The sequence below is a fragment of the Chenopodium quinoa genome, unplaced genomic scaffold (genome assembly GCF_001683475.1).
Source record: "Chenopodium quinoa cultivar QQ74 unplaced genomic scaffold, ASM168347v1, whole genome shotgun sequence".
In the NCBI taxonomy this organism is placed as follows: Eukaryota; Viridiplantae; Streptophyta; class Magnoliopsida; order Caryophyllales; family Amaranthaceae; genus Chenopodium; species Chenopodium quinoa.
Genome location: NW_018744066.1, coordinates 888,846 through 1,102,341, shown reverse-complemented (window position 1 = coordinate 1,102,341; position 213,496 = coordinate 888,846). Strand labels below are relative to the sequence as shown.

Here is a 213,496-nt window from a genome sequence, read left to right as displayed (position 1 = left end):
TTTTTGGAATTTTCTATTCCATCCTAGCATGTTGAATTGTTGGAAATCAAGAGTCAAAATATATTTTGGACACAATCTCTTTAATTTGAATGTCACTATTTTTCCCCCTATCTCACTGATCAAAAAAAAAAAAAAAAAAAAAAATTACTTCCTCATCTCCCCATGTGATAGGGTGGGGGACCCCTCGTGTCTTACTAATTAAAAAAAAAAAACCCGAAAAATCAATACCACATTATTGTCACATACACATGCTAGTACGGTAGCTACATCAGTACATCTCGTCCTCAGAATATATATATTACAGTAGTACTTTATTAATTAAACACACAAAATGTATGCAAAAATATAAAATCAATACATAAAATCGAATTCAGATTAGTTTCCCAATTAAACCATGAGAGTAGAAACGTGTATGACTGCTTCTTTGAAGTTTCAATGTTCTGCTGTTTAATTTTGACTACTTATTTTATTAATATTGATTATACACACAACACACGTAAGCCACTTCAACTGATCAAAAAGACAGAATAATTAAAATTGATTTAGTAAAATGATAATTTTGATAATTCAATGAATGCAAATCAATTAAATAATTTTACATATTCCATAAAAAAAACAAATAAAAAAATCAAAGGATAAAGAATTGTCCAAATGGTCAAACTTAGTAACCTATTTAAAATTAAAAAAAAATAATACGTCGTACCTTTAATCATCTACTAAAGCATGGAAAATGTTTTCCTCGAGTTACAACAAAATAAAACTAATTAATCTCAAAGGCAATAATGTATCTCAATCTCAATCTCATCATATTTAAACTCCTCCTATTCACTCTTCTTCTTGTCATCCCAATAATGACAACATCTCAGTCCCTCTCAAATGGTGATGATCTCGAGTCGTCGTCATCGTCACTCTACTGCGAAAGCTGACGGTTTTCCGTAGAGGCAAACAATGCCGGAAATTGGTCGGCTGTACCCAGTGGCGTCACCAGGATTTTCGAAGTGTGGGTTCGAAACTTCCAAAATTTGAAATCATAATTAACAAAGGAATAAAAATACAATAATCAAATATTCAGTACATAAATAAGTTCAAACTATAGATTACAAATAGATTACACATAGAATAAAAAAAAAAAAAAAAAAAAAAAAAAAAAAAAAGACTACAGAAGCATTCTTCGAGTCTTCATACTTTGGAAGCGTTCCAATACATCATCATCACTAACTCTTGAAAATAAATCTCTTTCAAGAAAAGTGACTAAATTATCATTCAATAGTTGATCACCCATACTATTTCGCAACTTATTTTTTACGTATGTCATTGAGGAAAACACTCGTTCCACGCTTGCAGTTGCAACCGGAAGGATCAATGCTAGTCTTATAAGCAAGTAAACTAAGTTGTAAGTAGTATGCTTATTTGTTTCAACAAGCATCATAGAAAGCTCATGAATACCCTTCAAGTCTCCAAACTTTGCATCTTGGCGCACATCATTAATATAAAATTGAAGGTCATGACGAAGTGCAGTCATCGTCATATCATTAGTTGGAAACTCTTTGGGATATAACTCAACAAGTCTCAACAACTTTTGCATATCAAATGCCGCAAATGAATTGATCGGGTTTAAGCATGACACACAAATAAGTAACTCCATATTTTCTTCATCAAATCTACTATTGAGCTCTTGGAGTTGTAAATCAATGACACTTATAAATATTTCTACCCGAAATCGATGAAGATTTGAAACTTTGGCAAAGAAGCGTCTTGACCTTCCACGAGGAACATACATATCATCCATAGTAGGAACTTCTACATCATGTTTAACACAAAAACAAACCACAAGATGTAAAAAGTCTTCCCACCCATGGTCCCTCATTTGTTGTAATCCCTCCTTAGTCAATTTAACATATGTCATGGCATTAACAATATCTTGGTCCCCCTTTTGCAGAGCTTGACACAATTTATCAGTAATCCCAAATATTTCGGACATCAAATGTATCATAAATACAAATTCAAATGATTCAAATGTAGACATGACAGTAATAGCCTTCACGCGATCATCCTTATAAATCTTATGACTTGAGAACTTGAGAAGTAAATTAGATAATTATAACCAAACTTCAGCAATTTACAAAAAATTGGCAATTCGTAATGTACATTAGCTATTTAGCATATGAATTTCAAGTATTCAATGATTTAGCAAAAAAAATCCCCAAATTGAGAAGTAAATTACATTTGTAAAAAAAAAATCCCCAAATTCACTTACCTACATACACCGATACACGGCTGTGAGGCTGTCAGTGCTGTGACGGACGACGGTGGGTCTGCTGGCCTGCTGGGTGAGTGGTTGGTGCGCTGCCGCTGCCACCGTGTTCTGGCGTTCTGCTGACTGCTGCCGTGTTGCGCCGGGAAGAGAAGGAGGAAGAACGGGAAGAGAAGGACTGAAGGAGGAAGAACGGGAAGAGATTAAGAGAAGGAGGAAGAAGTTAGGGTTTTGCAATTTGGGGGAATGAGGAAGAGGAAAGCTGGAAGCAGGAAAAGCTCAGGAAACAAAATTAAAAAAAAGTGTGAGTTATGGGTTTTGAACCCACAAACTCTTGTGTGATGGGAGGTAAAAATAACCACTGGGTTACAACTTTACTTGTTGTCATATAATACACAAATATTCTATTTAAACCTATTTTGATTTTTTTTTTTTAAAAAAAAGTTTTTAATTATTTTCAAAAAATCAGTGGGTTCAATGAACCCACTTGAACCCACCCTAGCTCCGCCACTGGCTGTACCCGACCGTTGTTTAGAATTTGTGAAGGACTACATGACCGGTGATCGTTACAAGTCGGACTTCGGCCTTACTGCGACGAACGCGTTGGAGTTTGCTAGATCAGTAGATATAGCCGGGGATGGGAATGATGCTTGGATCTTTGATGTTGATGAGACCCTTATTTCTCTCTTGCCTTACTATGAATCTCATGGATTTGGGTAATTTATCTATTCCCGGTCTTAATATCATTGCTAATAATTATTTACTCGTTATTAACTTAGGTCTTGTTTGATTCACCTTAATTTTGTTGAACTGAAATTATTTTTACTGAACTGAACTTATTTTTACTAAACTGAACTTAATTTTACTGAACTTAAATTAATTTTAATGAACTGAAATTATTTTTACTGATTTTCTATTATAATTCTTCTTTAAGAAAACTGAATTATACTGAACTGAACTTATTTACTGAACTGAAATTATTTTTACTTAACTGAAATTAATTTTACTGAACCAAACTTATTTTTACTGAACTGAAATTATTTTTACTTAATATTATTTTTTTAAGGTGAATCAAACAGGGTCTTAGTATATGTATCACTTGTATAAAGTGCACGTAAGTTTAATATGGGTTTCTCCAAAAAAAAAAAGTTGTTATAAATGGTTTTTTCTAATAAAATTTCCATTAAAAATTACTTAAATTTATTAGGGCGTGTTTATAGTTATCTGCATCCAAAATACTCGTAAAAAACTTACCTTTTGCTAATTGTTATATACTTTGAAGGAAAACGGACCAAAAAGAGTTTGTAAAATGGGGGTTGCGAAACAAACTACCTGCCTTGCAGGCAAGTTTGAGTCTATACAAGGAAATCCATCAACTCGGGTTCAAAATCTTCCTCTTGACAGGCAGGCCAGAATGGCTTAGAAACTACACCACAACAAATTTAGCCGAGGCCGGATACAGTGATTGGGAAAGATTGATTTTAAGGTATAATCTTAGCATTCTTTCATTTTCTTTTGTGTCAAGTTCAATGCTCTAGTTTTAACTTTCTAATTGTTATTGTTTTGTATTTGATCATGTAATGATGTAGGCAGCCTTCTGATGACAACAAAACAGCAACTGATTACAAAACCGAAAGAAGGAAGCAACTATTAGATGAAGGTTACAGAATCATTGGCAACGTTGGAGATCAATGGAGTGACTTGCTGGGATATCCGATTGCACAACGATCATTTAAATACCCTAATCTAATGTACTATGTTGCATGATTATTACGTTCTTGCACCATTTAAATGTGCTATCACTTACTATATTATAATTACATGTCTTCTATATATTAATTAGACTATCAATAATGTCTTACATTAGCTTGCTTGGTAGGGTTGTCAAATTAAAGTTACTCTGTATTGCATTTTAATTTCATAGTATTTTTCTTCCGGTATGTGGACTTAATACATACTCTGTACTACTTAAATTTTACACAACCTAGCTAACTTTACAATATTTCATATACTCAAAAGGTGCCAGTACATGCAACAAAGTACTCTGTACTAATTCATCATATATATTGATACATTGACCTCATGTCTTATTTTATTTGACAAAGTTTGACTTATTATACGATTTCTTTTGATTAGGGAAGTATAAATCAATATCAATGGGATCGACGGACTCGAGAATAGGACTATCATATCTTAAAAGAATGGAGTGCTGGCTAGCTAATAATGGTTTTACACACGCAACTTCAAGTTAAATTAGTGCATCCAATCATTCAAAGCGCAAATATACCCACGTAGAAAAATCAAAGCATAAAAGATCAATCAAATTGGTCAATATTAGCAACCTATCTAAATTCGAAGGATATAGATATATGACCATCCACTTCCCAAGAGAAAAAAGATCTAACCTTATTATTACAACCTTATTTTTTTTTTTTTTTCTAACAAGTAACAACTATCATACTCTGTATTTGCTTTAGGCAATAATGATGCATCCTCCAACTAACCTCATCATACTTGAACTCCTCCTTTTCACTTATCTCTTTGTCACACCATCACAAACTCTCTCGCAGCCAATTCACGTTCCCCTCCCTACAGCTACAAAGCTCTACAATCACAATCGCAACCACGATCACGAGTCGTCCCTCTTCTGTGAAACTTGGCGATTTTCTGTGGAGACCAACAATGCCGGAAATTGGTCAAGTGTACCCGTCCGTTGTTATAAATATGTGATGGACTACATGACCGGAGATCGCTACGCGTTGGATTTCGGCCTTGCAGCGAAAAATGCATTAGAGTATGCTAGATCAGTGGATATTGCAGGGGATAAGATGGATGCTTGGATTTTTGACGTTGATGAGACCCTTCTCTCCACTTTCCCTTACTATAAACTTCATGGATTTGGGTAAGCTTTCCCTTATCTCTTGTTAGTAACTAATTAGTTATAAATTATAATGATATATTTTTTTTAAACTGATTTAATCATTGCATACAATGTTGGTGATTGTGTCAATTAACCCTTATTTACTGAACTGGGCTGAATTGAACTGATTGGAGCTGAACTGAACTGAACTGAATTAAACTAAATTGAATTGAACCGAATATTTTATGAGTGGAGAAAATTAAGAATTGAACTGAATTGAAAATAAGCTAAAGAGAACAGGTCATAAGTACTACTAAATACTAATACTAACAATTGGGTTCGTTCAACTTTGAAGGAAGAAAAACAGGACAGAGTTCATAAAATGGGGATTAGGGAAAGGGACTAAACTACCTGTCTTAAAGGCAAGTTTGAGGCTATACAAGGAGTTGCGTAAGCTCGGGTTTAAGATCTTCCTCTTGACAGGCAGACCAGAATGGATAAGGAATTCTAGTGTAGCAAATCTAATGGATGTTGGATACAGTGATTGGGAAAGATTGATTTTGAGGTATGTATAATTTTAGTCTTTTAGTTTTTTCTGAGCTCTTACATTTTATGACCAATTGATTAACTTTGTAATTGATGGCTTGTGTTTGATCATGTAATGGTGTAGGCAGCCTTCTGATGAAAACAAAACGGCAATTGATTACAAATCCGAAAACAGAAAGAAACTAGAAGATGAAGGTTATAGAATCCATGGCAATTCTGGAGATCAATGGAGTGATTTGCTTGGATATGCAATTTCACAACGATCATTTAAATACCCTAATCCAATGTACTATGTTGCATGATTATGTAATTATATTCGTGCTCCATTAGTATGTTTTATGTAGCCATGTAGTCGTGTTATGGCACATATACACTAGTTTTACTACCTACCATACATCGTCACCTATATTAATAAATGTTGTCTTACACATTTTTAGTTGTTATGTTATGATCAAACTTATGGTTTATCCAATTTTTTAGTATGATTACTTTTAATAAGTTGAAGAGAACATGCACATAAAGACTCAATTTAATTCTTCTATTCCCTATTTATTTTACCTGATTGGACTTTTTACGGTCTCCAACAAAATTATAAAACTTGATGTTAATAAATTATACACTATGACGTACGAATTTAACAATATCTCACTCTCTATTATCTTTTATAGATTAATGAGGATTTACGGTCAAAGATTATAAAGTTTGACCCAAAGTATGATTTGGAATAGGACAAAAAATAAGGAGAGGAGGAGTAGAAACAAATTATTAACTTTAAGATATACTTCCCCTTAACTTTAAGATTATAAAGTTTGATCTATTACAAAGTATAATTTTTAAGTAAAAAGAGATTGAGTAATGTTGAAACTTGTCAAATTGTTCTCAATCAATATACACATTCAATTAAAATATTGCATTAACTCTTTATACACCAACTTAAAAGATAACTAATGGTTGATAATTTGATATGAAGCATTAACAAACATAATCTATATCTATACTTACTCTATACTTTAGTATTTAAAAACACAAATCACAAATTTTTCATATGACACATGGCATTACAAGTCACTCAATACCCCATATGACACATGTCACCTCTCTTAATATTTATGTTTAAGTCTTTATGCATTCTACAACTTGCAAATTCAAGTAAGAAAATAAAGTGTGTTATTTCCACCATAATAAAATAAAATTCAATTAATTAGTACACATTTCATAAACATATTAGTTATAATAAAAATTGTCTTTTAATCTACTAGAGTTTAAATTCTATTTAAACCAATATATCTTTTTATATCTTACAATCTTCAAGTATATATATCTAAATAAATTCCTTCCTCTTCTTTCATAGTTTTACCCGAGTCTTTTTTTCTCTTAAGTTTTTAGAAATAAAACAATTACTTCATATAAAAGCATACCTACATATGAAAGTAATTAACTCAAATAACCACCCGTGCATTGAACGGACTAAAAGCTAGTTTAATGTTAAAATAATTTAAATATAGCATTGTGTACCACTTGAAAATAAAACATTTTATAAAACCCTGAGAAAATAGGAAACAATACACCATATTATAAGAACAAGTGTCAATAACCTATTGGTCCATATTCTTCCCAATCCCACTTCAAAACCACCTAATCAATCCCCTAATTCATCCTGTCAAACCCAAGTTTGCCGGCAATGTCCTCACCGGGAAACCACCTTTCTCTCTCTCTTCTCCTCATTTTCTCTCTCCTCTCTTTCACATGTCCCCATTCTGTCTCATCGGAAAACCACCTTCTCCTTCCCAGCAACCGGAAATTCGGCCAAGATGACCAACTCTTCTGCGAAAGCTGGCGGTTTTCCGTCGAAACAAACGATGCCGGAATTTGGTACATTATTCCTACTCGCTGTTTTGACTTCGTGAAAAACTATTTTACCGGTGACCGTTACTTTTCGGACTCCGACGTTGTCGCCGGAGCTGAGTTGGAATTCGCGAAGTCTATTAATGTTTCCGGCGATGGAAAGGATGCTTGGGTTTTCGATGTTGATGAAACTCTTCTCTTTAATTTGCCTTATTATGAGCTTCACGGATATGGGTGAGATTTTCTGTCTTTTTGCGATTGATTGAATTTTGGTATGATTTGATTTGATGATGTTTGTTCTGAATTGTCATTACTTTATGAAATTTTTGGGATGATAAAGGCTAATTTACTGATTATCTCTTTATATGAATTCGGTTATAGCTCAATTGAATTTATATTTTGTTGGATTAATGGATTATAGCTCAATGTGAAAAAATGCCACATTTTTTGGGGGAAAATCGCCTTAAATTAGACTAATTTATGTTGGTTTTGGAGATTCAAATGCTGGATTTTTTTACCAGGAATGTAATAATATAAAGTTGAGCAAGAAATATTGTGTTTTGTAGTTGAAGGTTGTGATCAGGTGTTTGAATTGGTGGCAAATTCAGTTTTTGAGGGAGTTCAGGTTTGGAAGTTCATATGATTAATGTTTTTTAATTTTATTTTTTTTTTATTTTTTATTTTTGTTTTTAATATGTTGATGCTTAACTTGGAAGGGAGGTTGAAAATTGATCATGTGCAAGTTCTTAACTTGTTATGTTAATCCTTAATTGGCAAGGATGGTCAAGTATTTTATGTGTTCTCAATTATTGCTGTGGTGATCCTTGCTGCCCCCATTATTTATTTAGGAGGAGTGATTGTATAACGAAATTAAAGGCGGTGTGATGTTTGTGCGAGTTATTCTTATGAGTTGTATTAGCTTTGTGTAATTGTAAATGGTGCCAATTACAAAGAAATAATTTGAGCTTGTCCTGTAACTCGTGTTGATTAATGTGGTAAGCTGGCTAATAGTAGAGATGTGTGTGAGTGTGTCATTTTAGCGAGGGTGATGAAGAATGTGACAATGTGCAATTTGGTTTTTAAAATTTTGTAATAGACCATTATAGCAACTCATTTACTCTTGAGAGCTTGTAATGCTGCCATCAGTTGAACACATTACTCAGTTCTAATTCAGCTCATAGTGTGTCCTATAGCTCTGTGCTAATGGATTCTCAAGTCTCTTAAAGTGCTTAAAAATTATAAATTGAATTGTGCAGTGCTGGCAAGATAAGTGTTCTCTGTGGGATCATCGGACAATGACAGGATATGCGACATGCATATTATGCTTCTCTGTCCATAGGATATAAAGATTAAGTTTCTGTTCCAACAGATTTGTGGAAAGTAGAACTATCAACTCTGGATTCAAATGCAAAACAGGATTCCTTCCTGTTTTTGTCCAGTGATTGATTTCCCAAACGTTTCGAATGTAAAGCAGTATCAAATACTTTTGCTTTCTGGTGTTTATCTCATGTGATTCAACAGTTGTGCATCATTCTTCATCTTCTTCTCTTGCCATTCTTGGTATTCTGAGAAATGCTATAGCTTGCTTGCTCTGTTTCTTTCTGGGAACACATTCCTCTGTAATTCAACAACTTGTGATCTATTATTATTCATGACAGAGCCTACTTGTTTAAATATATGTAGGTTTACAGAAAGCGGAATTATGCCCCTTTCTGCTTCAAACTAGCAATTCTTCTAGTGGTCTTAACTAACTTCATAATTTGTTTCTTGCCTACTCTTCTAAACTAGAAAGATGCTATGAATTAGTCCAGAGATTCCATTCATTGCTTATTTTCTATTACACTGATTCTGATCCTTTTGTTGGAATAGACTTTCATGTGAATCTTACATCTGAAGATCTCCGTGCTAGTATGCTAATGGTTTAAAAGATTGAAACAGCGCTGCTTTCTGTTATCCTTACTCTTTGATAAAAATACATCATTTCTGATTTTCATATCCAAATCTTTTGGCCCTCATTTGTCTGTTGGTGGTGTTGATGGAATATATATTTTCATTTTCAACTGCTCAGAAGACAAGAATTTCTTTTGGATACTTTACTTGATTGATGTGTTTGATCGTGAGTTTATATATCATTCTGAGCATCAATAGTTCCACACATCCACATCATGTCAGCTCTTAGTTAAATAAATTCATTTATTGGCTTTATGTGAATATGCGTAAAATGGAAAAATGAATTGAATGGTCTGTCAAACCCAGTAGTTTGACAGTTAAATTCTTTCTTACTTTGCTTCCTTGGCCTAAAGCTATTTCTTACATTGCTTCCTTGGCCTAAAGCTATGCTTGCGTTTCTTGTGCTTAGATCAGAGATCTTCGATGAAGAGTCTTTTGATGAGTATATGCTGCTTGCTAAGTCACCTGCTTTGTCAGCAAGTTTGAGCCTGTACAAGGAGCTTCAGCGACTTGGGTTCACAATATTTGTCTTGACAGGCAGGAGTGAGCCTTTTAGAAATGCAACTGAGGCTAATCTACGGGATGCAGGTTACAGTAACTGGGAAAGATTGATCTTAAGGTATGTTTAACATTTTAAAGTCAATGCTCCGGGTTATAATTGTCAAATATCACTAATCCGGCTCATTATCATTTCGCTGTTTGGTTGTTGTAATCAAATAACAGGGGACCTTCTGATAAAGCTAAACTGGCTGTTGAGTACAAGTCCGAGAAGAGAAAGGAGTTAGTGGATGAGGGTTATAGGATTCGCGGCAACTCAGGAGATCAATGGAGTGACTTGCTAGGATATGCAATTGCCCAAAGATCGTTTAAACTCCCAAATACAATGTATTATATTGCTTGATTCTGCATCGTTGCATCTTTATAGCTGCATTCGTCATTATATGTAAATTCATGCTTTGTCCATCCGAAACTCAAAACATTTTTCCACTTATCAGTAGCTTAATTTTCTGTAAAATGGATAATTGATTGTACAAGTTTGGAGGAATTCTTTGTTTTGAACATGGATATAAGCCATAAATTAAAATGTTACATACATTGATTGATCGAAGATATCTTTGGAGGCTAGATTGGCTTCCATTTCAACATAAGAGCGTAAGCTCTCACAAGTACAGCTTAGCACTAGCAATAGTATGTACTACTCCAAATTACCGATCATTGAAAGGATTGCCTGGAGTAAATACATAGCTTTATTATATTTACAGCAAGAGAAGATAGATTGGACTTTAGTAAGAATTCTTACTTATTATACTTGGTATGATCATGTACTTGGAGAAGCAAAAGCGAGGAAGTCTGCATCGGATTGCAAGGCGTCCATCTCTTGCTCTTCTAATAACAACCAAGCTTCTATTCCTCCAGAATCAGGAATCTCAATCAAAATGAAGAGATTCCTAAATTCAAGACTCAGCTTACCACCAGTAAAACCGGTCCAAACTGGGATGCCAAATCCGAAGTCTGGTTGTTCATCAAGCTTACTCCAACTAGTGAACATGTATCTAGTTATATTTGTATCTTTGCTAATATCTGCCATCTTCTTCCTGTATAAACGTATGGCTTCAGCCCCTTTCTCACCTTGGAACTTGCTTAAAAATTGGCGTCCTTTGCTTCAGATAATCCTTTTCGAGTTTCAGCAACCAGCCCCTGGAGATTTGCGGTTGGAGATTCAGCTGATTGGACGAATGCAGTTGCATGAATGATCAGATTTCCTATGGATGGTTGGGGTATTGGTGGATTGATACGGGGACGCATGTTCACTGTATGGATCAGCACCGCAGAACCTGTAAGTGATCAGCATTTTCAGTTTTTCATATTCAATTTCTGAAGCAAAATCTTTCAGTCACTGGCGGAGCCAGCGTGGGACAAGGGGGGACAGTTGTCCCCCCACTTCCAAAAAAAAAAATAGTATAAATACAATATTTTGTGCATAATGTAATAGACCAAAGGAGTTAGCGCAATGGTTAAAGTAAGTTGCATGAGTTTGTACTTGTAGTCTTAGGAACTGGGTTCGATTCTTCCTGTGCGCTTTTTCTTTCATTTATTTATTTTTTTTTTGTTTTTGTTTTTTTTTTAAAAAAAATTATTATATATATAAATCTTTATAAGATTTTGAAACCTAAATTTTTATAAGATAGTATTACTTCAATTTAATTCTTAACATTACCCCATTTACTTATTTGAATAATTGTAACTGTAGTTCCCTTTATTTATTTATTTATTTTATTTGTTTTTTAATAAATCTTTATAAGATTTTGAAACCTAAATCTTTATAAGATAATATTACTTCAATGCATTTCTTAACAATTACTCCATATACGTATTTGAATCTTTGTAATTGTAGTTTTGCATGAGCTTTACCCCAAATTACGATTGTTATAGCCTTATAGATAATTATGACAGTACTACATTTAAATAACTATATTATTAATTGTTTGAAATCTTCAAAAATTATGAACCCCTAAACAAATAGTTTATGGAGAAAAGTGGTATACGATGTTGATTTTTTGACTAAGTACTCCGTATTTTATATTTTGAGCTGTAAAACTTTAACTATTCAAGCATATTTTTGCTCCAATATTAAACTAAGTGATGATGTTTATTTGTCCCCCCGGTTTGAAATTCCTGGCTCCGCCACTGCTTTCAGTATGATTATATAAAATTAATGATGTGAGCCAGTAAGTCCAAAAATTTACTCACCAGATACCTCAACCTCCGACTTGGCAGCAGCAGCCGCGGTCATTGCATGCTTCCAAATGAAGCCAGAAAGAGCCTCAATCCGAGTTGGGACAGGAACAAGCTCACTCCTAGCCTTATCCTGCAATTCAGTTATTGCTTCCGGAGTAAAAACAAACGCTTTCGCTGAACAACCTCTGTCATCATCTTCCTCGTGATCACCTCCACTAAGAGGCCGGGCTGTTAAAGGCTTCGAACACCTCGGAGTAGCCCAGCTACAGGGAGGAAACAGAGAGGCTGCAGTAAAAAAAAATCCGGGGTAATTGCCTTCTCATATTGCTCTGCTGTGAGGGCAGCCCAACTAGTGAGGAAATTACCCCAAGAAACTCCATCAAAGATTTTGTGAAGATATTGGCATCCCAAAGCTACTCCTCCGCAGTCAAATGTGCTAATCTGTATTGCTAGTGGGACTAACTCCAAGGCGTTAATCGAGGGTAGGAATTGGGAGACTAAATCGACACGATTTGGGGCTTGAAGGAAGTCCTCCAGTGTGGTGTTGGCTTGAGCTTCGACGAAGATGATCCCACTTGTTGATAAGTATATTAGGTGACTCGTACTTCGTAGCTTTGTCCGCCCGATCGGGCGGACATTGCCCGGTCTGACCGGGCGGAAGAAGAAGAGGTGCCTGGCAAATTCGTTGAAGAAGCTGCTCTCGCGCCCGACCGGGCGAGCCTTCGCCCGACCGGGCGAGCCTTCGCCCGATCGGGCAGACCTTGCCCGGTCTGACCGGGCGGTGGGGGTTGGATACGTTGAAGCATTCGTATGGAGTTTTCTTCTCGCGCCCGATCGGGCAGACCTTGCCCGGTCTGACCGGGCGGAGAAGGAAAAATACGGAACGCGGATTTTGCGGTTTTAGGTTATCTTATTTTATTATCTTTTTGCCCAAGTATCTTTTAATTAGGGATTAATATAAAACCTCCCTAATATCAGTATTAGGGTGAAAAGAGATAGAGTGAAAGCCGTTCTTGAGAAATACAAGAATCATCTTTGTAATCTTTGCAGTTTATAGTGAAATCATTCGATCTCGGTGCCCGTGGACGTAGCTATCACATCGATAGTGAACCACGTAAATTCTTGGTGTTGTTCTTATTGTTTGCATTGAATTTCTTTATTGTTTTCTTGTTTGTTTACGACCTTTGCTTCCGCTGTCGCACAACAATTGGTATCAAGAGCTCAGGTTCAATCCTTGGAGAGTTTCTTGAAGATAACAATGGCAGGAGATTCAACAATAAGAATTGAGAAGTTTACCGAGAAAAATAGTTTCGGGCTATGGCAAATTAAGATGAAGGCTCTGTTAAAACAACAGCAGATATGGCGTCCGTTGGCTCCAAAGAGTACTACTTCGGAGTCAGGAGACGGACCGACTGACTCGCAGTTAGAAGTTATGGAAGAGAAGGCACACTCTACCATATTACTTAGTCTTGATGATCAAATCATCACGGAGGTTGCTGATCAGGAAACGGCGGCTGGATTGTGGCTGAAGCTGGAGTCATTGTATATGACTAAGTCGTTGACCAACAAATTATTACTGAAACAGCGGTTGTTTAGCCTCCGGATGCAGTCAGGTACTTCCTTACGGGAACATCTAGAAAAACTTAACTCTATTTTGCTTGATTTACGTAATTTAGATGTTAAAATTGATGATGAGGATGCTGCGTTGATTTTACTTGTATCTCTACCGTCTAGCTTTGAGAATTTTGTAGAGTCTTTTGTTGTTGGTAAGGATTCTATAACCTTAGAAGAAGTGAAGGCAGCACTTCATACTAGGGAACTCAGAATGAAAGCTACGAGTGATAATGGGGATAATGGTAGTGGGTTATTTGTTAAGTCCGGAAAGTCTAAAAAGAATAAGGGGTTTAACAAGGGGAACAATGCTGGGTCGGGTGCTGGAAACGGCAAGGATGGATCTAGTAAAACTACTACTAAAACATGTTATTACTGTAAAGAACCGGGTCACTTTAGGAATAATTGTCCGGTGAGGAAAAACAAGTCCCAGGCTGCTGTAGTTGAAGAGAAACCGAATGAGAGCTATAATTCAGAGGAAGATTTAGCATTAGTCAGTTCTGCTAGGTCTGATGATTTATCTGATAACTGGGTTCTAGATTCGGGGTGTTCGTTCCATATGTGTCCACGTCGAGATTGGTTTGATACATATGAACCTCGCAATGGGGGTATGGTTATAGTCGGTAACAATGCTCCATGTAAGGTCACAGGTATTGGTTCCATGAGGTTGAGGACTGTTGATGGGCGGAGGTTAACTTTGACTAATGTACGGCATGTTCCTGCTTTAGGAAAGAATCTGATTTCATTGGGTACCCTGGATGAATTGGGGTACAATGGTGTGTTTTCAGATGGGGAGTTGTGTATTTTCAGAGGTTCTGAGTTGGTACTTAAGGGTATCAAAAGGAACACCCTCTATGTTTTTGAGGGTGTTACACTGCCTAGTTCTGCGGTTTGCGCATCTGTATCTCACCAGGAGATGACTAAGATTTGGCACATGAGGCTTGGTCATATGGGGGAGAAGGGGATGCAGCTATTGTCCAAGAGGGGTCTTCTATCCGGGGTCAAGGTTGCCAACCTTGAATTTTGTGAGCATTGTGTGTTTGGTAAGAAACACAGGTCAAAGTTCAGCAAGGGTGCTCACATTACTGATGCAGTGCTCGATTACATCCATTCAGATTGCTGGGGTCCATCTAGAGTTGAAGGTATGGGAGGTTACCACTATTTTGTGTCATTTGTTGATGACAAGTCCCGATACACATGGCTTAGGTTGCTTAAGTCAAAGGATGAGGCCTTCAAAGTTTTCAAGCAATGGAAAGCTTTGGTGGAAAATCGACAAGGAAGGAAGATCAAGAAGCTACGAACGGACAATGGGCTAGAGTTTTGCAAAGACGAGTTTAATCAGTTCTGTGCAGATGAGGGTATAGGTCGGCATCATACTGTCAGGAAGACACCACAGCAGAACGGTGTAGCAGAACGGGTTAATCAGACACTGCTAGAGAGAGTTCGATGCATGCTCTCTAATGCAGGGCTTGGGAGGAGGTACTGGAGTGAAGCTGTGTTAACAGCTTGTTATGTCATTAATAGGGGTCCTCATTCTGGAATTGATTCCAAAATTCCGTTTGAGATCTGGAGTGGTAAGTTGCCTAATTTTTCGAATTTGAAGATTTTTGGTTGTGTTGCTTATTATCATGTTATTGAGGGTAAGCTGGATCCACGAGCCAAGAAGGGGTGTTTTGTTGGGTACGGGGATGGTGTGAAGGGGTTTAGAATTTTTTCACCTTCGGAGGGTCGGGTCATTCTTAGTAGGGATGTTACTTTCGATGAAAACACCATGTATTCAATTAAAAATGCAGAGATTTCAGATTTGAGAAGGGAAGGAGACAATTTATTACAGACAGATGGGGTACTTGAGGTACATCAGTCTACCATTGCTGATTTACCTCGGGTACAATATATTGATGATGATGCTGATGTTCCAGTGCCGGGTACTCCTGAACCTGAGATTACTCCTACTCATTCTAACTCTGGGGATGAGGTGGAGCAATCTAATCAGGGGTCATCTAGTCAACCTGACACCATTCTTGAGATGCCTAAACGAGTTATCAAGAAGCCTGTTAGATTGATTGAAGAGATGGAGGGAAGAAATTGCTGTGTTGATGCGATGACAGGTTATGCATTGAGTGTAGCTGATGATGTAGAGTCATTTGAACCTGCCACATATAAACAAGCAATTAGTTGTAGTGAGTCTGCGCAATGGCTTGCCGCAATGGGTGAAGAGATGCAGTCCCTTTACAAGAACAGAGTGTGGGAACTGGTAAAGGTACCGGAAGGGAGGAAGCTTGTGGGTTGTAAATGGATTTACAAGAAGAAAGAAGGGTTGTCGGAAACTGAGCAAATACGTTTTAAGGCTAGGCTAGTTGCTAAGGGGTTCAGTCAGGTAGAAGGGGTTGACTTTGTTGAGATATTCTCACCTGTGGTTCGACATACTTCTATCCGTGTGTTATTGTCAATTGTAGCACATTTTGATCTTGAGCTGGAGCAGTTGGATGTTAAAACGGCCTTCCTTCATGGCGATTTGGAGGAGGAGATTCTGATGAAGCAGCCCGAAGGATTCGAAGTTCCTGGAAAGGAACACTATGCCTGCAGATTGCTAAAGTCATTGTATGGACTTAAGCAATCCCCCCGACAGTGGTACAAAAGGTTTGATTCTTTTATGGTTTCACAAGGTTTTGACAGGAATTCATATGATTGCTGTGTGTATCATAGTAAGCTGGATAATGGTTCCATGATTTATCTTTTGTTATATGTTGATGACATGTTGGTTGCCACAAAGAATAAATCTGATATTGCTAGATTAAAGGAGATGCTTAACTCGGAGTTTGACATGAAAGACTTGGGTGCAGCTAGGAAGATTTTGGGTATGGAGATCTACAGGGATCGGGCTAGAGGTAAGCTTTTCTTGACTCAGAAAAGCTACATTGAAAAGATTCTGTCTCGTTTTGGGATGGAAAAATCGAAGCCTATAAGTACGCCAACTACTGTTAGTTGTAAGTTGTCTTTGTCTATGTCACCTCAATCAGAGGAGGAGTTGTCTTATATGTCTAGAGTTCCATATGCAAACGCGGTTGGTTGTTTGATGTATGCTATGGTCTGTACTAGGCCGGATATTGCGCATGCTGTTAGTGTTGTAAGCAGGTTTATGGCTCGACCTGGGAGGGAACACTGGCAAGGGGTGAAAAGGATTTTTCGCTACCTGAGAGGGACAACTGATATTGGTCTTGTGTACGGGAATGGTAGGGAATGCTTGGTCACTGGGTACAGTGATTCTGATTATGCAGCTGATGTGGATACCAGGAGGTCTGTGACTGGTTATGTGTTCACTTTGGGTGGTTCTGTGGTTAGTTGGAAGTCTACATTGCAGTCATCAGTTACGTTGTCAACTACTGAAGCTGAGTATATGGCTTTAACTTCTGCAGCTAAGGAGTCTATTTGGCTCAAAGGCCTAGTAGGTGAACTGGGTATTGCACAGGATTTTGCTACAGTGTATTGTGATAGTCTAAGTGCGATTTGCTTAGCTAAAGATCAAGTACACCATGATCGGACGAAGCACATTGATGTCAGGTATCATTTCTTGCGTACTGACAAGAGGATTAAGGTGAAGAAGATTGGGACTGCTGACAACCCGGCTGATTTCTTCACTAAGCCTGTTCCGTTTAGCAAGTTTAAACATTGCTTAGACTTGCTAAATATTGATTACTACGTGATGTAGTAGGCCCTGAGGGGCGAAGTTGGGGAGCTCCTGGTGTAGGTGTGTTGGCCTTAAGGTGGAGCTTGCCCGGGGCTTGTGATGCAGGTGGAGCATTATGAGTTGTTATACTTGGAGACGAGTATGTGATGGGTCTTGGTTGAAGACTTATCGGGATGTATGGCTTATGCATGAGTCCTGCATCGGGTTTGGCTTGAGATGTTTTTTCACTATGTCTTGATGGGGTCGTTTGCTGACTACGAGTTCTCGTCAAGGTGGAGATTGTTGATAAGTATATTAGGTGACTCGTACTTCGTAGCTTTGTCCGCCCGATCGGGCGGACATTGCCCGGTCTGACCGGGCGGAAGAAGAAGAGGTGCCTGGCAAATTCGTTGAAGAAGCTGCTCTCGCGCCCGACCGGGCGAGCCTTCGCCCGACCGGGCGAGCCTTCGCCCGATCGGGCAGACCTTGCCCGGTCTGACCGGGCGGTGGGGGTTGGATACGTTGAAGCATTCGTATGGAGTTTTCTTCTCGCGCCCGATCGGGCAGACCTTGCCCGGTCTGACCGGGCGGAGAAGGAAAAATACGGAACGCGGATTTTGCGGTTTTAGGTTATCTTATTTTATTATCTTTTTGCCCAAGTATCTTTTAATTAGGGATTAATATAAAACCTCCCTAATATCAATATTAGGGTGAAAAGAGATAGAGTGAAAGCCGTTCTTGAGAAATACAAGAATCATCTTTGTAATCTTTGCAGTTTATAGTGAAATCATTCGATCTCGGTGCCCGTGGACGTAGCTATCACATCGATAGTGAACCACGTAAATTCTTGGTGTTGTTCTTATTGTTTGCATTGAATTTCTTTATTGTTTTCTTGTTTGTTTACGACCTTTGCTTCCGCTGTCGCACAACACCACTGTCGTTGCAATCGACCGTGAACTTGTCATTGGCTAGCCTACCGGCAAGAGGGTAATACAAGGAGAGTGTCTTGGAGAGGGACTCTTTGAGACGAGTGGTTATGTTTTTATTATCTTCATTTGAGGAGCTTTTGTAGAGTAGAAAGTGAGGAACATATGACAAATCGAACAATTGGTCAAGAAGACAAAACTTGTAAGATTTTAGATCAAGGGGTGTTGGAGTTGATGGCTTCATCATTTTGGTTGATAGTGTTTGCACTTGTAATGCAAGTGTTTTCTTGCTAATCAATGGAGTTGATTGCATCTTCATATTTTTAACTTGATAAGAGATAGCTACTCTAATCATCACCGTCTGACTTTATAGATTTAGTAAAGTTTTGATAAGGCCGAGTTAATAAGGGTTACTCAAGTTCAATTTATAACTAAAATAAGATAAAGTAATTACTAAGATAAAGTAATTACTTAGATAAATAGAACACATTCGCTGAACTAATTTAAACCACTCATTCAATTAAATTTAACCTCTACACCTTTAGAAACCTAAAATTCAACTAAATTAAAAGTCACAAATAAAATAAAGGTTAAGAGGCACAAATACCTCAGAGCAGGCAACTAGGTAAGTGCTCTACTTTTTTTTGGCAAATATCTGTATAAGACAAGCTAACACTTAGAGTTGCAACGTGAAAGTAAATATTAATTGGAGCACACATTCGCAAATCAATGCTTTATGGTTTAGATTTTTTTTTTTTTTTTTTTTTTTTAAAAAAAAAAAAAAAAAGAGGATATAGTTGTTTATCAATCTTCAATACTATAAGTTAAACACATTTGGAGTTTTGGACTCTATGACTATATATCTACATACATTCATTGAAAAATAAGGTGCATGCCACGTCGCCAAGCCACTAATTGGTTATTTATTTATTTATTAAAAGGAAAAATTGTAAAGAATAATACTCCATCCGTTTTTAAATACTTGCTTCACTTTTCTTTTTCGGCCGTTTTTAAATAATTGCTCAATTTCCTTATTTATAAAGTTTTTACAATATTTAATTAATTTCTCTCACCTAGTGGACCCACCATAAATCATATTCCATTATTTTCATATTTTCTCTCCTCCAATTTTCTCCACTATTTTTACTTTAAATGTACTCTTGAAAATTGTATAAAATTAGGAATTCATGACAAAAACACGCATAAATCAGTGTTATTAGTGTTTATATCTTGATGATTTCTTAACTTTTTACGATTTTCAAGTGTAAATAATACAACCTTTGGATTATACCTAAATATTACAACCTTCAATGGTGTTAATTTTAAACAAGACATAACCGGTTGGTAACCTATTTTTGCAGGTTACCATGACACGTGTAATTGTTTTATTGTTTTCTTCAATTAAATTAATTAATTATATTATTATTATTGCTTTACTAATAATATTATTATTAAAAAAAAAATAAACATCCACCACCGAGCCACCATGCCCACCACTCACACCGCCACAAAGCCACCTAACTCCTCCACCACACGCATCCCTCCTCGGCGACGATAAGGCCGGCACCTAACTCCTTCACAGACCCATCCTCTCTCTCTCTCTCTCTCAAGTCTTATAATTCCAACTCTCTCTCTCTCTCTCTCTCTCTCAAGTCTTATAATTCCAACCTTTATACCACCACCAGTCAGTCAGTCACCACCCTATTCTTCTCTCCTCTCAATGACCACCTCTACCACCCTTAAATACCGCCGCTGCCACCCTTTTCTTCTCAATAACGACCATCCCCACCATCAATCAATGACCACCGAACCCGCAAATCAACATCAATTAGTAATCCTAATTAAATCAACATCAATTGCAAATGAACATCAGCAGCAACAATCACATATTAATATCAACTAGTCAACAACATTTAATTTTATAATTGCACTTACAGGGTAGTGAAGTAGCAGTAAGTCAGTAACTAAGAGTTTTAGCTTATGAATCAAAAACCAAAGTTTATTTAATTTGAAGTATAATATATAAAAAACATGCAAGATAACCGAAATACAGTATAATATAACCGAGAATCATTGGTGCTTGAGCATGAACCATCCAATTGAAAAAATATAAATTCGATTCCATAGAATTTAAAAATTATGAAACAAATAATTTATCGAATAACACGTTCTAATGTCACAATGAAGAATCTTCTAGAATTTAAAATCATTGTTCCCACACTATATATGGAGAGCTTGTAGCAGTGTGTTTAAGCATCCATTCATACAAGTAAAATTCATTGTTTGAATCCATAAAATAACAAAAGTTTGCCTTAAGATTCATATATACAAGTGTAATGGCTTCTTTACAAACCATTACTAGTAAGAATTGTCACATAGTGATAGTGCCATACCCCGGTCGAGGTCACATAAATCCGATGTTCACCCTATGCAACCAACTCATTTCCTCTTCATCGAGTATAAATTTAGATATTTCATTCACCATTGTACTCACTGAGGAGTGGGTTACATTGATCAACCCGAATGACAAGCCGGAAAATGCTTGTTTTGCCACCATTCCAAATGTCCTCCCCTCGGAACACATTCGAGGGGCTGACAATGAAGGCTTCCTCCATGCTGTGTACACCAAGATGGAAGAGCACGTTGAGCGGATTGTTGATGCCCTTGAAGCTCCTCCAAATGTGATCATCGCGGATACTTTTCTTCCGTGGGTGGTTGGTGTTGGGACTAGAAGGAACATTCCAGTTGCTTCATTTTGGCCTTTGTTGGCATGCTTGTTTCCGGCTCTTCACCACTATCATCTTTTTGTGAGCAACAATCATTATCCACTCGACTCCTTGATAGGTAATCTACCTTCTAGTTTCGAAATTATTAGGTGCATATATTAGAGTCAGTTTGGTGTATTTATGTTAATATTGTATTTATATGAGTTTTAGGCAAGTTGGGTTATATTTTGTAATATCAATACGAAAGCTAAGCCGTTTTCTCTACAATATTCTATCGGTGCAATATGATTCAGTTTTGCAAAATGTACATCATGTTAAATTTGTTCATCATATCATCACTTGTTATTGTTTGTTCACAATAATATGTCGTTTTCTAGTCAACAGGCTAAATTTAATTTTGTTAATTATCATGTTATGTTTCCATTAATCTTTGTGGAATACAAGAGCATGATGAAGTTCATTAATTAGCCATGGTTGGATGATTCGACAACTAATTCTAGTGTGTTAATTAAATCAATACATTAATAATTTTCCTAATTAAGGAGGGCTTTCTAATGATTATTTTTCTTACCTTCTAATTTTTTTTAATTTGTGAACAGGGGAAAGAGGAGATGAACGAGTAGACTATATCCCGGGGATTGGATCGACGCGTTTAGCAGATCTTCCTCTAGCTCTTCACTCGTACAAGAAAAGGATGTTAGACCTTATGCTGGATGCCATGTCTTACATGCCTAAAGCACAATTCATCATCTTGAGAACTCTCGATGAGCTCGAAAGGCCAGCAATCGATGCTATGAAAACCATCTTACCCTCTACCTCCATTTACCCTATAGGTCCCGCCATTATTCTCCCAAAACCCGAAAATAACCAAACAAGTGATCATCCTTGCCTCGACGATGAACCTGATTACATAAAATGGCTAAACTCCCAACCTGAAAAGTCAGTATTATATGTTTCATTAGGAAGTCATCTCTCACCTTCTATGGCACAACTGGAAGAACTGGCACTCGGCTTGTGTGAAAGCCGAGTGCCATTTCTATTCGTAGGCCGAGAAGAAACATCATTTTTGAAGGACATATGTGGTGATCATAAAGATGGGCTCATAGTCCCTTGGTGTGATCAAATGAAAGTGTTATATCATAAATCGATAGGAGGTTTTCTTAACCATGCTGGGTTAAATTCTGTTCTAGAGAGTGCTTTCGCCGGGGTTTCAATGCTTACTTTCCCTTTGTCTACTGATCAACCCATGTATAGCAAGTTAGTGGTCGAGGATTGGAAGATTGGGATGAGGTTAAGGGATAAAATTGAAAAGGATGTTCTGATTAAAAGAGAGAAAGTTAAGGAGCTTGTGATCAAGTTTATGGATTTCGAAAGCGAGGAGGTTAAAGAGATGCACAAGAACTCTAAGGAGTTTAAGCAAGTGGTTTGGGCAGCAATTGCTAAAGATAGCACGGCTGAACACTATGTTGGGGAATTTCTATCAGAAATTTCTACTAAAAATGCTACTAATTAAGCACTAACTTTAATTACTTTCTTTGCTTTTAATTGTTTCTATTTTCTGTTGCACCGTCATCAGCTTATATATCTTTATGTAAGCATTATATAGTGGGTTGTGATTCCTTTGGTTTGTATTTTCATGAAGAGTGTGTATCAGTGTGTTACTGCACATTGGAAGAGCTTTGTTTGTTTTTTAAAAATCGTTAATAAAACATTTGAGTTTGAATGAGCACTAGAAATTAACTGAGGGGATTACTATCTCCTTAACATTATTATAATGTTAATAACATTTTTAAGTATTTCCCCCGCTCTTTTATTGTCGCACCATATAGGTTGGGCACAATTTTTTTGGTAGTAGAAAAAAAAAGAGAAAAGAAAGAGAGAAGAAGGGTACAAAATTAACCATGTGATATATATAAACATTAACTAAAGAATCAAGTGTTAAATAAGGTTATATTGAGTATTTGCGATGTGAAAATTGACATTTGGTTGCTTTAAATGGATATGGTGCAATATTTGTGAAACTGTCTTAAAATGCAAGTGGTGTAATATTTAAAAATTCAAATTGAAGAAGTATGATATTATTGCAAACTCCAATTAAGCCATCTTTTGTAATTTATGTTCAAGCTAGGAAAAATATTGTCATGTGGGGTCTTGTTATATTTGCTTCAATCGCGATTATTATTATTATTATTATTATTATTAAAAAAAACCTACAAAGTCAATTAATTTACAAGAAATTGGTGGGGAGCTGAGATACAATCTGAGCCCCTCTAGCTATAGCGAATCTGATCCATACAGTGAGATTTTGTCCAGCATAATTGCGACGGGATCATTACTCATGATGCATGGAAGGTGTCAAGTAGACGAACCTCGATGAGTATGCGACGGAATTGTTCTTTTATATGACTCGATTTCTCATCGTTATTAACACCGTACCGCATCTTTTCTTGTAATGACAAAAACACAAATTTTATATGGTTCAATAATAATGAGTTGGTTACGTCCATGGACAATTGAGAGGAGAGCATTAATTGACCTTGAGCAAGACCCTCGTCCCTTGCAAGACAGTTAGATATTGAATACTATTCAAGGTCCATACTGATGGAATAATATTCAAATCATATTATTCCATCAGTATGGACATAACCAACTCATATTATTCCATCAGTATGGACCTTGAATACTATGCAAGACAGTTAGATATTAGGTTGATTATTAAGGGACAAAAGGGGGTATTGTTAAGCCATGACCAAAAATTTGTCACAATTAACTCAATTTAGGGATTATTTATTATTGGCAACCAAATCAATTAAGGATACTACTTTCTCAATTTTTTCAATTGCATCATTTGTCTTTTGGCCACCTACTACATATTAATTGCACAGTTTTGTTATTTGGTACTCCGTATACTTTATGACTTTTACTTGTGTTCATACACTAAGTCTCCGTTCACTTTACCTTATTTTTGCTGAATTGAAATTATTTTTACTAAAATAAAATTATATTTTCTGAATTAAATTTTTTTTTTACTGAACTTAAATTAATTTTACCGAACTTAAATTATTTTTTGCTGAACTGAATTATTTTTACTGATTTTTTATTATAATTCTTCTTTAAAATAACTGAATTTTACTGAACTGAAATTAATTTTACTGAACTGAACTTATTTTTACTTAATATAATTTTTTTAAGGTGAAGTGAACAAGGCCTAATTACCATATGTACCTTGATGGCCCTATAAATAATTACAACCATTGTTATCCCCTCTCCTTTTCTTTCATTTGCTTATATCATATGGGCAATTTTGACATGCCACCTAATTTAAATAGTACTGTATGATTTTAAAAAAAAAAAAATCCAGAGGATGTATAACAAATAACAACGGAGTACAAAACACATTTATAGAAATATAAAATGCCTTTATAGTCGCCCTCTTTGTTAATTAGGGCAAGATTTGTATTCAAATTGCTAATCCACAGATGATTAAAATTATAACATACCAGTTATACATTTATTAGGGTACATAATTATAGTATTGATACTAGTCAAGTCCGTCCACTTATTAGTGTAACCAATCAATAACTCACTCTTGACCTCATCAGGCATAGAGGTGAGGGTAGAGGAAGAGGAATTCTTGAGCAACCTTATGTATGTTCTTGAGCTCTTCTTGGCCATATTTTACATCCTCTTCTGTAGGCATGACATCTTTCTTGGGATGGAAGTAGCCTATCAACTTAAAATGACTTCCGGTATTCGAAGGTTCGATCTTCACTTCATACTCAATTTGATCCCATTTGTCCCCAAGAATGTCACCTTCAATTGTTGTGTACTTGATGTAGAAGTTATCACTATCGATTTCATCCACTTTGTTCTTCATATAATTGAACGGATGCCCTGCAAATTTAAATTACCATAAAATTTTAGATGTCATTTGTCTTAGATGGTATATAAAGTCATGCAAATGATACTTTTATAGTTTTATATGATTTTAGATCAGGTTTCGTCTGCATCACAACAAAGATAAAACAATACCTTTTGGAAACTTGATGAGCTTGACACTCCCAACCGTAGTAGAGTCGCCAACAAGGTATTGAATGCTATCAAATGACTTAGGGAGGTACTTCGGTAGGAAGTTGAGATCGTCGAGAAAGTGAGCCGCGAACAACCGGTGTCGTTCGGCTGGGCTAGTGTAGTCAGCAATGGTATGAGTGTAATAGAAATTACCCTCATAATTCATATTATTAGTCCCATATTTATGAAGAATAGGACTATAAGTTGGGCCAAGAACAGATAACTCACAATTAGACACCAAAATGCCACTACTATCAGCACATAACCAATCTCCATCCCTAATTAAAGTTCCACCAAAATGGACCGTAACATTCTTCTCACCACCTCCTTTCTTAGACGACCTCACCGGGACACACCCTAAGGCTCGAATCCCGATATCAATCGAATTGATCTCATCAATGTCTCTTATACACCCATTTACAACAATCCCAGCCCACCCCATGTTATGTGCCATTTGGGCTAGAACACTTCCAACCATCGACCGCCTTAGGCTCCCCCCTGCATCGATGACTAGGACATTCGGCTCGTGCAACTTGTTTGCAAATATTGCTTCCACCACCACTGCATTGTCCTCGAATGACTTCACGGTCACCACACGACCACTGAAGGCTCGACGAAGGCCGTATGGTTGGAAGATTTGGTTAAGGACTCGTAGCTCACCCGTGGCTAGTAGAGGGGAGTTTGCATCGCAAACATCAGTGGTTTCGGTTGGACTTTTTGGCCATTCCAAAGCAGTCACACCATTTCCATTCATTAAGTATCCCATTTTTTTCTTTTTCCAAATACACTCAAATTAAACACTCAAATTGAGTTAATAATGAATATTTGGTTATTTTTTTGAAGACAAAGAACAACTCAATTAAATGCTACTTAATTATGAGTTGTGATGCTAATAAAATGGTCGGGGAGCTCTCGTTTATATAGCGTCATTCGCCAAGATATACCAAAGTATATCATACGCATAATTACTTTATCATTTGATCGTTACTCTCCATCACATATCTACATATGCTTTTTCAATATAATGTTTCTTTATTTTTTAATAATATCGTGTGTTAATAAAGCTATGTACAGTTTGAAGAGTTTACACAAGTATATACTCTACAGGAAATTAAACATTAAACAATTCAAATGAGATCACATGTGAAACTTTTTTTATTTTAAAAATGAATTCTCCGGTTTTGTAGATCTAGCTACAATCTAGATTTTCTCTTTTGCTAACGAAAGATAGAGAATTTGTAACTCTAATTGATGTCTGTGCATGAAAATAGATAATGTCATATCTAGTTGTTAAATAATATCGATACAAAAAGTTAAGCTTATTATTATTAAGTTATTTATTTATTTATCTATTACTTGTTAATAAACTATTAACTCCATTAGCTTTGTTTTATATTTTTTGATACTCAAACTATCCACTTACCTCTCATCATATTAAGTCAATCAAATTGTCAAAATTAAGAGTGTATAGGTTTTATTCATAATTTAAACAAAAAATTGGTCTAGTCCAATAAGATCCATTTAAAGGGGTTTTGAACTGGGCTGAAGACCTAAAATCAATATATCTCAATCTAAAGACCAAACCGATTCTCTTGGGTCCTTTTTCTAGTTTGAGGTTAGTTCGATCTATTCCATCTTTACTGTCTAGGTCGATGTTTAAACACCCTATTTAAGGTATTAACATGTTTTTATTTAGTATATGTTTATTTTCTCTAATCTTTTTATGTAATTGCATACCAATGGATTATATGTTAAGTAAATAAAAATGAAGGAAGAATATATATTTCATTTTCTGTACCCAAACTTAATTTAAATTTCATGTTAAGTATTTGACTCTTTCAGTCCTCCTATTTTACTTTGACGAATATAATTTTAGAGTGTTTTTGTTTCATCATATTTTAACTAATTTAATCTCATTTATTAAAATAATTTTAGATAAATTAATGTAATTTCAAATAAAATAAAGTAAAACAAGTATAGACAATATAAATACGAAAAATTCAAATAAAATTAGCTCATACTAAATAATAAAATAAAAGAATTTAAAATTAAATAAATTAATTAATTCAGATTAAATTATATATAAATTTAAATAGATTAAAATAAAATAAAACTATAATATTTTTGGATAAAATAAGATATACCAAATGAGCCTTTTATTCGCTTGTAATCCATAACGCGGTCGACTTGGCATATTTCCTACTAATAAAAACATTTGTGTAGGAGAAATTGAATTTTAATCGGGCTAGGAAGAAAAGTGAATGATTCACAACAATCTACAAGTAAAGTGCACGTGAATATGTGCTCAAGAATCCAATTTAAAATGTTAAATTTAGTCGTCTCCTCACTATTATTTTTCTCTCTATGGTTCGAGAAAAAAAAAATTGTTTTATAGGATTAAAATACCCTTTTTCTTTAGTTTCTTTATGTTTTTGATATTGAATTCAATAAATCTACATTATTTGAAAGTAGTAAGTATCCCTATAGTGATTTGAGTGTAGTAAGTACCCCTATGGTGAGCTTTGTTTTAGTTTTGTTTTTGTATTTTGAGTTTAGTATGGTACAATTTGTTTCATAGATCGATAAAGATTTGCACGGGATCGAGAAATAGGTTAGTCCTTCGAGTACAATCAGATGAATTAGACGAAAATTTTCATTACGACTACAACAGATCGATAGACCAACTCGTTGAAAAAAGTTGTAAATCACAGCAATATGAAATAGGGTAGGAAGAATTTACGATTTACAACAACGATCGTACCTCTATTGAAAGGATGTTTTTATTTGATTCAATTGTCATATATTTATTAAATTTAAATCTCTTTGTAAATGTCGTATAACGTTTTATTTGATTAAAAAAAAATCTTATATCTTTTTCCAGCTTCTTAAGTGCACATGGAAGAACATAATGAGGTTGAATGTGTTTTTTTTAAAGAAACATTAGGATGTCCTCCCCTCTACAATGAGGTTGGATGTATTCGCCAAAAAAACATAAAAAATGAAGTTGGATTTAGTGTTATCTTATAGCCTTCTAGTCTGTGTATTTGCACCTATTATTTATATGTAAATAATTTAGAGTATGATTTTTGTTTTATAATATGTTTATATTAGAAATGAATGTTTTTAAAGGAGTTAAGGAGATGAAAAAGGCATGAATATTGAATATATTTATAGAAAATATTAAGTTGGGGAAAAAATAAAAAACAACAATAATATATAAATTGAATTAAGTTGTTTTTTTATTTAAAAAAAATGTTTGTAAGGGGATTAACAAATATTTTTTTTGATAAATATATATATATATATATATATATATATATATATATATATATATATATATATATATATATATATATATATATATATATATAATGAGATGGCATGAGACATTGTTTTTTTTTTTTTTTGGTTAAACATGAGACATTGTTAAAAAAAAGGGGGGGGGGGGGGGGGGGGGGGGGGAGGTGTTATGTGGTTTACTGGTTTGTGCATTGTGCTTTTATATGATAAAGATCTTAATCCTTTTTGTCATCACCCGCCCTTTAAGTGAAGATGCTTTCATATCTTCAATAAAGTACAATAGCAAATTATTAAAAAAAAAAAAGAATAAAACAACACTAGCATATTTGGACATCTTCTTATGCTCATTTGAGTGGAATTTTTTTTTAATTTAGGTCTAATAGTAGAATATACTACGTTGGACTTAATTTATCAACTAATGTAAAATTATGCACAGATTTTTCAATAACACCAAGTATTAGTGAATAGTGACTAGTGAAGTGGTGAGGCTTGCATTTCCACACTATTTGTAAGACGCGTATTTTTTGGATATTATTTTTTATTCTAACAAATACTTCTTCTGTGTTTAAATACTTGCTCTACTTTTTATTTTCGGTCGTTTTTAAATACTTGTTCCGTTTTTTAATTTGAAAAGCTTTTACAATATTTAATTCATTTATCTCAACTAGTGGACCCAACATATATCATATTTTTTTGATTTCATATTCTCTCTCCCTAATTATCTAAACTACTTTTGCTTTTTACAATTTTAATTCTTCCAACAACTCCACTACCTCCATATTTTATTACTTTCTTCAATTTCTACTAAAACTCCACACAAGGAGAACTAGAGCAAGTAATTAAAAATGGAGGGAGTATTGATAAAAATAAATTAAGTATTATACTCCATGATAGAGCATAAAACATATTCTTGGGCGTCAGCCAAAAGTTTAAAATGATTGTTGAATCCCAAGATCGGTTTATATAATCTATCACACCCCTTTACATGAGAGTCCTTTGACTTGAAATGTGGATGCGACATAAATCTCCTCATACCTAGTTAGCTCATGCCCCCTCTTTTTACAAAAATTGCAAATTTTATCCGACCAACATTTCACGGTCTCATGACCCACTTTCTTGCATTTATCACACACCGGCACCGAACGATCAGTGCTGCCACGCCCCCTCCCTGCACCAGCCCGTACAGCGAAGCCTAGTGCAGGAGCAGGGTCTTCTTTAACGCGAGAGAAGCCTCACACCTTTTCTTCTTGAGAAACTTGCTGATATGCCCTGTTCAAGGTGGGCAGGGGATCTTGAGAGAGTAAGGCAGAGCGTAAAGGGGCATAATAATCGGAGTACAGCCCGAGCAAGAACTATTGAAGACGATCCCCGTCACGTCTATCGGCATGTTGTCTTCCAACATTACACGTACAATTACCACACTTACAAACAATCAAAGGTTCAAGTCTATCAAGTTCATCCCACAAAACTGATAATTTACTGTAATACATTGCGATAGTCATGGTTTTTGGCTGCTCACAGCGATTGATATCAGATTTAATTTGTTGAATTTTAGGGCCATTAGCTAGACCAAAACGCTCATGTAAATCATCCCACAATTTCTTAGCATGATCATAATGAGAAAGCATTGATTTTACCTCTGGTTCGATAGTATTCATTAGCCAAGAAACCAACATACAATGAATTGTAACCCAATCATCCCTCGTACACAGCGGTTCAAAAGAGATGATACTACCATCAAGAAACCCGAATTTCCGGCGAGAACATAGAGCAATTCGTACGGCATGAGACCAATCATGGAAATTGTCTAATTTTAGACGCTGTGAAGTAATGTAATCCCCCGGCCGATCTTGCGGTCCAAGGTAATAAGGTGAGTTAGACTCAATTTTTGTAGGTGGCGGTGGTGGTGGTTCATCACCCCCGGCCATGGTGTATCACGAAAAGAAAAATTTGTGGAGAAAAAAAAAATAACCTTGCTCCGATACCATGTAGAATTATGTAAACTCATAGCTTAACTTTCATTGATTCGGGGCAAAACATATATACAATGCTAATTCCTAAAATTACCTTAATTAGGTTACTAGAAATTAGGAAACAATATAAAAGATAATATGAAATATTCCCCAAAAATATATCCTACCAAAATATATCCTCAATAGAGTGGTTGAGATTTGAATATGTGACCTTTTGTGTCACGTTGACTTTTAATACCATATGGGGAGTCGGCGTGGCGTAAAGTGAAGATTGAAGGAAGTATAGAAAAATTCCCTTTTGGGGTATTCCGAAGGTGTAACCTAGGCAACGAAAAAAGGGCCCACTAGATCGAAAATTAATCAAGTGAAAAAAAATTCTAGACCCTGACAGGGGAGCCGGCGACCGAAGCCCCGGTCATTTAGACACAAGCTTAAGCCATTGGTTAAGACATAGAAATATGTTTTATACTCTATTATTACACCATACAATTTCAATGAGAAAAAGTAAGTGAAATTTAAAAAGAAAAGAAAAAATTCTAAGATAAAAAATCAAACTCTATACCCCGTAACCCAACACTAGAAGAATTGTGCCACTGCCAATGGCGGCCCTGTAGTATTTCTGATGATAGGCAAGGCATTAACTATACTGCTGGTTTGAGTTAGCCCAAACCGAATTAATTAGCGTCAGTTTTTAGAGAGTAGTTGAATGTTTTTTTTTTTTTTTTTAAAATACCATAAGATATGGAGGAGGGTCTTTACCCTATCACAAGAATGGGAGGATGAGGAACCGGAACCCCTACCCCCGGGCCCCTTCCCCATCACTCGGGGGTTGGGGGGGGGGGGGGAAGGAGACAGAAGGACTAACCATCCCTCCATCTCCTAGATCCTCGTTGAATGATAGTGTATGTTAGGATGTAAATAAATCACAATAGATAGAGTTTCTTCTCTAAGGAGATAGACAACTTATTTCATTAACATTGTTTGGAAATGGAAAGCTGGTTCCCCATTCTTTGTTAAAGATGAGAACTACTTCATCATTTTGTTTTCTTTATTATTTGTTTTCTATCCATTGTAGCTATTGATAATGTATATAAATCGATTTTGGGGTTCAACCATTAGTTTAAATTTTTAGTTGAAATGGTCCATTAACATAGAATCAGAGCCATAATGACAAAAAGGTCACAGGTTCATATTTCATCAATCGTGCACTTTCAAGAGGAATATTTCGCGCAGGGTATGTGTAGGATTCATGTTGTATCCACATTTTAAGCTTAAAGGGCTCTTATGTAAGGAGGATTGATAGAGTATAAAACATATTTCTGAGCCTCAACCATCAGCTTAAACTTTTGGTTTAAATAGTCTTCTAACATGGTATTAAGAGTTAGTGTGACACAAAAGGTCACGGGTTCAAATCTCATCCGATCCACCCCCCACTTTCAAGTGAAATATTTATCGTTGGTTGTGAGGATGTCTATGCTGCATCCACATTTTAAACCCAAAGGCTCTCATGTGAGGGGCATGATTGAATATACATACAATCCAATCTTGGGATTCAATCATCAGATTAAACTTTTGGTTGAGATAACCTATTAATAGCTTTTTCATTTGGGCTATACGATCTCTTCTGTAATAGCTTAGTTTATGCTTGAGTTTGTTGGAGCAAGAAAAAGGGCAAAGGGAATGGTGATGGGGATGATGATGGTGGAGAACGATGGAGATGAGGTTACGGCACATCAGTGAGGGTTTTTGGTGGGCCCCATCCATTATTGAAGGGATCAGAGATAGAGAAGGATATATAGAAGGGAAGCTATACAATCGAAGGAGGAGAGAGAAAAGTCGAGAGTTTTCAGAGTGATAAGTTTTATTATCTCTTAATTCTTTATTTATGCTTGTGTCATAGAGCTATTGGCGAGGCAAGCCTCATAAAATAACTTTTCCTTAAATAAAACAGGCTTTTTTTTTTTTTTTTTTTTTTTTTTTTTTTTTTTTTTTTTTTAAATTTATTGTAAATAGGTTAATTTACCCTAAAAGTATTTAAAGTTATCCTTATATAATAAAAGTCATTATTTATTTAGCTTACATCTTACCCTTAAAAACACTCATATACAGGGTCAGCCCTGAGGGTAGGCCCCGAGTGCGGCGGCCTAGGGCCCACGCTAAAAGGGGCCCCACAAATAAAAAAAATTCAGCTTCTATACTGATTGAAATGTGCTTCGTACTTGTTTAAAAAAAAGGCAACTAGTTTTAAAAAGATAAGAAGATAATTATTGCTTTTTTTTTAGCAATTAATATTAAATTAGTATATTAATTAGTTGTCAATTTAGGTGGAGATTACAATGCAACGCTTCACTTCTTCTTCTATCTACCAGTTTCTATGAGAATTATCTCCAGAATTTTAATCTTCCCAAATACACCGTTTCAAATATATTTCATTACCGAAATTCAAGCCTTTTAATTTTGGCTAATTAATATTATGGCAACGGCTAAAATATTATACAAGATAAATATCAGCGAAAATAATTCATCTATCACCAAATATTCAACTCTCATCTTCTTCTTATTATTGGTTGTTTATGATGAATTTCATGGCATCATTGACAAATTGATCCTTTTATTTGGTTACCGATTAGGCAAAGGTATACAATTCTTCCTTTGTTTGTTTTTTACTCCGTATTTATTAAATTTATCATGTTTCAAACTTCTAATTTCTGTTTTGAATTGTAACAGGTTATCAATCAGTTAAATTGAGTATTTTAGAGTTGTGGAAATTTGAGATTGCTGCCAATTACATATATGCTCACTTCGGATTCTACAATTTTACATGATTTTGCATCAAAAAATGCTAGAAGAAATCGGTTGTTTTGATTTTTTAGGAGGGAGAAATTTATAAAAATATTATGCAAAGTCATGATTGTGTATCGAGAATTACTATTTAAATAATATAAGTTATTTTCATTGTGTTTTTATTTAAATCTATTGCGTATAAAAAAAATTGATTACGTAGGGGCCCTCTTCTTACATTATGCCTAGAGCCCATAAATTTTCCGGAACGGGGCTGCTCATATATAACGTATTAGATTAATTGACCATATTAGTTTTTTATGTCATTTATTCATTAGAAAATACACATAAAAATACAATAAAACTTATTACAAAATAAAATTAAAACCTTAAATAGCTTAAAGTTACTATAAAAATAGAAGGAAATACAAGTTATCACATTGATAAATAATACATGTTTATCAAATGAGAATTATGTTAATATTTGACCTTGATATTTGTTCTTATATAATAAAAAAAACTCAATGTAGTATTTCTATACAACTGTCAAAATACTACTCTTCACGACGTTGTTTGATGGAAGTGAAACTCCCAAAACATCCAATTTGAGGAAGAAGGTAAGACCAACTTCACTAGAGATTTTAATGGGAGAAGGAATGCTGCGCTCACAAACAATGTTGTGACTTCTATCATTTTGCAAATGTATAATGTCTACCAATCAATTACAAAAGAGTTAAAGAATAACTTTTTGCTTAATGGTCTTTTTTGTTTGAAAGGAATTCCCCCACCCCCCCCCAAAAAAAAAATATTAAAAAATTAAAAAAAACGCACAAGATAAATAAAATAAACAAAAAGCGAATATTTGGAAGTAATGGAGTTAACATTATTTAAAAAATAATAATAAATAAATAAATAAATAAATTTTTTATAAAAAAAGTAAAGGAGCTAATATTTATAGTTCGAATTAAGTGATTCGATACCTCCATATACTCCCTACATCACTTATTAGTGATTATATATATGTTACTGAACACATGCATATTTAGTATTTACCATTTATAAATGGTGCATCCAATTCTTGCTTGACTAGCTTTATACTTGTGATTATTACCTCAAACTTTAATTTCAGCTTTGTATTGTCTGTATGGTAGAATTTTCCGAACTCATATTAACAAACGAAATTTATTTTTCATAAGGTCATTTTCGTAAATAAATCAACAACTTTTTCATTATTGTGGGCTGAAAAAGTTATTGATTAATTCACCCGGAAATAAAAATTGTCAAAATGTGTACTGTGGTCCATAATACCCTCCGGGAGTCCAATTGGGTGGGTGGAACCAACCAATTTGCCTTTAGACGGCCAATTTACCGGTTTACAACTTGTACCGATTTCATTAACTCAAGTTTACCACGAACATTTATGAAAACATATAATGATCATATATGGATCCAAATGGCATTATATGACCCTGAGATGTATCCCCTAAAATCTCAATGCTTTTCGACACCGGGCCTCGAAACATTCGAAATTTCTCAAAAAGCATGGATATATTAGCCTTCAATTTTGGAATTTTTTGACTTTTTTTTGCCCGGATATAAAAATTGCCAAAATGTTTATCATGGTCCCAAATATCCTGTGGGAGTCCGATTGGGTGGGTAGAACCATCCAATTTGCCTTTAAACGACTAATTTACCGGTTTACAACTTACACCGATTTCATTTATTCAAGCCTACCACGAAGATTTATGACAACAAATAATGATCATATATGGTTCCAAGCGACATTATATGACCCCAAGATATATTCCCTAGAATTTTAAGACTTTTCGACACCGGGACCCGAAGACTCCAAAAATTCTCAAAAAGCGTTGATATAGCCTACAATTTTTTAATTTTGACTTTTTTCGCCCGGAAAAAAAATTGCCGAAATGTTTACCTTGGTCTCTAAAACCCTCCGGGAGTCCAATTGGGTGGGTGGAACCATCCAATTTGCCTTTAAACGACCATTTTACCGGTTACAACTTGCGCCGATTTTCATTAAATCAAGCATACCAAAAACATTGATGGCAATATATAATGATCATATATGGTTCCAAATGGCATTATATGACCTCGAAAAGTATCTCCTAAAATTTAAAGGCTTTTCGACACCAGGCCCCGTAACCTCCAAAAAAATTCTCAAAAATCGTGGATATGAGCCTTCAATTTTGGATTTTTTTTAATTTTCTTTGCCCGGAAATAAAAGTTGCCGAAATGTTTACCATGGTCCCTAATACCCTCCGGGAGTCCAATTGGGTGGGTGGAACCATCCTATTTGCCTTTAAACAGAATTTAATTTACCGATTTACAACTTGCACCGATTAAATTAACTCAAGCCTACTACAGACATTTATGACAACATATAATGATCATATAAGGTTCCAAACGACATTATATGAACCCTAGATGCATCCCCTTAAATCTCAAAGTTATTCGACACTGGGCCTCGAAACATCCCAACACTACAAGGAAAAGTAGTTTGGGCAACGGAAAAACTCGTCGCCCAAAGACCCAAATTCGTCGCCCAAAGCTTTATGCAACGAAGATGAACTCGTCGTGGGATCGTTGCACAAGGGTCGACGCCCTTTCTGTTTTGGGCGACGAATCACGTTTTCGTTGCACATACCAGAGTTTGGGCGTCGATATATTTCGTTGCCCTTAATCCATTTTGAAATTTTTTGACTTTTTTTCCCTCGGAAATAAAAATTTCCGAAATGTTTACCGTGGTCCATAATACCCTCCGAGAGTCCAATTGGGTGGGTGGAACCAACCAATTTGCCTTTAAACAACCAATTTACCGGTTTACAACTTGCACCGATTTCATTAACTCAAGCCTACCACAAATATTTATGACAACATATAATGATCATTTATGATTCCAAACGACATTATATGAACCCGAAATGTATCCCCTAAAATCTAATTTCTTTTCGACACTAGCCCCGAAACCTTAAAGATTTCTCTAAAAGCATGGAAATTAACCTTTAATTTTGGAATTTTTTACTTTTTTTTGCCTGGAAATAAAAATTGCCAAAATGTTTACCATGGTTCTTAATACCCTCTGGGAGACCAATTGGGTGGGTGAAACCATTCTATTTGCCTTAAAACAACCAATTTACCGGTTTACAACTTGCACCAATTTAATTAACTCAAGCCTACTACGAATATTTATGACAACATATAATGATCATATATGGTTCCAAACGGCATTATGTGACCCCGAGATATATACCCTAGAATTTCAAGACTTTTCGACACCAGTCCACGAATCCTCCAAAATTTCTCAAAAGGTGTGGATATTAGCCTTCAATTTTGAAATTTTTTGACTTTATTTTGTCCAGAAATAAAAACTTCCGAAATGTTAACCATGGTCCCTATAACCTCTGGGAGTCCAATTGATTGGGTAGAACCATCTAGTTTGCCTTTAAATGACCAATTTACTGATTTATAACTTGCACCGATTTCATTAATTCAAGCCTACCATGAACATATATGACAAGATATAATGATCATATATGGTTCCAAACGAGATTATATGACTCCGAGATGTATCCCCTAAAATCTCAAGTCTTTTCGACACCGGGCCCTAAAACCTCCATAATTTCTCAAAAAACGTGGATTTTAGCCTTTAATTTTTGGATTTTTTGACTTTTTTTTTGCCGAAAATTTAAATTGCCGAAATGTTTACCATGCTCCCTAATACCCTTTGGTAGTCCAATTGGGTGGGTGGAACCAATCAATTTGCCTTTAAAAGGCGAATAATTACCGATTTACAACTTGCACCGACTTCAATAATTCAAGCCTAACGCGAACATTTATGACAATATATAATGATCATATATGATTCAAAGGGCATTATATGACCCCAAGATGTATTCACAGATATCTTAAGGCTTTTCGACAACAGGCATTGAAACCTCATAAATTTCTAAAAAAGCTTGGAAATTAGCCTTCAATTTGGGAAATTTTTTACTTTTTTGCGCCTGAAAATAAAAATTGACGAAATATTTACCATGGTACCTAATACCCTCTATTTGCCTTTAATCGACAAATTTGCGTACTAATTTACAACTTTCACCGATTTTATTAACTTAACCCTACCACGAACATTTTAGACAACATATAATAATCATACATAGTTCCAGACGACATTATATGACACCAAGATGTATTCCCAGGAATTGCAAGACTTTTCGACATCGATTCCTGAAACCTTCAAAAATTCGCAAAATGCATGGATATTAAGTTTTCAATTTTGGAATTTTTTTCTCCTTTTTTCGCTCGGAAATTAAAATTGCCAAAATGTTTACCATGGTCCCTAATACCCTCCGAGAGTCCAATTGGTTGGGTGGAACTATCCAATTTGCCATTAAACGACCAATTTACCGGTTTACAACTTGCACCGATTTCATTAAATCAAGCCTACAACAAACATTTATGACAACAAATAATGATCATAAATGGTTCTAAACGACATTATATGAACTCGAGATGTATTCCTTAAAATCTCAAGTCTTTTCGACACCGGGTTCCGAAAACTCCAAAATTTCTCAAAATACGTGGATATTAGCCTTCAATTTTGGAATTTTTTGACTTTTTTCGCCCGTTAATAAAAATTGCCGAAATGTTTAACATGATCCCTAATACCCTCCGGGAGTCCAATTGGCTGGGTGGAACCATCCAATTTGCCATTAAACGACCAATTTACCGGTTTACAACTTGCACCGATTTCATTAACTCAAGCCTATCAAGAACTTTTATGACAACATATAATGATCATATATTGTTCCAAACGACATTATATGACCATGAGATGTCCCCTAAAATCTCAAGGAATTTCAATATCGGGCCTAGAAACATCCAAAATTTCTCGAAAAGCGTGAACATAACCTTAAATTTAGTAATTTTTTGACTTTTTTTTGCCTCTAAATAAAATTTACCGAAATGTTTACCATGGTCCCTAATAAAATCCGGGAGTCCAATTAGGTGGGTGGAACTATCCAATTTGCCTTTAACTAGCGAATTTATCGGTTTAAAACTTGCACTGATTTCATTAACTAAAGCCTACCACAAACATGTATGGAAACATATTATGATCATTTATGGTTTAAAACAGTATTATATGAAACTGAGATGTATCCCCTAAAACCTCAAATCTTTTCGACACTAGCCCTGAAACCCAAAATTTATTTCAAAACGCGTGGATATTAGCCTTCAATATTTTTAATTTTTTAACTTTTTTCGCTCGAAAATAAAAATTTTCAAAATGTTTACCATAATCCCTAATACCCTCCGGTAGTCTAATTGGGTGGGTGGAACCACCAATTTGCCTTTAAACGGCCAATTTACCGGTTCACAACTTGCACCGATTTCATTAACTCAAGCTTACCACGTACATTTATGACAAGAAAAAATGATCATAAATGGTTCCAAACAACATTATATGACCCCAAGATATATTCATTAAAATCTCAAGTCTTTTCGACATCGGGTCCTGAAACCTCCAAAATTTCTCAAAATACGTGGATATTAGCCTTTAATTTTGGAATTTTTTTGACTTATTTTTCGCCCGTAAATAAAAATTGCTGAAATATTTACCATTGTCTCTAATACCCTCATGGATTCCAATTGGCTGGGTGGAACTATCCCATTTGCCTTTAAACGACCAATTTACCGGTTTACAACTTGTACCGATTTCATTAACTCAAGCCTATCACGAACTTTTATGACAACATATAATGATCATATATGGTTCCAAACGACATTATATGACCCCGAGATGTCCCCTAAATTTTCAAGAATTTTCGATACCGGGCCTAGAAACCTCCAAAATTTCTCGACAAGCATGAATATAACCTAAACTTTATTTTGGATTTTTTGACTTTTTTTCGCCTGTAAATAAAATTTTCCGAAATATTTACCATGGTTCCTAATACAATCAGAGAGTCCAATTAGATGGATGGAACAATCCAATTTGCCTTTATATGGCAAATTTACCGGTTTACAACTTGCACCGATTTCATTTACTCAAGCCTACCACGAACATGTATGACAACATATAATGATCATTTATTGTTTAAAAAAGTATTATAGGACACTGAGATGTATCCCTTAAATTCTCAAAGCTATTCGACACCAGGATGTGAAACCTAAAAAATTTCTCAAAACGAGTGGATATTAGCCTTTAATTTTTAAATTTTTCAACTTTTTTTGCACGAAAATAAAAATTTCCAAAATGTTTACCATAATCCCTTATACCCTCCGACAGTCCAATTGGGTGGGTGGAACCACCAATTTGCCTCTAAATGACCAATTTACCGGTTTACAAATTGCACCGATTTCATTAACTTAAGCCTACCACGAACATTTATGACAACAGATAGTGGTCATATATGGTTTCAAACGACATTAAATGACCCCGAGATGTATTCCCTAGAATTTCAATATTTTCGAGACCAGGCCCCAAAACCTCCAAAATTTCGCAAAAAACGTGGATATTAGACTTCAATTTTGGGGAATTTTTTACTTTTTTTCGACCGAAATTTAAAATTACCGTAATGTTTACAATGGTCCCTAATACCCTTCGAGAGTAAACCTGTCTAGGTGGATCATCAAATTTGCCTTTAAACAGCTGATTTACCGGTTTACAACTTGCACCGATCAAATTAACTCTAGCCTACTACGAATATTTATGACAACACATAATGATCATATAAGGTTCCAAATGACATTATATGACCTAGAGATGTATCCCCTTAAATCTTAAAATATTTCTACACCGGGCCTCGAAACATCCCAAATTTCTCAAAATGCATAGATTTAAATTTTGAATTTTTTTTTTTACTTTTTTCTGGAAATAAAATTCCCGAAATATTTACCATGGTCCCTAATACTTACTGGGAGTCCAATTGGGTTGGTGGAAAAAACAAATTTACCTTTAAACGACCAATTTACCGGTTTACAACTTGCACTGATTTCATTAACTCAAGCCTACCACGAACATTTATGTCAACATATAATGATCATATATGGTTCCAAACGGCATTATATGACCTCGATATGTATTCCCTAAAATCTCAAGGTTTTTCAACATCGTACCCAACCTCAAAAATTTCTCAAAAAACGTGGATATTTTGACTTTTTTTTCGTCCGAAAATTAAAATAGCCGAAATTTTTACCATGATCCCTAATACCCTCCAGGAGTCCAATTGGGGGGGTGTATCCATCCAATTTTCCTTTAAACAACCAATTTACCGGTTTACAATTTGCACCGATTTTATTAAAACATGCCTGCCACCAATAACATTTATGAGAACATATAATCATAAATGGTTCCAAAAGACATTATATGACCCCGAGATGTATCCCCTAAAATTTCAAGGATTTTCGACACCGGGCATTCAATTTTGGATTTTTTTTGACTTTTTTCTCTCGAAAATAAAAACGGCTGAAATTCTTACCATGGTGCCTAATACCCTCCGGGAGTCCAATTGGGTGGGTGGAACCATCCAATTTGCCTTTAAACGCCCAATTTACCGGTTTACAACTTGCACCAATTTCATGAACTCAAACCTACCACTAACATCTATGACGACATACAATAATCATATATGGTTCCAAACGTTATTATATGACCCCTAGATGTATTACCTAAATACTCAAGACTTTGCGACATCGGTCCCCGAAAACTTCAAAATTTCTCAAAAAGCGTGGACATTAGCCTTTAATTTTGGAAATTTTCGACTTTTTTCGCCAGAAAATAAAAATTACCGAATTGTTTAACATGGTCCTTAATACCCTTCAGGAGTCTAATTGGATGGGTGGAACCATCCAATTTGCCTTTAAACGACCTATTTACCAGTTTATAACTTGCACCGATTTCTTTAACTCAATCCTACCACGAAAATTATGAAAACAAATAATGATTATATATGGTTCCAAACGGAATTAAATGATCCCGAAATGTATCCCCTAGAATTTCAAGAGTTTTCGACACTGGGCCCCGAATCCTTCAAATTTTCTCAAAGAGCGTGGATATTAGCCTTCAATTTTGAAATTTTTTACTTCTTTTTTTTTATTTGCCCAGGAAAAAAAATTTACCGAATTGATTACCATGGTCCCTAATTTAATACCGTCCAGGAGTCCCAATGGGTGGGAGAAACCATCCAATTCGCCTTTAAACGACCAATTTACCGGTTTACAATTTGCACCGATTTCATTAACTCAAGCCTACCACAAACATTTATGACAAAAAATATCGATCATATATGGTTCCAAACAACATTATATGACCCCGAGATGTATCCACTAATATTTCAAGACTTTTCGACACCGGGCCCCGAAACCTCCAAATTTTTTCAAAAAGCGTGGATATTAGCCTTCAATTTTGGAATTTTTTGACTTTTTTTTCCCGGAAATAAAAATTGCCGAAATTTTTACCGTGGTCCCTAGTACCCTCCAGAAGTCCAATTGGGTTGGTGGAATCTTCCAATTTGCCCTTAAACGACCAATTTAATTTCCGGTTTACAACTTGCACGGATTTCATTAATTCAGGCCTATTACGAACGTTTATGACAACATATAATGATCATATATGGTTAATTCCAAACGAAATTATATGACCCCAAGATATATCCCCTAAAATATTAATACTTTTCTACACCAAGACCCGAAAGCTCCAAAATTTCTCAAAAATGCGTGGATATTAGACTTCAATTTTGAAATTTTTTGTTTTTTTTTTTCGCCAGGAAATAAAAATTGCCAAAATGTTTAAAATGGCCCCTAATACCCTTTGGGAGTCCAATTGGGTGGGTGGAACCATCCAATTAACCTTTAAACGATCAATTTACCGGTATACGACTTGCACCGATTTCAATAATTCCAGCCTACCACGAACATTTATGACATCAAATAATGATCGTATATGGTTCCAAACGGCATTATATAACCCAAAATGTATCTTATTGAATTCCAAGATTTTTTGACACCGGGCCCCGAAACCTCTAAAATTTCTCAAAAAGAGTGGATATTAGCCTTCACTTTTTTGAATTATTTCACTTTTTTTTCGTCTGGAATTAAAAATTGCCGAAATATTTACCATGGTCCCTAATACCCTCCGGGAGTCCAATTGGGTGTGTGGAACCATTCAATTTACTTTGAAACGACCAATTTACCGGTTTACAACTTGCACCGATTTATCGGTTTACAACGGTCAATTTAATTAACTTGCACTGAACCCGACTTGAAACGAAATAGACCTAAACCCATTTTAATCCGTTAAAACCTGAATTTAACCCGACTTGTTACTAACTCGACCTGAATTCAACCCAACCCGTTCCTAACATGACCCGAATTTAACCCAACTTGTTACAAAACTAACCCGAAATCAACCCGACTTGTTATTGACCTGACTCAAATTCATCCCGACTTGTTATTAACCCAACTCGAATTTTACCATACTTATTACTTACACAACCAAAAAATTCAACCCGATCTGTTACTAACCCTACTCGAAATTAACACGACTTATTATTAGCCCGACCTAAATTCAACCCAAATTGTTTCTAACCCGATTTCAATTCACCTTAAATGCAATTTAGACCACCTTATTATTATTTATCAAAGCATTTTGTCTTAAGAGACCAAGTCGGTCCAGGGCGGCAAAAGAAATGAGCATCATCCTCAAATTTAAGAGTTAAATATAGTATATATTTGCTGTATGGTCAAAGGAGATAATTATCTTCCTAAATTATAGACTATAGTTCTCTAGTATATTTCCATATATATTATAGTCAAAGGAAATAATTAACTTGATAAAAATGATAATTATCTATTTATAGTTAGTTGAACCCAAATATGACCTGACTTGGAAATGACCCGACCTGATTGTAACCTTCAAATTATTGACTTGAACATAACCCGACTTGAATCCGAGAATGACCCGACTTAGAAATTAAATGACCCAATCAGATTATAACCCCAAATTATTGACTTGAATCGAACCCGACTTGAACCCGAGAATGACCCAACTAGAAAAAGACCCGAACTGATTATAATCCGCAAATTATTGACTTGAACTGAACCCGACTCAATCCCGAGAATGACCCAACCTGATTCTAATCCGAAAATTATTGACTTGAATCGAGAATGACCCGAACCTGACTCGTTCGAACCCGAGAATTACCCTAACCCGTTTTAAATTGTGAAAACCCGAATTAAACCCGATCTATTGTTCACTCGACTTGAATGTAACTCGACTTGTTATTAACCCAACCAAAACCCGATAAGAAGTATGAGCCGACATGACCCAACTCAAGCATGACCCCACCCAAACTCGACCCGCATAGGTTATGGAATTAACCTTAATTGACCCAACCCAAACCCAACCCGCTTACCCGAATTGACAGCTCTTATATATACACAGTGTGTATATATATATGTGTGTGTATTAAGAAAAAATGAGGGAAAGGGTGAATTAAAAGTCACGTGATTGGCACGTGATGTGGTCAACGCCGAAAAATGAAAGTCAACGGTGACTTTTCGACCAATGGTAGTCTCTTACAACATTTACTCTTTAATAAGGTAGTTTCTTACAATATTTTTTTATTAGGTAGTTTCTCGAAAAAAAAAGAGTGTTTTATAAAGTAGATTTTTTTTACAAAATGTCCTTTAAAAAAAAAAAAAAACCTTGTAAGTTGGAAAAAAAAAAAAACTTGGATTTTAATATATAAAGCACATTATTTAACATTAAGTGTATCATGAGCATGGTACACCCTGATGTACTATGTAATTTCCACTAATTCTTGGATCTGCCTTCGCTCGTGTGAGCAAAGTATGGTTAAGACAAAAAAATACATACTAACAAACTAACAACCGTTGTAACAACTAATAAAAGTATTATTACAAACTGTAAGACGAACATACAAGCAAGCACGCACATGTGAGCATGTAAACTCAACCCACACACAAACACTCACACAATCACACAAGAATTTCAAATAGGCAAACATGCAACGTAATATGCAGCCATATTACATTTTGTTACTTGAAGTCAAAAAAATGTTATTAGGCCAAGTGATAAGAACGTAGTTGTTGTATCAAGGAACTCAAGTCAGAGTAAGATGAACCTCCAACATCTATAGCCAACCTTGCCTTTTCTTTTAGCTACTTAGCCTTGCTTCTCATCTCTAAAGCTTCATCACCAACCATTACTCTTGTTATGGCCTCATTAATTTCTTCCGATTTTACATTCGCGTCATCCACGGTCCTGCTCCATTCCTTTGCCCCTACACCAACCCCAATCCTCAAAATCTCTGTTACCAATTTCTCATTGTAAAATTGCTCCGAAAATATAGGCCAAGTGACCATAGGAATCCCACAAGACACGCCTTCTAGAATCGAATTCCACCCACAATGAGTCACGAATCCTCCTATCGACTTGTGATCTAGTATTAACACTTGTGGCGCCCAACCCCTTATAATTAGTCCTTTCTTAGGCAGCCACTCGTCTTCCTTTTCATTATCCTTGCTCCCTTTCACCACCCATATGAATTCCTGCCCCGAGGCCTCTAGTCCCATTGCTATCTCACGAAGCTGAGACGTCGAAAACATGGACAAGGTGCCAAAACACACGTACACAACCGAACTTTCCCTCTTAGAATCAAGCCATCTTAAGCACTCATGTTCATCAATTGATGAACCCTTTCCCCTATAAAATTTAGCTTCATTTTCTTTATTACATAGCGAAACCGGACCTATATGCCATGCCCTTCTACCCATAACCTTCCTATAATGATCAGCATAATCTTGTTCTAGCTCATAAAAGCTATTCACTATAACCCCATAACTTCTTTCCTCTGATTCAACAGCACTTTTAAGAAATTCCACCAACTCATTATTATTATCATTTTCTCGAATATGTTGAGGCAATTTTAATCTTGTCAATTTTATTTCATGTGGAAGGTGCGGGATAACAAACTCTTCCTCATCAAATAAAACCGATTTATGCGGCTCGAATTTCGTTATAGCGTCTAATGCACATAGCAAAAAGAAGCCTGTCCCGTGAAACACTAACCTTGGTATATTAAATTCGGCTGCAACTTCGGTTGCAAATGCGAATAGCTTGTCCGCAATCAAGCAATTAGGTTTGTATTTTTCTAACACTACCCTGAGCGGTTTTTGAAGTAACAAGGTTGCCTTCCACAGTTTCGCCACGAGTTCCGGGGAAGTTGCGTGCTCGAAATTCTCTACTCCCTCAGGAAGGCAAGTAGTCTCCTTGGAGGGAAACGGGATGATCTCTATATCGATTTTCGGGCCGACGTTTCTATAGCTCTCTAGTGGCTTTGTAAAAGTTGGTGCGTTGCTAGGGGTGGTTACTATGGTGGTCTTGACTTGATGGCTGGAAAATAGCTTTGCAATGTCTAACATTGGGATCATATGACCATGGCCAATCATTGGGAAAAAGATTACATGAAGGTTTTGTGGTTCAACACTACTCATTGAAGACATGATGAGTTCTTTTGTTCTGTTGTGAATTTTTGATGTGATTCATAGATTTAATATATAGGGTGATGCTAAAGCAATTTGTAAAACAAAAATTGTGTTATTCATTTCCAATATTTTACTGCTGTGATGGCTTATGGTAAATTTTTTTGCTTCATACGTTTTCAAATGTTTTACTTATGTTATGAATCCTTATATTCATTATTGGCACCTCATTTCCAAAACTAGACTCATAATCCATAACATAAGATTGTGACATTTGGTTTTTGCCATGTTGTGATCTTTATCATTTTGCATAGATATATTGTTTACCAATCACAAAAGAGTAAAAGAATATCTTTTTTTGCTTAAGGGAAACAATTTATAAGGAAAATTGGTGCTTTTTTGTTGGACTTTTTTTCCTAATCAAACGCACAAGTTTTTTATTTTATTTTATTTTTGTAAAAGCGAATATTTGAAAATAATGGAGCTAACAATTTGAAATTATTTTTTGTTTCACACATTTTTTTTATTTTTTTATTTAATTTTGTTTTTGAAAAAGCGAATATTTGGAAATGATGGAGCTAACAATTTGAAATTATTTTTTGTTTCACACATTTTTTTTATTTTTTTATTTAATTTTGTTTTTTAAAAAGCGAATATTTGGAAATAATGGAGCTAACAATTTGAAATTTTTTTTGTTCGAATTAAGTGATTCGATATTCCATATACTAGCTCGCACATCACTGATTAGTGAATACTTGAAATTATATATTGCGAAACACATGCATATTTATCATAAATAAATGCTGTATCCGATTCTTGCTTGACTAGCTTTACACTTTTGATTAGAGCCTCAAACTTTAATTTCAAATGGGGGATAGTTATATAGTATTATATGATAATAGTCTGTGACAAAAAACTTCGATTCTTCCATTAATTATACACTATTCGCCAACTCAATTACTAATGCTCTATTAGCATTTTGAGCTGTTACCATATGTTCAAAAAAAAAAAAATCACTAAATTAGTTCGTTGGAAAGAATACTTACATTGTGTTTGGATAGGAATAGTGAAGGGAAACGAAGGGGAAGGAAAAAGAGGGATAAGAGAAAGGGAGGTGAGAGGAGCTGAGGAGGTCACATTCCATATTCCTTCCAAATTTCTCTAATATATTGGAGAGATTTGCTTTTTTTTTTTTTTTTTTTTTTTTTTTTTTTTTTTTTGACACAACTTCAAGCTTAGCATTTATTAAATCAAACGATCAATGTCATTACAAACCGCCCCATGAATTTCCGGGGGTACTCCTCTAACCAAACACGAAACTCACTAAAAGAATTACTTAAATTAGCTAAGAGATTTGCTTTATTAAAAAGGGAGGGAAATGGATCATTCTTATTCTCTCCCATTCCCTCCTTGTATTAGGTGTCTAAACAAGGGATGATGCTTCCTTTATTTCTTTTCTCTTATCTTCCTTTTCTCCATTTCTCTCTATCCAAATATAGCGTTAGTTTTTAATATATGTGGCGCATGCATAATCTTGGAAGAAGTTAATATCAAGAGTAATTTTGCATTTTCTCAGCTATATCTCCTTTATTTTTCTCTCTATATCTACACCATTAGATCACCATTACCACAGCATGACCATTAACACCATTGTGCGACCACCGCACAACCATTAGCACCACCACACATGAAATAGGTTCTTTTACCAAAACGACTAATTTGACAAAAATATTTATCAAAACGGTTAATTATAATATTTAATTCCCAAATTAGCTAATTTATTAATTTGAAAGGAATTTATCTATTTCTTATTTTTCTTTGAATCGATTTGGTTCACTCTATTGATAATATATTTTTTTGTTTAAATTTTGTTTTTCTAGTTTTATTTTATTTTAATTTTCTTAAAGATTTTTTTAAGTTTGAAAATTTAAGTAATATACAAAATACGGAGTATGTAAACAGTTGCATAAACCTAATTTCGATTAAAAAAAAGCCCTAATTTTTCGTCTAGATCATATCAATCACAAAAAAATAGATTTCAAATAGTATTGTTCTATCAAGACTATCGCAAATTATATGTCCATAAGGGAAATAAAGTATTCTTCATCTTTTTCGGAGCAAATAAAATGATTATGTGGTCAACACTTGTATAACTCTAGTTATTTATAATCAAGACTTGAATGTTCCTACTTGCGTTCTAAATTTTAGGCTTTTTTCTTATTCTAATACACCCTTTCTCCCTGTAAGTGTATTAGAAACTTTGGGCCTTTAGAATTGTTGACCATAGTTTATTTTGTGTAACTTTTTTAAAAATTTAGAATCATTGCAAATATATTATGTTGAATGCTATTGTTCAAATTAGTGGGGCTAGTACTCTCAAATCGGTTTGACAGTTAGGTTTCGGTTTGGTTTGGTTTGAAATCGGGTCGGTTTGAAATTGGATCATTTTGAAATCGGTTCAAGTGTCTTACGGGTCGGTTTCAGTTCGATTTTAAAGAGCATATGATAAAAAGTTATTTTATGGACTTATCGTGGTCATCGTGCTTGTATAGATTATGTTTAAAACTATAACAAAAGATGAGAAAGTATCATTTCCGATATCTTGTTTATTGTACAGTAGTTCCTTTTAAAAAAAAAATTAAAAAAAAATTGAAAAGGCGTAACAATAACGACGATTCTCAAATTAAAGCAAATAGCCAATTATAGGCTTATAAAATAAATTTGACATCATGATGAAATAGGTGAAGCGAATTGAAGAAAGTCAGGGTCAGATTGCAAAACAGAACCTTGTTGCTCATCTAGTATTAGCCATGCTTCAATTCCATGATCTAATGTCTCTATTAAAGGAATGAGATTCTTAAATGAGGAGCTCAGTCTACCTCCGGTAAACCCGACCCAAACCGGCAACCCGAACCCAAAATCTGGTTTCATATCAAGTTTACTCCAACTAGTGAACTTATATGTTGTTATGCTATCATTTTCATCCTTTAATTTCTTCTTGTAATTACCCATAACTTGAGCCCCTCCCTCTCCTTGAAACTTGCTTAGAAACTCCGCGTCCTTGAACGGTGCTAGCCCGTTTCGAATCCGAGCTACCAAGTCTGAGAGCTCTGCTTTTCTTTGGCTAGCTTCATTTTCGCCTTCATAGTGTGCAATAGCATCTATTATCAAATTTCCGAAGCATGCTGATGATAGCCAGGGATTGGTCCGTGGGCGCATGTTTACTGCGTGGCTGATATTTGAGGAACCTGTTTGGAGTATAACAATAACGCAAATCACACTAGTTTAGTGTAAAATTAAGACTAATATTAAGTGTCTTCAAATTTATTAAGGACTCGTAAGAAGAAAAATAAATAAGGATGCGTTCTCTTTACCTTAAAAATACTTTTTAAATAAGTTTAACAAGTTTCAATACCTTTAATTAGTTCTACCTAATCAATTCTAATATGTACACAATATTGAATACTTATTTTTAATAATAATAATAAAAATCCAAATTAAATACTCTACATCATATGTAACAAAGTAACAATCACAGTTAAGGTAAAGAGAACATACCCTAACTTATTAAGGAAGCATGGCTAGTACTTATGAAACAAATATACATACAGATAGATGGAACTGAATTACACAAGCGATCATTAGCGGTAGTAGCCACCGCCGCCATGGCATGCTTCCAAATGAATCCAGACACAACCTCAACGCGGGTAGGATTAGGTACATGTTCACTTATAGCCAGAGCTTGTAAAGCATTAATGGCTTGAGGAGTAAACAAAAATGACCGGACAATGCAGCCACCACGACCCGTCTTAAGGGCGTCATCTGGAGGCTTAAGTGTTCTAGGCTTCAATCCTGAGGGTTGGATCAAGTCACACGGAGGAAAAAGAGAGATGGCGGTAGCAAATTCGGGAGGTGTGACATTCTCTTTTAGCCCTGCCGCAATAGCAGCCCAATTCTTGAGGAAATTTCCCCATGAAACCGCGTCACAGAACTTGTGAAGCCATTGGCTACCAATAGCAAACCCACCACAATTGAAAATATTCACTTGTATTGCTAGTGGCACAAGTTCTGTGACCGTCTTCGTTTCATGGATATTTTTATTTTTGTCAATTAGTTGATCATCATATATAGTTTCAGATAGGAAGCGACCAACCAAATCAACGCGGTTGGAAGCCTCTAGGAAGGTACTGAGGGAGCAATTGAGAACTCGAGTTTCAACAAAGGATATTCCTTTGTCGTTGCAATCGATTGATGATTCGTCCATGGTAAGCCTACCAGCAAGAGGGTAGAATAAAGAGAGAGTTTTAGAGAGTGAATCTTTTAAATATGTTGTCATTTTTTGATCATTTTTTGTACCATTTTCGAGCGGAGGAGATGGGTTATAGAAGAGGACATGAGGTACATAAGTGAATTGGTAGAATTGATCAAGAAGAGAAAGCTTGAATGTTTTGAGATGTGGAGGTGTAGGAGTTGATGGTTCGATGATTTCAGTTGAGATTGTTTCCATTTCTAACTCCATTTCTATCTAATATTGCGATGTCCAATGCTTGCCTCCTGCCCTAACCTTATAAGCTTGAAGAAAATTACTTCCTCCGATATTTATATATGCATCACTTAGGATAGCTAGGAATGCACAGAGTTTTAGGAAAGTAATATATCAATCAATCAATTACATTATGCTAAAGGCGAAACTTAGAAAACACTTGGCAAAATATCATAAAAAGTTTTCTCTCTAAAACCACTTACTAAAAAAAAATTATTTTTATTAAATTATGACTTTTAGTTTGTATAAATAAAATCTAAAATAAATGTTCTTAAATATCAAATTGCCCATTATAACTATTACATGTTTAATTAATTTCTTTCACAATATTTCATACTTTTCATTACTAAGTCTATTTATAATATTTATATCCATTATTTTTGGTAAAATTTATTATCATTAGAATTATTTAACAATCGTGCGTTGCACGGGGTTTAATCTAGTTATTGTAAATGTATGAATAGCTCATTATAGTAAAACTAAAATGGAGACCATGAAAAAAAATATGTGAGAAAGAGTAGATTTATTTACTATTTAAGTAGGGACCATGAGAGAAAAAATGATAAAATAATTTGAGTTGGTTTTAAAGTAAAAGTGTGAAATGATAAAATATGGTACAAAGTTATCAAAAAAAAAAAATGATACATCAAAAAAAAAAATATCAGGGAAATGATGCATCTAAAAAAATAGAGGGAGTATTATTATTGTGCATTGTTGATTCTCATAAAACTTATTAAAATGTTCATAATATATTCCGTTGAGCCCATGAGCAAATCCACATGTAAGAGAAAGTGTTGTCCTACATTAGAATAGTGTAAAAATGTTGAAAAGTGCATCCCACATTGAAAAAAATAAATAAATAAATAAATTGTGTCCACTAATGAGCTACTCCCCTCATTGCCATATGATTTTGAGGTGAAACCTTCTTTGTCATATAAAATGGACACTCGTGATGGATGCGTCACAGACTCGTTAAACATCTTATCAGAGCATAGGTTGGATTGCATTGTGATATGAGCAATATTATGGACTATTCATGACCAAACCTGCATGTGAGTGATAGTATTGTCCACTTAATAAGGCTAATGGGCTACTCTTCTCATTTCCATATATTTTTGAGGTAAAACCTCTTAAATCGTATAAAGTGGACGCTAATGGCGGATGTAGCCCAAACCCGTTTAATACATTCCTACCTTCTTAAATTACATAACCCTTGTTTTGCTTACCTTAATTTATATATTATGCACCGGATCAACTTATTATGCACCTGCACGCTTAGAAGCTAAGTGTATTATTATACCCCAGCCCATGAGTATAATTTTGCGAGATTTTTAAGAAACTCTGCTTATCATACAATATTCATGCTTGTGGTGGTATCAAACCTCATAGCCTTGCTAGAGGCACTTTAGAGTTGGGATTCCTTTACTCTTTCCTCCACTTTTAAAGTACCTAGTATGCTATCTCGGGTTGGGGGACTATTGAGAAATTCCTGCCTGATAGAGCCTTTTATATACCCAAAAAATAATAATAACAATAATTTTTTTAAAAAAATGCTTTATACTTTATACTCTAACCAACAAATAAAGCAATAAAGACACAACGAATCAATCCACAAAAAAGCGTATAACTCTAATCATGCTTTATACTCTAACCCCTAATTGACAATGCTTTGTTTTTTGAGAAATAATATAAAAAGAAGGAAAAATTGAAATTTACTACCACCGAAAGCACCCCGTATCAGATTTACTACCCATTTAAAAAAATATTTTATTTTGCTACCACACAAATCCCTAAAATATATATTTCACTACCAAAGACTAAGACCGTTACTGTTTCCGTTACTTGGGTTTAGCCACCGTTCAACCACCTTGCGGCCACCTCTCCACTTCACTGCTACCCGTCCCCTCAACTGCCACCCCCTCCCCCCTACCGGCGCCGGCGCGACCCCCACCCCCTTCCCCTAGCCGGCGCGACCCCACCCCCTCCCTTCCCCCACCTGCGCAACCAACCCCCTCCCTTTTCCCGTACTTGCTGCCCCGACCCCTCCATTCACACCGTCATCCACAACGCCAAACCACCACAACTCCGATCCCCTGCTCTCTCCAACATCACCAAGCTCAGCCCACACTTCAACCCCCAACGCAACACTACAGCGAGCACCACCGCAAGAAGCTTCGCTCCACTAGCAGCCCCGCACCACCATCAATTGAAGCTGAATACACGTCGCTGCTATTGATACAAGATGAATGCCCCCATTGATGCAAGATCGATAATGCTTGGACTCCATTTCCGTCAACCGTAAACCACCACCACCGCACAAAAATTTCCCCCCTTTTCAAAACCCTGATTGCTTCAATTGTGATTTAATTTCAATCAAAATCTTCTATCAAATCACTTCAAGGCTCTCCGATCCATTTTCGACGCTTCAGTGCTAGGAACCGAGGTCGAAAATGCCGGAATTAATGGAAGTAATTCAATTTGGGGTGGGGGTTGGGCAGCGAGAACGGGGAAAAGGAAAGAGGGGTCCGTTGGCTGCATAGCGGTGGGGGAGAGGGAGGGGAGTGGGTTCGCACCGGCGCCGGCCGAAGCTCTGAGCGCCGGCCGTCGGGCGCCGAGGGGGGGGTAAAAGGGGTGGTTGGGTTAATTTTTTTTTAAATAATTTTTTTTTTAATAAACTTAACGGAATCTTAACGGATTCCGTTAAGTGGTAGTGAAATTTTAATTATGTGATTTTGGGTGGTAGAAATATAAAATATTTTTTTAAATGGGTAGTAAATTGGATACATGGTGCTTTGGCTGGTAGTAAATTTCAATTTTTCCTAAAAGAATTGCTTTAGTTAAGCAACTTCAATTAATCTTAATTAATGCGCTTTAAGTCGTGACAATACAAAGCAAGCAAGATTTAGATGCATAAAGTATAGTCCACAATGAAAAATAATAATGTTTGTAACAGGGTAATTAAGAATTTTATGCCAGAATCTTGTCTAATAGTCAGTAATTTTCAAAAGGCTTTTTTTGTCATAATCTATCTAATAAACCTAAAATTTGTGAGGAACTAGCTAAAAAAATAATGTTGTAAGAAACTATCTAATAAATGATAAAATGTTGTAAAAGACTATCTTGGGCCGGAAATCTACCGTTGACTAATTTTCTGGCGTTGACCAAGCCCAAAACACCCCTCTAAACCAGCCTCTTTGGGGTTAGATGGTGTTGCGGCTGGTGGTAGTTTCAAGGCGGAGGTGTTGGTTTTGGAGATGAAGCGTCGTTTTTAGGGTGTTTTGTTGCGGGTCAATGTCGAAAAATTATGTCAACAATAGTTCTAGCTAACGGTAGTCTTTTACAACATTTTATCTTTTATTAAACAATTTTTTATCCAAAAAAAAAATAGGCAATTTATCATAATTTGAAGGAATATTTCGACAACAACTAAACCACAAAATCACATGATGAAACATTTTTAAGAGAAATATCATGGTTAATTACTCCCTTCGTTTTTTTTATATGCATCACTTTTCTTTTATGGGTGTTTTTTATATGCATCACTTCTATATTTGGTAAAGTTATACTATATTTTATTATTCTCTCTCTTGCTTTAAACCCCACTCAAATTATTTTATCATTTCTCTCTCTTCTATGTCCCCACTTAAATAATAAAATATCTATTCTCTCTCACATACTTTCTCTTTCATGGTCCCCATCATACTTTTATTATAATAATTTATTCACCCAGTCACAATATTATATTTATCTCCTAAAACTATGTGCATTCCCAAGTGACGCATATAAAAAAAACGGAGGGAGTAGAAAAGAAATATATATACACACGTTCGAGTAAAATGTAACAAAAAGAAAGGGAATTATGGTAAGTAATTAATGTAACAAAAAAAAAAGAAGGCATATGGTAAGTAATTAATGTTATAACTGAAAGTTTTATTTTTTATTCAAATTATAAGCACTTAATACACCCAAATACATAAAAGCAAATTCGTTGGGACCCTTAGTTTTGAAACAAGGTCAAGAAGTCCGTTCAAAAAAAAAAAAATAAGGTCAAGAAGTAAGAGAAGCAAATACAAGGAAATCCTCACTAGTTCGTAAGACGGACATCTCTTTCTCGTCTAATATCAACCAAACTTCAATCCCACCAGAAGCCGGAATCTCTATCATGGTAACGAGATTTTTAAACAATGAGCTTAATTTACCACCAGTAAATCCAATCCAAACAGGCATCCCAATGAATCCAAAGTTTGGTAACACATCGAGTTTACTCCAGCTAGTGAACTTGTATGTGTTTATATTTTTATCTTTGCTAATATCTGCTACCTTCTGCTTGTACTGGCGCATGGCTTCGGCCCCGTTCTCGCCTTTAAACTTGCTTAAGAACTCGGCATCCTTTGCTTCTGATAACCCCTTTCGAGTTTCAGCAACCAGATCCTTCAGATCCATATCTGATATAGGCTGATTCTCCTCGAGCTCTTTGTAGGATGCATATGCATGAATTATCAAATTTCCAATTGCCGTTGAGGGTATTGGTGGATTGGTTCGAGGACGTATGTTCACTGAATGAATCAACACCGAAGGACCTGTTTGCAATCAACAAAAAGTACCCTAGTCATAGTAGATTGATTTTTAGAATAAAGTATTTTTGAAATAAAAAAAAAAAAAAAAAATTGATTTACTTTTTACCAGTACCATATTTCTTTATGAGGGTGCCCCACTTTCTCAGAAACAAATTTTATTTATTCAACTGTGGAGCCCACAATAATGAAAAGTTGTTGATTTATTCACGAAAATGCCCCCCATGAGAAATAAATTTCGTTTCTCGCCGTGAGAAATAGGGATTATTCCTTTATGTATGAAGTAAGATATATAAACTCCCAATTTATCTTCAAAATAAACAAAAATCATTTATCTAGTGATATTTTTAGAAGGAATGAATGTAGTTTAATTTGAAAATAAATCAACAAAATATCTTTGTCAACCTGTTATTTATGTAATTTAATCAAGAGTTATGAGACTCATATTTGATACTCCTTATTGACACCTTTTTTGTTTATCACTAAATAAACCTATATAATCTCTATAACTTATAATTAAGACAAAAATGACCCAAAAAAAAAATAAAAAAAATAAATAAATAAAGTTGAATACAGTGTACTTACCGATCACATTAACGTTGGATTTGCAGGAGGAGGCGGCAACGGCAGCAGCAGCAGCCATGGCATGCTTCCAAATAAAGGCCGAAAGCGCTTCGATTCGAGTTGGATTGTTTACAAGCTCACTCTTTGCCATAGCCTGCAACTTAGCAATGGCTTCGGGAATAAACACAAAAGCTTTCACAACACAAGTTTGATCATCCTCATCCTCGTGATTACCTCCATCTAATAATGCTCGAGTCGTTAAGATCTTCGAACTCCTCTTAGAAGCCCAGCTACACGGAGGAAAGAGAGATATGGCGGTAGCAAAATCCGGCTTAACAATCTTTTGATCTACCCCTTGATTAGCAACAGCAGCCCAGGTGTTCAGGAAATTCCCCCAAGAAGCCCCATCAAATATTTTGTGAAGATATTGCGATCCGACGGCCAAACCGCCGCATCCAAAAACAGTTACTTGAATAGCTAGTGGTACTACCTCCAAAGCTGATACAATTCTAGTACTAATCCCGGGGATAAATTGAGGAAGTTCATCAACACGATTAGGAGATTTAAGAAATTCTCCTAGAGTAATGTTGGTTCGAGCTTGAATAAAGGCGATCCCTTCATCACTGCAATCGATGGCGGACTCATCCGCAGTGAGCCTGCCAACAAGAGGATAAAATACAGAGAGTGTCTTGGAGAGGGACTCTTTAAGACGAGTGATAATCATAATGATTTCGTCGTTCTCAACTAATGATTTACCGTTGTTTGTTTGACTTTCATCGTGTTTAGAAGGATTGTTATTTTGGTAGAAGAGAACTTGCGGCACATAGGTTAAACCAAAGAATTGGTCAAGAAGGCAAAGGTGGTAAGGTTTAAGATGTGAGGGTGTAGGAATTGATGGCTTCATCATTTCTACTGATAATGTTTTCACTTGTATATTTAGTGTTTTCTTACCATTTAAGGAAACTGATGGCTTCATCATTTGTTTTCTTCCCTTAATTTTTATACGGTAGGATAACTATTATAATTTTGTGCTTCACTTTGATAGCTTATTCAGTATATATTAGTGAGCTAGGAATAAAAACAATTTTTAATTTAATGCATTATTTAGATTAGCACATTTATTGATGATACACAACTTTGACACTATTAAGTAATATATTTTTTTTAAAAATATATCTAATTAAAAAGTAGACAATGTAACTTGTCCAACATTAGATTACATAATAACATTTATTTATAATAAATTAGTAATATAAATCAATTCTTAGGTTAATATGTGATTAGTTTAAAAATCCAAATTAATACTGCATTTCTTAAAAATATATTCTATAAGATTTAGTGCTTTTCTTAAAAGTATAACAATAACAACAAAACCTAAAGCCCAAAATAATTTGAGTCAACTAACATAAGTTGTAAAAATTTGTGTGAAAAAAAAAACAAAAAAAAAATATCATAGAAACAAAATTGATAGAATAAAAGTTGGAAATAATAAAAAGTGTGTAAAGAAAGAAATAAAATGATCAAGCAAATAAAATTTAACTGAGTTTAAAAAGAAGGATGAAGAGATTAAAAAATAAAAAATAAATAAATAAAGAAGAAGAAGAAAAACATATGACTAAAAATATAAAGGTTTGAGAAAAACTTTGACATAGGAAACACTACCTCCAATTTTTTTTAGTTACAACTTTATGGTATTATTTAACGGATATAAATTTTTTTTAAAAATTACAACTAAAAAAAATCGGAGGTACTAAGTAAAGTTTGCAGAACACAAGGTACGTAGATAATATATAAAAGTAACAATACTATTAAAGCATAAACAGAAAGAATGTGTCTATTTTCTCCTTCCACTGTACTCCGCCTTATCCCCACCATATTTGACTCAATCCCAACTCATGTCAATCTCAGATCAATCACCTTCTTCGAAGTTTACTTAGGTTCTCCCCAAACCCTCGAATGACAACCTTTTCCCTCTCTTCAAGCCTCTTCACAAGACTACGAAGCCTCACTTAGCTTGGTCTACTTTATACATGGCCAAAGCACCTTAAGGAACTCTAGCTCCCTCATCTTGTATTCAGGGGCGGATCTATTTGAAATTAGCCCACTGTCAGTTTTTTAATTATCAAAGAGACCGCCTATTAAAATACAAGATAGGTGGTCTCTTTTTTACTGCTATTGCCACCACGTCATTAGGGACCTGTTCTCTAGATAACAGATCTCTTTTTGTCAACCTAGTATAATTTTTTTGCGCAGCTTTGATTATTTCATTAAAGAGACCTGTTATATTTAATAACCGGTCTCTTAAGTTATCTTACTTTTTAAAAATAATTCTTCTTTTTAAGTAAAAAATCATAAAGTTAGTTTAATGTAATAGTTTTATAGTATGTATTTTTATATCCTATTTTTGGATTGAAATCATTTTGGTGAAATATAATTTTTTTTTTTTTTTTATATATATATAATTTTTGGATTGAAACAAGTGATCAATTATTGATGGTGACTCATAAGTTCGAAAATCCTAGATCCGCCACTGCTTGTATTCGGTGGATGTAATACATACTTTCTTCCTAATTATCTTATTCCTTAACCAATCCTTTCTTAGCGTGTAGGGCCACACATCTATTGTAACATGCATACACATTTTCGCCACATTTATCTTATGCACGTAACAGTGCTTCACAAACTATTATTGTGTACCATATATATATATATATATATATATATATATATATATATATATATATATATATATATATATATAACCATATGGCCAGCCTAATTGTTATTTAGCAGTTTATACCCTTCAATCTCTAAGGCATGCCTAAATCCGACCCAGACATTTTGTTCTACTTCAACCAACCTGCTTTTTTTTTTTTTTTTTTTGTTAAATTGAGCTACACCTCTTTCAGATTAACCATGCATATCACAAGATAACCCATATTTGAGTCGGGGTAACCGAGGCTATAGTTAAACTTAATTTTTTTTTAGTCCTCTTATAATTATTTACACTATTAAAATCTGAACATTTTTTTTTTTTTTTTTTTGAGGAAGCCTTTATAGTTAAACTTAACTTGGTAATTGGTATCTTTTTTTTTCCTACTAAAAATAGTCGAGTTTTATATTATATGGAGAAAAAAAGTTCAGTCATTCACAACAATCTCTGCGAAAAGTGTGTGAATATGTGCTCTAAGCATCAACTCGACTCAATTGGATGTAATTTATGATAATTTTATTCCTTTTTTTTCCACCCTTAATGTGAAGACTGAAGATGCTTTCATGCGTTTGATGAATAGGTTGTCTTCAATAAATACAATAGCTAAAAATTAAAAAAAAAATAACTGCCTTTAAAAACTTAAAATCATGTTTAGACTTTTTTCTTAAATATAAAATATCATTTTATTGAGTGGAGGTTATTTATATGGGTCTTATTGAGATTTAGAATATGCTATATTTGACTTTATTTTATCCATAAAACTTTATTATTGAACTTACCTTTTTTTTTTTTTTTTTTTTTTTTTTTGGTGAAATTGAACTTAACTATTTTAACTTATCATGAATAACTTGTTAGCACTATGTTATTCAAATTAATTATTTCAACTTATCATGCACCATGCACGTAATGCGTATCGAATATTATTATCATGCACTACTTTTTTTAGAAGTTTTGATTTGTGAATATGTGCTCCAACTACTTTACTTCCCATCCTTCAAACTTGGGCATGTGCAAATATTTATTTTTATTTAATTATTTTCTGCGTAAAAGAAGTATGAATGGGCCAATGGGTATAGAACTACGTACGGGAGGTAGTTGCCAATTTTTTCATCTGAAATCACGTGTTTCTTTTAATCTTACAAGCTATAATAAGCACACTATTCTCCTTATCCAGATAAAAGGATTAAACAATACTAAATTTGAGAAGTCACTATAAAATTACTCATTTAGTGTTAATTGGGTTGCTCTGTTAGGGTTATAAGGGGTCACTTAGTTGATAATACAAAAGTTACTTTGTAAGTGTTTGTAGGGGTTACAGGTGTGTTCTATTCACTTAATTTTAACTGATTTGAACTTATCTTATCTGAACTTATTAGACCTTATAAAACTTAAATAAACTTATTTTAGATATAATTTATACTTGGATAACCCTTATCAAAACTTATTAAAACTGAACTGAGCTTATTATACCTGAAATAAGTGAAAATAAGATTAACAAAACGACACGTATGCTGGTATTTAAGAGTTACTCAGTAAGTACAATAAGGGAGGTTCCTCTGTCTTTAATATAGGGGTTACTTTATTTTTTTACAAGCGGCCACACTATGTGCTCAGCCGCAGAATAAACACCGATTAAATTTTAGTAGTTGTAAATTTAAAAATTGTTGATAAAAAAATATTGAAAAAAATTAAAATTAAAATTTTTATCTTAAAAACAAATTGATGATCTAATGCGTTCAAATAAAATAATCTAATGGCTCTCATTACATGCTTCATTAATGACAAAATTGTAAATAATCTAAAAACTCATTTTCCCCAATTACCTTTCTCTTTCCCATGTTCCTCTCCCTCTCTTTTCTCCATATTCATTACTCTTCTCTATTATTTTTTTCTCTCTATTTAAAAGATCCACAACACTCTCTTTTTCTTCGGATCATCTCTTTTCCCCACCTCTCTCTCTCTCTCTCTCTCTCTTTTCCCAAACTTTTTTCTCTTAGATTCCAAAAAAAAAAAAAAAAAAAAAAAAAAAACAAAGACTACAATTTGTGAGTGGTGGACAACAGCAAGAATACAAGAAATTGAAGCAATAGTGAAATCTAATCACACATAAATTTTAATCTCTTTTTTTTTTTTGGAATAAGTAGAACTAGATTAAATAAGCATCAACAGTAGCAAATCGTTTACAGGCATATGCCCTTTTACAACTAACACCACCATCGGCTAAGGTGGGTTCAAAAGTGACTGGTGTCATCACACCCGAAATTACAATTTGATTAGAGCACATAAGAAGTTTGTTGCCAAAATATACAAAGTCAAAATTACATAGTTCATCAGATGAAGTTTGAGAGACAATCAGCACACAAATATTCAAAATAATTTCCAAATTCCAGCCACCCTAGAGGAGGTTGTTAGATGCTGCATAGCTTGCTTAGCCACCACATCTGCTTCCTTGACTTGATCCCTGGGCCCTTTGGATAGCTTTCCCCTTGGAAACTACTTCAGAAGGTCCTTACAAAACATATAATGATTTTCCCATTTCATCATAGTCCTTACCTTGTTGGTTAATTCCCTACACAGCCCTAGCTTTGACAATCAGAAATGATATACACTTCCTGCCATCCTTCTTTGACGGCCCATGTAGCAGCAGCAATGATGGCTATGGTTTTAGCCATAAGGGCAGAATTAGTTACAATATGGAGGGAAATACCCTTGACCCAGTTGTTCTGCTGGTCCTTGCAAATACAGGCAATGCTAGAAGCACATCCCTGTTCTTTAAAGGAAGCATCAACCACTATATGCAAGCCAGACCCCAGACTAATGTGTTGATAAAGGGTTTGGGTTTGAGAGTTTTGAAGGGAGTTGGGGCCAAGAAAAGTCAGTTCAATAGCCAAGGATTTAACAGCATTGATATGAGTAGAGACCGGGGTAGATTTTTTATTGAACACCCATTCATTTCTCCTCAACCACATTCTCCATATTATCATGGTAAAGGTTTAATTCCAGGGAAGGTTGATAAAACTGTTGTTAGAGGACACGTCTAGATTTTGACAGAGCCAAGTAACAGGATAAGCCTGGTGGTCAGGGTTAGGAGGGTTAACAAGGTCCCAAGGCTTCTTGGCTCTATTGCAATCCCTAAAAACATGCATTATGGTCTCAGGGATACCATAAATTTTAATCTGAACATGCTTTATTGTAGTGTCCATCTAAAAGATAATTTGGATTATTATAAATAGTTTGGAGAATTTTTGGAACAAATCTAAAAATAATCAAACTTTTCCTCAACAAACTCTAAGCCTATTAGTGAAGACATAGAGGATTTCTTGAAAGAGATCATTTTGCTAACTTTAGTGACAATGATGTATTGGAACGTTTTTAAAGTATAAAAACTCGAAAAATGCTTTTATAATCCAAAATTTCACGTATTTGCTTTAAATAAGTCCAACTTTGGATTATTATTAAATAATCTCAACTTTGGGGTGTATTCGCTCAAAATAGTGTATATTATTATTATTATTTAACCACGGCCTTACTAGTGTATAAAATAACATGATCTTCATAGCTTGATTTCATCTACAAGAAAATTTGCGTAATACAATCGAGTATTGAACTACATTTATTTGTTCAATTGAAGTTTTGAAGGGTTGTTTCATGCTTAGAAGAAACAATACACCTTAATTAATTAATTTCGACTAGCCAACCATGGATGTCTTCAACCTGACCATTTTGAATCGCGACAAATGTTGTCAACAACTTCTTACTCACTGAATTTGTATCTGTTGTATTGTATTCTACCCTGCAACATTTACACAAAGAATTCATCATACTTTAACAATAGTTTTAATTTCGATCAAGTAAATTAGTGAAACCCTATAATAATCGATCGGAATTAAAAACAATAGAAGAACTCTAAACATGGACACCTTTTGCCTTGGTATGTGATGCTTCCCACGGGCACAACTACAACAGCAGTTCCGGTGCAAAAAACTTCGTCTGCTTCGAGCAATTCCTCCACAGCAATTTGTCGTTCTTCAACCTGAATGCATTGTACTAGTTAAGTATTGCTACAAGTACGCGTAACATAATAGTAACAATTGCACTAATAATCGTACTAGGTATAATATAGAATTTTCAAACATTATGGTATTCATATTTCAATCAATCATTATCGGGTAAAATATAGTATAAGATGACATACCTTAAAACCATGATCACAAGCAATATTAATGATGGTTTTCCTTGTTATTCCAGGGAGAATGGTGCCATTTATAGTTGGGGTCGATATTATTTTATCCTATAATAAGAATGAAAAGTACGAATTTTCAATTGAATTATCTTACTCTTGATTCATTCAAACTCCTGGACAAAAATTCAAGAAATACATTTATGTATATTGTAGTTTTTGAAAACTATCTACTCCAAGATGTATATAAAAGCATTCAATTGACAAAAATGACAAGTATTATATGTAGGAATTAATGAAGGGTACATGTATTAACTGCGTTATTAAGAGATTAACCTTGACAATAAAAATATTGCAGGAAGAAACTTCCTCAATATATTTTCCGCTCACAGAATCAAGATATAGGACATCTGAAAATCCTCTGTCTTTTGCCTTAATCATAGGTTTCAAAACCTGAAAAATTACAAATCAAGAGATTAAGTACACTACCAACAAATAAATTGTTACAATGGTTTACTATTGTTGAACCATATCCTACCAAGTAACACATGTAAGTGTTCCACGTTGATAAAAATTAAAAGAGTCAAACACTTTATAACGCTAATAAGGGGTTAAACATCGTATTACTACAATGATTTTGGGATGAAACCTCCTTTTGACTTGTAAAGTGAACTCTTTCTCTCTTGATTTGCAGGTGCAGTCCAGACCCATATTTAACAACTATATTAAAGTTTTAATTTGATTTTGAATTGCTTACTGGCGCATAGTTGGTAATCGATTTCACACCACCAGAACCACCACGAGATGCACGATCAAATTGGTCCTCGACATACAAGTTCAAAGCCTTGCTTCCTTCCTATTGTAAAAGAATGAACGTGATTTAATTTTTCGTCCTTAATTAACTCCATACCAAAACACATGTATGTAAGGGTCTGTTTTGATTTACTGAACTCAATATTTTATGAGAGAAGAAAATTAGGAATTGAATTGAATTGATTGGAGCTGAACTGAACTAAACTGAAAATAAGTTGAAGAGAACAGGCTCTAAGGGTGTAGAGTTTACCTTAAAATAATCGCGAACAGGAGAAGCATAGATAAGAAATGTGTACTCAGGAGCCGGGGATAGACCGAGGATCGGTCCAGTTCCTAGAAGCAAAGGTCTAATGTAAAGTGAGCCTTTCCCCGGAGGAGGAATCTGTTACATTATACAAAAACGAAAAACTATAAAACAATAATTAAGAATCAGATTCTTAACACATTTTATGTTAATTACTTTCACAAAAAAAGGTAGAATTATAATAATTCTTCACACACCCATCGTTTATTAGCAAGAGCAGTTTGCTTCACTGCATCAACGAATTGATCTACAGAAGGAGAAGGCATGCACATTCTTTCGGCGCCTATTTTCATGCGTAACGCGTTTTTTTCGGGTCTGAATAAGACTAGCTTTCCATCTTCTCTCCTTATTGCTTTCATTCCCTCAAATAGACCCTTCGCAAACACAAAGCTACAACTATTAGCTAGAAAAGGAGATACAGAAATTAGCAAAACAAACTATTGTCCCATTTATTTAATGTGCGTAGCCTATGTTACTCGAACTCATCATTTCACTTCAAGTACCTAGCCATCTTAGACAATTCCATTTTCACAAAATAGTTTTATTCAACACTGTGATACATACTATACATATTATACCCATGTCAGACGACATAAATTAATTAGTACCTGAGTTCGAGGAACATAGATAAGTACCTGTCCATAGTTCAAAACACCAGCAGCAGGGCTCAACTCAATGTTTCCGTATGGAATTAGATTAGCCTCTATAAGTGTAAACTCGTCATCTTTGGAACACTTCATCTTGTACATATAATCTGTGGGCGTTAGGCTGAATCCTATATTGTCCCAGTCGATTTCTGCGTACCCATTCTCACCACTAGTAACATGGTTGTTAATGGCAAAATCAACAAATTAAATAAATACCTAAGTTTTTATACGTACGTAGCTAATACCACACCGTGTGGTCGTAGTTACTTAATAAGAGTAACCCCTATAAGTAACCCTGGCATACTGAGTAACTCCAAACCGACTGAGTAATCCCTGAATAAGTAACTTATGACCGATTTAGTAACCTGGCCAATTGATGAGTATCCCTGAATAAGTAACCCCGGCCACACGTTGTGGCTAGTAGGGGTGTACACCGGTCCAAAACCGGACCGGACCCGGACCGGACCTATTTGGACCGGGGACCTGAATTGGGTAATTATGAGGACCGGGGACCGGACCTGAATTAACAGGTCCGATTCCGGGCCAGACCTGAAAAATCAGGTCCGGTCCGGGTTTGGACCTGAATGCACCTGTTCTGTGTCTTTTTCGTTTTTTTTTTTTTAATACAAAACCTGTTGGACCTGCATATGGACCTGCATATGAACCTGTTTTGTGATTTTTAGACCTGTTGCATAATTTAATAATTACATACAAACCAAAATTATCAATTACAAAACTACATAAAGTCTATAAAGTCTCGATTCTCAAACACCAAAAATACAAATGAGTCCACCGAAAATACAAATAAGTCCACGAAAACTCAGTTTCAATTTTTCAGAGTTTGGTTTTCTTCTTTTTTTTTTTTTTTTTTTTAATTACGATTTTCCCGGGTTTCAGGTCCGGACCTGAAAACCCCGGGTTTGGACCGGGTCTGGACCGGGACCGGGAACCTGGATTTTTAAGAACCGGGACCGGACCTGAATCAACAGGTCCGGGTCAGGTCCGGTCCGATTCAGGTCGGTTCAGGTCCGGTTTCAGGTCCAGGCCAATTTTTGTACACCCCTAGTGGCTAGCACCAAAAGAAATAAAATGTAACCAATTTTGTAGCTTCATTTATTTGAACTTCGTAGCTTCCACGACTATCAACTTAAACCTTCCTCTATTCTAAATTATATTTGTAAGAAGTGTATGTTACAGTTTATTTTCAATCATCTGCTAGTTTAAAATATGATGTTTTAATATTAAGAAAATATTCAATAAAACTAATAGTTTAAGAAGGGTTACATGATAACATTTTTTGTATGCAAGTATTGGTTATGGTTAAGCAGTAAAGTTAGTACTTTCTCTTTTTCATAAATATTGCAGCATTTAAATTTTTATACTATTCACATCAATTCCTTTGCCCTCGTATCTAGTACATTTAGAGCTGTGGCATATGTTATGCACCAAATTAAAATGGATATTTTCCTTTAAATAAGTAAGGGCATGTTCATCGCTAGCATTTGAGTAGCTTTTAGCTAGTTTTTAGTAGTTTAACTTGGTCAAACCATTACTTAACAAAATAATGATAGTGTTTGGCAAAGTAGTTGTTAGGGGTAGCTTTTAGTGGTGAAAGTAGCTTTTATGAAAAGTTAGAAATATTAATTTTTGAAAGTAGAGGTCGTAGCTTTTGAGTTACAGGTTGAAAATTTAATCTATACTTTTAAAAATAAAATATTGATTTTTATATGTTATAGCTAGTCAACCGCTACTTTACCGAATATTCATACTTAAATTATCTATATTCACAGCTAACAGCTTGTTGACAGCAAACAACTACCTTCACAGCTATATTTTGCCGAAAACGCCCTAAAGTAATTTGATCATAAAACAAATTATAAATTCATTGTAGACGTCGTGTTAAAATGACCTTATAATATTTTCCAGTAGTATGAACTTACATTTCTATCAAAGAAGAAACATAAAAAGAAATTTTAACTTAAAATTAAAGAGGTAGGCAAAAACTAAAGATTAAATAAATAATTCACCTGAACTCAGCAGAAATTGAAGATGATATTGTCGCCATGAATGAAACAAAAACTTAAAACTTGATTGTTATAGTAAGAAAGAATGTCAGTGCAGGAGATTTGAAGAAAAGTGTGATATGATAGTAGTTTGGTGCATATGCTCGGTATATATAACTTTTTTTTATATATATAAATAATTAAGTTTATTCTAACACGTCTTCCTTCCAAAAAAAAGAAAAAAAGTTTATTCTAACACGTAATACATGTTAGAGTTTATTATAGATTTATAGATCATGTTTATTTTAGGGTATTTTAAAAATTAAAGTTATGACTATGGAGGAGGAATATATTCCTACAAGGAAATTATTAATTAATATTTGGGGGAATGATGGGAATGTTGGAATTTATTAAAATCCCCTCCAATTTAACAATTTCATTATTAATTTGGAATACGAAAAAAAAATCGATTCGCGCATCAAACAAAAACATTTTTATTGTCAAGAATATTATCGGTTGAGAATATCTTTTGTGAAATTTTTTAATCATATATTAATTGATACTGTATAAAGAACCGTGGCTTGTTGTGATGTTGTCAATGAGGATAATTTTGTGAATTTAACTAACAATATCAGACTACCAAATTAAGCACGAGGGACAAAATATATACAAATAAGAAATAGTTAACAGATTTGCTACTTTAATCTAAAAGAAGAAGTTAAAGTTCAATTGAGTGTTTCTTTAATTAACTAATATTATCAATATACTTTATCACGACCCCGCGCATAAAATTTCATTGGTTTTCAAGCTGTTAGCTTTTAGCATGGTTTCACCATATCCAGCGCTTAATATTATTCAACTTTAAATGGAAGGGTGAATAAGATTCACACCCGTGACTATTATGTCACGTTGGCTCTTGATCTATGTTAAAAAGAATAATTAAACTACTACGGTGTAAAAACTTAGGATGATGGTTGAACTTCAGGATTGATTTATACTCTATCAATGCAACTAAGGTGCTATTCTCGATCTTCACCTTAAAAAAAATTAATTTTATTTAGTAGTTAAGCCATGAATTTGAAGGTCTTGTATTTGTATTCATAGTCATGGGTGATAATAAGTTGGATGAAGAGGCGGTTTGAGTTGGATCGGAGGTAGATATCAATGAATTTGGGACTCGAAGTTAATGTTTTGAAGGATTTGAATCCGCAATTGATACGAAGAAGAGAGACATTTAATTTGTTGGTAAATTTGGGAGTATTGCATCCATTAGAAACTCTTTGGTTAGTGTTGATGTTTTTGAAAACATGCCTTTGCGTTTTCTTGACTTCATGTTGAATTGATTATTATGATTGTACATTGAGTTTAGTTGCTTTACTGGTCTTGGATTGAGCCTAAACAAAAATACTATAGGCTAATTTTATTTTTTAAATGGTACATTTAAAAATCTATTGATTGACAAATACTATCATAAATATAATATATATCTATCAAATAATACACGTTATAGACCATTCCTTCTATTCAAGGCCCTTTAAAGCCATGACTTTAAACTTTTAAATACATTACGGTTTGAATTCCTTACTGTTTCGGAAACATTGGTACGAGAGGAACGAAACCAACAATAAGCACTTTTTTTTTTAATTTACTAAATATAGTCTTCAATGAGTTTCTAGGAAGAAACTTATAAATCCAGTTTGTACCTTTCTCCCAATAGAGTGCAACAGCGATCATCCTGTTAATGAACCATCTCTAGATGCAACACAGGCTCACCCATACCTGGTGCGAATTAATTCCACTTTGAAGGAGGGGCGGATGAGATTCGAACCCATAACCTTTGTGTCACGCTGGCTTCGATACCATGTTAATAGATCATCTCAACCAAAAACTTAAACTTATGGTTGAGGCCCAGGAATATGTTTTATAATCTATCACATACTAGATATTCTTAATTACAATTTCATTACTAGGCAAATATAAGCAATGTGATGCTGAACCTAAGTAAGATATTTTATGCTAAGCAATGCTCACATAAAGCTTACATTGTAACTAAAGTCGTTGTTCTTTTATTATTCCAATTCGTGAATAAGAACAGTAAAAAAATAAAGTAGTATTTGCTAGACCTGTCGAGGGATAAGGCAAAAGTTGGTTTTTTTAATTAATTCTAGTATTTAATTAACGAGAGAATACTATGTTAAAAATTCATTATCTTCATTAATATGATCAACCAACACTAATAAATTATTATTTGATTAATTAAAGTTATTTAAACAAGAAATGAAAAATGATTTAACTAAGTGCTTAGGAAATCAATCATTTTCTTTTTAGCTAAACCTTCGTTTTGCGTGTATTCTATGGACTTCCTCCTTCATCATAGCCTCCAATAACTTTGAAAAAATCAATTATATCAGGGTTAAATGTGTTTGGGAAAAGAGGGGGAAAATAGTATGAGAGTAGTATATGAGAATAATATGATCTGAGGATAGAAGAAATTAGGATTTAAGAACTTCATGGTTAATTATCCGAGTTTTCTTGTCTATTTAGGTCTAACCGTGACCCCTATATATAGGCGTAGGGCTATGAAATTAGGGTTTAATCAACGTCGCGCTAGGGGACGTGCGAAAAAAAAAAGTTGCGCTCAGGTAGTCCACAACTCTATCTAGGAGTCACGCGCAACTATTGTGCATGCCCGATTTGCCATATTAATTTAAAAAATGAGGCAAATAAGATAGCGCTGGAAAGCTATGGAGTCTACTTTCCGAATTAATTGGAGTTAGTTCAAAAGCTTTTGTGAATTTTATGATACAATCGATTTAGTTAAAGGGTGTCGGTTTTGGCCCTATTTAGTATTGTTTTGATCATATCCTTTTCGTTATTAGTTAGAATTGGGCTTGTAATATAGCTGGAAATCTCTTTGAAAGGTTTATCCACTTTTATAGGCCTTGCTTGCACGGATTTTATGATGTTTGGTTAAGTTCTTGGCTCAGTTTTCAACAATGTAAGGTTCATTAGACCTAAACACTGAATTTGACGCATTTAGGTCCGTTTATTATAATCAAGATTAAGTATGTGCGAATATACTTTAGACCTAATCAACGAGAAGATTAAACTCTAAAAGGATTGATTGGTCTCAAAACTTACTTCATATGATATTTCGAAGTCCATCAATACTATAACTTTCATCTAGATTAAAGAACATGTTTCGTACGTATAATCATTGCACTTCATTTCAGGATAGGAATCCAAATGTAGGAGTCCACAAGTACAAAATCAAGTCTAGACAAGACTGGTCTACATTAACTTTTGAGCGAATTTGTAAATTGCCACCCCACTATGCATCCTTAGCAGACTTACATAACCTTAAAAAGTGTTGTAAGCCTTCCTCCCAAAAACTACAAAGGTCACAACACATACCAATATCCAAACCCCGTCTTCCCAAATTACCTTTTATTGCAATTCTGTTTCGTAAGACTTCCCACAACCCACATAAAAAACTTCCACTTCGAGAGAATGTTTCAAGACCATAAGACTTTGTCAATGTGAGTGGACCAATTTGTTTTGACCATAAAATGTTACACCAAATACAAATAGTACATCTCCCAATAACAGACGCATTCCGAATACAAAATAGTGGCAAAGTTTGGCCTGATTCTAGCCACTGAACAATGGTTTTTTTAATAAAATTTGATCCAATTCATAGCCTAAACCATCATCACATGAAATGTGCATTCGTTCTAACACTTTAGTCACCATCCAGTTCTAACGATGGACTTTCCATTTTCCACCTTCTAACCACAACCCATGACAAGCATATTTCCAGCCAGTGCGAGATTGAGAATTCCAAAGAGTAATCTGTGTTCTTCAACGACACGGCAATTCCTCCATGAATAGCAGACTTGAATTTTGTCGCACACATCTTAGAAATCAGAAGTTGTGGATTGTGACTAATCCTCGAAACATGTTTCATTAATAAAGTTGTACTGAAAGAAATCAAGCTATGTTCCCAAACCCTCAAACCCTTTTTCAAGCTATGTTTCCAAACCCTCAAACATGTAAAGAAACCGCCATTAACACATAATTAATCAATATAACACTTCGCGATTGTGACAAGAGAAATACTACATAATTGGACCTGTTTAGACCTATTTAGACCTGTTATGGACCTATTTATGGACCTATTTAGACTTATTAAATAAAAAAAAGTAGCTTTACCGATTTCAGGTCCAGACCTGAAAATTCTGGGTTTTACCCGGACCGGACCTAAAACCCGGAATCCTTGAATTTCAAGGACCGGGACCGGACCTGAATCAACAGGTCTGGATTAGGTCCTATCCCAATAGGTCCGGTTCAGGTCGGTTTTCAGGTCCAGGCCAATTTTTTGTACGACCCTAGCTACACTACTAAATAGGTCTATTATTAATTACAAAGAGACGTGTTCTATTGAACAAGTTTCTTTATCAAAGAGATCTGTGACCTAGAGACCGCCTCTTAGGTGGTCTCTTAGGCGTATTACAACATGTTGCTTCGCCCTTTTGTAGTAGTGATATTGCCGAATCCAATTTTATAAGCACTACTACCCCTCTAATGTTGTAATCCATCGATATAAATCAAATATCAAAGGTATTGTTTTTTGCGTCATAAATTTCTTTCCAGAAAGATCTAAATTACATTTTATTCTATGACTAATTTATTAACCGACAATAATTGGAGTGTTTACTTAGTGAGAGTGGCAACATGAAAACATGAATTTTTGGTGATAAATCAGTTGAAAGTTTGGATTTTGCTTTAATGATTCTAATTAATTGATATCAATCAATGGAGATATTCAATAAATATAATGTATAGAAACTGATATGAAAGCATTTAATAAAATGGTTTATTTTGACTAACAAAATCTGAACTGATCTACCATATAAATGAGTTTTGTGCATATTCGCAACTCTGATCTCTTGAGAACTATATAAATTCCCTCAAATGTACTCTTATTCATTCCAAGATCACTCATTTCTCTCTGATTATTTTGCTGCCTTAATTGTGAGATTGAAGTCAAGATGAATAGAGATCAATTGGGCCAACAACTAGTGGAGAAGAGACAATTTTTTATTAACGAGGTTCAGTTCTTAACTTTTTAATTTTTTCATTTGATTTATGAATTTCTATATTATGATTTTTTGTGTGATTTTGTTTGTGTATGTGCTTGCATAACAAAATTAAGTGGCTCCTTAAGATCTAGAATTGACAATAGCTATGATAAAATTTACTTATACATGCATGGACTATAAGGCCTATAATTAAAGTTTCAATAAGTTGCTTAAATTAATCTTTTGAGATAAATAATACCTATACATACAAAATTGAATTGATTAAAAAATATTAAAGATACTAATTCATTACATTTGAAAAAAAAAAATATGTGGTAGAGCTTGCAACAATTGGTGCATGTATATATAGAAACATACAATTGAAAAACCTTAAAGGCCATTGGAAATTTGAAGTGATTGTCTTAGGTACTCAACTAAAGAGATTTAGGTAATTAGTTAATCCCTTAAGGATAAACTATGATGTTGTCAAAAAAAGAGAAAGAAATAAAAAAATTAAAAAAAAAAAAAAAAGAATAAACTAATTTTTCACTCGTGGGATAAATAATTTTCTTAAGAAAAAATGGAATCTAAAAATCCAACCTTTAGCCGGTCTAACAATAAAAATCCAACTTTTTAGTAATCTAAAAAAATCCAACCTTTACCCCCCACCTTCTCCAACAGGTCCATTACCTGTTGTTGACCGTTTTTTGTAAGTTATGTGTCACGTGTCAGTCGTTAATTGGTCAATTATTTTTTTAATCATTAAAAAACAAAAACAAAAAAAAAACCACCAGCCACCTTCCCTAGCCCCCGCACCACTCCAGCCACCTCCCCCACTCCCCGGCGATCTCCCCCCACCCCTTGCCGCAACCTCCCCAACCACCAAAACCCCCCACGATCTAAACCCTAACCACCACACCAAACACCCTATTCGACCCTCCCAAATCAGCTCGATCCCTCCCCGAACCTCCCCACCGCCCGACCGACCACAAACCGACAACCCCTGACCCGTTTCCACCCCTCCCCACCCTAAACCCGACCCAAATTAGCCTTTTAGCCGAGTTTCGTGGTTGGGGTTTTGGGGTGGTCGGGGTGGTTTAGCCGAGTTTTGTGGTTGGAGAAAGAGGGTTAAGTGGTGGCAGAGGTGGTGGTGGTGTAGAGAGGTGGAGGAGGAGGAAGAGGGTTTGGGTTGGGTGGGGTAAGTGGTGGCAGAAGTGGTGGTGGTGTAGAGAGGAGAGAGAAAGAAGAGGAGTGAGAAGGAAATTAAAAATAAAAAATAAAAAAAAATAAAAAAAATAAAAAAAAAACTTTTTAACCGGTTTAACAAGTTAAAGGTCAAATGGACCTGTTGGAGAAGGTGGGGGGCAAAGGTTGGATTTTTTTGAGATTATTGAAAGGTTAGATTTTTATTGTCAGACCGACCAAAGGTTGGATTTTTAGATTCCATTTTTCCTTTTCTTAATTTGATTGATTTATTTTTAATTTAATTGTTAAGGATAGATGAAAGATAAAAATTTCGATACATTAATATATGATGAGTTTAAAGTTTTGATAAAAAAAAATGTTGAAGTGAAATTGGGAGATAAAGGTCAAAAGATCGGAAATAAAATGTCTAGAATGAAGGAAAAAGAAAAGAAAACGATGAGAAAAGGGAGAGAAAGCATCAACGAACACTGTTTTCTATTATATAATAGGAAAATTTGTAAATTACCACCCAAAAAGGGGTCCTGATATGAAATTACCACCCATTAAAACTTTTATTTTAAATAACCACCCATTAAATTTAAAACAATTTTCATATTTCCACCTTTTTATGTTTTCTGGTGGAATTTGCGATTATGGGCCCCACCTTATTAACTTTCCTTCTTTTTTTTCTTCTTTTCTTCGACCTAACATTCTGATTGTTACATTAAACTCTAAAAACTTCATCTCTCCTCAATTCCTTCACTTAATTCTTCCAAAATCATCAATTTTTTTCCCTCTTTCTTCCTTTAATTCTTTGTCAAATTCTCAACTACCTACTTAGGATTGAATCAAAACCCTAACTCTACTTTTTTATGCAAATTTAATGCTTTGGTTGTACTTACATGTATTGTTGATTGCGCCATCTCGAAGTGTTCAGAAGCGTATAGTTGAAGCTCTTGTCAATTGCTAATGTCAATGGCGACTCCTCCATTTCTGCAAAACATAATCCAAAAACAAAAAAAGAAAAAGAACAAGCTTATAACTTCATGCAACTATGAATCATTCAATTCTTTCAATCACAAAACACAGCACATAAGATACAATTATTCAACATAGTAAACAATCATTCAACAAATTTGGACAACATCAACTCCGATTAGCAGAATTCTAACAAAATCGCACAATTAATTGCAAACAGATAGCCTAATTGCAAAAAAACCCCAATTTAATTGACTCATGAACCCTAATTCCTAAATTTGCGAAAAAAGCCTAAATTATGAAGTAGTGGAATCATACCTTTGATGTAATTGAGTGTACGATCTTTAGTAGATAACTTCTTCTCACAGTAGCAGTTGAAATTTGAGGAATTTTGAATGAAAATTGGGGAAAAATTTGTGACTTGAAGTTGTACAATTTTTAAACAACAGAAATGGGGGAGAGAGAGAGTCAAAATAGTTAAATTAGTCGTTTATAGCCGTTATGTGGGGCTCTCAAACGGAATTTCCACCGGAAATTCAAAAAAAGGTGGTAATCTGAAAATTGTTCAAATTTAATGGGTGGTAATTTAAAATAAATTTTTTAATGGGTGGTAATATCAAAACAGGACCTCTTTTTGGGTGGTAATTTACAAATTTTCCTACATAATAATATAAATTCAAATATGTTGTGATAATGTGCTTTATTTAATCGGGGTTAAGCCTTCCTTAACGGTATCTCAACATTTCCCTATTATTTGTTAGCTAACAATACTGCTTTTATATTTCAACTTATTCATGATCTAACAAATTATATAATGAAAAATGAATTTGAAATGATCGGTATAATTAATGAATTTTAATTTATGGCTTTATAAATAAAAAAAAAATTAAACTCACTTTAATTTAATACAAGTCTGTGTGCTTTACCATAAGATATTGAGAATCAAATTCTAACATGCAGGGGATTGTGGATGAGTTCTTCTTCCAAGTGGAGTCGCTAGAAGATACTCAGCCTAATTTTGTCGAGAATATCATCATTGCATACATTCCTTCATCAGCTGCCTATATGAATGATTTGGAACTACTCTTGTAATTATAAACTTTTTCTTATTTATGCTGCTTTCTTGTCTTTCTTTTATTTTTTTGCAAATTAAATATTGCTTACTCATATTATTTCATATACTCCATCTCTTCATATGTGTTCATTCTTGTATTTTTAATTAGTTCAAATTACACTATATATAAATGATATAATGATAAATACTAAACAAAGGATATATTCAACAAATTTAATGTACAATTATTACCTTTTTTTTTTTTACAGAAACTCCAAACCATTGGATCTTGTAAATGTGGAACGATTGATTCTAAAATTGAAGGGAGGCAGTGCTACGTAAGTGACAACTTAGTAATTATATTTACAAACTTATGGATTTTTATTCCATGCCTTAAACTTTTATTCAACCCATTCCTAAATATTTGGTCCCATGACAATTTAAAATTGTTGAAACCCATTGTAAACCACTTATGAGTGTCCCACATTGAAGAAAGAGGAGAGTTGGTTCCACTTTATAAGGTAGATCCTACTATTGCCAATTGGTTTTAGTATGGAAGCTCCAAAGCCTTGTTTGTGAACCAAAATCTCCTCCTCCTTGTTCGGGTTGCCCAGGCCCATTTCATATTATTTTGAAATTTAACAAAAATGTTATAAATTCACAAATTAATCAGTCATTTTCTAAATCATTTAAAGATAAACTTATTACTCGTATAAATGAAGCCTAATCGAGTTTTAATGTAGTATTTCGAAACTTGAGAATTATGCTTCTACTGTTTGTAATCATTATAAGACAAATTATTTTCTCATATGCAGCATAGGAATGGCGAGGTTTAATGCGATTATTGGAGAGATGTTTGACATTTTCAGGGCAAGAAGATACGATAGGTTATAGTCTATAATTTAATCTTAATTATTTATAAATTTATCAAATCAAAACAATGAAGAATATTATAATTCTTTACCATACATTTTTTTTATCAGGTTATATGCTGCATTTATGAGGATTAAGGAAGGGCATGAGGCTCTAAAGATGCACCTTGAACCGTATGTTGAGGTTATTCTCAATATCCTTCACAAAATTTAACTTATTTGTACTATTATTGATTGACTATGCACATAATTTCTTACCAACTTATCTTTATAATTTATGCATGTGTGCTTAGCTTTTACGTTAGCTGAGAGAATGTCCTTCGAATGAGGCGTCAAACAACATGTAGATGTCGAAAGCGTTGACTGCAACGATGATATACGCGATTGGGGCTCGCATATATGAGAAGCATCTTAACAAAAGAAGTTGTAATTGAAAGAAAGTTTGCATTTGATGTGGTTTTATGGGCATTTTTTTAATTATATATTTTAGAACTATGCAATTTGTAAGTTTAATTTCATTGTTTTTTGTTAAGGGAATTGTTGAATGGTTTTAGATTTATGATACTTATTAGTTATAATGTCATTTGGTCCCATATAAGACAATTATATTTTGTCGTAAATGTCCGTGGTAGTCTTGAGTTCATGAAATCGGTGCAAGTTGTGAACGAGTAAATTGGTCGTTGTAAAGTAAATTGGATGGTTCCACCCACCTAATTGGACTCTCAAAGGGTATTAGGGACCATGGTAAACATCTCGACAATTTTTATTTCCGGGCGAAAAAATGGTCAAAAACTTCTAAAATTGAAGGCTATTATTCACGTTTTTTAGAAAGTTCGGAGGTTACGGGCCCGGTTGCGAAAAGTCTTGAGGCCCTAGGGGATACATATCAAGGTAATATAATGTCGTTTGGAACCATATATGACCATAATATGTTGACAGAAATGTTCGTGGTAGGCTTGAGTTCACGAAATCGGTGCAAGTTGTGAACGAGTAAATTGGCCGTTGTAAAGTAAATTGGCCGTTGTAAAGTAAATTGGATGGTTCCACCCACCTAATTGGACTCTCAGAGGGTATTAGGGACCATAGTAAACATCTCGGCAATTTTTATTTCCGGGCGAAAAAATGGTCAAAAACTTCTAAAATTGAAGGCTATTAGTCACATTTTTTAGGAATTTCGGAGGTTACAGGCCCGGTGGCGAAAAGTCTTGAGGCCCTAGGGGATACATCTCAGGGTAATATAATGCCGTTTGGAACCATATATGATCATAATATGTTGACAGACATGTTCGTGGTAGGCTTGAGTTCACGAAATCGGTGCAAGTTGTGAACAAGTAAATTGGCCGTTGTAAAGTAAATTGGATGGTTCCACCCACCTAATTGGACTCTCAGAGGGTATTAGGGATCATGGTAAACATCTCGACAATTTTTATTTCCGGGCGAAAAAATGGTCAAACACTTCCAAAATTGAAGGCTATTATTCACGTTTTTTAGGAATTTCGGAGGTTACGGGCCCGGTGGCGAAAAGGCTTGAGGCCCTAGGGGATACATCGCAGGGTAATATAATGCTGTTTGGAACCATATATGACCATAATATGTTGACAGAAATGTTCGTGGTAGGCTTGAGTTCACGAAATCGGTGCAAGTTGTGAACGGTTACATTGACTGTTTTAAGGCAAATTAAATGGTACCACCCACCTAATTGTACTCCCGGAGGGTATTAGAGACAATTTTAAACTTCTCGGCAATTTTTATTTTCAGGCGAAAAAAGGTAAAAAAAAAATTCCAAAATTGAAGGCTATAATCCACGCTTTTTGAGGAATTTCGGAGGTTATGGGACCTGGTGGAAAAACGTCTTGAGGCCTTAGGGGATATATATCAGGATCATATAATTCCATTTGGAACCATATTTGACCATTATATTTTGTCAAAAATGTTCGTGGTAGGCTTGAGTTCACAAAATAAGTGCAAGTTGTGAACGGTTAAATTGGCCGTTTTAAAGCAAATTGGATGGTTCCACCCACCTACATGTACTCCCAGAAGGTATTAGGGACCATGGTAAACTTCTCAGAAATTTTTATTTTCGGGCGAAAAGAGGTCAAAAAATTTCATAATTGAAAGCTATTATCCACGCTTTTTGCGGAAGTTCAGAGATAACGGGGCCCAGTGGTGAAAATTCTTGAGGCCCTAGGGGATACATCTTAGGATCATCATAATGCCTTTTGGAACCATATATGATCATTATATGTCGTCATAAATGTCCGTGGTAGGCTTGAGTTCACGAAATCAGTGCAAGTTGTGAACGGGTAAATTGGCTGTTTTAAAGAAAATTGGATGGTTCCACCCACCTAATTGGACTCCCGGAGGTTATTAGGAACCATGGTAAACATCTCGGCAATTTTTATTTTCGGGCGAAAAAAGGTCAAAAAATTCCCAAAATTGAAAGCTATTATTCACGTTTTTTAAGCAATTTCAGAGGTTATGGGGCCAGGTGGAAAAAGGTATTGAGGCTCTAGGGGATACATATCAGGTTCATATAATGTCGTTTGGAACCATATATGACCATTATATGTTGTCCTAAATGTTCGTGGAAGGCTAGCGTTCACGAAATTGGTGCAAGTTGTGAACGGGTATTGACTATTTTAAGGAAAATTAAATGGTACTAGCCACCTAATTGTACTCCTGGATGGTAAAAGGAACCATGGGAAACTTCTCGGCAATTTTTATTTCCGGGTGAAAAGGGTCAAAAAAATTTCCAAAATTGAAAGCTATTATCCACGCTTTTTGAGGAATTTCGGAGGTTACGAGACCCGGTGGCAAAATATTTTGAGGCCTTAGGTAGGGGATACATCTCAGGATCATATAATGTCATTTGGAACCATATATGACCATTATATTTTGTTATAAATGTCCGTGGTAGGCTTGAGTTCACGAAATCGGTGCAAGTTGTGAATGGCGAGTAAATTGGCCGTTTTAAAGAAAATTGGATGGTTCCACCCACCTAATTGGACTCCCGGAGGTTATTAGGGACCATGGTAAAAATATCGACAATTTTTATTTCCAGGCGAAAAATGGTCAAAAAATTCCAAAGTTGAAGGCTATTATTCACTTTTTTTTGGAATTTCGGAGGTTACGGGGCCCGATGGCGAAAAGTCTGGAGGCCCTTGGGGATAAATCTCAGGGTCATATAATTCCATTTGGAACCATATATGACCATTATATGTTGTCATAAATGTTCGTGGTAGGCTTGAGTTCACGAAATCGGTGCAAGTTGTGAACGGTTAAATTGGCTGTTTTAAAGCAAATTGGATGGTTCCACCCACCTACTTGTACTCCCATAAGGTATTAGGGACCATGGTAAACTTCTCAGAAATTTTTATTTTCAGGCGAAAAGAGGTCAAAATTTCATAATTGAAAGCTATTATCCACGCTTTTTGCGGAAGTTCAGAGATAACGAGGCCTAGTGGCGAAAATTCTTGAGGCCCTAGGGGATACATCTTAGGATCATATAATGCCTTTTGGAACCATATATGATCATTATATATCGTCATAAATGTCCGTGGTAGGCTTGAGTTCACGAAATCGTTGCAAGTTTTGAACGGGTAAATTGGTTGTTTTAAAGCAAATTGGATGGTTCCACCCACTTAATTGGACTCCCGGAGGTTATTAGGAACCATGGTAAACATCTCGGTAATTTTTACAATTCACGTTTTTTAAGGAATTTCGGAGGTTACGGGGCCAGGTGGCAAAATGTATTGAGGCTCTAGGGGATACATCTCAGGTTCATAAAATGTCGTTTGGAACCATATATGACCATTATATGTTGTCCTAAATGTTCGTGGAAGGCTAGCGTTCACGAAATTGGTGCAAGTTGTGAACGGGTATTAACTATTTTAAGGAAAATTAAATGGTACTAGCCACCTAATTGTACTCCTGGATGGTATAAGGAACCATGGGAAACTTCTCGGAAATTTTTATTTCCGGGTGAAAAAATGGTCAAAAAAAATTCCAAAATTGAAAGCTATTATCCACGCTTTTTGCAGAATTTCAGAGATTACGGGGCCCAGTGGCGAAAATTCTTGAGGTCCTAGGGGATATATCTTAGGATCATATAATGTCGTTTGGAAGCATATATGATCATTTTATGTCGTCATAAATGTCCATGGTAGGCTTGAGTTCACGAAATCGGTGCAAGTTGTGAACGGGTAAATTGACTGTTTTAAGGCAAATTGGATGGTTTCACCCACTAAATGGAATCTTTGCCCGGAGTGTATCAGGGAAAATGGTATACATCTCGGCAATTTTTATTTTGGGAGCGAAAAAGGTCTAAAAATTTCAATATTGAAGACTATTATCCACGCTTTTGAGAAATTTCGGAGATTCCGGGGCCCAGTGGCGAAAAGTCTTGAGGCCCTAGGGGATACATCTCATTGTCATGAAAAATAGGTTAATCAGATTATGATTCAAGCAATAGTTGATGAATATTTAGTCAAAATCTTAATGTTTTTCAAACGTTTAATTATAAAAGAGATTAATTAGGGCGCCTTGATAATGTGATTGTACCTTGTGCAGGGCCGTAGCAAGGGGAGGGCAGCTGGGGCGGCTGCCCTGGTCCCCTTGTTAAAATGTCCAGCTTTAATACAATACAAGGCCCCAGAAAAATATACTTCCTACTAAATAATACTATGTATATATATTTTTTAAGAAAAAAGAAATAAAAAAAACAAGAAGTGTGTATTGTACAACACTACAATAGTGCCGTAGAATTCCAAAATATCAAATGACATTTTTGGTCAACGTATTTCTTCCCTAATTGTATCCCCGTTTTTGGTAATTTTATTTTTTAAAATGTATCTCATTACAATTTTCAGTTAGTTAAATTCCTTCTCTTTCTCGATTCAATTGAAGATAAAAACTAAAATAAACGGTCTTTTTACTCTTCAATTTTCAACGGGAATTTATCTAATTATATGTAATTCTCTTTGCATACCCTACTTCTTTTTTTTTTTGAATGGTGCATACATGACTTTATTCATCAAGTTCTCTTATTTGTATTAAATTATATTTTTCTTAAACTGTATAACTACTTTCAGTCAAATATTACAAAATTTGGGGAAAAAAAATCTAATTGATTGGTTGGATACTTGGTTTGAATGGTTCGGCTGGTGTAATTATTTCAACGAGAGTTATGGAAATGTAATTTCAATGTTTTATGAAATTTGATGTTTTTAAATTATATATTAATCATAATAAAATATGTATTTTCATTTTGCATACCCAATTTTCTTAAAATTTTATATAGTATTGTCAATTAGGGCCCCAGTTTATGTTTTTGCCCCAGGCCACCGAAATCTCAGGAACGGCCCTGACCTTGTGCGTCTCAACTAATTGGTTACACAAAATATATATAGAAAAAAGACCCTCATTAGGCTACATTTTAGTAGAGGACGACCTCTTTTAAGTTCTAATTCAGTATAAAACCAAGTCTATAAAACACATATCGTGGTTTTACACTTTTACTTGTTTTTCTAATAGCTTTAGACGACCCATCAAAACTCAAGAATACATTAAGAAATTTAGTATATTACAAATATATACTACTGACAATGAAGCATTATATAAAAATCAAACATTAGAATATAACAAAGTATCAAATTCTGATGATTTTGTTTCGAAGGTTACGTTGTAAATACAATTTCTTTGAAAATGTTGCAATAAACAAAGTCACTTATACGAAAGGTTCTAAATCACAAATCTTCCTTATTCTACGTCCCAACTACTACTATAAGTTTTTTGAATAGTACTACTACTATAAGTTAAGAATTCATCCACAAGCACAAAGTTAATGAAAATGACTTTACTACCGCTAATAGAATAATGGATACGTAAATTCTAATCTGTAATTTATGTTGGTTGTAGTGCTTCAAAATAGTGTTAGTCAACGTATTTCCTATTTTTAAGTGTTATGGTTATTGGTCTGACTTAGTCTATTGTTTGTTGAGATAATTTGGTAGGTAGTGCACTAGTGGACTAGTGGGTCATGTGCTACATGCATCATGTCAGTAATGCTTCCATTATTCTAGTTGTTAGTTATTTTTGCTAGTCTATATAAGCCGTGTAATCTTTGGTATTAAGAAAATCAAGTTATTAATCTTTCTCCCTTTATAAATTCAACAATTTATGAATAAAACTTGCAAAACAACACAAAGAATGTTTTTTGATCAAACTACCAATTACATTTCCAATTTCATACAAATGAAACAGTATAAAAGTACACCTTAATTAATTTCAACTATCCAACCCTTCTTGTCTTCAATCTGGCCATTTTGAATGCCAACATATATTGACAACAGTTTCTTAAACGTCGAATCGGTGTCTGATGCCAAGTATTCTACCCTGCAAACAAAAAAAATGCATAAAATGTGTGAAAATTCTACGATGTCATTCTTTATAAATGACACCACAATTTGCTAATGTGGTGAAATCTTATTGGCCTGTAATTAATATTTTTATTTTTATTTTAAATTATTTTTTATATCCATAATGTATTAAAATTTTATTTTTGTATGTATTCCTTTTAATAAATGTTTTTTTTTAAGAAATACATAATTATAAATTATGAAAGTCTATTTTTATAATATTAATTAATTTTGAATTTATAGTTATAATTAAAAATAAAAAATCAAAATTGTTTATAATTAATCATATTGTTCATCATTGTTCATCAATGTCCATCAATCATGTCAAAAATTAGCTCCCCATTTCCACAATCAATATTAGTTGTTGATAAATTTGTAAACCCGAACTAAAATCAGGATAAAAATTCGAAAATAAATTGTGTTTTTGCCTTTTTTTTTTTTTTTTTTTTTTTTTGCAATTTTTGATTATAGGTTTTTGTTCATAAAAAAAAAATATCAACAACAATCTCATTTATAATTATTTGCAAAGGACGAATTCCGCTTTGAATGGTTTGAAAATATGATTTATGTGAACTCAAATTGTGCAATTTTACCAAAAAATAAGGAATATAAAGTGTGTAGAAGATGGAGTGGTCGCATTTTTTTGTTCGCAACCCCTATTTGATCCGGTAATTAAGTTTTCTTGAACTTGTTTGTGAGTTAGGTAATGACCTAAATAAATACAGTCAATCACCTACCTTTAACCACAAACAGATTTAAAAAATCACATATCTCAATTCTGGATCAGACAAGTTTGTGAAAAAAAAAATCGAACTCTAAATTGCATAATACACCCTCGTTATCCATTGATTTTCATAAAAATTGAAAAAATCGTGCTTTAAATTATCGTAATACACGCTTCTAAGGTTATTTTCATCTTCAAAACTATCAAAGAACTTGATTTTTACATAAATCAAAATTATCAATCGAACCGTAAAACGAAATTTGTATATGGATTATGGAAGCAGATTCGAAACCCAATAAATCCGATGTTTGGACAGAATTTTTTGGTCGGAATTTTGGTTTGAGTTGCAAATAGATTATACAAGATTTTGGGGGTGATTAATTTAGATCATGAATAAAGAACAATGATGATTTTTTTATTTTCTAAATTTTAATTATAATTTAATTTTTCAAAAATGATTTTAGAAAGATAAAAATAGATTTTCAAACTTACAATTATTTTATTCTTTCGCGTTATATTTTCATATTTTATCAGTTCATATGCGGAGTAAAAAAAAAATATTAATTTTTTTTAAAAAAAAAAAACTCAAAATTTATATATACCTCTTGCCTTGGTAAGTAATGGTACCCACAGGAACAACCACGACAGCAGTTCCGGTGCAGAAAGCTTCATCTGCTTCAAGCAACTCCTCCACTGCGATCTGTTGCTCCTCAACCTAAACAAGAATCAGTAATGAAAATCTGAGATAGAGTGCTATACAAGTATATTGCTAAATTGTTCAACTTGGCGGGTATATGTTTTTTTAGACTGTAATGAGTCTAATGACTAACCTTAAAACCTTGTTCTCGACCAATTTCGATCATGCTTTTTCTCGTCACTCCTGGGAGAATTGTACGTTTTATTGGTGGAGTTGAGATTATGTTATCCTATAAATATGCATAGTATATGTGTTAGAGGACCAATACATGAGAGATTGTTGGGCTTGAAGTGTGGATACAGCATGGGCCCTCTGCATAACTAGCGTGCATTGAAATATTCCACTTAAAAATAGGAGAGGATATGATTTGAATCTGTTACCTTAGTATCATATTAACTCCGATATCATGTTAGAGGACCAGCTCAAATTAAAACTTAATCTAATGCTTGAAACTCGAGAATATGTTTTATACTCTATCAATATGCATTCTAATGAAGCATCTAAATTAGTCCTAGTGATTTCTATGAGTGGTGCAAAATAATTTTGAAGTACATTTTTTTTCATCTAAGAGATATTACCTTTACCATAAATATATTACAAGCAGAGACTTCCTCTACATATTTCCCGCTTACTGAATCAAGATACAAGACATCCGAATATCCATTGTTTTTCGCTTTTGCCAATGGTTTCATGCCCTGAAAAATTATATGTAGAGCAAGAAATAATTAGTAGGTAAATTAGTATAGATTATTTCAGATCGATTTCATAAGGAAAAATAAACAAAATAAAGCTTACTGGCGCATAGTTGGTAATCGATTTCATACCACCAACACCACCACGAGAAGCACGATCAAATTGATCCTCAACATACAAATTCAAGGTCGCACTCTCTTCCTAATTAAATACGAAGAAAATAAGGTACAATTATTTAGCACACCATCAAATTAATCTTAATTAAATCATATACTCCATCTATATAATTTCTAATTAACCGAAGAGAAAATGTAACAATTAGAATAATTATGAAGAAAAGTTATCTTAGAAATAAACCTTAAAATAGTTGTTACGAACAGGAGAAGCATAGACGAGGAATGTGTACTCCGGAGCTGGAGCAACACTCAGTGTTGCTCCAGTTCCTAGGAGCAAAGGTCTAATGTATAGCGAACCTTTCCCTGGTGGAGGAATCTGTGACATTATATGTAGTATAGTAGGGTTTGTATCAAATAATATATCACTATACAAAGTTCAAAAATTTAATACATATAATTAAATTATGTAAAATTTGTTTCTCACGACATTTTCGTAAATAAACCAATCAACAACTTTATTCAATTGTGAAGCCCACAATAATGAAAAGGCTATTGATTAATTTATTCACAAAAATAGCCTCATCGTAAGAAATAAATTTCGTTTCTCAATATGAGAAACTGAGAATTTCCCTATAATAATTTGACACCATAAAAAGGTTGGAAAATTATGCCACATACCCAACGTTTATTAGCAAGAGCTGTTTGTTTAATTGCATCAATAAATTGATCAACCGAAGGAGAAGGCATACACATTCTTTCGGCGCCTTTTTTCATGCGTAACGCATTTTCATCTGGTCGGAATAAAACAATCTTCCCATCTTCTCTCCTTAGTGCCTTCATTCCTTCAAATATACCCTTTGCAACCCAAAAAAAAAAACAACCTATTGTCAACCTGGTATGATTGTGTAATTTAAATTCAGTTACTAACATGACAACTAAATCTAGACAAGGTATAGTTTTTTTTTTTTTTTTTTTTTTTTTTTTTTTTTTTTTTTACGAGTAGACGAAGGTATAGTAGTTCAATACTTGATAACATGAAAATTATATTAGTAAACATAAGCTTAATTACCTGGCCATAATTCAAGACACAAGCAGCAGGACTCAACTCAATGTTTCCATATGGAATTAATTGACCCTCCGTAAATTCTTCATCTTTGAAACATTTCATCTTGTACATGTAATCTGTGCTTGTTAGCCCAAATCCTAATGTGTCCCAATCAATGTCTGCGTACCCATTTTCATCGCCACTGAGCAAATTAAATTAAATTTCGTTACTTCGTTAGGTCGTACGATGAAGTACGTACAAATAAATCATACTAGTAACGTTTATAGCGTAATAGGAAGAGACAATCCGCATACAAGTTAATTAAGGTAGGTTTATCCACATGTACACAAACCTTAATGTATTTACATGAACAATCAAGTTAGTCTATTTACCTATCTAGAATATAAGTTTATTTAGGAATTGAAATAACTCTACTACGTTCGTTACTGTATTAAAATCTTGTGTAAAGATGTTCATTACTATTTCTTTTAATGTAGGTCAATTGGTTTAAAAGGTAGTTTAATTTCAGTTCATTCATATGATGTTTCAAATTTACTAGAAATTCTTCCTATTGTATGAACTTGGATTTGAATTAAGAAGACAAACATAAAAGAAATTGATTAGTTAAAAACCATTTAGTAACTAAAAGAATAATACAAATATAAATGCACCAAAATATTACGAAGAAGCAAAATAAATATTAATCCATGACTAATTATGTTAAAAAATCACCAACTTAACATAAAATTACCTTAACCCCGAAGAAATCAAAGATGATACCGAGGCCATGGATGAATCTAAAGGTTAAATCAAGCTATATGACCGAAGAAAGACAAAAGGATTATGAAATTTATACTACATGAATGTCCTTTTCGGCGTAGGTGTTGCTAAACATTAGTCGCATTTTTTTAATCATGATTATCTTAATTGTATCTAGATGCATGAATAGAGCAGGTATAAAAGTGGACAACTTATTCAGGCAACCAATATAATAAGCCTTATATATAGATAATCTTACATGTACTTAATCAAATAGATTAATATAAAGTTGAGTCAAAAGAATACAACTTGAAATCAAAGTCCATTGCTTGTGATAAATGTAGTAATTAAGGTCTAGTCTTGATGCATTTGTTTTTAGTTTTGTTTGGAGAAAATAAGGACTGTTTGGAGTAGTTGGTGCATCCGGGTGCATAGTGCTCATGATGGTACATACTTTATTATTTCTCTATTTTTTCTATTTGCATACTTTCATTTCACGTTTTATTATAAAATGATAGTGCTCATGATGGTACATACACTTTATTATTTCTCTTTTTTTTTCCTTTTTTTATTTATTTGCAACACTTTCATTTCACGCTTGTCAAATGCATTAGTATTTATTTCAAGTATTCACTAGAAGGGTAGGTTGTGACTTGTGAAGTAGACATGTGATGGTTGTTGACCGGAAAAGGTTAAAGGATAAAGATGCACTTTCTTAGAAAAACTCAATAACACCCAATGGAGTAAATAGCTGTCTATTAGGGCATGTACCAACTCTTGGGGTTAATCGGTTAAATTTATAAAATCTTCTAGTGCATTATATTGAATGCTTAACTAATGTCTGCAATATTCTTTGGAAACTATGAATTATACTTGCAAAACACAATTAATACTTTGATCAAATAAACTACAAATAACATTTTCAATTTCATATTAATGAAACAAGCAATAATATGAAAATATATATACCCTAGTTAATTAATTTCGACTATCCAACCCTTCTTGTCTTCAATCTGACCATTTTGAATACCAACATATATTGACGAGAGTTTCTTATACATTGAACTGGTGTTTGTTGTTCCGTATTCTACCCTGCATTGTTTCCATGTCAAAAAATTGCATTAGGTACCTTGTTAAATACAAAAAAAAAAAAACTTTCTTTAAATCGTCGTGTTCATACTTATATTATTTTGACCATTAGTATAAGGCCTATAATATTAAAACATTATAGTAGTTATATTTCAAACAATTAATATAAAATTTTCATAAAAAATCGAAGTCGCTGTGTACAAACCTTTTGCCTTGGTATGTTATGCTACCCACGGGTACAACCACAACAGCAGTTCCGGTGCAGAAAGCTTCATCTGCTTCGAGCAATTCATCCACCGCAATCTGCCGCTCCTCAACCTAAACAAGTGGTACTCATTTGAGACAAGTTGCTATATATAGTCGAGTAGCTTAGTCATTCATATCATATTGCTAAATACGTACTCCGGTACTCGTATTGGTTTTTCAACCTGGCGGTGTATAACCTTGATTACATTTTGGAGTGAATTGAATGATTTGACTAACCTTAAAACCTTGTTCTCGAGCAATTTCGATCATGCTTTTTCTAGTCACTCCTGGGAGAATTGTGCCTTTTGTTGGTGGAGTAGAGATTATTTTGTCCTGTAACATGTACATAGTATATGCCTTCAAATTAAATGAACCATGCATCTTAGTCTTAGTGATTTCTATTGACTCATGCAGTCATGCTTAATAAATTGAGAGTACATTTTTTCATTAATATATATACTTCATCTGTCCCTATTTTATTACCCTATTTGAATTTTTATGATTTTCAAGACGCGTCTTAAAACGTATATATATATATTCATTTTCATACATGTAAAAATTATAAAAAATTGATATTAATAAAATATGCAATAAGTCGAATCTACAAGATCACTCATGACTATATTGTCTCTTGTAAATTAACGTTAATTTGTAAAAATTTACAAATTTGTCCCAAAAAATAACAATGGGACAAAAATAAAGGGACGGAGGGAGTAGGATCCAAGAAATATGTATTACCTTAACCATAAATATATTACAAGCAGAGACCTCCTCTATATATTTCCCAGTCGAGGAATCAAGATACAAGACATCCGAATAACCATTGTTTTTCGCTTTTGCCAATGGTTTCATAGCCTAAAATATATAAGAGCAAGTGATCATAAGTTGGTAATAGATGTAGATCGATTTCACAAAATCAATGATACCCGTTGAAATTAAAGAGAGAAAAACATTTGCTTACTGGCGCATAGTTGGTAATTGATTTCACCCCACCAGCACCACCACGAGAAGCACGATCAAACTGATCCTCAACATACAAATTCAATGCAGCACTCTCTTCCTAACACAAGATAAATTCCGATTACAACTTAAAACGCTACTCCATCTCTATTTTAATAAGTGTTATAGTTTGACTTTTTCCACCATTCACATAATGGTTTTGACTTGATTAATTCACTAATATATAAAAAACAAATGATGTATAATATATTGTTGGATTCGTTATAATGTATACTTTTTTAATATTAATTCAATATTAAAATCATATACTCCATCTATTTCTAAATAAGTACTGCATATGTAATATTATATTATAGAACAGAGAGAGTAAACCTTAAAATAGTTACGAACTGGAGAAGCATAGATAAGGAATGTGTACTCGGGAGCCGGAGCCACACCTAGGATTGCCCCAATTCCTAGGAGCAAAGGTCTAATGTATAATGAACCTTTCCCTGGTGGAGGAATCTGTTACAACATATTGTATGAGATCAAAAATTTTATCAAATAATATCACAATAATACAAATTAAAGGGGATGATTAACTTGTAGTTACATTAATAAATCACATACCCAATGTTTATTAGCAAGAGCAGTTTGTTTAACTGCATCAATAAATTGATCAACTGAAGGCGAAGGCATACATATTCTTTCGGCACCTATTCTCATACGTAACGCATTTTCATCAGGTCGGAATAAAACAACCTTCCCATCTTCTCTCCTCATTGCCTTCAATCCTTCAAATAAACCCTTTACAAGCACAAAATTACTATAGTCAGCTTAAGACTAATTGTCGCGTAAATAGTGTAATTTAAATTCAGCCACGTGACAGCTAAATCTAGACCAAGGTAGGACTTGATAGCATACTTTGTCACATTCATGTTGATCTGAGACATAGTCCTTTGTAAAAGTTTCTCATCTTAATAATTATAATTAATGTTACTACATTCGTTAACTTTTAGTTGAACATTGTGTTATTATTTGTGAGATATAAAATATTTCAAAGTTGCCACTAAAAATTAACGGAGGTAGTATTTTTATATACAAAGCAGCTTACAAAATTAATCATTAGTGCCTGCATGAGTTAACGAAATAAAATTAAAGAAATTTACTAAACATAAGCTTAATTAATTACCTGGCCATAATTCAAAACACAAGCAGCAGGACTCAGCTCGATGTTTCCATATGGAATTAGTTTACCTTCCGTAAATTCCTCATCTTTGAAACATTTCATCTTGTACATGTAATCTGTACTTGTTAGCCCAAATCCTAATGTGTCCCAATCAATGTCCGCGTAGCTGTTCTCATCGCTACCAAAAAATAAATTAAATGTCGTCGTTAATCATACGTAGCATTTTTTTTTTTAGAGCCACAAGAACGGATGATGAGAATCGATATCATAATCTCTTGGAACCGGGATGAAAGCTCTAACCATTTAAGTTATCCTTCACTCTCAGCATAGTAATGGTTTAAAAGTTACGATTATTTAAAGGAGGTTATATCCGTCCACACACAAACTGTAACGTGAGCATCATTCTCTAATCGTATTTACGTTATTACATAAGCTATCTAATTAATCTATTGAATAATCTAGAATAAAGTTGATTTAGAAATTGATCTAATCTATACTATATATTAAAAGGCGTTCTTTTATTTTATTCCAAGTGAGACAATTGACTTCAAGATTATCGTTTCAATTCACTGTTGTAGTGGTACAGATTTGGATTAAAGAAGTTAAACATAAAAAAAATGATTAGTTAATCAATAACATATATATATATTAGTGACTAAAAAGTAAGTAAAAGAATAGGAATATGCAAATGCACCATATTAATTACCGCAATGAAGCAAATATAAGTCCATGACTAAAGAGATTTTATGAAGCTTTACAAAAATAAAACATATTTAGGCGAAATTGCGACATTTACCTTAATCCAGAAGAAACTGAAGACGATATTGCCGCCGGCGCCATGGATGAAATGTAAGATTTATACGTGCTATATCAATTTCAGATAGAGATTGAAGAGATGGTGTGAATATAACAAGTTTTGTAGTGGTATTGTGGTGCTAATGTTTGGTATCTCGATCTGTATATATAATTTTGTTACAATGATGTAGGACTATTACAAATTTAATAATAAAGACTTTATTATAGGGTCAATTTTAATGTATAAATCTAAGACTACGAATTATGGAATTATGTAGGCAAATTCCTTATAGATTTCTTTAATTGGGAGAAACTTCTGAGATGGAACCAATATTAATTTTATTTATTTGATGGGAATATAATACAACTTACTATAAGCTAACTTGCATGACTCGTAGAGTCATAGTAAAATATTTATTTGGAATATTTAACGCATGTGGACTAGCTCCAAAGCCACAAATAGTACATATTTTTATTCGTTTTTAAATGTTTCAATTTGACTTTTAAATTAATACTTTATTTGGGAATTATACTTAATACTTGATTAAATTATGTGCATATGGCAATTTATTAGAATTGTTTCAAATACATATTCTAAATATCAACTCTTTAATATTGATGATTAATTGATTATTATAGACATTATCGACTTACATTTCACATTGGCACATTGCATACATGCTCAGTCAAAATGGGCTACGTACGTAAACAGGATCGAAGGAAGTAGACAAGATTTGATTTTAAGTCTTGTATATTAGGCATATGTTGAGTTCATGTGGAGTTTTTTTTTTCAATTGAGAATTTTTCCTGTAATTTAAGTAAAAGTAAGTTAAGCACCAACGAAAAAATTGTTCAAAACACCTTGCTACTTGCAAGGAGATTCGCCTAATTACCAGAGTTGTTGCTAAAAAAAAACTAATCAAATGCAAAGTAACTAATTATTAATTATATATTCTACCTAATTACTCGTTTATACCAAGTAGCACCGACTTTTATTATATTTTTCCTTAAAAATACAAATAAAAAAATAATAATTAACCTTTTAATTCCACTGAGTAACTTAAGTCTCACCGGCCACCGAATTTCCTTGTGAAATTCTCAGCGCACCACAAGTATGCAAGTTTCAATTTATTTAAAATTTAAAAAGAGATCATTCAACTAAATTAAAAAACCATTTGTATTTAAAAAAAAAATTAAAAAAAATAAAAACATTTGTTGATCAAAAAATTTCGGGTCTAGTTTGGAACGGCTCAGGCTGAATTCAGGTCAGGTTAGTAACAAGTCGGGTTAAATTCGGGTTAAAACGGGTTAAGGTCAATTTCGGTTCAAGTCGGGTTCGGTGTAAGTTAATTAAATTGGTCGTTGTACACCGGTAAATCGGTGAAAGTTGTAAACCGGTAAATTGGTCGTTTAACAGCAAATTGGATGGTTCCACACAGTAGGGTATTAAGGACCATGGTAAAAAATTTGGCAATTTTTATTTCCGGACTAAAAAAGTCAAAAATTCTAAAATTGAAGGCTAATATCCATGCTTTTTGAGTAATTTTGTAGGTTTCGAGGCCCGGTGTTGAAAAGTCTTGAAATTCTATGGGATATATCTCGAGGTCATATAATGTCATTTGGAACCATATATGATCATTATTTGTTATCATAAATGTTTGTGGTAGGCCTAAACTAATGAAATCGGTGCAAGTTGTAAACCGATAATTGGTCGTTTAACAGCAAATTGGATGGTTCCACACACCCAATTAGACTCCCAGAATGTATTAGGGAGCATGGTAAACATTTCAACAATTTTTATTTCCGGGTGTAAAAAAAAAGGTCAAAAAAATCCAAAATTGAAGGCTTATATCCACGCTTTTTTTTAAAATTTTGGAGATTTCGGGGGCCAGTGTAGAAAAGTCTTGATATTTTCGGGGATACATCTCGGGGCTATATTTTATTTCGTTTGGAACCATTTATGATCATTATATGTTGTCATAAATGTTCGTATAGTAGTATGCTTGAGTTAATGAAATCCGTGCAAGTTATAAACCGGTAAATTGGCCATTTAAAGGCAAATTGGATGGTTCCACCAACCCAATTGGACTCCCGGAGGGTATTAGGGACCATAGTAAACATTTCGGCAATTTTTATTTTTGGGCAAAAAAAAGTCAAAAATTACAAAATTGAAGGCTAATATCCACGCTTTTTGAGAAATTTTAGAGGATTCGGGACCCGGTGTCGAAAAGTCTTGAAATTCTAAGGGATGAAAATCGGGGTCATATAATGTCGTTTGGAGCCATTTATGATCATTATATGTTGTCATAAATGTTCGTGGTAGGCTTGATTTAATGAAATCGGTGCAAGTTGTAAGCCGGTAAATTGGTCGTTTAAAGGCAAATTAGATAGTTCAACCAACCCAATTGGACTCCCGGAGGATATTAGGGACCATGGTAAAAATTTCGGCAATTTTTATTTTCGGGAGAAAAAAGTCATAAAATTCCAAAATTGAAGGCTTATATCCACGCATTTTGAGAAATTTTGGAGGTTTCGGGCATGGTGTCGAAAAGCCTTGAGATTTTAGGGAATACATCTCGGGGTCATATAATGACGTTTGGAACCATATATGATCATTATATGTTGTCATAAATGTTCGTGGTTGGCTTGAGTTAATGAAATCGGTGCAAGTTGTAAACCGGTAAATTGGTCGTTTAAAGGCAAAGTGGATGGTTCCACCCACCCAATTGGACTCCCGGAGGGTATTAGGGACCATGGTAAAAATTTCGACAATTTATTTCCAGGTGAAAAAAAGTCAAAAAAAATTCAAAATTGAAGACTAATTCCACGCTTTTTGAGATATTTTGGAGGTTTCGGGTAGAGCTATCAATTCAAGTAAACGGGTCGGGTTTTGGTCGATAAGAGTGGGTGGGGTCAACTCAGATTAATTCCATAACCTATGCAGGTCTGGTTTGGGTTGGGTCATGCTTTAGTCGGGTCATACTTCTTATCGGGTTAAGGCCGGGTTAATAACAGGTCGGTTACATTCGGGTTGGGTGAACAATAGGTCGGGTTTAATTCGGATTTTCACAGGTTTAAACTGGTTAGGGTAATTCTCGAGTTCGAGTCGGGTTGGGTTCAAGTCAATAATTTGCGGGTTATAAACAGGTCGGGTCATTCTCGGATTTGAGTCGGGTGTAGTTCAAGTCAATAATTTGCGGGTTATAATCAGGCCGGGTCATTTTCAAGTCGAGTCATTCTCAGGTTCAAGTAGGGTTCGATTCAAGTCAATAATTTGTGGGTTATAATCAGGTTGGGTCATTTTCAAGTCGGGTTATTCTCGGATTCAAGTCGGGTTATGTTCAAGTGAATAATTTGCAGGTTACAATCAGGTCGGGTCATTTCCAAGTCAGGCCATATTCGGGTTCAACTAACTATAAATAGATAATTAGCATATCAAGCTAATTATTTCCTTTGACTATAATATATATGGCAATATACTAGGGAACTATAGTCTATAATTTAGGAAGATAATTATCTCCTTTGACCATACAACAAATATATACTACATTTTACTCTTAAATTTGAGGATGATGCTCCTTTCTTTTGTTGGCCTGGACTGACTTGGTCTCCCTGGACAAAATGCTTTGATCAACAATAATAAAGTGGTCTAAATTGCATTTAAGGTGATTTTAAATCAGGTCAGGAACAATTTCAGTTGAATTTAGGTCGGGTCAATAACAAGTCGTGTTCATTTCGAGTCGGGTTAGTAATAGATCATGTTGAATTTTTTGGTCGAGTTAGTAATAGGTCTAGCAAAAATTGGGTCGGGTCAATAACAAGTCTTGTTGAATTTTGGTCAAGTCAATAACAAGCCGGGTTGATTTCGGGTCGGGTTTGTAACAGGTTGGGTTAAATTCGGGTCGAGTTAGGAATGGATCGGGTTGAATTCAGGTCAGGTTAGTAACAAGTTGGGTTAAATTCGGGTTTTGACGGGTTAAAACGGGTTTAGGTCAATTTCGATTCAAGTCGGGTTCGGTTCAGGTCAATAATTTACGGGTTATATTCGGGTCGGGTCATCTCCAGGTGAGTTCATGTTCGGGTTCGGGTCTCACATACTCGGGTCAACTCGGGTCTAGGGTTGGTTTCAGGTCGGGTTTGGGTCATCATTTTTTCGAGTTCAGATGGGTCGGTTAATAATCGGGTTTGAGTCGGCATTTCAGGTCGGGTCAACTTTTGACAGTTCTAAATACTCGTCCTTATATAGTTTTTTTTCATGTTGTTCAATACGCATCTTAAATCATATTTATCTCCACTTCTATATATCCGTATTATAAAACTTGATAATAATAAAATAAGCAATGAGATGACTTCAACAAGATCTCGCATGATTATATTGTATTATATCTTACACTTAATTGTTTGTCCCATTGCAAGTATTTGGGTCGATGTTTAAAAACTTTGTTCATAAATTCTTGTTAATTGTAATATACTTATCTGGGATCTTGTTGGATTCGTCTCGTTATATATTTTATTAATATCAAAATATTATTATAATAAAAGTACCCTTAAAAATTGACCGTTAGTAAAAAGTTCCCCTTTTACAATTATTGTTATTTTTTGGGTTAGATAAAATGCCTTACTACGTCGAAACCCCTCACAGGGCAACCCAACCTGATTTTGTGCGCTAGACAATTTGGGAGTGTAGGGTGAAGATAAGGAAATCCCGTCATGCAAATTGTCAATAATGGGGATTCTTCTAACCTCATATTCCCTCTGTCCTCGTTTTTTTTGCCCCATTGCAAATAATTGGGTTAAACTTTGAAAAATTTGACTATAAATATTCATTGATGTATAATTTGATAATATAGCCAAATGGGGTCTTGTTGGATACGTCTCATTGTACATTTTATTAATATGAACGTTTTATAATTTTTACACATATAGAAACGAAATTATATACCTTATAAGACGCGTCTTGAAAATGTAAAAAGTCCAATAGGGAAAAACAACATAGGGACAGAGGGAGAAGTTGGAAGGTGTTCTCCTTTCTACTAGATCAAGATTAGCAATCTTGGTATAAAAATACAATTATTCTTACTTAGGGTCTGTTCACATTTAATGAATTGAGCTAAAATTAACTAATTTGAACTAATTAGAGCTGAATTGAACTGAACTGAATTGAATTGAATTGAGCTTAAATGAATATCTTATTATTAAAGAAGACAATTAAGAGCTAAATTGAACTGCAATTAAGCTGAAATGTACAAACCCTTAGTTGCGTTAGTTCACTATTGCCTTATTATCATGTTCATCGTGCGGACCGTACATGGTGGCATCAATGTTATTGGAGTGTAAACCAGACAAATCGACCTGGCCCAATCCAATCAATTTCCATTGTGGGCTTGGCCCACTATTGGCCTATCCTGTTTTCTTAGTGCGCTCGTACCTTTGTAGACCCCAATTACCTTGATATTTTTCGACACTACCTAATTCAACTTTGACTTCAATCTAAATCAACCTCACATAAAATTAATTAAACTAATAAATCTAATTTTAACGATTCACTTAACATTAATTGGCTACTCGTCTATGCCCACCTAGTATAATCTAGAGATGTATTTTAAGTTGGCTACTAGTTCATGCCTGTCTAATATAATCTAGAGATGTAAGATAGTGGACTAGACTAGTTAGTTAGTTCTCCGCCTTCTAAACCTAAGGTCCGGAGTCAAATCACATCATGAGGAATTTTCTTTACATTACGGGCTTTCTTATTTGTATTTGTTATGTTGCTAATGATATTATGGTCAACTTAGTAGTTGAATAGCTAAAAAAAAAAAAAGGTTAAACGTGTCATTTATTCTGAGACAAAGAAAGTATATTATTTTCATATTTTAATTCGCATCCAAATATCTTGTTATATAATGGGAAATTTTTCACACTTAACACAATAAACTCATGTGATGTGTTGATATAGGTCATATCATTGTTACATCACTCTTGCACTCTTTTCTTTTTATTTTATGTCATGTGAGATGTTTCAATAAATCTTTGTTGATCAATTGATTTTTTAAATTCTTAGTGTTTAATACTATACCATTAAAAATCAAACTACTTTATCATCTACCCTTAATATGCATGCTCAATTCTAAGAGTAACATAATTTGAGGAATGAAAGAGTATAATTCAATGCATAAAATGACACAATTCAAACAACACCTATATATTAGCTGTCTTTGTAAAATCACAAATCAATAATGTCTTGTGACTTGAAATAGAATCCCAAATACAAAATAAAGCTTTATTTTCTCAAATCTTAGTTGGATATGATATGATTTATAATTATGGTATAGCATGCATTTGAGTTTCACGTGAAATAGAAGAAATAATAAATAATAAAACCTGAAATATGATTAATATTAAAGAGACAGGTAGGTGAGAAGAAATGTAGTCATAAAGCAAAAACTTGGCATTAGAAATATATACAAATAAAACGAGTAGGAGTAGTCATTCATACAAAGGTAAATTAATGGACCACTGCACTCTCGAGCCCTGTTTTTGTCATTGACTTTTATGTTCTAATAGTGAGCACTAAGCAGTCCATTGAAGCCAACAGCACACTGATAAGAACTAGGATACACTACCAATATTAAAATAAAGTTCATATATCACACATTGTCACGTTCACATCCTCCTTGTTCTGGTTACTACTCGTACTAAATACGGAGTACTTCATTTATAATCCGTATCAATTATTTTTAGTTAACATGTTCTTTTTAACTATTGATGTCAATAATGTACTCGAAATGATTTTAATCTCATTTATATGTACTCCGTAGATATTACTAAGTTACATGCTCATACTCAAAGTGTTTAGTTAAAATGGATTCAATTACAAAAATATCATTATGATTGATGAACCATTGTTGATATAATTATTTCTTTTGCATACATGCTTCATGAATACTTGTCATTTGATTGGCTTAGTAAAAGAACAAAGTTTGATGCTTGGATAACTTTGGCCCTTTCGATATCAACCGAATTTGTTTCATTAGTTCATTGCAATTACTTTATGTTGGTATTAAAATATAATTTTATGACATTGATACTATATGGTAAATCCAGGAATATTAAAATTGATTTTGTATTGATTTACACGATATTGTAAGGTAAACCCAAGAGCAATCAACATAGTGTACCCAAAGAGCAATGCAATGCAAGTCCCTAATTTATTTGTATAAATTCATTTACATTTTCCAACCAAATTTTAGGTACCTATCCTTAAAAACTTCAAATTTGTTGGCTATTACAAAGTGTACACAAAATAGTTCATGTAAGCAAATCATAGTAAATTATAAACAAAGATTGACTTGGACATGGAAGGAAAGGTACTAATAAATGGATTACATACAATATTGAGCATCAAATTAAATAGCATATAGTTACATGTCAGAATCATCAACTATCATCAATACTACTAAATGAGATAGCATACCCTTTCACCAACCTCTTTTACAAACAAAAACTTACACCAACTAACTTTGTTAATAACCCTCCTTATACAATCGTACCAACAAGTGCTTAAATCAGCTAATACAACATTTGTTGGCTCGAATCTGGATTAGTCATCGAACCCTAATTACCAAATGATATTCCCTAAAATACTATTGTACCAACAAGTGATTGGATCAGCTGATACCCCTGAGAATGCAGCAACATTTGTTGGCTCGAATCTGAATTAGTCGGACCCTAATAACCGAGTGGTATATCCTAAAATACTATCATATCAACAAGTGCTTGAATCAGCTGACACTAAAGCCCGGAGAACACAGCAACATTTGTTGGCTCGAATCTGAATTAATCGGACCCTGATTACCGAGTAATAATACCCTAAAAAAATCAAAACTCCCACAGAATTCAAGGAGAAAGTGGAACACTTCCAAGATTTAGAATAAGATCAAGCAAAGACCCACCACAAACAAGAGGCTTAGCAGGAATCCTGAAACAACTATCTGAATCAGTTCCAGGAATTCCATAGCACTCTGGTGGAGGCCTCTGCATCATTTTACCAGGTATACAATTCAATGAAAAATCAAACCCAATACTTCCCATGAACAAACTTGAACATTTTGAGCTATACCCAGAAAAGAAATTATACTCAATGCTCAAATTCAACAAATTTTTTAATGAACATACTAAATCTGGTAACTCCCCAGATAATTTATTATGTGCCAAGTTCAAAACTTGTATATCATCCAGGCAGGACAATGAATCTGGTAAATGACCCATCAAAGAATTAAAGCTCAAATCAAGAACAGTAATATCAGAGAACAACCCCAAATTTTCTGGGATACACCCACTTAATTGGTTGTTTAAAAACAGGATTTCTTTCAATGCAGAGTTGACAAACCCTAAACTTGCAGGAATACCCCCAGAAAAATTATTGTTTGACAAGTTAATGACAGAAGCAGGGGAGTTGCCCAAATTTTGTGGGAGTGTACCATGAAATTGGTTATTGTTTATGAAAATTGCATCAAGTTGTTTTGTGAAAAGATCATCAGGAATTGACCCATAAAAATTGTTGAATCTAAGATCAAGATAGATGAGGTTTGGCATGTAAAGGATGGGATTGGGAAATGTGCCTGAAAATTGGTTGTTACTTAGGTCTAATTCAGTGAGAAATTGAAAATCTTTGAAATTTTGAGGGATTGTACCTGAAAATCTGTTGGAATTAAGGTGAAGGAGAGATAATTCAGTGAGAAGAGTAAGTTCTTTGACAAGAATACCCTTGAGATTTGCATGATTAAGATCTATAGCAGAAACAGAGGAATAAACAGGGGAAATATTATCACCATCATAATTCTCTTGAGAAGATGAGCAAAATACACCTTTGTAATTGCATACATTTGGGCCCACCCAATTGGTTAAAACCCCATTTGGGTCTTCAGTTATTGCAGCTTTCCATGCTTGCAGAGCTGTGTAAGCCTTACTTAGACTAGGACTAGGTGGTGATGGTTGTGGCGGTGGTGATGGTTGTTGTTGTTGTTGTTGTTGTGGGGGTGAATTTGGATTGTTGTCACCACCGCCAATCCAAACCCCACTTCCACCACCACCGCCTCCACCTGCAGTTCCTCCGCCAATGCCGACACCCATGCCGACGCCGATACCGAAGGCGGCTTCGGTAGAGAAGATGAGGAGGAGGGGGAGGGAGATCATGAGAAGAAATGTGGGCATTTTTGAGGAGTTTTTTGTGAGTTGGTTATTAGGTGGTGTTTATGTTCATGATTGTTTGTGTTAATTTGGGTGTGGAAGTGTATGTTTACTGCTATGAGTGAAGGTGGAGACAGCAAATGGTGGGTCTTACTCTACTAATTTGGTGTAAAATAAGTGTATGTATTAAATGGTACTCGTAGATATCTTTGTTGTTTAGCTCAATCTTTGTGTATAATCAATCTTGTAGGTTTTGTCATGACTCATGAGATTACTTAAACAAAGTGTAAAGTGATTCATGAAAATTTGAAAATGACATCAAAAATTTGAAATTATATGCGAAAAATCATCCAATTATGATAATTATTCTAATATTAAAATTATAAAGGGGAAATCATCCAATTATGATAATTATTCTTTATTTAGTAACATTGATATGGAGATTAATTAATTTCACCCTTATTGCTTCATCTCCTTCTTCCTACTTCCTTCCATCATAATCCCTCCATTTAAAATAATTATTCTTTATTTAGTAACATTGATATGGAGATTAATTAATTTCACCCTTATTGCTTCATCTCCTTCTTCCTACTTCCTTCCATCATACTCCCTCCATTTAAAAAAAAATGTTCTCACTAATTGAAATCTTGACAACATTCGTTAGATGAAAAAATCTTATAAATTACTCTTAATATATACACCCTTCGTATTTTATTACTTGTTTTATTTCTACAAACATGGAGTTTTAGGAGGAATAGTAAAAAATATTTTTTTTTAATAACGGAAGTGTTTTTTTTTTTTTTTAGGAAAAGTGTGGTTGGTTAAGAAAATGTAAAAAGGCAAATTAAAAGTGGGTATAAGAGGGAAGAAGAGAGAATAAGAAAAATAAGACAAAAGTTAACGAACACCCTATGGGTTGATTAATATGCTTAATAGTAGAATTATTAACTTGAAATAAACATTAATTACAACGACCGATGTATGATTTTGACATGCATTTTCAAATTAATACAAATTTAGAAAAAATTTAAAGGCTTATCCAACGCCTCGAGGGCATTTGTTAGCCAGATTCAAGTAATCAAGTATCCAACTATCAACTACTATTAAAATTTTCCAAATACGGCGCAAAATGAAAGTGGAATAAGTAAATACGGAGGGAGTAAAATATAACATTTTCATGTACATGCTGGATCTTGTTTGATTAATGTCAATGAATATATTATCGAATTGATTTCAATTATTATATAGAGTATTTTTTACAAATATACAATTTAAAATATTTATGGTCAAAGTAATGCGTTGATAATCGTGTACAGTCAAAGTAAGAAGATCATTTTAAAACGAAAAAAAGTATCATGTGGAGAAACAACCTGTCTTGTGTGTGGCTGGTCACTTATAAAAGAACAAAGTTACTCTTAAATCACTAACCAAGTAACCCTTGTAATATTAACCGAATAACCCATGTAATACTAACCAAGTAACCTATAACACCAACCAAGTAACTCTTGTAATACTAACCGAGTAACCTTTTTAACATTGACCAAGTAGCCCCTATTTAATACTCCTTTTGTTTTTGAATACTTGCTCCACATTTCATTTTCGGCCGTTTTTAAATACTTGCTATATTTCCTTATTTGAAAAACATATACAATATTTAATTTATTTTTCTCACCTAGTGGACCCACCATAAATCACTACTTTCATATTTTATTACTTTCTCCAATTTTTCAACTCCACCCGTAAAAAAATGGAGCAAGTATTTTAAAACGAAAAAGTAACAAAGTAACCCTTATAACAACACATATGAGAATTTGTGATGTTGAAAATGTATCACATTAAAATGAAAATAAAGCAGATGTGTCACGAATGTCATTTAAAGAAGACATAGGGAGAAGTAACAGAAGGCGTAATAGTGTAATACTCCATACTTCTAATCTCTTTTCTTAACAAAACTAGAATCTCTTTCAGTTTTTCTACTCCGTAATAAGCAACACTTTAATTTGGTGGGTAGAGTTCTTTTTTTTTTTTTGAAACATTGGTGGGTAGAGTTCTAATTAACATAACAAAATTAAAGTTTAATTTTAAGAAAAATTTCTTATTATTTGGTATTGCATTTTTAGACGATGACGATCCAACAAGAAGATGATCTTGTTAATGACACAGAAAACTGGAATTTGAAGAAAACCCAGAAGAAAAAAATCATAAAGATTGATGCTAAAAAGGTGTTGATTGGAGCTGGAGCTAGGATCTTCTTCTACCCAACTCTTCTCTACAATGTTCTTCGCTATAAAATTGAATCTGATTTCAGATGGTGGGACCAAGTTGATCAGGTTTTACTTCAATTTTATGCCCCATTTTCATATTCATTTCATTTGATCTTATTATAAGTTTATAGAGATTTGTTGAGTTTTATTGATTGGGTTTTTTCTTGTAAAATTAATGCTTTTAATTTGTCATTACTGGGTGAAACTATTGAATTGCATTTGGTAGTATTGAATATATGAAATGGGGGTTTTCATGGAATAGGAACCTTGAACAAGGATGTCTGATATTATTATTAGCTTGTTATAGGTTTATAGAATTTGTTGAAGGTTTAATTTATTGGGGTTTTCTTGCAATATTATTGTTTTTAATTCTCATGATTGACTGAAACTATTGAATTGCATTTGGTGGTATTAATGAATATATGGGAGTTTGATAATTGAATTAACCCTATTTGATTTCTTTGTCAATATATACATGATGAAATCAAATTGTGGAGATTTCTTGTGATATGGAAAGCAGAAATCTTGAATTTATCAGGAAGTGAAATAAAATTGTGGGGACATTAATAATTTGGAAAGAAATTTGATTTTGATTTTGTTTTGGGAGTAAGTTTTTGTTTTTAGGTGCTGTGCCATTCCCCAAAGATGTTGAACGATTGAAGCAACTTGGTGTTAGTGGGGTGATTACCCTTAATGAACCATTTGAGACTCTGGTTCCTTCGTCAATGTACAAGGTTAGTATATAACTTTAGTCAATTCACAACGCTTCCAGTGTGATTAGTATTCTAGACTATAAACAAAGGAGAATTGTAGCTCTTTGTGAATGTTACATGAGGTAGTTAACTTGTTGTATAGTTTACATCCCAAATTTGTTTTGCCTGATGAGCTGGTTATTAGTTGCAAGACCAAGACTTCTTTCGATCAGTGGTTCTTTTTCATGCTTGCAATGGCTTGTACTTCATAAACAAAGTGTTATTCTTGGAATTCTTATTGTTTAAAATTCTGTTTTGCATTCATGTAGGAAATCTATCTTGTTTACTGTTGCTTCTTTTTCACCAAACTTAGGTTAGGTTGTGGTTTCAATTTCGTAGTTGACAGAAACAAAACATTACCAGATGTTCATAAGTCACAGTGCTAATCATCGAGTCCAGGAGCTATGAAATATCATACACTATTGTTGGAGTCATCAACTTTTTTTCTAATGGCAACTATGTCCTTTCTCTTTTGGACACTTTGGGTGGCTTAAGTGACTTGACTCTGGAAGTTAGGGTTTGTATTGAATGGCATAATTTGAATTTTCTTTTAATTTTAAAAAGTTTTTGTAGAGAATAAATTAAAGTTCCATCCAGTTGCAATCAAGCTGGTGATACCATCAACTCTTAAAATTTCCTTGTGCCCCTGAATTATCTTAAGATTCTTAACTTGAAACCTAGCAGAAAATTGAAAATGTGAAGTTACCCTTGTGTATTTATCAATTATCATGTAAGTCCAGAGTTTACGAGTTGAGAGTTACCTAAATGACCTGAATGGTGTGTTACAATCACGACCTTCCTTTCATGTGCTCCTTTCTTTTGTTGGTCTGTGTTTATGTCCTGTTAACAATTTGTCTCCAAAAGTCGCCAAATACAAGGAATTTTATCATGAAAATCATCTGCTTTAGAACCATTGCTGTATGTTGGATTTTTTTCATTTTGTAGGTTTAACAAATAGTTATGTGGACTGATAAACTATTCAATTGCTGAATTCATGTAAGCAAGATCAATTTGTGTGGTTTATGAAAACTTGTCGTCAGACATTCCCGAAATTTTCTTGCATGATATTTGTTGTGATCAGCCATACTCTTGAGCCTGATGAGTGTCCTAGGCCCTTAGCATTAGGTACTTCTTTATCAAATCTCTATTGCATGCTCTCCCACATAGAGATTGTGAACTACCATCCTAAACACATTGAATTCCTTATATCCTGATTGGTATAAATCACTTCTCCCATAGTTCATGATTATTCTCTACATCTTGCATCAAGTTTTAAGCAAGCTATGGTCAGAAATTAGGTTTTCCTTTCTATACTAACTGCTAAGTATTTATCTGGTGTGTCTTATCAATTTAGCTAGGGTAAATCAAACATTGCTCAGCTGGTAGTAGACAATTGACGTAGTAAAAGCAATATTGTCCAAAAATGGAAGAGTTTTCTGGGTTTAGATCATGAGGCTTCTTCTTGGAGATACTGATAAATATAACCTATGAAGTACCTACATGGCTACATCTTAAGATTTCTTAGTTTTGTAATAATCTTGAACTTAACATTATTACTATTGTGTCCTATGGAAGAAGGATTTGATGACCTTCACATGAACGCACCTGTTCCCGACCGGTAACTTTGCCTCATGATAGCTGTTGATCCTGCTTGGCGGTTCTGACTTCCGCAAAACTGTTTTTTTCTAATTGTTGAATTGATAGAAATACATTGCCTTTCTGATCAAGAGTCAAGCAGAAGCTACTTTTCTGTGGCAGAGTGGCTGTAGGGTTATGGCATTATGCTTATCCTGCATTTAGGTGGGACCCTTGTAAAAAGCATTATGTTATAATTTAGAGCAGCTTGGAGTTCTTTGTTATTATCTGCATCATAGAAGTGATATGATGGTTTGGGAGGGATTGCCTTTCTGTGTATAAATTCTAAAATGGGTTTTAAATTATTCTGGCATTGAGACCTTCCATGAATCATGATGAATATAATTTTCGTCTTACTAATCCAGCACTTGTTCATGTAAAGCATAAACACTGCTGTGAAATTGACCTGTGTCTCTAAAAGGTTGATTCATTGTCTTGCATGGCCTCCTATGTGAGCTCCTGGTGCCTGCTCACTGTGGTGTTTGCATGGCTTCTTATTGCTGCCTTCTTTTCACCTTCAAAACTCTGCTGCCTACCTCAAAGGCCAAACTCACATGTTTTATACAAGTACATTCTCAGAGGGTTCAGCACTCTTCTTGATCTGGTTGTAGCATGTTTTCCTGTAAGGATACATGATTTATGAAAATAAACTGTCTTTTCCCGTGCCTATTCTTCGATATATTGCTCACTCTTCATTTTGTCCATTGCTGATTATAGGTTTACATGCTATGTTAGTGAAAAGTCTCCAGTGTTCTTTGCGTGATCAACAATTTTAGTATGAAATGTTGTGGATGATAATTAGTGATTCCCAGTGCTTTTCTTTAATCAATTTCCGTGAATAATTTTATGTTACATTTTAATTCTCTTGTACCAAGTTTGTCTGTAAATCATTTTCTTTGCCAGTATGTCTTTTTTTTTTTTTTTTTTTTTTTTTTAATGATTTGTCTTGTGCATGCCCTTCAGAGACATTCACCGTCAGTATGGTGAGGTGGATTGCATTCTTTGTTACTTCATATATGATTAAATTAAGATACTATCAAATTGTATACAAGTCTTGTTCAAGCTGTTACCTTTTTCCTCCTGAGGTTTTTTACTCTAGCTCCTAACTCCTTGGTCATCTTAGGCTCATGGAATGGAGCATCTCATCATCCCAACCAGAGACTACCTGTATGCTCCTTCCTTTGATGATATCAATAGAGCAGTAGATTTTATTCATCGTAAGTAAATATTGGCTTGTTTTGGTTTTCTGCTATGTGCTTGATCATTATTGTTTGGGAATTTTGACAATTACCACCTTCTGTTATGTCCATTTTAGCAATTACCACCTTCTATTTTTTTTTTTTTGAAAATTATCACCTTTTACTTTCAAAAACATCAAAAGTTACCACCTTCTTGCCCCCCAACTACCACATAACGTCATTTTGGGCCCATTCTTTCCCTTCCCTCCCTATATCCCTCACATTTCTCATTCCTATTTGGATTCTCATCTCCCCTTTCACTTTTTTCCCCCAAATCACCAATAATTGTTCGTCAATTTTGATTTGGAGGAGTGAATTGAAGTGTTTTTGATTGTTTGGGGGAAAAAAAGTGAAAGGGGGGATGAGAATCGAGTTAGGAATGAGAAATGTGAGGGAAATAGGGAGGAAAGGGAAAGAATGAGCCCAAAATGACGTCATGTGGTAGTTGGGAGGCAAGAAGGTGGTAACTTTTGATGTTTTTGAAAATAGAAGGTGGTAATTTTCAAATAAAAAAATAGAAGATGGTAATTGCTAAAATGGACTAAACAGAAGGTGGTAATTGTCAAAATATCCTGATTGTTTTGCAATAGTTAGCTGACTTCAATTTTATTTTATTTATTTATTTTTATTTTTATTTTGATTGGGTACAGATAATGCATCTTGTGGTAGAGCAACTTATGTACATTGTAAAGCTGGGAGAGGAAGGAGCACAACTGTTGCACTTTGCTACATGGTAGTTATTTTTCACTGACAGGCTGACAGCAATTGTTAGTTGCCAAATTTCTGTAATGTAACTATTCAATCACTGGTTGATGTCTTTGACAGGTCAAGTACAAGCAAATGACACCATCAACCGCCATGGATGTAATACGTGCAAAACGACCTCGAGTGTTATTGACTTCTATGCAGGCCAAGGTATGCTAAAAGAAGCTCACTTTTCATTAATTGCTGATCTTTTATCTCTACGTGAAACTCTTCTAGTACTTCTAGAAGATCATAAAAAGTTTGCTGTTATCTTCTATGTAGTTCGTGGCTTTTGTGTTTATCCAATAGAATGTAGATGCAAGAAATGTTATGCAAGTCCTGTGTAAGTTTTTTAATTTTTTGCATCTTCTCCTGGATCCTCCCACAAACAAAAAGTGAATATTTGCTCCTAAAGTGAACCAATCTTATTAATTTTACCCATTTGGATGATTACACAAATTATATACTTTAGGAAGCTTGAATCTTAGGTGTTATCTTAGCTTTTTGCCTCAAAAATGTGAGTATACCATTTCAATCGCTCTATCTTCTATTCTTCTGCACTCACTAATGAGTAAATATCGATGGCAAATGAATACTAAGTACATAAATGTATGTGATCCATCAGTTCGTTAATAAATTGACCCAACCTGCAGGCTGTTCAACAATATTATAGCACCTGTTTCCCTGATTCTGGACACTCTCCTTCAAGCGATGAAGTCTTGATAACGCAGGCTGATCTTGAGGGATACAAAGAGACTTCTGATGATACTTCCAGAAACAAAGACGTATTCATCCCTAAAGCAGTTACAACAAGCCTTTCTTCCATCCTCTCGTCTTTGACCATTGCTTGTAGTTGTGTGTCAATTCGAACCCAGCAGCCAAAGCGAACTGCGTGCTAGTAGAAAATTAGGAACCAGATACACAAGTGTCCCAATGACATTTCCATCAATCTGCTACTTCTGTTTAGTCCCATCTTAGACTCATTCTCACTTGAGATGAGGAAATTATGCATTAGATTTTGCAATTGGCTCTCATAAGAAGGGATGATATGAGCTGGTGTTCCATGAATCCATGACAGTAGAGAGTAGTGTACAGATGAAGCAAATCACATTCTTTCAATAGATTTAATTGTTGATTGTCACTCATACAATACCTGTATTTTTGCCCTCTATATTGTAATTATTCTGCCTGTATATAACTCATACTGTACACCCGTATTGTTCACCTTTCTGACATTCTTAATATACAATACAACTTTTGCGCTGCCTGACTTTGTTGTTATTTAATACTCGTACCACAAAGGAAGTCACTTCATATCTGATTTTTCCTCTCGTATTATCTATCATTTGTAGTGAAATTTATGCTATAATTATGTGAATGCTCTTTGTCCTAGTGAGCTGCAGAAGTATCAAATATTGTTTGATGTTTAGGGTTGGATGATATTCCCACCCCTATCCCATAAACAGGAGGTTTTCTGTAACATTCAAACTGAAGGGGACTATAGCAGAGCTTCGAGGGAGAACTAGCTAGGGGAGACCCATATGCTCCAGGACGGCAGGATAGAATCCTCGTTTTTTATCCTTCGAGGGAGGGGAAAATAATGGTTGGAAAGTACCCTGAGATGGGTATCCCATGAAATAACCTGTTTTGGGCCAGTCTAAACACCGAAAAAGGCAGGATCAAGCTAGGCCTTGAATTGATCAGCCTTGTGTTGGATTGATCTAGCCATAGCCAATTTAGCAGTCCACTTTATCAGGAATTTTATAGGTAGTCCATGTTTACACTAGTTTCAGGACTAGACTGATAGATAGACCCTCAGGAGTTTTAGATTATTCATTTAGTGAAGGGTGAAACCGACATGCGCATGTTGGCCGCCACCTCTATGACTATTGGTGGTAGACGACTAGACGTCATATGCCGAGAGATTGATTGTCATACAAAAGTCTATTACCAAATTAAAAGACGTGCCTCGGAATATTGAATCATCATTTGCCTCTATTACTGTGTATTTCATGTAGCATAAGAGGGCGTGGAGGTTCGAGTCGAGGAGAAGCGTAAAAAGGGCTCAAATAACTATGATCGACTGATCGAGCTCATTAGCACGAGTACTAAATGTAGTGGCTATACTTAATCCAAGTTTAGCAAAGTTTAATTTGCAGCTACTTGCATCAATGAAGTCTTGCAAATAACTTTTCTCAGAAAATGCTCCTATTTACAAATGAGTTGTTATATACTGTCAAGTTTATTAAGTCTTGTTACAGTGTTCATCTATTTCAGAAATTCTTGGCTCAGCAACTTAGGAAAGTTAATGTTATGACATGAAACTATAACATCTGCTTGTTTTAAAAGTTCAGTTTATGCCTTCTCAAATCCATACAACATCTGAAGCCATGTATACTCCGATACATAACACATTCTGTTTTACCATACTATAACAAGTATTGTATTTCTCTTGTTTCGGAAATTAATGGTCACATACTCCCGTTCTTGGTGTGTAAATATGCATAGCATAATCTATTCCTTAATTTGAAATTATAAATCACCCGATCAACAACTCTATATGTTAAAATTGTTCCGTGATTTTGAATTGTTAGTTCGGAATAATTTGAAATTAGGAATCATCCGATTCAATGACTATAATCGATCGAGATCATAAGAAAAAGTAAAGGAGGAAAGGCACTCTATCCCCCCAGAGATTGGAATGAAAAGAAGGTTAGCCAAGGCCTTAAGAAGTTGCTTTGCTAAAGAATCCAAATAAAAGCCAAAGAAGGCAATGCAACTATCCATGTTGTAATATTCCAACTTGCACTAATATAATTCTTCTTGCAACTGCTTTACCAGACCAATTCTGTTAAAACCCACATTAATTTTTTAATTATACAAAACAATGCAAAACCCCCTTATTTTAACTCTTAATTAATCCCTCTACTTATCATTATTATTGCTTTTTAAAGCACCTTAAATCTTCTTACAAAGTTAAGAAATAAATTGAATATCACCTTTTTAGTTTGAACAAGACATTTCATCCTTTTTACCCTTATAAAACAAACATATAAATTGTATTTCTTCTTTTTAAAAACAAAATTAACTACAACATGTAATTTATTTGTACGTATAATACTGTAATACTTTCTATCTGTACGTACTTCTTCCATGTAGCAATTAAAAATAAACGGATAAAGTATGGTTCGTATTTGCATGTGGAAAGTGACATTAAACTTTGATTTCTAGAGCAAAATTTATCCCCTTCACTAGGTAGCCTAGTCTGCTACCTTTTGAAGCACTGCAGTATGTACTTGCATAAATACACTACCTTTATATATATGCCTATGCGTGTCTACATAATTCCGATGCTAGTTTATGATTCTAATTTGAGTATTTATTTATTGGGAATTGAAGTAATATACATTTCCTTTTCTTTCTTTTTACATATCAATTTTATCCACTAATTTAATTTTTTTATAAACCCTTTTTTGGGTTGGAGAGTATCCTATGAATTTACATGTATAATAACAGGACCACTGTATTATTGCTTTACCTTCAAAGTTTATCAATTGTTAGGCTTTCTCTCGACTTATTATGCCATGCTTAGCTAATTCACCTACTTCCTCTGTTCTTTTTTTTATTGCACCATAAGGGGTTTTACGCTTATCAATGCATTACTTTGGCTATTAATATCTTTAATTATACTTTTGTAAAAATTATAAAAAAATTGATATTTGAAAAGTAGATTTCAAGACGAATTTAACGAGATCTCTACATGACTATATATGTTTTTCCTAATAGATAAATTATAAAAGATGGTCAAACAAAATTAAGTGAATAGTGTAAAAGTCCTAATGGTGCAATAAAAGAAAAACGGAGGAAGTATTATCGTTCACTAGATATTATAGATGCACATCATTCACATCCCCGAAGTAGCTCATCTTGTGGCAAGATGGGATATGCATGAGAACTCGGAATTAATTAGTTTGTATTGGCTCTTGTTCATAGATAATCAAGACTACATACCCGAAAGTGTATTTAAATAAATAAAAAATTAAAAAGTACGGTGCTTAATTAAGAATAACACCTAAATATGTAGTATAAGTCGAGCACTCAATGCCAAGTTTATTACAGTAGTTATTTGGATAATTTTTATTCTAATAAAACGTTTTAACTTTTTATACAATTAACTAATCAAGAAATACAAGATACCAATACATAACCTCGGTAAGAAATCGATCCTTATCGGAATATTACTATATATCAGCATCAACAAAAAGTGGGAGGAATCTTATACTATGGGAGACTCATGGAAAGAATATTTTCGATGCAAATAAATGCTACATTTTAGTAGTGGAAGTTGATGGAATAAAATAAAGACTTAAAGCCTTGCTTTAATTCTAAACTATTCTAAAACAATGTTCAAAATTATCATATACTTAGGGAGGGAAACTTAAATTATTTCCAAATATCTCATTTGAATTTAATTTCCTTCCAAAATAATAAAGTTTTAAATTGTTGTACAATAATATATGTACAATAAAGATACAATTTGTCATAGAGTGCTATATGAAATACATACTTAGCTAATGAAGGTGTGATATCTTATCATCTTTGGTGCAAATTTCATTATCAATTTTATGACCTTATTATAATGTAGATATCTTATTGTTTTTTTTTTTTTAAAGAATTTGTAAAATATAGAAAATTTAAAGACAAAAACACTTCTCACCTTTCCAAAATCAATAAATTTGAGTGATATGATAATATTATAAGTACCTAAATGCGACAAAGACCTCAATTGAATTAAAAAGGAGTAAATGAATGAATTGATTTATTAATTAAATAATGTTATGTTCATAAAAAGATTCGTGAAATTGGCCAACAACTATGGAAATGATTGCATTGTAAGAAGAAATCAGTTGGAAAAAGGGTTAGTTGGTATGACACAAACTAAAATCCAAAGAAACTAAATTAAAATGTGCAGAAGTTGGCAATTTCCCAACACTTGAAAAAAGTTATGCAATATCTACACCTTATATATGCCTTAGTACTTGTTTGTTGTCTTTTTTCGCTTATGAAGCTACGATGAAGTTGCCTCCATCATACTCATTCTTCATGCACGTCCATCCTCGTACAAGCAAGGAAAACACCATGCAACTTCTCTCTCTTGATCTTTCTTGCCCGAAATTCGAAAATATATACCGTTCTATCCATTCAGAAATAATAGTCGTATGCGTATATATATTATTGACACCCATTATACGTCGTATTTTACTTTCTCTATTTCTAAATTAGTTGTTTTGATGACTGATACATTTGTTAATAGTCAAGTTAGTATACATGAATAATCAAAAGTCCATGCAATGCACTATTCTACAAAAGAAATAGTGAGAGTGAGGGATAACTCAAGTAGTTAGAGCTTATCTCTTGATTTCAGCATATTCTGAGATCGATTCTTACCCTTGCCCTTGAGGCTCTCTAAACACCAAAAAAAAAGAAAAAAAAAAGAAGAAGAAGAAGAAGAAGAAGCAAGTAATTAAATAATTTGTTTAATTATAATATATGAATCTAATCAAAAAGCCAATTGGGATAGGAGTACAAGTTGGTGCAATTGGAGAGTGCATTACCTGAAGATGTTCGGAGAAATTTGTCGGTCGTTCGTATTATCTATAGTAATGACGTGATTATTAGTTTGAAGATATCAGATTTAAAAATTTTCTTAATCTTGAATTTATAATGAACATTCTTTGATAAAATAGTATCATTCTCAGCTCTATTAGGACAATTATAAGGGAGTACTTTTTTTTTGCATAGGTACATACAAGGTAAGAACACCATATTTAGAAACCAATAATTAAAGTTTGGAATATGGCATATAATAAAGCAAAGAAATAAAATCTTACTACATGATTTCAAATGTATGTGATTTATGCTTCCATGCATTATGCGCGGCAAGAAGATTCCAATCCATATATTTTCCAAAAATCAAAGTTGAAAAGAAATTTAATCTCTTCTAGCTTTACTTCTAGCTTCCTCTAACTCAAGGTCCAATAATATACACAAAAGTCACCAATCACCATACATTTTTGTGGTAAATGTACCAACAAAAAGAGAGAATATATTCTCGAAATTCCTTTAATTTTTCTAACATGTAATGCACAAAGAAACAAAGTCATTATTCAAAATAATGTTTTGAATATATGAATAAAATTCACTTTATTATTATTGAAATTGAATGAGATATGTCATTACACATGCCCGTAGAGTATGAGTGTTAGTGACATGGCAATATATTGCTTATCACTTAGAAACATAAATTCATCATCATATAGATCTACTTTACATAATCTATCATATATTCTTATGTATGTCATGGGTCGATCTATTATTAAAACTTATATATACGTTGTGTGTGGTCGGGGTACCAACTAATAAGAACAATGTCTTAGGCTAGTTTGGACACTACACGACTGTGAAAAGGCCTCATCATATAAACACGTCCTTTTACAATGTCATGTGAGTTTGAAAGGCAACACATGATAGTAATATGTATTCAACATCACATACAACACACTCAGCTCCCATCCATCTAAATTTTTTTAGATACACTCTCCTGGATACACGTATAATAACTACAAACTCTTTCAAGTGATTTTTATTTCTTGGAGTCAAATTATTATCGAACATAAGCTAAATTAGTTTAGAACAAATTCGTATATCCACACTGTATTTCTTGCATGTATTTTTTTTTCAACAATGATCGATTAGATACTTGTACAACTCCGTGTAAAATTAATTATATATGAATCATATAACATAAATATTTGATTAAAATAAGGTTAAACCAGAATAACTTATAGAGTAAGGAAACTTTACATGCTCATACAATATACTTTAAAATCTACACAGAAGATCAACAACCCACGACTTTAAGAAATCATAATATTCTAAATTTCTAACACCTGATCTGATTCACTAATCATCAGTCCACCACTTATAAGAATTTATACATACTTGTACTTATAAATTTGACTAACATGTATATTATTTAATATATATATGTCATCAAATAATATTTTAGCAGAAAGAGTTGCACTCAATTCGATCACATTCAAATGGAACCTATGCATTCACAAAATAATTTAAAAGATAAAACAAAAAAATTGTAATAAATGTTGTGAACACATTTGTATTTGAAATTTAATTTACATCCTTTTATAAAATTTTAAAATGAGAAAACCTATACATTAGCACAAATAAAAAATACAATTGTTCCTATGACAATTTGCACAATTTCTTAATGGCAAATTTTTCATGTTTTTTTTTCCTTTCAGAAAAAGAGAAAAAAATTCTGTATAAAATAAAATGAAAACTTATACATTATACTCTCCTAGCTAGCTACAACAAACCACAAAATAAAGATGAAAATAAAATAAAAATAAATAAATAAATTATAGTTCTTAGAAAGATGATTTTGTAATCATATTGTTGATGATTTTGATGTGCTTTTTGGTCATCTAAATTGTCAGTAGTCCAGCAGCCTTTCTTTCTTTCTTTTTCTTTGTATGAGAGAAGAAGCCTTTTTTCTTTCTTCTTTTTCTTTCTATACAACATGGGACAGTTGTTAGATCAGTTAGTTCAGTTGTTGTTGATCTATCACAGAATTCCACCAATGAAAAAGAAAGTAAACAAGTATTACCAAGGCCATATGTATACATATACAAGTATATGCTTTGTATATAGATCGATCGAGTAGGTCTTCTGTCAAACCATCTGACCAAATGTTTTTGGCTTCCGTTTAAAAGAAAAATAGACGAAGCCTTTGGATATACTATATGTTGATGATAGAATTGTTTTTTTTTTTTCCCTGTAAAAATAAATTTAAATTGTTTGCCTTTTTTTTTCAATTTTTTTTCGGGTTTTACCCATGATAATGATGAGGATCTGAATGGTCAGGATCATGCCAGAAAGAGGAGTACTTCATCCAATCTGTTTCTGCTGGTGGATTTGTCATGGAAGACTCCTGCCATAAAATTGAGGAGAGAAAATAAAAATAAAAATAAAAATTAGGGTTAGGGTTCTATATGTACAAATTAAATAATTAATGTATGATATGGAAATTAAGAAGAAGCTACCTTTTTTGTCTTCTAATTTAAGTGGAAAAGACAGACATTGACAATTAAATAAAATTCTGATGTTGTTATCTTGGTATTGGAATAATGAAGCCAAAAGTTCTTGGGTCATTGTCTATATTTACTACTACTATATGTTATGCCAATTTTCTTAGCTCAATTTGAAGAAGACATTTTTTGGTTACGTTCATAATTGATTTTTAACCTTATATTTATATTATTATTTTATTGTTACCTTATTCTTTCAAAGAAGTGTACCAAAATTCTCCCTTAAAAATGTGTTTTGCATTATTTGTAGTGTTGTACTTTATTCATATTGAATGCTAGTTTGTACAATGTTTTATTATTTGGCTATTTTCACTATGTACTTTCCTATCATATATATTTTTCAGAAATCATACAATCATAAATAATTTTCAATGAAGGGATTGTTTCTTTTAATTAGAAGCCTAGTAATTTAAGGTTATACTTCGGGTAGTTTAATTTAATAGAATCGTACGTATACCTCTATAGTACGTCCCACACATAAAGCCCTAGAGAAAAAAAAAAATCTCTGTGCATAGTATGAATAATTAAGCCATAAGGGACCTTTAAAAATTAGATAACCAACATGACTTAGTGTTTAATTCTTATATGCATATTTATATATTTATTGAATTATAGGCATCAAGTTAAGGTCTACAATTTCATAGTAATTACTAACCAACTTGTATTATTTTAGCAACAATATAATGAATTTTCATGACTTCACAAATTTATAAAAGAACTGAGAACAACTTACAATAAGAATTTAGTGTTTATGCTTCTTTTTACTTCTATCATCATTTCTAATTCCTCTAATAAAAGTGACTCAAAAAAAAAAAAAGGTGACAAAGTTGTAACATATATAATTGCCCTAAAATTGATGGTAAAAATTAACAAATCAAACACCCCTAATTATTGGCAAAAAAAGTATAGCACTAGTTATATGGTCCTTACATAAAATTGGGGAAACAACAGTAGAAAACAGCTGCATGAAATTACCATAAAAAATGAAAAAGAAATGATGAAAACATTCTTTTGAATATGAATGTACAAACATTAATTGATGACACTCTATTATTCCAAAGTTTTCATTTGCACCGAAAGAGGCAGTAAGAAGAGGACCAAGTCCTTATCATAACCCCTCTCTTTTCTACATGCTAACGTGAATTTACCACCTAGATATATTTATGAAATTTAATTATTTTTTAGAGGAATTTATCTATTTCTAGGCCCCGTCGTTCAAAAAAAAAAACACGTAAAAAATAAATAAATGCGTGATTTTTATGAAAATTCCTACCGTTCTCATTAGCCATTAGTTAAAAACTAATCTTGAAACACAGGAACTAATATCAACATTGTATGTGTGTTACTTGTATATGTTCATTGATAAAGGGGCCTTTTTTTATCTATCATATTGTTACTTTGTTTTAGTAGGTAAATCCATTATTATTTTCATTGTTTATAGATCTTATTAAATTAAATGAGTTTCATTGTGTACATTGTACACAATAATGTACGTAGTAGAGAAGAAAAACAAATCAAAAGAAAAAAGAGATAAAGAGAAAAAGTAAAAAAAAAGGTTTCTAGTTATCTCTTTATTCTTAAACTACTAGTATAGTAAAGACGTATGTAGGGGGGGATTTTTTCATCTTTTCCAACTTTTAATCCTGTTTACTTTTTCTTTTTCTAAATCTATACATATTTGATCCATGTATTATATATACTCTATCCGTCCCTAAATATTGCTCATACTCTAATACTTTTTGTAACTCCATACAATCACCATCAAAACAGTAATAACAGGTAGATGAGATCAGACCAGACTGAATACACATATATAAAATCTCGTGATCACGAAATTATATAAATATAAAAAAGTAGACACACATAGAATTCAGAGTCAAAAAGGTAAGACTTACTTCCTTGATATCACCACCATCAGAAGCAGAAGAAGTGCAGCCCATGATGATTTCTTCTAAACCAGCAGCAGACCTTCCTCCAAGTTTATGATGTTGTTGTTGTTGTGTTGTCTGCTGTTGTTGTTGCTGCTGCTGATGTTGTTGTTGCTGCTGTTGTTGCTACTCAATACATAAAGAAAACATCAAAAGTTATAAAGCATGACATTATTATCAAAAAATATCATTTTGTCCCTACATTATTACCATATCTGAAAAGTTATTATTTAGCTCATATATATAAATTAATTAGCATAGATTGAACTAGCTTTGAACTAACATTAAAGTAATAATATATATATATATATATATATATATATATATATTTTTATATTATATATATATATATATATATATATATATATTTACTACTCTACGTTGGATGATTATGATGTTAGATAAAAAATTAATCCACTTTTATACATATTTTATTCTTAATTAAAGTGTACAATATATATGATTATTATTATTACTACTTAGACTTATTTTTAATATTCTTAGACCCCACATAATCGTTATTTATTGTTTGATAAATTAATGTTCTTCAATTGTTTAATTTTTCCAACATTGTCTATATGGTACACAAACTATGGCTAGAATAAGGACCATTCAATATACATAAATCATTATCAATGTACCACATATATATAAACTAAATGTATGCTATATATTTGGAGTTTTTCCTTTTTCATGTTAAAAGGCTCTTAGAAACATTATGCCAAGAAATAAATGTTGAGTTTATTTTATTATCCACAAAGTAAATTCTATATATCTTATTAGCCCTAAGTGATTACTTGATCCACTACTTCCTTGTGTGATGCAATTATCTCAATTGATCCCTCATCCCCTAATTAACAACTCTCACATAAATTTATTTTAAAAAAAAATTGTGCTCGTATTTAAATTACTTCTATAATACTCCGTATTATCTTTGTGATTTATGTAAAATAATATTTTGAGCATAAATATATTAGAATTTTAAATAGTTTTGAAAGCTATCTAGGTGTGAAGGACTCTATCTTTTCCTCCTCATATAAGTAGCTATGTTGTGCATTGCATAAATAAAAATCTCTAGTAATTTAATTATGAAATTTAGTCAGTAAAGAAATTATAAGAACTTCTTTTTTGACTAATGTACAAAGAAAATCATCTAAAAAGTCTAGGTAGAGGTTGTATGTTTAGAAAAAATTGAACATTTACAATCACATTAAACTCTAAGAAGGCAATTGATACTAAGAATTTAACTATCTACTTAATAAAGCGTCAAATATTTAAGTTGAAATAATAAGGTTGAAGTGTATATAAATTTCTACCTGATGAGTAAGAGCTTAAATTAGGTGTAATTAAAGTGTTTTCACTAAACTTTATTTGTTGAGATGATGTATTTTAAAACTTCTACTTGTTATCTTAATTCAATTTTACCCAATTCAGTACTTCGTACGTACAAGGTACACATTAAAATGATTTATTTTTTTTAGTTTTATTTCTTATAGGAATTTTTTATGGAATTATATACAAGTGTAAAGTAGAGAATTGAAGTGGAAAAAATTTTGTATTAATAATGTATTTGAAACAACATATTTGGGGTGAAAAAAACACTATTCTAAAAGGCAAAAAATTTTAGTGAGGAAGGTCACCTAATTTGTATTTTTCATAATGTAAGAAGAGAACTATTTCTGATCTAAATTGACTTAATAATTTGGACCTAAGTGAGCATGGGACTTTTGGACAACTAACTCGTAATTCATATGAAAGGGAGGGATAGCTAAGTGGTTAGAGCTTCCCTCCTGATTCTAGGAGATCCTGTGATCAATTCTCACCCCACCCTTGTAGCTCTCAAAAAAAAAAAAAAAAAAAAAAAAAAAAAAAAAAAAAAACTCATAATTCATAGACAAATCCATGCATGCCATATAATGTATCTTGTTAATTGTAGTTATTACATGACACATATTAATCCATCATACATGAAATATAGTTAGAATTGATTACCTGATGATGATGAAAATTTTCATTTTGGAGCATGATTCGCGATACATGGTGAAAGGAATCATCATCAAGAATAATGGAAGCATGATGGAGGGGAGGAGGGGAGATGATTTGGGAAATGGGATGTGATGGTCTACTCATGTGAAAGGCGGCCGAGGTTGCTATGGATTGGTGTGTATGATGATGGTGATGATCTTGGGGAGCATTCATAGCATGAGGATGGTGATGAAGCTGATGATGTTGTGGCCTTGGCTCGTGGTCGTCGCATGCCGCCGACATGGCGGCACTTTCCCTTACTGTTGTTGAACCATCTCCCATTCCCGCCTAAGGGACAAAGTAAACAAGGGCATAAATTAAAGCTAGATTAATTAGCTATACTTTAGCTAACAAATATATTTTTACTACAACTTGATTGTGTTTTTAGTACTTTATTTTGCATTTTAAAATTAAATGAAGTTTAATTTACACTTTTACAAGGTTGCCAAAGATTTTGTATCTTTAATTCTTCATCTTACTAAGCTATTCTTAATAAGTTGGTAAACAAATTAAAGTCAAAACTTTGGTGCATGATAGTGATTGTTTGGCAATCAAAATTTAATTAACTTCTTTATTCTTTGCATGCAAAGCCATTAACACAAAAAATATTAAATATAAATTAAAACTAAAAAAAAAAATTTAGAACTTTACTCTTTTACTTTTATTTCTCTCCTTTTTTTTTGGCTATTTTTATCAAGTTTTTTCTTCAACTAGGAATCCATTTTAAGGAACCAAATGCAAATGTTGTGTGACTAGTTTTATCTTTTATGAGTATCATCATATATTAAATTCAAATCTTAATTTGTACATAGTACTTTGTAATATTTAAATTAGTGTGACAAACTCCCTAACTATTAGTACTTTATTAGCAAAAGTGTAAAAAAATAAAATTGTGTGGGTATTATATTTCTAATTCAAATCTCATTTAGTACTTTGCTATATTTAATTAGTGTGACACTCTCTAATTCTAACTCGATTAGTACAATTTTAAATAGATATTTTTAAAAGTTGAAATAAAATGACTTGTAATTTACTTAATTTTGTTTTTTAGGTACACAATTATTATTTTATGAGAAAAAAAATCATAAATTGTGAAATTTCACCCATTTGGTAGGACAAGCAAATGAATAGTTGAAATTCAAACACAATCTACATTGGGAAAGGAGAAGAATGAAAGTATTTTTACCTCATCAAAACCTTTTCTGGTATTATTATTAGCAAATGGATTAAAGCTGAATTGTTCAGCAGCTCTCAAATGCTGCATATCCAACGCAGTAAAACTCGAAAGCGCGGCAGCAGCACCACCAACAACATTAACACCAGCAGAAATAGATATTTGATCATCTCTACTATGATGAGTAATCACTTCTTTAGATGAAGAAGTACTTCCACTACCACTTCCACTCTCTCTTCTTCCACTAGGCTCACTTCCATCTCCGGTTGTCGCGCTACGTTCCATTGTCCAATTACATTGCCTAGGTTGTGTTTGGTAGAATATTTTGGACACTACTAACTCCCCTTCTTTTTCCTCTTCATGTTGTCCTAAGTGATATTGATGCATCACCCAATTTGTTTTCTCGGGTTTTCGATTTTTGCCAAAGTTTGTGTATAGGACTAGAATCTTCTTACACCCCTTTTGCTTCCCATTCACCATTACTGGCCTTGTCTTGCCTGTTTTATGCCACCGGGTTTCGCCCCCTTGGAGGTCGCATTCGGTTTGGATTTTTCTTCGTTTTCGTGTTCCGGTGGTGTAGGCCTTCGACGGCCTATGGAAGAAGTGTCTACTCAATCCATCTCTAGTCACTCCTGTTGAAAAATTAAACAAACATATATAAAATCCAAAGAATGAAATGAGAAACAAGAAATTGAAAATATTGATATTTCAAAGTTAGGTTGACTTAGGTGCAACCAACTATAAGACAAATGTAAATAAAACTACTAATTATGAATATGTGATGTAATGAAAGTCATAACAAACAATGGAGTGGTAGAATATTTTGGGAGGAAAACACTCAAAAATAACTATTTGGGGTGGTGGTGGTGGTTAATTAGTGTTTTTTTAGTTAAGACTTTGTGATTAATTAAAAAAAATTGGTTATAACCTTTTTTTTTTTTTTTTTTTTTTTTGGGTAGACAAGGAAGCAAGGTGTTTTAGATTAATGAAACAATGTTTTTTTTTTCTCTTACAAAAAAGGATTCTTAAATTTTAGTATAATCTTATGATTTTTATTTATTTTTTTTTACAAAATTCGGCGAAAAAAGAAGATGATTAAATAGAATACCTGGGAGTTTTTCAGGATGAGTGTAACAAATACCATCTTCACCTTCAATAGTAGGGATAAACTCATCAATTAAAGGATGAGATTTGGATGATTTTCCTTCCACTTTTGCTTCAAGATGTTCTATCAACTCTTGGTCTGTTGGGTCAAATTTAACACCAGCTGGTAGACCTACCCAATCCTGTCCCCAATAATTTTCAAGAAACTTCATAAACAAATTAGCACCTTCAAAAAAAAAATTACAACCCAAAAATGAATTTATAACATTAAAATCAATTTTCCGAAATCATTATTAGTCTAATTATATCAAATTTGTTAACAACGCTTACTAATAAAAATACGGGGTATTACAATATATTTTAAGTACATACCGGTTTTGATCCTTCGAGTCTATGACCGCAACCAGGGCACTGTTTCGATCCACAAAGCTGATGTTCCTCAAGCTTAGCATCTATGAGATCGCTCGCGCTACTAATGGAGCTTAATTGGGATTTGTTACTACTATTATTATTATTCATAGCTAACTAAAACCTAATTAATTATAAAAACTAATTAAGAATTCTTCCCTAATACTCCCTCAACTTTTTTTTGAATGATATAATTATACTAACTACTATACTACTACTACTAATAATAATAATAATAATACTTTTTTTCCTTTATTATTATAACAATAGTGACCTTTGCTTCTTCTACACTTCAAATAACACTCTTCATCATCAATAACAATTGTTGTTGTTGTTGTACTAACACACCATCAATGATCATTCCTTGAATATCATCCATCAAAACTGCACCAAAAATCGACAAGAACAAAAAGAAGGGTTTATTTAACACGAGAAGAGCACACGATTTTGATTGGAATACAAGAAAATCGAAAGACCCAGATGAAATTAATGACAACCCAGATGATAAAATTGAAAACCCAGTTGGAAAAATGGTTTTTTTCTCCAAGAAAAAAATACGAGATAGAGATGGAGGAGAGAGAAAATGAGGGGATAAGAAGAGAAGAAGAAGAAGAAAGGGAAGAAACTGACAGTCACGGTGGAACTCAGCTAAAAAACACACACTTACTCTAGAGAGAGACACATATACTAACTTTGAATAAAAGGGGAAAAAATATTATTGGATATTTATATAAATTTTGAATATAAAAAGTGGAAAATAAAAAAAAATTAATAAACCCAGAAATTGGTGAAAACTTTAACGGAAGAAGAAGAATTGAAGAAGATGAAAAAGGAAAAGGTGGGTTCAGACAAATAGGTATACAATAACCCACCTTTAAAGGACTTTCCCAAATTAAGTATGGCGGTTCTTATATTTCTTGACTAACTGCTTCCTAAAGCCTTAAGAATTTAAAATAATAAAATATAAAAACTATAAAAAAAAAAAAATAAATAAATAAATAAATAAAGAGGGAAAAAAGGGGTAAAATTTGGAGTTGTTGATTGAATTAAAATTACAACATTTTATGTTATAAACTTATAAACATGATTTTTTTAAAGGGGTATTGGTGAAATTAATGGAATATTTGGTGGGGTGAGGGAAATTTTAGTAAAGTTTAAAAAAAAGATACCCAATTGTCAAGTTAGAAAAAACACAAATTAGAGAAAATTATAGGGGTGAAATTGAATTTTTTTTTTTTTTTTTTTTTGTAAAAAAAAATAAAATTAAAAATGGGGTTTATGGGTCATTAAGATAAGAATTTTGTTTTTCCTAGAATCAAGCTTTTTACAGAGAAAGAAGGAAGAAAAAGGAGGGAAATTAAATTAAAGGAAATAAGAAAATAGAGAGAGAAGAAGGGAGAAATAAAGGAAAAAGATGAACTCACATGGGTTTTGAGCTGGAGTGGTGATCATGATTCTTTTGCCATGAAAATGTTTTGTATTTTTTTTTTTTTTTTTTTTGGCTACTAAATTTTTTAAGAAGAAAGAGAGAGAGAATTGCAGAGAAGATGAAAGAGTTGCTTGATATGCAAGGCAAATGAGCAGTTTATGTACTTGATGGACCACCTACACAAAATCACCCCTTAAATCCCTTAATATATGAAATCCTTTTGGATTTCCTTTTACTCTATTATTTATCATTAACGGCCAGTTTGATAAATGTTATCCCGTAATAAATCGTGGTAATGGTAATGAATTTTTATTAAATTTGATAATGCGTAATACTTTGTATTTCCTTCATTTCAAAATATTGTCTTAATTTTGACAAAAAAGAACAACATTTAGAGGCTGAGGAAGTGTGATTCTATAAGAAAAAGAGTCATGTTAACGTGTCACCAACTCACCACAATACTTGTCTCCTTCCAAATATCTTCATTAATTTTAATTTCATTGAAACTCATTAGCATTTGTAGATGTGGTAATAAATTTTGTATAAAAATACACATGATAATATGATACATAAGATATGAAGTTTAATTAATTACATATCCTGTGCCCTATAAGGACATTGAAGCGAGACTTTTATTTTTCAAAATAACTCCTAATTCCATTACATTTAAACCTTATTCATTATCATGTGCTAAACAGGCAGATAGCGTGTTAACATTTTCAATACCATTTTCTGTCCCCACCCCGCACCTGTTTACTTTTCAAGAATGGACTAAAACTGTTAACAGCTTCAATCCCCCCCCCCCCCACCCCTCACCCATTCACTTTACAAGGTTGTACTAAAACTATTACAAAGTAATTCAAATTAACAAAATATCTTTATGATATAGAGTTATAGAACAATGCTTTTAATTCTTTTTAGTAACAATATTATATATTTTTTAATTATTTTATTAATGATTAGTTATATATGCTATTTAATTTTGTTCTTCATTAAGTTATTGATTTTGGTTAAAAGGCTTTCATTAGCAAATTTGATCTCCCTCTGTCCCTTTATTTTGACTTATTGCTAGCTAATTTTTGGGTCAAACTAACTTTGAAAATTTCGACCATATATTATCGTTAATATATTAGGGTAAAAATAGTCATGTGAGATCTTGTTAAATTCATCTCATTGTATATTTTATTTATATGATCACCTTTTTTTATAATTTTTACATGTATGGAAATTAAGACAGAGGGAGTACTACGTAATAACAAGATATCTTTATAGTGAATCGTTATTGGTGGAGGTGATGGTAGTGGTCAACTAAAATTCTAATTTAAAATCTCCCAAAATTTCAATTTGAAAATTAGAAAAACCATACAAAATACTTCGCATTAGATATACAATATACCATTGAAAAAATAGAAACTAATAATCCCACCTTTGGCTTTGCTGCTCAAAACAATCCCATCTTTTTGAAATGTAGAACAATCCCACCTGTGACCCCCATCTGCTCATAATGAGCCTTTTTACCTAAAACCTGTTTAACAGGAACTATTTTTTTATTTTTTTATTTTTAATTTTTAATTTCTTACTACCACCGTTTCATAAAATCTGCAACAATTGATTGTCAAAAAGGAAACTACACATTATGTGCAACAAACTTTTTCTTTCCTTTTTTGGTAAGGTTTTTCTAAAAGAAATTACTATATGCCCCATATTTAAAAACTATATGCCTTTCTAAATGAAATTACTATATGCCCCATATTTAAAAACTATATGCCCCATATTTAAAAACTAATAGCATTATTTAAGTAACTAATTTAAATTAATTAGATTACTTAACATTAATCATTATAAAACTCCTTCTCTCCCCTGCCTACAACTGCCACCATCACCATCATCATTGACCACCGCCATCATCACCGACCACCATGAGAACCACCATACCAGACCACCAACACCACGAATACCTTCGACACCACACCACTCATACCAAGGCCACCATAAACACTTCCGACATCAGACCATTACACCCACGAACACCATCTTCTTCATCTTCATTTAGGATTCATTTTTTTATCATTGCCGCCGCCACGACCACCACTAGTTGCGTTCTTCTTCGTCTTAATTAAAGATCTCAGATCGAAATGAAAGAGAGAGATAAATGGGTGTGCGATGTTAAGAAAACTACAGAAATCAAATCTCATTCTAGGGTTGGTGTTTTCATGTCGATTTGTTGCGGCCTAGGAGGGTGAATGAGGTTGGTGGGGTTTCGATTTGTTGCGAGGTGGGTGACTGCATGGTGGGGTTTTGGGATTTTTCTGGTGCAGTGGTGGGGTTTCGAGATTTTGTTCATGGTGGGGTTTCATGTGGTGGCGGTGTTAGTGGTGGGGTTTCGGGATTTTGGTGGTGGGGTGGTGGGGTTTCGGGATTTTGTTCATGGTGGGGTTTCATGATAACACGATATTATACATGATTTATATGTGATATTTGGTCATATTTTATTGTGTTTCCTTCATTTTCCTACTCTTTTAGAGCTATTATTCTTCCTATTTCGATATTGCTCTTCTCGGTTTGTTTGTTTTTGTTTTTATAGGAATAGAGATCTATTTGCGTGGAATTCAACTTGGACGCAAGATATTCTTCATATGGAGAGTTTTTAGCATCCACGAAACATCATGGCAGCCTAGTCCGCAGCTTGATTGCGGTTTACTATGACCTACCGCAGCTTACCTGTGGCGCACTTCACAAAGGAGCAAGAATTCAAGTCGGCAGCCTACAGCAATACCGCGGCTCGCGACCTTGTACCGCAGCCCGGTTGCGGCCTCTTCATTACCAACGAAATTAGCCCTATTTTAGGGATTTTAGGAGTCCTAATCCTAAGAAAAGACTACTATTATTTTCCTAACATATAAATAGGTTTTAGATAGTCTTTTATCTATCACTTTTTACATACATTATTTTAGAGCTTTTGGTATTACGTTCTTCATTATTACTTTCAAGATTCAAGTTTTCACATTTAATTCCAATTCCAAGTATTGATTTCTCTTCCTTATTCTCTTTAATTTTTATTGTTATTATGTTTTCTTTAATTAATTGTCTTGTTACTTCTATTATTATGCGTGAGTAGTTTCATAATCTAGGGTTAGGTTGAACCCTAATATGGATTGATGTGTTATTTGATTCCCAATTCCCAATTTAATTAATTCATAATTTCTCTTTGTTAGGGTTGGTTTTATTATCAATGATAAACTAGAAATAGTATTATTGAATGTGATTAGGTTTACAACGAAAGTTGATTCTTAATTGAATTTAGAACCCTAATTAAAAGTAAGAGCTTTTATGCATGAAAATAGTTAATTGTTCTTGCTAGGGCATATAGGATGCCGTTCTCAATGTCTTTAATATGTATGATTCCATGAAAATAGGTATGATTGCATGTTAGGGAAGCTATTAGTTGATCGAAAGAAACTCTTAGTATTGTTTTAGGGAGCATCTGTCTTGTGGAATATTTATTAATTTAATTGAGGGAAAGGGATTGTTATATTTCATTGATTCATATTAGTGGGGATACTTAATCTTAGATGTCTTTAGTTCTTGATTAATTCATTATTATAATTTTCTTTGCTTGATAGTTTGTAATTGTTCTAGAATAGATTTCTCGATATTGATTGGTTACTTGCTTAGTATTGATTTGAGTCTGTTTAATTAGTAGTCCTTAGTCTCTTGGGATTCGACCCCTACTTGCTCAACTACATAGTAGAGTTAGTTCGGTTATTATTTTTGTTAGGTACGCGACACACCTATCATTTCAGGTGGTGGCGGTGTTAGTAGTGGTGCGAGTTAATTGGGTGAGGTTGGTTTTGGGTGGTTATGGAGGGGTTTCAGATCTGGGTTGTGGTGAGAGTGATTAGAGGATGCGGTGTTAGTGGTGGAGTGAGTTGGGTGGGACGGTGGTGCGAGTTGGCTGGTGTGGTGTTGGTGGTGCTGCTGATGGGTGTTGCGAGTTGGCTGGTGCGGTGTTGGTGGTGCTGATGATGGGTGGTGTCAAGGAGAAGATGGCAGTAGGTGGTGGACTAGTGGTGGCCCTTGATTGATTAAGTATCCCCTCTTTCTCTCCCTACCCTCAATCACATACCCTTCACTTTGTTAATCAAGCATTATCAAATTTTGTCTTGGGAAACGTGCAGCCACGTTTGTTGCAGATTTTATGAAACGGAGATAGTATATCTCCTTCTTCCTACCTCTCACCTCCCAACTCCTTCAATGGCATCACCACCACCGCCTTTCCATAACCACCATTACAGCCATCACTTGATGCCCACCTAACCTCCACCACGAACTCCAAACCCAACCCCCTCACACCAGACCACCACCTCTCCATAACCACCACTACAGATTTACAGCCACCACTTGATACCCACCTAACCTCCACCACGAACTCCCAACCCAACCCCCTCCCACCAGACCACTGAAATGGCCACTAATTAAACCCACATACCAAACACTGCCTGACCCACCATTTAACCCGCGAAAAAAATTAAACCACACGACTGCGTTGTCCAACCCCAGCTGGCTTTGCAATCCAACTCCGGTGATCCATATGAGCTCTACCCCTTAACCGGAAACTCATCCCCACCACTAACTTGACACCACATCCAAAAAACCTCTCTCATTTAACAACCACCGACACGAAAACCCACACCACCTCTCAAGTCTTAACTCTATCATCCAACCACTCCACTGATAAACATTAAGCACCTCTCAACTTCACTAATTCACCTTGCTAATCTTCTTCCCTTCTCCAATCCAATTTCTCGCGCAATTGTCATTCGAAACCTCACAAAACTGGAGCAATAGTCGATTGAAGTATGCTTTTATACACTAGGGAATGGGGGCTGCAATTTAGTGGGTGAGGCTCTAGCACCGGCAGGAAGAGGGGAGCTAGTTCAAGTGGGGGATTAGGAGAAGAAGGAAGATGAAAAGGGCTAGAAGTGAAATGAATAATCACGTGCAATGGTGGTTTTAATTTGTAGGTTGTCGTGGCTTTATCAAGGGAAGAGTTAGCTCCGGCAGGGATATGCCGGGTGGGTGAGTCCGGCAAGGGAAGGGATTGGGGAAGTGGGATAGGGTTTTTAATTTATTTTTTTTAATTATCCTTTTTAATAAAATTATGAAACAAAACAAAAACCAATAAGAAAGTGACACGTGTCAAGTCACCTTCTTTAATAGGTTACGAATTTGATAAATCGGTAAAAGGCTCATTTTAAGTAGATATGGGTCAAAGGTGGGATTGTTCTTAGATTTCGAAAAGGTGATATTGTTTTGAGAAGAAAAGTCAAAGGTGGGATTATTAGTTTCCATTTTTCCAATACAATATTACATTAAATTTTGAAGCATTAAATATATAATATATACCATTTTACATTGATATTCAAAGTAAATACGGAATACCATTTTTATACAATTTGTTCTTTTTTAATGGTAAATAAGACCCTGATTAGACCTATTTGCGGGACAAGCACTTGACAGTAGAGGGGATTGTAAGGAATCCTTACCCCTAATTACCCTCTCATTTAATAAGATTTAAATATTACACCTATAGAATCTGAGGTAATGATCTTATATCAAGAGACCAATACTTTCTTGGTAATACTGTATGTTTTATTTTGAATAATTGAGGAGTATGCCAGATTGATAGTGTTTGTTTTCATCCACCAATAACTTTTCACTTTATAACTACATTTATATAAATGTATACTATCAAGAATTCAAAAGTTCAACCTAGCAAACAATTAAAATAGAGTTTCTAGATAATTTTTTCCATAAAATTTTGTAATTTGGTCGACTTATTATCTGACGACAAACAAGCTAACAAATGATAATGTTTGTTAGGTGCTTTTTATGAAACTACCAAAATAAGTGGGTTTCCAACCCCTATTAAATTACTCGAATTGGCAATAAAGTGCGCTATATGCATGCACGTAGGTACGGTACAACCATGATACATTATACTTCCTAAATTAAAATAATCAGAACAATTGTAATATTTTTATGAATATGTGTTTCAAAGAAATATTTGGTTTTACAAATTTAATTATGATTGACACTTATCATTTTGATTTATTGGAGATTTGGAGTTGTCTAATAAGCCTGCATTAATGCTTTGCATTTGATATATGTTTCTATTAAAGTATGTACTCGTAGTTTATACTCCTTGTGTTTTCAAAGTTTGTCTTATTTGAAATCTTGATATATCTTTGGCAAATGAAATCCAAAAATTAATTAGGAAATAAAAATATAAATTTGTGTATTTAAATACTAATACTTCGAATTAAAGATGCCACAAATATGTAATATTGAGCAAGGGGTCGGAGGGAGAGAGTGTGTATGTGTGTAATTTGTTATCAACACTTGGCATATATTGCTAGAATACCAAATGTCCTTGTGTTTACAAAATTCTATACATAGACAAAATCGTATGATAAACACTCCTAATTAGTTGATCCACATGTTGAAAGTGAGTAGAATACTATGGAATAGATAAAATAATTATGGAGTGGTCAATTGGATCCTATAAGATGTATGTAATATAACCGAGATGCATTTTCCTTTTAGGGAGCTCATATCCTAAAATACTTCACAATTAAGTGTACTTGGTTGAGAGTAGTCTTGGGATGGGTGACATCTTGGGAAGTTTTTTCGGGGTGCGCATAAGTGAAAACAAATTGCTTCGGAAAGACTTGTGTTGGTCTATGAGGACAGTTGCTGGCTCTTGATACATATTTCATGACTATAGGCCCTTCCCTAATTTGTTTGGGGTCGGGGTGTTACAAATGGTATCAGAGCAACCCCAACCGCATGATGATCATGGATAATTAATCCTATGTTAGTTGTGCTTAGAACTGTCAAAAGTTAACCCGATCCGAAATACCGACTCATACCCGATTATTAACCGTACCATCTGAACCCGAAAAAATGGTGACCCAAAACCGACCTGACCCGACCTGAAACTAACCATAGACCCAAATTGACCCGAGTATGTGAGACCCGAACCCGAACATGAACTGATCTGGAGATGACCCGACCCGAATGTTTACTATGGTCCCTAATGCTATTTGGGAGTCCAACTGGGTGGGTGGAACCATCCAATTTTCCTTTAAATGGCCAATTAACCGGTTTACAACTTACACCGATTTCATTAACTTAAGCCTACCATGAACATGTATAACAACATATAATGATCATATGTGGTTCTAAATGGCATTATATGACCCCGAGATGTATCACCTAATATCTCAATTCTTTTCGACACCGAGCCCCGAAACATTCAAAATTTCTCAAAAAACGTGAATATTAGCCTTTAATTTTGGAATTTTTTGACTTTTTTTTCGCCCAGATATAAAAATTGCCGAAATGTTTACCATGGTCCCTAATACTCTCCTGGGAGCCAATTGGGTGGGTGGAACCATCCAATTTGCCTTTAAACGACCAATTTACCGATTTACAACTTGCACCGATTTCATTAGTTCAAGCCTACCACGAACATTTATGACAACATATAATAATCATATATGGTTCCAAAAGACATTATATGAACCCGAGATGTATCCCCTAAAATCTCAAGCCTTTATGACACCAGGCCCCGAAACCTCCGAAATTTCCCAAAAAAGCGTTGATAATTAGCCTTTAATTTTAGAATTTTATGATATTTTTCGCCCGGAAATAAAAATTTCCGAATTTTTTACCATGGTCCCTAATATCCTTCGGGAGTCCAATTGGGTGGGTGGAACCATGTAATTTGCCTTTAAACGGCCAATTTACCGGTTTACAACTTGCACCGATTTCATTCACTCAAGCCTACTACGAACCTTTATGACAACAAATACTGATCATATATGGTTCCAAACGGCATTATACGACCATGAGATATATCCCTTATAATGTCAAGACTTTTAGACACCGGGCCCCGAAACCTCCAAAATTTCTCAAAAAGTTTGGATATTAGCCTTCAATTTTGGAATTTTTTGACTTTTTTTCGCACAGAAATAAAAATTGCCGAAATTTTAACCATGGTCCCTAATGCTCTTTGGGATTCCAATTGGGTGGGTGGAAACATCCAATTTTCCTTTAAATGGCCAATTAATCGGTTTACAACTTGCACCGATTTCATTAACTCAAGCCTACCATGAACATGTATAACAAAATATAATGATCATATATGGTTCCAAATGGCATTATATGACCCCGAGATGTATCACATAATATCTCAATTCTTTTCGACATCGGGCCCCGAAACATTCGAAATTTCTCAAAAAACGTGAATATTAGCCTTTAATTTTGGAATTTTTTGACTTTTTTTCGCCCGGATATAAAAATTGCCGAAATGTTTACCATGGTCCCTAATACTCTCCTGGGCTCCAATTGGGTGGGTGGAACCATCCAATTTGCTTTTAAACGGCCAATTTACCGATTTACAACTTGCACCGATTTCATTAGTTCAAGCCTACCACGAACATTTATGACAACATATAATGATCATATATGGTTTCAAAAGACATTATATGAAACCGAGATGTATCCCCTAAAATCTCAAGCCTTTATGACACCGGTCCCTGAAACCTCCAAAATTTCTCAAAAAAGCGTGGATATTAGCCTTCAATTTTGGAATTTTATGATATTTTTCGCCCGGAAATAAAAATTTCCAAAATTTTTACCATGGTCCCTAATATCCTTCGGGAGTCCAATTGGGTGGGTGGAACCATGCAATTTGCCTTTAAACTACCAATTTACCGGTTTACAACTTGCACCGATTTCATTAACTCAAGCCTATCACGAATATTTAATTTATGACAACAAATACTTATAATATATGGTTCCAAACGGCGTTAAATGACCCCGATATGTAACTCCTAATATCTCAATTCTTTTCGACACCGGGCCTTGAAAAATTCGAAATTTCTCTAAAAACGTGAATATTAGCCTTTAATTTTGGAATTTTTTAACTTTTTTTCGCCCGGATATAAAAATTGCCGAAATGTTTACCATGATCTCTAATACTCTCCTGGAGTCCAATTGGGTGGGCTGAACCATCCAATTTTCCGTTAAACGGCCAATTTATCGATTTACAACTTGCACCGATTTCATTATTTCAAGCCTACCACGAACATTTATGTCAACAAATAATGATCATATATGGTTCCAAAAGACATTATATGACCCCGAGATGTATCCCCTAAAATCTCAATCCTTTATGACACCGGGCCCCGAAACCTCCAAAATTTCTCAAAAAAGCGTGGATATTAGCCTTCAATTTTGGAATTTTTTTATTTTTTTCGCCCAGAAATAAAAATTACTGAAATGTTACCATGGATCCTAATACTCTCCGGGAGTCCAATTGGGTAGGTGGAACCATCCAATTTGCCTTTAACCGGCTAATTTACCGATTTTCAACTCTCACCGATTTCATTAATTCAAGCCTACCATGAACATTATGACAACATATAATGATCATAAATGGTTCCAAACGGAATTATATGACCCCGAGATATATCCCCTAAAATCTCAAGAGTTTTCGACATTGGGCTCCGAAACCTCCAAAATTTCTCAAAAAGCATGGATCTTAGCCTTCAATTTTAGAATATTTTGACTTTTTTCGCCCGGAGATAAAAATTGCCGAAATGTTTACTATGGTCCTTAATACCCTCCGGGAGTCCAATTGGCTGGGTGGAACCATCTAATTTGCCTATAAATGACCAATTTATCAATTTACAACTTGCACCAATTTCATTAATTCAAACCTACCACGAACATTTATGACAATATTTAATGATCATATATGGTTCCAAAATGGCATTATATGACTACTAGATGTATGTATCCCCTAAAATATCATTGCTTTTTGACATTGGGCCTCGAAACCTTCGAAATTTCTCAAAAAAACGTGGATATTAGCCTTCAATTTTAGAAAATTTTGACTTTTATTCGCCCGGAAATAAATATTGACGAAATGTTTACCATAGTCTCTAATACCCTCTGGGAGTCCAATTGGGTGGGTGGGACCATCTCATTCGTCTTTAAAAGGCCAATTTACCGGTTTACAACTTGCACCGATTTCATTAACTCAAGCATACCACGAACATTTATGACAACATATAATGATCATACATGGTTTCAGACGACATTATAAGACCTCAAGATATATTCTCTAAAATCTCAATGCTTTTCATCACCGAGCCCTGAAAACTCCAAAATTTCTCAAAAAGCGTGGTGATAAGCTTTCACTTTTGGAATTTTTTGACTTTTTTTTCGCCTGAATATATAAATTGCCGAAATATTTACCATGGTCCCTAATACCCTTCGGGTGACTAATTGGGTGGGTGGAACCATCCAATTTGCCTTTAAACGGCCAATTTACTAGTTTACAACTTGCACCGATTTCATTAACTCAAGTTTACCATGAAGATTTATGACAACATATAATGATCATATATGGTTCTAAACGACATTATATGACACCAAAATGTATCTTGTAAAATCTCAAAACAATATATCAATCATATGATTGTTGGACATTCACGTCCATAGCATTGAATTGAGTGGTCAAGAAAGAATGATGAAGACTCTCAAAACCAATTTATACTACAACAGGTGGCCTTAATGATTGATCTATTTTTCATTGTTATCTTCTCCTCTCTATTCATTACTATATCCGATAAAATATACAAAAATAAATGACTATACATAGATATATATACGTAATATATACTCAGAAAATATATGATGTACATGCAATATGATAGCAAATCATTTAGCATTAATCTTCCTTTTTATTTTTTGTCTAATATAAGTAGTAAATAAAATATATTAATACATTGAGTTGACTATTAACGATGATGAATTAAAATGGACCCACTTTCACGTTAAACTTGTCTTATGGTCCTCTGATCCCAAGGTACTGATTATTTATGTCCCATGCAACATAATTAATCTTTTTGATAGTTTAACTTGATCTTATTACCTTTTTCAGGCATGTGATGTTTTTATTGGACGAATTATACTGTAAAACATTACAGTATATTTTTGGAGCCAAAAAATATATTATCCTTTTAATGCGTGTCACACCATAATGTATTTGAGGTGCAAAATTAAAGTATATCATACGTCGTATTATCTTTGCATAACTAGATCCTAGAAGTGGATGGTGGAGCCCTTATATGGTGTTTGCAATTGTGTTTATTTCATTGATAACTAATTTCTTAGTATTTGTTAGCTTTAATAAAATTATAAATTGATTAATAAATTGAATATACACATGAGTTTATTAGCGTTACAATATTAGTTGTATACGCAAAGTGATTGTTGTAATGTTTGTGTATCAGTGTATGTATTAGTAGGGATTTTTGCGTGATAGGATTGTAACAATCTCATGAGACAAATGTTATACAAAATTTGTTCCATTTTTCAATGAATCATAAAGCGATAAATGTTCAATTCGTTCAATCCTATTTCCCCTGAAAAACTCGTTCAAGTTTTATCAAAACTCCAATTTCTACAAGTTTATTTCAAAAAAAATATAAATATTAACTCCGGTAAATGTTATGCGCAACTTTGAAATATTTTATATCTCACAAATAATACCCAAAGTTGCGCATAACATTTAACGGAGTACGAGAATAGTATACAAATCTATATTTCAAGTTACTGAGCATTACACACACATAAAAGTTATTTAGTGTTTCAAATTAATATCATGCCAAGTATGCTTGTATAATAGTAGGGAATGCGTTAGATTTGCAACAATCACACGTAGAAAATGTTGCGGCGATATATATTTGTAGTAAAAGATTAAGGTATTACTTGAGGACAATGCATGACGATGGTATTACGGATCAACATTTGACCAAACTTTAATTTGGAGAAGCAACGTAACATTTTAACGCTTGCATTGAACCATATAACTAACTAATTATCAGCTTTTTAAGCAACAAATGTCACATCATAAAAAAAAATCTAAAGAAAAAAGAAATAAAAAGAAGAAAATAAAAGCAAGTAAAGGGATGAAGAGGTGAAAACCAAAATTGAAGCAACAAGTGGAAATAACAACGTTTGTGGATCAAACTAATTTAGGTCAACACTCCATTATCCTATCTATTGTCGATCTTTACTTCCTTTGTTTTTTTTAATCTTATATTTTATTTTATTTTTTATAACAATAATTTTCACTGTTGTACTTCTCATTATATTGAGTTTCGCTTGTTCGTTTTTTTTTTTTAATTCATGTCTCTTCTATTTTAATATACCACACATCCCCATATTACAATTAAGGATTAAAAAGAACGGAGAAAGTATTTGTGATTATATAATTGAATAAATCCGTAGAAATATAGAAAGAAAAATGCATGAAGGATTTAAGGGGAAAAAGAAGTTTAGGGAAGGACCCCAAAAACGTGGCTAAATGTTTCACCAATGGACAAGAGATTGTGCACCATCCTTAATAGCGTGTTACAATGTTACCTGCCTTTAGATAGGCATGCCAACATCATCATCATTGTCATCCTGGATTTTCCTCTTTTTTCAACTCTCATGCTCTAAAAGCTTCTCTCTCTCACGCACTATTTACAAATGACTCCCTACAAATGTAAAGCCTTGGGCTATTAGCGCCGACTAGTAGTGATACAGTACCAATTAATATGTTCGTTTTTCAACAATATAATAAGTCATCTCTTAATAATGTTTATCAGAATAGTGAGGTACAAATGTACAATTACGAAAAAAGTCACCATCAAAGAATATAAATCAACCCTAAGAATCAATTCACTTTATTAAGAATCAAAAATTGATCATGTCGTGATATTGTTGTGAGACTTCTCTCCAATTAGGGGTGAGCAAAACCGGGTACCCGGTCAAAAACTAAGGACCCAGTCCCGGAACCGGTTAGTACCGGGTCTAAGATTTTGCAACTGGTCCCGGAACCGGTATCAACCGGGTCCCAAAATTTTAGACCCGGAACCGGAAACGGTGGGTACCGGTTCTAGAACCGGGTACCCGGTGTTATAGTTGACCAGCCATTAAAAAACTTGAAACCATAGAAAATTTCCAGAATATTGAGATGAACAAATTAAGATCTAAAATCTAACCAATACATGAATTATACACTACCAAATTAGTATGAGTCAAATAATCTATATAAATTATAATTTAATATATAATCGAGCTTCTTCTTCGGGTCACCGCCCTTAACTATCACCTCTTCTCTCATTCTCTTAACATTGACGTGTTCTTCGTTGATGTGGTGGTGGTTCCGACTTCTTCATATGCCATGAATGAGAATTTGTAAGAGAGAACAGGTTCATAATATGTTTTTCGTCAAAAAAAAAAAACAAAAAATAAAAAAAATAAGAATTTGATATAGATCTAAGAATATGGAAAAGGGTGGTTGATGAATTATAAGGTGATATTGGCTGGTGAAATTTGTGAAGATAGTGCATTTGGTGGGCGGTGAAGAGTAGTTTTAGGGTTTTAATAATAAGTACTCCTTATAAGATGAATGGGTTGTGAGTAAGTGGGCTGGTAATAACAAAAAAGGCCCAATATTTCATTTGTTTACTGAATTCCAAAATTTTAGATGACTTGAAGAAAAAATGGTAATTAATCTTATGAAAAGAAGGTTCCTTTAGTTGTTGAAACACTTTCTCCTCTATAAAAACCTTTTAAACAAGCAGAATTCTACATAGAAATCCAACTGTAGTTCCTGCACATGCATCACCATCTACATCTTTCTCCACAACTACAAATTTCAGAAAAGACCAGCTCAATAAAACAAGAAATAGATCTGAAAATCTGAAAAAACAAGGTAAACCAATATCATGATAACTAGATTAAAAAAAAAAAAAAAAAAAAAACACTATTGCAAAGATGCAAGGTGAATGTGATCAGAAGATGGGATTGTAGTGTAGTGTAGTATGATTTTTTTATTTAATCATTCAGTCAGGAAAAAAATTCAACAAAAAATTTTTGAACTTTGGGAAATATCTCCTCTAAAGCAATTTTTCCACTAATCCATCGCAAGTGGTAAAAGCCAAAAGATAGAACATTGAGTTATTGACTCTGTTTCTTCCAATGTTTTTAACTCTATCAGGGAGAATGCAAGCAGCAAACATAACATCATTAAAACGAAACCCCAGTGTACCCACCTCATGTACTGAGATCAACACCACAATGTTAACAGCCAAACAACAACTTCTATAAAAGCAATGACTGAACTAAACATGTACAGCAACTAAAAATGGTACCCACCAATTAATACTCAATAAGAATCTATTCAAACACCCAGAAATTGCAGAAAAAGACTATAAGTGCAGTCAATTTGTACCAATTCATTGATTTCAGCATATTAAACACTCGTAACACCCTCAGAAATTGAAGAAAATAAAAATTAAAATTAACATAAACACTCTAACTATCTCCAAAGAAAATGCAAGCAGCAATAAACAGTACCAGAGATCTACATATGCAAGATGAAACAAAAAGCAAACAAAGTGAGAAAAATACTTACGAAAGAGACAGTCGTTCGGTGGCTTGATGAGAACGAAAGAGAGGATGAGATTTTGAGTACCAAGAGAAAAATACTTACGAAAGAAGACCGAGAATCAGTGAATTGATGAGAACGAAAGAAGACAAGATGAGATTTTCAGAGGAGAACAGAGAAGATTGAGAATGAACAGAGAAGAACAAAACCCTAGCAAAAATGAATTCAATGAAATGAGGAGGCTTAGTGGCTGACAGAAACCCTAGCAGAAATGAATTGGATGAAATGGGCCTAATGTTGTATTGGACTGTGGATTGTTGGGTTTTTTTTAAAAAAAAATAATTTTTTATAACTAAATCAGTACCGGTTCCGGGTACCCGGATTGTCTGGATCCGGGACCGGGTACCCGGAACTGGAATTGGTTTAAACCGGGTACCCAGTGGGTACCGGGTCCGAAATTTTAGGACCCGGTCCCGGAACCGGTTACAACCGGGTCCGACATTTTGGACCCGGTCCCGGAACCGGTGGGACCAGTTCCGGGTCCGGACCCGGCGGATCCTAACCGGTTCCGGGTCCGGTACCGGGTACCCTGGGTCTTTGCTCACCCCTATCTCCAATATACAAGTAGAGTCAATTTTTGCAAAAAATAAAAATAAATTAGAAAAAACATGGAAAATGCTAAAGTAGGGTTTGATTTCCCCTCAAAAAACAAAAGTTGGGTTTGATTTACCCTCATCAATAAAGAGGTACGGATACTTCATTTCGATAGTTAGAGTATGATTTTTCATAATTAAGCTAACATGCATAACTTTAATTTAGCTAAATTGGAAAATACTTGTACCTGAACATTATTTGCGATTTAGATTTCCAGACTTTTAAGTAGTTTGATCAGCCCAATGGGCCCCTTTTATGTGAATACAGGCCCACGATAACTCTCTTGAAAGAAAAAATAAAAATAAAATTTCTAAACATGATTTATATAAGTATTAGTTTTCTTAAACATCCTATTTCCAAATTAGCAAATGTGAAATTGGTGGACAGTGGGGTCCTAAAGTTTCATGGCCCAACAATTTGAATAATTAGACATTTAGACTAACTAGATCAGTACGTACAATTTATTTATTTATTTTTATTGATGCAAAATCGTGCAATTTATAACAAATAAACTCTGTTTTTGTTCAACTGAGTTAAGACGCTAATAGTTATTTAAAATACTACTGCTATACGTGTAAGATATATAAATTTTCTAGAATAATACTAACAATTTTAGTGTGTATCTTTATTACTTTCATTTATCACTTTAATACTTTCACTTTCATTTCCTATTACTCCATTCTCATTCACTTTCTAATTCTAATTCTCATTAACATTCCCTTCCTCAATACCAATCATTAATTAACTTTCTCATTCTCCATCTCAATATTATGTTTTACTTCAACCCTATTTTTCAAAATCTTTGTCCATATGACCCTAAGCCAATTAGTGTTGTAATCTATAAATTTCACTTAGTTTTTACATTTTACAGTTTATCCATTTCATCACATTCTCATTGTTATCTTGGAGAAATTATGTAGGGAAAATACATGTTAAAACATCATGTTTTCTGTAAGCACATTTTTAAAATGACATCTAAATATCTAATGGCCAATATCCAACAAAAGAGCCAACATTTCGTTTAGTTCAGCTCTAATCAGTTCAGTTTAATTTAGTTCAGTTTCTAATTTCTTTTTCTCATAAACAATTCATTTCAATTCAGTTCAGCTCCAATCAGTTCAGTTTAACTCAGTTTAGTAAATCAGAACAAACCCTAATAATACTCTGTAGTTCATAGTTTAAATTTTTTAAATTATAAAAATACAAACTTTAATTATAGAAGTACAATCTTTTGTTTTCCTTGGAATAAAAAAAAGAGTAAACAAAAAATGAATTGTGAACTCTCTAATGGTTGCTAGTCCCAAGAAAGATATTGCAGTCAGGGGGTTAAAGTTTTAACGTCATATAAATTGGCAACCTTTTCGGAAAAAGAAGAATATGTCATAATCACGAATTCACGATGTTAATGCTAATATTGGTCCATTTTTTTCGTGGAAAAAGGAAAGTTTGAAGAAAAAATAATTACTCATACATTGTGTTTCTTTGTAAGCTAACAGACAAGTACTTTTTTTAAAATATTGTTCTGCCACTATTTTACATAATTTATTGATCAATTCATTCAATTGTGTTAATCTGTTTTCTCAACAATTAAAGTAATACACATTGATAATTACCGTACAAATTTAAATTTGACTTAAAGTAAAGTTTTTTCTTAGTAGTTAGTAGGTACTACTAACATTTATGTTGTTTTATCACTAATGAAGTGTTTCATTTTATATTTATCACATATGTTATACTTTATTTTATAATATTTGCATGATATTGACATTTTACACTATTAATTCCTACACTGATTTTAACCACATTTTAATACTGATACATGTAGATACATTTTAATTAATAAGGAATTAATTTCGATACATATTTTCATACTTTAATTTTGTAGTTCGTTATTAGTAAAGCATAATAAAAAAATACTAATAATGTCAAAGTAGAGTGCTTTGGTAAACATGTCTAGTTAAAACGAGGCAACAATTAAAAAAAGGATGAAGTTTCAAATAATTGTGGTTAAGATGTGTTAGATATTTGATACTCTTCCAATAACAATTATCGTTTTCTTGTTTATTACGTCGTGACTATATATCTTTTTGTAATAGTATACCTCCTCAATAGTGATACACCACCAGTTATTTTGATTGTTGTCTTTTCAACTCTTCCAATTGAAGTGTTAGACCGTTCTTATGCAAAAATGAACTTATCATTATAAACACATACTTCTAACAAAAAATAAATACATATTCTTTACCAATTTCTAACATATATATATCGAGAGTATAGTACCATGATATGTAATTTCCTTTATTGTCAAGAAATGATCGAATCTTGGAGTTGTGAGTTGTGACATGACAATCATAAAACATAAAAACAGTAAACGTGAGGAACGTGTGACCCTACTATAATTGTGACTTTGTGATTTGTGATTAAGCCAAAATCCATAAATTTACAAGTTATTCAAAAATCCGACAAAAGGTTAGATTCCCACAAAGCTTCTCAAGTTGAGGTTAAAAATAAAGGAAATATACATTTCACCAAATCCTAAAGTTTAGCATCTAGCAACATTTTATTTTATTTATTTTTATTTTTTTTAGTTGAAATAGGAACGAAGTTTACTAAATATAGACTTATTAGAGTGATTGAAAATGCTTAAGAATCGTGGTATGAGAGGATTAAGATATAGTAAAAGTGAATAGATTAAAAAAAAAATGTAACTAAGTAGAAAGCCGGTAGAATAAAAAAGTTTGGAGGTAGTATATGTTAGAGTGGGACTCTTGGATAGAAGTTAGATTTTTGGATTATCAACCGCATTACTGTTCTAGTTATAATTAGAATCAATAAGGCAATAACGCGCATGATTAACAACTAGTATATGTATAAAACTAAACAAACTTTAACTTTTTAACTTATTCGATTTCAAATACACAATAATGATTAATAATATCGTGTTATTCAAATTTTTCATAAATATCTTATCGTCATCACAACGATTCATAATGTAACGAACTTTACATATGTGATCAAATTCATGACCATGGGAGAGTAAGGATTGTTAATATGTTTGTTCCCATAATTAATATCATTGATTAATATCAAATCACCAAGAAAATTCTTCGTTGACAAGGAGATCTTACCAAAGCAAAAGAAAATTACACCAATAGTCGGCTTTTCCCACTAGCATGTACCAAAATAATTTCCACTTTTGGAAAGCAATAATTAGGCAAAATAAGGAAAGTCCACTTATCAAAATCTGCTAATTAGACCAAATCATTAGTTATTCAAGGCATAAAAGAAGTTTGTCTAGATTCATTAAGTTTTGTTGTCATTGTATGTTGGTTGAAACCACCCAAAACTATGATACAATACGGAAAATATGTTGGAACGTTCATCTTATTTTGGCTTTTGCTTTTATTGTACGCCTCTAGGAAATTTCATACTCGTACTTAGTTTTAAAAATATTTGTGTTATACTGAAATTTAGTAATGCTTAATTTCCGTAGTATGGTCATATTTGGAGATGTCAACAAATAATTTGAATTTACACTAGAATGATTTGCTTTTGAAATGAAGTTTACGAATGTCTTTGTGGGGTTGGATAACATGATTAAAATTAGAGATATTAACTAGAAATGAACATTAGTTACACTGATTGATACGTGATTTTGACATGCATTCCAAAATTAATACTTGTATCATTTTAGAAAATATTTTAAATTGTTATGCAACAGCATTGACGTCCTTGGCTGCTCCTTAGCTAGCAAGATATTCTCCTAACTTATTGCAATTCAAAATATTTTAAGTTAGGTTAAAAAAAATAATAAGTTTGTTTAAAAGCTAAATATGGCTGCAATTCAATTTACCAATCAAATAACTTCCACAGTTACCACATACATATAACTATGAATATTTCCCTCAAAAAAAAATATAACTATGAATTTCACTGAAAAACTACCCCCTCATTTTACGTACCAAAGAGTCTCACAATTCACATTGTATGGAGTAATAAAAATGAGAAAATGAAGTAATTCTTTGACTTAAAAAAAAATTACTCCTTAGTTAATTATCCCTTACACTTCTAGTCTTAATTTTCCGGCTTTTGTAGTCTGACTTCTATTTTTCTATACCCTAAGGATTTGTATCAAATAGAGCAAATTCAGCTTCTATAAATTCTTAATCGCCGAAATCTAAAACTATGCCAATCTTCAATCAACAATTTGCAAAATAGCTTCTTGCGCGTTTGTAGTATGAAGAACAAATTCAATCGCTTAAACTTTCATGTCAATAGATTGAACAAGCGATCTTGTACTTCGCAGATTAACTGCACTCTCAAAAACATTCATCTATCTTTATTAGCAGCGTAATTGCATGATGCAAAGTGATTAGTAATATCACTAAACAACTCTAATGACATACTAAAGATCAGCACTAACAATTCGGTACAGAGATAGCTCCAAAGATTTGAGTATTGATATACTTTTAACCATTTAATCTTCAAAGCGATACACAATCACAACGATAGTCGACAACTAGTGTAAGAGATACTCAGAAGAGAGGAGGTTATTGAACCACAATCAACCAAAACACATTCTTTGATCTATTTCCCTGGGGACGTCATTAAATTAAGAAACCCACATTATTAGCATTAATTTAGTAGGTTATTGAATCATAGCTAATTAGCGATTGTACACGGTACAAATATTTGCTATAAGCTAGCACAAACAACTGAATCAAAAATGTAAAGCTTTTGTATATTAAGGTCATCTAAATTATACAACATAAACCATCAATTGTTGAAAGTCTCATTTCGGGCTGCATTACACCGCCAGCACAGGATAAATACAAGGAAATTTTGCTTCTCAAAACTGCATATGCAGGACACGAAAATTTATCGTCTCCAATTTCCTTTTATTTTCAAAAAATACCACTTGCCTGTAAAAGCTTCTATAAGTAAATCCAGGAAATGGAAGAGAAGGGAAGGATGGCCAAGGTCCTTAGTTGGACTTTTACTTTGCATGGAAAAGACCGCTTACTGCTTCATAGCTTGGAACATAAAGAACTGCAAAAGAGACCGAATCGAAAAAAAAAAATCATTATAATAAGTTTAAAAGACCAAGCAAGGATAGAAAAAGAAAAAAAAAAGACACAAAATTAATTTAGAGTAACTTACCATCTCCATGTGAAGCCATTGTAAGGGGAGACGATAAGACCTTTTGCGCGATTGAGGTAATGTCATTTTCAGTGATTTCATCAATAGCTTTCAAAAAGTGCTCTACTGGTTTCCTGGTAACATTATAACAAAGTTTATATCAGCTGGAAAGCCTAGCTAAACACAATCTTCCATACACAAATATGATAAATGATAGTAGCTTCTCGGCTAACATCCAGAATCTACTCTCACATAATATTTAAATAATCCTTCTGTCTGTCAAAATATTCCATAATCGCAATCATGAAGTTCGTTGTTTCATATTCATGAACTTAGTAAAGCATGTAGAAATGGCGAGTTGAGCCACATGCCTTCTACCAACACAACACCAAATTTGGCTACCTAACAGGCCACTACTTTCAGGAAACTACTAATCTAGTCCTGGGTAGGTCAACCACCCAGACTCGAAGCTGGGAAGAGAATTTTGAAATGGAGGGAGGCGGGGAAAGAAAATGCTTGAGAGAAAGTATCATCATGACAGCAGCAGCAACATTGATCCTTTGTCTGCTAGAATCTCACTGCCAATACAATGATACGATACCTAATTACCAATACACTTCCTCCCACTTTACAGGTTAGCAATGCTACAGAAAAACCCATGGTTGCAGTTGCATACATAGTAACAGTCACAAGGTCACAGAAGCATCATCTAGCAAGTATTGCCTCAAGTTTCACAGCATGAATAAACAAATAAGATATCTGTAATTTCATCACATTCAAGAGTATGGAATATTGTTTTAAAATTTATACTTGAAAATCCATCTTAGCACCTTAAACTTGTTTGTTGTGGCAAAAGAAGAGTTTTAAAATACATATAGTATTAATATATGAGATAATGGAGTTCTTATACGTAAATAAGAAAATATCTATAGTATGAAGAGTGAACATGTATATTGTTTAATGGGCTTTTAGTAACATATAACAACAGCAAATGTGGTAATAAAACTGTGTAGTGTCTCCATATCAATTTAGCACAATTTATAAAGGTGGAACAGCCCTTCCATCAGGCTCTAAGCCTCTAACTATTAAATCAACCCTTGCACAGATGAACTTGTACAAACCAAACCCTCTGTTACTACAATATGTAATGCATTGCAGCTGTTGCTAGCCAAACAAATACTGCATTGTAAAAGCTATTGCCATGATAAAAATCAATAGGCACTATGGAAAAGGAAAATATAACATGAAATCGGGGAACTCTAGGTCATTAGGACAGATATAAACAGAAGTAATAATATTATTAATATATATATATAGTGCAGACATTTTAAAAAATGTTACCTCTCTCCATAGGTCAAAATCTGTCTACCAATGTCTTCAGATGCAACCATCTGTACATACATACAGAAATTAAGACAAAGAGAAACTAAAAAAAGAAGAATATTTTTTAATTAAATAAAATAATATAATAAAGAAATAAACCAAAGAAGGCATACTCTAGATTCCAAATTCATTAGAATAGCAGACTTAGTTGCTGCTTTAGCACGACTGAGCTGTACCTGTGAGACTGAAGAAAAGAGCGAAAGGGGATTGAAAAATATTACAGTTCGCAACTTCAAAATACACAACAGAAATATTAACATGAATCAAAACAAACAACTAGCAAACCTTGTCCAAATATTGTAACCGCAAGGAGTTCTCTAGCAGCAATCTCGATTGCATTCGTTACAAAGTCAGAGCTCTAAAAAAAGATAGCTAAATTAAAAACCAGGATAAACAACAAAGCATGTAAAATGAAAAAACAAACATTTTACAGCTACCCGCTTCAACTTGTCTAACTAAATATTTCATGAGATGCAAGTGCCATAGTATATCCATAAAAAGTTAAAATCAGAAAATCATGATTTACTGTGGTATAACTTTTCTAGCACATCTAAAAAATAGAACACTTAATAAATTGCAACATCCATTGATGCTTACGAGCATAATCATTAATCATCCGATGTCAACACAAGTATAAAATTATGCATCCATTAAAATGCACATTAGCAGCAAGATGTTCAAGCATGACTAAACAGTAAACTCTATAGCCTGCTCAACTTCTCATTCACCCAAAGATTCTTTTACACACGAGTGCACATAGAGGTAGGTGCACCCAAGGTAATTTTTTTGCTCATTTAAAATTATAATCAGGGCAAAATGTGTCAAATGAGCAAAAACATACCCTTGGGTGTACCCAACTCTAGGTCCACCCACGCATAATTCACCATTCACCCAGGGCTTGAACCTTCTGAAAAGAGAAACAAAGGCAAAAAGGGATGAGCCAGGTATGGCAATCATAAATGGATATCTGAAAACCCGATCCACCCGATATAAATAAATGGATGAAAATCCGCGTTAAATGGATGAAGTGCGGGTGACGGATGAAACGGGTGACGAATCGTGTCGGATTCGGGTGGGCTCCGTTTCATCCGTCACTCGATCCATCATCCGTTTATCATCCGATCCGTCATCCACCCGATTAATATATATATTTTTTTAAACATAAAAAATCTAATAAATATAAAAGCCCAGCTATTTTTTAAACCCTAACCCAAATTCATTGACAACTTTGAACGCCTCCCGCAAACCCTCACTCTCTCACACTGAAACTCCATTGTGTCTGAAACATCTCTCCCTCACTGTCTCTCCCTTTAGTGCTCTGCCAACATCATTCCTCACATGTGCGAGTCTGCTCCTCACCTGCAGCATCCTCATTGGCAAGCAGCGACTCCTCTCACTGGCGGCACTTCTCACCTCCTCTCTAATTTCATTTGATTTAAGTTAATTTTCTGGTTTATTTCTCCAATTTATTCTTCTAGATTATCTGTAAGACTGTAATCATCTAATAAAACCCAACTTTGTTCAAATTTCTGTTTTGTTTTAAACTACTAGATTTATTTGCAAATCTGAATTAACTTGAATACATGTTATATTTGTATCAAGTAGAAAAATCTGAACATTATTTTTAACCCAATATATAGCTTGATTGGGATTTTTTGCCAATTGAGGTAACTGATTGTAACAGTAAGTTCAATGTTGAGTTTAGCGAATGCTTTGAGGACTTTTACTATTGAATCTTGATGAATTTATGTTAATTGGCCAGTACTTGGTTTTGCTGAAAATTTTGATTTAATTGTTAAATATATATAATTCTCACTTGTATATTAACATCATTAATTTAGATATATTAATAAAATAAGATATTATAATTATCACCCGATAAGCATCCGATCCACCGGTTTCACCCGCGGATGATGGATGGATCGGATGCGGGTGATGGATTTTGCGGGTGACGGGTGGATCGGGTGGAGTGAGCGGGTGGATGCGGGTGAAGCTCCATGCGGGTGGATGTGGATGGAGTGAGGGAGTGAGGGGGTGACGGGTGGAGCGGATGGAGTGAGGGAAAAGATGCAAGGAAAAAAAAATCATGTCATTTTGCTGAATGGGCAGCATACCAAGAATAGTTCATCAAAGACAGCTTCTAAGCCAATTTTATCAAGTAGCTTGTTCGGATCATCTGATGTGAAACAAAATAAAAAAGATGGGAAAGGGACAAAAGGTTTGAAAATTAATATCAGTTTCATGAGATCTGTTGGGCTATAATAAGGAACATTTCTCATCAGATCACATTCGTTCTTATTTGCAGAGAGGACTGCCATGAAACCTGTGTTGCTTTATGGTACTGAATGTCGGGCTTCTAAGGAGCACACTAAAAAGATGGAGGTTACGGAGATGCGCATGTTAAGGTGGATGTGCGGCAACACTCTAAGAGATGGAATAAAAAAAAGAGGTTATTCGCAAGAAAGTAGGCATGGCAAGCATTGCAGACAAACTAAGGGAAAATCGTCAACATTGGTTTGTGCATGTAAGGTGGAGACCCAAGGGTGCACTGATACGGAGAGTGGACAAGTTGGACCATAAAGGAGTTAAACGAGGGAGAGGGAGATAGGAAGGATATGAAGTATATGAATTTGCATGAGGATGAGGCATTGGATCAAAAGGGATGGAGGTGGAAGATTTCTGTCGATGACTACACGAATAATTACTTTTGGTTCGACCCCACTTATGGGATTAAGGCTTTGATTGATTGATTGGTCTGTAACCCATCTGCATTCCCTCTACCCAATAACACTCCACACCGTCACAAGAATCAGGCCCTTTTTCATAAGTCAATACTGATTAATAAAAAAAGCTCCACCTCTCTTCCTACATGTAGTCACCGGCAGGAATAACAACCAGTTAACCTCCACCAATTATTACCCTACTCAAAGTATTTCAAACCTCGAGGGTGGATTATACACAACACCCAAGCTGCAATCATACAACACCACCACCACCTCCACCACTAGATGCCCTAAGTCATCTCAGCAATATCTACGCCCAGCACACGGGATGCGTAAAGGCAGTGATATTTCCTTGTTCAAATGCCAACCCACCACAACCAACCACAAAGATTCACCACTTTTGCACAAGATCTGATCAAGGAAATAAACAAAGAGAAAAAGATAGATCTGGAAAACAGCAACGGCCACTTCTCAAGGTTCAAAGGTGGCAGGAAAGTAAATTTAAGAGGGTGGTATATTTGAGGGCAATTGGGGTACGACAAAAAAAGGTGAATGGATGTCAGGTAAACAAAGTCAACTTAACATCCAATACCAGAGAAAAGATTGGCAATTGGTCATGAAGACCGTACAGATTATACCACCGATGAGGTATTGTGCTAGGATGCAAGATGGCGTTGATAGGTGAAAGACAAGACAGAAAGAAAAATGGTATATTTCTAGCAAGAGCATGAAATGACATTGGAGTTATATTGTTGCATTAAATTGAAAGGGATGGGTGCCAAAGATTTTGAATCCCTCAAGAAAGGGAACCACAGAGTGTTGGGGTTGGAGGGATGTGTTTATATCATGAGCATCCACATACGAATACAATTAACCTAAAAGCAGGATCCATTCCCATTCCTGATTAAATATTTACAAGCCATATGCTCTGAGAGACATTGGGAAGATGTGCAAGTGAAAGACCTCCATCAAATAGTAAAATTAGAAAAAGCAACAGCTAGACCCAGTACTTTCCTAAAGAAAATAATATTGCTAAACCATATAGCCTTGGAGATCTAAAGAAAAACCTCACTAAATTGCAGCACTGCAAACTTGTACGAGAAGAGCAAATCCAGTCATAATTAACATGTAACTCACTAAAACATATGCAATCTTTATTTTTACTATATGTTCAACCATTGAGTCATAAGATATAAAACATTGGACTTAAGAACTAACGGTGCTCCTAATTTATGCTAAGTTAGAGAGAAAAACAAATAGCTAAAATGTTTAGATACATGAAGATTGAACTAAGCAGTGATTTCATCGAAAAATTAATGCTGAAATGCTGAATTGTGCAGAATGAAATGTTTACAGCGAAAGTCAAATAAAGGAAACAGAACATGACGTGTGATCATTAGAAGTCAAAGTTCTGCTTACAGTGGTACATTGAATTCCAAATATGCCAGTATTATTGTAGATGCTGTTAAAGGCAGAGAAAGACTGAATTTGTGGATACTCATTTAGGACATTCAGATCTGATCATAACAAAGAAAGCATATTAGAAAATAAATAATATTAGTTCAGATATACAGTCAAGCAAAACACAGTCAAGAAACTCAACATATTGCAAGCATGGACTAAAAATATGTGAATTTATAGAAAAGAATCTAATTAAATAAATACAACAATCGATTCGCAGGAAATAGATAAACAAGAAGAGTACTTAAAACCTATGAGGGGCCATAGCCTACACAGCAAGCCATACTTCTTCGTTAAATGGCAATCACTTGTACATTATTTTTTCAATGATACACTCCAAGGTCATACTTTTCCATTATTCTACAGATTCAGAACAAAATGAATTAATAGCTATTATCTTGCACGAAACACTCACATAATCGTGAATACATTCCTTTTCCAGGACCACCAGCTGAAAAGGATCCACCACCTCCCATAAGCATCTACATAAAACCACAAATACCTTTTGCTTTAGTTATGCACAAAGTGAATAAGAGCAGAAAACTTGATACAGCTTCGATAACTACCAAAAAAAAAAAAAAGGCTACCCCGGTGTCTCGAATTAGGCACTTGTTCATGACTGCACAGATCATGTATACACAGCCATTCTTCTATGAACTCTGGTGTAAAATTGAAATCATACATATGAGGAAGTAAAATCACTGAACCTATTGTTATACCTGAAGAACAGTCAGAATCATAGCATCTTTATCTTGCTGCCAGCCACCAGGAAGTTCAAATCCCAGTGCAAAATGTGTTATCTGACCATATAGTAAGTTAAACATTAAAATCGGTCATTGAGTATCGGATACAAATGAGAAAATTCAACAGGCTAATATTACAAACCCCCGATCCTGCTTGGCAACGGTAATCCCCTCCGATGTAAACAGATTTTGGCTCTTCGGGGCGTGGTACACGAGGTAGGTCTGACAAAAGAGGCTCTGCAATTGACAACAGATCTTCATGCTCAACCCCAGAAGCAGCAAGTACCATACGAGGAGCTGTGTAATTTTCCTGCATTGTCAAAGGGTAACCTTGATCAGAGGCAGATTTGATCAAGACAACAATAACATAGAAACAAAAGTCTATATGGCAAGCTTGACATGTAAAACTCATGGAAGTACAAAGCATAAAAATAGCATATTATACTTACAGCAACAAATCTCTCCAGAACAGAGCTATCTAATCTGGCCATTGTTGATTCTTGGGCCATAAGAGAATGTGCAAGTGCACCAGAATAACCAGCAGAATGGATTGCCTCAACAAGCAATGCCTGGGGGTTGTTGGAAGCTTCATTTACCTCAACCTTCAACTTCTTAAGCTGCAAAAGTAGCATTCAACATATATGCTCTTAATCAACAATGCCGCAAAATTGGTAGAGATTAGAGTCGTGCGATCAAGAAATTACCGTCTCATTGACCTCCCAATCCAAGAAAGCAGGGTTCCTAACACAATCTACAAGAAGTTCGACCATTTCAGGAACATAAGTCTTCAAAGCATCAAATGTGTAACCCATCTGCTCTCGAGAAGCGGAGGAGTTCACATTGCCTCCTATGGCCTCTACTTCACGCACAATACGCAGGTGGCTACGATTTGTGGTGGTTTTGAATGCCATGCGCTCTAAAAGGTGTGTTGTGCCAAATGAAAATGGTGTCTCGTAAATTGAACCAGAGTCAACGTACAAACCAATTGAGGCAGTAGGGTTCTGCATAAGAAGTTCCAAAAATAAAAATTCATCATTTAAAAACTAAACGCAAACCAAACACCTATTTCAGGTATTTTACGGCAAAGAAAATCCAGACTTACAGAAGAAGCCTCAGAGGCAATTTTGAGTCCATTAGGAAGAGTAGTTATCTTGGTTTTGGCTGGTTCCACGTAATCAGGCAGTGGTGGAGGCACTGTTACTCCCTCCAATGGGAAGTCTAGTGGAGGAAGGGATTTGCTGCTTCCCAAAATCCAGTTTAACAATCCCCCAGAAGCATTTGTTTGGGCAGTTACAGCACTGGAACTGGCATATCTTGTCAAATACCTGCTGCCTTCGCGACCCTAAATCAATAATTTGACATCATACAATCAGCTTTTATGATATTATACACAATCTATTAGTACACATCTACTAAACCTTCTGTATTGCGAAAAGAGATCCAAGACATGAATGCATCAAGCTACTGTATTGTAGGAAGATATCCAAGACCATGTGTACTGTGTAAAGATCACGACTTTAACAAAAGAGCACAGTGAAACAAGGATGACAAAGGAAATTACTCTTGTATAAGTAATTGGTTATACTATTATTTGAATTGTCATATAAAAAACCAAGGCACATTGATACGGCAATATTGCTCATTTTGTTTGGAAATCAAGAAAATTCATTATTGTTCTTAGACTAACAAAGTGATTACTTGTAAAGTTGTAAACCAAACAACTAAAAGGCAAAACCTTTCTTCCAAAAATCGTAAAGAAAATTCTATTACAGTCTAGAAGAGTAGCATATTCAAATTAATATGACAAGATCAAAAATTGAATGATGGTAATCACAATTAAAGTTTAAACATTTCCAACAAACATTGCATTAACAACTCTTAACACAAATATAGCATTGCATATCAACCCTAAATGCACATTCTATCAACAATAAATCGAACCCCAACCGTGGCGGCATATCGAAAACATAGATCAAATTCATATTTTTCTACCAAAATCAAATTGACACCAATGATACAAAATCAAACGGAAAACGATTCAAAAGATGAAATAATATTTCAACAGATCTACACATGAACATCAAAATAACCTGCGATAATCGATATTTCGTCAAATTGAAATCAATTTCAGAATAAATAATATCATCAAACAAAATCAAACAACCTAAACACTCAATCGAACTTGAATAACAACGAAAGTTAAGAACAAATTGATTCCAAAAATTAGGGTTTTTACAAAAATTGAAAAAAAATAATAATAATAATAAATGGAGAAAAAGATTTAACCTTATTTAGGGCATTAAGACGAGAAGCTGCAGCTCTGTACATGATGAAATAATGAGGTGATTAAAGGTTCTTCAATGGAGGATTTCTCTCTCCTGTTTCTCTCTCTTCAATTTCAATGGGAATGTGGAAGAGTTGAGAGTTGAGACTGCTGTTACTTGTTTCAGGGGAGGAGAGAGAAAATTGGGGGAAATTATTTAATTTGGGCTTTGTTTAGTGTTTAAGACTTTTTGGCCCAGTTGATTTGCGAGCCAGGTCTTTAAGACCAATTGAACAGATAGCGAACTTGTGAAATACGAAGTATAATCTCAATTTAGGAATGATGTGCTGAGAAACTTATCGATTAAGGGCATGTTCACATTTTACTGAATTGAGTTGAACTGAATTTAAATGAACTTATTGGAGATTTGGAGTTGAATTGAACTGAACTGAACTAAACTAAATAGAGCTAAAATGAATACTTTATAAGAGAAGAAAATTAGGAGCTGAACTGAAATAAACTGACTGGAGCTGAAGTGAACATGCCCTGAATATATAAACTTGAAATAAATGGAAAAAAAAAGTGAAATGCACACGCCCTTATTACTTTATTTAATCCAAGACTTTGGAAGAAATCATTGTGTAATTTATTTAAACTATAAAATTGTTAAAGCCATAGGGACCTTAATTATTTAACATGTACTTTATATTACTTAGGGGGTGTTTGACAAAATTGTCAAAAAAATATGTTTAGTAATTAGCTTTTTTGTTGGCTTTTAAGCTGACTTTTTCACCAAAAGTCAAAGACTAATAGAAGTAGTTTTTTCTATTGGTTTTTGGCTTGTTAATGGCAAGCTAATTGTTAAATTAGCTTGTCATGCCACATAAGCTTTCAAGCTAATTATGTTTGTAGCTAGTTTGATCCCCAATGGCTAGCTATTAGCTTACTATTTAAATTATCAATTTATTATATTTATCTTAATTACTAATTGATTTTTAACATTTTCTTTTTGGCAAGTTTTTTTCAAGCAAAATAGCTTTGCAAAGCTAATTTGCTTGACTAAGCTAATTACATATTTTTGCTCCAATGGTCAAGCTAGTAGTTAGGGACAATTTAAAATTGCAAGCAAGTCCCTAACTACAACAATTGGAGTTGCTCTTAGCCCACTTTATCACTAATAAACAGCTAACAACCATAAATAGTTTTACTAAACATTTTTGTAAACACAGATTTCGTGTGTTAAACAAATATTACAAAATGGTTGGTTGTAAAATTATCAATATTAGATTACTAGAATAGCCCTATATCATGGTTGACATCCATCAATAACTTAATACAAAAAGCGAAACCAGTGATGACACATGTCATTCACTGGTTAAAAATTTTCTCTCTATTTTTTCTTTCCTTTTTTTTGTGTTTTTTATTTTATTTTGTCAATTCTTCATGAAAATTATTTATAGCCTATAATATTCACCTAATGATTTATTCTTATATGTCTATATTTTTTATATTAAGTAATTTTTGTAATTTTCTCCAATATTTCTACAATATTCTCATGCTAATATATCTATAATAATCTCATTCTAATATTATAATTTGGGAAAGCTTTACTTCTATATTAATCGCATGCTAATATTTTTTTATAAGAGTATTTGATGTTTCATTATTTTCCTCACCTTACTTATATATCATAATAAAAACCTATGACTCACTCATTTTTAAGAATTTGATTTTTACATATAGAAAACTAAAGTTAAAGTTAACTAAACTAGTGTAAACCAATATGTATGTCAAACTGCGTCAACAAAATAAGGACATGATGGGGTATATATATAGCATGGGTTCTAAATAATCAATAGACCCTATTTTTTTTTTCATATTTATAAAGTCTAGCACATCAATAGCCTTAGAAATTTACATGCATAATTGTCAAAAAAATGTCAATATAGCTACTGTTTTTTACGTTTATAAATGTAATTCTTTATTTATATATAATTGTTAAGTTAATGTTATAGTTTGTTAAATAATTTTATTAAAATCCGTGCATTGCACGGGACTTTAACTAGTATGAAAATAAAGAACAACAATGTATAATAATATTTATTTTTTTTGTTATATATTATGGAATTTAGTAAAAGTAGAAACTAAAATAAGAACATTCTATATAAAATTCAAGTTTGTAGAAATGCTCAAATAGTTTTAATAATGCATTTCAACAATATTCTTTGTAAATGACATCTATATCTAGTACTTCATATATAATAACACAAATCACAAGTGTTTTATCTTCTAGAAATGCTATGAATTATAAATTTATTATACTACCTCCGTTAATTATCATATACAATTTTAGGGTATTATTTGTGAGATTTTAAAATTTTCAAAGTTGTACTTACAGAGTAATAATAACAAAGGTAGTAATTTTAATTATGACCTAGACCTCATTTTCTTAAACACAGATTCAGAAGAAAAAAAAAAAAAAAAAAAAAAAAAAAGTGCATGCTCTATGAAGGATATACCAAAATTATATTTATTTGTCGTTTATAAAGTAAAAGTAATTTTGGTCTCCTAAATTTATATGTCAAAGCATTGTCTTCTCAAACAACATATATAAGTGTTCTCATCTAAATTGAGAGATTTAAGATAGAGAGAGAGAGTTAAACACACTTAATTGCCTTTTAAAATACTCGTTCTCTTAATTTTATATGCTCCCACAACTTCATCGTCCTTGAATATTTTGATAATCTAGAACATATTTAGAAAAATGAATTTAAAATGACTTGTAAACAAGATTACACGAGCACATGACATGATCACCGTATGTTTCATTTTAGTCATGAAATTATAACTTCAACTTTGTTAATTTCACGTATTTGCTACATTTTATCACCTTGAAAGAAGGATCACGTGAGGTTAAAGCTTCAACGGGCATGACCGTACCACCGCATGAGACTTTGGACTCTTGAAATTTCCATAAAATTCCTTTTTTTCAACAAAGTGATTTTGATAGTTTAATGACTTTAATAATTTTGTTTACTTCTAACCCTACAATTAATGAGTCTACTACTCCTTACTGTTCAATCAGCATATTCCTTGTTTTCTAAAAAAAAAAAAAAAAAAATCAGCATATTCCTTTTTATTAAAAAAAAAAAAAAAAGTTCGGAACCTATGTAGCTCGAGCTAGAGCTAAATACGCGTTAAGATTAATGTAAGTGTGCTATGTTACATTATTACATTTCTCTTTCTCCTTTCTTTTCCTTCTCACATGAGCTGATTTCATGTTAATTTCATGCAACAAAACTAAATTTTGGGTGGTTTTTGGTTCAAAGTCCATTTATTTTGCTTGCCACTCTTTTTGTTTTTCCATGTTCACTATTACATATCGTGAGTCAAAAAAAAAAAAAAAAAAGGAAAAAAAAGGTGTTGGCCTGCACGTGATGTTGAGATGACGGTATGAAGCATGACGGCTTCTGAGTGTACGGCCAGGATGGGCCAGCGGTGACACTTGGTATACATCAAATCACATAAACTACACAATAATGTTGTATTATACTCCAACATTATTACAAGTAATCTATTATTTGCTCTATTAAATGATCAATCATGCAATAATTGCTATTAATTAATTAAAGTTAAATAAACAAGTAAAATTTTGTTCACTTGATAAAGCTCTGGCATAAGTCATATTTTATTTATAAAGCTTAAAGGTTTGAGGTTTAAAACATAACTAGTTATTAGCCCGGCCGAGCTAGAGATGTCTCAAATCGTTATAAATTTGCAAGTTTGAACAAAATTAGTTTAGAAGGGTTAATATTTTAAAATATTAATATGCAAACGGAAATATAATTAGAGGTTATACATGTGAAGAGTTTTTCAAGCAAATTACACTATTATAGTGAATTAAAAGTTAAGAAAGTAAATGTCATGAGAGAAGGTTGATGACAGATAAAATGACACGTAGCGCACATGTGATACTATACCAAATCATATTAAAAAAGGGTGATACATGGCGGCGTTACATGTTGCCCCTATGAGTCTTAATAATAATATACGTAGTAGATAAACGGAACTGTTTCAGAGGTGGAATTCACTTTATCTATCTCATCCCCATATTTTAAAGTGTCTAACTCATAAATATTAGCTTTTTTGTGTAAAAATTGTCAAGTATGGTTAGATTATAACAAAATTTCCTTATTTTTTAAAAAACTTAAAACAATACTTTCTCAATCCAATAACAATTAAACACTCATCACATTAATTATTAGATGTTTATAGGAGTTTAGTCAATGCAAACTTTAGCTTCTCTATTTGTCTCTAAACCCCTCTTTTGTGCCTTAAACCTTTCCTAACTAAACATCCCTTATTAGTCTTTTGCCTTACCCTAATAAAACCAATTAATGTTAAATATCTCCATCAAACATATAATAAACTAAATAGTGGTCCAAATCTGCTAGTAATGATCTTAATTTCTGTATTTTACAAATAAAAAGGTGGACCCTTATTCCCTAAACTCGAACTTTCTACAATTGATATTAGCAAGGTGGCTGGAAAGCATTCAATAATATGGGTATATGGCGGCTATTCTAGCTATGTGCTTCGCATGTTTATTGGAACAACTAACGTTTATTAAAAATTTGTAGCCAATCACCATATACTTCATCTTGAAACTATCATACTTTCCAAACTTGGTGTAGGTACACTACAAGATATTATATCAAAGAGGGCAATTTAAATCGCCCTTTTAGGTTCAAATTTCGCCCTATTAGGCAAAGAGGGCGATTTTAAAATCGCCCCCAAGTCGCCCTATTAGCTTCGTCCTATAAGCTTCAAAGGGCATACAAATTTTTCGCCCTCTTTGTTAAATATCAAAGAAGGCAAAAAATTTCGCCCTCTTTGATCAAAATCAAATAGGGCAAAAATTTCGCCCTCTTTGATCAAAATTAAATAGGGCAAAAATTTCGCCCTCTTTGATTGAATCAAGCAAGACGAAATGTTTCTTTGCCCTCTGAAAACAACTCAAACAAGTCAATTGATATTGCCCTCCTTGCTCAAATTTCGCCCTGTTTGATCAAATTTTAAAGGGAAAAACCAAAGTCTCCCTCTTTGTTCAATTTTTAGTTTTTTAAAAAAATAATTCTAGGAGTATTAACAAAAGTATTTAATTGCCTCAAAAAAAAAACGAAAGTATTTAATAATTCTAGGACATTTAGTTAATATAAATTCTAATTTTGTCATTATATATTCTAATTTTGTCATTATATATACAAAAGTATTAACCAAGTTTTCCAAAAAGCAATTATTTAATAATTCTAGGACATCTTTTCATCCTTGCATCTTCAAGCATCCCCTTTTTCCATCCAAGAAATGCAACCAGCCTTTGGTGTCCTCCATCCCCAAAACATCAGGACACTGACTTGATCCCCTAACTGCAAACATGACAGAAACAAGCTGAATGTAAATTAATATAAGAACATATTAGTAGCAATGTAGGAACTTGATGATGAATAATGACTATGATTACTATAAGAGGCAACTACTCGAAGCTAAAAAAAATCAGACCACACTTGATATGATACAAAAACACCCAAATATCAAAGTAGAAAAAGATACTTTGTATAAAATATTACCTTTATCAAGCATCAAGGCCAATCTTCTCCATGATTAACCGAAGCTTTTGTTCTAGGTCTTCTTGTTTCTTCTTAGACGCTTCCAATTCAGCTCGCATAATATTATTTTCATTTTGTAGTTTCCAGCTCAGCTCTTCCTATCTTTCCATCTTTAGATGACACCGGGTGCCCTTTGCCTAAACCTCGGGCATAACCTGAACGATGTCCAAGAACCTTCACATAAGCTTCTTCAAGAGTAAGATTATCAACCCCCTTTTCACCAATTTTCTTCTCATGCAACTCCTTTAATTCCTTGAACTTCTCCTCGGCCTCATCGTCAAACTTCCCATTTTTATGCCTTACAAGATAAAACAAAGTCAGAATTTTAGTATAAAGAAAAATGAAGTGTTCGTGCATTAGACAAATATTCAATATACCTCTTTGACTTCTCCCATAACTTTAAATACATGGGATCATCTTTAACTTGGGATGAGGTGACGTTTGAACTAGAACCATTAATTTCGGTGACCTCATTCTCATTTTCACAAGCTTGCGCCTCAAGTTCCTATCAAATCATATACATACACTTATTAATTTCTGTTTTCTGATACAATCTGAAACTGCTTAATTCTACAACATCAAACTACCTAGATTTACTTTGACTATTTTCATAATTTATTTAGGAGTGTCATGCATAAGAGCAACAACTTATACTCACCAATTCATAAATTAGTCTAGCTGTAATGCCCGATTACAAGAGCATTTGCCCAATTCTTCTCGCTCCTTTCCTACAGATTACAAAACAACATATAGGATTAGTAAAGGGGAAGAAAACAATCTTCTTTGCAGAATTCTGATTTTTGCTATTGACAAACGAGGGCGAAAATGGAATTCGCCCTGTTTGTTTGAAATACAAAGACGAAAGTAACATTCGCCCTGTTTGTTTCTTTTTTGTTTTGTAAAATAGCCAAAACGTTTACTTTGTTGATTTATTTTATTGAACAACGAGGGCGAAAATGAAATTCGCCCTCTTTGCTCTATTATAGAGGACGATTTTGTGAATTCGCCCTCTTAACTCTATTATAGAGGACGAAAAATTAATTCGCCCTGTTTGCTTTGAAATACAAAGACGAAAGTAACATTCGCCCTCTTTGCTCTGTAATAAAAGGGCAATTATTATTTCGCCCTCCTTGATAGAAACTAACAAGGCAAAATTAAACTCGCCCTCCTTGATCAATGTATATCGCCCTCTTTGACCTTTTTTCTTGTAGTGGTAGTTGGTAGTATGATTAGTATACAATCGATCTACTCCATTCCCAATGGTTTGAATATAATCATGCTCACTCATCTACGTATAAAGAACAAAACACGATCAAAAGAGAGTGTGTAAATTGTGCTAAAGTCAAAACACGTTAACTAAAAAAAAAAACAAGGTAGTATATAGCTAACTTAATTTTGTGCAAATATATATATATATATATATATATATATATATATATATATATATATATATATATATATATATATATATATATATAGCAATTGATGTCAATAACAAATTAACAATTACGAATTAAGTAGTAAATATGAGTTAAATCAAACATATAAAATAACTTGAAATTAAATCTACACGTACACCATAATTGACATCCACTATGCATGGACTCCCTTAGAACAAGTTATAAGCTATGGTATTATTTTGACTTTGAAATTAAAAGGTCTAAATATATCAACCCCTTGGCACGTAAGTCAGCAGTCATAGGAAAGCATGGAAAATGGGGTCGTTAAACCCATCTTAGTTTTATTTAAATTCTTTTTAGTGATCATGATTGATGACATAATAAATTAATAAAAATTATAATTAATTATTAAAAATAAATTAAAGATTGAGATTAATAGGGAAACAATCAATTAAACATCAACCATGCAAACAGCAAACCTAACTAATTAACGACTAATCGTTAACTAGATCGATGATCAAGCTTCTGTCACGGAATAAATGATTAAATTGATTGTGTAGTCCATATTGTCATATATATTGTGTGCACTATCTATATTATACGGAGTACTTCTTAAGTCATATCTAATCTAGATCTATGTTCCGTTTATTAATTTCATTTCCTTCTTAATACCAAACGCGTATATTAATGTATTTAATTGTTTAGAACATGATATTAATTTAATTCATAGGGATTTTTTTTTCGTTTCAATTTCTAACAAAGTCTCTGATATTGCTACATGCTGCTTAACATGCTACCCTAGAGGTCAAATTTAGAAAATTGCAGGCATGATGCTTACAGAGTTGCAAGTGATTGATGATGTGACTGAGTAATTGTTTGGACTTTAAAATAAGATTATTATATGTATTGTACCCCTAAGAGTTTTAATTTAGAGTGATTATTGGACTTGTTTGACATTTTCTATGTGAAAATAAAACTTTATATTATTTGAAAAAAAAAAACATCTGCATGACTGCATATAAATTGAAGCTTGTTACTAAAAAAAAATATATACTTCGTATATGTCAACGTATACGTGATGATGTGGAAAACAATATACTCCAAGAGCTACTTATATTCTTATCAAATATTCTCTCTGTTTTTTATTTTTTTTTATTTTACTTGCGCATGTTATTTGCAATTGGAATTTTAATTTACATTATTCATACATACACCGGTTTAATAAATATAATTTGTGAATTATAGATGATGAAATACATAGTCATCATGAGGCTTGGTTAGATTATATTATGTATCATATATTTTCAAAATATCAACTTTTCAAAAAAAATAAAAATAAAAATAAAATAAAATAAATTACGGTTATAATTATGCATGCGTGCCTAGATAAATTAATGTGATTCTTCTAATTGCTTAAGTGAAAAAAAAAAAAACTACTCCAGAACAAAAGAAGTCAATTTGTTTGAATATAGGTTTTGTTTGTACAACTATTATGACATTTATGTATTCCAATATAAAAATGAAAATTCTACTACGTATTTTTCGGCAGTGTAAGCCAAGGGTGCAGCAATTTTTAAGCCACCACAAAATTGAAAATAGTAAAGGGTATACAACTACAATGCGCCTTCCCTTAACAAAATTAAGTTATGTCAGTTGTACGTTATTGAGTGTAGAGAAAAATAGAGTAGTTAAAATCTATGTTAATTGCTTAAAATGAGTAAATATGTTTATGTATCTCAATTATTTGATTTACTCGTTTATCATTCAAATTTTACTTGTAATACATACACACAAGTTATAGTCTCTAGGCCAATCAAGTAGTTTGACCTAACATATGGCAATACTAAATTAACCTTTAGCTTAATTTCTTCAACACTCTGAGTATCTATTTGCGCTGCAACTATTTTTATATTGTAAGAATTTCTTTCTTTTAAATTTTTTTTTATTGAATTTTGTTTAACTAGGCTTGGTTAGTAGCAATGAAACATAATAAATAGTTTTTACCAAAATTAGCAAATGTGCAAGCCTTTTTCCTCAATTTATCAATAGTTTAGTTTAAGAATTTAAGGGTCAATAAATTTATTTTTAAGGAGACAATAAAATTGAGCAAAGATATTACTCCATGTTATTGATCATTATGACTTATGACATATAAATATAGTATTTGAAAAAAAAAAAAACAATATATTAGGGAGTATAATTTCTTGGGCAACAGGAAATACAAATTACAAAGCTGCAAGTAGAAGATCTAAATCCACCAATAAAATCATGCCACAAATTTAAAGGAATCCTCAATTACTATAGTAACTTTAGACTTCACCTCCAATTCTCCCTTAAAGTCGCATTACATATTGTGCCAAAAAAAAAAAGTCACATTACATAACCAATAAAACAGAAAAAGAAAAGTTTCTAGATTGAACATTCTAGAAATTTTAAAATTTCCATAATCCATACTATTCTTCCTTGATTGTTTTTATTTTCACCCTTTTTGTGCCCTCCTTCAAACTCTTATCTTCAAGGCAATTGTTATACTCATAAAATACCAGTATTTAATATTTAAAAACAAACCTACGACAACTGTTTAACCATTTTATTACTCATCTACTCGAACATGGATCCAAAATGGTCACCTATAACATAGATTATCACTCCTAAAAACAAGTGGTTGAAAAAGTAAAATCTAACCATATAATTTTATTTATTTATATTTTTTTATGTTTGTAAATTATAAATATGCGAATAATTAAAAAATTTCAATTATTAAAAAAAAAAAAAAAAAAAAAAAAAAAAAAGAGAGCAGGAATAAAAAAAATCAAGGAAATTTCGTAGCCAGTCACTGAACGTTTCTATGTGCACATTCTCTCTCCTTCCACCCTTTTATTTTAATCATAAAAAAGTCCTTTAAAAAGTCCGAACCAGAATCTAAAAACTAAAACAATTTATATTAAGATCAAAAACTTTGAGCTTTTTTCTAATACCATCAATTTTTACCCACCAAAAACAAATAAACCTGCCATTTTTATATAATCTTCTTAAGATCCATCATAATCATTCACTAATTTCTTGATTTGTAAATCACTAATACCCTCTTGATTATTATTATTGTTACTAAAAAGGGTAGCTAAAAGTTCATCAATGGAGCCAAAGATTATTAAGGGAGAAAGTGGTTATGTTCTTGATGATGTTCCTCATTTTTCTGATTATCTCGCTAATCTTCCGGTAAATTTCTTATTCTCTCCCTTTTAATTTTATTTTTGTTGATTTTTATGATTTTATTGTATGTTTGATGTTATGTATGTTTGATTTTTACTATGTATTATGATGATATAAGCTTAATTTTTTTGGTTTAAGATGTTTGTGATTCTGGGGTTTTTTATTTTTTTCCCAGAAATTTGGAGTATGCTTTGATTTTAATTGATTATGATTGGTTTGATTGTTTTTCAGACGTATCCGAACCCGTTACAAAACAATCCTTCATATTCAGTAACCAAGTAAGGCAACATTTTCTAATTTTTTTTATTTGTTGTTATTTTTGTTTTTGGTATAGAGAAGATTCCGATTAGGTAATAATGTAGACGAGATTTGATCCCGAGTTTTTAATGACACCCGGAACATTTTTTTCTGACAAAGCTCGTTGACAGCCATGACACCCACTTGTTTTCTGTTATAATAATTGATGATCATGGTTTAGAAAATAGAAATGGATTGAATTAGCATGGGTGTATATTTTTGACTTGACACTTTTTCTTTATGATTTTAATTGAACTTTGGTTTTTCTACTCTCCTATTTCAGGCAATATTTTGTGGATTTTGATGATACGGTTGTTCAAAAGGTTAGTCTTTTCTCAGCCTATGACTTTCTGTAAAAGGTTGTTAGTTTTGATGCTCCAGACTCTTCATAACTGCCAGTTTTCTGGAAGTATATGCGTTCATTTTGTACTGTAAGGCTGGCAGTTAGTGTAGGAGCGGCCATGTTTGTCTTTGGTACTCGTGTTGATTTTGGGTTGTTTACGAACTCCTTCCGTTCCTTATTGTTTGTCTCATTTAGCCGTCCCTAAAAGAATGCCCCATTTCTGCTTTTGATCATGAAGATCGCAACTTTACTCATATAGTCATATGCAACAAATTTTGCCCCACCATTTTTGTCTATGATCAAATCCACTTAACCAATGATTAACTAAGTTAATAATTGCTTGGGAAGGAAACAATTTTGGGATAGAGGGCATAATACTGTATAAACATAGGATGCACAAAATTGGGTGTGACTTGGGTTGGGTTGTCTACTTTAAATGGCAAATGAAAGAGTTGGTGTAGCAAAGGGTCTTGATTACTTAAACTTGTAGTCCATATTGTATATATGTATGTAGAGTTGTAATTATAGGAAACTGAGATTGAGGTGAGTATGTCTTCTATTTTCACAGGCTGTTCAACATAAAGATGGTCCAAGGGGTATACATTTTCGACGACAAGGTCCTCGTCAAAAGGTAAATACTTAATATAAATGCTTGCTTCTGTGAAGCTTAATTGGAAATTTCAAGGTATAAGATTATTTGGTGGTAGATACTAACTCTATTTGATGAAATATGGTTTAGGTGTATTTCAAGCCAGATGAAGTTACAGCATGTATCGTGACGTGTGGAGGTCTATGTCCTGGGCTTAACACTGTGATCAGGGAATTAGTTTGTGGCTTGGATTACATGTATGGTGTTAAAAATATCCTGGGAATTGAGGTATGTTTTCATGCTTTATGACAAGAACTATTTTATTTCGCTGCTAGATTTTGGTATGAGCTTATATTTTTCTGATGGATTGACTGAAATCTGGTTTATATCTGGATATATAGTGTGGCTACAAAGGGTTCTATGCTCGGAATACACTCCCACTGACACCAAAGACTGTTGACAGCATCCACAAACGGGGTGGAACTATCCTTGGCACATCAAGAGGTGGCTATGTCACTTCCAAAATTGTGGACAGCATTCAGGACAGGGGAATTAATCAGGTATTGTCAGGTTACTGTGTAGTGCTCTGGAATTGCGTGACAGTTTCATCTAGGCATATAACGTTGTCCATGTTATATGATTAGGTGTATATATGGAATTGCGTGACAGTTTCATCTAGGCATATAACGTTGTCCATGTTATGTGATTAGGTGTATATAATTGGAGGGGATGGAACTCAAAAGGGTGCATCAGTAATATATCAGGTACTTAGTTTGGGAAACTGATTTTATACTCATGCAGTCATGCATGCTAAGCTAGGATGGTATCACTTATCATTTCCATTGTTCCATATCAGGAAGTAAGAAAACGAGGCCTTAAGGTTGCAGTTGTGGGAATTCCAAAAACAATTGACAATGACATTCCGGTATACCCTATTCATTCTCAATTTTCTCCTTGGCATCTTACCTAAACTATTTAGCTGGCGTTCTTGTGAAACTGCTTGTTCTGATGATGATTTTGTTTACTTTCTCTAGATCATCGACAAATCTTTTGGATTTGACACTGCTGTGGAGGAGGCACAACGTGCTATAAATGCTGCACACACTGAAGCTGAAAGTGTTGAAAATGGGATTGGTCTTGTTAAGTTGATGGGTCGTGACAGTGGTAAGCATAAATATTTGACCAAACATTTTCATTCACTAAAAAATTTGAGAAAAGAATATGAAATCATGGACTTAATTCCCTTTTCCTTTGAGTAGCACAAAGAAATTGATCTTATGACATATAATTCATCCTGCAGGGTTCATTGCAATGTTTGCAACCCTTGCTAGCCGAGATGTTGACTGTTGCTTGATTCCGGAATCACCCTTCTATCTCGAAGGGCAAGGTGGGCTCTATGAGTTCATTGGTAGACGACTTAGAGAAAATGGCCACATGGTTATAGTCATAGCTGAAGGAGCAGGTGAGAAGGTAGAAGAAAGAGACCCTTCTGGAAATAAGGCTTTTAAAGATGTTGGTCTCTGGTTGTCTCACATGATCAAGGTATGAATATCTACTTATACCCTATCGAAGTCAATGATGTATTTATCTACACAACCTAACTAGATTTTGTTTTTCTTTAACAGGAACACTTTGCTAAGACAAAATTGAACATAACTCTTAAATACATAGGTTAGTCTTGTATTTTTGTTTCTTTCAGCACTTTTGTGTTTTTAATGTACCAAGTGCTAGACTGCTAGGCTAAACTTATAAGCAACTGATTAAGATTCTCTGATCTCATGATATTTGAAATCAGACCCTACATATATGATCCGAGCTGTTCCTGCTAACGCATCAGACAACGTGTACTGTACAATTCTTGCCCAAAGCGCGATTCATGGGGCTATGGCGGGTTACACAGGTTGTACTGTTGGTCCAGTCAATGGCAGACAATGTTACATACCCTTCTACGTAAGTTTCTCTTATTTGAAGTTATCTTCCAGAATGATATTTTTTTCCTTTACATTATAGGAGGGCTAATGCACATATCACTGAGTGGATTAAGTAGTTTGGGAGGTTTGAAGGGGCATATGTTGCTATGTCCTGAATAATTAGGGGCCATTTTTGGAAAGATAAAAGAGTGAGAGGGGATACTTCATCTCAATAATACTCGTAGTATGTAGTACTTATCTAATCTTCTCTGATAATTGCAGCGAATTATCGAGAAACCAAACAAAGTTGTGATAACAGATAGAATGTGGGCTAGGCTTTTGTCTTCAACCAATCAACCGAGCTTTATGCATCCTCCCAAGGGCGCGGTTGTTGCAGGAAATAAGGACGAGATACTACTATCCAAGTCTTCTGCTGAAGAGTCAAATGAGAACGAAAAGTGTGCACCATCACCAACCTCGTCATCAACCCTTGATAATCATGTCAATGATCTGCATTCGTTGAACAATGGATCCACCCATCCGATGCTAGAGTAAAGTAGTTTTCAATATTTTTTTGAGATTCTGAAAACTTCCACTGTTTTAAAGGAACAGAGGAGATGCATAATAATCAGTCACCTTGGATTCGTCCTACATTAGTGTTCGTCTAATAGTAGGAGATCAGATGCCACAATATTGTTTTCAACTAGTATTTGTGCCCTTTGTAAAAATTGAAGAGTGAATTGGTCATGTACTTGTATTTATATTTGGAATATAATCTATCCCAAAGTCCCAAACACATTTTGTGTTGTAGTTGTAGAAAGCTCGAAGTTCCTTATCATCTTGTTTGAGGTCAATAGTACTAACTTTTATGTGTATTGTGTATTTTAGAATTAGGTGGCAATTGATAAATTCAATATGATTTTTCATTTTTGTTAGAAGTGGTAGCTAAGTGTGAAGAAAAAACAAACTTGAACATGTAGTTAAAAAAAAAAAAAATCTTATCATTCAGAGTTCCATATAATACTCCAAAAGGTAAGTAATCCAAACAAGATAGAAATGGTCAATAGGCCAGCAAAGACAAATTGGACAAGTAAGAAACTAACCAATTATAAATGTAAGAAAGTAACCAATTATAAATGAAATTTTATGGTCCCCAAAAATCAAACACAAGCTCTATCTATATTCCTCGCAATTTTTGTTCCATTGAAGAACAAGAAACCGTTAGAATGTTAGATTGCGTTGGGGTGCAAATGAAAATGATACCCATTATAAACAGCACGATTGGGGGTAGGGATGACAATTTAATCCGAGTTCGATTCGAAGGAAAAAATTCGATTCGAATTTGTTTAAAATTAGTCCGAATCTGAATCCGATAAAATAGATCCGAATCCGAATAGGAGGTGAATCGGACTTGGACCCTACGTAAAGTCCGACAGAGTCCGATCCGAGTCCGAGAGTATAAGCATATGCTCTATAACTTGGGACAATTATTTACTTGTTGTGTAGCAAAATTTTGTTTTTTTTTTTTTTTTTTTTTTTTTGACACAAGCAAAATTTTGTTATGTAACTTAGTTTATAATTTAAATATGTTATCTTTATACTTTAATTGGTATGACAATACAAGCAAGGTATATGACATTACAAAAAATAAAAAAATAAAAATATTCGGACCATTACAAAGGTCCGAATAAACGGACCGGATTCGGATCCGAAAATTACGAGTCGGATCATATTCGGACTCGGATCCGTATCCGAGTCCAGGGTCCGTTTACTAAACGGATCGGATTCGGATTTAGCCACATCCGACCCGAATCCGATTCGTTGCCATTCCTAATTGGGGGGAAATTGAAGATCCCATTTGTTAGGGGTGAAAATCAAACTCTTCCACAAAGTCATATATGTGAAAGGAGGGTCTCCGACGATATAAAGTTGAATATAACGAGAATATGTGGTATATGTTCTGACCTAGCTTCTTGTTAAAACTTTGACCAATAATAATGGTATGTTTGTTGAAAAGTTGAATCTCATTTTGTTAGTTGATTTTGACTAGTTGATTATATTAATTGATTTGACTAACTTATTTTATTAGGTGATTGTATAAAAGTGTTTGGTAAATAACGGATTGGTTAAAGTGGTGTAAGTATATGAAAGGACCAATAAACTAATTGTGAAGGTAGGTAGTGTGGTTGGATATTAATTTTAAATGGGGTATAAGTGTCATTTCAACGTAAGATATTGAATAAGCTAATTGAAAAGGCTCCTAATATGAGCTTTTTGAAAAACAACTTATTTAGGGTTCGTTTGGCATCACTTTGGTTTTCTGTTTTTTGGTTTTTTATTTTTTTAAATCATATGATATATATCATGTAATGAATAAAAAATTAGTCAAATTTATTAAAATTATGATAATTTTGAAAATTGACAACCAAAAAGTGGAAACACCTTTTTCTTGTTTCCTGTTTCCTGTTTTTGGTTTTTAGTTTTTTAAAAAAATAGAAAATTGAAAACAAAAAACAATGCCAAACTAGCCCTTAGTTTAATAAGCTCTTTAAATAAGCTTTCCATCAAACACCTTGAATTAGATTATTTAATAGTCAAAAAAAAAAAAATTGTCAATAAGCTAATGTTGGTCAAATAAGCTAATTTTGCTCAAATAAGCTAGTTACGGAACACAACCAATATTTTTTTTCAAAAATATTTAACTCTATTTCTTATCAACAATTACTTTGATTTAGCAATATTAATCTCATATAACCTACAATAATGAGGACAATGTCCGAACTAGTCCATATCATTATTAAAAGTTTTCACAAGAAGCTTGATCTAGTAGGAAATACTACATGTTCAACTTTGAGGTTGGAGGAATGGGGGTTGAATCTAAGGTTCTAAGCACATTGAGGTGAGGGATCCCTTTTTTGTTCCCCTCACTCTTACAATGTCTAACCCACAAATACTATACCCCCTTGCTAGCATATTAAAAAAAACGTAAATATTGATGTCTGGTCAAAATCTATTTTTCATACTTTACACAAAAATATAAATAAAAAAAAATCCATACTTTTATACTACCTTAATTTTATATTATTTGCAACAATCAGACATTTTTCCACAGTACTTTATATCAAATCATTGCAAATAATATAAAAAGGAAGAAGTATAATCTGACAATCAAGTTTAACATGGTCAAATTAACCACAATCCTATAATGTTAGACGGTACACTCAAGACTCAAGTCACTTGACCGCGCACCGTGGCACCATCCTAGCTAACCCATTGGCGCCCGAAACAGCCTAGCACATCCTAACACTATCCACCTATCCTAGTTCAATTGTGACACCCTTGTTTCCAATCAAATAAAACACCAAACACTTTGTTGGGTTCATAGCTAAATTAGAATTCTGTAAATTTCTCTCTGCAAAAATCAAGGATCAAACGATGACGATACGTTTCGTGTTAATGGTGAACAAACAAGGCCAAACTCGGCTAGCTCAGTACTACGAGTACCTCACTATCGACCAGCGCCGTGCTCTTGAGGGTGAGATCGTCCGCAAATGCCTCGCTCGCAACGATCAACAGGTCTCTCTCTTTTTCCTTTTGTGATCTCTCTTTACTATTTTTAGATTTAGCTCAGTTTTGTTGGGAGTAATTTTGATCAATTTTGTGCTTTTTTGTGTATTGGGTCTTGCAATTTATTATTCATCTGAGCATTGTGGGTCAAATCTGATTGTGGGTAGTTGTTAATTTTGAATTTTTGTTGTTTTTGATGGATTATTGATCTTGTTCATGCTTCTATTAACGAGCATTGATCTGGGTGTTATTGAAATTGGGCTTATTATGGAAATTTTGATCAATTCTGGGTTTTTTCTGTGATGGTTCTTGTAATTTGTCATCCATATGAACAAATTGGATTGCGGGTAGCTGTATACTTGAATTTGAATTTTAGGTTTTCCTCTTATTTGTTGTGATTTATGATCTTGTTTTTTCTGTTACTAATTTTGGGTGTTTAGGGTTTTGGATCCCCTTTTTGCAGAATTTAATGGCTGTTTGATCCTTATTGGAATTGCAAGGAAATGTTTTTATTGTGGATTGTGACTTTGTGAGTATGACTTTTTATCATACATAAATAACAACAGAAAGCTTTAAATTTGCTAAGCTGAAGTGTGCAATTTGAGTGTTTGGAGGTGTTCTCTGACCTTGTTTTATTCCTGCATTGTGAAAAAACCAGCTATCTATGTGATTTTTATTTTTTGTTAAGTTAATAATTTATGTTGTATCAAAGGTTTTAATGTTGTTTCCCCTTGTCTCGAATTGTCTAGTGTTGGTTTAATACAATATTTTTTTAGCAATTTGATTATTCGCATAATATGAAAATCGTTCTTACTAAAGCAGCTGATTTAAAAGAAAATTAAATTTGTTCTACAAGTGAGTTTGTATTGACCGTGCTTGCTTCTGGTTTGACACATTACTAAACAAGCAATCCTCCCTTTTGACATGCCAGTGTTCGTTTGTGGAGCATCGCAATTACAAGATTGTATATAGGCGCTATGCATCTCTATTTTTCTTGGTTGGAGTTGACAACGATGAGGTGATTATTTGCTCTCATTTAAGTTTTTTTTGTCCAAATATGTTATTTCTAGCTGTAGCTTTGATATAGCTTGTCGTGTTTTAACCAGCTTAAGGCAGCTTTTTATTTTAGTGCACAGGCATGAATGCATGTGTACGTGTGCATGCTCACTTTTCTTATCACTCTTTTGGGTATCAGGCTTCTTTATAACCTCAAAACCTCTCATGGGTATGGTATCCATGTTATAGGCGGAGTTCAAGCATTTTCTACTTTCAAAGAAAAAAAGGTCTTGAAACCACATTTTAGGATTTCTTAGTTGTCGTTTAGTTGGATGCTTGAATGTAGGAAATTAGACCTTTGAGTGTTTTGTAAGTCTCATGGAGTTCAACTTGCTGAAAACTTGAAAAGTATTAAAACTGTTTGGTTGTAAGGAGTAGGGATTTTTATCAAAAGCTCCACTTACCTTGCCCCAATTTGTGGCAAGTAAAATTCTCCCGTTATTTCCTCAGTTTCCTGCTTTTCACTTGGATTTTGTGCCAAACTGCCAACTAAACACCCGGTCAGACTCCTATGTTATGAATAATTTTCTTGAGTCTTCCATAGTAAGTGTTGTGTTGGTGATTTCTATGTTTTGTGGAGTCTTATTTGAGCAACAACTATACCCTGTGCTGATCCTGTCTTTGTGTTTCAGTATTGCGCTGTTAAAACGTGTTATAGATTAAAATAATTTCCCTCCATCTTTGTTGGGAAAAGGGATCAACTATGTTTCGTGATATCTGTTGATTCTCCTATGATCACAGTCTTATATGATATCTCCAAATTTACATCCCTTCTGCTAGTGTGCTACTCGTTAAATTTGGGTCTGTATACTCTATTGGGGGATGTAAATTTCATCATATGATGATTTGTACATTGTACCTCCAAAAAACAATACAAGTTAACATGTTCTGCAGATGATTTTACTTTCAGTAATCTTGATGTTTTTTCTATCGGAAGGTTGAGGATAGAAGTGTTTTTGTGCTTTGCTGTAAAAAGTGTAAATGCACTCTTGCTGAAAGTTTCTGCGGCCAGCTACGATAGACAGGCTATTGAAGTATGTAATAAGCATTGTCTTTTTGTACATCCATTTTGGTGATTCTTCAATCAGAGGGCATGAAAATAGCTGGGATTGTGTGTATCGGTATTATGTGGCAATCTTGCGCTCTATAATGAAATAATTCCCCGCAACATCATCATCCATTGGGAAGATGGGCAGTTGAGTTTCTTCTCATATCTATGGACATCTCAATAATCATCTTCCCTAAACTATTTTATCCTCATCTCATCTCCTTTTTCCTTTCACTTTCAAACATTATGAGCCTCTTACCTTAGATTTCCTTGCCTGTCAAATTTACCATTCCGTTCTTGGCTTAAGGTCCTCCATAAGAGAGATTATATATAAAATTAAGGTTTAAACTTTGAAGTGAAGATGGAAATATTATGTTATTAGCTATTCTCCAATTTCTTGAATATTGGTTAGTTTATATGTTTAATCTTGCTTGTGTATACACTATACATATGCTGATGGCATTCTATAATACAAAAAAGTTGTACATCTAGGATAAGTGGGTGGTAAAGCAGGGCAAACTTCAATTATCAAAATTTTTTTATTGTCTTTTGGTTTATGTTTGGAATCTGGAATTTATCAACAGCTCAAGCTCAACACTATTTGGCCTACTTATTCCTGTTAAATCCTTGGAATTCGAGATAGATATGAGACTAGTGTAACTTGTGTTTGACTTTTCATCCCCCTCTCTTAATGTTGTAGTATCTTCAGTACCTGAGCTCTTCTGATGCAAATCATAAAACAATTAATTTACTCAAGTCTCGTAGTTTTCATCTTGTTTTAATGTAGCCTGTTGCTTGCAGTTTTTGTGTGTAACGCACTGATGGGGATGCTCTGTGTTATGATTTCTTTGCTTCATAAGTTAACTCTCATCTCAGCATTTAATAAAGTATTTTATTGCTCTCTTATATTTTGCAGAATGAGCTTGCCATTCTGGAGTTCATACATTTATTGGTAGAAACCATGGATCGACATTTTGGCAATGTGGTGAGTGTCATCCTGTATACTTCCTTCTTAAACTTGTATTATCATATGGTCTTTATTCTTGACTTTGATTGCGATAATGCAGTGTGAGCTGGATATTATGTTCCATCTAGAGAAAGCGCATTTTATGTTGGAGGAAATGGTGATGAATGGATGTATCGTGGAGACGAACAAATCTAACATTTTGGCCCCTATACAGTTGATGGATAAAGCATCTTAATTATGTGCCTGGATGAGGTACATTTTAGGCTATATTGTATATGTTGACATTCTTCTTTTCGCCAAATTCACAAAATCAACAGAATGAGGACAGTGCTGTTAAACTTTTTCTCTGTTGTATACTTGTATGTTAACAATCATTAAGTTTGTTACTAAGCCTGTTTTATTTCAAGAATGTTAGTGGAACTTTCCTTTCTATGGAATAGCTGTAATTTTGTCATTCATATGAGATAAAATGAAGTTATGTTATAATTTAAGGCTTATACAAGTCACAAATTTTTTTTTCCCCTGATTATTTTTTTTTTTATTTTTTACACCTGATTTATTATGAATGCAGTCAAATTTTGTAATTTAAAAAAAAAAATTTAAAATGTTTTTGACCATTTGAGGTAGTGTAAGGAAAACAAAAATGCATACTCCAAAGATCATTCCCATATCTTCTATTGCATCAAACAAATAGATTTTGCCTTTGGTGATGCTCTTGGTTATTGCAACTCCTGTGACACCTTTGACAAGTCCAGCCGTTGCGATAATAATAAGCAGGAGAAAGTATTTCTTTCTTCTGTTTCTATTTTCATTAGTTTGGGGCAAAACATGAGTTCAATTTAACATGTTATAATCAACAAAAGCTCCTCAATTATCAAAATTTTCCCAAACATTTTACTACAGTACGGGGTAGTAGATAGCAAAACACAAGCTCTAGAACATATGAGGAAATTGCATGAAAAGAAGTAAATAACTACGCATTAATCAACACATAATGTCATTCCTAGATCCTCTATTGCGCCAAATAAACAATTTTTGCCTTTGTCGATGCTCTTGGCAACTGCAATAGCTCTCGCAACACCTTTAGCTCTGAAGTCGAGTCAAGATAACTACACTTCAACAGCAATTTTTCCAGCACAACTGAGATACCAAGCAAATATTCAATCAATTTGAGCTCCACACTTGAACCAGTAAATCCTGTAATTTTTGCCTTAATGAGTTGTCCAAGCTTATAATTATCGTCATAGTCAAATTTGTGCTGAAGAATGCATTTGTTCGGAGTAAACTGTCCACAATGACAGTAATTTTTTTAGCATCAAAAAACACAGGGGTGCCTTGTATAGACACGGTAATTGAACAAAACTACGAAACTCTTAAAAGTTACATAGGGTAATTTCGACTTCTGCAACATGTTTCATGCTGTAAAACTATGGCTATTATCTTCGAGATCTGTGAGTCAATTCTAAACATATGCTATACAATTAAAGCATAAAATTGGAATACTTACTGATAATTCAAGATCTTTGATATAGGGACAATTTTGAACCATGCTGATTGTGAAACAAAATACATTAAAATCATCCAAGTCGAGTTTTGTCAGGCAAAGCTTTTGCAGGTGATTAAATGTCAGAGTAAGTTTGTTGTTACAACCTGCAGCCAAGAACTTGCATAGCAAAGAGAACAGAGATTATATAAACAGACCAATATATAAAACAAGTATTTTCAAATAATGAATACTATAACAGAAATTGTAGCTTTGATTTTAATATACCTTACAGAGGGTTCCATCCAATTGAAGGTATTCAAGCTTAACTTGTGGAATTGCAAGAATCTTAATAGCGCGAACTGTTTCTAATCTATCTGTGTGAAGTGTACTCCATTCTGGAGAAAGATAGTGAAACGCGCTTCAGATAAGAAGCATTTTTGAAATCCAGCGGCACAAAAGAACCTTGAATAGTTAAGCTTTCAAGGATAGACGCATGTTCAAATTTCAGATCAGAAAAGCCAGTGCAATATTCAAGGCTTAATGTAGTAAGTCGCGGGCAACTTGAGATCAAACTTGTGAATAATCCACCATGTTTAAACTTAACAAGCAGTAGCTTAAGAGTCCGAAGATGAGCAAAGCCCATACAGTCACTTGGTGGAGTGTAATTCAGTTCATAGCAATGCAATTTCAATTTCACCAGCTCACTGCATGCGAAAATACATGAAGGCAGAATGGTTTTAGGTGCGCCACCAAACCCGACAAAATTCGTAAGACTCAATCTCCTAATCCCGGCTCTTGAAAGAAAAGATAACCACTGGCTGAGATTAAGGTTGATGAGTTGAGGATGTTGTGGAACATAAAGATAGAACTCATGTATAGGACCATTGTGATGAAGCAAGATATTACTGATGATGTTGCTGATGTTTTGGTAATCGTAATGTCCACTTATTTTATGTTCTTCCCAGAAAGTATAATCAAAGACAAGGTGCCTAATGGACAGCCAATAACGCCTCCATTTTCGTGATAGCACACTCGTCTTAGCTGCCATCGACAGTGGTAAGCGTTTCAGGATCTTCTCTGCCAAATGAGATGGCAGATTACTGATTAAGTCTTGGTTGGGTTCAGGAATCTTGGTCCTTTTAATATTAGACTGGGAAGAAGCCATTGTCCACTACTTAGAGATTAAACCTGGAATTTGGCTAAGTCTTATAAGATGACTATACAAAATAGAAAGGTGCATTTAGTGTAACACCCAAGTACTACACACAAGTACACAACACCCACAAGGATCGACTACAAAACAATCAACCAAGAACAACCACCCAAATTCAGCACAGATAATCAAGAACATGAATCGATAATTCGATATGGAAGAAATTAAGAAATCACAATGACATTATATATACACGTGGAAAAGAGAAAATACAAGTTTATTTTCATCATGAACAACAATTATTTATCTAGTGGCAATAAAATCACAATGTAGGGCTTGTTCATATTTACTGAACTGAACTGATTGGAGCTGAACTGAACCGAACTGATCTGATTGGAACTGAACTGAACTAAGCTGAAATGAATATTTTATGAGAGAGGGAAATTAAGAGCTGAACTGAACTGAACTGAACTGATTGGAGCTGAACTGAACTGAAAATAAGTTAATATGAACAGGCCCGTAGTGGTTTAGTGCAAAATACCCTTATAATATTACAACTGTGCCTTTAGATTAACATAACAAGATCAATGGGCTCCCCCCAAAAAAACCCTTGATGCATTATGATAAAACTGAGGGCAAAAGAAACCAAACAAGTTTCACAACCCACAAACAAGTACATACATGCATAAGAGAACAACAACTAGAAGAGCAAAAAGTGAAGAGTATCACCAAACATATATAGGGTCACTGTCAAGCAGCAATTCCAGACAAAGCAGAGCTTCAAATGACGATCCAACCGTTCAAGTAGAGGCACTATGAATTCCCAAAATTAGAGAACGATCTAATGGTGAAAGTTTTGTGAAGGTTGTTCTTAAAAAATGAAGCTAAGCTTCACTCAAAAGTCAAAAACCCCTCTCTGCTCCTTAACTCCTTTCTTGAATTTTGATAGGGACCTTTCCCAACAAAGCTTCCAAGAGAAGCCGCTATTTAAAGTCCAAATGAACCAAACTCCTTAAAGGCTTCACCCAAAATTTACACTAGACTTAACACTTGTTAGGGCCCGTTCTCTTCAGCTTAATTTTAGTTCAGTTCATTTAAGTTTTTATCTTAATTTTCTTCTCTCATAAAATATTCAGTTCAGTTTAGTTCAATTCAGCTCAAGTTAAGTTAAGTTCAGTTCAGCCAATCAAAACAGGCCCTTACATGTAAGCTAAACCCATTTGAAAGTATTACCTCCGTTTTTTTAGTTGATACGTCTTCATTTTTCTTTAATCGCGTTTATTGATTTATAAGTAATGAAAAATATAATCACGTGAGATTTTATTAGATTTATCACAATATATAGCCGAAATATCAATTTTTTTTATAATTTTTGTTTATCAATAATTAAATACGAATCTATTAATGGTTTAATTTGTACATTGACAAACGTTACCAAAAAAACGTGACAACTTAAAAGAAATGGAAAAATTATTTATTACATGCTCTTTATAAATGTCGTATGACTTTTTATTTATGAATCAATTCTCATTACATAAAATAATATTGTCAATGATCGTTCTACCCTTAACATATAATTCAATTGATTAACAAGGAAAAGTAATCCCTAAATAGTACTAATGGTCTATCCAGAGTTATCAATGGCTTCTTTAAATACAATCAAGCCTACATTAAACTATGTAAATTAATGACATTGACCACATTACTTAACTTCTAATTATCTATTCAACTACCCATGTGATGAACTTCAAACCTTTAATTGGTCTATCCAAACCCAACAAAACCCAACTCCCGTTGCTAATAAAACAATGGATTAAACAAATAGATTTATTCCCATATCTTCTTCAAGCACAAATGGTTATGCATTCACAATCATGAAAGTCCAGCCGTTACAATAATAATAAGCCGGAGGAAGTATTTCTTTCTCTTTTTTTTTTTTTTTTTTTTTTTTTTTTTGAACAAAGATTGATTCAATAATCAATAGTAATTGATTTATATCTTTCTTCTGTATCTATTTTAATTAGTTTGGGGCATATTGCCTTAGCATGGGAGACAGGGAGAGTATTTGTTTTTGAATGTAAGACATAAGTTTGGGGTAAAATATGAATTCAGTACAATATTTTCTTCAGCAAAATTTCACCAGTCTTCAATTCTTAAAATATTCCCCAAACATTTTATACATTGCATTGATATACTTAACATTTCATATAGCAAAACAAAGCTCTTGATCCTTTGAGGAAATTGCAAGAACATAACTATACATAATAACAGCCTATATCTTTTATTGCGCTAGGCAAACAAGTTTAGCCCTTTTCGATGCTCTTGGCAACTGCAATAGCTCTCGCAACACCTTTAGCTCTGAGCTCGGGTCAAGTTTAGCACACTTAAACATAAATTTTTTCAGCTTAACTGAGATACCAGCAATATATTCAACCAATTTGAGCTCCAAACTTGAGCCAGTAATACCTGTAATTTTTGCCTTCAGGAGGTGTCTAAGCTTAAAATTGTTGTTGTAGTCAAATTTGTGCTGAAGAACGTTTTTACTCGGAGTAACCTGTCCACAATAACACAGTAATTTCCTTAGCATCAAAAAACACAGGGGAACATGATAATTGAACAAAACTCTTTACAGTTTCCTGCTGTAGAAATATGGCTATACTTTGAAATTCGTGTTTATATACTTATTGATAATTCAAGATACTTGATATAGGGACAGTTTTGAACCATGTTGATGGTGAAACAAAATACATTAAAATCATCCAAGTCGAGTTTTGTCAGGCAAAGACTTCGCAGGTGACTAAATGTCTGAGAAAGTTTTTCGAAACAGCCTGCAGCCAAGGACTTGCATAACAAAGAAAACAGATTTTATATAAAGGGACCGAAATATATTTATCAGATATTGAATACGGAGTACTATATATGCATTTTACCTTACAGAGGAGGCCATCAAATCGAAGGAATTGAAGCTCAACAGGCGGCAATGCAAGAGCCAGAATCGCGCTGACAGTTTCTAAGTAAGTAGTGTTTTCCATTGGGGACAAAGATAGTGAAATGCGCTTAAGATGGAATGTATTTCTGAAAGCCAGTGATGCAAAAGAACCTTGAATACTTAAAATTTTAAGGATCGGTACATGATCAAAAACCAGATTAGTAATTCCAATGCAATCTTTAAGCCTTAAATGAGTGAGTCGTGGACAGCTTGTGATCAAACTTCTGAAAACATCATGTTTAAATTCAACAGACAGTAGCTCAAGATTCCGAAGATAAGCAAAACCTATACAGTCACTTGGAGCATTCAGATTCAGTGCATAATTAACAATCTTCAAATGAACCAGCTCATTGCAGGCGAAAATATGAGAAGGCATAACAGGTAGGCTATCAGCTTTAGCCAAATTCACAAGACTGATCTTTTTAATCGCGGCTCTTGAGAGAAAAGATAGCCACTGACTTATATTAAGGTAAAATTCATGATCAAGATCGTTTGGAACATGAAGATAGAACTCATGAACAGGATCATTGTGATACAGCAATATACTACCAATGATTTCATTGATACGTTTCCAGTCAAAATTTGTGTTTGATTTATGTTCTTCCCAGAAAGATTTATCAAAGACAAAGTACTTAAGGGACAACCAATTACGCCTCCATTTTCTTGATAGCGCACTCGTCTTAGCTACCATGGACACAGGTAAACGTTTAAGGATCTCGTCTATCAGATCAGTTGGAAGACTACTGATTAAATCTTGGTTGCTTTCAAGGACATTGGATTTTTTATTAGACTCGGAAGAAGCCATTTTCCACTACTTAGAGTTCGAACCTGAAATTTGGCCAAGTCTTTATAAGAGAAGTATACAAACAATTAACAATGTAGAAAAGTGTATTTAGTGCCAACACCCACAAATATAACCAACAACAACCCAAATTCACTACAAACAATTCACCAAGCAAAACAACCAAGATGGCACAATATAAGCGTAAAAAAAAACACTTTGATGTGAAGAGTAAAAACCACGGGACTGATAAGGTTTTTTTTTTTTTTTTTTTTTTTTTTATGATTATACTACCTTCGTTTTAAATTATTTGCAACAATTTGACATAAAGTGTATTTGCAGCAGCAGTAGTAATGAAATTGAGGGCAAAAGAAACCCAAATCAGTCAACAAAGTCTAAAAGTGTCACGACCCACCAACAAGTACATGCTTAAGAGAATAATAAGTAAAAGGGCAAAAGTGAAGAATATTACCAAAACACAGGGTTTCTGTCTAACAGCAATTCCAGACAAATCAGAGCTTTAAATGACGATCCAACCGTTCAAGTAGAGGTCCTATGAATTCTAAACAAGCTGAAAAAATTTGAGCACGACTTAACGGTGAAAATTTCGGCAATGGACAGTTTTGTGAAGGTTGTCCGTGAAAAACCGAACCTAAGAAGATTCACTTAAAAAACCCTCTCCTCTCCTTTCTTGACTTTTGATACTAGCTCAATAGCTCTTACACTCAGTCCTCAACTCCTCATACAATGTATTTATGTACGGCTCCTTCTCTTCAAATTATATGTTACTCCGTAAATCCTAATCCCTCCGTCCCCAAAACTTCCACCCTTTTGGGTCGATTTTGCGGTTATGAAGAAACTTAAATTAAAAGGAATTAAAACATATTGGAAAGATAAATTTAAATTAAAACGAATAAAAATATATTGGAAAGAATAAAGTATTAAAAATACATGGAAAAAACAAAATTTTATATGGAAAAGCTAATTTTGCACAAATATTGTTGTAAATTAATGGGTATTTTAATGCAAACGAGTAAATCTTTTGGGACTAAAATTAGGCCAAAAGGGCCGAAGTTTTGAAGACGGAAGGAGTACTAAAGTACATTGGAAATGTAAAGTACATTTTTTTTATTAAAAAAATATAGCCAGAATCCGGTAGTTGCAACCATAATATCATATAGTGATATAGCCAATATAGGATATCATCCAAAGAATAGAGGATATCAAATTATACTCCGTATTATATAGCCAATAAACGATATCATCCAGCCAATAGAGGATATCAAAACTTGTTGGATTGACGAAATATTTGATCAGTCCGTACTGACGCAATATATTCTCTTTATATACCTTTCAATTAGCAATAATATTTGTGCAACTTTAGCTTTCCATGTAAATTTTGCTTTTAGTATATACTTTATTTTTTCATCTCTATACTTTTTTTGCAAATCCTATGTAAATTTCTATTTTGAACCTACTTTTATTAGGTTCCCCATACACTCTCGTACTTCTAACTTAAGTTTCTTAATACTCGTGAAAACTCCCAAAAGAGTCGTTCTTTTAGAAACAAAGGGAGTAATATTTTAATTAGATGTATGAATTCGGATGATTGGATCGGGTTTGATGAGGTTGAGTCAAGTCAATTTTTAAAATTTTATCATACTAAATTATTTTATCCACGTGAGTCCAAATCAATATCGGATACTTTTCAGATAGGTTTCAAATCGGTCAGATCGAATGTGCTTTTCATACCTCTAATTTTAATGTCAACAACAATACAACATATAATAACTCGGCCTAAAACTCACTAGCCACCAGTCCACCCTTGGGAAAAAACGAAGGTAGTATCAACTTTGTCATGAGGTTTCAGTGAAGGTATGTTCTTCGATTCTTCTTTTTCTCTTTAATTCAGTTGTAATTTTTACTTTGGAAATTTGAATTTAATTTTTGTTTCCTCATTGCTTATACCTTGCATTAGATGATAAATTGTTAATAGTAGAGGTTTTTTTTCCCTAATATTTATCAATCGTTATTGAATTATAGTGAAATTTGTTGAATTATTGTATGTTAAATACTTAAAATCACTTAATTGAGTTTGGCCATGTTTGGTAATTGGCTTTTTAATGGTTTTTTGGTTAGTTTTTGGCTTTTGGCTTTTGACTTTTTTAGGTGGTCAAACAGCCAAAAAATGCGTTTGGTAATTGGCTTTTTAGTCAGCGAAAAAGCTGGCTTTTAAGCCAAAATGAAAAAGCTGTTTTGAGTAGCTTTTTTGTTGGCTTTTGGCTTGTTGCCTCACAAATTATCTAATAAACAGCCAACAACCAACAATTAATTTACCAAACACTTTTATAAACAGTCAGCTTAAACAGCCAATTTCAAAAGCCAATATAAACAGCCAAACATTCCAGCTGGTCAAACAAGCCAAGTGAACCAGCCAACCGCCAACATCCATTTGCCAAACAAGGCCTTTTTCTTTTCTGTTAGTAACTGATTACATCGATTATCACCCAAATTTGTTGTATGTGAATATGAGTGAATAATGTATCACTCATTATGGTTGAAAATTGAAATGTTACTGGTGTTTTTTTTTCTTATGTATGACATTTTGTGTTATATGATTGAACTAGCTAGTTTATGTTTGAAATTAGGCTTTAAATAAATGTATACATCATATCCCAAAATTCGAAATCAAAAGCATATTGCCCAATAGCATGGGAGAGTATTTGTTTTTGAATGTAAGCCTTGATTCTATATAATCGGTTCCTAAGGCTAAATATGCAAAATTGTTGAGCATAATTGTAATTTTCCTTATTTTCCATTATTTTTTGGCTGTAGTATAGGGATTAGGGAGTACTATATGATTAAAATACACTAGAATGTGTATGTGTCAAAAAAAAATACACTAGAATGTGTTTGTGCTAACGCAAGAGATATAATACTCCCTCCGTTTCAAAATGATGTTCTTGTTTCGTAAATCGATGCAAATTTTTGCCCATCGTTGACCACAAATATCTTTAACCTAGCGAAAATTATAAAAGTTAGAGATTAATAATCAACTCATCTAAACAAATCAAACTAGATCTCACATGACTATATTTGTTCTTATAGATTAAGAGAAATTTAAAAGATTCTCTCTTTTTTTTAAAAAAAAGGTCAAAGATTCCAATCAGGAACATCATTGTGGAACGGAGAGAGTACTTCCGATGGAATACAATTGTAGAAATTGGGTTCCTTAAAAACATAATTATTGAGGAGTTAGTGGAATAGATTTTTTTTTTTTTTTAAAGTTGTATAGAGTTTTAGGATTGAAGATTTAGAATGTTGTGGTGAAAAGTTGGCAAAATGACTTGGAATTATAGTAGTATATAGTTATTACTTATTACGAGGGAGCTCCGGTTAATCTCTAAGATTAACATTTAAAGTTATAGATTACTACGTACTTTTTGAATCCATTAGTATACTACGGTGTAAATATTTATCTACTCTTTGCCCCTTTTTGTTTGTTTCATATTCATTTTAAAGTTGTCTTTTAAAGATTGCTTGTACTAATAATATACATGCATGATCTGTTGGTGGAGCACCATTTTGCTTTGCTCCTACAAAAATTACTTTAGGTATCACCATTTTTTTCGCTCATCAATTTTATTCAGCTAAAACTTAATAAAGCAAAAATACAGAGTATGTGTATGGGGCAAAGAATTGGGCACGGAGGGGGATTCCTTGTCTTGAATGTTAATGTATGTTGTGAACATATGTCACTCCTAAGTCCTAACTACCGCATATTATTCAATCTTAGCAGTCAACAGGTCCGCTGTCCAATTGCTTCATCCAAACATAAAATGAACACGTACTATTGATGAAGCTAAACAAGATTTAATCAGTAATCTACCAGATATTGTGACTGAAAAAATTCTTAAACGCTTGCCTCTCAACATGGCAGCCAAGATGAGCGTGCTATCAAGAAAATGTAAGGAAAATTGGTTGTCTCAAAGACACCTTGTCTTCGGCGCAACTTTCTGGGAAGGACAAGGTAGTGGGCAAATAGACAGTTATGGTATCATCAGCAGTATACTCTTCCATCACATTGGACCTAACATAAATTCCATCTTGGTATACCACTTTCTGCAGGTATAACATGCATTCATCTCAGTCAATGGCTATCTTTTCTTTCTAATACTAATGTAAAAAAGATAGCTTTAATAGACAATTTGTTCGAACACAAATCCATACCTTCTCATATATTCTCATGCAAAGAGTTGGTCAAATTGAAACTTGTGTGTTTAACTCTGAATCCTCCACCTCGTGACTTTAAGGGCTTCACTAATCTTCGAAGTCTTCAGCTATGGTTTATTAAATTCAAGCATAGTAATATGCTTGCGAGTTTGTTTGCAAGTTGTCCCAGGCTAATAGTGTTAATACTCAAGCATTGCATAGCTTTGGATACTGTTATTATCGATGTACCTAGTCTTGAAAGGTTAGCTATTAGTGGAAATTTAAAATGTCTTTGTCTCAAGAGCATTGTACGTCTTAATAACATCTCACTGTGTTTGAACGAGTATTTTAAAAGCGATGCAGTAGTACTCAACTCGATTAGGTATCTTGCTATTTCATGTCAACTTCGATACCTTCATTTTGGGGGCCGTTTGTGTGAGGTAAAATCTTATTGCTTTTATTACTGTTTGCCATTGTATAATAATCATATGCTTTCCTTTAGTTGTTTGTCACTCGTATTCTACCTCATTTTCTCATCTCCTTCCGGCTTGGTTTTGCAAGGATTTGGCTGCAGGTGGTGTAACATAATCACTTCCTTTATTATTTAACTACCTCAGTAAGCTTTGTTTGACAAAAAATAACTTTGGCCGCATAGATGTATATCGTTTTGTTATTGGCATGGTTCAGAGTTGTCCTTGCATCAAGGATCTGGAAATTTCAGTGAGTATAAAAAAAACATTATGTATCAATCTTCACAACTAATTTGTTAATCTTTGCTAATATTAGCTTTTGTATATCATCTTGTATCATAAGAGTTAAATTGGTTGAAATATATCTAAAGAGTAAAGACTTCTTTGATTGTTTATATGTAATAATTGATTGTGTTTTATTCCCCAGGCTTTAGCAAACACAGATGTTTTTCAGCTCGAGATTGACTGCGATTACAGGATTGACAGCTACAAATTGGGCCATCTTACAAAGGTGAAATTTACGGGCCTAAAAGGATCAAGTGCAGAGCTGAAACTCATGGAGTACTTGCTTGCTATTTCAGAAGTGCTAGAACTTTTTCTCTTCAAGTGTGAAAATCTTGATGTCACTGCAGAGCTTAAGGTATTAAGAGATCTGTTGCGATTCCAAAGAGCATCAGCAAAGGCGCAACTTATTTATATGGAGTAGTCGAGGGTCTAAGTGGAAACTGATTTTGGCGCATCTCATTGTGTGAAGAGTATAGAAATTGTGCTCTCACAGTCGGAGTGCCAAAATCATTTCCTGGTCTAAGAATGTAGTTCTGAATTCTGAGTACTGTTGGTAGCTTAAGTTATAATGTTTCATTTGCTTTTTACTTTTATGGAAAACAAACCTATTTGTAAATCCTGTCATCTTATTTTTACCAAGCAACAGAGTACATTATACATCTTAAAGTAGCCAAGTTCCTAGTAAATCAGGGAACAAACCCTATTTTACCAAGCAGGATCTCTGCTAAGCCGCCCCTCATCACGAAAACTAGATATAAACATGTTTGTAAGAACTAGTTAAAACAAGGGAACACTAATTAGGAGAACACGAATCAATAATTAGGCCATCTGTATTCTCTATCGGTCTAATCATCAGTATATATTTTGCCTATATTGATGCTCTTGGATAATGCAACAACTATCATGTTATCTCACTTAGTGATCCTAAGGGATTTGCTAATATTCGAAAGTTTTAGCTATTCAGTATTGAGGATGAGCATGATATGATAAGGAGCTTAAGCGTTAGTTGTCCTGGGCTTGCAGTGTTCAAGACCTGTGAATTGCTCCATGAGTAATAATTATCAATTTACTGGAGAGATAATTAGTTACTGAAAGTATACTTAGGTATCATGATTTTAAGAATGTTCCGCCTTAGTGGCAGCTGTGTCTTTTGATGAGATTATGGTATATGATGACGGCCATCTACCAGTATTCGCGACTACATTAGGGATCTTGCAACTGTAAGTAAGCTTCAATACCTTGAATTTGGTGGTCATTTATGTCAGGTGCACACTGTTTTTATAATAATATCTGACACTGCAGGAAAATCCTCTAGTAACCAGGTATGTAAGTATAAAGTATGTAACTGATATAGGAAGTAAGATTTGATAAATTACTGCAATATCAAATTCCATTACAGTATGAATGTCATCTTACTAATGCCAATATCTATCTTTAATTGCGGATTTTCCTATGAATCGAAAGACAAACCCTAAACTAACCAAGATACATAGATGCACAAATTAACCTTAAAGCCTATGTATGCACATATTCACACTGCTGCAGGCCTTCCATCTTTTCTTGGGTCACTTACCCCAGTAAGTTTACCAAAGTATGTGTTACCAATAAAATTCTTTCCAGTTTTCCGGCCTAGATCAACTGAACTTTCAAATGTCTGTACAATAAGCTGGCAGATTGCTCCAATTTCAATAGGCTGCAGTTTGTGACCCCTCGTCTCCAAGAAAGTCCTCCTTCCTATGGGAAGTTCAATGTGCTCCCCGTCAATCACAGTCACATTCTCATATAGGACTACATTCGGAATTAGCTGCAGAACATCAATTTTCACTTAGAGGTTGGCCATTGCAATTCAGTAAAAATTATACGCATTATTTTGGATTCAATCAGTTGTTGCAAGGAAAAAGAGAAAAATAAAACCTTATGGTAGACTCTTGCATTTTGGACAGCAGTGAGAGGATCCATTCCCAGAACAAAATGGTTTAGGAAAACCTGGGTTACTGCTGGAATTATGTTCATCCCACCACTACCACCTATAACTCCTGCCAGTTGATCATCCTGTCAATTAACCAAAATGGGAAACATGATCAAACTTCTCAAAAGACAATAAGGGTAAAGAATATTAATACAATGTTTTCCCTCTATCTTACCTTGAGAATAATGAGGGGAGTCATCGAAGACAAGGGTCGTTTTCCTGGTTGTATGAAATTTGCAGGATCAGGAGGAAGACTGTCAGGACTTACTTCTGTAGGAGTTGAAAAATCACCCATCTCGTTATTTAACACGATTCCAGTAGAAGGGGATAACACCCCGCCTCCAAATGGATAGTTGACTGTTGTTGTTACTGACACTGCATTTCTCTCTGCATCAACGATGCAGAAATGACTCGTTCCATTATCTTGTAGCTGACTCCACCTACATAATTCAAGCATATGGTAAATTTTACTGTAAAACCTTCCCACTTTAATTTCCTTTCCCTTTATCAGTCTATCTTAAGGTAGTTAAAGAATCCTTCCTTTATATACCTGCTCAGGTAATATTCAGGAGGGAAAGTTGTGTTATCATATATCTTACGCCAAATTTCCTTCGCAAAAGATGTGGAAGTCATGTCGGACATATACTTGGTAATATTAACATAAGCAGGATCGCCCAAGTTCATTCTGACAGCAAACATATGCTTCATTGCCTCAATCAGTCTATGTAAGCCTAAAGGCCCTTCAATCGCATTGGGGCTCCCATAGTTGTTTAGTATGTTTAATATCTGTTTCGCAACAGAAAAAGAAAAGAGAAATTCTTTGAGTTGGGGAAAATATGCTTCTTACACCATACACTGATATATTTAAGCCTTACAGAGTTACAGATATCCTTTAGTTTTTACATATAATACTCCTTTAATTTCATCATGAAAGATCTGGCAGACATACTCTAAGAGTCTAAGCCTCTAAGGTCACAAATAAGCTGATTTTAACAATAGGCATGATGCTTGCAGATGTTGATTTTACGCGTCAGTTGATACTTTACAAGACCTCAGGGTACTTCAGAAACAGAAGATAAAAATATAAACATCAGCCAATGGCATGATATCAGAGGTGCAATATATCTGAAGCCTTACTAAGTTCTTACAGTTCAAAGTATCATACAGACTGGTAAAAGAGTGTTTCTAGAAGATGCATTCAAAGCACATTTTTTCATGCATCAGTTACATGAATATGAGTCCATCAACCAGTAGCTAAGAGAACTTACCAGGGTCATTCCCAGGGTACCGCTTGAAGGTGGTGGCATTCCTAGTATCGTATACCCCATTACATCAGCTGCTAAAGCTTTCGTTACTTTCACTTTGTAATTCCTAAGATCCTCCTCTGTCAGAATCCCACCTGCCTCTCTCACATCCTTCACTAACTTCTTACCAACCGTGCCATTGTAGAAGGCTGGTGGCCCTTGGTCCGCTATTGCCTTCAAGCTTTCTGCAAGCTTTACATTGTAGCATATGTCCTTTGTCTGCAAGAGCTTCCCGTTTGGTGCAAACACTTGACTTAAACCAGGGTCATCTCTGATCATCTTCTCATGTTTTAATATGTTCTTTTCAAGATATGGAAGAACCTCAAAACCATTTTCAGCAAAATGTATGGAAGGTTCAAATAGAGTTTTCCATGAAAGCCGCCCATAATACTTCCATGCTTCATGGAGACCAGCCAACTCACCAGGTACACCCATTGACAGGGGGCCTGAAAGCTTTGCCGCAAGATCATTGTCATACATGTTCTGTTTTTGTTACAAAAATATCAATATAATGTCAGTATCAACTCTCAAGCTTACTGAGTTTCAACACAGGTACTCAGATTTAATGAGTACAGAACATACCTCTTTCCAAAAGCAATACAATACAGTCAATCTTGATTCAATTCTAATATAAAACTACCAAACTACTAAACAAAAATCAATCAATTAGATAAAACAGTGACAAGAGTGAACCTCAGAAGCAGCTAAAGGAGCAGTTTCCCTCATATCAAACGCTAAAGCTTCTGATGTTGATGCAGACCTGACAACCATGAAAGCTCCTCCTCCTATTCCACTAGCCATGGGATTAACCACACCCACACACAGCGCGGTTGCAACAGCAGCATCAACAGCATGACCGCCTAGTCGGAGCATCAATGCTCCAACCTCTGAACAACGGCGATCATCAGCTGCAACAATCCCTTTCCCTGACTCCACAATTTCAGGTACATCAACTTGTGGTTTTCCATTGAGCTTTTGTTCATTGTTTACCAACCAAGAAGTCTTGGTACTCCCAAAAGCAAGGCCTAGGATAAGGCATTTACAAAAGACAATGATTAAGTTTGTAGGAACTTTCATCTGTTTATCAGTTTATGTACACTTTAGAAATAAACTTGCAGCTGTTAAAGATTAAATGTATTGGTATATTTGATCTTAAAATCCCAGTTATTGTTAGTCTAAAATTTAATGCTCATGATTAAAGGAAAAGTCATAAGAACAGCAAAGTCAATAAAATTGACACATGAAGGGCATGTTCATATTTACTGAACTGAACTGATTGGAGCTGAACTGAATTGAATGGAGCTGAGTTGAACTGAACTGAGCTGAATATTTCATGAGAGAGGGAAATTAGGAGTTGAGTTGAACTGAACTAATTAGAACTAAACTGAACTGAAACTAAGTAAATGTGAATATATCCGAATTATTGTTTTTATAAACATGGAGTCAAAACTAAAATGCTAGGGAAAGAAAGGGATAATGGTTGGTTATTACAAGCGGTGGATGATATCTTGATATTGACATTATATTTATTATTAATATGAGCTAGAGTAGTAAAAACAACCCATTATATGAATTTAATATGATGCTTCATCAAACTTTCATGATTCTATAGATTATAATTAACAAGGAATGTCTAACTTATAAGATACCATTTTGAAGGATTATTTGAATTTATATGGTGTTTTGAGAAGTTGTACAAAAAGAAAAATGGTTAGAGGGTTACGAGCCAAATATACTAGTATTAGATGAAGCCCGTGCGATGCACGGTTTGTTTGATTTTTTTTAAATAATGTTTTTTTTTGGATTTATGAGCCTAAAATTTGTTATATATTTAGATAAAATTCCTAATATTAAAAGATAATATATAATATTTAATTAATTTAAACTTAAAAATCTCATTCGCCAATTTTGCTTACATAGCATTTAAATTATTTAATTCTAAAAGAAATTAATAATTTCTTATTTAATTGGCTACTACTAAGATTTATGATCCTACATGGCGCGGTGAGAAAATTAGATCATACGTGGCTCTCTAAAACTCGGGAAAAAACTCCCCTTTTATATATATTTTAGATTATACTTTATCGGCTTCAAAAAAATGTGGAAATTTGACTTTTTAAATTCGCCTTTTTTTTGTTAACTTTGACCTTATTTTTTAAGTTAGTAAACAAAAGATGCACAACATCAAATTTGTATTTTATATTTATAAATAACTATCATCTTAGATATTAATGGTTACAAATATTTTATGAACCTCACAATTTGTGTTTAGTTTTCGTGTATACTTCTATGAAAGCTACCCGCATGTTAATAGCGTGAATCAATTGTTTTTGTCATCCACATAAAGTGATAAAGATACCACTTCATATCAGATACCACTTCATATTAGATACCATTCCTACCAATAATTCACACTACATTCTTATAATTTTGTACACGCTTAAAAAAAATACTCCGTATATATATATTTATATATTTTTGTAAAATACTCCGTATATACCGTAATAATTACGTGTGTGATGAATTCCTAATTAATAGCTGTGATAAGTAAAAAAAACAGCCTGAAAATATGTTCTTTAATATTTGTTAAATTACCAAAATGCCCTTACTCGTCATACATCAATATGTGGTTCTAAAAACAATTTTGTGGGTATTTTAAGCATATCACAGTTATAAATTATTCGATTAATCCGTATTTCGAACCTACACCCAATTAAAAGCAATGTGCAATTGACTTGTTAAAAAGAACTATGTGCGAATAATTTAGCACAATTTCATCCAACAAATCAAAACATTTGACTTTTAAAGACTATACAAGCCTACGGTCAAACCCCATATCCCAATAACTATGGAATCTATAGCCGTAAACTCAAAATAGAATCTGAATCTTACCCGAAAGTTGACTTTAATCTTATTATAGGACGACGTTTAGCGGTTCACTTATAAACTCTTCGATTTTAAAAGAGAAAACTTTACTCTATCTCAATTAAAATCCACCATGATAAAAATAATTCAAGATTTAATAAAAAATATAGTTGACTTACCTGTAATTACGAATAGTGCAAGAAAGGAAAAGACGAATTTGCCCCAAGAGTTGGAATTTTTATGGGTGTTGCCCAGAAGAGGAGTCTCCATAGCAAGATCAGCAAAGAACCTCTTTCATGAAAATTAGGAGAGAGAAAATGAGAAATAGCCAACTAAACGTGGAGGTTTATAACTGGCATATTTATAATTTTATTTTTATTTTCTCTGGAAAAAAAAAATGTAACAGTCTTATTTTAAGGAAAAAAAACAGATTAAATTATACGCATTTTAATTATGGCTTGGATTATACGGATTAAAAAAAGGTTAGAGTAGTTGGTTGGTACAGGTGGGAAGGATGATATGATACTCGTACTATAGTAATTTAGTGGAGTATTGATATGAAATCATATGAATTATGAAATGATGTGGTAGGGACAAGTTAGTTCAATATTATAATATACATAATTCTTTCAAAGAAAAAAAAGAATAATATACCTCATTGTTTGCATTCATGTCAATTGATCACTAAATTAAAAATATAAATTAATAATAAAAAATAAAACTTTTCAACCCTATAGCATGATTAGCATCATTGTATAGACATTACAATTATAAACCACAAATTTTCATACTTAGTTGAGCATACTGTGTGACCGGGGCTACTCGGTCAAAGTTATTCAGTTGCTTAAGGTTACTCGGTCCGAAGTTATCTAATCGGTTAAGGGTTATTTGATTGTTCAAGGGTTACCCGGTCAGATGTTACACAATCAATGTTTTGTGATACTCTTGCTCTGCAGGATTTGATGTATTACTTACACTTACTCCAACGAGATGCACTTTTATTCCATTTTTAAAATAAAATAATAAATAAATAAATAAAGCTCATATGCTATGGTATTTCTCAGTTAAGCGTAGTGCTTGGCTGCAAGTAGCCTTATGAAGAATGACCTCTTAACTTGCCATGATATAAACAAGTAAGGACAAAATGCGTCGGAAGAACTTGTGTTGATCTATGAGGACAATTGTTGGTCACATATGCGCACTTTGTGACAATAAAATCCACCCAGATTTGGGGCCGGGATGTTACAGTTTCGGTGAGTGGTAATCAACCACACAATATGATCAGCCACACAAAAAATGTGCTGGTTATAAATAGTTAATAAGTTTAGATAAATGAAATCAGGTAAAATAATGCATCCTAAACATTGTTATCTCACAAAGTGAGAACTTAGGGCCTGTCCGGCAAAATATAGTTGTGAAGGTAAATATTAGACGTGTAAATGGTTTTTAGCTGTCAACAAGTTGTTAGTTGTGAATATAGATAATTTAGGTATGAGTGTTCGTTAAAGTAGCAGTTGATTAGTTGTTACATATAAAAATCAATATTTTATTTTTAAAATTATAGATTAAATTTTTAAAAGTTACCTCAAAAGCTAATACTTCTAACTTTTCATAAAAGCTACCTCCACCACTAAAAGTTACCAAAACCACTACTTTGTTAAACACTCACATTTTTATGAGGAAAATTTGCCAATTGCAGCCATTTAAAGTTAATATTTTGCAAATTGCAGTCATTTTAAAAAAAATTGCAAATTGCAGCTCGAAAGTTCTTATCAATTGTAAATTGCAGCCCGATTCAACTCTTTCATCGGTTTAAGTTTCGAAAAATATTTGATTAGGGGTCATTTTAGCCTTTAAGAGTCCGAATTGAGCTCGGAATTAACATAAAAAATGACATGAATGCCTCGTTTTATTTATTTGTTTCATTTCCTCTGGGTATGTATGCCGATGCAAATCTTTGATCAATTATATCTTTAATTATTAATAAATATAAATTCTAACAATTGAAGTTTAATAATCTATTCATTGAGATGATTCCAACAAGTACCCATAAAGCTATATATATATATGCATGCATCCTATTTTGACTAATGTTTGTGATCATAAATATATATATATATATATATATATATATATATTTATGATCACAAACATTAATCAAAATAGGATGCATGCATAAATAGTGCAAAAAATATGAATGGAACATTTAAAACGGAGGGAGTAATAACGTGTTTATACGGAGTATTCTTCTTGATTGGCAGAGTGGCATTAAAGGCCTTAGTGGTTGGGTTTGGACTAGTTTAAGTGTACTTTCTTCTTTTATCAAAATGGCCCAAAAATTATATTCAAAGCATGGCCCAAAATCTATATTGTAAGTTTGTAACATCATAAGTGTATTGTCTTCTTCTGTATAAATGAGCATGTATTAATGATATCACAATAATATAGTAAATTCAGACTGAAAAATACATGATCTTAATTTTTTTCTTGATTTGTATTTTTTTTTTAAAAGTTATTATCTTCAAAAGAGTGTTCAATAGACTTTGAAGTGGATATTAAGAAAGAAGTGATCTGACTCATCTCAGAATGACATTTTCAAGTTGATAGAAATAATATGCTAATTACTAGAGTATGTACAAAAAGAACATATATGATCATGGTTGCTAGTCTTGCTACATAATTAGAGACATCTTTGTCTATACATATATAGAGATAATGTGGAAGTTAAGCACATAAGATAATATTGATTATTCAATGATAGTGAATATTACATAATTAAATTTTCAAGGTTTCATGTAAAGATGGTTGATTGAATGATCTTTCCCGTCAATGATGTGATTTTTTTTTTTATGTATAAAAAAGTCCATGAACATTTGTAACTAACTAACTAACTAATAATTTCTTTTTTAAAAAGTGTCAATGAATCAATTAAAATCATTTGTGGTAAACATAAATTAGGGCTTGTTCACAATTACCGAACTGAGCTGATTAGAGCTGAACTGAACTGATTGAAGCTGAACTGAACTGAACTGAGTTGAATTGAATATTTTAATTATGAGAGAGGGAAATTAGAAGCTGAACTAAACGGGACTTAACTGATTGTAGCTGAACTGAAATTAAGTAAATGTGAACAGACCCTTAGTTTTTATCAATAAAAATAAGTTAATCAATAGTAATTAATATAGATATACATACCATATTGACCACATTGTCCTAGCTACTTTATATATATTACGTAAAATAATATATTATTGATTTTTCCTTTTAAAAAAAACACTTGATATAATTCCTGTCCATCATGAAAATTTATCATGGATATTAATCCATATCGACCTACTTTACAATTATAAATTCTGAAGCAAGAAAAAAAAAGATTGGACTATATTTCATGATCAATATCATTTCAATACTATGATAAATAAGATTAGTATAGTTTAATTAGCATACAATAATAATGCAATTACATTTCTCATATACTCCCTCGATTTTGATTTACTTTGGCATGTTTTGATTGCACAAGATTTTAAGTAAATAATTGTCCCTTTTTATCTTAATGAGCTATAATTAATGATGGGGTTATGGGGTAACATTTTTATCATAAAGAATTGTTTTACCAATATACGTGTCAGTGTGTCACTATGTTAAGGACAACGTTACCATTATTTTCAAACAAATTGACTAACATACGTGATAAGTCATACGTGTTAGCGTGTCACAATGTTAAGGACATCGTTACTATCATTTCCGAACAGATTGACACGGTCAAATTGTTAGTGTGTCACTATTAGGTGTATTACCTACTCACCCAATTAAAAAATCACATATTTAAAAATTACGAAGTAGAAAATACAACAAATAACAAGATCCTGTACGACTATAATGTTTTGAAGTATAGATAAACGGTATTTCAAAGAACGGATTGAACAACATACGTGTCAGTGTGTCACTATCCCCCACTCACCTCATGAAAACTCCATCCTGAATTCCTTATTGTATACCAAACCGCCCAAGGAAAAAAAAAAATAAAAGTAGAAAAAAGCCAGAAAAAGGAAGCAAGAAAGCGAAAAACAAAAGCAAAAAAATCAATAAAAATGGAATTATAAAAATAAATACACCCAAGTGTCTCTCTATCCAAATCAACGAAACCCAGGAAAGCTCAGTTGGGTTCTTTCCTGGGTATTACTGCTTCTTCCTTGTTATTACACTACACACTTTCAAGTTCCCACCTTTCACTTTCTCTCTCCTTCGACGTCACTCCTTTACTCTCACTCCTCTTTCTCTCTCATACCCTTTTCCCCATTTTTATTATTAATTCTTGGGATTGATCATTGTTTCTGATTAGGGTTTACTCTGATTTTGATTCTGGGGTTTCAATTTTTGTCAGTTACATGAACTATAATGTCGAGAATATGCACAGATTTGCTACTTTTTGTGGGTATCATGATTATTATTATAGTTGGGTTGAATTTCAATTATACTTTTGCAATTGATTCAATTGATGATGATGATGATGGTGATGGGTTTTCGATTATTGGAAGTGGGGTTGAGAATTCGTATCAATTTCACGGGGATTACTCTCCTCCGACGCCGCCGCCTCCGGTGCTTCCACCGTTACCGCCTTCGGCATCGTGTGAAGGTGATCTTAGGGGTTTTGGATCGCTTGAGAGTGTTTGTAAGCTCAATTCTAGCTTAGAATTATCAAATGATTTGTATATAAAAGGGAGTGGTAATTTAGAGATTGATTCTGGTGTGATTATTAGTTGCCCTTTTGCTGGGTGTTCAATAACTGTTAATTTGAGCGGTGAATTTCAGTTGGGTAGGAATGCTACTGTAGTTGCTGGAGCTTTCTGGGTTGTGGCAGAGAATGCGAGTTTTCTGGAAGGTTCTTTAGTTAATGTTAGTGCTTTGGGGGGTCCTCCGCCTGCACAGACGAGCGGGACGCCTGTAGGGGTGCAGGGTGCCGGTGGCGGGCATGGTGGGAGGGGTGCTAATTGTTTAGCAGACAATTCAAAGCTTCCTGAGGATGTGTGGGGTGGGGATGCCTATGCTTGGTCTGAGGTAGACAAGCCGTGGAGTTTTGGCAGTCGCGGTGGGACTACAAGTAAGGGGGAGAATTTCGGTGGTGGAGGTGGTGGGAGGATACTGTTAAATATGACTAATTCAATTGAAATGGATGGGAGTCTTCTAGCCGATGGCGGCACCACAGGTATTAAAGGGGGAGGAGGATCAGGTGGTAGCATTTTTATAAAGGCTTCTAAAATGTATGTTCTGCTTCCTCATATTATGGGTTTTTATGTTGATTTTATTTTTTTGAGTTTTGTTAAGGCTGTTGATGGTTTTCCATGACATTTTGTTACAGGCTATATTGTTATGTACATACTTGTAATCCTTTGGGTGGGCGAGTTAGATGTTTGGGACATTTTTATGATCATATGAGATGGCTTTTTTTAGTTTGTTAAATGGTTATAAATTTTATTGATTATCTATGTCTGTTATGCGAGTAAAAAATATGTGAACAGTAAAGAGTTAAGTGTTTTTAGACCTAATATCTTGTGACTATTTTTGACGTTGGCTTTGCTTGCCTCAACATGATTTTGTTGAAGCAAAGTTTTCCTGGATTATAAGCAGAATTTGGATTTGGTTCTTCATTTCTTAATTACTATTTCAGCCTCTTAGGCCATATTGTCATGAAAGTATATGCCATTATGGCCTATTATGATGTTAAAATCCTTGTCAGGACTAAAAGATGCATATTTGAACAAAAAAACTAATGTATATAAGCAGCATTTCAAGCCCCATATCTTCATGAAAGGATATGGCAATTGGCATAGCTAAAAGATGAAAGATGCATGATATCACCACCCTTCAGGTTGTGTTGCAAGTCCTTGTATTAGTTTGGATATAGGTGCCGTCCATTGCCTTATCTTCCGAGGCGCTTTTCAATTGTACTATGGCACACCCTGGCTGTCTTCTCTTGGCATTACTTTCTTGTAGAGCCCATGGTGCTTTTCAGCATCTGGTTTTGACCTAGAACTTCAGGTGACAATTGAGTGGACTTATTTCATCTGTTATGCCTTACTTCTATATATTGTTCTTAGAATTTCAGGGAATGATCTCTGCTGTTCAGTAACCCTTTGTCAACCCCTTGGTCTGCAGCATGCCCCCCCCCCCCCCCCCCCCCAACGCCACAAAATTTCTGTTTTGTGCTCTAAAAAGTGAGAAAATACTACGTACATATTGGTTATTGTTCCAGTTGTATCTTGCCATGATCTTTTTTTAAGGTTACAATTATACCTGACATTTTCTCAAAGCTTCAACTCCTTGCATTTCAAATTCTAGTTAGAGTGCTTGCTCTCTGGAGTGTCTAGTTAAACAATTTAGGATATTATCTCATAATCTAGTGGAGGAACCATGAATGAAAAATGAGGCTTGGATAGGAATTGTGGTGTTGCAGGTTTCATGCTAGAAGGTCATTGTTATTAGATTAAGGGTTAGTTAGAAACAACCTCTAAGCTATTGCAGTGGGAATGTTGGTTACTATTGATCCACTTGCCCCAACCAAGGCAAGAGCCTATTTTAGAGGCATCAGGGTAATGAATTTGTTACTGTTAGTATCACAATGAAATTCAAGTAGGGCCTTTGCTTAGAGTTGAGATAGGCATGCTAGATTGCTAGTGGTCCAACTCTCCTCCCTTCTTAAGTTAATTATTTTTGAAAATGCTAAGTTACTTTTTTTTTTTTTTTTTTTTTTTTTTAATTTTATAATTTCCTTTTTTTTGTGAGGGGTAAGGCTAGATGCTTCTTGACCTCAAACCATTCGATGGCAGATTGATAGGAGACATGCCTTTTGATTTTTTCATAATACTTTTATTCCCCATTTTGTTTTTTATGCTATTGCTAAGTGAGAAGAGTTGGGTATAGTGACAGGTTTAACTGGTTGTAGTACATTTAGAAAAATCTCATCTCTCTCTTGCTCTCACTCTCTAGGTTAGGGTGGATGTTATACTCAGTATTGTGTGTTTGGGATGGGATGTGATTGGGGGACTAATAGAAATTAAATAGCTGAGCTCGTTGAGGGAGCTTGAGGGAAGAGGTAAGAAGATTTTTGGAAAGTACAAGGTCACAACCCTTCAATAGAGACTTGCTAAGGGGCTTGAAATGTTGCTTCTGTATATCAATTTTTTAGTTCTTTAACTTGTATTGATTCTGTCATAGATTTGGATCTTCACTTTGGTTTTGCAGCTGAGTCTCATCTCTAATTAGCGATTGTAGTGTCAACTGTTTATTGTTCAAAGACTTCAAACTTTAATTCAGACCCCTATGTATTCTTATATGTAAGAGTATAAATTATTCCGATGTGCAGCTTTCTGTTATATTTCATTACAATATAGTATTTACAAACTCATATAATATTGTTCAAGCTCCAATAGTGTTTCATTATATTCCCTCATATTCCCCTCCAGTATGACTTCTTTATAAGCCAGACATCAATTATGGCCCTACAAGGAGTGAGATTGCCAAGTGCCTGGTCATTATTTTGTCCAAGGAACACAATGCATGAATTGTGTATTCTGATTAATTGTTAAGATAAGGGAGACATCTTTATGGAAGGGAGACAAATGTACGAGGAGGAAAGCTTTCCTCTTGTCTGGAAGTTATATTACATCAGTGGGATTGCTGAATCAGTAGAATGTGATTGGTGCTGTTTGAATTTATGTTGTCTCTATGGTTGAACTGTTGTTCCTCTCTGCTTCTGCTCCTTTCAATAGTGTCTTCTTCCACCCTTTCTCGGATTTACCAACCTTTTGGGACATCTTTATGGAAGGGAGAAGAATGTACGAGGAGGAAAGCTTTCCTCTCTTTCAGAAGTTATATTACGTCAATGGGATTGCTGAATCAGTACAATGTGCTTGGTGCTGTTTGAATTTATGTTGTCTGTAGAGGGACATTAATTCAAGCATAGGATATGGTTGAGGATGGGTTGGTTGAACTGTTGTTCCTCTCTGCTTCTGTTCCTTTCAATAGTGTCTTCTTCCACCATTTCTCGGATAACCAAACTTTTAGGACAGCATTGCAAGCATAGTAGCGTACCACATTGATTTTCATTTTCAATACCTTGCCGCTACAATCTGTTAGTTGGATCTACCCTTATAATTTTCCTTGCAAAGAGCAGGGCTGGAAATGGCCGGGTAAGTGCATCTGGAGGTGACGGCTTTGCTGGAGGAGGTGGTGGAAGAGTTTCTATCAACATCTTTAGCAGGCATGATGATCAAGAATATTATGTTCACGGTAACAATTCCTTCATGCTACCTTCAATAATTTTATATATGCTAATTTCCTAAATGTATTCCTTTTCCTTTGATGTATCGATAAGATTTATGACTACTGCTGTCAACAAGAACCATTTCCTTTTCTGCTCTGGACTTGTAGGAAGAAAAGATAAATAATATATTTAGTGGAAGATTTAGGTTTTTGAGATACAGCATAAACTTGTTGCTGATCAAATATTGCTCGGATTTCTTATGCAATGGTAACAATTAACTAAGTAGCTGACCTGCCTTTTTGTGACTGTTCTAATATTGCTGCTGAACCTCCCAAGTACCTGTTGTATTGCTAACTTCATTCATGAACATTTACGATCAAATGTCTTAAATTCTGACCTTTGTATTGCTGAATTTAGTTACACTACCTCCTGATCTATAACGTAACTTTGGAAATTTACAGGGCTCATAGTTCCCATGACGTAGTATTGGCGCTTTTAATTTTATGTTCAATTTAGGAGGTTGTGGACAGAAATTGTAAGATGGTAGTTAGTTTTTCTTGCCCGTGGAATCATAGATCTTGCCCGTGTCCAGTGTCACCTATTTGTTTATGCATGCTATACTTACTAGTTAATACTTAGGCATATATTGATTTTTTAAATTTTTTTTATTTTATTTATAGGAGGGAGAAGTTTTGGTTGCCCTAAAAACTCAGGTGGTGCTGGTACATTTTATGATTTTGTTCCTCGGAGGCTGACTATCGACAATCACAACTTGTCAACAGACACAAACACACTTCTTCTAGAATTCCCTAATCAGCCACTGTGGTCAAATGTCTACATACAAAATCAGGCAAAGGCTACAGTTCCTTTGTTTTGGAGTCGTGTGCAGGTAAACAATGTGTGAATGTGTTGATTTGAGCATTTAATTTTGTGGTGTTGGTAATTGTTTTTGTTTCAGCCCTAAGCTTGTGTATGTTGCCCCACCTTATTCACGTGGTAAAAGAAAATGTTTAGTATACCATATTTTTACTGATATGATTATGAACTTTATATGTGTATATGGACCCTAAGTTTAAAAAAATAAAAAATAAAAAAAATGGACCCTTAGATTATCATAATAGGACAATTAAGGTGCTTCCCTGATTTTACACAACTTCCCAAACTGATTCCTGATTTCTTATCCTTAAAGTCATATTTTACTTTTGAGATCAAGCGAATGAAAACTTAGCAAAATATTTTTTTCTTAATCTTTTATTTTCTTGATTATTAATGTGTTTTGTTCATACAAGACATTTGGAAGGGTATCAATTTGAAATTGGATCTTGAGGAGGCCTATGGTAGAGCAATCTGCAGTAGTGCAGTTTACTAATTAGCTAATCCTAGTAATGTGATTAATTGGAGTTTAGCCTTTGTGGAAGGGATATATCTTTTCTCTTGACACAAGTGTTAGATCTTACTCAGTGTTACTTCTTGTTTCATCTTGATTTGAATTATGTATAATTGTAATTTAAGCAGGTCCAAGGACAGCTTACTCTGTCTTCCGGCGCGGCTTTAACCTTTGGCCTCGCACATTATGCATCATCAGCATTCGAACTAATTGCAGAAGAACTCTTGATGAGTGACTCGTTGATTAAGGTATGCTCCATTTATCTTTTTACTGTCACTATGTTTATAGAGGTTAAAGGCCATCTGAAGGCTGACAATTTGAAAGAGGAAGCCATAACCAATCAACCTAAGATGAAGAAGTTAAGCATCACTGAGCCTGCTGCAGTACTTTTGGAATTTCTCTGTTAATTGCTTATTAGTCCATTGAAGGGCTAATGATAAGATTACCTGTCAAACATACACCAAATTGCATACATGTGATGTTTTTATATGCCTGTGGTCTATAACTCTGAATTGCTGCTTCTGGACAGTGAAGGATTTGGTTCTTCTGTAGGCACTGTTCTATCTCAGCAATTGTTTGGTGTTTTACGCTAGCATATATCTTTAGGATCTTCCCAAAACAACTTTTTCTATTTTATCCTTTGGAGTAAGAGCTGTTTTTGGCCTCTCTGGTTGTTGGTTCACCAATGTTTCAAGGCAGCTTGCTTTGGTCTGAAATAGCAGAAGTGAGGAGTGCTGTATAATTTTTTAATTATTAGTTTTTATATTTTATTTCATTTTTTTTTTTATAATGACAGTTTTCTCTCTCCTTGCTCTTTTTCTCTCAAAACACAATCTCTTCTTTATTCAACTCTAATTGACAAATGTTATAGTATACCTGAGGTCCCATCACGAATCTCAATATCTATTTTTCGCCCTTTACGCTGTGAAATTGAATTTATTTGTAGTATGCTGTAAATTCCGTGTAAGGTTTTTATTTTTAAATAATTAAAAAACTGTAGTAACCTTAATTTTGATATAAAATTGACTATAGGTAGAGAGAACATCATGTTTCATGCAAGCAACAACAAGCGTTTCATTGAAGATTTGTATGTGCTAAATTAGTATGCAACATCTTGTATACATGTATGTTGCACTATGCTCATTTGTTTGCATTTTTGCAACCTGTTGCAATTTTCTAGTATTCAAAATTTTTGGTTTGTAATCATGTTGATGATTTTTCTTTCATCGTTCACTATTTGAATTTGTTCTATAGTGAGAAGTCTGATAATTTACTATGATTCTATAATTTACTCTCAGGTATATGGCGCCTTACGCATGACTGTAAAGATGCACCTCATGCTGAACTCACAAATGTTGATAGATGGCAGCGGTGATGCAATTGTGGCTACTTCTCTTCTTGAGGTCAGCAATCTACTGGTTCTCAAGGTACTTAAAAATTTACCATTTGTCATTTATTACTGTTTTACTTATCAGTTGTAGCAACTGTTGCGATTCTAGCTGAGACATAACATCCATACTGGGATTACTGGTTTGCTCATTTTTTCTGGTCTATAGGAATCGTCTGCAATACATTCTTCAGCAAATCTGGGAGTTCACGGACAAGGATTCTTGAATTTGACTGGCCCTGGAAATGTTATTGAGGCTCAACGTCTTGTCCTTTCGTTATTTTTCAGTATCTATGTGAGTTCCTTTGCTCCAATGTCATATAATCGAAATGTGGTTTGGCAGTCTCTATCATTTTTAATCTAGCATGCATTTGTATGTTTTTATTCTAATGTCTTGTTTCTCAATGAAATTAAAACAAACAAATAATAAAGGAGTCTAAAATTATGTTGACTAAATGAAATGTGTGTGAGGTTGTTTAAGTCCTGATTCGGATCTTATGATCCTATGATTCTACAATCCATAAACATGTCACCGATCCAGATCTTAAGTATGATCTTAATATTAATAGGATCTTAGGATCGATCGATCAATTAATCAAAGCTTAATACCATAAGTGGGGTCGGCTACATGAACCAAAAGTGATTATTCCGCATCGTCATCCACAAAAATCTTCCTCATCCATCCCTTACGATCAAATATCTCATTCTCATGTGAATCCATAGCTTCCTAACTCCTTCTAAATAAGTCATTAATAGGATCTTACGATCGTTACTAAAAAATAATTTTGGATGATAGGGTCATAATGCGATTCTATGATCTTGCGATCTACCGATCCGATCCTTTGTATAACAATAAATTAACATTCTGTCCTTTTTTACATGATTTCTATTACTAGTTAATTATTCACATAATGTGCTTTTATATTAATAAACTTTTGAAGTTTATTAATCATAAGATTTGTTTTCGACAATCTTGCCATACATTATCAATTACAACTTGTGTTATAGATTTGAACTGTTTGTACACTTGATAAATCTGAAGTATTAGCCTTATGTAAGCAAAACAATGTCTTTATGATTAATACTACTAAACATGCAATTTTGTATCGCACTGTAGCAGTGTTATCATTTTTTTTTTGTTATTTAGTAGAATCTTATAATTTTCCGATCCTATCCCCCTTACCAATCCAATGTTGAATCTCGATCCTAACTTCCTTGATGTGTGCATGACAATTGATGAGTGAGAAAATTAGTTATTTGCTGAACATAATTGTCGTAGTCATTACTGTCTGTGCAATTTTGTCATAATTGTTTGATAGGATATGTACGTTAAATGTAGTCCGTGGAAATGAATTACCATATGAGTCAACTCAATGATAAAATAGCTGAGGCTTGTTATTTACTTAGACTTAATCCTGGGAGTAAATTGGAATGTGGTACTAGAAAGTTGAAGTTTGGTATTATTTATGATGTTAATTATCTGGGAAAAAAAAGATTGCTTAAGTGGGCTTGAGCTCTCTAGACCTTTTTTTTTTTTTTTTTAATATATTTTTAGGCTCTCATGCTACATTGAGGACATCTTGTTCATCATTTATATGTTATCCCTTTCTGTAATAGAAGCTTGCTTGTGTATTTGACAAATGGAAATATAATTTCAAGGGGTACTGTCATTTTTTCAAGATTGTTACAATTCATTTATTTACTCAAAAACGAAGAAAATGATTAAGTAGTGAGCTGTAAGAAAAAAAATAATAGAGCACTGTAAGTATTGGAAGTTGTTAGTAATGAATAAAATAACTAGTAGTGGAATGTTGTAAGGAAAGCATAATAAATTAGTTAAATGGAGAAAGAAGTAATAAATTAATTTTGCCCATACAAAGTGAAGTGTAAAGTCGGCTAAAAAAGGAAAGTGTAACCATCTTTGGGAAACTCTAGGAGTAGTTTCTAAGATAGTAAGATGTCATAGGTGTGGGTGTTCAGTTTTCATCAAGCCTAATATCAATATTAATAGATTCATTTATTTTTCTTGAGAAACCATTTGTAATTTATTTATTAATGTTCTTAAATCATATTTGTTGTTTATGAAGGTTGGGCAAGAATCAATTTTGCGAGGTCCTTTGGTAAGGGCGAGCAATCATGATGCGTAAGCTAGTCTTCTGGCCTTTGAAACCATTCTTTAGGTTCCTCAAGATATATTTTCTGCTTACTTTGCACCTTGTGGTTTTTCCAGTTCCCCAGATCTTTATTGTGACCAGCAAGAATGCCCTGTGGAAATACTTCATCCACCTGAAGATTGTAATGTGAACTCCTCACTGCCCTTCACCTTACAGGTATAGATTAATAAGAACAATAGCTTTGCCAAGTCTGATCTAGATAAAGTGCTTTGTTTTTTTTTTTTTTTTTTTTTTTTTTTTTTTTTTTTTTTTTTTTTTTTTTTTTTTTTTCGCGCGTGTGTGTGGGGGAGGGGTGAACGGTGGAGTTACCAAAAAGGGGAGGGGGGTATGGAGACTCAACAATGACATGGAATATTGACTTTTGTTGTAGAGATTATTTTATCCATATTGGAGTGATATAATCCTTGTTTGCTCACTCTTGTCGGCACACATTCATATCCCTCTGACAAAGTTTTATAATGCAGATTTGTCGTGTTGAAGATGTTAGCATTGAAGGTGTTGTAGAAGGATCCGTTGTTCATTTCCATTGGGTCAGATCTGTGTCTGTTCCACATACGGGAATGATTAGTGCATCTGGATTGGGTATTGCTCTTAGGTCTCTACTGTTAATTTTTTTGACATGTATCACAGGGAAAGCTGCATAATTGTAAAAATAGTGTTTCTTTGTTTGTTTCTTACAAGACAAGAAGAATATTAGACAAAGAAATTAATGTGAGTTTAAGATGGATGGGAAGATAAAAAAAGGGATGTTGGTTGTAGGAAGGAAAATGTGGCATTCCTTTCAGAAGGATTTTCCACTATTGGGTAAACTATTTTCCACCTTTAGGAAAATTATTTTCCACCCTTTACGAACCAAACAACAATAGAAAATGTTTTTGATCAAAACAGAGTCTTAATTTCTTCATCTTTTTCAACCGAGTTGGTTAACTTGATGCTGTATGATTCTCATAAGGTGGGGAGGACGAGAGAACTAATTGGTTAGTCAAAGATTGTACTGTGTTTCTTTTTCCTTGAAGAATTTATAATCCCCCCCCCCTTCTTTTTTTTTTTTTTTTTTTTCTTTTCCTTTGGTTATCATGACAGATTGGTAGTTGGAATATGTATTTTAGGAGTGATGATTTCTTGCTATGTGTGTAGGCTGCATAGGAGGTGTTGGTCGAGGAAACCTTTCCAGCAATGGTCTTGGAGGGGGTGGAGGACATGGGGGCAGAGGTGGAGATGGATTTTGTGATGGGAAATTTGCTGATGGTGGTGGTGCGTACGGAGATGCTGATTTGCCATGCGAACTCGGTAGTGGTAGCGGAAACAGTAGTTTACCAGGATCAACTGCTGGTGGTGGTATCATTGGTATGCTTTACATTTTGCTTTTGAATAAATAAGAGTTACAGGCCTTACAGCCTTGTATGTATGTTTCCTTGTTCTTTTTATCTTCTTCCTTGATCTCTTTGCTTTGATAGAATTGGTGGGGTAGATTGATGTTTTATTTATCATTGCTGAAGTGTTTTGACAAAAGAAAAAGGTTTGACTTGTATATCAAGCAGAATGCTCTGTAAAGATGAGTTATTTCATTTCCATGTATGTATTGAGGATGAGAAAATATTTACCTTCATTATCCCGTCTTATGGCTAATTCTGGCAAACATGCATGACATATGTCGAGAACTACGTGCATCATCTGTTGATTCAAGCTCTTGACAGTTGTACATGTGGGACAAGTATCTTTAGTTCACCTTGTGATGTTTGAGTTGCTATCCAAGTCTTTAGTTATACTACACCTTTGCTGTTAGTCATGAAATTTCCTAAAAGAGACCGGGTCATTGAACAAGTGTCTTTGCTGTTGCTCCTCTGGTAGATTCCATGTATCTGTAATATCTACAACACTTTAATGATAGATGTTTCATGTTTGTTTCCTGTTTTTGTCATTCTCAATTACAGTGCTAAGTAGACATTCAAAAATCATCTTAATGCATCTCTGAGGATGGGTAAAGGACACCCCTGCCCCTTGTGCTTTTGCGCAAATCATTGATGTAATTTTTAATTGTACTTGCATTCTGCCTATCTTGTGGTATCCCTCTTAACTTATTATGTAGAATAATTATCTGGTGGTGGAAGTACAACTTTACAATGCTTGGTTTTTGAGATATGGAAGTTAATTGTGCTTGATTTTTCTCGGAAGTGGCTTCTACATCTATACAATATGCGTTTGATTTTGGCCTGAAGTATGATTTTTTTTTGGGGGTAAAACTATAACTTCTGAATTTCTATATTCCCAGAACTGGAACAATATGGCTATCATTAGAATGGAGCCAACCCTATCAAGTTGTGGTTTACATATAGTTGACCCCGCGCTCTCCAATTTTCTTTGGTGGAGAATTAAGTTGGACATTCTGGCTTATTGTAGTTTCTAGCAACTTCGAATAAGCATTTGTTGGGAAGAAACTTGCATTTGTCTCCCAACAAAAAATACTTACACTTGTTCCATGTCAGAGTTTGTAAACGTTCACTCTCTTGGAGCATCTTTTAGATGTTTGTGCCCCCTTTCAAAGTTTCAGCTCTAGGTATGGTGGAATCTAAAATATTAATCAGATTTCAGATAAAATATCCATGTTATCTTCTGATTTTCTACTGTACATCTCAACTGGAAACATATCTCTTCTTTTATCTTGGTTGTAGTATTATCAGATGTACCCTTTCTTACCTTCTAGGTTTGTTATTTTATATGCTGAAAATTAGAGATTACATTTTCTTTCTAGGATTCTCATTACCCTCTAAATAATGTATATTTATTTACTTTTTTGAAATACTTTTTTTCATCATGATCAGTGATGGGGTCCCTGGAGCACTCTTTGCCAAGTATGATTATTGAGGGTTCATTAATTGCTGATGGGCAGAGTTGTGAAGAAGGTATAACAAAGCAAAGAGGTGCAATGTATGCAAGTAATGGCCCAGGTGGTGGTTCTGGTGGAACCATTCTTGTATTTGTTCAAACATTGCATCTTGGGAATTATTCTGCTGTTTCAGCTGTTGGAGGAAATGGTAGCCCAAATGGTGGTGGTGGTGGCGGTGGAGGAAGGGTTCATTTTCATTGGTCAGACATTCCAGTTGCAGATAAGTACCAGCCCATTGCTAGTGTGAGTGGCAGAATCCTTGTTCGGTTAGTATCCAGCTGTCAACTATTGGGTTTTTTTTAATACATTATATCTATTCTAGTATATATTGCTCACTGATGTCATGCACTAATACTTGGTATGTGGTATCTGTGGTTGTTACATTCCTGTTTGGATGTCTGGTTAGTTTTCCCTTTATGCTCTTATATCAAGGCATGCTTAGAATGAGTGCAATTCATGGTATGAAATTTGTCAAACAAGTTTCTTTAAGAAAAAGTAAAAGTGTGTGGATAAAATGAACTAGAAGAGATTGCAATAGTTGGAGACAGGAGTCCTCCAAAGAATCTTTGAAGAATAAAAATGCAATAGAAAAAGTCTCGTCCTGCTTTACATCATAATAGAGCAACCCAAGAACCCCATGAAGGAAAGCGAGGGCCAAGGTGCACTAGTCTATCATAGTGACCTATATTGGCCATATATCTATTTTCTAAAGTTTTCTTTGCTCTGGAGCCAATAACATACTAGGGAATAATTCTAAGACTATAATTAGGGGATTAATTATTTCTCTTCATATGTTTGTCATGAAAAAATTGTACTTATTGGTGTAACTCTCCTTATTCTATAAACATGCAAACCACCTATTTGAAACATTTATTTTATTTTATTTTTCTTGAATAGGTTGAAAAATCCAACCACTGCCCCTCCCCCCCCCCCCCCACCTCAAAAAAAAAGCTCTCCTTTCTCTCTTCGTGTCTCTTCTTCCCCATTTAATCTGCACCATCAGAACCTTACTGAGGTTGAATTTGGCTATAAGGGTTGATGATCACCCTGAGATGAGACATAAGGAGGTCTAGTCAAGTCATGGTGAGCCTTGAGAGTGTTTTATGTATGTTATGTCTGTGGTGTGTTATTGCTCAAGGGAGCAGCCTTGCCATCGGGAAGGGATAACTATAAGGTTGCATTAGTGAGGTCTGGGGGATTGTGCATTTGGTTAACGTTGGTTTAGTTAGGTTCATAATTCAGTTATGCTTTTTTAAAATTAATTGTTGTTCTGGTGGTCATTTCAGTGTTTGTATGTAATAAGTTATTGGCTTCTTAATACAGAGGCGGTCCGGGCAAAAGTGAAGGGTATCCTGGTGAAGAAGGAACTGTCACTGGAAAGGCATGCCCAATTGGGCTCCATGGAATCTTTTGTGAGGTAAATTTACTGTTTTCTTGTTGATTACCAGAAGGTTGTCTGTTTCATTTTATATCATGGAATCTGTCATGGCGAGAAGAATTTAATAAGATGAGTGTATCTCATTCTAGTGTTTTTGTCTCGTGATCTTTTATGTGTGTCAATTTCATTCCCTATATGTCCTTTAGAAAATTAGAATATCTAACTAACTTGAGTCAGCTAAGTGTCATCTAGTTACAACTGTTGTTAGCTTTGAGAGGATGCAGGCTGCGATATTTGTGTCAGCTTTTTCTTGCTCATTGCCTGCCATTAGTTGTTTGAAAATACTTTCAGATGTGTTTGATACTGTGATGATTGCATCTTAGACAATTTTATTTTACTGTATCACAGGAATGTCCTATTGGCACATTCAAAAATGTCACCGGGTCTGATCCGACCCTCTGTCGTAGTTGCCCAGCTTATGAGCTTCCAGATCGTGGCATGTATACCCATCAACGAGGTATCACATATTTTCATCGTTTTTAACTTTGCAAGTATGGTGCTATGTTATTTATCACCTGTTTTTTTATGAATACTTTCCTTATAACTCGTTGTGCCCTTGAGAATTGATATCTCAGATTGTATTTATTTACAATGCTGTATAATTGATTTTTAGTGCCTCATGACCTCAGAGATCATTAGATTTTGGGTGAAGCTGGTAACTTTTTTTTTCCTTTTCTCTGGCTCTATATTCTTTACAGGTGGTGTTACTGAAACTCCTTGTCCTTACAAGTGTATATCTGATAGATATCACATGCCACACTGCCGCACAACATTGGAAGAGTTAGTGTACACGTTTGGTGGGCCGTGGTGGTTTTGTTTTTTCCTTCTTAGTATCCTCATCCTGTTGGCTTTAGTTCTTAGTGTTGCGCGGATGAAATTTGCTTCCGGGGATGATATTCCAGGTTTATTACCCCATCGAGGACGTACTCAACTAGACCATTCCTTTCCTTTCCTTGAGTCCTTGAATGAGGTCGACATCTATTTCTTGGCTCTTATATGTCTTACCAAAGCTTCTGCTTCTGCTCCTAATCCTTTCCTCTTGAATACACTTGTAACTTCACCTTTATTATGTGTTTGTGACAAGTGTTAAGTGTCTTTGTGTTCCAGGTGTTGGAGACAAATAGAAATGAGGAAGCACAGAGCCATGTTCATAGAATGTATTTCCTGGGCCCGAATACATTTAGTGAGCCATGGCATCTACCTCACTCTCCTCCAGATCAAGTGAAAGAGATAGTGTAGGTTTCCATTGATTCTTGTCGTGGCATACATCTATTTACTTGAGATACTAGCTAGTTTTATATCGTATGAGCATGATAACTCCTATTTACCATCTGATAGAGACTTTAGCACATGTGACTTTATCAGAGTTCAATGGTGCAAACTTTTTGGTTGGGTTTAGAAGAGATAGCAAGATGATGAAGTGGGTATGCTATATTTTTGTAAATGTTTTTTTGGCAAAAAAAAAAAAAAGAAGAAGAATTGAACCCAACTAAAAATGCTCTGTTTGTTCTTTCAAAAAAAAAAAAAACCCTGCTTGTGTATCAGCATGAATGCGTTAAGCTGCAACTTTGTTTTAATCTGTGAGAATTGTCCAAATTGCAGGTATGAGGATGCATTTATCCGCTTTGTTGATGAGATAAATGGAGTTGCTTCTTATCAGTGGTGGGAAGGATCGGTGCACAGCATTCTTTCTGTTCTAGCATATCCACTGGCATGGTCATGGCTGCAGTGGTGTCGAAAAAAGAAGCTACAGCGACTACGTGAATTTGTGCGTTCAGAGTATGATCACTCCTGTTTACGTTCGTGTCGCTCTCGCGCTCTTTATGAAGGGCTGAAGGTTTTTTTTTTTTAACCTCCTTTCAGTTCTCCATAGCAATTTGGACTCTGCTTGGGTTTGTCCTCCATGTATGCTGGGCCGGTTTGGGTATCTTTTATTTGGTGATGGAAAAACGAAAGTATTCAGAGATTAACAATTCAATGTTATTTTCCCCACATTTTAAAGATGTATTTATGAATATGAATTGTGTTGATGTTTCATTGTTTTTTTTTTTATTAATGATAAGTGTTACATATAATGTGCGCACTTGGGAAGACCAATTCACTTATCAGTAGTTTGATTTAGGTTATCTGGCCTGATTTGACTTGGTTTACTGTTCCAGTTATCTGCTACTTCAGACTTGATGCTTGCATACCTAGACTTCTACCTGGGTGGAGATGAAAAACGATCTGACCTTCCTCCTCGTCTAAACCAGCGTTTACCTTTGACATTGATATTTGGAGGCGATGGAAGTTATATGGCTCCATTCTCTCTTCACAATGATAATGTTTTAACTAGCCTTATAAATCAGGTAAATACTATTTTTGCTTGAATTCAGTGTAGACTTGTGAGATTGTGAACTTTTGATTGAGTACTGTTTGCCCTTTTGTTGCTCTGTTGCAGTCTATGCCACCCACAGTTTGGTATCGACTTGTAGCTGGTCTCAATGCTCAATTGCGTCTTGTTCGCCGTGGACAACTGAAGTCAACCTTTGAACCTTTTGTCAACTGGCTTGAAACCGTAGGGAACCCTGTCACTAGCATCCATGGCTTGAGAGTTGATCTGGCATGGTTTCAGCCAACTACTATTGGCTATTCTCAGTTTGGTCTTGTGGTGTGTCGAGCAAGAAATCTCCAGCCATCTGGTGGTAATATCGACAGGGTCCTTCCTCCGAAGCCACCATCAAGGTAAAATGCTGAATGCAGAACTGATTTATGCCAGATGCTTACTTGCGTTGAAATGCACGTATGCTCTATTACCACTTTCTTCAGACCTTTCACTTTTATACTTTGACACATATCTCAACCCCCCCCCCCCCCCCCAAACCCACCCCCTTGCTGAAAAGGGGGAAATATGGAATTAGGTTTAGTATTGTTTTGTTTTGGATATAGTCTAGTAGTAGCGAAATGCTGGGCTGCTGGAGTTTGGCATTACCTTCATCTTGTGTACTCCTTTATCTCCTGCTTAGTTTAATGACTAGTAGCAGGTACAGTTTTAGGTAATTAATGGAATGATGGCAATGACCCATACCTGCTTCTAGATGTTGGATAAAAATTAAATCCCACAGCCTGCATTTCCAAGAAATCTCTCTGTTGGTAATTTTATTAGGTGAGTTTTAATGACTCGATATGGTGGAATATGTATTTCAATTTTATGTAGGGGGTGATAATGATGGGATATTGATAGGTACGGTGGTGCCGGCTAACGACAACACTGGGTCAATGGAGTAGGGTACTGATGGTCCAAGTGTGAAGATGAATCAGTCAAATATAATATGAACTATTTTAACCCTGATTCCAAAGATGGTGGCTTTTTCTCTAATCCACTGACCACTATCCTCTTCAATTTTTAGGTTATAGGTTTTGGCTACCGACAACACTGGGTCAATGGAGTAGGGTACTGATGGTCCAAGTGTGAAGATGAATCAGTCAAATATAATATGAACTATTTTAACCCTGATTCCAAAGATGGCGGCTTTTTCTCTAATCCACTAACCACTATCCTCTTCGATTTTTAGGTTATAGGTTTTGAGGGGATTTGTGGCATGGGTTTTGAAATGCCTTTTTTTTTTGGCTATTATACAAGTATGAGTTTGTTGATTCTAATCTCATACTTATTTTTTGATGTGGGTGAACCAAACTTCCCCTTCGATCATATAGAAAAGATAAGTTCTCCTAGTTGAAAGTAATGGAAATACGGTCAGGGATGTTAAAGGTCTAAATCTAGAAATGGCTATAATGGGAGTAAGAACAAGAATACCACACCTGCAAAATCCTCCTGGGACAGGATAATTCTATTTATAGTACAGTTCAGGTTATTATTTGGTCAATTATGTAGGACAATGTAGGTTATTGCTAGCAATCTTCCTTTTGAATTTATATCATGCACTTGGGATCAAGATTAATGATGCACACTGTGCTCCTGAATGAACAAATAGTTCTGAGATTTTAAATATATAGTTGAAAGATTGTTAACTATATGCGATGTTCATAATGTTGAACTATATGCTTGTAATTTTTGCTTTGAACATACTTATCATATTCTTTATTATGAATAGTAGCTCGAAGATTTTGATTTTTTTTATGACTACCATAATATTTTAATGATTATATAGTTCATAATTGATATATTTTTTCTAATTAATTAATTATATTAATTTATTAATGCTATCAAATATTATTATCAACATTTTTTTGATTTATCAAATTTTTAATTTCATTTATGTTATTTTTATTCTTATTTTATAATTTCTCAAAATATATTTATTTTATTTGGATTAAAATATTCAAAATTTATATTTACATTGTAGATATTATGACTAACTGTGGACATTTTATAACGTGAAAAAAAAAAACCGATCATATTATATATCATTAAAATAATATGGTAGTCATTTTTCAAATGACCGCTGTAAAATCATTATATTTTTATAATTTTGAACTACAAATTTGCGATCTTTGAACTATATGTTCATGATATATGTTCATAATATTTGTAACTATTTAAACATATGTTCAGTCCACGAACAAAATGCTTGTAATTTTGGACTTTTTGTTCATTCGGGGCCATGAGTGCATCTTGATCCATGTGCAGGATATAATTTCCGTTTTATATAAGAAGTGTGGAAAAAAAAAAAAAAAAAAAACCCTGCCGATCTTTTGTGGACCAGCCAAATTATGTTTTCTTATGAATTATAATTAAGGGTGTACCAACTGAAAAAAGGTTAATCCATGTCCTTGGTTATGTGTCTACCCTCTATTTCTCTCCTATTGTATGTGACTATGTGGTGTATGTGTTAAAACTATTTGTTTAATGTATGTAAGAGTTTGTTTTATTGATTTTCTTTCACATATGCAGGGTTCATAAAGATGATCAAGTGGACCACTTGAAAGACTCTGAACTCCAGATGGTAGATAGAAAAATTCCTGGATATATTCTTCAAGAAAAGAGCTTGCACATGCTTAAAAATAGTTGGAACATTTCTTGTCTTTTCAACTTTTTAGCATGTAATACCAAGCCCGCTGGTCATCAGGTAATTCAATTTCTTAGTAAGTATCGTGAATCCAATAATTATTGCCGTAGCTTTTTTTACACAGCTCTTTCATGTGGTGCGATTGCAGGATCTAATTGGTCTCGCCCTCTCAACACTATTGCTAGCAGATTTTAGCTTGGTAGTGCTCACGCTGATTCAGCTATATTCTATTTCACTTCTGGACTTCTTTATGGTTCTTTTTGTCCTTCCTCTTGGAATATTACTTCCATTTCCCGCTGGGATAAATGCTTTGTTCAGCAGAGGACCTAGGAAAACTGCTGGTCTTGCACGCATTCATGCTCTTTGGAACATCACTTCTTTTATCAATGTGGTAAGTCTCAACTTTTACAATATGGTTATAATTCACATTATAGAAAATTATATTTTGTGCTCTGGTCAAGTACATCTACTCTGAATGTGGTTTAATTTCTAAGCAATGTCAAAAACATTAGTCAATGTTTTTTATAAAGGGATTTTCTTTTTGCCACATACTGTATGTACTTGATCACTGAATCTTTTTTTTCACGTTTCTCTTGTCTTGCTTATTATATGAAATCTCTTATGTGTGCACATACTGAGAAACATGTTGAAGCTTAGAGGTTACATTAATTTGTCTGTGACAGTTCACTGCTTTAATTTGCGGGCTTGTTCATTATAAGATTCAACCGAGCAAGAAACCTGGGGACGTCCATTCTTGGAATTTTAGCAGGCAAGGGTAAATTATACTTCGTATATTTGTCATTATTAGTATTATACTTCAGTCATTGTGGTTCACTTTTGTCTTATCATTTTTAACTATATTTTGACTGCAGGCAAGAAAGCGAATGGTGGGTGCTGCCTTCAGGTTTAATTTTGTGCAAGCTTTTTCAAGCCCGACTTATCGATTACCATGTCGCAAACCAGGAGATTCAGGATCTAACATTATACAGCAAGGACCCTGACCAGTTTTGGCAGTCATGATTTTTTTTGTACTGTCGAGGATAATTGGAACCGAGGTCTTTATAATTTTCTTACATTTTTACCGTTCACATTTTGTAAATTGTGATAAGGCTTTAATTTAGAATAGTAGTGAGAAATGTATATTGCCCCTTTGTGTGGGGTTGCCGGATGGGGGGAGGACTCATTTGTAGCAGCTAATTTTTTCTTGTCAATATGCTGTAAATAACATCATCAATGGTTAAAGTTTGAAAGATACATGCATAGCAAGTGCATTTATAAGTGATGAGTCAAATGTTCCGTAAACAGCCCTATATACTCGGATTACTCGCATTCGGCCGTTTCCTCATGAAGGAGTGTTTGCAAGTATTAGAAAACAGAGGTGTTATAACAGATGGAGAACACAAAGGAGAGAAACCCAGAAGCCTGCAAACCAGAGTCAGATTCCCCTTTGCTTTCTTTATCAATGTAGGACAAACTTCCAAGATGGGGAAGAACGCAAGGGAGAGAAACCCAAAAACCAACAAATCAAAGCTCACAATGAGATTTCATCCTAAAATCAATTCGTAATAGGAGTAGTAGTCCGCTTGGGTTATAAATTGACAGCCCTCGGATAAACTTTACTCACACTTGCACTTATAAGAGAATATATATATATAAATATATATATATATATATATATATATATATATATATATATATATATATATATATAATAGCGATAATGTAAGACACCGAGACAGTAAGGCCCCGTTTGGTTTAATGTAAAACATTTTCAATGGAAAATTAGTTTTCATGGAAAACATATTTTCAAAGAAAAACACAATTGCAAATTAGTTTTCCTTTGTTTGGTTGCATACAAGAAAAGTCCAAGAAAAATAAAAAAATTAAAGTGGAAATGTAAGGATGAATGAGAGGGAAGTAAAAAGAGAGGTAAGGAGGAGAGAGGAAAATGTGGCTTCCCTTGTTTTTAGAAGGAAAATGTTTTCCATCATTAAGGTTGGAATTTTCCACCATTAAAAAATTGTTTTCCACTCCTTAACAAACCAAACATAGAAAAATGGGAAAAAAATGAAAAATTCATTTTCCATGAAAACCTTTTACATCAAACCAAACAAGGCCTAAGTTCGACTAATCCTACAAACAATAATTTTTGAAAGTGTTAGAAAAGTAAAGCAACAACTATAGTAAACTTTATCCTTTCGGCTAATGGTTGCTTCACAAGTTATCAACTCAAACACTAAGCTTAGCTATCAATTAACTACTGTGAAAAGATAATGTAATTTATACGATGTATGTGAATATAATTTTTCATGAAGGTTAAATATAAACTCTTGTATTAGAATATGCTATAATTGGGTGGTGGATCCCAAATTCCCAACTTTATATGAAGATTTTTTGATTGGGATGTTATTTTATTTTATGATTCTAAATATTTCTCATACATTAA

The 213,496-nt window shown here is 33.9% G+C and overlaps 23 protein-coding genes, 2 long non-coding RNA genes and 1 pseudogene across 31 annotated transcripts; 10 read left to right on the top strand and 16 right to left on the bottom strand.

Annotated features, from left to right (window-relative positions):
* Positions 1-1,156: 1,156 nt before the first annotated feature.
* Positions 1,157-2,026, bottom strand: LOC110691080 (zinc finger MYM-type protein 1-like). Its single transcript, XM_021868015.1, has one exon. It carries the CDS (start codon positions 2,024-2,026, stop codon positions 1,157-1,159), a length of 870 nt encoding a protein of 289 aa, XP_021723707.1.
* Positions 2,027-2,731: 705 nt separating this feature from the next.
* On the top strand, positions 2,732-4,272 carry LOC110691079 (acid phosphatase 1-like). Its single transcript, XM_021868014.1, has 3 exons — positions 2,732-2,970; positions 3,537-3,740; positions 3,844-4,272. The coding sequence occupies exons 1-3, from the start codon at positions 2,732-2,734 to the stop codon at positions 4,019-4,021; spliced, it is 621 nt and encodes a 206-aa protein (XP_021723706.1). The 3' UTR covers positions 4,022-4,272.
* Positions 4,273-4,550: 278 nt separating this feature from the next.
* On the top strand, positions 4,551-6,132 carry LOC110690908 (acid phosphatase 1-like). Its single transcript, XM_021867814.1, has 3 exons — positions 4,551-5,156; positions 5,470-5,679; positions 5,785-6,132. The coding sequence occupies exons 1-3, from the start codon at positions 4,738-4,740 to the stop codon at positions 5,960-5,962; spliced, it is 807 nt and encodes a 268-aa protein (XP_021723506.1). The 5' UTR covers positions 4,551-4,737; the 3' UTR covers positions 5,963-6,132.
* Positions 6,133-7,213: 1,081 nt separating this feature from the next.
* Positions 7,214-10,544, top strand: LOC110690907 (acid phosphatase 1-like). Its single transcript, XM_021867813.1, has 3 exons — positions 7,214-7,739; positions 9,865-10,074; positions 10,179-10,544. The coding sequence occupies exons 1-3, from the start codon at positions 7,342-7,344 to the stop codon at positions 10,354-10,356; spliced, it is 786 nt and encodes a 261-aa protein (XP_021723505.1). The 5' UTR covers positions 7,214-7,341; the 3' UTR covers positions 10,357-10,544.
* Positions 10,545-10,620: 76 nt separating this feature from the next.
* On the bottom strand, positions 10,621-18,717 carry LOC110691078 (annotated as a pseudogene).
* A 1,920-nt stretch (positions 18,718-20,637) lies between these two features.
* LOC110690906 (UDP-glycosyltransferase 87A2-like) lies at positions 20,638-22,864 on the top strand. Its single transcript, XM_021867812.1, has 2 exons — positions 20,638-21,242; positions 21,724-22,864. The coding sequence occupies exons 1-2, from the start codon at positions 20,735-20,737 to the stop codon at positions 22,635-22,637; spliced, it is 1,422 nt and encodes a 473-aa protein (XP_021723504.1). The 5' UTR covers positions 20,638-20,734; the 3' UTR covers positions 22,638-22,864.
* Positions 22,865-24,722: 1,858 nt separating this feature from the next.
* LOC110691077 lies at positions 24,723-26,065 on the bottom strand. Its single transcript, XM_021868012.1, has 2 exons — positions 25,157-26,065; positions 24,723-25,018 (listed from the first exon to the last, which is right to left on the bottom strand). The coding sequence occupies exons 1-2, from the start codon at positions 25,959-25,961 to the stop codon at positions 24,723-24,725; spliced, it is 1,101 nt and encodes a 366-aa protein (XP_021723704.1). The 5' UTR covers positions 25,962-26,065.
* A 6,703-nt stretch (positions 26,066-32,768) lies between these two features.
* On the top strand, positions 32,769-33,437 carry LOC110691107. The gene is made up of 2 exons (XR_002505199.1): positions 32,769-33,104; positions 33,196-33,437. It is a non-coding gene; the product is annotated as an uncharacterized LOC110691107 (long non-coding RNA).
* Positions 33,438-44,089: 10,652 nt separating this feature from the next.
* On the bottom strand, positions 44,090-45,898 carry LOC110691106 (scopoletin glucosyltransferase-like). Its single transcript, XM_021868040.1, has one exon. The coding sequence runs from the start codon at positions 45,793-45,795 to the stop codon at positions 44,452-44,454; it is 1,344 nt and encodes a 447-aa protein (XP_021723732.1). The 5' UTR covers positions 45,796-45,898; the 3' UTR covers positions 44,090-44,451.
* Positions 45,899-48,501: 2,603 nt separating this feature from the next.
* Positions 48,502-50,293, bottom strand: LOC110691076 (vinorine synthase-like). The gene is made up of 2 exons (XM_021868011.1): positions 49,384-50,293; positions 48,502-49,022 (listed from the first exon to the last, which is right to left on the bottom strand). Exons 1-2 carry the CDS (start codon positions 50,291-50,293, stop codon positions 48,502-48,504), a joined length of 1,431 nt encoding a protein of 476 aa, XP_021723703.1.
* Positions 50,294-54,100: 3,807 nt separating this feature from the next.
* On the bottom strand, positions 54,101-56,362 carry LOC110691075 (vinorine synthase-like). The gene is made up of 2 exons (XM_021868010.1): positions 55,477-56,362; positions 54,101-54,897 (listed from the first exon to the last, which is right to left on the bottom strand). The coding sequence occupies exons 1-2, from the start codon at positions 56,360-56,362 to the stop codon at positions 54,365-54,367; spliced, it is 1,419 nt and encodes a 472-aa protein (XP_021723702.1). The 3' UTR covers positions 54,101-54,364.
* Positions 56,363-61,651: 5,289 nt separating this feature from the next.
* On the bottom strand, positions 61,652-66,338 carry LOC110690905 (branched-chain-amino-acid aminotransferase 2, chloroplastic-like). Its single transcript, XM_021867810.1, has 9 exons — positions 66,140-66,338; positions 64,101-64,281; positions 63,663-63,839; positions 63,412-63,543; positions 63,106-63,204; positions 62,685-62,801; positions 62,364-62,459; positions 62,089-62,201; positions 61,652-61,961 (listed from the first exon to the last, which is right to left on the bottom strand). Exons 1-9 carry the CDS (start codon positions 66,175-66,177, stop codon positions 61,844-61,846), a joined length of 1,071 nt encoding a protein of 356 aa, XP_021723502.1. The 5' UTR covers positions 66,178-66,338; the 3' UTR covers positions 61,652-61,843.
* A 7,975-nt stretch (positions 66,339-74,313) lies between these two features.
* LOC110691073 (histidine-containing phosphotransfer protein 1-like) lies at positions 74,314-75,499 on the top strand. The gene is made up of 4 exons (XM_021868009.1): positions 74,314-74,447; positions 74,683-74,751; positions 75,229-75,300; positions 75,397-75,499. The coding sequence occupies exons 1-4, from the start codon at positions 74,314-74,316 to the stop codon at positions 75,497-75,499; spliced, it is 378 nt and encodes a 125-aa protein (XP_021723701.1).
* Positions 75,500-81,390: 5,891 nt separating this feature from the next.
* Positions 81,391-85,923, bottom strand: LOC110690904 (branched-chain-amino-acid aminotransferase 2, chloroplastic-like). The gene is made up of 9 exons (XM_021867809.1): positions 85,728-85,923; positions 85,001-85,178; positions 84,610-84,786; positions 84,173-84,307; positions 83,918-84,016; positions 83,701-83,817; positions 83,256-83,351; positions 83,028-83,140; positions 81,391-81,678 (listed from the first exon to the last, which is right to left on the bottom strand). The coding sequence occupies exons 1-9, from the start codon at positions 85,763-85,765 to the stop codon at positions 81,561-81,563; spliced, it is 1,071 nt and encodes a 356-aa protein (XP_021723501.1). The 5' UTR covers positions 85,766-85,923; the 3' UTR covers positions 81,391-81,560.
* A 191-nt stretch (positions 85,924-86,114) lies between these two features.
* Positions 86,115-90,132, bottom strand: LOC110691105 (branched-chain-amino-acid aminotransferase 2, chloroplastic-like). Its single transcript, XM_021868039.1, has 9 exons — positions 89,995-90,132; positions 89,202-89,376; positions 88,640-88,816; positions 88,403-88,534; positions 88,032-88,130; positions 87,809-87,925; positions 87,308-87,403; positions 87,030-87,142; positions 86,115-86,827 (listed from the first exon to the last, which is right to left on the bottom strand). The coding sequence occupies exons 1-9, from the start codon at positions 90,036-90,038 to the stop codon at positions 86,710-86,712; spliced, it is 1,071 nt and encodes a 356-aa protein (XP_021723731.1). The 5' UTR covers positions 90,039-90,132; the 3' UTR covers positions 86,115-86,709.
* A 7,218-nt stretch (positions 90,133-97,350) lies between these two features.
* Positions 97,351-99,436, bottom strand: LOC110690903 (leucine-rich repeat extensin-like protein 4). The gene has a single exon (XM_021867808.1). The coding sequence runs from the start codon at positions 99,204-99,206 to the stop codon at positions 97,890-97,892; it is 1,317 nt and encodes a 438-aa protein (XP_021723500.1). The 5' UTR covers positions 99,207-99,436; the 3' UTR covers positions 97,351-97,889.
* A 1,586-nt stretch (positions 99,437-101,022) lies between these two features.
* On the top strand, positions 101,023-107,096 carry LOC110690902 (putative dual specificity protein phosphatase DSP8). 3 transcript variants are annotated; one of them, XM_021867805.1, is made up of 7 exons: positions 101,023-101,096; positions 101,303-101,512; positions 102,058-102,180; positions 104,957-105,050; positions 105,722-105,804; positions 105,897-105,986; positions 106,469-107,096. In XM_021867805.1, the coding sequence occupies exons 1-7, from the start codon at positions 101,049-101,051 to the stop codon at positions 106,712-106,714; spliced, it is 894 nt and encodes a 297-aa protein (XP_021723497.1). In that variant the 5' UTR covers positions 101,023-101,048; the 3' UTR covers positions 106,715-107,096. The 3 variants fall into 3 exon arrangements, with proteins under 3 accessions (XP_021723497.1, XP_021723499.1, XP_021723498.1); XM_021867807.1 differs by having other exon boundaries at positions 101,069-101,185; XM_021867806.1 differs by having other exon boundaries at positions 101,089-101,220.
* Positions 107,097-113,488: 6,392 nt separating this feature from the next.
* Positions 113,489-122,311, bottom strand: LOC110690901 (protein sprouty-like). Of its 3 annotated transcripts, XM_021867801.1 has the most exons (7): positions 122,047-122,311; positions 120,587-121,006; positions 120,219-120,420; positions 119,123-119,742; positions 117,904-118,224; positions 115,879-116,037; positions 113,489-113,826 (listed from the first exon to the last, which is right to left on the bottom strand). In XM_021867801.1, exons 2-7 carry the CDS (start codon positions 120,731-120,733, stop codon positions 113,725-113,727), a joined length of 1,551 nt encoding a protein of 516 aa, XP_021723493.1. In that variant the 5' UTR covers positions 120,734-121,006; positions 122,047-122,311; the 3' UTR covers positions 113,489-113,724. The 3 variants fall into 3 exon arrangements, with proteins under 3 accessions (XP_021723493.1, XP_021723495.1, XP_021723496.1); XM_021867803.1 differs by having other exon boundaries at positions 120,219-120,396; positions 120,587-122,309; XM_021867804.1 differs by lacking the exon at positions 122,047-122,311 and having other exon boundaries at positions 120,219-120,440; positions 120,587-120,679.
* Positions 122,312-141,830: 19,519 nt separating this feature from the next.
* On the bottom strand, positions 141,831-151,133 carry LOC110690900 (mitochondrial-processing peptidase subunit alpha-like). Its single transcript, XM_021867800.1, has 13 exons — positions 150,959-151,133; positions 149,775-150,014; positions 149,377-149,673; positions 149,122-149,289; positions 148,815-148,982; positions 148,649-148,729; positions 148,345-148,411; positions 147,888-147,985; positions 144,031-144,103; positions 143,859-143,929; positions 143,704-143,753; positions 142,384-142,496; positions 141,831-142,272 (listed from the first exon to the last, which is right to left on the bottom strand). The coding sequence occupies exons 1-13, from the start codon at positions 150,998-151,000 to the stop codon at positions 142,220-142,222; spliced, it is 1,521 nt and encodes a 506-aa protein (XP_021723492.1). The 5' UTR covers positions 151,001-151,133; the 3' UTR covers positions 141,831-142,219.
* A 5,012-nt stretch (positions 151,134-156,145) lies between these two features.
* LOC110690899 lies at positions 156,146-157,352 on the bottom strand. 2 transcript variants are annotated; one of them, XR_002505178.1, is made up of 4 exons: positions 157,260-157,352; positions 156,979-157,106; positions 156,563-156,899; positions 156,146-156,383 (listed from the first exon to the last, which is right to left on the bottom strand). It is a non-coding gene; the product is annotated as an uncharacterized LOC110690899 (long non-coding RNA). The 2 variants fall into 2 exon arrangements; XR_002505177.1 differs by having other exon boundaries at positions 156,146-156,361.
* Positions 157,353-160,807: 3,455 nt separating this feature from the next.
* On the top strand, positions 160,808-165,191 carry LOC110690897 (ATP-dependent 6-phosphofructokinase 6-like). Its single transcript, XM_021867799.1, has 13 exons — positions 160,808-161,220; positions 161,446-161,492; positions 161,795-161,834; positions 162,423-162,485; positions 162,594-162,731; positions 162,845-163,003; positions 163,154-163,207; positions 163,300-163,368; positions 163,478-163,607; positions 163,744-163,985; positions 164,069-164,114; positions 164,239-164,393; positions 164,636-165,191. The coding sequence occupies exons 1-13, from the start codon at positions 161,137-161,139 to the stop codon at positions 164,906-164,908; spliced, it is 1,500 nt and encodes a 499-aa protein (XP_021723491.1). The 5' UTR covers positions 160,808-161,136; the 3' UTR covers positions 164,909-165,191.
* A 2,506-nt stretch (positions 165,192-167,697) lies between these two features.
* Positions 167,698-171,493, top strand: LOC110690896 (AP-4 complex subunit sigma). The gene is made up of 4 exons (XM_021867798.1): positions 167,698-167,929; positions 168,852-168,938; positions 170,941-171,009; positions 171,092-171,493. Exons 1-4 carry the CDS (start codon positions 167,789-167,791, stop codon positions 171,224-171,226), a joined length of 432 nt encoding a protein of 143 aa, XP_021723490.1. The 5' UTR covers positions 167,698-167,788; the 3' UTR covers positions 171,227-171,493.
* Positions 171,494-171,844: 351 nt separating this feature from the next.
* On the bottom strand, positions 171,845-174,040 carry LOC110690895 (F-box/FBD/LRR-repeat protein At1g13570-like). The gene is made up of 3 exons (XM_021867797.1): positions 172,763-174,040; positions 172,499-172,654; positions 171,845-172,276 (listed from the first exon to the last, which is right to left on the bottom strand). The coding sequence occupies exon 1, from the start codon at positions 173,640-173,642 to the stop codon at positions 172,848-172,850; it is 795 nt and encodes a 264-aa protein (XP_021723489.1). The 5' UTR covers positions 173,643-174,040; the 3' UTR covers positions 171,845-172,276; positions 172,499-172,654; positions 172,763-172,847.
* Positions 174,041-175,574: 1,534 nt separating this feature from the next.
* Positions 175,575-177,636, bottom strand: LOC110691104 (F-box/FBD/LRR-repeat protein At1g13570-like). Its single transcript, XM_021868038.1, has 2 exons — positions 176,561-177,636; positions 175,575-176,184 (listed from the first exon to the last, which is right to left on the bottom strand). The coding sequence occupies exons 1-2, from the start codon at positions 177,422-177,424 to the stop codon at positions 175,912-175,914; spliced, it is 1,137 nt and encodes a 378-aa protein (XP_021723730.1). The 5' UTR covers positions 177,425-177,636; the 3' UTR covers positions 175,575-175,911.
* A 6,062-nt stretch (positions 177,637-183,698) lies between these two features.
* On the bottom strand, positions 183,699-189,035 carry LOC110690894 (gamma-glutamyltranspeptidase 3-like). Its single transcript, XM_021867796.1, has 7 exons — positions 188,685-189,035; positions 186,334-186,665; positions 185,605-186,123; positions 184,887-185,122; positions 184,512-184,776; positions 184,282-184,419; positions 183,699-184,171 (listed from the first exon to the last, which is right to left on the bottom strand). Exons 1-7 carry the CDS (start codon positions 188,773-188,775, stop codon positions 183,899-183,901), a joined length of 1,854 nt encoding a protein of 617 aa, XP_021723488.1. The 5' UTR covers positions 188,776-189,035; the 3' UTR covers positions 183,699-183,898.
* Positions 189,036-192,255: 3,220 nt separating this feature from the next.
* On the top strand, positions 192,256-212,332 carry LOC110690893. 2 transcript variants are annotated; one of them, XM_021867794.1, is made up of 22 exons: positions 192,256-193,766; positions 196,679-196,794; positions 197,449-197,657; positions 198,284-198,403; positions 199,454-199,582; positions 199,712-199,837; positions 201,630-201,685; positions 201,773-201,872; positions 202,181-202,298; positions 202,854-203,063; positions 204,539-204,869; positions 205,927-206,020; positions 206,390-206,498; positions 206,740-207,011; positions 207,149-207,276; positions 207,644-207,878; positions 208,201-208,389; positions 208,482-208,765; positions 210,936-211,110; positions 211,199-211,441; positions 211,734-211,825; positions 211,923-212,332. In XM_021867794.1, exons 1-22 carry the CDS (start codon positions 192,904-192,906, stop codon positions 212,068-212,070), a joined length of 4,347 nt encoding a protein of 1,448 aa, XP_021723486.1. In that variant the 5' UTR covers positions 192,256-192,903; the 3' UTR covers positions 212,071-212,332. The 2 variants fall into 2 exon arrangements, with proteins under 2 accessions (XP_021723486.1, XP_021723487.1); XM_021867795.1 differs by having other exon boundaries at positions 192,259-193,766; positions 211,734-211,819.
* Positions 212,333-213,496: the final 1,164 nt, after the last annotated feature.

What these genes read in the sequence shown, in the direction of transcription:
- LOC110691080 (XM_021868015.1), bottom strand. Translation starts at nt 2,026, where the DNA reads ATGTCTACATTTGAATCATTTGAATTTGTATTTATGATACATTTGATG.
- LOC110691079 (XM_021868014.1), top strand. Translation starts at nt 2,732, where the DNA reads ATGAACCCACTTGAACCCACCCTAGCTCCGCCACTGGCTGTACCCGAC. An exon ending in TATGAATCTCATGGATTTGG is followed by an intron (nt 2,971 to 3,536) that starts GTAATTTATCTA and finishes TATACTTTGAAG; the next exon opens with GAAAACGGACCAAAAAGAGT. An exon ending in TGGGAAAGATTGATTTTAAG is followed by an intron (nt 3,741 to 3,843) that starts GTATAATCTTAG and finishes GTAATGATGTAG; the next exon opens with GCAGCCTTCTGATGACAACA.
- LOC110690908 (XM_021867814.1), top strand. Translation starts at nt 4,738, where the DNA reads ATGATGCATCCTCCAACTAACCTCATCATACTTGAACTCCTCCTTTTC. An exon ending in TATAAACTTCATGGATTTGG is followed by an intron (nt 5,157 to 5,469) that starts GTAAGCTTTCCC and finishes TCAACTTTGAAG; the next exon opens with GAAGAAAAACAGGACAGAGT. An exon ending in TGGGAAAGATTGATTTTGAG is followed by an intron (nt 5,680 to 5,784) that starts GTATGTATAATT and finishes GTAATGGTGTAG; the next exon opens with GCAGCCTTCTGATGAAAACA.
- LOC110690907 (XM_021867813.1), top strand. Translation starts at nt 7,342, where the DNA reads ATGTCCTCACCGGGAAACCACCTTTCTCTCTCTCTTCTCCTCATTTTC. An exon ending in TATGAGCTTCACGGATATGG is followed by an intron (nt 7,740 to 9,864) that starts GTGAGATTTTCT and finishes TCTTGTGCTTAG; the next exon opens with ATCAGAGATCTTCGATGAAG. An exon ending in TGGGAAAGATTGATCTTAAG is followed by an intron (nt 10,075 to 10,178) that starts GTATGTTTAACA and finishes ATCAAATAACAG; the next exon opens with GGGACCTTCTGATAAAGCTA.
- LOC110690906 (XM_021867812.1), top strand. Translation starts at nt 20,735, where the DNA reads ATGGCTTCTTTACAAACCATTACTAGTAAGAATTGTCACATAGTGATA. An exon ending in TCCACTCGACTCCTTGATAG is followed by an intron (nt 21,243 to 21,723) that starts GTAATCTACCTT and finishes ATTTGTGAACAG; the next exon opens with GGGAAAGAGGAGATGAACGA.
- LOC110691077 (XM_021868012.1), bottom strand. Translation starts at nt 25,961, where the DNA reads ATGGGATACTTAATGAATGGAAATGGTGTGACTGCTTTGGAATGGCCA. An exon ending in GCTCATCAAGTTTCCAAAAG is followed by an intron (nt 25,019 to 25,156) that starts GTATTGTTTTAT and finishes TTAAATTTGCAG; the next exon opens with GGCATCCGTTCAATTATATG.
- LOC110691106 (XM_021868040.1), bottom strand. Translation starts at nt 45,795, where the DNA reads ATGTCTTCAATGAGTAGTGTTGAACCACAAAACCTTCATGTAATCTTT.
- LOC110691076 (XM_021868011.1), bottom strand. Translation starts at nt 50,293, where the DNA reads ATGGAGTTAGAAATGGAAACAATCTCAACTGAAATCATCGAACCATCA. An exon ending in TAATTCAGTTCCATCTATCT is followed by an intron (nt 49,023 to 49,383) that starts GTATGTATATTT and finishes TACTCCAAACAG; the next exon opens with GTTCCTCAAATATCAGCCAC.
- LOC110691075 (XM_021868010.1), bottom strand. Translation starts at nt 56,362, where the DNA reads ATGATGAAGCCATCAATTCCTACACCCTCACATCTTAAACCTTACCAC. An exon ending in ATCCAACGTTAATGTGATCG is followed by an intron (nt 54,898 to 55,476) that starts GTAAGTACACTG and finishes GATTGCAAACAG; the next exon opens with GTCCTTCGGTGTTGATTCAT.
- LOC110690905 (XM_021867810.1), bottom strand. Translation starts at nt 66,177, where the DNA reads ATGGCGACAATATCATCTTCAATTTCTGCTGAGTTCAG. An exon ending in GCAATATTTTTATTGTCAAG is followed by an intron (nt 62,460 to 62,684) that starts GTTAATCTCTTA and finishes TTCTTATTATAG; the next exon opens with GATAAAATAATATCGACCCC. An exon ending in ATCACATACCAAGGCAAAAG is followed by an intron (nt 61,962 to 62,088) that starts GTGTCCATGTTT and finishes TAAATGTTGCAG; the next exon opens with GGTAGAATACAATACAACAG.
- LOC110691073 (XM_021868009.1), top strand. Translation starts at nt 74,314, where the DNA reads ATGCAGGGGATTGTGGATGAGTTCTTCTTCCAAGTGGAGTCGCTAGAA. An exon ending in TTGAAGGGAGGCAGTGCTAC is followed by an intron (nt 74,752 to 75,228) that starts GTAAGTGACAAC and finishes TCTCATATGCAG; the next exon opens with CATAGGAATGGCGAGGTTTA. An exon ending in AGGGCAAGAAGATACGATAG is followed by an intron (nt 75,301 to 75,396) that starts GTTATAGTCTAT and finishes TTTTTTTATCAG; the next exon opens with GTTATATGCTGCATTTATGA.
- LOC110690904 (XM_021867809.1), bottom strand. Translation starts at nt 85,765, where the DNA reads ATGGCCTCGGTATCATCTTTGATTTCTTCGGGGTTAAG. An exon ending in TTCGTAACAACTATTTTAAG is followed by an intron (nt 84,017 to 84,172) that starts GTTTATTTCTAA and finishes GTATTTAATTAG; the next exon opens with GAAGAGAGTGCGACCTTGAA. An exon ending in CGATTACCAACTATGCGCCA is followed by an intron (nt 83,818 to 83,917) that starts GTAAGCTTTATT and finishes ATAATTTTTCAG; the next exon opens with GGCATGAAACCATTGGCAAA.
- LOC110691105 (XM_021868039.1), bottom strand. Translation starts at nt 90,038, where the DNA reads ATGGCGCCGGCGGCAATATCGTCTTCAGTTTCTTCTGGATTAAG. An exon ending in CAATTACCAACTATGCGCCA is followed by an intron (nt 87,926 to 88,031) that starts GTAAGCAAATGT and finishes TATATATTTTAG; the next exon opens with GCTATGAAACCATTGGCAAA. An exon ending in ATAACATACCAAGGCAAAAG is followed by an intron (nt 86,828 to 87,029) that starts GTTTGTACACAG and finishes GAAACAATGCAG; the next exon opens with GGTAGAATACGGAACAACAA.
- LOC110690903 (XM_021867808.1), bottom strand. Translation starts at nt 99,206, where the DNA reads ATGCCCACATTTCTTCTCATGATCTCCCTCCCCCTCCTCCTCATCTTC.
- LOC110690902 (XM_021867805.1), top strand. Translation starts at nt 101,049, where the DNA reads ATGTCATTTAAAGAAGACATAGGGAGAAGTAACAGAAGGCGTAATAGT. An exon ending in GGTGGGACCAAGTTGATCAG is followed by an intron (nt 101,513 to 102,057) that starts GTTTTACTTCAA and finishes TTTGGGAGTAAG; the next exon opens with TTTTTGTTTTTAGGTGCTGT. An exon ending in TTCCTTCGTCAATGTACAAG is followed by an intron (nt 102,181 to 104,956) that starts GTTAGTATATAA and finishes TGGTCATCTTAG; the next exon opens with GCTCATGGAATGGAGCATCT.
- LOC110690901 (XM_021867801.1), bottom strand. Translation starts at nt 120,733, where the DNA reads ATGAATAATAATAATAGTAGTAACAAATCCCAATTAAGCTCCATTAGT. An exon ending in TCATCCTGAAAAACTCCCAG is followed by an intron (nt 119,743 to 120,218) that starts GTATTCTATTTA and finishes ATTTTTCAACAG; the next exon opens with GAGTGACTAGAGATGGATTG. An exon ending in AAAATTTTCATCATCATCAG is followed by an intron (nt 116,038 to 117,903) that starts GTAATCAATTCT and finishes TGTATTGAGTAG; the next exon opens with CAACAACAGCAGCAACAACA.
- LOC110690900 (XM_021867800.1), bottom strand. Translation starts at nt 151,000, where the DNA reads ATGTACAGAGCTGCAGCTTCTCGTCTTAATGCCCTAAATAAG. An exon ending in GTTGCCAAGCAGGATCGGGG is followed by an intron (nt 148,730 to 148,814) that starts GTTTGTAATATT and finishes CTATATGGTCAG; the next exon opens with ATAACACATTTTGCACTGGG. An exon ending in TGATTCTGACTGTTCTTCAG is followed by an intron (nt 148,412 to 148,648) that starts GTATAACAATAG and finishes GGTTTTATGTAG; the next exon opens with ATGCTTATGGGAGGTGGTGG.
- LOC110690897 (XM_021867799.1), top strand. Translation starts at nt 161,137, where the DNA reads ATGGAGCCAAAGATTATTAAGGGAGAAAGTGGTTATGTTCTTGATGAT. An exon ending in ATTATCTCGCTAATCTTCCG is followed by an intron (nt 161,221 to 161,445) that starts GTAAATTTCTTA and finishes ATTGTTTTTCAG; the next exon opens with ACGTATCCGAACCCGTTACA. An exon ending in ATGATACGGTTGTTCAAAAG is followed by an intron (nt 161,835 to 162,422) that starts GTTAGTCTTTTC and finishes CTATTTTCACAG; the next exon opens with GCTGTTCAACATAAAGATGG.
- LOC110690896 (XM_021867798.1), top strand. Translation starts at nt 167,789, where the DNA reads ATGACGATACGTTTCGTGTTAATGGTGAACAAACAAGGCCAAACTCGG. An exon ending in TCGCTCGCAACGATCAACAG is followed by an intron (nt 167,930 to 168,851) that starts GTCTCTCTCTTT and finishes TTGACATGCCAG; the next exon opens with TGTTCGTTTGTGGAGCATCG. An exon ending in TTGGAGTTGACAACGATGAG is followed by an intron (nt 168,939 to 170,940) that starts GTGATTATTTGC and finishes TATATTTTGCAG; the next exon opens with AATGAGCTTGCCATTCTGGA.
- LOC110690895 (XM_021867797.1), bottom strand. Translation starts at nt 173,642, where the DNA reads ATGGCTTCTTCCCAGTCTAATATTAAAAGGACCAAGATTCCTGAACCC.
- LOC110691104 (XM_021868038.1), bottom strand. Translation starts at nt 177,424, where the DNA reads ATGGCTTCTTCCGAGTCTAATAAAAAATCCAATGTCCTTGAAAGCAAC. An exon ending in TTGATGGCCTCCTCTGTAAG is followed by an intron (nt 176,185 to 176,560) that starts GTAAAATGCATA and finishes TATTGTGGACAG; the next exon opens with GTTACTCCGAGTAAAAACGT.
- LOC110690894 (XM_021867796.1), bottom strand. Translation starts at nt 188,775, where the DNA reads ATGGAGACTCCTCTTCTGGGCAACACCCATAAAAATTCCAACTCTTGG. An exon ending in TGCACTATTCGTAATTACAG is followed by an intron (nt 186,666 to 188,684) that starts GTAAGTCAACTA and finishes GCCTTATCCTAG; the next exon opens with GCCTTGCTTTTGGGAGTACC. An exon ending in ATGCAAGAGTCTACCATAAG is followed by an intron (nt 184,172 to 184,281) that starts GTTTTATTTTTC and finishes GATGTTCTGCAG; the next exon opens with CTAATTCCGAATGTAGTCCT.
- LOC110690893 (XM_021867794.1), top strand. Translation starts at nt 192,904, where the DNA reads ATGTCGAGAATATGCACAGATTTGCTACTTTTTGTGGGTATCATGATT. An exon ending in GATTAGTGCATCTGGATTGG is followed by an intron (nt 202,299 to 202,853) that starts GTATTGCTCTTA and finishes CTATGTGTGTAG; the next exon opens with GCTGCATAGGAGGTGTTGGT. An exon ending in CCTCCGAAGCCACCATCAAG is followed by an intron (nt 208,766 to 210,935) that starts GTAAAATGCTGA and finishes TCACATATGCAG; the next exon opens with GGTTCATAAAGATGATCAAG.